The sequence below is a fragment of the Pristiophorus japonicus genome, chromosome 2, assembly GCF_044704955.1.
Source record: "Pristiophorus japonicus isolate sPriJap1 chromosome 2, sPriJap1.hap1, whole genome shotgun sequence".
In the NCBI taxonomy this organism is placed as follows: Eukaryota; Metazoa; Chordata; class Chondrichthyes; family Pristiophoridae; genus Pristiophorus; species Pristiophorus japonicus.
The window spans coordinates 336,637,524-336,925,881 of NC_091978.1; positions in this window are offsets into that span (position 1 = coordinate 336,637,524).

The following is a 288,358-nucleotide window of genomic DNA, read 5'->3' on the forward strand; positions in this document are numbered from 1 at the left end:
GCAGTGCCCTTTCTCTCCCCTATTGAGACATTGCTGCAGCTCCAGTCACAATGAGGTACTTCTGTCACAACACATCTCCCCTTTAAGAAGTGCAGACAGCCTTTAAATAGAGAGCAGACTTCCCACGATATTGGCCCGTGGTTGAGCGCTGAGCCAATCAGTAGCAGTGGGCTCAGCGCTGCATTCATGGTAATAAGCAGGTAACATGAATATTGCATGCTGCCTGCACTACTTTCAATGGGCACAGACAGGTCGTGCATCACAATTCCTGCGTCTATTTTCATGCCTTATCCAACTAAGCTCCCCATGTGTTATATAAGTAAAGTGCTTGTGCATGGAAATACATGACAGTAATAATATTAGCCATGGATGATTAAAATATAACTTTAGGGTCTAGGGTAGTAAACACAGGTAGATGGATCCATTAACTGTAATATAGAAAGATAACAGTTAATAAAGCATGTTCTTCAAAGAGGTTAAGAACAGTTATGTCAAGAAGTCTTATTTAAGGGAAGTAATTTTAGAGTAAACAACTACAACTGTTTATATGACTAGACTGTCTTGGAAGGATTTGGGAATCGATACGTCATGAGGTCTTATCTGTGATATGTACCTTTAGTATAGGCAAAATATGATGCATAAAGGATCATGGTTTTCAATAGTTCTTCAGAGGGCTCGAAAAATAGAACTTGAAGCCAAAAGCCATTCTCTGATCTGGATTGACCTGATCCCTCATCCTAGGTAACAATAAGATCTGTTCCATATACAGGTACAACATTCCGAAACCTCGGGACCGAGGCCATTTCGGTTTTCAGGTATTTCCAGATTGTGGAAAAGAAATCCAACGTCCTGAATCCAGAAACCCCTGGGCCGAGTTTTGGGCATTTCCGGATTTCGGAAAAGAAAATCCGACGTCCCGAATCCGGAAACCCTGTGGACGATTTTCGGGTATTTCTAGATTTCGGTGAACAATCCGACATCCCGAATCTGGAAACCCTTGGGCCGACGTTTAGGTATTTCCGGATTTCTGAGCAGAAAATCCGACGGCCCAAATCCGGCAACCCCGAGGCCGGGCTGGGCCACGGCAATGTGCGTATTTTGGGGGATTTACGTTTGAAAAGGTATGTACAGCTTAAAAGTTTGGTTTTGGAGAAATATTTCCGGGTTCCGGATGACAATTCCTGCGATCTGCACAATGTCCGGTTTTTGGACAATTCAGTTTTTTAGAATTACGGATTCGGGACGTTATACCTGTACTACATTATCAAGTGTCTCATGTTTCCTTGATACATGTTTTTGTGAACCAGAGGAAGAAGGTGGTTGATTGCTAACGGTCCTCGAAGTCGTTATATTTCTGTCCATCTGGGCGAGACATAGCCTGCGGCACGAGCACATTGGGGCTGATAATTTGGTTCGAGTACAACGGCAACAGAACCACTGTTCTTTTAGGGCTAAGTGTGCCTCGCTGCGTTGAGCTGACCCTGCATCATAACGCTCATGGGTCAATTCATCTAAATAGCGTTGTGTCTTTCCCAGCGCTGTGAGTGTACAGAGCTGAATCCACAAGCAGGCGAGGAAGACATTTGCTGTTCTCACAGGAACATAAGAACATTAGAATTTAAGATACAGGAGCAGGAGTAGGCCACCTGGCCCCTCGAGCCTGCTCCGCCATTTAATAAGATCATGGCTGATCTGATCATGGACTCAGCTGTACTTCCCTGCCCGCTCCCCATAACCCTTTACTCCCTTATCGCTCAAAGACCTGTCTATCTCCGCCTTAAATATATTCAATGACCCAGCCTCCACAGCTCTCTGGGGCAGAGAATTCCATAGATTTACATTCCTCTGAGAGAAGAAATTCTTCCTCATCTCAGGGGCGGCCCCTTATTCTGAGACTATGTCCCCTAGTTTTAGTTTCCCCTATGAGTGGAAATATCCTCTCTGTATCCATCTTGTCGAGCCCCCACATTTTCTTATATGTTTCGGTAAGATCACCTCTCATTCTTCTGAACTCCAATGAGTATAGGCCCAACCTACTCAACCTATCTTCATAAGTCAACCCCTCGTCTCCAGAATCACCCAAGTGAACCTTATCTGAACAGCCTCCAATGCAAGTATATCCTTCCTTAAATACGGAGACCAAAACTGTACGCAATACTCCAGATGTGGTCTCACCAATACCCTGTAGCAGGACTTCTCTGCTTTTATACTCTATCCCCCTTGCAATAACGGCCAACATTCCATTTGCCTTCCTGATTACTTGCTGTACCTGCATACTAACATTTTGTGTTTTGTGCACAAGGACCCCCAAGTCCCTCTGTACTGCAGCACTTTGCAAATTTTCTATTTTTTCGGCCAAAGTTGATAATCTCACATTTTCCCACATTGTACTCCATCTGCCAAATTTTTGCCCACTCACTTAGCCTGTCATTGGGCTAGATTTTTCACTTTTGTGCAGATCGCCCAAAAATGGGCGTTATTTCCGGCATGGGTTTTAAGTATGGATTTTCCAATCGTCAGCTTGTCACCCACTTTCAAAGCCCCTAGTTTCTATTTTATAAAATGGGCGTTACCGCGAGCGATCTGAAATGGGCGTTAGCGTTAAATCTCTGACCTTCACCGTAAAGTGTCACCATCCTTAGCATCTGCATGGCAACGCTCGATCCCCGCGATTCACGAGGTCAAGGGTCATCATTACATGCACATCAGTGGAGACAGAGAGATAGGGAGCTGAGAGGGAGTGAAGGCATGTGTGGGTGTGGCGTGGCTGCTTTGGGAGAAAGGAGGGAGAGTTTGGAGCTTTACAGCAAATTGTGCCAAAAAACTTAGCTGTTACCAGCCAGATATTTTCCCGAATTTTGTGCCTATAATGGAGGGAGTGGAGGAGGTGATACAGCACGTGGTGGAGACTGACGCTGGCGGGAGCAGTGAGGTGGGAGGGAAGCAAACTGGAAGTCGCAAAAATGCAAGGAGGTTCTCGGACGAGGCCAATGCCACCCTCATACAGGAGATCGAGTCACGCTGGGGTGATTTGACCCAGGGAGGGCACGGGAAGCCCACCCCAAAGGCCTACCAGAAGATATGGGCTGAGATAGCAGAGGTGGTTTCGTCGGCGACCAATGAGGTGCGTGAGGGTAACCCATGTCGAAAGCGATGAACAACCTTGTCGGATCCGCCAGAGTATGTATTACATTTATTTACATGTACTTATCTATTTATATAATTTGATTTGAAAGAGTCATGAGTGACTATCATCAGATGTGAGGTATTTCACTTTTACCGGGAATGTTGTACTCAAAGCCTGCGGTCACGGTGCACATCTTTAGGTAAAGAATGATAATGATCATAATCATCATGATTACATCTGTCGGTTATGTGTTGTATCAGTCTCTGTGACAGTACCTAGCAATGATATCACGCAATGATCTCATGCCATGTCGTCCTGCCACCTTTTACAGAAGAAGCTATTGAGGAATAGGTCCGAGCAGAGGCGAACGGGTGGAGGGCCACCAGTTATCAGTGTAAGGGGAAAATGGGAAGGCTTCTCCTCCCACGAGCGGGCCCCCCGATATAGAGGTCGACGCTCGCCCCAACCCGCGTAGCAGCCCCCGGAGTTAGCAGACAGAGACGGATGACAAGGTATAATGATCTTTTTCTTATGAACGTCCGGGAACACCTCTTATCACAGCCGCCTATGAGTGGAGATGCTCTCCGAACAGCACAATCATACAACTTTTATACATTTCAAAAACCCCTCCGTTCCCTGGTAAGACCTCCCTAGATCTCTAATTGGACTACCTTATCAGTGCTACTTCTCTAATTGGACTACCTTATTAGTGCTACTTTGGATTGACAGGCCAAGACCCTTGTGACCACCTTAGGCCGTGAATAGAATGACTTCATTAGGTCAGAATTTGTTGATTCTCTTTGGTGCCCGTGAGTCCGCCTCGAGCCTCTTCGCAAGGTCGTATCAATGTCTGTTTAGGTTCTCACATCGTATCCTGTTGGAATATTATTGAATTGATAACTTCTGGAGCCTTGGTACAAGGCCGAAGAGAGGCCTTTTACCTCCTTATGAGTCGGTGCAGGAACCAGCACTTTAACCCTTGTCCCGCTGGTACCCCTAATGCCAAATTTCTCTTACAATTCCCCCCTTTTGGCCCTTAGCTATATGCCAAGCTGGCCATATTTCCTGAGAACTATCTCCCTGTAGACAAGTTCCAAATAGGCCCGTTCACCTGGGTGGCCATCTCCCAAGCTTCGGGACCTCCTGAGACCTTTCCTGCTGAGTTAAAAAAGGTAAGTCCTTCCTGTAGGACTGCTTAAATTTTCATCCCTTATGGCCTTAATCATACTGCGTGCCCTGACGTATCATTTGGCCTGTTTAATTTGTGCACATGTTAATCCCATCATGACCATCAGAACCAGGCCCTGTATTACTACAAGTACATGTGATATAATTCTTATCCATGGGTGGATCTGAATATTAAGTCCAATGTCCCACAGCTTTGAGTACCAGGGCTGATCAGCCAGCATCGCGTTAGTGTCTCTCTGTAGGTTGTATACTTCTTCCATCAGCTGGATATACTGTCGTCTTTGATTCTGGATTCCTTGCACCAAACGTAATTGTTCCTCATTTAATTCTGGTGCCTTGCGGTTCCCATACCCGGAGCAAACTATCTCAGCTTGTAATCGTTTACTTATGTCGTTCCCCATTGCGTGGATCAAATTTATTGTCTTGGCATGCTTCTGTAATGTATGGGCCACTTGTAACAGTTCCCCTTCCGCGCCATCTCCCAACTGCGCTTGTAGGGCTTGGTTATCCAAGTCCCTCCCCAGTAAACCCCTCAAGACTACGCCATTAAGTTGTTAGCCTGGTCATATATTGCATACAGGTCTATGGAATTCATCGTCGTAACCCCTGCCGCATAACCCGTGCCTAGTGTTTCCATTATTCCTCTTTTTGTTCGAGCTTGTCCTGTTCCCTTTCTGAAATTAAATCTCAGGGTAGTGGATTCCGGGCCTTCGAGAATCAGTTGTGTCAGGTTCTGGTAGTTTCATTCCCACAGAAGCTAGGAAGAATGATATCCATTAGATTTAGGTTAAGTAGTCGCTGACGCACCCCAAATTATATCCTTTCTTTAGATTCTTTTATTACTAGCCCCCCTTTGGCTCCAGTCTTTATGGACGGGCTTATGGGGAGACTTGCGTGGTTGTGCTGGGAAGAGCTTTTGTCCCCAGGGTGGTTGTTGGGGCAGTGGTAGGGCTTCCCAGGGTCCCTTTGGGCATGTTTGGTGTCCCAGCCGGACCTTTATTGTCATCTTTCCTCCACACTCCATCCGCCCCCCTTTTTAGGTTGTATTCCTTCTTGTTTGCGCTGCGCATTAGCAATACTGGCTTCTCCGTGTTGTTACCGTGTTATGCTTCGGGACATACACCTTATATTCCAGAGACCTCCCTTGGTCTTCATTTTATCCCACTGGCCAGTTTTCCTAAACATCCTGGGGTCCCACCCCCCTTTTGCTCCGTTCTGTTCCCACCCTTCTGTTTCTCTTGCGGGATGGATTTGGCGGCTTGATTTGCAGCTTCGTCCGTCCAGGCATGAGCTTCTAGAACTGAAATTCCATCCAGTTGGATTTCTGCGCCCTTCCCCTTTTTTTTCCCAGCACTTAATTAGTGCGTTACGTCTTTTTTTTTCAGATCACCTTTCTTCAAATTAGGTTTTGTATTTTACACTGAGGGCTCATGACTCCGTAAATTTGTTAATTTAAAATCATCAGACAATCAAAGACACTTTTTCTTTCAAATTCGTTCAATTTGTTTACTTTCAAAGTGGCGTCTTTATCTTTTTCTTTTCTCCATAACTAGAACGGAGTCTAGCACGTAGGCTTTGAGGGCTGCTTTTCGTTATCTCAAATTCCAGTTTCAATGTTGTTACAATGTCTTTTTCTAAACTGCTAAAGCTTGCTGTTTTAACATTTTTCAAAAGTCCCTTTTACACCTTCGCAGATAGCTCGCCACTCGCCCAGGAGTTTGACCTGATCCGTGAAGGTATTTCTAGATTGTTTCCAAGCCTTTTAGTTTTATTTCTCCTTTTTTATTTAAGAGATCAGATTTAATTTAATAATTAATTTTTTTTTAGTTTGAATCCATCTCAGTATTTTGCTGTGCCTTCTCTTAATATCTCAAAATCCCAATTCAGATTTTGTAATTTCAATCTTTATTTAAAACTTTTTTTTTTACTAGCTAGAAGCTTTTGCGTCAAGGTTTTACACAAAGGAAAATGGGAGCGTACTTCCCCAGCCCGCAGCTGCGAGAGATCCTCACAGGCCTTTTTTAAAAGGCATTCTTTATCTCATTCCTAGACTAAATTTATGTCTTTCAACCCAATGTAATCAATGATTGCGTGTTTTCTTTCGACAAGTAAGTGAGCGTATCAAATAAATTCTTTTTTTTTTAACCACCAAGGTATTTTTTACCTTTTGCTCAACAAACCTATCCTTTGTGCATTTCCTAGCTCCATAACTTATCATCCGAATAAATCCACACCTGCATTTCTAACTTAAAATGTCTTAAAACTTCCCACATACTGGACAACACTACAAAGGGTTAAAAAAAACTTTCACTCTGTTTGGAAAAGTGGGTGGAGCTGCACTATTTTTCCAAACAGGCTTTCAGAAACATGAAAAATTCATTCCGCAATCAAAAAATCACACAAGGACTCTCACTCATTGACAGACATTCACAAAAGTCTCTCTTCATTCAACAAAGCCTATTAATTGTTTGGTCAGCTCTATTTTTGGATCCGTATGTCACTTAAGATAGTCATGATCAGCTTTTTTATGGCATTACGTAGTTACGCAAGTTACAATTGGTTTTATTCACCTTTTTAATAGCCGTGTTATCCATCTTCTTCGGGGCTATCTTGGGCACTCCCTTTAATTCGTGTTAGGTATGCAGGACGTTTTTTATATCTACATGTCTTCCCTTGGCGCCGTACACTCGTACTGCCACGCTTTGGGTTAATATATCCCGTCACTGCAGGGACGTCATCTCCATGTCCTCACTCTCTCGTCCCTGCACCGTGCGCTCGTACCGCTTCGGGTCAATAGACCTTCCTCTATATCTTCCCTTGCGTCATACCCTCGCACTACCGTGCTACCTCCACGCGCACATTTTAGGATGCACCTTTTGACCCCCTTCCACCTCTAGATCATCCATGTCCTCCGTCTCCATCCCTCCTGGACCTGCTACAAATGGTTCTTTGTATGGATGTCCTTCCCTTGCGGTTTACAATGCCACAGCTCTAACTTGAAGGTGGTAAATTAAAACATACTTACCCCAACAGCTGGGTCATTGTTCCGTTCGGGAAGTCCGTACCCTGCTCGCAGCGCCAAATGTAAGGGGAAAATGGGAAGGCTCCTCCTCCTATGAGCGGCCCCCCTGATATAGAGGGTCGACGCTCGCCTCAACCTGCGTAACAGCCCCTGGAGTTAGCAGACAGAGACGGATGGCAAGGTATAACGATCGTTTATTATGAACGTCCGGGAACACCTCTTATCACAGCCGCCTATGAGTGGAGATGCTCTCCGAACAGCACAATCATACAACTTTTATACATTTCAAAAACCCCTCCGTTCCCTGGTAAGACCTCCCTAGATCTCTAATTGGACTACCTTATCAGTGCTACTTCTCTAATTGGACTACCTTATTAGTGCTACTTTGGATTGACAGGCCAAGACCCTCGTGACCACCTTAGGCCGTGACTAGAATGACTTCATTTGGTCAGAATTTGTTGATTCTCCTTGGTGCTCGTGAGTCCTCCTCGAGCCTCTTCGCAAGGTCTTATCAATGTCTGTTTAGGTTCTCACATCGTATCCTGTCGGAATATTATTGAATTGATAACTTCTGGAGCCTTGGTACAAGGCCGAAGAGAGGCCTTTTACCTCCTTATGGGTCGGTGCAGGAACCAGCACTTTAACCCTTGTCCCGCTGGTACCCCTAATGCCAAATTTCTCTTACATCAGCGACCTCACTGACATTGAGGAGCAGGTGCTGACACTAGTGGGGAGCAACCCGCGGATGGCTATGCAAGCAGCTACAGACCCTGAAGTGATGCCATGTGAGTAAAGTATACACCATTGCATGATGTAAAGTCAATAGATGCCGCATCCACTCATATCCGAGCAATAATATATGATAGATGATTTCTAAAAGTGATCTAGAAATAATGCTGGCCTCATGAGAATCATTGCAATGCAGAATGTGTTGATGGTCATGAAATGTGATGTCTGTGATGATTTTGATAGTGGTGGTGCCTTTGTCGTGCATATACTGTGTGTAACGCTGGACTCACCTTGTGACCCTAGCACCCCCTTCTCCTCATTTGTGTTTTGCAGCTCAGCCAGCAGCACGTCCCAAGGCAAGGCCACAGAGGCCAGAAGGTGGGGGCGTGGGGCCTACATCTGCTGCAGGGGGGCTGCGATTCTCGCCTGTCAATCAGCTGAGTCCATTCTCCACGGATGAGAGCGCCGAATTTGAGGAGCCTGCATCGCCAGTCTTCAGAAGGCATTCCACTCCAAGGCCATCTAGTGCTCCTCTGGTCATTCCCATTTCCATTCTGGAGGTACCGGGCCCAAGCACCTCACCACAGGGCACTCCGAATGTCCCAGGACCCCGCGGAGGTTTTGTGGACGCGGCAGATCTGCTCCATGAGCGCGACATGAGAGCGGAGAGGTGGCACAGTTGTGCACAAGGACTGTTGACATAGGTGACCAGATCATAGAGGCATTGGGGGGCATATCCCTACAGCTGGCCAGCATCTTTGGCACCATGACCGAGTACGTACCGCGGATGGCAAAGGCACTGGAGGCGATAGCCAGGAACACTGGTGGCACTGGTCTCACAATGGTCCCGGAGCACGGCACGCCACCCCTAGGCTCCACACCCCTAGTGTCAACGACACATGATAGGCAGGAGCAAGATCCTGCTTCTGCATCCGATAATGTTGCCATCTCTGTACCCCTCCGCTCCCGGATCCGTGCGACCACCGGCTCTGCCTTCATCCCCCCCACAATGAGGCACTGCGTGAGGAGCTCCTCTGCCAAGCGGCTTGGAGCGAGGAGGGGAAGGGGTAGAGGTGGGGAGAAAAAGGAGAGGGGGGAAGGAAAATGAGGTGCATGTCCGCAGATGATTGCTTTGTTATATCTCCATCTCGGTGTATGCAATTTGTTGTAAGGTATGTGGGGAGGGGGACACCTTGTTGGTTTGCATTTGTGTTCTGTGTTGCTGGACATGTTGACCATTTGATTGATGTCAATCTTCTAAAATGTGGGGTGGGGGTGGGGTGTTTTTGCCCGTGATACTTATGACTGCAGACCAATGGTCGTATTAAATGTTTTTTATTCAACATAACCTTGTTGCGCATTGTCTCACTGGTGATTTCTTAACATGAAAGGGTATAATTACACTTAACTTGAATCAAATTAAACTTTAACTGGCACCAAGGTGATGCCAACCATTGATGTCTGAGCTGCATACACAGCAGTGTTCAGCTTTATCAATAACAGCAACGTTCTTTCAGGCAAAATTCTCATTTATGAGCTGCTGATGTAAGAGTCTTGCAGCTATGTAGCCACCACGGGCCCTTTCCTGCAGTCTAGAAGATGGCGTGGGCATGGTTGCATAGTCAGCCTGATTGTCTGCCCCGAGGTCAGCGTCCAGCCCCTCGTCCTCCTCTTCCTCTCTCTCCTGAAGTGGACCATCAATCCCTTTTGGCAATTCTAGACCCTACTGATAGCCAGGTTGTGCAGCATGAAGCACACGACCACAAATTGAGCTACCTGATCAGGGTTGTATTGTAGCTCCGCTCCCGAGTGCTCCAGGTATCTAAAGCACTGCTTAAGCCCACTAATTGTTTTCTGGATCACATTGCGTGTGGCTCTGTGGCTCTCGTTGTATTGCTTCTCGGCCTCGGTGTGGGTGTCACGCAGGGGGGTCATCAGCTAGATGGCTAGGCCATATCATTTGTCACCAAGCATCCAGTATTGACCTTGTGGCTGACTGGTAAACATGTTAGATACAGTGTTCTCATGCAGGATGTGAGCCTCATCAAAGCTGCCTGGATATTTGGCATTCACTACCATAATTATCTGGTTGTGGTCGACAACTAGTTGGACCTTCAGGGAGTGAAATCCTTTTCTGTTGCGAAAAACCTCTGGGTCCTGAGAAGGTGTCTGCATGGCAATGTGCATACACTGTATTGCTCCCTGCACCTTGGGGAACTTAGCAATTCAGAAGAATGCTCCAGCCGTATCAGTCTGAGCCTCCGTGGTCATAGGGAAGCTGATAAAGTCCATCCTACGCGCGTACAGGGCTTCCGTGACCTATCTAATGCAGCAATGTGTGGCATGCTGAGACATAGTGGAAATGTCGACCGCGGAGGCCTGAAAGGAACCGGATGCGTAGAATGACAGTGCCACGGTGACCTTGACCTCGATGGACAGTGATGTCCTGAAGGTGCTGGCAGGCTACAGATCTGCCCTGATGAGCTGACATATCTCACTGATAACCACTTTGGGGGAGCGCAGTCTCCGAAGGCAGGTGTTCTTGGATAAGTCAAGGTAAGACCGCTTCTCTCTAAGTGCGGAGGGTGTATGGCCTGGAACTCCTCATCAGTCTGGCATGTCTTAAATTGGGCACATATTGCTGTGAATGAGACGTGCCATTTGCACTCTGCAGCATCTGTGTTGTAATCGATGCAGGCTGAGAAATGGCTGGCCCCATTCCAATAAAAGTATAATGCTGATTGTTCACAAGCAATAAATTTCCCCACTAAGACACCTAAAGTAAAATCCAATCGTCCACAGTATGATAAGATGTCTTTTCAGATGGTCACATCACCTGAGAAGAACTCCAGAGTAAATCCAAACTCCCCCGAAGTTGTAGCAGCCTTCTCAATAAAGCAACCTGCGATTTACAAAATGGCGTCCACACCGCTGTGATTAGTTCTGTTAAGCTCATAATAAAGGATGAAACCGAGTACTGTGACCTTGGCACCTTTAATGCGACTCTAGAGTGCAGGTACCTCGTGGGTGGCCTGCTTATATACCGTGCTGCCAAGGGATGCTGGGATTCCTTGGGACTCCAACAGGTAGGCCCTCTGGCGGCAGGTTACAAGGGGTTAAATTCATAACATCACTCCCCCGTGAAGTTAAAAGTACACTTATTTACAAGGTGAGGCGATCTGGCGCTTTTTGCTTCCTTTCGATCGTCTTGGTACAAACATGGGTGTGGATGAGTTGGTTGGTTCTTCACTGGGCTGTTGGGCAGCCGGCCTTGCCGGACTGCTGGGGATGGTGAGTTCGGCTTCGTGGTCAACCATGACGTCAGTTGCCACTTGTGTGTGTTGTGGAGGGTCAAAGTTGGTGGTATCTTCTTTGGGTTGTTCATAGCTGTTGGTGAACCGCAATCTGATTTGGTCCAAATGTTTCCTGTGCTTTTGTCCATGGACAATTTGACCTGAAACACCCTATTCCCCTCTTTGACTGTGACCGTGCCAGTGAACTATTTGGGGCCATGTCCATAATTGATCTTAATATCGCGTGACAAATTTGCGCGGTCATGGTACACACTTTGTTGATGCCGCCTGCCCTCCACGTGATCATGGAGATCAGGGTGGACAAGAGAGAGCCTTGTTTTTAGCATCCTTTTCATGAGCAGCTCGGCAGGGGAACCCCGGTGAGTGAGTGGGTCAGGTACGGTAGCTGAGCAGCACTCGGGACAGCCGAGTCTGCAGGGAGCCTTCCGTCACACGTTTCAAGCTTTGCTTGATGGTCTGAACTGCCCGTTCTGCCTGGCCGTTGGATGCGGGCTTGAATGGGGCAGATGTGACGTATTTGATCCCATTTCAGGTCATGAATTCTTTGAATCCAGCACTGGTGAAGCACGGCCCATTGTCGCTGACTGGGACATCAGGCAAGCCGTGCGTGGCAAACATGGCTCGTAGGCTTTCAATAGTGGCCGTGGACGTGCTTACAGACATTATCGCACATTCAATCCATTTTGAGTAAGTGTCCACGACAACCAGAAACATTTTGCCTAGAAATGGGCCCGCATAGTCCACGTGATCCTTGACCACGGTTTGTTGGGCCACGGCCACAAACTTAGTGGTGCCCTTCTGGGTGCATTGCTCAGCTGAGAGCAAGTGTTGCAGTGGCGCACGCATGACTCTAAATCTGAGTCGATGCCAGGCCACCACACATGGGATCTGGCTATGGTTTTCATCATTACAATGCCTGGGTGGATGCTGTGCAGTTCACAAATGAACGTATCTCTGCCTTTCTTGGGCAAGACCATGCGATTACCCCACAACAGACAGTCCGCCTGCAGGGACATTTCGCCTTTGCACTTGTGGAACGGCTTAATCGCCTTCTGCATCTCCGCTGGGACACTGGACCAACTCCTATGGAGGACACAGTTTTTTACCAAGGACAGTAAAGGATCCTGGCTGGTCCAGGTCCTGATCTAGCGGGCCGTAACGGGGGGCTTTTCATTCTTGAATGCCTCCATGACCATGAGCAAGTCCGCTGGCTGTGCCATTTCTACCCCGGTGGTGGGCAATGGCAGCCTACTGAGAGCATCTGTGCAGTTCTCAGTGCCCGGTCTGTGGCAGATAACATAGTTGTATGTCGACAGCGTGAGCGCCCATCTTTGGATGCGGGCAGAGGTATTGGTGTTAATCCCTTTGCTCTCAGAGAACAATGATATGAATGGCTTGTGGTCAGTTTCAAGCTCAAACTTGAGGCCAAATAAGTACTGGTGCATTTTTTTATACCCCGTGAACGCATGCCAGAGCCTCTTTTTCAATCAAGCTGTGGGCCCTTTCGGCCTTGGACAAGCTCCTGGACACATACGCGACCGGTTGCAAGATCCCTGATTCATTAGCCTGCTGTAACACACACCCGACCCCGTATGATGACGCATCGCAAGCTAACACTAATCTTTTACAAGGATTATACAGGACAAGCAGTTTGTTTGAACACAACAGATTTCTGGCTTTCTTAAAGGCAGCCTCTATGAATTCCCCCATACCCAGTTGTCTCCCTTGCGCAGTAGTGCATGTAGGGGTTCTAGCAGGGTGCTTAACCCAGGTAGGAAATTACCAAAATAGTTAAGGAGTGCCAGGAACGACCGCTGCTCCGTCATGTTCTGTGGTCTTGGCGCATTCTTGATGGCCTCCGTCTTGCTGTCTGCTGCGATTCTTCTTCCCAAGAACTCGACCTCCTGCACCAGGAAAACACACTTCGAACGTTTCAACCTGAGCCCCACGCAATCCAACTGTCTAAGAACTTCTTCCAGATTCTTCAAGTGCTCAATGGTGTCCCAACCTGTAACCAGTATGTCGTCCGAGAAAACCACGGTGCGAGGAACCAACTTTAACAAGCTCTCCATGTTCCTTTGAAAGATTGCCGCGGCCGACCGAATCCCGAACGGGCACCTGTTATAGATGAGCAGACCTTTGTGTGTGTTGATGCAGGTGAGACCTTTTGAAGACTCCTCCAGCTCCTGCATCATGTAGGCCGAGGTCAGGTCCAGCTTCGCGAACATCTTCCCTCCAGCCAGGGTCGCAAATAGTCGTCTGTCTTGGGCAGCGGGTACTGGTCCTGCAGCGAAAAACGGTTAATTGTTACTTTATAGTCCCCACAAATTCTAACCGTGCCGTCCTCTTTAAGTACCGGGACAATCGGACTAGCCCACTCATTGAATTCCACTAACGCGATGATGCCTTCTCGCTGCAGCCTGTCCTGTTCAATTTCTACTTTCTCACGCATCATTTACGGTACCACCCTTGCCTTGTGGTGGATAGGTTGCGTACCAGGAACCAAATGGATCTGCACTTTCGCCCCCGAGAAGCTTCCAATGCCTGGCTCGAACAACGATGGGAACTTGCTCAGAACCTGAGCACATGAGGCATCATCAACGGATGAGAGCACTCTGACGTCGTCCCAGTTCCAGCGGATTTTTGCCAGCCAGCTTCTGCCAAACAATGTGGGGCCATCCCTGGCACAATCCACAGCGGGAGCTCATGTACTGCTCCGTCAAAGGAGACTTTGACATCTGCACTGCCAATTACAGGGATTAGTTCCTTGGTGTAAGTCCTTAGTTTGGTGTGAATGGGGCTGATCTTGGGCCTGTGTGATTTTTTTTGCCCCACAGCCTGTCGAAGGCCGTTTTACTCATTATGGACTGACTCGCACCCGTGTCCAGTTCCATAGATACTGGAATTCCGTTCAGTTCAACTTTCAACATTATTGGTGGACATTTCGTGGTGAATATGTGTACCTTGTACATTTCTGCCTCCTCAGTATGAGTCTCCAATACAGCCTGATCCCCATTGGATCGATTTTCCTCTGCAACATGGTGGTTTGCAGGGTTTGCAGCTCGCCTGCACATTCGCTGGAGGTGTCCCATTGTTCTGCAAGCGTTGTACGTATAGTGCTTGAAGCAGCATTGATGGGGCCGATGATCACCTCCACAGCGCCAACAAGGTGTTAACTGCCTCACATTAACGATTGATGATGGACTCTGGGTCATCTGAGGTTGTGCAGCAGCAGCCAGCGTGTACCTTCTGCCATGTACATTTCTGCTCAAAACCGACGTTACTTTATGCACAGTACTGGCTGAAACTTTACTCTGCAAAATCTGTTTGGTGTTGTCGCTGGTGGACATAAATGCCTGGGCTATTGTTATGGCTTTACTTAAATTCGGAGTTTCTACATTCAACAGTTTGTGAAGGATTGTCTCATGGCCAATGCCCTGTACGAAAAAGTCTCTGAGCATTTGTTCTAGGAATCCCCCAAATTCACAGCGTCCTGCGAGGCGCCTTAGTTCGGCGACATAGCTCACCACTTCCTGGCCCTCCGATCGTTGACACGTGTAGAACCGATATCTCGCCATCAAAATGCTTTCCTTAGGATTTAGGTGCTCGCGGACCAGCATACACAATTCTTCGTAGGATTTCTCTGTTGGTTTTGCCGAAGCTGGGAGATTCTTCATAAGGCCATAGGTTGTTGCCCCATAGACAGTTAGGAGGATCGCCCTTCGTTTGGCAGCATTCTCATCCCCTTCCAGCTCATTGGCCACAAAGTATTGGTCGAGTCTCTCCATGAAGGCCTCCCAATCATCCCCTTCTGAGAACTTCTCCAGGATACCATCTGTTCTTTGCATTTTCGCGCAGTTGTTCGTTACTTCATCGCCAGTTGTTAAGCTCATAATAAAAGATGAAACCGAGTACTGTGTAAAATGAGTAAGTGTGACCTTGGCTCCTTTAATGCGACTCCAGAGTGCAGGTACCTCGTGGGTGACCTGCTTATATACCATGCTCCCAAGGGATGCTGGGATCCCTTGGGACTCCAACAGGTAGGCCCTCTGGTGGTAGTCTAATATAGGTTACAAGGGGTTAAATACATAACAAGTTCAGATCAGTTCAACTTTTTCACAGCGTTTTTATTGGCGAGCAAGATTGTGGGTGAGATGTGTGCAAGGTGCTGAAAGTGACGCTCAGCGATATTATGGGCGTTGGGTTCGCCCATTCTGATGATTCTGCCCCAAAAAAGTTGACGAGCAGTATTATGTTTTCTCGGCGAAAGTAACGCTCGGTGATAAGTGTCCAAGAAATGGGCGTCAGTTTCCATCTTGTGGCTAAATGGGCGATATCTATCTGGGTGTTACTCCTCATTTCAGCGTTAAAATGGACATTAAGTGCGCATTATGCATGCAAAAATAATGGAAAATCTAGCCCTATATCCCTTTGCAGATTTTTTGTGTCTCCTCACAATTTGCTTTCCCACCCATCTTTGTAATCATCTGCAAACTTGGCTACATTACACTCGTCATTGTTGCTATTGCTGACATTGTGCTGATTTTTGAAATGTTGCCTTACAATGTATCTTAACAGCACTTCACTGTAAACTTGCTGCAGCATCACATAGGGAGAATACCCAGCATTGCTAGTTTGATAGCTTATCATGCTCCATGCTATTGCCAGGTGGCGTCAAGCTAGAAGAAATGCTCTTGGCCATGTCGGTCCACGGATGAGGAGAGGCGGAAGACATCTGGGGAAGAGGGTTTAACCCCCACGGGTTTACAGGCACCAACACCCATACCTCCAGCTCTCTGAGGAGCAGTGTGTGAGAAAGCTGCACTTCCGAAAGGAAGCGCTGACATAGATATGGCATCTCCTACAGGTAGACCAATGTCTGAACCGCTCCGGAGGCAGCCTTCAATACTCCGCTCAACAGGTATCCGAATTCTTATAGTGTGCTGCATGTTGCACAGCTTGGCCATCATGAGGGGCCAGGCATTGACAGCGGGGATTGCAGGCCCACCTTAGGAGGAGGAGGACGACGAAGAGGAACCTGGCGAGGCCCCCATTGAATAGCCACACCATCCACAGAGGAGGTAGCGGGGAGATGCAGCCGGACCATAATGGACCAATTCTCCTAAATGGAGGAAACTGAGGGATGGAGTTAATACTGGACACGCTATTTGCCCCCATAAAGGCACATCTCTGGTGAATGTTGGAATGATACACAAGACATCAATGGCAAAGAATGAATCATAAATTTTACTGCAACAAGGTAACAAACACTCCCCCCACCAAAATAAAACCATATAATATACAACATTATGTTGCAGCACACTGAGAAGCAATTAAGTTCCTTGAATCAACAAAACTTTTTTAACACGCGATTTTCAGCTGGGCTCATACTTCCTTGTGTAACATTTGATTTTGCGTCCCCGATCTTGGAACCTCATTTGTTGCCGAATTTTGCAGATGAGGGCGCAAACTTTTTCCAGGTGGTAGCAGTACTATTAACATCCATGATAACAGACCTGATGCACATCAATGGAGTGGAACTTATTTCTGTTCATCAGTGGATGGCATTAGGGATATGCCCCCACGTGTGCCATTAATAATGAGGGAATCCAGCCAGACAGTAAATTTGTAAGGGTTGTTTCATGTTGCTGCGTGCTTGCTACGATGAAGCCTCTGCCTTCAAGATGTAACTGTGTATATGGGTTGGCTGATTTGGCAGATACTTCCTGCTGTTGATTGGAATGGGTACTTTACATAACTTGTGAGCGCATTGCACCTTGATTGCAACACATTGAGTTGATGTTGTTTGCATGTCTGGCTGAAGAAGTGTGCAAAGTTCAGTGACTTCGCATACAGGTTTTGATTGATATGTCCAAGTTCGAATGTCTAGGCCTGCAAGCATGACTGGTGATATAAGGACAGGCAATCATTGATCTCCTGAGATAAAAACACACTTGTCTTGCATGCTTCATGTGACTTTCCTCCTCCTCCTTCTCCAGAACTTGTGAATAGAGATTTACTGAGATGAATACTCATAGCTTATCATAAAGCAGTACACAATGATTGTTTTCTGGGGAAAAAAGATAGAGATAACAGATGCTTGCAACTTTATAAGTGTTCAGTGATATAGGTGGTGAGATCATGCTATTCAGTGTGAAAAAAATGAAGGTCCTGTCCATGGAGACAAATGCATCAGTTATTGTTTTGATCCATATATTTGGGTAACAGATTGCCTGATATTGCAGTGCTAGCTGGGAATAAGTCATAGTCATATAACAATTGATGAAGGTGACGGTCTTGACAACCACTGGTGGTGTTGTCCCGAAGTTGCAAGTAGGCTTACAAGTGTCCTTGCTGTAGAGATTAAAGCATCATAGGCAGTTCCTCGAAATGAGGATGACTTGCTTCCACGCCAAAAAGAAGGACCTAATATTCCAGATCCCAAACTACATCCTGAAGGGTGGAAGATACCTGTGCTTGGATTTTTTTACACCAGCCACCACACGGGCTTGACAGAGCTAGGTCTTGGTCCAGTGGCAAGGATTAACCAAGATGACTGGAGACCGGCTCTGCTGCACGGACCTAGTGCGCACAAGAAGCGAGGGCCCAGGGGCTGGCCCCTGCTGCCCCTGGGCCCTCGCCTCTTCTGGGCCCCGAACTCATGCCTCTCCTGGGCCCCGACCACATCTCTCTATGAACTCTTGCTGCTCCTCCGCTCCGATCTTGCCGCTCCAGCTGTACTTGCCTGCATTGCAATCAGCGACTTGGATTTGGGTGACATCAAATCCAGTCTCCTTCTTCACAGCTGTTGCCCTCCTGCAGCAGCATGGGCTGCTCCCTGCAGTGGTATGCCTCTGCACATTGCTCCCTCGAATGGCCCTGGCCTACTGATGGTCTTGCAGGCTGGGACCACGCCAATTTCTGGGCCGGGCCTCTGCATGTTGCAGTTTGTTGCAGAGTAAAGCACTGCCCTGCTGACCTAGAGATATCTAAGCCAGTTGTCCTGGGCTATTGGCAGATAACTGTGCCAACATCTGCTGAAGTAGAATAAAGAATAATTCAGAAATAGGAGAGATCAGACTTGGGGGGGAAATGTGAGGCAGATTAGGATGGGGTTGGAGTGTATGTGTGTAAATACACGGAACATAGTAAATAAGGTTGGTGAGCTGCAGGCACAAATTGCCACATGGGATTATGATATAGTGACAATAACGGAGACCTGGCTCAAACAAGGGGAGGATTGGGAATGTAATATTTCTGGCTACAAAGGATTCAGGAAAGATAAGGAAGGTAAAAAAGGAGGGGAGCAGCAGAATTGATCAAATATACTATTGCAGCTCTGGAAAGGGATGATGTACTTGAGAGTTCAATCTGGGGCCGATTTTGATTAACCTGCCACCCGCTGCCGCTGACATTCCTCTGCTCGAACTGCCCAGTGCCACTTTCGACGTGGACTGGAGCGGGTGGGAGGGGAGAGCCGCTGGGAAGCGCCCGCTGACGATGCCGATGCCGATGCCCGTTGAGATGCTAGATTGGTGCAGGCGGGAGTCGGCTGGAGTCGGCAGCAGGGCCGCTGCATGGAGGCTGCTCTGTCCTGAATAGTCAGTGTCAAGATCTTGTAAAAAAGGTAAGTGGGATGTTTTAAAATGATTTCTTTACAGGTACTTACCTGGATGGGGTCCCCTAAAGGTTCTCAGATGTTTCTTTTTTTGTTGGTGGTGATTTTTATTTTTACTTCTTTGACCCTCCATGGGCCTGACTCCATCTTCGGCGGCACTTGGGCGGCAAGCGCCTCTGCCGCCGAGAATGAGACCTCCCGCCCGCTACCGCCCAGATTGGCGGCGTACGTCATTGATTTACCGCCCGCCGATGTTTGAGGGACCTCGGCGATGAAAACCCCTCCGAAAGTACCGTCCGATACCTTGGTGGCCATTGGACAGGCAGCCTTGACCAGGTTCGCCCGAGAGTCTATCTGATTAGAATTAAGGAACAATAGAAAGAAAGAAAGATTTGCATTTATATAGCGCTTTTCACAACCACCGGGCGTCTCAAAGTGCTTTACAGCCAATGAAGTATTTTTGGAGTGTAGTCACTGTTGTAATGTGGGAAACGGGGCAGCCAACTTGGGCATAGAAAACTCCCACAAACAGCAATCTGACAATGACCAGATAATCTGTTTTTGTTATGTTGATTGAGGGATAAATATTGGTCAGAACACCAGGGAGAACTCCCCTACTCTTCTTTGAAATAGTGCTATGGGATCTTTTACATCCACCTGAGAGGGCAGACAGGGCCTCGGTTTAACATCTCATCTGAAAGACGGCACCCCCGACAGTGCAGCACTCCCTCAGCTCTGCACTGAATTGTCAGCCTAGATTTTTATGTGATCAAGTTACTGGAATGGGACTTGAACCCAGAACCTTCTGACTCAGAGGCGAGCATGCTAATAGAAGAGCTATTGTGCTGCTGGGTGTATACTGTAGGCCACCAAATAGTAGGAAGGAGATAGAAGAGCAAATTTTCAGGAAAATTTCACAATGATGCAAGAACTATAGAATGGTAATAATGAGGACTTCAATTATTCTAATATAGCAGTGGGAAAATAGGGGGAGGAATTCCTGAAATGTGTACAAGGGAACTGACTTGATCAGTATGCTTCTCACCCAATAAGGAAGCCGGCCTGCATCTGGTTCTGGGGAATGAAGGAGGGTAAATGGAACAGGTTTCAGTGGGGGTGCATTTGGGGAACAGTGATCACAATATCATTAGATTTAGAATAGTTATGGAAAAGCACAGGGAACAATCAAACATGTAAATACCCAACTGGAGGAGGGTTAATTTCAGTGAGTTATAAGGGGATCTGGCCCAGGTGGATTGGAATCAAAGATTGGTAGGTAAAACAATAAATAATAGGGGCCTTCAAAGAGGACATAGTTTGCATACAGACTAGACACATTCCTATCAGGAGTAAAGGAAGAGCATAAAAAGCTAGATTTCCCTGAATGACAAAAGGTACCGAGGTTAAAATGAAACAAAATGGAGGTTTCTGATAAATGTCAGGCTCATAATACAGTAGAAAACCAAGCTGAATACAGAAATTACAGAGGAGAACTGAAAAAGGAAATAAGAGGGGCAAAAAATGTATGAGAATAGAATAGTGGTTAACATAAAAAGGAACACAGAAGTCTTTTATAAACATAAAAAATAAAAGGGCATATCGTGTAGTGTTAATTAGAGACCAAAAATGATCGTGTAATAATGCAAGATCTTCAAATCTGAGGACTTAAAACAGCTCACACACGAAGCGTGAGCAAATGCTAAAGAGTAGAAGTGGGTCGGATTGCAGGCCAGAAATAAATTGACACAGGGCCTTATGTCTCAATTCTATGCTCCCTCTGCACCAAATGAGCGCCTGCTCTCCTGACATATGGGAGTGCTGAATCGGCCTTCAGTGCAGGCTCCAGCGGCCTAGTCTGCTTAACCTTGTTATATTTAATGACATTTACGCTGCATGAGTAACCATTATGACATATTCATTGCAGATTGATCAAGAAGTGACTTGCATTTGATTCATTGGAAATAATGGAATCAAAGTATATACCGCAATGATTTTGATTTGATATGAATATTCTGCACCTGTGAAAACTGTAGCGGAGTAACTCATGAAAATAGCTTTTGTGAGTTAAATATTTTTCTTTTTAAAATAATAAGGGACTGCTTAAATAATAACAAGCTGTTTCCTTGTTGATAAGAATCCCTTCAAAATTGTGATGAGTTAAATTAACCAGAACCCTTAGATAAATTTTGTGTCTGCAGAACTTCCTCTAAGTGCCACTACAAGAAGAAGGATTGTTTTGTGTGTCTCAAAGTTCACTACATTCTGACATGTGCTTAGGTTTCTGAAGCAAATATTTAGGCAAATGCTAGGCACAGATAATAACTACTGACATTAAACATTGCTCAACACAAGAGTCTTTCCTGATGAAAACATTATTGCATTCTTTGCTCCATGGAGTGTAATTTACCAGATTTTATTAACCTTCAGCCTCGGGCTGGAAAAAATGTAAGTCGCATTTACACTGGGAATGGGGGAAGGAGGAGGTGGGGTGGTCAGGGCCTGATCCCAGCTGTGCATGAGTTTTGCCTCATTTGGAACAGACCTTTAAATTGAGGGAACTATGGGTCACTCTTCCATTCTCTTCTACATCAAGAATGCCTGAAAGAGGACTCTCCAAGGCTTCCCTTTGGAAATGTCTCCCTATATATCCTTGAAAGGCCTCAGCGGAACTCATGACAATTGAAACCAGCCATAAGTCCCTTTGGGAGGTGTAATGTATGCACCTAGTGAGTATGCTCACAGGTTTATAGAGCTGTTGAGGGGCTGCGTGGCCTAATAGACAAGATGTCTAACTACGGTGCAAATCCTGATGTGATCTGAAGATTGTTGGTTCGAGTCCTGCCGCAGTTGTTTGCCTATGGCCATACTAGTTTGAAAAAGACCGATCTTGTCTGTTCTTGGATGCTAAGCAGAGTAAGGCCTGGTTGAAACTTAGAAGGGAGACCAACTGGGAATACCAGGTGCTGTAGACTTGGTTTGAATCAGGAAGCATTTGATTATTGTTTGCAACAAAATAGTTGTAGAGCTGTTGAATTGTGAATGGTTTAGCCAATCACGTGACGTTCACAAGACTCAATAAAACCCCAGCCAGTTGGGTTCAGGGGATCCACGATGAGGCAGGTGGTTGTGAGCCTGGTGGATGAACTAATTAGGAGGGGGGCAGATTCAGGTAAGAAAAAATCAAAAAGAATAAGGAGAAGGCAATAGATCAGGGTAGCACTGGGGGAAATGGAAACCAGAGTGTGCCAGGAAGGGACAGAATGCATAAACATAAAGTGGGGTCAATGCAGGAAAAAATGGTTTAAAAAAAAACACATTTAAAAGCTCTTTATCTGAATGCACGTAGCATTTGTAACAAAATAGATGAGTTGACGGCACAAATAGTTACGAATGGGTATGATCTGATAGCCATTACGGAGACTTGGTTGCAAGGTGACTAGGACTGGGAACTAAATATTCAGGAGTATTTGACAATTCGGAAGGACAGACAGAAAGGAAAAGGAGGTGTGGTAGCTCTGTTAATAAAGGATGGGATCAGTGCAATAGTGATAAACAATATTGGCTCAGACAATCAAGATGTTGAATCAGTTTGATGGAGATAAGGAATAATAAGGGGAAAAAGTCGCTGGTGGGCATAGTCTATAGGCCCCCTAACAGTAGCTACATTTTTGGACGGAGTATAAATCAAGAAATAATGGAGGCTTGTAATTTAAAAAAAGGCAATAATCATGGGTGATTTTAACCTTCATATTGATTGGACAAAGCAAATTGGCCAGGGTAGCCTTGAAGAGTTCATAGCGTATCCAGGATAGTTTCCTTGAACAGTACATTGCGGAACCAACCAGGGAGCAGGCTATCTTAGATCTGGTACTGTGTAATGAGACAGGATTAATAAATGATCTCAAAGTAAAGGATCCTCTATGAATGAGTGACCATAACATGGATGAATTTCAAATCAGTTGGAGGTGAGAAAGTTGTTTCTCAAACCAATGTCCTAAGCTTAAATAAAGGAAACTACAAAGGCACAAGGGCAGAGTTGGCTAAAATAGATTATGTTATGGGACAGTTAATGAGCAATGGCAGACATTTAAGAGATATTTCATAACTCTCAATAAAAATATATCCCAATGAGAAGGAAAGAAGTAAGAGAAGGGATAACCATCCGTGGCTAACTAAAGAAATAAGGGATGGTATCTGTTATGTATTTAACCCCTTGTAACCTTGTAACCTGCATCACACCTGTCCACCAGAGGGCCTATCTGTTGGAGTCCCAAATAGATCCCAGCATACCTTTGGAGAACAGTATATAAACAGCCCACCCACGAGGTACCTGCACTCTGGAACTACAATAAAGCAGCTAAGGTCACATTTTCTCATTACACACAGTACTCGGTCTGACCATTTATTATAAGTGTAACAATTGGCGACGAGGTAACAAACCGCGCGAAAATGTAGAGAACAGTCGGCATCCTGGAGAAGTTCTTGGAGGGGGATGATTGGGAGGCCTTCATGGAGAGACTCGACCAATACTTCATAGCCAATGAGCTGGAAGGGGACGAGAACGCGACCAAACAAAAGGCGATCCTCCTAACTGTCTGTGGGGCCAACACCTGTGGCCTCATGAAGAATCTCCTGGCCCCGGCTAAACCTACAGAGAAATCCTACGAAGAGCTGTCTACGCTGGTCCGGATGCATCTAAATCCTAAGGAAAGTGTTTTGATGGCAAGATATCGGTTCTACATGTGTCAACGATCAGAGGGCCAGGAAGTGGCGAGCTACGTTGCCAAACCAAGGTGCCTTGCAGGACATTGTGAGCTTGAGGGATTTCTCGAACAAATGCTCGGAGACTTTTTTTGTGCTAGGCATCGGATAAGAGACAATCCTTCGCAAACTGTTGACTGTAGAAACTCTGAATCTGAGTAAAGCCATAACGATAGCCCAGGCATTTATGTCCACCAGCGACAACACCAAGCAGATTTCGCAGAACAAAGAAGTTTTGGCCAGTACTGTACATAAAGTAATGTTGGTTTTAAGTAGAAATGTACAAGGCAGAATGCTTGTGGCTGCTGCGGCCCGACCTCAATTGACCCAGAGTCTGCCATCATCTGTTAATGCGAGGCAGTTAACACCCTGTTGGCGCTGCGGGGGTGATCATCGGCCCCATCAAAACTGCTTTAAGTGCTATGCGTGCAATGGCTGCAGAACAATGGGACACCTCCAATGAATGTGCAGGCGAACTGTAAACCCTGCAAACTACCACGTTGTAGAGGAAGATCGGTCCACAGTGGATCAAATGGAATTGGAAACTCGCACGGAAGAGGCAGAAGTATACGAGTTACACATCTCCACGACGAAATGCCCACCAATAATGTTGAAAGTTGAACTGAACACTATTCCAGTGTCTATGGAGCTGGACACAGTGGCAAGCCAATCCATAATGAGTAAAACGGCCTTTGATAAGCTGTGGGGGAAGAAGGCACACAGGCCCAAGCTCAGTCCCATTCACACGAAGCTAAGAACTTACACAAAGGAACTAATCCCGGTAATTGGCAGTGCTGAAGTCAAAGTGTCCTATGATGGAGCAGTACACAAACTCCTGCTGTGGATTGTGCCAGGGGATGGTCCCACGTTATTTGGTAGAAGCAGGCTGTGGAACATTCGCTGGAACTGGGACGACATCTGAGCGCTTTTGTCCGTCGACGACACTGCATGTACCCAGGTTCTAAGCAAGTTCCCATCGTTATTCGAGCCAGGCATGGGAAGTTTCTCGGGGGCGAAAGTGCAGATTCATTTGGTTCCCGGTACGCGACCCATCCACCACAAGGCTAGGGCGTTATCGTATATGATTCATAAAAAATGGAAATCGAGCTAGACAGGCTGCAACGTGAAGGCATTATCGCGCCGGTGGAGTTCAACGATTGGGCCAGCCCAATTGTTCCGGTACTCAAGGAGGATGGTACAGTTAGAATTTGTGGTGACTATAAAGTAACAATTAACCGTTTTTCACTGCAGGACCAGTACCCGCTACCCAAGGCAGACAACCTATTCGCGACCCTGGCTGGAGGGAAGATGTTCACCAAGCTGGACCTGACCTCGGCCTACATGACGTAGGAGCTGGAGGAAACATTGAAAGGCCTCATCTGCATCAACACACACAAAGGTCTATTTATTTACAACCGGTGCCCGTTCGGGATTCGGTCAGCTGCAGCGATCTTCCAGCGAAACATGGAAAGCCTGCTAAAGTCTTCCAGGAAGACATATTGGTTACAGGTCGGGACATCGTGGAGCACTTGAAGAACCTGGAAGAGGTTCTTAGTCGGTTGGATCGCGTGGGGCTCAGGTTGAAATGCTCAGAGTGTGTTTTCCTGGCACAGGACGTCGAATTCTTAGGAAGGAGAATCGCAGCAGACGGCATCAGACCCACCGACGCCATGACGGAGGCCATCAAGAACGCGCCGTGACCACGGAACGTGACAGAGCTGCGGTCATTTCTGGGACTCCTAAACTACTTCGGTAATTGCCTACCTGGGTTAAGCACCCTGCTAGAACCCCTGCATGTGCTACTGCACAAGAGAGACGACTGGGTATGGAGGAATTCACAAGAGGCTGCCTTTAAGAAAGCCAGAAATTTACTGTGTTCTAACAAACTGCTTGTCCTGTATAACCCATGTAAATGATTAGTGTTAGCTTGCAATGCGTCATCATACGGGGTCAAGTGTGTGTTGCAACAGGCTAATGAATCGGGAATATTGCATCCTGTTGCGTATGCATCCAGGAGTTTGTCCAAGGCCGAAAGGGCCTACAGCATGGTTAACGTGTAAAAAAAGTGCACCAGTACTTGTTTGGCCTCAAGTTCGAGCTTGAAACAGACCACAAGCCGCTCATATCGCTATTCTCTCAGAGCAAAGGGATTAACACCAATGCCTCTACCCGCATCCAAAGATGGGCGCTCACACTGTCGGCATGCAACTATGTAATTCACCACAGAGCGGGCACAGAGAATTGCGCAGATGCTCTCAGTCGGCTACCATTGCCCACACAGGGGTGGAAATAGTACAGCCAGCGGACTTGCTAATTGATCATGGAGACATTTGAGAATGAGAAATCCCCCGTTACGGCCCGTCAGATCAGGACCTGGACCAGCCAGGATCCTTTACTGTCCCTGGTTAAAAAGCTGTGTCCTCCATGGGAGCTGGTCCAGTGTCCCAGTGGAGATGCAGGAAGCGATTAAGCCATTCCATAGACGCAAAGATGAGCTGACCCTGCAGGCGGACTGTCTCTTGTGGGGCAATCGTGTGGCATTGTTCAAGAAAGGCAGAGACACATTTATTGGGGATCTACACAGCATCCACCCAGGCATCGTGATGATGAAAGCCATAGCCAGATCCCACGTGTGGTGGCCAGGCATCGACTCAGATTTAGAGTCTTGTGTACGCTGGTGCAACACTTGCTCTCAGTTGAGCAATGCACCCAGAGAGGCACCACTAAGATTATGGTCCTGGCCATCCAAACCTTGGTCGAGGATCCATGTTGACTACGCAGGCCCATTCCTAGGCAAAATGTTTTTGGTTGTCGTGGATGCTTACTCAAAGTGGTTTGAATGTGCAATAATGTCTGGAAGCACATCCACGGCCACCATTGAAAGTCTAAGAGCTATGTTTGCCACGCACAGCCTGCCCGATGTCCGAGTCAGTGACAATGGGCCATGCTTCACAAGTGCCGAATTCAAAGAGTTCATGACCCGCAACGAGACCAACATGTCACACTTGGGCCGTTCAAGCCCGCATCCAATGGCCAGGGAGAACGAGCAGTACAGACCATCAAGCAAAGCTTGAAACGTGTGTCGGAAGGCTCCCTGCAGACCCTGTTGTCCCGAGTACTACTCAGCTACCGCACCAGACTCCACTCACTCTCAGGGATTCCCACAGCCGAGCAGCTCATGAAAAGGGTGTTTAAAACAAGGCTCTCTCTGGTCCACCCTGATCTACATGATCATGTGGAGGACAAGTGGCATCAACAGAGTGTGTACCATGACCACGCAAACTTGTCACATGATATTGAGATCAATGATCCTGTATTTGTACTTAATTATAGACATGGTCCCAAATGGCTCGCTGGCATGGTCACAGCCAAAGAGGAGAGTAGGGTGTTTCAGGTCAAACTGACCAATGGACAAATGCACAGAAAACACTTGGACCAAATTAAACTGTGGTTCACCAACAGCTACGCACAACCTGAAGAGGACACCATCAACTTTGACCTTCCAACACACACACAAGTGGCAACTGACATCACAATTGACCACAAAACAGAACTCACCATCCCCAGTAGCCCGGCAAGGCCAGCTGCCCAACAGCCTAATGAAGAACTGACCAACCCAACCACACCAACATTTGAACCGAGACGATCGACAAGGGAGCGCAAAGTCCCAGATCGTCTCACCTTGTAAATAAGTGTATTGTTGACTTCACAGGGGAGTGATGTTATATATTTAACCCCTTGTAACCTGCATCATGCCTGTCCACCAGGGGGCCTACCTGTTGTAGTCCCAAGGGATCCTAGCATCCCTTGGGAGTATGGTATATAAACAGGCCACCCACGAGGGTACCTGCACTCTGGAACCTTAATAAAGGAGCTAAGGTCTCACTTGCTCATTATGCACAGCACTCGGTCTGACCATTTATTATAAGTTTAACAGTATCAAATTGAAAACAAGGTCATACACTGTGGCCAAGACCAGAGGGAGTCCAGAGGATTGGGTAACTTTTAAAAGCCAGCAAAGAACGACTAAAAAAATGATAGAGAGGGAAGATAGATTATGAAAGTATATTAGCATGAAATATAAAAACAGATAAGATTTTCTACAGGTACATAAAAAGGAAAAGAGTGGCTAAAATCAGTCTTGGTCTCTGAGAGGATGAGATTGGGGAATTAATAATGGAGAACAGGGAAAAGGCAGGGACGTTGAACAAATATTTTGTATCGGTCTTCACGCTAGAAGACACTAAAAACCTCCCAATAGTGGATAATCAGGGGGCTATAGGGAGGGAGGAACTTAACACAATCATTATCACTAATGAAGTAGTACTCGGTAAAATAATGGGACTAAAGGCGGACAAGTCCCCTGGATCTGATGGCTTACATCCTAGGATCGTGAGAGAGGTGGCTACAGAGATAGTGGATGCATTGGTTGTAATCTACCAAAATTCCCTGGATTCTGGAGCAGTCCCAGCGGATTGGAAAATCGCAAATGTAACACCCCTATTTAAAAAAGGAGGCAGATAAGAAGCAGGAAACTATAGACCAGTTAGCCTAACATCTGTCGTTTGGAAAATGCTGAAGTCCATTATTAAGGGAGCAATAGTGGGACATTTGGAAAAGCATAATTCAATCAATCGGAATCAGCATGATTTTATGAAAGGGAAATCATGTTTGACAAATTTGCTGTAGTTCTTTGAGGATGTAACGAGCAGGGTGGATAAGGAGGAACCAGTGGATGTGGTGTATTTGGATTTCCAGAAGGCATTCGATATGGTGCCACATAAAAGGTAACTGCATAAGATAAAAGTTCACGGGGTTGGGGGTAATATATTAGCGTGGATAGAGGTTTGGCTAACTAACAGAAAACAGAGAGTCAGGATAAATGGGTAATTTTATGGTTGGCAAACAGTGATTAGTGAGCTGTTGCAGGGATCAGTACTGGGTCCTCAAATATTTACAATCTATATTAATGACTTGGATGAAGGGACCGAGTGTAATGTAGCCAAATTTTCTGATGATACAAAGATGGGTGGGAAAGCAAATTGTGAGGAAGTCACAGACAGGCTAAGTGAGTGGGCAAAAATTTGGCAGATGGAGTATAATGTGGGAAAATGTGAGATTATCCACTTTGGCAGAAAAATAGAAAAGCAAATTATAATTTAAATGGAGAAAAACTGCAAAGTGCTGCAGTACAGAGGGACCTGGGAATCCTTGTGCATGAAACACAAAAAGTTAGTATGCAAGTAATCAGGAAGACAAATGGAATGTTGGCCTTGATTGCAAGGGGGATAGAGTATAAAAGCAGAGAAGTCCTGCTACAACTGTACAGGGTGTTGGTGAGGCCACACCTAGAGTACTGCGTACAGTTTTGGTCTCCGTATTTAAGAGAAGGTTCACTGGGTTGATTCCGGAGATGAGGGGTTTGTCTTATGAAGATAGGTTGAATATGTTGGGCCGATACACATTGGATTTCAGAAGAATGAGAGGTGATCTTATCAAAACATATAAGATATTGAGGTAGCTTGACAAGGTGGATGCAGAGAGGATATTTCCACTCATAGGGGAAACTAAAACTAGGGGGCATAATCTCAGAATAAGGGCCGCCCATTTAAAACTGAGATGAGGAGGAATTTCTTCTCTCAGACGGCTGTAAATCTCTGGAGTTCTCTGCCCCAGAGAGTTGTGGAGGTTGGGTCATTGAATATATTTAAGGTGGAGATAGATAGATTTTTGAGCGACAAGGGAATAAAGGGTCATGGGGAGTGGGCAGGGAAGTGGAGCTGAGTCCATGATCAGATCAGCCATGATCTTATTAAATGGCGAAGCAGGCTCGAGGGACCAGGTGGCCAACTTCTGCTCCTATTTCTTCTGTTCTTATGAACTGGTAATGTGATTGTTAAACCTTTGCTAATAAACCAACTAGTTCTTAATAGCAATGTGTTGCTATGAATTCTTAAGCAAAGAACCCAGGAAACAAATACATTACAGGAGGCTTCTAAACGCCTCAAACCTTCACAATCTAATTAATCCCAGTGGGAGCTACAGAGCTGGAGAAAAAAAATTCTTCTTTGGGCATTTGAGCCTCCAGGGGACTTTGCTCTGCCTTACAAGGACAAATTGGCTTGAGCCAGCGTGGCCGCTGTTGAAAGTGCTAGCTGCCCACCTGAGCTATTCAAACGACCCATTCTCGGAATTTGTAACGCTTTTCACAATATATATTAATGACTTGGATGAAAAAATAGAGTGCTATTAGTCGAAGTCTGGAAATGACGTTATACTAAGTTAGGAGGCACAGTAAGATGTGTGGATGGGAGAAAGAAGTTACAAAATGACAATGAAAGACTGAGTGAGTGGGCAAAACTATGGCAAATGGAGTTCAATGTAGAGAAGCATTTTTGTAATGGTGAGAAACTAGAAGCTTTGGAAGGTTTAGGTGTCCATGTGCACAAATCACTAAATGCTTGTGCACAGGTACAAAAGGTAATCAGAAAGGCTAGTGGAATGTTGGTCTTTATCTCAAAGTGGTTGGAATTCAAATGTGAGGAAGTGACGCTTCAGTTGTACAGAGCCTCGGTCAGACCCAATCTGGAGTATTGCGTTCAGTTTTGGACACTGAACTTCAGGAAAGATATAAAACCATGGAGGGTGTACAGTGCAATTTAACCAGAATGATACAAAGGCTTAAAGGCCAAAGTTATGAGGACAAATTGCACAAATTTGGCTTGTATTCCTTTATGTTTAAAAGATTGAGGGGTGATCTAATCGAGATATTTAAAACGATAAAGGGATTTGATAAGGTCAATCCAGCGAAACCATTTTCTCTGTTGGGGAATCCAGAACAAGGGGGCATAATCTTAAAATGAAAGCTAGGCCATTTAGGAGTGGAATCAGGAAGCACTTTTACACATAAATGGTAGGTGAAATCCAGAACTCACTTCCCCAAAGGGAATGGATACTGGGTCAAATAACATTTTCATGACTGAGATAGATTTTTGTATTGTAAGAGTTTCAAGGGATATAGATCAAAGGCAGGTAAATGAAGTTGAGGTGCGGGGGAGGCCGAAACTGGCCAAAAGAAATTGGCATGGTCGGGGGCGTGGTGGCCCTGTCGATCGTAACGGCAGAGCTGCATTAACATATTGCAGGCTGCCTCCTGCTAAGCTGGCCAAATGAACATCTTGGCCGGCGGGTGGGAAGGAACACAGGCAACAGGAGACCACGGCCGGGGACCCTTGGGGCGGTCCCCGGCACTGAAGCCGGTGATCGGAACGGCTGGGGGGAGGCCTACGGTTGGAAGGGCAGGAGTGAGAATGGGAGGTTTGAGATTCCGAGGGCTGGCTGGGGGTGTTAAGCTGGAGATCGAGGCTGAGGGAGGACGAAGGCTTCCTTGTGGATTCTGGGGGGAGCACTCCTGCTCCTCCTGTTCCACAAGGAGTGCTAAATGGACCACTTAACTTGGGAAGCTGCCATCTCCTGCCTCGGATCAGCTGCTGGGAATCCCATAGGTCAGACTATCACCTCACTACGTGCTGCACTGTCAAAGGTGCCGTCTTTCAGATGAGACATTAAACTGAGGCCCCGTCTGCTCTCTCAAGTGGACGTAAAAGATCCCATGGCACTATTTCAAAAAGAGCAGGGGAGTTAACCCTGATGCCCTAGCCTATTTATCCCTCAATCAACATCACTAAAAAACATAATCTGGTCATTATCACGATGAATTTCATTTGCAGTAAAGCATTTGGGACGTCCGTTGGTCGGGAAAGGCACGATATAAATGCAAGTCTTTTAAGTCTTTTTTTATCAGACTGCGACTTTGGTACATTAATTAGGCCCTGTCTCCCTATTGCGGCAGCCTCGTCCATGGCCCGATTCCTGTATTTTAAAATTCAAACTGGGAATGGATTTGGGTTGCAGTCGAATTGACTGATCCTGATAGTTTAGTGCCCCCGATCTTCTCCCACCTGTGGAAAACAAGACACACACCTATTTTTATAATATAAAAACAGAAAATGCTGAACAGAGTTAACGTTTCAGGTCGATGACCTTTCGTCAGAACCGTTTGTCATTGACCTGAAACGTTATCTCTGTTTCTCTCTCCATAGGTACTGCCTGATCTGTTGAATATTTCCAACATTTACTGTTTTTATTTCAGATTTGCAACATCCGCAGTATTTTGCTTTTCACCTATTTTTATACTGTACTCGTTTAGGTTGGATTGTTGGAACCTGTTGTCTATGAGCCGGCTCCCAGCATTTAGATTATTAAATCCAGCTTCCTTATTGGGTGGCAGGTTTTCTGGCTCTACGATTCTACTGCTGGAATAAGGTTGCTACATTTAACAGTGAAAACATCGGGGGCCGGTTCACTGGTGCTATTCTCTGGGAATCCGACCACAGCAAGCGCCATGATAAAAGTGGCTTTAGAAACAACTTAGGTGGGGAGGGGAGGTGGAGGGGTACAAATGCTACTTCTGCACTCCTGAGTAAACTTAAAGGCAGAAAATCACAGGCCAACAATGTGCTAGTTTGTGATATGTGCTTTGAGTGTGCACAGAAGTGTAATTTGTACCCCCAGATGCTGTAAGGATGAGATCAATTTGTTTGAAGGGATTTCCTCAAGTTAAACCTATGTTGTGATCATAGGGTACATTTCATTGCTGGCAGGGTCCATTCTTCTGGCATGTCAGGCAGGTCAAGGGGCTGGCAAAGAGAGCAGTGAGTCTCTTTGGCCGGATCCTGAAAGGTGAGGGATTGTTTATCAAGGCAAACATCTTCCCCGTAGAAAACTGCAGCAGAATGAGAGGGCATTGTAATTGTTTCACTTCACAAGTTTCTCCAAAGTTTAGGGCATTACTAGTGGCATCTACATGGTTATTCGGGCTCCAAAACAATCCCATGGCCTTCATGACCTATAAAGGCTTCCATTCCATCAGTGTTCAGATTGTTGTTATTAAATATCCATTTCTCAGGCAGCAGTCACCATTTTTTTTCTTAAGATAATTCTCTGTGCTTTGGTTACTTGAAGGAGAAGACAGCCTGGTAGATGGTTTCTATGAGATGAAAGCTATCCTCTTCAGCTTGTAACAGGCAGATGCACTGGCTGAATGCAGATACAGTGACACCTATGCAGCTATCATTATTGAACATACTATAGGCACCTTGTAGAGATCTGGCGTAGTACAGTACAATCATGCCAAAGTGTCTAAGACTATCATCTGCCGCATGATATACAATTTGACATCCATGCAGCAGTTGGAGGAAGAGACCTATTTGCAGCCAAGTTACAACCACAGTCATATGCACTATGTAGTCACCCAAAACACCATTACCAACTGGTCCACGTTGTCACTTTCCATACCTCGGGAGCCTATTATTAGCAAGGGCAGACATCGACGATGAGGTTCAACACTGCCTCCAGTGCGCCAGCGCAGCCTTCGGCCACCTGAGGAAGAGAGTGTTCGAAGATCAGGACCTCAAACCTGCCACCAAGCTCATGGTCTACAGGGCTGTAGTGATACCCGCCCTTCTGTATGGCTCAGAGACGTGGACCATATACAGTAGACACCTCAATTCGCTGAAGAAATACTTCTCCACAAGATCCTGCAAATCCCTTGGGAGGACAGACGCATCAACGTTAGTGTCCTCGATCAGGCCAACATCCCCAGCATCGAAGTACTGACCACACTCGGCCAACTCCGTTGGTCGGGCCACATTGTTCACATGCCTGACACAAGACTCCCAAAGCAAGTGCTCTACTCGGAACTCCTACACGGCAAGTGAGCTCCAGGTGGGCAGAGGAAACGTTTCAAGGACACCCTCAAAGCCTCCTTGATAAAATGCAACATCCCCACCGACACCTGGGAGTCCCTGGCCAAAAACTGCCCTAATGGAGGAAGAGCATCCGGGAGGGCGCTGAGCATCTCAAGTCTCATTGCCAAGAGCATGCAGAAAACAAGCGCAGGCAACGGAAGGAGCATGCGGCAAACCTGTCCCACCCACCCTTTCCTTCAACCACAGTCTGTCCCACCTGTGACAGAGACTGTAATTCCCGTATTGGACTGTACAGTCACCTAAGAACTCACTTTTAGAGTGGAAGCAAGACTTCCTCGATTTTGAGGGTATGTCTATGATGATGATGATGATTGCCTATGATGATGATGATGATTACCAACTCTGACCTCTGCACTACTTCAACCACCATGGGTGCCCACCCTTTGAAGTGCTACTATCTTACTCTACACCAACAAAAATAACTTCTCTGGACAAATTTTAAATAAACTAAAATTTAATACCCAAGAAGTGATGAATGTATGTCCCTAGTGAGCAGAGCTTGGTGAGTATATGATTTCTTGAACCAAGCCTTGTGTATCTTCTACATGTTTTTTCCAGTGGGAGAATCAAATTGAGCTTACTGGCTGCTGGGTATCAGTGGGAGCCTCTTGGGATTGAGATGGACCTGCATTTCCTTGTGTTGGGTTATGAAGTGGTCATGACCATTGTAGCGGTGGCTGTCTGAACTTGTCCACTTTCTAGAAAACCTGTCATTTGAGTTGGAGGATGGGCTGGATAGAACACATTGAGAGCTCAATTTTCCCCAATTATCTGCGCCATTTTTTTGGCGTGCACCGTTTTTTTTGAGTAAATTCAAATCTTCAAGTTTCCCCTTCTGTGCTAGCGTAATTCAGAGATAGGATTTTTTTTTTAGGCTACCTCACTGGAGGCATAACCTGCCACCCGCGCCAATTCTGGCCATTTAAGCAAGCTTGGCCAGCTCCGATTTACTCCAATTTTTCTTAGGACGGCGTATGTGACCACTCTGGAAAAACCTTCTGGGCAGTTAACAAAATCGGCGCAGGTAAGAGAATCAGTGCAGCAGATGCAGTTCCACGGCCTGGACAGCAGCAGCAGAGAGGGAGAGCGAGGGGGAGAGGAGAGAGAGTGTGTGGGGGGTGGTGAGGAGAGAGTGTGAGGGGAGGCCTTTCGGCCAGTGTTAGGAGCAGCAACCAGCATCGGCATGGGCGGGACGCCTTTCGGCCAGGGCTAGCAGCGGGAACTAGCATTGGGACGAGGGAGGCCTTTCAGCCAGGGTTAGCAGCGGCAACCGGCAGCGGGAGAGGGGAGGCCTTTCGGCCACAGCTAGTAGCGGCACCCAGCACCAGCATCAGGAGGCGTTTTGGCCAGGGTTAGGAGCAGCACCGGGCACCGGAAAGAGGGGCGAGGGAGCAGGGGGGGGATAGACTTTTGGCATAAACTCTTTAATAATTTAATGCTGGAATGTTGCTGCAACGTGCAAGGTGTTTGTGCAGGTTGCTGTGAGCTGGCCAGAATGTGCTGTATGTTTCACTTTCCAGCCTCAGCCCGCAGGGTGTCCCTCTTTACCCTGGCAACCTGATCTTTTTGGCGCAGATCTTAGGCTCCGCCCCCAAAGCTAAAGGACAGACTAGGTGGCGCCAAAATCAACAATTCAAACGGGGAACATTGGATAATTTTTTTTGGCCTGGTTGGGCTCCCATAAAATGGGCGTGACTCTTCAAGGCTTTGGGGAAAATTGAGCCCATAGCATTGTCCTGAGAGGCAATAGGCTCATCTGTGCCTACTCCAACCATGCCCTTGCTGCTAGGCACTCTATCACCATGATCACTGATCTGCATGTGAGCAGAACTCTGGGCAGCCATGAGGTTTGTAAGGCTCTGCATTATAACGCTCTCAAGTCTACTCCTTAGCATGTTAAATCTGGACGGGGGAGCCTGCTGTATATCAGATTCAAAGATTTTCATAGCAGCAGTACGAGGAATCATGGGACAAAGTACTACTGTGTGAATAATCTCTTACTAGGACCTTCACTGCAGAAGCCCCTGAAGTTGGCATGTTTTCCATAGTGACTTCAATTCTGATAAGCTGCTGTACAGGAATTCACAGATGCAGGCAGTGGACTCCTCCACAGATGCCATTTGGACAAATGACTACAGATAACAATTGTTTTCAGATAGCAACCTTCGTTTACATGCAGGACTCATGGGGCCCGAAATTCATTGACCTACCGCCCGCTTACTGCCCAAAAACACAAGTTTCGTCAAAAATAGGTACATACCACTGAAATACCGCCTGGCGGAAGTTTCATGAGTGACACACCGGTATGCACACCGCCCGCCCATGCAGATCGCCCACATACCGCCCAAAAGTGCACGTTTCATGACATACCACCAACACACCGCTGGAACTGCATGTCATCCTGGAGAAGTACTTTAAAGTGGATCTTAAGTGGGCGGTATGAACACAGAGCTGACAGGTTTGTTTGATATTACACAGACCTTTATAGTTCTCCACAGGTTGATGTATTTTTAAATGGATTGTAGTATTTTCTAGTGTTAGGCAATAATTTAAAGCCTTATTTACTCCTTATTAATAAACTATAATAAAAATGTCATTAGTCACTCTCAACCCCCAATGTCTCTCTCAAACCCCAGTCTCTCAACCCCCAGTCTCTCTCTCTCGCCCCCCAGTCTCTCTCTCGCCCCCCAGTCTCTCTCTCACCCCACAGTCTCTCTCTCACCCCAGTCTCTCTCTCACCCCCCAGTCTCTCTCTCACCCCCCAGTCTATCTCCCGCCCCCAGTCTCTCTCTCACCCCAGTCTCTCTCTCGCCCCCCAGTCTCTCTCTCGCCCCCAGTCTCTCTCCCGCCCCCCAGTCTCTCTCTCACCCCCCCAGTCTCTCCCACCCCCACAGTGATCTCTCTGCCCCCCCCCCCATAGCAATCTCTTCCTCCCTCCACAGCGATCTTCCCCCCCGACCCCCACAGCGATCTCTTCACCCCCCCCCCCCCCTCCCCACCACACAGCGATCTCAGGTCGCGTCGGTACCGCTCGGGGGGCAGAGCTTGACAGTCGCGTGCGCGCACAACTCGGAAGCTGAAGATTCCCGAGTTGAAAGGCCTCCTCCGCCTGCTACCGCCCGCTGCACTCCACTCCGCTTACCACCGAGAAAAGCAGGATGAAACTCCACCCACTCGGCCCCGGCGGTATCGGGTGGTAAAAAATGACGCACCACTCGGGGACCGCTGAAAAATAGGCGGAGCTTGAGTTTCACCAATTTCGGGCCCATAAAGTTTGAATTGCAGAGAACTGATTCCCGGGATGGCGGGACTGATAATCAAGAAAGACTGGATCAACTGGGCTTGTATTCACTGGAGTGCAGAAGAATGAGAGGGGATCTCATAGAAACGTTTAAAATTCTGACGGGTTTAGACAGGTTAGATGCAGGAAGAATGTTCCCAATGTTGGGGAAGTCCAGAACCAGGGGTCACAGTCTAAGGATAAGGGGTCAGCCATTTAGGACCGAGATGAGGAGAAACTTCTTCACCCAGAGAGTGGTGAACCTGTGGAATTCTCTACCATAGAAAGTTGTTGAGGCCAATTTACTAAATATATTCAAAAAGGAGTTTGATGTAGTCCTTACTACTAATCAAGGGGTATGGTGAGAAAGCAGGAATGGGGTACTGAAGTTGCATGTTCAGCCATGAGCTCATTGAATGGCGGTGCAGGCTAGAAGGGCCGAATGGCCTACTCCTGCACCTATTTTCTATGTTCTATGTCTATAGCTGAGTAAGTACATGAGCTGGTCCTCCAGCCAGCAGATTCCAACTCCTCCACTGTCAATACTACATGCTTCGGCTCACTCCCCAGGATTTCAACGGTGACGTCTTTCAAATGCACTGAAAGACAGAAGTTGCTGGATTGTCCTCCTGCGCAAGTTTGGTCCCGTTGTTGTGCTAGCAGAAGAGGATATGGTAATTTTCTGACTTTATACTCCATACCAGGAGCGCTAGGTTGGAAAATTACCCCTGAATGTTGAAATGTTAGAAGCTTGCAGTGCCCATACAGTGATACCCAAGTGATTGTCCTGCATTGACTAAATGAATATGATCAGGCTTTGTTGGAAATTTGGTTTTGGCTCATTTTTACACATGTTAACAGAACAACAGTTCCAGTTTAAGATGCAACTCAAAATTTTGCCCTGCTACACAATGGGCACGCATGCAAAGCTAAGTAAGAGCTGCAATGTTGTCTGAGTGTTTTGCATGCAGTCTCAGTCAGGGATTACCCAGTTGAGAGTGAACTCTTTGTGGTATGCATACTTTGACATTTACTTTGAAAATGGTAATATTGTGTAATCTTACCATGGCATATTTTCTGAGGCTGGCAAACTTCCACCTCATCTACTCCCAGTTCCTCTGAATGTGGGACACTGTGTTGACACTATCTGTTACCTTTCCAATGCAAGATGGCTCTTCAGCAAGGAATTGAATGGTTGGACTTTTTGTGGGCCATTACTTTGCAAAGATTCACTGCCTTAACCTCATTCTGTAGAAAAGAAATCACATCCACTTTTAGTCTCAGATGCAGCTCCTTTGAGAATGCCAGCTGTTCTTCATATTCTTCACCTGGCACTTTGACAAGGCCCAATCCAGAACAGGAGTTCACTCAATATAACCAATTAGGGATGACCCCAGAAGATTTAGCGGAGTAGGTTGACCCGATATCAGTTATGCGCAAACCTTGCAGTGCACCAGTCTCGTAACCCAAGCATCAGGACCAGGAATTGTACCCTCTTCTGACTTAAATAATACAAATGAAAGGTAAGTCTTATAGGCAGAACTTTATATTACATGTGGGGCAATGGGTGTTCTGCATGGACTGTAGAATGCCTTACACTGGAGACTTAAGAATTAACACTGTAGGATATTCACAAGTTCAAAAGTAAAAATTTTTCCCCGTTGAAATCTATAAATGTATCAGAATGTTTTTTCGGTTGGCATAAATCAGTACTTTCCTGTCTTGTCTTTTACATGGCAATGCAGACTTCACATCTGTAAGGCATTTTTTTAATACAGTATATGAAAAACATTCAAATTTCAATAAGAATGTTTTGCAAAAGTCTAATTAAAATCAAAATTCTCCACGGTGCACAATGAACACGATGAATCACAGAAGTGAAACCAATGTTGAACCCCATTACATTATAGCTGTAACATGTGCAATTGATTTGAATTAACAGCTCCCTGCTGGAATGGGTATAAGCCATTCCAAATCAGCATAAATATTCATGATTTTTTCTCGATGAACATTCGTTTTAGCTCATCATGCAGTTCTCATATGTTTTGGAGTGATCAACATTAAAGGAGCAATAGCCCACGATTAAACACATAATTTGATGTTGTGTTTTAAGCTCAAAGTAGTTCTTTAAAAATAAATTGATTTGATTGACCTTCCCCCCCAGCCTTGACATTGTCAGAATTATCTCATGAAGTTCAGAACTTCAACCTGCTGGTTAACCCATCATCCATTTTGTCTAGCATTGAAATAGGATTACATTAGGATAAATGGCACAGAAACAGGCGATTCGGCTCAACCAGCCCATGCTGCCGTTTATGCTCCACGTGCCTCCTCCCGTCTTTCCCCATCTAAATCTATCAGCATAACCCTCTATTCTCTTCTCCCTCATATGCTTGTCTAGCCTCCTCATGAATGCATCTATACTATTCGCTTCAATCACTCCCTGTGGTAGCGAGTTCCACATTCTCACCACTCTTTGGATAAAGAGGTTTGGGTAAATAACAGATATCTCTGAAGGTGTGAAATCTTTGTTTTTTGTTCCTTCCAGTGCCTCTTGGCTTGCCTGGGCCATGTAATGACTGAAGTCAAGAGGGCAATCTGCACCAAAACCTTAGGTTGGTCATGAACTGAGAAGTGAAAATAACTTCCTCAGATTTTCTATTCTTCCTCTGGAGAAACACTTGGCCGATCACTCATACCCAAAGCATGAGATTGACAATTCTGCAGAAGCAGGAAACTGAACCTGTAATCTAACATATCCTGCCACTGGTACCATCTCACTTTATTCGTTTTGTGAACTTGCCTAAAAATGGAGCATGCAACTGGAAAATGGTAGCTGTAAGTATCACAGCTAGTCTCAGTCAGCTGATATTTGTAGCACAAAGATCCTTTAAGGTTAAGGTACTTATTTTTGCCAATTAGATTTAGGAACAAAAATGAGTTTCACCTTAATGATTTGGGTTCATAATCATTAACAGTGCAATAGCATGATTCAAATAATTATACATTTCTGAATAAAATATACTTAATGTTAATGATAAAGGATGGAAACATAGAAACATAGAAAATAGGTGCAGGAGTAGGCCATTCGGCCCTTCTAGCCTGCACCGCCATTCAATGAGTTCATGGCTGAACATGCAACTTCAGTACCCCATTCCTGCTTTCTCACCATAGTAGTAAGGACTTCATCTAACTCCTTTTTGAATATATTTAGTGAATTGGCCTCAACAACTTTCTGTGGTCGAGAATTCCACAGGTTCACCACTCTCTGGGTGAAGAAATTCCTCCTCATCTCGGTCCTAAATGGCTTCCCCCTTATCCTTAGACTGTGTCCCCTGGTTCTGGACTTCCCCAACATTGGGAACATTCTTCCTGCATCTAACGTGTCGAACCCTGTCAGAATTTTAAATGTTTCTATGAGGTCCCCTCTCATTCTTCTGAACTCCAGTGAATACAAGCCCAGTTGATCCAGTCTTTCTTGATAGGTCAGTCCTGCCATCCCGGGAATCAGTCTGGTGAACCTTCGCTGCACTCCCTCAATAGCAAGAATGTCCTTCCTCAGGTGAGGAGACCAAAACTGTACACAATACTCCAGGTGTGGCTTCACCAAGGCCCTGTACAACCGTAGCAACACCTCCCTGCCCCTGTACTCAAATCCCCTCGCTATGAAGGCTAACGTGCCATTTGCTTTCTTAACCGCCTGCTGTACCTGCATGCCAACCTTCAATGACTGATGTACCATGACACCCAGGTCTCTTTGCACCTCCCCTTTTCCTAATCTGTCACCATTCAGATAATAGTCTGTCTCTCTGTTTTTACCACCAAAGTGGATAACCTCACATTTATCCACATTATACTTCATCTGCCATGCATTTGCCCACTCACCTAACCTATCCAAGTCACTCTGCAGTCTCATAGCATCCTCCTCGCAGCTCACACTGTCACCCAACTTAGTGTCATCCGCAAATTTGGAGATATTACATTTAATCCCCTCGTCTAAATCATTAATGTACAGTGTAAACAGCTGGGGCCCCAGCACAGAACCTTGCGGTACCCCACTAGTCACTGCCTGCCATTCTGAAAAGTCCCCATTTACTCCTACTCTTTGCTTCCTGACAACCAGTTCTCAATCCACATCAGCACACTATCCCCAATCCCATGTGCTTTAACTTTGCACATTAATCTCTTGTGTGGGACCTTGTCGAAAGCCTTCTGAAAGTCCAAATATACCACATCAACTGGTTCTCCCTTGTCCACTCTACTGGAAACATCCTCAAAAAATTCCAGAAGATATGTCAAGCATGATTTCCCTTTCACAAATCCATGCTGACTTGGACCTATCATATCACCTCTTTCCAAATGCACTGCTATGACATCCTTAATAATTGATTCCATCATTTTACCCACTACCGATATCAGGCTGACCGGTCTATAATTCCCTGTTTTCTCTCTCCCTCCTTTTTTAAAAAGTGGGGTTACATTGGCTACCCTCCACTCCATAGGAACTGATCCAGAGTCAATGGAATGTTGGAAAATGACTGTCAATGCATCCACTATTTCCAAGGCCACCTCCTTAAGTACTCTGGGATGCAGTCCATCAGGCCCTGGGGATTTATCGGCCTTCAATCCCATCAATTTCCCCAACACAATTTCCCGACTAATGAGGATTTCCCTCAGTTCCTCCTCCTTACTAGACCCTCCGACCCCTTTTATATCCGGAAGGTTGTTTGTGTCCTCCTCAGTGAATACCGAACCAAAGTACTTGTTCAACTGGTCCGCCATTTCTTTGTTCCCCGTTATGACTTCCCCTGATTCTGACTGCAGGGGATCTATGTTTGTCTTTACTAACCTTTTTATCTTTACATGTCTATAGAAACTTTTGCAATCCGTCTTAATGTTCCCTGCAAGCTTCTTCTCGTACTCCATTTTCCCTGCCCTAATCAAACCCTTTGTCCTCCTCTGCTGAGTTCTAAATTTCTCCCAGTCCCCGGGTTCGCTGCTATTTCTGGCCAATTTGTATGCCACTTCCTTGGCTTTAATACTATTCCTGATTTCCGTTGATAGCCACGGTTGAGCCACCTTCCCTTTTTTATTTTTACGCCAGACAGGAATGTACAATTGTTGTATTTCATCCATGCGGTCTCTAAATGTCTGCCATTGCCCATCCACAGTCAACCCCTTCAGTATCATTCGCTAATCTATCCTAGCCAATTCACGCCTCATACCTTCAAAGTTACCCTTCTTTAAGTTCTGGACCATGGTCTCTGAATTAACTGTTTCATTCTCCATCCTAATGCAGAATTCCACCATATTATGGTCACTCTTCCCCAAGGGGCCTCGCACAACGAGATTGCTAATTAATCCTCTCTCATTACACAACACCCAGTCTAAGATGGCCTCCCCCCTAGTTGGTTCCTCGACATATTGGTCTAAAAAACCATCCCTTATGCGCTCCAGGAAATCCTCCTCCACCGTATTGCTTCCAGTTTGGTTAACCCAATCTATGTGCATATTAAAGTCACCCATTATAACTGCTGCACCTTTATTGCACGCACCCCTAATTTCATGTTTGATGCCCTCCCCAACATCACTACTACTGTTTGGAGGTCTGTACACAACTCCCACTAACGTTTTTTGCCCTTTGGTATTCTGCAGCTCTACCCATATAGATTCCACATCATCCAAGCTAATGTCCTTCCGAACTATTGCCTTAATTTCCTCCTTAACCAGCAATGCTACCCCACCTCCTTTTCCTTTTATTCTATCTTTCCTGAATATTGAATATGGAAGCTGGGAAATGGAATAATTTTGTACTTCCAATACTTGTATCAAGAACTCCCAATTGGGGTAAACATGGCAGATGCAATGTAAAATCCTTCTCAGCCAAACAACAGTCATTTTCTTCATGGTTCCAAAAATAACAAAAAAGGTGCAGGACATAAAATGGTGAGGAATGTTAAATTCCCTTTGAAAAATGTTAACATTGCCTAAAGGTGATTTCCTTTCACTGATAGAATGCTGATACAGAAATAACAAAAGCAGCAACAACAAAAAAAAATCATTGGGGGACTTTTTAACAGCTTGTTCATGTCTGGACTGTGCATATTCAAACTTCCCACTTTCCTCAGCATGGAAATAATTCAAAACAAACCTGCTCTTAACTTACAGGCAATGGGCCACACTACCAGAAGCAGAATGCCCGATTTTAGAGGGTTCTGCTGATCATCCTGTTATCACTTCTGACCTTACCATCACACTCAAACATAGCTCCCTCTGTCAGACATTACCTCCATACTCCAACCCCACCTAATTCATTGGATGTAAAGTGCTTTGGGATGCCTTGAGATCATGAAAGGTGCTATATAAATGCATGTTTTTTTCTTTTAGTTTTGTGGAGCTGAAACTCACTAGGAAAAACATGAGATGCCACTGCATTTTCTTTACAGGGAAAAACATCCTCTCAGCAAAGGAAGGCATATATGTGGCAAACTCCATCTGGGAGCACACAGAATGTTGGTCAAGTACATTCTCATTGCTGTCTTTCACAAGGTCATGTCAAAGCCACTTACTCACAAAGTCATGCACTGTAAGTTTAAAAGGTTGCATTGGAAGGGTAGGTGAATGAGACTGAGTGGATAGTTCTGCCAGGGAGAGGGCTAAATATCCTCTTTCTGTCATGGGTCTAAATTTAACAAGTAAGATAATGCAATTGGTAATTTCCCAACTTCATTGCGGGAGTGCATATCAGAAACTCGTGTCTTATACATGATTTTCCAATCATTTCAATTAATGGTCAGAAACATTTTTTCCGACATTTGCTCCTTTCAGGCAAGGCTTTCTCACTGGGAGTAGGAAATTGAAAAATTAAAGAAAGAAAAGAAAAAAAGACTTGGATTTATATTGCACCTTTCACGACCGCCGGACATCTCAAAACGCTTTACAGCCAATGAAATAATTAAAACTGTAATGCATTCATTTATCATACATCAACTGTTCACCTGCCACTCAATTCATGCCTTTCTGCCAAACTTTTAACTTTACTGTAATCAGAAATACACCAAGCTGTTCAATGTACTAAATATGGCTTTGCTGCCCAAATGAGGATAGTGACTGTTCCAGGCTCAGAGCTCCTGCTGGCATTTCAGTCACTTTGTCTGTTTCTATGCCTGTCACCGCAGGCTATTGCTGGCGGGTCTTCCCTCAAGAGGCACTTGACTGCCAGGTAACAGAAGGATTGTAGGACGATGGTTTCATCCCGGATTAATTTGTAGCAGGCAAGAACAATTAGTTAACACTACCGGCTACTTCTCAGAGTTTGACACTGGAAAATAATGACAAGACATCATTTTCCACCTTGAAAAAAAACAGTAAAAGGGAATATTATTTGAATGGGGAGAAATTACAACATGCTGAGGTGCAGAGGGAACTGGGGGTCCTTGTGCATGAATCCCAAAAAGTTAGTTTGCAGGTGCAGCAGGTAATCAGGAAGGCGAATGGAATGTTGGCCTTCATTGCGAGAGGGATGGAGTACAAAAGCAGGGAGGTCCTGCTGCAACTGTATAGGGTATTGGTAAGGCCGCACCTGGAGTACTGCGTGCAGTTTTGGTCACCTTACTTAAGGAAGGATATACTGGCTTTAGAGGGGGTACAGAGATGATTCACTCGGCTGATTCCGGAGATGAGGGGGTTACCTTATGATGATAGATTGAGTAGACTGGGTCTTTACTCGTTGGAGTTCAGAAGGATGAGGGATGATCTTATAGAAACATTTAAAATAATGAAAGGGATGGACAAGATAGAGGTGGAGAGGTTGTTTCCACTGGTCGGGGAGACTAGAACTAGGAGGCACAGCCTCAAAATACGGGGGAGCCAATTTAAAACCGAGTTGAGAAGGAATTTCTTCTCCCAGAGGGTTGTGAATCTTTGGAATTCTCTGCCCAAGGAAGCAGTTGAGGCTAGCTCATTGAATGTATTCAAGTCACAGATAGATAGATTTTTAACCAATAAGGGAATTAAGGGTTACGGGGAGCGGGTGGGTAAGTGGAGCTGAGTCCACGGCCAGATCAGCCATGATCTTATTGAATGGCGGAGCAGGCTCGAGGGGCTAGATGGCCTACTCCTGTTCCTAATTCTTATGTTCTTATGTTCTTATGTTCTTATGAATCGATTTGCCTCTGCATCAAGAGTGTCTGCAACTGCAGTACACCAGAGAGCTGACTCAGGACACCATGCAGTGATGACATTTGCATATGGAAGCCTACAATAGCATCGGCCTTGTGCTCAATGGTCACTGCAACGTCAGCCATAGCCCGTGGCACCATGCCTGGGACCCCATGTTCACTGTTTGCATCCAGCATCCGTTGGTATCTACCAAGGAAGGGCTTGGTGGGCTGCTGAGAGGCATGAACAACAGTTGAGGTGGAATCCTCCATCCTCACAGCTAGTGCATCAAGACTCTGTGGCACCCATGCTACTGCACCTAGCACATCGCTGTACAACTGCAGGGATTGTCTTGTGACAACCTCTAGGTTAGGCACATCATCAGAGTGCTGCTGAGCATCACTCAGGCGCGCACTCACCCTCTGGGGAGCTGGCCCCTGGGCTTCCCCATCCCCACTATGTCCCAGAGAATAACCCACCTCCACCTCCCCCACCACCCCTTGGTCAGTAGCACTGCTGGCCCCGCTCTCCGATGGCGCAGCCTGCAGCATGAGGTCGAAGGAGGTGTTGTCCTCCTGCTCCTCCTCATCCTCTTATTCGTCGCCACCATCTGCACCCATAGAAGGTGCCCAACAAGGCCCCGGTGCATTTGGCTGATCATCTGAAAGAACAAACACAGAACAGCAGTTACCTGCAGGGCCGGGGGTCAGGAATGGGAAAGGCATTTGTGAATGCCAGTCTCATGGGAATAGCTGCATGTTGATGTTGTCAGGGCCAAGTGTCCTGCAGGTCACTGCAAAGGAACTCAACATACCGTCACTGTCCTGAGGGGGGTCGGCCACACCCACCGCCATCGCATCCACTTGCACGCCCATCGGGGCAGCTATCCGTTCCTCCAATGGACTGAGCCCTTGGAGGTCTGGCTCCCCTCCACCAGTCCGCATTTGCTCCCGTTGTTTGTGGGCCAGCTTCGTCTGTAACATGTAACACAAAGTTGGAGTTAGAGGCCTTCTATCAGTGTCCCAAACGTCTTACATACTTTTGTACCATTTATTCTACGACAGTCTTCACAGCTCGATGTAACTACAATTTGGGCCGTCGACTTGCTGTACCAATGCTTGAATTAGGGTGAGAGGACCTCGCAGTAATGGGGAGTTTCCCGTCTTGGACACACATGAAGACCGAGGAGTAACAACATGAGGGGTGTGTCTGTGGAGCCGAGCAGCAAGATTAACAGTGCACATAGGCCCCTGCAGTTGGTGAGGCTGCAAATGTGAACCTTGACCGTGGCCTCACTCACTTAGAGCATGGATTTCCAAACACTATATTGAGCAGAGGGTACATATTGAGGTCAGAGCATAGCATGTTGAAGTTTGAAATTAAAAATACTCATCCTCACCATCTGTGTCAGGTGGTTCCACTTTTTGCCACATTGCATCAAGGTCCAAGGCACCGTGTCACTCACAGACACTTGCTCTGCTATTTCCCTCCATAGCCTTCGGTATGTTTGGGGTTGGGGGCTTCTCACAGCCTCTGTCCTCAGCACCTGCCGATGCCTCTCTAGGGCATCAAGAAGTGTATCTACTGCGGCATCCATGAACCGATGGGCACGCTGACGAACTGCTGCTGCAGGGTCTGCCCTGCTCACCGTCTGAGTGAATGCGTAGAAAGCGAATATGCCCATGTGGCATGGAGCCGGCGAATCAATGCCTCTATTCAATCCAGGTGGCGCCATTATGTCTGTGGCGCAGCTCCAAATGACGCCTAGGTCCCAGATGTTGATCCCATGCTTAACGGCCCACTTAGCACAGCGTAGCACCTCAAGGTAAGTGTGCAATGCCATGATTTAATGCTACTATCAATTCTTTAGGCATCCACTCTGAATTTCGCGTTTGGGGAGTGTGCCTGAAGCGAAGCGTTAAAAAGTTCTCTCATGCAGTGACACCGCATCAAAAATTGCAGTACCAAATTTCAACCTCTCAATATTTTAAAAATGGATTTATGATTTCATGACACCTAGCATATAAAGGAAATCTTCCCCCATATGTTCAATCAGCCTCTTTTGGAAACCAGAAAAATTAGCATTCATACCCAAGGATCCCAATCAAAGAAAGCCAGTACCATGGTTGTCCATCTTGCACTGTGACCACGCTTTTTTCACCTTCCTCACCACAGTACAGTGCAACATCCAGTGCTCCCTCTTGATACTCACAATCCATAAATCCTGAGGTACTAGTTTGTGGACAGATACTCAGTGTAACTGGAATTGGTGATGCTGGGAATTCACGTCTACCGGTATATAAAAAGGAAGCGAGTAGCTAAAGTAAACATTGGTCCCTTAGAGGAGAGACTGAGGAATTAATAATGGGAAACAGAAAAATGGTGGAGACTTTGAACAAATATTTTGTATCGGTCTTCATGGTAGAAGACACTAAAGGCATCCCGATATTGGGGGGGGGGGGGTAACAAAACAATCACTATCAGTAGCGGAAAAGTACTAGGCAAACTAATGGGCTCAAGTTTCGGACCCCTGCTAGAATGCCACACATCGGAGAGGCCCGCCTAATTTGTAGAACCAAAATTGCACTGAATACTTACGTCGCGATTCTCAGATATCTGTAGGCCCCTTTCCAGCTCGGCGCAGCGCAGCAGGAACTGCTGGGGACAGAGCTACAGCCCTGTGCCAAAAACAGTGCTGGCAGCTGCGCGCATGCGCAGTGGCTCCTGGCCCTCCCAGCACGTCCTGTCTCTGGGCGACGACGCTATCCCTGGTCGAAAGTACATTGCACCTATCCCGGGCCGAGTGGCCTGACACATTTTACCTCGGCGGCAGGGCCCGCCTGCCCGCCCGCCCTCTCGCTGGGGACGGGCCCCGCCCGAAGTCCTTTGGGCCCCGCCGCCGGCTCCCACGTTCAGCCTCCCTCCATTCAGCCCCCTCCCTCCCCCCGTTCAGCCTCCCTCCCTCCCCCCATTCAGCCCCTCCTCCCCTCCCTTCTTCTCCCCTCCATCCTCTTCCCTCCCCTCCCCCCTTTTCCCCTCCCCTCTCCCCTCTCCCCTCTCCGCCCCTCTCCTCTCCCCCTCACCTCTCTCTCCCCCTCCCCTCTCTCTCCCCCACCCCTCTCCTCTCCCCGTCCCCTCTCCCCCTTCCTCTCTCCCCCTTCTTCCTCTCTCCCCTTCCCCTCTTCCCCTATCCCCCCTCTTCCCGTCTCCCCCCTCTTCCCTGCTCCCCCCTCTTCCCACCCTCCCCTATTCCCCCCTCCCCGCTTTCCCCCCCCTCTCCCTGCACCCCTCGCTGTCAGAAACACAGAGAGAGACACTGACAGAGACAGAGAGAGAGAGAGATACACTGCGGGGGAGGGTGGGGGGGGGGGGGGCATTCTAGCCCTGGTGGGCTCCTAGGTGAGTAGGTGAGTAAAAAGTTAATTTTTTATTTATTGATTTTTAAATTACTTATTATTGATGATGGCTCTTTATTTGTAAAAGTGAAGTGTTTAATGCTTGTAAACCCCCCTCCCCCACCCCCATCTCTCACTCCCTATGCCTGATTTATAAGTGTAGGCAAGGTTTTTTTGAGCGTACAAAAATCTACACTTACTCCAAAGTTTTCACTGCTTAAACTTGCAAAACAGGCGTAAGTGACTGGACACACCCCCTTTTGAAAAAAAATCTGTTCTACAATGAAACTATTCTAACTCACTAGAACTGGAGCAAGCTAAATGCCGAGAATTGCAATTTCTAAGATGCTCCATTCTAAACTAGTTGCTCAAAGAAAATAGAGCAACTCAGGCCGAAACTTGAGCCCATAGGGACTAAAGGTGGACAAATCCCCTGGACATGATGGCCTGCATCCTAGGGTCTTAAAAGAGGTGGCTGCAGAGATAGTGGGTGCATTGGTTGTAATCTACCAAAATTCCCTGGATTCTGGAGAGGTCCCAGCGGACTGGAAAACCGCAAATGTAGCGCCCCTATTTAAGAAAGGAAGGATTTAGATAGTAGGAAACTATAGACCAGTTAGCCTGACATCTGTCATTGGGAAAATGCTGGAGTCCATCATTAAGGAAGCAGTAGCAGGACATTTAGAAAATCATAATGCAGTCATGGTTTTATGAAAGGGAAATCATGTTTGACAAATTGCTCGAGTTCTTTGAGGATGTAACGAGCAGGGTGGATAGAAGGGAACCAGTAGATGTCGTGTATTTGGATTTCCAGAAAGCATTTTATAAGGTGCCACATAAAATGTTACTGCACAAGATGAGAGCTCATGGTATTGGGGGTAATATATTAGCATGGATAGAGGATTGGCTAACTAACAGAAAACAGAGAGTTAGGATAACTGGGTCATTTTCAGATTGGCAAACAGTGACTAGTGGGGTGCCACAGGGGCCTCAACTATTTACAATTTATATTAATGACTTGGATGAAGGGACCGAGTGTAATGTAGCCAAATTTGTTGTTGATACAAAGATAGGTGGGAGAGCCAGTTGTGAGGTGAATGCAAAGAATCTACAAAGGGATATAGATAGACTCAGTGAGTGGGAAAAAATTTGGCAGATGGAGTATAATGTGGGAAAATGTGAGATTATCCACTTTGGTAGGAAAAATAAAAAAACAAATTATTATTTAAATGAGGAGAGATTGCAAAATGCAATGGTACAGATACAGCAAGTAATTAGGAAGGCAAATGGAATGTTGACCTTTATTGCAAGGGGGATGGAGTATAAAAGTAGGGAAGTCCTGTATAGGGTATTGGTAAGACCACACCTAGAGTACTGCATACAGTTTTGGTCTCCTTATTTAATGAAGGATATACTTGCAATGAAGGCAGTTCAGAAAAGGTTCATGAGGTTGATTCCTGAGATGAAAGGGTTGTCAATTGAAGAAACGTTGAGCAGGTTGGTCCTATACTCATTGGAGTTTAGAAGACTTAGAGGTGATCTTATTGAAATGTATAAGATTCTGAGGATAGATGCAGAGAGGATGTTACCCCTCGTGAGGGAATCTCGAACTAGGGGGCATAGTTTCAGAATAAGTGATTACCCATTTGAAATGGAAATGAGGAAGAATTTCTTCTCTCAGAGGGTCGTGAATCTTCTCTACCTCAGAGAGATGTGGAGGCTGGGACTTTGAATGTATTTAAGGTGGAGATAGATAGATTTTTAAATGATAAGGGAGTCAAGGGTTATGGGGAACAGGCGGGGAAGTGGACTTGAGGCCAGGATCAGATCAGCCATGAGCTTATTGAATGGCGGAGCAGGCTCGAGGAGTAAAATGGCCTACTCCTGCTCTTATTTCTTATGTTCTTATGTTCTTATTTCTGTGCTGACCACTGGTTCCTGCACCATCATCTATAAAGGGATCTGAAAGTACATTGCCTGTAAAGCGAGCTGAAACTACATTTCTGAGTATATTGATATACTTCACCAATTCACCATTGCCCTTCAAAGTAATGATGTAGAAAATTGCTGCTCTCCATTGAGCTGTTCATATTATCTGCCTCATAAATCTGGAGTTAACGGGAATTAGGAGTTCATCAGCTGGTATGCGTGCCTCTCCTACTTACTCAGGTGGAGTGCAGTTCACTATCTTTATGTCAATTTTGGTCAGCATCATTTATTCAAAGCATTTCAGTGCCTTCATCCTGTTGCTGTCCCTTCCAGTTCCATTGCAGATTCTGTTAAAACATCGCAAAAGGGTGAAAATAGGAGCTAAATGGGTGCTAATAAGAAGTCCGGATTTAGCACACAATTTTGGTCCGAATTGTTCTTATCATAATTTGAACTTGCCTGGAGGTGCTAAACCAGAAACCTGCTGGTTTAACACTCGAGTGCTGATTAGGCACAATTTTTGTGGTGCAGTATATGTGGACTCCTCGCACCCACTTCCACTGAAGGTGTGGATTGCGCTGGCTGGCACACAGCGGCACATTGCAGGGTGGCTCAGGGACCGAGTGAGTGGGCGCACAGGTTCTCGAATGTGGCACTGGAGGTCCTGGTGGAAAAGGTTCAGAGGAGGAGGAATGTCCTGTACCCACGGTGGGAGGGAGGATGCCAGCTCACCCTTCTAACCCTCCTGTCCCTCTCTCCTGCAGTAGCAGGTGCTGCACTGTCTGGCCTAATGTCCTCCTCCCGTTCCTCCTGCACACCAAGGGGGACCCCTAGCAAGATGCCCATGACCAAGTACTCCCTTTCCCCTAGTGACTCCTATAAGGTATCCAATTAGGTGGAGTAGCACAGCACTTACTCCTTTTAGGTGAAGTTTTCAGGGAATTTCCGGAATAAATGTTGCTCGAGTATTTGTGAAGCCTTGACAAATTGTCCCAGAAAGTCTCCCGATGTGTTTCAGAGGTCCTCTTCACAGCTCCAGCAGCAATGACCATGAAATGGTGAATATCCCTTTAAGTAGTGCTTGAAATCGACATCAACGCAATGTTTACTCCTGAACAGGTGGTCTCTGTTAGGAGAGGCGTGGGGACAAGCGCAAGACATCAAAATTCTGAGTAGCCTCTTTAATAAGTGCTATCAGGCATATTAAGAGGCAATCAGCGGATTAACGAGCCTCTAGGCGGCCGTCCCTAGCACAGGCTTCAACTCCATTACCAAGATGGCGTCTTGCACTAAATGCAGGCTATACCGTCGTTTCACCTTCAAACCCCATCTGGACCATCTAGGAGGCCCATTAGCTCCTAAAGTATCCGACAAAAATCGCCCCCATTGCATTCTGTGAAAATAACACCAATTATTAGTAGGCTCTGTTCACAAAAAATCACCTAATGCTGCTTGTGCAGCTACAGGACAGGAAGAAGGCAAAAAGAAATAGAAAGAAATAGAAAGGTGACATCACAGTCAAGGGGGTAAGTGATTGACTGGTGACTGGTAAGTAGTTTTTCTTTTTTCTCTTCTAGATCAGTGAGTAAATTTTAGCATTGTTGTTGCCAATTTAAGTTAATCTAAGGGTTAAGTCATGGCAGGAGAGCTCGGACACGTGATATGCTCCTCCTGTACTATGTGGGAACTCAGGGACACTTCCGGTGTCCCTGACTACTACATCTGTGGGAAGTATATCCGCCTCCAGCTCCTGACGGACTGCATTGCAGAATTGGAGCTGAGGGTGGATTCACTCTGGAGCATCCACGATGCTGAGAATGACATGAATAGCACATTGAGTGAGTTGGTCTTAACGCAGGTAAAGGGTACACAGCCAGATAGGGAATGGAAGACCAACAGGAAGAGCAGTGCAAGGAAGGTAGTGCAGGGGTCCCCTGTGGTCATCCCCCTGCAAAACAGATACACCGCTTTGAGTACTGTTGAGGGGGATGACTCATCAGGGGGGAGCAGCAGCAGCCAAGTTCATGGCACCATGGGTGGCTCTGCTGCACAGGAGGGCAGGAAAAAGAGTGGGAGAGCGATAGTGATAGGGGATTCAATTGTAAGGGGAATAGATAGGCGTTTCTGCGGCTGCAACCGAGACTCCAGGATGGTATGTTGCCTCCCTGGTGCAAGGGTCAAGTATGTCTCGGAGCGGGTGCAGGACATTCTGTAAAGGGAGGGGGAATAGCCAGTTGTCGTGGTGCACATTGGTACTAACGATATAGGTAAAAAACAGGATGAGGTCCTCCGAGACGAATTTAAGGAGCTAGGAGCTAAATTAAAAAGTAGGACCTCAAAAGTAGTAATCTCGGGATTGCTACCAGTGCCATGTGCTAGTCAGAGTAGGAAATCACAGGATAGCTCAGATGAATACGTGGCTTGAGCAGTGGTGCAGCAGGGAGGGATTCAAATTCCTGGGGCATTGGAACCGGTTCTGGGGGAGGTGGAACCAGTACAAACCAGACAGTCTGCACCTGGGCAGGACTGGAACCAATGTCCGAGGAGGAGTGTTTGCTAGTGCTGTTGGGGAGGAGTTAAACTAATATGGCAGGGGGATGGGAACCAATGCAGGGAGACAAAAGGAAACAAAATGGAGACAGAAGCAAAAGACAGAAAGGAGATGAGTAAAAGTGGAGGGCAGAGAAACCCAAGGCAAAAAACAAAAAGGGCCACTTTGCAGCAAAATGCTAAAGGGTCTAAGTGGGTTAAAAAGGCAAGCCTGAAGGCTCTGTGCCTCAATGCGAGTAGTATTCGGAATAAGGTGGACGAATTAACTGTGCAGATGGCAGTTAACGGATACGATGTGGTTGGCATCACTGAGACATGGCTCCAGGGTGACCAAGGCTGGGAACTCAACATCCAAGGGTATTCAACATTTAGGAAGGATAGACAGAAAGGAAAAGGAGGTGGGTTGGCATTGCTGGTTAAAGAGGAAATTAATGCAATTGAAAGGATAGACATTAGCTTGGATGATGTGGAATTGGTATGGGTGGAGCTACGGAATACCAAGGGGCAGAAAACGCTAGTGGGAGTTGTGTACAGACCTCCAAACAGTAGTAGTGATGCTGGGGAGGGCATCAAACAGGAAATTAGGAGTGCATGCAATAAAGGTGCAGCAGTTATCATGGGTGACTTTAATATGCATATAGATTGGGCTAACCAAACTGGAAGCAATACGGTGGAGGAGGATTTCCTGGAGTGCATAAGGGATGGTTTTCTAGACCAATATGTCAAGGAACCAACTAGGGGGGAGGCCATCTTAGACTGGGTGTTGTGTAATGAGGGAGGATTAATTAGCAATCTCGTTGTGCGAGGTCCCTTGGGGAAGAGTGACCATAATATGGTGGAATTCTACATTAGGATGGAGAATGAAACAGTTAATTCAGAGACCATGGTCCAGAATTTAAAGAAGGGTAACTTTGAACGTATGAGGCGTGAATTGGCTAGGATAGATTGGCAAATGATACTTAAGGGGTTGACAGTGGATGGGCAATGGCAGACATTTAGAGATGAACTACAACAATTGTACATCCTGTCTGGCGTAAAAATAGAAAAGGGAAGGTGGCTCAACCGTGGCTATCAAGGGAAATCAGGGATAGTATTAAAGCCAAGGAAGTGGCATACAAGTTGGGCAGAAATAGCAGTGAACGTGGGGACTGGGAGAAATTTAGAACTCAGCAAAGGAGGACAAAGGATTTGATTAGGGTAGGGAAAATAGAATATGAGAGGAAGCTTGCAGGGAACATTAAAATGGACTGCAAAAGCTTTTATAGATATGTAAAGAGAAAAAGGTTAGTAAAGACAAACGTAGGGCCCCTGCAGTCAGAATCAGGGGAAGTCATAACTGGGAACAAAGAAATGGCAGACCAATTGAACAAGTACTTTGGTTCGGTTTTCACTAAGGAGGACACAAACAACCTTCCGGATATAAATGGGGTCAGAGGTTCTAGTAAGAAGGAGGAACTGAGGGAAATCCTTATTAGTCAGGAAATTGTGTTGGGGAAATTGATGGGATTGAAGGCCGATAAATCCCCATTGCCTGATGGTCTGCATCCCAGAGTACTTAAGGAGGTGGCCTTGGAAATAGCGGATGCATTGACAGTCATTTTCCAACATTCCATCGACTTTGGATCAGTTCTTATGGAGTGGAGAGCAGCCAATGTAACCCCACTTTTTAAAAAATGAGGGAGAGAGAAAACAGGGAATTATAGACTGGTCAGCCTGACATCAGTAGTGGGGAAATAGATGGAATCAATTTTTAAGGATGCATAGCAGTGCATTTGGAAAGAGGTGACATGACAGGTCCAAGTCAGCATGGATTTGTGAAAGGGAAATGATGCTTGACAAATCTTCTGGAATTTTTTGAGGATGTTTCCAGTAGAGTGGACAAGGGACAACCAGTTGATGTGGTGTATTTGGACTTTTAGAAGGCTTTCGACAAAGTCCCACACAAGAGATTAGTGTGCAAAGCTAAAGCACATGGGATTGGGGGTAGTGTGCTGACGTGGATTGAAAACTGGTTGGCAGACAGGAAGCAAACAGTAAGAGTAAATGGGTACTTTTCAGAATGGCAGGCAGTGACTAGTGGGGTACCGCAAGGTTCTGTGCTGGGGCCCCAGCTGTTTACATTGTACATTAATGATTTAGACGAGGGGATTAAATGTAGTATCTCCAAATTTGCGGATGACACGAAGTTAGGTGGCAGTGTGAGCTGCGAGGAGGATGCTATGAGGCTGCAGAGTGACTTGGATAGGTTAGATGAGTGGGCAAATGCATGGCAGATGAAGTATAATGTGGATAAATGTGAGGTTATCCACTTTGGTGGTAAAAACAGAGAGACAGACTATTATCTGAATGGTGACGGATTAGGAAAAGGGGAGGTGCAACGAGACCTGGGTGTCATGGTACATCAGTCATGGAAGGTTGGCATGCAGGTACAGCAGGCGGTTAAGAAAGTAAATGGCATGTTGGGCTTAATAGCGAGGGGATTTGAGTACAGGGGCAGGGAGGTGTTACTACAGTTGTACAGGGCCTTGGTGAGGCCACACCTGGAGTATTGTGTACAGTTTTGGTCTCCTAACTTGAGGAATGACATTCTTGCTATTGAGGAAGTGCAGCGAAGGTTCACCGGACTGTTTCCCGGGATGGCGGGACTGACATATCAAGAAAGACTGGATCAACTGGGCTTGTATTCACTGGAGTTCAGAAGAATGAGAGGGTACCTCATAGAAACGTTTAAAATTCTGACGGGTTTGGACAGGTTGGATGCAGGAAGAATGTTCCCAATGTTGGGGAAGTCCAGAACCAGGGGTCACAGTCTAAAGATAAGGGGTAAGCCATTTAGGACCGAGATGAGGAGAAACTTCTTCACCCAGAGAGTGGTGAACCTGTGGAATTCTCTACCACAGGAAATTGTTGAGGCCAATTCACTAAATATATTCAAAAAGGAGTTAGATGTAGTCCTTACAACTAGGGGGATCAAGGGGTATGGCGAGAAAGCAGGAATGGGGTATTAAAGTTGCATGTTCAGCCATGAACTCATTGAATGGCGGTGCAGGCTCGAAGGGCCAAATGGCCTATCCTGCACCTATTTTCTATGTTTCTATGTCTATATTTCTATGAATGGCATACATATCCCAAATATTTGAGACACCCATTTAAAAAACCTTATCTTCATGCTGGCATTTTTACAAAATTATTCAAGGCTAAATAGGACTTTGAAGGCACCATGCATACAATGTGTATCAAAGGCTGCAATATTTTAGATCCATTTCTATATCCTAAATCCAAGGTGATTTTAATCTCTCTCTCAGCTCCCCTTGCCCTCTCTTCTCTGAATTCAATTACTTCCTATCCCATCTAAACCTCTTCCTCCATATAACCACACCTACACCGTCACAGACATCCTGTCAATCTTATCATTTTCTGTGGCCTCTCTACTCCTGTGGTCTTGATCACCACCAAATCTGTGACCAGTTCCTTATACCACTCACCACGCATATCCCTCTACAAACCTTCAATCCCACTTCCTTCTGTATCTGTCTCTGGTATTTGAGTATAAGAGTTGAAGTGGGACATTGCGTCCTTAAGGAATTAAGCGGTTAACAATGCAACCTGAAAACTAGCTGCAATGGCTGAGATTGCACGTACACATAAACCGCAGACAGGCTTAAGGTAAAAAAAATCCCCTAAATTAATGTCCAAAGTGCAAGGACGAGATATGGTTGGTAAACGGCTAGTCTAAGAAGCAGTAATGGCTTCAAATGTACAAACCACAAACTTCAGGCGAACTTTGAATGTTATGTGAGTTAGGCATAAAAATAGGTAACCAATCAACCACTGTGCAGGTGGGCTTTGAACGAATCAAATGGTGCCATGGAATCGTGAGATTGAGCATGTACCTGTAAATGTGTAAAAAGAAGTTGAAACTTACGTATCATTGGACAGTGACCTGGTTAGACCCAGAGCAGGTCACTTCCCCACCGATGCAAAATAAAGACTACTTGAATCTTTGAACCCAGACCTGGTGTTGAGTGTTTATTTTAAATACTCCACTTCAAGAGTAAAGACATCTTATTGCAATTATATAGGGCCCTGGTGAGACCGCACCTTGAGTATTGTATACAGCTTTGGTCTCCTTAGCTAAGGAAGGATGTACTTGCCATAGAGGGAGTGCAACGAAGGTTCACCGGACTGATTTCTGGGATGGGAGATTGTCCTATGAGAAGTGATTGAGCAGACTAGGCCTATATTCTCTAGAGTTTAGAAGAATTGAGAGATGATCTAATTGAAACATACAAAATTCTTACAGGGCTTGACAGGGTAGATGCAGGAGGATGTTTCCTTTGGCTGGGGAATCTAGAACCAGGGGTCACAGTCTCAGAATAGGGGGTCAGCCATTTAAGACGGAAATGAGGAGAAACTTCTTCACTCAGAGGGTGGTGAATCTTTGGAATTATCTATACCAGAGGGCTTTGGAGGCTCAGTCTTTGAGTACATTCAAGACAGAGATCGATAGATTTTTGAATATTAAGGGAATCAAGGGATATGGGGTCAGTGCAGGAAAATAAAGTTGAGGTAGAAGATCAGCCATGATCTTATTGAATGGTGGAGCAGACTCGGTGGGCCGAATGGCCTACTCCTGCTCCTAATTCTTATGTGAAAGTTATCTCAAGTGGCTTACATTCTGGAATCTCTGTGTTGCTTTGCTTTTGTCCTTTATTTGCCACAATACTTCTGCAGCGTTGATTTCCTCAACCATGCCCTCACCTCCATATTTGACATTCTTTTCCCCAGCAAAACCATCATTCTTTCCCATCTTGATCTTTCCCCTTATCTTTATTCCCTCAAGTACAAAGGGTGTAATCTTGAGCACATACCTGGGTTAGCCATCTGTTGTAGGAGGTAGGCACCTTTTAAATATACCAGAATACTAGACATTAGACACCTGCTAGATATATCTAAACGCATATAAGTTTAAAGTGGCCACACATAAAATGGCTGCCCAGGCATGATGGGAAATCAGGTAGTCAAGCTGTGAACTGTTGAATGTTCAATGACCGAGCAATAACCCTGTGAGGCCCACTATAGGAATGCCTTGGATGCAGGATAAGAATAATGAGGAGAGAACCCATCTCCCGTATTCAAGGCCATAAACCAATTAATTCCCCAGGAAGAAAGAGATAAGAGAACCCATCTCCTGTAAACAAGGTTATAAACCAATTATTTCTCCAAGAAAAAAGAACTAGTGAGAGAACCTATATCAATCAGCCCAAGCTGACAAGAGACGAACACATGGTTCCTGAGACATAAGGGGAATTCTATTGGGTTAAAAGAACCTATATGTAATCTATAATCGTTGTGATTGGCTTGTGTCCAGCCGTGATGGGCTGTGTAACTGTAGTAAACTGTTTGTAACTGTTGTGAAACATATAAAAGTGAATGTAACCCTTTGTTCTGTGGAGAGAAGCCTGGACTCAGTCTTGTGATTTCCTCCCTGCTAAGCGTAATAAAGGCCGCATCAGCATTGGAACCGACTCTGAGTGTTGAGTGATTCTTCTGAGAAAACACTAACGCTAACAGTGGCGTAGTCGACGGGATTTCCCGGAGTCGCTGGACGCCCTTGGAAAAACCCGGGTGAGTATAAAAAAAAACGATTTTTAAGTATAAAGGGTGCGGAAGGTGGAGGCCAGTTGATCAACACGAGGAGACGGTCTAATATCTCAAACGCCTAGCCTGAGCCTGAATTAAGAGGACTTTTGTCCCACGTGACGGCCAGGAACCAAGTAGGCGTAGGGAACACACTTAGACCGTGGGATCGTGATACCGAGAGACATCTTCCGGACCCAGTAGTGTAATTTGAAATACCCCGGGGTAGAACCAAGCGGTGTACAGCGGCTAACGGAATCCAAACCTGTGAACAGGGTCGGACCAACGGGCAGAGCGGTGGTAGGTAGTCGTTAAGGATACGTAGAGCACTGCGGGAATTGCTTAAACGCGTTTTTAAGAATTGTATAAGTTTGTGTAACAGCAGAACTTGTGATCTGACAGTAGCCAAGAGACAGTTTACTACAAGTCGCGCTAGAAAGAAAGCGGACCTCTGAGAGTAGATTCCTAACGGTACTAGTCCTACCCAGGAATGGCCATGAAAACAAGTAAACTCGAGTGGGGACCAGAAGGGTCGCTTACCCGCCACCTGGCGGAAAAACAAAAGAAGCTAATTGAAAAAATGATTAAAGCAGGGTGGAATCCTCAGGAACTAGTTATGTGAGGAATTATTTAGATAAAACTACGAATTCCCTGAAAGGTCATGGATCCAAAAATAGAGCCGGCCAAAAGAAGAAGAGAGACTGTTGTAAATGTCTGATCGTTGAGTGAGAAGTGTCTGTGATTTTTGACTGCAGAATGAATTTTTTTATGTTTTCATGTTCCGAAAGCCTGGTTGGAAGAGGAATGCAAGTGTCTGTTTATTTTAGAAACAGAGTGAAAGTCTTTTTTTAACCCTTTGTAATGTTGTCCTGTATGTGGGAAGTTTTAAGACATTTAAGTTAGAAACGCAGCTGTGGATTTATTCGGATGATAAGTTACGGAGCTAGGAAAATAAACAAATAAAGGATAGGTTTGTTGAGCAAAAGATTTATTTGACACGCTCACTTACTTGCCGAAAGAAAACATGCAATGATTGATTGGGTTGAAAGACATAAATTTAGTCTCGGAATGAGATAAAGAATGCTTTAAAAAAAAAAGAGCTTCTAGCAAAAAAAAAAAAGTTTTAAATAAAGATTGAAATTACAAAGTTTGAATTGGGATTTTGAGATATTCAGAGAAGGCACAGAAAATACTGAGGTGGATTCAAAAAAAAAAATTATTAAATTAAATCTGATCAGGTCAAACTTCTGGGCGAGTGGCGAGTTATCTGCGAAGGTATAAAAGGGACTTTTGGAAAATGTTAAAAACAGCAAGCTTTAGTAACGACTTTGAAACTAGAGCATTTTGAGAAACTCTCAAAGCTGGACTCCATTCCAGTTATGGAGAAAAAAAAAGATAAAGACGCCACTTTGAAAGTAAACAAATGATTTTAAATTAACAACTTTATGGAGTTACGAACCCTCCGTGTAAAATACAAAACCTAATTTGAAGAAAGAAAAAAAAAGATGTAATGGACTAAATGGAAAAAAACATAACTTACTAAATACTAGTTGATGTTTGCTGTGAAAAAGATATTGGTTTAATTAGAAGAAAAAAAAAATGGAATAAGTAAAAAACACTACATGGATTCGAATTTTAAATTATGAAAAAGTTTCAATGCAGTTTGAAAAGATTTCCAAAATGGACAGTGTTTATCAAAAAAAGTCCCGAACAGTCTAAACAAGCAGGAGGGTTTTGAAGATAACGAGGAGAAAGAGAGAAATAAAAAAAAACAGAATTGAATTTCAGTAAACAAAATTGCTATTGTATGTGTGGTCTTGTTTTAAAACAATTTAAAAAAAATAAAAAATTATTTGGCAAGTACTTGAATTAGAAGTTAAGAAAACATTGGAGTTTACTCTAATGATTTATGCTGTTTTTAACGGATTCCTAATTTCGAAGCCAGTTTTGAAGGCACAAAGACTTTTTTTCAGATGATTACGTGAAGTCACGTAATGACATCAGGTCTTCTTACAAACCTGGAAAGGAGTTAACCCTTTCCATTGACAGCCATTTTATACTGAACATTATTAATTTGGATTTCTTAATAGGAAAAAAAAGACTCACCTAACAGAGGAAACAAAAATAAAAACAGAACTAGCTTATGTAATAATACTTGCCTGATACAATAAAGAAATAGATACTCAATAAAACAAATTGAAGAGTTAAAAGCTAAGATAAATAGGCTGGAAGAGATAACGGGACTAGACGGATATAGCACCATCACTTCTGGCAATAGAGCCAATGTACCCCACGGTGGGTAGGTGTAGTCCACAAACCCAACCTAACGGTAAAGCAGACAGCGATGTTTGGAGGAATAGCTTTGGCCTTGGTCATAGGAGTTTGGGTAATATTTAAGTGGGTAAAGACACGGGCGCACGCCCTACAGATTCAGCTCGAAATGGTTCGATTATAACCTTGTGCTTCTGATTTTGCAGGGTGACAGGGACACTCGTAGAGCAAAAAAACTTAACCCCTGGTGACGACCAGGCCGTCTGTTTAAAATTACAGATAATACTTACCGGAATGGGAATACGAAAGGCGCTACTCGTAATATCGATAGCCCTGCGACATGCACGTACCCTGGACAACACCGACGGACAGCAGAGCACGCTGGAAATAAACAACTACATGAACTATGGAGTCTTGTTTAATTTAACGGACAGAATGTGCATCCCAGCAGCCAAGGACTGGAGCAAGGACAGGACTTATTTTAATGCATGGTTACAAGTGAATCCTAATAAGAATCCTAATAAGAATAAGAGTATGTGTACAGTGCTCCACGGGTATAAGGAGCAGATGCATTAAACGGAGGGATGTCAAAGGGCCTGATGAATGTACTTTCGGCATAATTTACACGCCTCCGGGACAATCCCAGCAATCAGTCATCCGCAAGAAGGGAATGGGGCTGTGTGGGTATTACGAGGAGGCGGGGGCGGCTGCAATATCATTGTATGTATGTTTCTCACCCCCTCCGACACCGCGCCCCATAAGAATCACTACATTGCCCGAGGAACTGCCTTGCCCCATAACTACGAAGGGACCAGAGAATGGGATTGTAATGTACAACGAGGGGGAACTGTTGTATGATAATGTTAAACATGAAATTGTGCCTGTTCTGATCAATATTTCAGGCATCCAGATGCCGGAATACTGTACTGAACAGTCAAGGAAGATGTACAATGTATTAAGTAAAGTTGTAATGCAGCAGGCTGCCGATGCAATGGGTGCCAGTAGGTTCTGGGGACAGGGGTTAGCCCCCAGGATGAAGAGGGAAATAGTTAATGATGTTGCTACCGTTTTCAATACAGGGACCTCCGTAGTGAACTCGATAGACATACAAGGATTAAATGAGAGGGTGGAACAGCTTAGAGGGGTGATGAAGGGGTTATTGGAGAGGGTGGAGCAAAACCAGGAAGACCAAGCCAACCTAGGAAAGGAGGGTGCCAAAATCCAGCTGGATGGTATCTCAGTCCTGGAAGCTCACGCCAGAACCATCAATCACCTCATTGATAGAGAACAGGAAGATACAGGGAAAGCAAAGACAGGGGCAACTCTGTCACGCTTATGGTCTGTGGATGGTGGGACAGATCCGCCACAATCTCGACCAGATCCAACGCGGGGAAGTACCCGATTGGATAGACAGTTCACATTTAGCTCAGTTGGCTAACCAAAGGGGGACACTGGATAATTGTACTCTGAAGGGACTGACCAGAGTATACCCAGCAATTCCAGATTGCCAGATGTAGGACTACCGGGATAGGGATAGTCCTGATGATCCCTATAGCCACGCCGGACTCAGGGCCGTTCCCCCTATACCAACGAGAGAATATCGGAATAATACGGGAAAATGTCTCCATACGCTACTACCTGACCACCACCTCTGCCGTTCGTCGAAACAACATACTTACCGGGATTTCCCTAGCAGATTGCAAGCAAAAGGGGGAAATCACAGTATGCCCTCACCCAGTGGGCAGAGGGGAGCTAGACGAGTGCGGGTTTAACCGAGCCGACGGGTGTGTACTAGAAATAGTGCCCGCACACATGCACTTCGCGAGGGCAGGCTACGGAGGGAAGGGAAGATACTGCGTCTCTACTACTGAGCGTTCATTCCAGTATAATGACCTGCAGTGCCCTATACCACAGCCAAACTTTTGCTTTACACCACTACGACCTGTCGCGATCGGGCAAGCGCATATCACCCAGGTTAGGTGCCGGAAGTCCGAAGTTATTGAGGTAACCGATCAGCTCCATGATCATTTACAGGATTATGACGAACCAGATCAGGTCCTTATCCCACATCTAACCGAAGTATTACGAGAGTTGAGGCTCAGAGTGGGTCAATCCGTAAAGCTCTACCACCAACTACAAACTAAAATCAAAGTACTGGAAAAAGATACCGAGGTAGACTTACAAAGTCAGAGTTGGTGGAGAAAGGTCTGGGACTGGGGAATAAATGTGAACATCCACCCATGGATTCAAATAATTTCACATATACTGGTCGGGATACAATTGATCTTAGCAATAACATGGGGCATAATGGCCTGCCAGGCATGCAGACACCACGCACAATGAAGACGGACAAATCACCGTTCCCCGGATACTAAACAAGCCTGTTTAATAAAGGGGCAGGAGGATTTGGCCTTTGTCAATTCGATTTAAGCAACCGGGACTCCTGAAACCGCGTGACTGGCCAGCACGTTGAGGCAGGGAGTACCGGGCCGTACACAAAATCTAATCAAGGTCGAATGGTCGGTTAAAAGGGGACTAGGACTAGTCCCTTTACCGAAAGGGGGAGTTGTTGTAGGAGGTAGGCACCTTTAGAATATACCAGAATACTAGACATTAGGACCTGCTAGATATATCTAAACGCATATAAGTTTAAAGTGGCCATACATAAAATGGCTGCCCAGGCATGATGGGAAATCAGGTAGTCAAGCTGTGAACTGTTGAATGTTCAATGACCGAGCAATAACCCTGTGAGGCCCACTATAGGAATGCCTTGGATGCAGGATAAGAATAATGAGGAGAGAACCCATCTCCCGTATTCAAGGCCATAAACCAATTAATTCCCCAGGAAGAAAGAGATAAGAGAACCCATCTCCTGTAAACAAGGTTATAAACCAATTATTTCTCCAAGAAGAAAGAACTAGTGAGAGAACCTATATCAATCAGCCCAAGCTGACAAGAGACGAACACATGGTTCCTGAGACATAAGGGGAATTCTATTGGGTTAAAAGAACCTATATGTAATCTATAATCGTTGTGATTGGCTTGTGTCCAGCTGTGATGGGCTGTGTAACTGTAGTAAACTGTTTGTAACTGTTGTGAAACATATAAAAGTGAATGTAACCCTTTGTTCTGTGGAGAGAAGCCTGGACTCAGTCTTGTGATTTCCTCCCCGCTAAGCGTAATAAAGGCCGCAACGGCATTGGAACCGACTCTGAGTGTTGAGTGATTCTTCTGAGAAAACACTAACGCTAACACATCCGTTGCGAGATTTGACTTGACTATATCAAGCTTTACCATGCCTCAGTATCTTCTGCCAAAATGACCTACTACTGTAGGATCATCTTAGAGAGAAAAGATAACCACAGATTCATTTTCTTGTACTACCAACCACCTCTGTAGACCTCTGTGCCCTCTTCCCTGCATCCTCACCTCTAACAACAAGTGCATGGAGCACAAAGATTTCTTTGTCTCCAAGATAGAAACCGTGCATTCAGCTGCCTCTATGGCTTTCCCATTTCCCTTGTCCATTAAGCCAAATCTCCCCTATCCTATCCCCATTCTAGTTTTGATCCTTCATCTCTCTCTAGTCTTCCCCCCATCTCACCACTCCAAGCTCATCTCATCCATCAGAACTGCCTTCTGATTCCTCAAACCATTCCAATTAAACTGATCACTTAATTTCACTTCCTGGCCCCAATTTAGCCATTATTATAAATGCTCCCCTCTCTTCAGGCACTATCCCTTCTTACCTCAACCCATTTGCCACAAAACTCTCATTCATGCCTTTATCACGTCCAGACTTTATTACTCCAAAGCTCTTCTGGCCACCACCCTGTGCCCCCCGCACCCCCCATCCTCCAGCTTCCATGGACTTCAGCTCATTCAAAACTCTGTTCCCCATATTCTAGCCCACACTAAGTCCAGCTCACACATCGCACTCATCCTTACTGACTTACATTGGCTCCCAGTCTCCCAAAGCCTCAAATTTAAATTTCTCATCCTTGTGTTTAAATTCCGAAAAGTCCTTGCATGTCCCTACCTCTACAACCTCTCAGCTCTAAAACCCCTTTTAAACTCTGCTCATCTGACGCTGACCTCTTTTGACCCCTTTGGTGGCCATGTCTTCATTTATCTAGGTCCCCATTCTAGAATTCCTCCCCGAGTCCCTCTGCCTCTCACCTCCTTTAAGATCCTCCTTGAAACCCACCTCTTTGATCAAGCTTTTGGTCATCCTTCCTAATCTCTGCTTTGACATTTTCTTTATGCTTCTGTACAGTCCCTTTGGCCAGCTAAATGCAAGTTATTGTTGCAGTTATATTATCTTGGCGGCTATTGTTTAGTCTGATACTTATTCTAATATCTGCTCACTGATCTATGTCTAGACTTGGCCTGATCTTGGATATTGGGCCACTCTCTGCTTGTAAACAGTTAATACGTCCCTTTAAGAAGAACAGTGAGATTGCAGCCAGAAATCAGGTTTGCAAAATATTCAACAAAAAACAAAATGCTGGAAATCTGAAACAAAAACAGAAAAAGACAGAGGTCTAAAAATTCGGTATCTCCCGAAATCGGGCACGGGGATCGCGATGTGATAGCAACCTATGCACATTCAGAGTATTGCAGGCAGCACGTAATATCTGTACTGCCTGCTACTTTGCATGATTGTAGTGTTCACACTGCTGAGTGGCTGACAGTTCATGCGAGGCTAGCTCCAATTAAAGCTAGCCTGTACTACTTAAAGGCAGTCTGCTCCTCTTAAAGGGGCGGCGCCATCTGCCTGCAACAGGCTTGTGTCCTAAACAAGAAGACTGAGTAATAAGAACATAAGAAATAGGAACAGGAGTAGGCCACACGGCCCCTCGAGCCTGCTCCGTCATTTAATAAGATCACGGCTGATCTGCTCATGGACTCAGCTCCACTTCCCTGCCCGCTCCCCATAACCCCTTATACTCTTATCTATTTCTGTCTTAAATTTATTCAATGTCCCAGCTTCCACGGCTCTCTGAGGCAGTGAATTCCACAGATTTACAACTCTCTGAGAGAAGAAATTTCTCCCCATCTCTGTTTTAAATGGGCGGCCACTTATTCTAAGATCGTGCCCTCTAGTTCTAGTCTCCCCCATCAGTGGAAACATCCTCTCTGCATCCACTTTGTCAAGCCCCCTCATAATCTTATACATTTCGATAAAATCACCTCTCATTTTTCTGAAATCCAATGAGTAGAGGCCCAACCTACTCAACCTTTCCTCATAAGTCAACCCCCTCACCCCCGGAATCGACCTGGTGAACCTTCTCTGAACTGTCTCCAAAGCAAGTATATCCTTACATAAATATGGAAACCAAAACTGCACGCCGTATTCCAGGTGTGGCCTCACCAATAACTTATATGGCTGTAGTAAGACTTCCCTGCTTTTATACTCCATCCCCTTTGCAATAAAGGTCAAGATTCCATTGGCCTTCCTAATCACTTGCTGTACATGCATACTATCCTTTTGTGTTTCATGCACAACTACCCTCAGGTCCCGCTGTACTGCGGCACTTTGCAATCTTTCTCCATTTAAATAATAACTTGCTCTTTGATTTTTTCTGCCAAAGTGCATGACCTCACACTTTCCAACATTATACTCCATCTGTTAAATTTTTGCCCACTCACTTAGCCTGTCTATGTCCTTTTGCAGATTTTTTGTGTCCTCCTCACACATTGCTTTTCCTCCCATCTTTGTATCATCAGCAAACATGGCTACGTTACACTCAGTCCCTTCTTCCAAGTCATTAATATAGATTGTAAATAGTTGGAGTCCCAGCACTGATCACTGCGGCACCCCACTAGTTACTGGTTGCCAACCAGAGAATAAACCATTTATCCCGACTCTCTGTTGTCTGTTAGTTAGCCAATCATCTATCCATGCTAATATATAACCCCCAACCCCGTGGACCTTTTATGTGCCAGAGAAAGTGCTCCGAGGTTCTTGAGTGCAGCACTGGAAGCGTTGGTCCAGGAAGTTGGTCCTAGGAGCGAGGTCCTCTTCCCACAGCGGGCCAGGAAGCCCTCCAGACAACAGACAAGACTGCATTCGGAGTAGATAGCCAATATGGTCAATGCCAGCAGTATAGTCGCGAGGACCTGGACCCAGTACAGGAAGAAGTTTAATGAGCTCACACACGTGGTCAAGGACAGTACATTCATCTTCAAATGCCATATTCCACCATCTTCACCACTAGCCTCACACACTGCTCAGTGCACCACACCCATAACACTCACCTACCAAACACGACTCATAACTCACGTTCATAGCTTAACTTCACATGCACACACTTACCACGACTGCAAGCCTCAGACCCACATCTCACAGCTTGAACACACTGTCAGCTGTTCAATCATGATAGGCACATTATCCAAACACATTGCACCATACTCATTGACACACTTCCCTTTTTCTTGCAGGAAAAGGTTGCGCATAACTGGCACCAGCAGACCTTAACTGGGGTGGGGGACAAGCTTGCTGTATCACCTCATCCCCTTGGAGGAGACGGTGCTGGCCATTCTTGACAGAGGCATGGCTGAGCCCATGGCCAGTGGTGGGTATAAAGGAATACAAGATGCCGGTATCCTCATACGTTATTCTCACATCCTTCTTCCCCCTCCTCCCACAATTTCTTCTTATTTACAATCTTCACCTGGTGTAAGCATGCACCTCTTGCTTTCCCCCTTCTCTCACCACAACCCTACCCTTGTGCCTTTCTCATTTCAGACACTCAAGAACTCCAGCCTTCCAAGCCAGGAGAGGAGAGTGAAGAAGAAGAACACCAATGTTACTTGATTACACACTCCCAGCCACCAGCTCAGATACTGACACCCCGTGTACTTTAGGTTAGACACGGGATCTACATGTAGTGAGACATCGGGCATGGGTGGCCTGCAGCCAGTGCAAGGATAAAGGGTGGCTCAGGTGCCAGCTCCCTGGAGGGTGAGGACGCACACGTGTTCTGCTGGACATGACTCAGATCTTGATGGGGCAGCCGACAGAGGAACGCTGATGGGTATGCACAATGAAATGCTTGGTGCATTGGCAGGCCTGCCAGAAAGCCTGAATGCAATGTCAAGAAGCATGGAGGAGTCCAGCTCCCATCTTGCACAGGGCTTTGGACAGAGCTTGGAGCCCATATTTTCCAGCATAGAGGGCTGGTAGATCCAATCGCGTCTGATGGCCAAAGTCTCAGCTTCCATTGCAGCACAAGCAGAAGCCACCCAATGTCTGAGTGTTGCAAGGGAAGCTCAGACCACAGACTGCTGCCATCATGTTTGTGTAAACCAGTATTGAAAGGCACTTGCAGGGTGTCACAGCAGTTCCCAGCAGTCTGTACTGCACCAGATTACTAGGATTGCCAAGGTGCTGCTCCTGGGGAGTGACAATGAATCCATGGAGAACGATCCTGCTGTCCTCTCTCAGTATGACAGCACTCATCCTCCCACCATTGTTACTCCGCTAGTGCCCTTGCTGTTGCCTGTCAACCAGCCAGCACAGAATACTGCTGCCCATGCCGAGATGATGCAGTCCAAAGCTGGGCCTACTAGGCCTAGAGTTCCTAGAAGCCATCCTGCAAAACCATTTGCAGTCTCCCCTACTGAAAGTCAGCAGCCTTTCACCAGCTATGCTGCAGCCACTGAGATAGCACTGTGTAAGGGCACCAGGATAGGCAAAGGCACATGCAGGATAGTCACTAAAGAAATGCACAAGGGTGATTAGTTGAATTTTTGATGTATTATTGGATGAATAGATGGATAAAGTTTGATTGGAATGTTTGCTTTGTGGTGGCTTTTATTTCAGTACTGTGGCCAAGATGACGCTGTGATGGTCAGTAACAGAGGGAAGATAAAGCGTGGGACAAATGTTGAATGGGGTATTGGGGTTCACTCATACCGCAGATGGATGTTTCAGTCCTGGATATCCCAGCCAGAAAGGGGATGTCTGGGTTGCCTCCTTCCTTCCGCTTCCACTTTCTCCTCTTCCACCTCCATGTCTTCCTCCTCCTCCTCTTCCACCTCTTCCTCTTTCTCCTCCTCCTCCTCCTGAGCTGGTGTCTGTATCCCTGGTGGCAAGGGCTGTACCCTCAGGATAGCCAGGTTGTGGAGAATGCAGCAGACCACGACGAATCAGGATGCATGCTCTGGTGAGTACTGCTGGGCTCCTCCAGAGCAGTCCAGGCAGCAGAAGCATTGCTAAAGGATGCCAATTTTCTGCTCTATGATGTTTCGCGTGCCAGCATGGCTCTTGTTGTACGCATGCTGCTCACATGTGGTTAGATTGCAGGGCAGTATCATGAGCCAGGTGGTCAGTGGATAGCCCTTGTCACCCAGTCGCCACCATCTGGTTTGTCTGAAAGACTGAAGGAGCAGCGAACCAGCATAGAATAAAAGCCAAGATCCTGGGCAGTCACCATCATGATATGCTGGGCATGGTCGCATACCAACTGCACATTCAGCAAGTGGTAACCTTTGTGGATGCAGTACATCTCAGCAGTTATATATGGTGCCCGCAAAGTCTCATGCACACTCACTCTGCTTCTCTCTGGTCAGAGAGATGACAATGAAGTCCCCTCTCCTGACATAAAGAGCGTCTGTCACCTCTCTTATGGAGCAATGAACAGCGAACTGTAAGATGTTGCAGATGTTGCCTGCTCCAGCCTGGAAGGATCCTGACGTGAGAAATTCAGGGCCACGGTCACTTTCACAGCCACTGGCAATGCTGTCCTTGCCCTGGAGTGAGGCTGCATATCTGGTTGCAAGAGGTGGCAGAGTTCTATGTGCACCTCCATTGTAAAGCACAGATGCCTCGCTCACTGCTCCTGGCTCAGGCTGAGGTAAGAGAATTGCTCTTGGAAGACCCTTGGTGGGTAAGGCCTTCTGTTCATAGCCCTTCTTCCCTTTCTCCTCCTCTTTCCTCTGCAAGCAGCTTGTCCTTTTCTTTGCTGCCTGTGCTTCATCTCACTGTCATGCTGCAGGCCAAGGGAGATGACAACTGGAGCACCCTTGAAGTCAGAAGCAAGGGAATTAAGGGTTACGGGGAGCGGGCGGGTAAGTGGAGCTGAGTCCACGACCAGATCAGCCATGATCTTGTTGAATGGCGGAGCAGGCTCGAGGGGCTAGATGGCCTACTCCTGTTCCTAATTCTTATGCTCTTATGTTCCTTCACCACTTCCTGTCACCCCACCAACCTTAAACAACTGTAGCAAGCTCCAAACAGTTCCACAAACATACACAGGTCCATTAGAAATTAAAGAGCAAGTTACCTAAAAGTTGGTGATGATCCCTTTAAATTTTGCTGGTGGGGGGATCCTTCCTGCTGCTGAATGCATGTTCAGCTGTGCGAGGTTAAGAGAGGGCGTTAGCTCCAGCGGTGATGACAAAATCGCAGCACTAGCATCACATCAGCGTTGCACAATCTGCCTACTTACCACACTTCCAGTGCATGCTCCTAATGACCACTCTATTACCCTCACTTAGATGTTTTCTATAATATAGAGCTCCACCTAGTGGACTACTGCTCCACCTCGTGGACTGCTGTGGTAATGCAACTACTGATGTAAATACAATAAAAAGTCACATTATGTATTGGAGCCATCTTGTAAAATCTGTGTGTTAGTGATGTTGTAAAGAATATATCACAGTTTCCAGCATGGCCTGCACCAAAAGTGAGCTCGTGCTGCTCAGACTCCATTTTGGTCACATTTCGGCATCCGTAGCATTCAAAACAGGCGCTACGCACCGTATTTCTCGGTTTGAGTTTTTAACCAATGGTGCCTGACCTGCTTAGAAATTCCAACATTTTCTCTATAGTGCATATATTCAAGCAGCCATTTCCTATGCATTCTGATTTCCTCAATGCACAGTTGTATTTATGGCCTGTTTGCAAGTGCTAGTAATGAATCTGCTTGTTGGTTGCTTGAGAAATGTGAAGTGAACATCAGTGCACTTATATGCTGATTGACCTCTTTCTGGTGGGTGCGCTTATTGAAATCATGAAGACCCAGCCTCTTGAACACATGGCTGCACTTAGCAGTTTGATTGGCAGGTGATATTCCTGAACAGAAATGGTTTCATAATTATATCTCGAGGGAGAAAACCTGGACCAATGTGCCTTAATTTCAAACACAGAAGTTGCACCAATGTGACATTTGTCAAGTTTGCCCTCATTACGACTTCTGATCAAAATTACTGTCAATTTGCACGAACTGTAGCCAGTTCGGCACTGTGCACCCACCCATGCTCGGAGTTGGCTTGAAACTGCGCAAGCTCATTTCCAGTAAGGCCATTATAGTATTTGAGACAGGGAGGAGGGAGATGATTTTTCTGACCTCTCTCTGTTCTGGCATTGGAGAGGAGCAGTGCACCTTGATGTGCACTGCAACTGTATAGTTCCAGAAGTGCCACAATTTCCTGTACCGGGCTATTAAAGCACCCCCCCCCCCGTCCTGTCTTGCTCCCTGGCAAACACTAGTATCAGTAAGAGGGGGAGGAAACTTTTGGCCTGAGAGACCTGCAGCTGTATTCCTGGACGTCAGCCTCGGTGGCCTTCGGGCTGCTGCTGGGGCTGGGATGAAGGCAACGATGGCAAGGCTGTATTTATTGCTCGTCCCTCGTTGCCCCAAGAAGACGGTGGTGAGCATTCTCTTTGAACTGCTGCAGTTCTTGTGGTGATGGTACTCCTACAATGTTGTTAGGTAGTGCATTCCCCAGAAATTGATGAAGGAGCGGCGATACATCCGAGTTAGGATGGTATGTGATTTGGAGGGGAACTTGGAGTTGATTCATGGGGAAATCTAGAATTAGGGGACATAGTTTCAGAATAAGGTATCGCCCATTTAAGACGGAGATGAGGAGGAATTTCTTCTCTCAGAGGGTCGTGAATCTTTGGGATTCTCTACCCCAGAGAGCTGTGGAGGTTGGGTCATTGAATATATTCATGACAGAGATAGACAGATTTTTGAACTACAAAGGTGATGGGGAACAGACAGGAAATGGAGTTGAGGCCAAGATCAGATCAGCCATGATCTTATTGAATGGCGGAGCAGGCTCGAGGGGCCGTATGGCCTACTCCTGCTCTATTTCTTATGATGGTGCTCTTGTCCTCAGCAAAGTAAGATTACTAAGTGGCTGCAATGCATCCTGCAAATCTCGCAAACTGCAACCACAGTGCGTCGGTGATGGATATTGAGTTCAGTGGCAGGGGCTGCTTTATTCGAGATGGCATTGAACTTTTTGAGTGTTATTTCGGCTACACTCATTTAGGCGTGTGGTGATTATTATATCAAACTTTGGTCTTGAACATTGCAACAACACTCAAGAAGGGTAGCACTATCCAGGACAGAGCAGTTTGCTTGATTGGTGCCCCTACTACTGAACTCAGTATCCACCCCTTCACTGCTGGTGCACTGTGACAGCAGAAAGTATGTTCGAAGGATTCCACTGCAGCAACTCATCAAGATTACTTCAACAGCACCCATCTCACCTGTGACTTCTATCACCGAGAAGGATAAAAACAGTAACATGTTGCGAAAACCAAGTTTCCCTCCAACATCATTCTGACTTGGCCATATATCACTGATCCTTCACCATCACTGGGCCAATATCCTGGAATTCCCTACCTAACGCCATTGTGGGAAAACCATTAACACAGGGTCTACTGTGGATGAAGGAGATGGCCCACCCCTTCTCAGAGCAACTAGGAATGGCCACTAAATGCAGTCTTGCCAGCATCGTCTACATCCTGACTACAAATGTTTAACAATTACAACTGCCCCATAGGTCTTTGGGCATAAGAACATAAGAAATAGGAGAGGAGTATGCCATTTGGCCCCTTGAGCCTGCTCCGTCATTCAATAAGATCATGGTTGATCTGATCTTGGCCTCAACTCTACTTCTCTGCCCGCTCCCCCAAAATCTGTTTATCTCCACCTTAAATATATTCAATGACCCAGCCTCCACTGCTCTCTGGGGTAAAGAATTCCACAGATTCATGACCCTCTGAATGAAGAAATTCCTCATTTCATTTTAAATAGCGACCCCTTATTCTGAACCTATGCCCCCTAGTTCTAGATTCCTCCTATGAGGGGAAACATCCTCTCTGCATCTACCCTGTCAAGCCCCCTCATAATCTTATATGTTTCAATAAGATCGGCTCTCATTCTTCTAAACTCCAATGAGTATAGGCCCAACCTGCTCAACCTTTCTTCATAAGACAGCCCCTTCATCTCCGGAATCAAACTAGTGAACCTTCTCTGAACTGCCTCCAATGAAAGTATATTCCTCCTTAAATAAGGAGACCAAAACTGTACAAAGTACTCCAGGTGTGGTATCACTAACAGTTGGGCATGGAAGCTTCTGACTGTTATTTCTGGATGGCAGCCAGAAGGATCCAAAGCTGGTGGCCAATCTCAAGACTTACAGAAGGGCTCTATTTCTGAAATAAAAACAGAATGCTGGAAATCTCAGTGGGTCAGGCAGCATCTGTGGAGAGAAAAACAAAGTTAATGTTTCGGGTCGACGACCCTTCGTCGGTACTGTCGAATGTTCAAAAAGAGCACATTCTTAAGCACTGAAAGGGGAGGGGAAGAACAAAAGGGAAGGTTTGTGATAGGATGGAAGGCAGGAGAGATTAGAGAGACAAAAGGGATGATGGGCCGAATTGAAATGGTAATGGCAGAAGTTAGAAAAAGGTTAATCTGTGTAGCGTGTGAATGGTGGAGTAATGACCAGCTGCCATTAGAAATAAAGAGAAAAAAAAGAGAAGAAAGAAGAAAAAAAACATAAGGTGGGCGGTGGGGGCGGGAAAGGGGGCCAAAAATGGCCAGAGGTTATGCTCTGAAATTGTTGAAGGCTGTTCCTCGAGCTTGTGTTGAGCTTCATTGGAACAGTGGAGGAGTTCAAGGATGGAGATATCAGAGTGGGAGTGGAGTGGAGAATTAAAGTGACAGAGGACCAGAAGCTCAGGGTCACACTTACGGACTGAACGGAGGTGCTCAGCAAAGCGTTCACCCAATATACGAGTAGTTTCCCAATGTAGAGGAGACCACATCGTGAGCAGCGAATACAGTATACTAAATTGAAAGAAGTACAAGTAAATCACTGTTTCACCTAGGAGTATTTGGGGCCCTGGATAGTGGGAAGGGAGGAGGTAAAAGGGCAGATGCTGCCTCTCCTGCGCTTGTATAGGGAAGATGCCGTGGGAAGGGGAGGGGATTCTGGGGGTGACTGCGGAATGGGCCAGGGGTCGCGGAGGGAGGAGGGGGAAGATGTGATTGGTGGTGGGAACATGCTGGAGGTGGCAGAAATGACTGTGGATGATCCGTTGAACATGGAGGCTGGTGGGGAGAAAGGTGAGGACAAGGGTAACCCTGTTGTGGTTCTGAGAGGGAGGGGAAGGGCTGAGAGCAGAGGTGCGGGAAATAGAATTGACACGGTCAAGGGCCATGTTAACTACAGCAGAGGGGAATCCTCAGTTGAGGAAAAAGGAAGACATGTCAGTGGCACTAGTGTGAAAGGTGGCAACAGAGACGGAGAAATTGGGAGAATGGAGTGGAGTCCTTACAGGATGCGGGATGGGAGGAAGTGTAGTCCAGGTAGATCTGGGAGTCAGTGGGCTTATAGTAGATATTGGTCAAAAGTCTAGCCCCAGAAATGGAGATAGAAAAGTCAAGGAAGGGAAGGGAATGGAGATGGACCATGTGAAGGTGAGGGAAGGGTGAAAATTGGATGCAAAGTGAATGAAAGTTTCAAGTTCAGGGCGAGAGCAGCATATGGCACCGATACAGTCATCACTGTATCCGAAAAAGAGGTGAGGGAGGGGACCCGAGTAGGACTGGAACAAAGAATGTTCCACATATCCCACAAAAAGGCAGGCATAGCTAGGATCAATGCAGATTCCCATAGCAACCCCTTTAATTTGGAGAAAGTGAATGGAGTGAAAGGAGAAGTTGTTCAATGTGAGAACAAGTTCAGCCAGGCGGAGGAGGGCGATGGATGGGGACTGGTTGGGCCTCTACTCGAGGAAGAAGCAGAGCGCCCTCAGGCCATCCTGGTGGGGGATGGAAGTGTATTTTTATTTCTGCCCCTATACATGGAAGTGTACAGGTGCAGTGTCCAAAATCCGGAGCCCTCGGGACCGAGGCCGTTCCGGATTTTGCGTTTTCCCGGACTTTGGATCGTATTTCTGACGTCACGAATCCAGAAACACCCGAGCCCAGGTTCGGGTATTTCCGGATTTCGGAATGTCAGACAGGGGGTCACCGCCAAGGAGCTGTTCGGGCCGCCAGCCCAGTGGGGGTGGAGCTGTTCGCGCGGGGCACTGCTGAGGAGGAGTTGTTCGGACGGTCCCTGCCGAGGTGGAGCTGTTTGGGTGGGCCCCACCAAGAAGGAGCTGTTCGGGCGGGCCCTGCAGCCAAGGAAGTGTTCGGGCCAGTGGGTCCGTTGCAGAGGAGGTGTTGGGGCAGGCCGGTGAGGAACCCCTGAGGTAAGGGCAGTGTCGGCGAGCGGGGCGAGGCGAGCGACAGCGGGGTAAGAGCAGCGGTGGCAAGGCGAGGCCTGAGGTCAGACAGCGGTGGGACCATAGAGGGCAGCAGGGTCGGCGGGTCCGGATTCCGGAACATTTTACGGATTCCGGATGACCCTGCCACCGATCGGTCTGGAGTCTGGATTCTGGAGCATTCCGGATTCCGGAACTCTGGATTTTGGACGCTGTACCTGTATTTCTATTTTTGGCTCTATTTCTGCCCCCTATTTACAGGCACAAGACCCTGCCAAGGGACACATTGGGGATAACAGAATGGCCTAAACCCTGAAATTCAGGTGGGTGCACTCCATCTGCCTGATGCTCAGAGAAGACAGGAAAATCAATTCCGTGCATTTTTGTGGCTCTCCTCAGCAAACATCAAATCAAAATTCATTAAATAGTTTAGAAAAGATTTGTCCATCGAGTACAGATGAGCAAATTTAATGCAAAAACAATACTATCCTAAAACTAATTGAAAACTAATTGAATAAAAATAATTGAGTAAACAAATCCATAAGCGTTATAACCCAAATCATGGAACCATCAAATAACATTTTATTTGTTGAAGAAATGAGAAGCCAGTCCTTTAATTGCCCATATGAAATGACAGTGCAACAATTTTTAATGAAATTCACTGTAATCATTTTATTACACAGGAACATAAAAAGGTAGGTATGAGCAAAGTCTGTTCAGATTACCACAGCCTGCTCAATCATCCAGATTCTGTTTCTAGAGCAGATCTGATCATCTTATTCTTCCTACTCCAAACCCACATGCAGCTATTCATTGCTGAATCAGAAAGTGACCCAGTTTCCTTTTCAGTGCTTGAGCTAAATCAATAATTTTTGCAACAGTTGGCAGTCTATTCCATATGCCCTGGATCCAGCAACCCTTCTATTTTGGAGATATATATATATTCATAAGAACATTGTTGTAGGGCATAGAGGAGCAAAAGCTAAAATTCTGATGGAGATTCATCAACACAAGTTTTGCTTAGTATTCTATGAAAGGGATAAACAGGACGGCCATTTCAATTTTGACTGCTGCAGAACAACCGGTTCAGTCTGGGACAGAAAAGGGCAGCATGAAAAAACAAAGATAAGACACTCATCTATGAACTATTATAATCTCTAATTTGGACAGTTATGAGTGAGACTCTATCAAAATAATGATGAATCCCAAGGGTCATATCTGTGGAGTAAGAAAAAAAGCTTAAAGTCAGCATAACTTTGGGAAACGGCCTGATTAATCAAAACCAACGTTGTTCACAAGGAGCAAATGCCCTCCTGCTCAAGAAAAAAATAAAACCTTTCATTAAACTTTGTGTACTAAAACAGCACTCCTGAAAGGTCAATTCTCTGGTTTAAGTTCATTCGCATAATTAATCACAAGTTCAGACTAAACAGGTCTCGGAAGGACATAAGCATTGAGAGAGCAAATTGTATGTAAATCAAATTTAAAGAAGTGGGAACAATTAAAGAGGAATCTCCACACTGGGGGACAAAAATTCTGAAAGGCTTTGGCCAGTTTCCAAAAGTGTCTGAACCATTTTGCTATTGGCTGAAGGAAGAGGTAGCGATGAAGCGGCAGTCCAAAATGAAAGTTCTGCAGACAAATGACTGAGCAGCCCAGGACCTGATCCCTTGTTTGGTGGTTACTGAAGTTGAAATATTAGGGAATGGATGTCCTTAGTTGTAAGTTTATAAGTTATTCCACAAGATAATAGAGTTCAATGGTATTCATTGGCTTTCATAAGAATTAAGACAATAACTATTATTACCAATAACTACACATATACAAAGATAACCATTACTAATAATAATTACACATATACTTGAGACACGTACAGTAAAAACAAAGTACCGGAAATTTCACCACGTCATAGGTTTTGAGCTCGAGGGGAACGGCTGACCAAGCCATGTCATAAATTTGAGGTATCTATTTTTAACATTCCTCTTTTTATACTTTTCTTTCACTCTCGCTACGTGAGAATCCACATGTTTCAGTGTATTACCTCATATAGGCCCCAAGTTTCCACATGATTTGCTCCTGATTTTTTTAAGAGCAACTGGTGTAGAACGGAGTATCTTAGAAATCAGAATTCTCCACATTTAGTTTGCTCCAGTTCTAGTCAGTTAGAACAGTTTCACTTTGGAACAGAATTTTTTTTTCCAAAAGGGGGCGTGTCCGGCCACTCACGCCTGATTTCAAAGTTTCGTGAGTGAAAACTTACTCCAAACTAACTTAGAATGGAGTAAGTGAAGATTTTTGTACGCTTGAAAAAACCTTGTCTACACTTTAGAAAATCAGGCGTAGGTTACAAATCAGGCGTAGGGAATGGTGGGGGGGGGGGGGGGGGTGTTTAAAGGGAAGTTTACAAACATTAAACACTTCAGTTTTACAAATAAAGAGCCATCATCAAAAATAAATGATAAATACATCAATAAATCAATCAAAAAAAAATAAGAAATAATTTAAAAAAAAAAAATCAATAAATAAAACATTTTCTACTTACCGACTGCAGCACCGGGAGCCCTCCAACAGCATGCCCGTCCCCAGCACCAGATTTACAGGTAGGTGGCGTTGGGTCGGGTCAGGGGGGTGGTGGGAGGGAGGTCGGTTCGGTTCGGGTCGGGGGGAGGGAGGTCAGGTCGGATCCAGTCCAGAGGTGGCGGGGGGAGCGGGTGTCGGGTCCGGTCCGGGGGCGGGTATCGGGTCCGGTCCGGGGGCGGGGGGGGGAGCGGGTATCGGGTCCGGTCCGGGGGCGGGGGGGGAGCGGGTATCGGGTCCGGTCCGGGGGCGGGGGGGGAGCGGGTGTCGGGTCCGGTCCGGTCCAGAGGTGGGAAGCGGGAGTCGAGTCGGGTCGGGAGGAAGCAGGAGCTGGCCGTGGGAGGAGCCTTATTCACGCAGCCCCAGTGAGGCCATTGGGCCAGGGCTAGGGGCTGCGTGCTTCGGGCCCCTCCCACACAGTTTCGGGCGCCTGGAGCTACTGCACTTGCGTGCCCACTGTAGCGCGCATGTGCAGAGCTCCCGGCACTGTTTACGGTGCAGGGTCCAAGCTCCGCCCCCTACAGCTCCTGCTGCGCTGCGCTGAGGACCAGAGGACCTGCAGGGAGGTGGAGAATATGGAGCTTTTTTTTTTAGGCGCACTTTGTGGCGCGAAAAACGGGCGTCCAGGTCGGGACTGCGCCATTCTAGGCGCGGCTCGAAACTTGGGCCCATAATTAGCTGGAATTCAGTTTTAACAAGAATAACTCGCATAACTTGACTCGAAATTCTTCAATTTCCAGATCTATGGCAGGTGCCTTTTCAAGGCTAGAGCTAACAAAGGCATTTTGTTGCCTCTATTGAACTTCTTATCAGTAAAGACTGCCCCTGCTTGTTCTGTGTATGTGCAGTAACGTTATCAGCTAAAGCGCTCTGAATGGATTTCCTTTTAATGTAAACTGTCCTTCGAACAGAAATTTACTTAACAGGCAAAAGCTAAAAGTTATTAAGAATGAACTGTTTCCTTCTAGAAATGGTGCTGCATGAGGTACATGTGAAGAGGGTTGCCAGCCGTGCCATTCCACAGCACCATCCCCATAGGTTAGCATTGCTGCATGCCTACGAGGTGCATCCAATTTTCTGACCACAGCTGACTATTACTGTCTCTGCATGTGCCAGCCCTATGCTGTGTGATACTTCCAGATGGCACAGCTCAGCATTTTCCTCTCTGCTGACCAAGATACTGAGAAGACAGATTTCCATGGCCAATGACAGGTAGATATGCCAGGCTCTGCAGAAACAGTCAGTCAGGCTATTCTGGCTCTTGGAATACTATAAAAAGCATGACATGATTGGAGTGCTTCTGAGGAAACATCCAAAAATACAGTTACTTAGGCATTCATATATCTTAGAAAGAAAGAAAGACTTGCATTTATATAGTGCTTTTCACGACCATTGGACGTCTCAAAGTGCTTTAAAGCCAATTAAGTATTTTTTGGAGTGTAGTCACTGTTGTTATTTGTGCCATCGTCTACTGTCTAATCTTTCTTTGGAGTGGGATTGGGAGCCTCTGCATGCATCAATTATTTGCCAAAATAAGGTATTGTCTCCTGTATCTACAGATTCCAGGTGTGTGGATGCCAGCGAGTGGGCACAGAGCACCTCTCAAGCAGCTTGGATTGCCTGGTAGCCTTTTGTTGGTCCTCATTTTTCAAACACCATCGCTAGGGGAGTTCCCATTGGAAACTCACTCACACCGCTCGCGACAAATCAATAATTTGAGAACAATTATCGCAAAGGCTCAAGAGAACCTAAGTGGGAACAAGGAGGAAAAAAAATCAGTTTAGCAATGGCTGGAAGATATTTACCTTATCATTGCTATATCCTTTCCATCACCTTTTGTTTACTAGTTGCTATCTGGCAACACTGAATACCCATGTCACATGTTTGAGGGAGATTCTGATGGTCCTGTTCCCCTGGAAAATATGTTAGGGGAGAAAATTAGTGAAGACCCACCGGGATAGGACTCGTGCCTATGCTCCACTATTGGCCACCCAATTTATGTCACCGCAATGGGCAGCTGCCAGCAGAAAAGCCAGATCAGAAAGTCATCATTTTCTTTTAATCTTGCTTCCCTATTTACTTGTGTCTAATTTCTGTTTGTTAAAATGAATGACAGGAGAAAGATATCCCATGTTAGTAGCTTAATTGCTGTCTGGTTCGAGCTCAAGATTTCCAATTGTTATCATATCAGCCTCAAGGATCTCCTGCTCTTGCAATGAAAATGAGCTGGCAGTGTGGAAAGTGTGCATATGCACATGTGCCAATATTTAAAAAAACAGTAAGAAATGGTGACTCCGCTCTATTCATTACATTTAATTTTCCGATTGGTAAGTGAAGCATCGTGTGACCTGATGTGTACATGCATTGAGCAGGGTGATGTGCAAGTTTAAATTCAGTTCGCACAACAATTATTTTTCGCTGCACTTTAGGAGAAATGGAATATTTCATCAGTGACGGTGAATTACGACAGTTCTTTCACTCATGCAAAAGACCGTCACTCACTTGCATCTACAGCATGGTGACTGATGGGTTGTACCTGCAGCACCCGTGAGTGATGGGATCTTTCACACTCATTAAAGCTTTGCTTTAGTTCACCATCATCGATGAAATGCCCTCTATTTATTGAAGCTGACGATTCAGCCTGCCTTTTTGGTCGAATAGTTGATTACTTGGACTGGAAGTGATTTCTAAAGTCCTGAAGAATGTTGTGCTGGCTGCTGAAGGATCGATGCAATACAGCCACATGCAGCTATTAAATTGTTCTTGATTATGAAGCATGTCTCTGGGTATTACACATCTTGATGTGATTTTGTACTCACTTAAATACTTGACTGGAAAATTAGTACTAACAATCTTTGTTGCCGTCATCTAGCCAAATATTTAGGTAATCAGTGCAATGTGAAGAATATGTCCAGTTAAAGTGACTCTTAACTAACCACTTTTTCAGCAAATAGCTGATAATGCTAGAATTCTACAAAGATTATTACATTTTCGTGTTCCAATATTGAATATGCCTCTTTTTTCCCCCAGAATACAAAGTAGAGCAATTACAATCTCTCACAGTACATTCATGAGGTCTCCAGTGAGTTTCCAGATATTAAAAATGCCTTTAGTACAATGTAATTATAATAAGTAGACCGTTCAATTTCCAAGGAAACTGCAGCAAAAATTCAGTCAATATATTGTGGTTAGTTCTGGTTGCAGAGCTGATGGCGCTACAGGTATTTTCTTTCATTCTGAATGCTAATATCTAATAACTTTCCTTATCCCACAGGGGAAAGACCAATACTTTAATAAAATAAATGATTGGTACTTCATCTGTGCAAGGTACCTTTAATTTACTGCAGTAACTGTAAAGACAGCAACATTTACAACAGCGCTATTGAAAGAAGTATTTAATGAAATGTCATGTTAGGAATATTTATTTCAGGGTCTCAAAAATGATGAAATTATCATTTCATCCAATGACAATCATTAAATACATTCTCTGAAGCATCATATTTGGTATATTGAAAAAAAACTGTGAAACTGTTTTAAAAACAAAGAGATCATGTCAACATGTTTGCTTTGTGAAAGTGTTTTTTTTAAACTAATGTGCACCACAAACGTAAAGATTTGTATTTCCAAGTCACTGAAACCAGCTTTGCACGAATATCCATTCACAGAAGTGGCTCATGCGCCAACCTGCTCGTCAGTACTGTTGCAGTACAATGCATGGGAGAGTGGGATCCTTCCCGTTGCTTGCTCCTTGCACACAACAGCAACAGCTAGGGTCCATGCCAGCGCTACGCTTAGGGAATTGCTGGTGATAAAGTGAGTCCCAGCAAAGCTGTAATTTATTAGGAAGCTTTGCGATGAATGTAGCACTGAGAAGCAGGAAATTGCAGCATTTTTCAAGGCTTCATTGACTAACTCGGGGAAGTTATCCCCAGCTACCACTTTAATCAGAATGCAGTCTACCAGAGTGATTTTTTCCCCCCCATTAATGTAATCTGGCTGTTAAGATGGCTGGTTTTGAAAGGTAAGCAGATCCACCTTTTGCAACCTAATTTTAATTAACAGCATCCTTTTATTTGCTCAACACAAAAGCATTTGTTTCTCCTTTGCATTTTAAAGCTTGGGCATTTTAATATCCAAATGGGCATAATAGATGGTTAGAAGCTACTCGGACATTACACTACAAGTCCTCTGTACAAAATGATTTGAGTAAATGGCATGGAGGGTAGAAAAATGAACAAACAGACCCAGGACCTGTAACTAGCTGAAAAGGCAGCAAACACTGTGGAAAGCAAACTATTCTGAGAAGAACTGAAAAATGTGAATGTTGTTAATCAGAATGTACTGTAATATTTTAGTTCATTTATTTTCTTTTTAGGTAGAAAAAAGGTACACTTGGAAAGTGTATGCATGATTTGTCAACATGTAACTGTTTGTGATAAAGTGGAAGTTTGGATAAACTGTAATCCTGTCATGTTATTATATTCCTTCAAATTGTGTCCTTCTTAATACCATGGAAAGGTTCTTCAGCACTGTCCTCCCCCAAAAGAAGATGTTTGTATGAATTGTGTGTGGATACTATTCAAGGTTCACTAACATTTATTTGTGTTTGTCTTGCTTTTATTCTTATGCAACAGCAAAAAATCAGAAGCATTTATTTAATTTTTTTTCAACGCAATAGATTTTCTGCAACAGACAAGTATGCTTTTGCTTTGGGACCTCAGAATGCAAATAAGCCTATTTATTAATGCTCAGACTCTTCAATGTGAAATCCACTAGGAGCAGTCTTTCACCGCTATACTAGTGTTAATGCTGGGAATCTGGCAATCTCAAATTATCTCTGATAGTGCTATTTCTGCACATCTGAGGGTGTTTAACAGCTACTTACCTTGTGTATGTAGCATGTGGCAACATTAAGTCATCTTCAGCTGCCTCAGTTGCACGCAAGAAAAAAACATTTCTGTGCCAGGACTTTGAACCTGCAGATGCTCTTCTGGACAGTACAGAGGCTCTTTGCATCTCAGCAACAACAGCAACAAAAGCAGGTGCCACCATGTCTGACAGCAGATTTCTGGCAGGGAGAATGCTGCGTCCCCAAGCCACCCCTTGGCCTGCAGATCAGGCCAGGAAGAAGTTTGATGACTTGGGCGAAAATACAAAGACAAACCATGCCAATACACAAAGGAAAGGTCAATGGAAAAATATTGATAGTGAGGCAATATATTGTAAGAAAGAAAAGACTTGCACTTATATAGCGCCTTTCACGAACACCGGACATCTCAAAGCACTTTACAGCCAATGAAGTACTTTTTGAAGTGTAGTCACTGTTGTAATGTGGGAAACGCAGCAGCCAATTTGCATACAGCAAACTCCCACAAACAACAATGTAATAATGACCAGAACATCTGATTTTTTGTTGATTGAGGGATAAATATTGGCCAGGGCACTGGGGATAACTCTCCTCTCTTCTTCGAAATAGTGCCATGGGATCTTTACGTCCACCTGAGAGAGCAGACGGCACCTCCCACAGTGCAGTGCTCTCGCAGCCCATGTAAAGTGGCAGAAGGGAACACTGCTCTTTAGATGCTGCGAGTGACTATAATGCGAGGTTAGCTGTATTGCACAATATCACACAGCGCATGAAGAAGCAATGGGGTACTTTATTTGGTACCAGCAGTTCTTAGTGGACTGCTGGTAACCTTAAAGCTATACTACTACTACTGAGTGATAGAAATGGCTGCAACAAAGATCAGGTTGATGAATGGCACCCTTCCAGGATGCAGCATTGCAGGAGGTGCCAGAGAGAAGGATAGTTCTTTTTGGAGCAGATGGTCATTCCCCTCGGAAGAGTAGCATGAGCAAAGCCTGGCTGGAGGCAGCAGAAAAGATGAAAGGCTAGCATTGCTAAAAACAGATTATCTCGTCATTATCACATTGCTGTTGGTGGGAACTTGCTGTACACAAATTGCTGCCGTGTTTTCTACATTACAATGGTGATTACACTTCAAAGAGTGCTTAATTCGCTGTAACATGCTTTGGGACACCCGGAGATCATGAAAGGTTCTACATAAATGCAAATCTTTCTATTATTCTTTGTTTTTTCAATGTAAGCTTGGTGGAACATCACTAAGGGAAAATGCAGAGCATTCTTTCAAGTGATCACCAACATTCTAAATGCACAGGCATCCCCATGTTATAGCAGTGCACTCTGCTTTGCTGCCATATCAATGTATTTTCCTGTGACCCATGAAATATGGCAAGGAGTAAGCATGCAGCCAGCACAAAGTACCTGCATACTCCATATTTACATACTCTCATAAGGTTGTTGATGGCTGGGTTCTCTTCTGCCACTGGTGCAGGCAGGTTCTCATCTTCGCCACGTGTTTCATGATAATGACCCTCTGTAGAGCATGGTTGTGTAAGATGCTTAGGGTTGCAATCATTTTTGGATATCTAGGCTAGCTTGCACTTCATGTCTCTTCGGATTCTTTTATTCCTCTCCCAGAAATCAGTGGATAGAGAAAGATGGCCATTGGACTACCTGTTGGTCCCAATTAGACAGAGCTCAATTACAATTCCCTTGACAAGCACCTGTAGATGGCATGAACAGCTGCAGCAGTGAAACCGGAGGAGTCCATGAAATAAACAATAAAACAGCTGGGTCAAAATGCAACGACTTTATACAACAGGCACTAATATGGCCGAATGGGCCAAACGTACAATGCCCATTTTGTATGGGCACGAAACTTCAACATTGTTCAGATACTGAAACCCCACTATAGGGCAAGGACCTCATTAACAAATGTTTGAGGTCTTCAAGAACCTAGATCATGCCTGGGGTAGAAATGCAAGAGGGCCCATTTCTGGGCTCAGAATCTGCACTGCACTGGCAGCACGTGCCTATTGAAGGAGATATATCACCAACAATGTCTCCGCAAGAGCCTGCAAATTCCCTGGGAGGACAGGTGCACCAACATCAGTGTCCTCGTCCAGGCTAACATCCCCAGTATTGAACCACTGACCACACTCGATCAGCTTCGCTGGGCAGGCCACAAAGTTTGCATGCCAGATACGAGACTCCCGAAGCAAATACTTTATGCGGAGCTCCTTCATGGTAAACGAGCCAAAAGTGGGCAATGGAAACGTTATAAGGACACCCTCAAAGCCTCCCTGGTAAAGTGCGACATCACCACTGACACCTGGGAGACCCTGGCTGAAGACCGCCCGAGGTGGAGAAAGTGCATCCGGGAGGGTGTTGAGCTCTCCGAGTCTCAATGCAAAGAACGTGAAGAGGTCAAGCGCAGGCAGCGGAAGGAGCCTGCGGCAATCCAGCCCCACCCAGCCCTTCCCTCGACGAATGTCTGTCCCATCTGTAACAAGGTCTGTGGCTCTCGTATCGGACTGTTCAGCCATCAAAGAACTCACTTTGGGAGTGGAAGCAAGTCTTCCTCGATTCAGAGGGACTGCCTATGATGATGATTTAAAAACATAAGAAATAGGAGCAGGAGTAGGCCATACGGCCCCTCAAGCCTGCTCCGTCATTTAATACAATCATGGCTGATCTGATCATGGACTCAGTTCCACTTCCCTGCCTCCTCCCCATAACCCCTTATTCGCTTATCAGTTAAGAAACTGGCTATCTCTGTCTGAAATAAGAGCGGCTTCCACAGCTCTCTGAGGCAGCAAATTCCACAGGTTTACAACCCTCAGAGAAGAAATTCCTCCTCATCTCAGTTTTAAATGGGCAGTCCCTTACTCTAAGATTATGCCTCCTAGTTCTAGTCTCCCCTATTAGTGGAAACATCCTCTCTGCATCCACCTTGTTAAGCCCCCCCCTCATAATCTTATACCTTTCGATAAGATCACCTCTCATTCTTCTGAATTCCAATGAGTAAGGGCCCAACCTACTCCACCTTCCTCATGTCAACCCCCCCCATCTCCGGAATCAACCTAGTGAACCTTCTCTGAACTGCCTCCAAAGCAAGTATATCCTTTCATAAATATGGAAACCAGAACTGTATGCAGTATTCCAGGTGTGGCCTCACCAATACCCTGTATAACTGTAGCAAGACTTCCCTGCTTTTATACTCCATCCCCTTTGCAATAAAGGCCAAGATTCCATTGGCCTTCCTGATCACTTGCTGTATCTGCATACTAATCTTTTGTGTTTCACATACAAGTACCCCCAGGTCCTGCTGTACTGCAGCACTTTGCAATTTTTCTCCATTTAAATAATAACTTGCTGTTTGGTTTTTTCTGCCAAAGTGAATGACCTCACACTTTCCAACATTATATTCCATCTGTCAAATTTTTGCCCACTCACTTAGCCTGTCCATGTCCTTTTGCAGATTTTTTGTGTACTCCTCACACATTGCTTTTCCTCCCATCTTTGTATCATCAGCAAACTTGGATATGTTACACTCGGTCCTTTCTTGCAAGTCGTTAATATAGATTGTAAATAGTTGGGGTCCCAGCACTGATCCCTGCGGCATCCCACCAGTTACTGATTGCCAACCAGAGAATGAACCATTTATCCCGACTCTGTTTTCTGTTAGTTCGACAATCCTCTATCCATGCTAATATATTACTCCCAACCCAGTGTACTTTTATCTTGTGCAGTAACCTTTTATGTGGCACTTTGTCAAATGCCTTCTGGAAGTCCAAATACACTACATCTACTGGTTTCCCTTTATCCACCTTGTTTGTTACATCCTCAAAGAATTCCAGAAAAATTGTCAAACATGATTTCCCCTTCATAAATCCATGCTGACTCTGCTTGACTGAATTATGCTTTTCCAAATATCCTGCTTCTTTAATAATGGACTCCACATTTTCCCAACCACAGATGTTAGGCTAACTGGTCTATAGTTTCCTGCTTTTTGTTTGCCTCCTTTTTTTAAATAGGGGCATTACATCTGCAGTTTTCCAATCTGCTGGGACCTCCCGAGAATCCAAGGAATTTTGGTAAATTACAACCAATGCATCCACTGTCTCTGCTGCTACTTCTCTTAAGACCTTAGGATGCAAGCCTTCAGGTCCACTGGATTTATCCGCCTTTAGTCCCATTATCTTACTGAGTACCACCTCCTTAGTGATTGTGATTGTGTTAAGTTTCTCCCCTGCGATAGCCCCTTGACTATCCACTGTTGGGATATTGTTTGTGTCCTTTACCATAAAGACTGATACAAAATATTTGTTCAGAGTTTGTGTGAGTGCAATTAGCAGGCGAAATTGGTCAGGGCCCTCATTATAATGGAATAGGCAGTGCTAGTCCCGTTGTTGATTGGCAGCTCACCTAATCAGGGCTTGAATATCGTGCATTCCTGATGATACTTAAAGGCAGCCTCCACCTTTTAAAAGGAAGGTGCACTTTGGCTGTCAACAACCAGAAGGCAATCCAGGAGATGGGAAGCCAAAGAAAAGTTTCAAAGGCCCTCCCCTTCTCGGATGCAGTGCTGGAGGTCCTGGTAGAGGAGGTCGGCAGGAGGAGGGATATCCTCTTCCCACCAAGGTGCAGGATGACATCCTGGCAAGCAGCTCTGCAGCAGTGGGCACAGATAACAGAGCACATCAGCGCCAAGAAAATTGGCCCAGGTTTCAATGACCTGACAAAAGTTTCTAAGATAAGACTCCTAACTTATATATTGCATCACTCTCTGCGTAACCGTGCACTATCTGAATTTCAAGCACTCGCAGCCCTTCCCTCCTCTAATTACCAGCACTCTCCTCCATTCACTGCAACATACTTCACCACTTCTTTCTTCTCCTAATGCCACACTCCTACTCTCCTCACTAGCACTGCCTTCACTTCCCCACGCCTCTGTCACTCTTCACACACCAGCACCAGTATTTGATCTTGTTATGTACATCCTCAAAGCATCTAGTAGAGTGGACAAGGGAGAACCAGTGTATGTGGTGTATTTGGGCTTTCAAAAGGCTTTTGACAAGGTCCCACACAAGAGATTAGTGTGCAAAATTAAAGCACATGTTATTGGAGGTAATGTGTTGATGTGGATAGAGAACTGGTTAACAGACAGGAAGCAAAGAGTAGGAATAAACGGGTCCTTTTCAGAATGGCAGGCAGTGACTAGTGGGGTATCGCAAGGTTCAGTGCTGGGACCCCAGCTATTTACAATATACATTCATGATTTGGACAAACAAATTGAATGTAATATCTCCAAGTTTGCAGATGACACTAAGTTGGGTGGCAGTGTGAGCTGAGGAAGATGTTAAGAGGCTGCAGGGTGACTTGGACAGGTTAGGTGAGTGGGCAAATGCATGGCAGATGCAGTATAATGTAGATAAATGTGAGGTTATCCACTTTGGTGGCAAAAACAGGGAGGCGAAATATTATCTGAATGGTGACATATTAGGAAAAGGGGAGGTGCAATGAGACCTGGGTGTCATGGTGCATCAGTCATTGAAAGTTGGCATGCAGGTACAGCAGGCGGTGTAGAAGGCAAATGGCATATTGGCCTTCATAACGAGAGGATTTGAGTATAGGAGCAGGGAGGTCTTACTGCAGTTGTACAGGGCCTTGGTGAGGCCACACCTTGAATATTGTGTACAGTTTTGGTCTCCTAATCTGAGGAAGGACATTCTTGCTATTGAGAGAGTGCAGCGAAGGTTCACCAGACTGATTCCCGGGATGGCTGGACTGACATATGAAGAAAGACTGGATCAACTAGGCTTATATTCACTGGAATTTAGAAGAATGAGAGGGGATCTCATAGAAACATATAAAATTCTGATGGGATTGGACAGGTTAGATGAAGGAAGAATGTTCCTGATGTTGGGGAAGTTCAGAACCAGGGGTCACAGTCTAAGGATAAGGGGTAAGCCATATAGGACCGAGATGAGGAGAAACTTCTTCACTCAGAATTGTGAACCTGTGGAATTCTCTACCACAGAAAGTTGTTGAGGCCAGTTCGTTAAATATATTCAAAAGGGAGTTAGATGTGGCCCTTATGGCTAAAGGGATCAAGGGGTATGGAGAGAAAGCAGGAATGGGGTACTGAAGTTGCATGATCAGCCATGATCATATTGAATGGTGGTGAGGCTCGAAGAGCCGAATGGCCTACTCCTGCACCTATTTTCTGTTTCTATGTTTCTATCTCACTCGGCTACCATGAACACACTGGAAACAGCAGTGAGTTTCCCACCAGGTGAAGACAGTGGGTAAGTGGAACAGAGCTAGAAGCGACACATAAAAGGTAAATTTAAAAAAAAAAAACTTTCCTTGTGGGGCCAGGGAGAGCAGTCCTCTTCAGCACCGGAACTGATCTGGACTGCATATTTTCCACCGCTTCCTGATGACCATGTGGCCAGAATGGGTCAGAAGTAGGCCAGTGGGATTTAAATGAGGCCTGGATGTTAAAATACCCTGGGACTCATGTCTGGAGCACAAGATGTGTTTCTAACTCACATCATTACTCACCTTCTAAAAACTGGCTCAGTTAAAATTGTGCCTAAAACCTGACAGAAATCTACCTCCTTTGATTAGGGGGAGGGGGTTCTGACTGCGATCGGGAGAAGGGGGGTCTGGCTCGATCAGGTGAAGGGGCAGGTGAGGGGAGGGTTTGTCCATGATCAGGAGGGGTGTCAGCACAAGGGAGATCCAAGGCTTCCTTGTGAGGCCGTGTCCCGATAACCTGCTCTTTTGAGCAGACGAACGGAATACACACAGGGAAGAAGTAGGGTTCTGCTTTAAATATGCAGATTAGATCTGATGATGTCATCATAACCCGATCTGCAATTTTATTTGATGGTCTGAGCAGGGAAGCAGTGAAAACTTCTATATCATGCCAGGCCTGTGGGGAGCAAGATCGTGGATGAGAGGAGGCCCAGGAGGTAAGATTTAAAGCTTTATTTTGGGTTTCTTTGTGGGCTAGGAGTATCAGGAAGTCTCATGAAGAAGTGTTGGACCTCCCTTGCACTGAACCCCCTCCAGATCGCACCGCCAGACCCCCAACCCCACTTCATCTGAGCATGGACAAACACTGTCGACACCTCTTCACCTGATCATGGCAAGACCCCCTCCCACCAATCACAGCCCTCCCCTCCTCCCACCAATCACAGCCTGAACCCCCACCCCCCAATCACAGCCAGACCCCCTCCCACCAATCACAGTCCTCCCCTCCTCCCCCAATCACAGCTTGAATCCCTTCCCATATTCACAGCCAGACCTCCCCCCCCCTCAATCACAGTCAGGCCCCCTTCCCCCAGTCACAGCACTTCCCTCCTCCCCCCAATCACAGCCCTTCCCTCCTCCCCTCAATCACAGACAGACCCTCCTCCCCCCAATCACAGACAGGCCCCCTTCCCCCAGTCACAGCCAGCCTCCCCCTCCTCCCCAATCACAGCCAGACCCTCCTCCTTCCAATCACAGCCAGACCCCCCCTCCTCCCAATCACAACCAGACCCTCCTCCCTCCAATCACAGCACTTCCCCCCCCCCCCTTCACTCGATCGCTACCAGACCCCCCCCTCGCCTTGTGTGTATATTTAAGTGTCTGTATTGAAGGAGAAAGAAAGAAATACTTATTTTTATCTTTCTTTCTTTATCCTCCAACACCGACCAACGCATTTATACAGCACCGTTCATGAACTCACGATGTCCCAAAGCGCTTTGCAGCCAAGGAGGTACTTTTGAAGAGTAGTTCCTTGAAACTGTTATACATTTCAAAAGTGTGATGCTGAAGTATTGAATAGTGTTAGATTTGATTTTGGAATGGTTTTGGTGACAGTGGGATAATTTCTGCGCAAACTGATATTATTTTCAACAATCTGATGAGACACAATAAATCATAAAAACAGATTTAAATCAGTTGCAAAAATAACAAAACACCTAAATATGGAGAAAAATGTTGAACCCAAAAATAAATTGAAGCACTTATTTACAAGCAAAGCTGGCTTTTTCAGCTCTTTTTATCCACATTGAAAAATTCCGTTTGCAAGACATTAAGCCAACTGCTGAGCTACTCCTTATCCCCTTGTCAGTTTGCTCTACATATTTTGTTAAGGTACCAAATTACATGCTATCAGTGCACACATGAAAAATCCTTTTGTATGTAATCTGGCTCAGGGTCATGGATGATGTCTCAGAGGACCAACAGTGACTGTTGCCTTGCCGGCAGCTTTTAGTTCCTTCCATTATAAATACTCTATCTCTGGGGATGGAGCTACTGGTCCCAAAATGCTTTTCGGGCTTATTTATACTCGGATTTTTCTGTAAGCATTAGCTGGAGAGCTAGCTTGATCAGAGGCTGAACAATGGGGCCCTGGTCTCCCAGAAGCTGGTGAAGGACCCTTGTCTTGATGTTTAGCGTAAGGCCCATGCTTTCGTATGCCTCAGTAAATATGTCGACTATGTCCTGGAGTTCAGCCTCTGTATGTGCGCAGACACAGGCATCGTCCGCATACTGCAGCTCATGACAGAGGTTGGGGTGGTCTTGGACCTGGCCTGGAGATGGCGAAAGTTGAACAGGTTCCCACTGGTTCTGTAGTTTAGTTCCACTCCAGCAAGGAGCTTGTTGACTGCAAGGTGGAGCATGGCAGCGAGGAAGATTGAGAAGAGGGTTGGGGAGATGACGCAGCCCTGTTTGACCCCGGTCCGGACGTGGATTGGGTCTGTAATGGATTTGTTGGTAAGGATCACGGCCTGCATGTCGTCATGGAGCAGGCGGAGGACGGTGACGAACTTTTGGGGGCATCCAAAACGGAGGAGGACACTCCATAGACCCTCGCAGTTGACAGCGTCAAAGGCCTTTGTAAGGTCGCAGAAGGCCATGTATAAGGGCTGATGCTGTTTCCTGCATTTTACCTGTAGCTGTTGCGCTGCAAAAATCATATCTGTTGTGCCCTGTAGGGGGTGAAATCTGCATTGTGACTCCAGGAGGAGTTCCTCAGCCACAGGGAGAAGACGGTTGAGGAGGACTCTGGCGACGACTTTCTCAGTGGCTGACAGCAGGGAGATTCCTCTGTAGTTGCCGGTCAGACTTGTCCCCTTTTTTACAGATGATCACAATCACTCCATCTCTGAGATCTCCCGGCATGTTCTCCTCCCTCCAGATGAAAAAAAAAGAGATGAGGTAATGTATTTGCGCCAGTAGTGTCTCTCTGCCATACTTTAGTGCCTCAGCAGGGATTCCATCTGCTCCCGAAGACTTGTTGTTCTTAAGCTGTCTTATGGCTTTTTCTACCTCATGCAGTGTTGGGGTTTTACTGAGGTGGCGGCGAGAAGCATGCTGTGGGATGGAGTTGAGAACACTCGAATCAAAGGCAAAGTCTCGGTTGAGGAGATCATTGAAGTGCTCTTTCCAGCGGCCCCTGACAGCCTTGGTGTCCTTGATGAGTGTTTCCCCGTTCTTGGCCAGCAGCGGGGTGGTGACTTGGGTGTTTGGACCGTAGGTGGCCTTGACTGTGATGAAGAATCCTCGCACACCATGGCTATCGGCCAGCTGCTGGATTTCCTGTGCTTTCTCCATCCACTACCTGTTCTTTAGTTCCCGGGTTTTTTGTTGGACCTCAGCCTTGAGCCGTCTGTAATGCTGCTTTGCTGCTCCGGAGTTGGTAAGTGGGGAAATCTACCACTGTCCAAATTCTCCGCTTTCTCCCTGGCTGCAATGGCGGCCAATTTGCTGTGCTGCTTCTCTGGTGCATTAAGCATCGATTATAACAAGATCAATATTATAATAACTATTTTTTAATATACAGTTGAAGGCAGGAGCAAAACTTGGATCTGAGCTAAACATTTTTTTTTAATGTGGAGAACGTCGGTTTTGTATTTGCAGCAAGCAGCAGCAACACTGACCAACAGGGAAAATTGAGCGCACTTCCTTCATCACCTGTAGAGAAGGTGCTAAAAGTGTCAGAAAGCCACAGGTACTGTCTATTTACCATTATCAGACAAACAGCTTCCTGCTGGAATAAAACAACATTCCCAGTTTCCAGCAATTTGTAAATGCTGGCTGGTGTCCCATTTGTTAAATGATTTTGGATTTTATTCTTTGTGTTCGCTTTTGATAGATACCGTCCCTAAATTCTCCAGTTATTTGGTGACTGCCCATGTCACTGGGTTGCCACTTGTTGTTGGGCAATGTTGATGGTGATGACAGAGTGAGTTAGGCGGTGGTCCATCCAGCAGTTGTCAGCTCCTGTCATGGCGCGGGTGATGCACACGTCTTTGTGTTTTCTCACTCGGATGATCACGTAGTCTAGCAGATGCCAATGCTTGGAGCGAGGGTGTTGCCATGAAACTTTATATTTGTCCTTCTGACGGAACAGGGCGTTAGTTATGACGAGGCCATGTTCCAAGCATTTCGTCAGGAGGAGGGTGCCATTGGAGTTGGCTTTCCCTATCTGCCGATCAAACCTCCCCAGAGGTCAGTGTCCTTTCAGATTCTGGCGTTGAAGTCACCAAGGAGGATCAGCTTGTCGCTCGTGGGGACTCAGGACAGGGATTGTTCGAGGCTGGAGTAGAAATCCTCTTTGGTCTCGTCTGTAGCTTCCAGTGTTGGGGCGTATGCGCTGAAGACCATAGCGCACTGGTTCTGGGCTAGGGCAAGCTGAAGCATTCGTTTATCCCACAGGGGGAATCTTTGAGACGGCTGCTGGAAACTCAACATCCAGGGGTATTCAACATTCAGGAAGGATAGAATAAAAGGAAAAGGAGGTGGGGTAGCATTGCTGGTTAAAGAGGAGATTAATGCAATAGTTAGGAAAGACATTAGCTTGGATGATGTGGAATCTATATGGGTAGAGCTGCAGAACACTAAAGGGCAAAAATCGTTAGTGGGAGTTGTGTACAGACCTCCAAACAGTAGTAGTGATGTTGGGGAGGGCATCAAACAGGAAATTAGGAGTGCATGCAATAAAGGTGCAGCAGTTATAATGGGTGACTTTAATATGCACATAGATTGGGCTAGCCAAACTGGAAGCAATACGGTGGAGGAGGATTTCCTGGAATGCATAAGGGATGGTTTTCTAGACCAATATGTCGAGGAACCAACTAGGGGGGAGGCCATCTTAGACTGGGTGTTGTGTAATGAGAGAGGATTAATTAGCAATCTCATTGTGCGAGGCCCCTTGGGGAACAGTGACCATAATATGGTGGAATTCTGCATTAGGATGGAGAATGAAACAGTTAATTCAGAGACCATGGTCCAGAACTTAAAGAAGGGTAACTTTGAAGGTATGAGGCATGAATTGGCTAAGATAGATTGGCTAATGATACTTAAGGGTTTGACTGTGGATGGGCAATGGCAGACATTTAGAGAACGCATGGATGAATTACAACAATTGTACATTCCTGTCTGGCGTAAAAATAAAAAAGGGAAGGTGGCTCAACCGTGGCTATCTAGGGAAATCAGGGATAGTATTAAAGCCAAGGAAGTGGCATACAAATTGGCCAGAAATAGCAGCGAACCTGGGGACTGGGAGAAATTTAGAACTCAGCAGAGGAGGACAAAGGGTTTGATTAGGGTAGGGAAAATGGAGTACGAGAAGAAGCTTGCAGGGAACATTAAGGCGGATTGCAAAAGTTTCTGCAGGTATGTAAAGAGAAAGAGGTTAGTAAAGACAAACGTAGGTCCCCTGCAGTCAGAATCAGGGGAAGTCATAACGGGGAACAAAGAAATGGCAGACCAATTGAACAAGTACTTTGGTTCAGTATTCACTAAGGAGGACACAAACAACCTTCCGGATATAAAAGTGGTCAGAGGGTCTATTAAGGAGGAGGAACTGAGGGAAATCTTTATTAGTCGGGAAATTGTGTTGGGGAAATTGATGGGATTGAAGGCCGATAAATCCCCAGGGCCTGATGGACTGCATCCCAGAGTACTTAAGGAGGTGGCCTTGGAAATAGCGGATGCATTGACAGTCATTTTCCAACATTCCATTGACTCTGGATCAGTTCCTATCGAGTGGAGGGTAGCCAATGTAACCCCACTTTTTAAAAAAGGAGGGAGAGAGAAAGCAGGGAATTATAGACCGGTCAGCCTGACCTCAGTAGTGGGTAAAATGATGGAATCAATTATTAAGGATGTCATAGCAGCGCATTTGGAAAATGGTGACATGATAGGTCCAAGTCAGCATGGATTTGTAAAAGGGAGATCATGCTTGACAAATCTTCTGGAATTTTTTGAGGATGTTTCCAATAAAGTGGACAAAGGAGTACCAGTTGATGTGGTATATTTGGACTTTCAGAAGGCTTTCGACAAGGTCCCACACAGGAGATTAATGTGCAAAGTTAAAGCACATGGGATTGGGGGTAGTGTGCTGACGTGGATTGAGAACTGGTTGTCAGACAGGAAGCAAAGAGTAGGAGTAAATGGGTACTTTTCGGAATGGCAGGCAGTGACTAGTGGGGTACCGCAGGGTTCTGTGCTGGGGCCCCAGCTGTTTACATTATACATTAATGATTTAGACGAAGGGATTAAATGTAGTATCTCCAAATTTGCGGATGACACTAAGTTGGGTGGCAGTGTGAGCTGCGAGGAGGATGCTATGAGGCTACAGAGTGACTTGGATAGGTTAGGTGAGTGGGCAAATGCGTGGCAGATGAAGTATAATGTGGATAAATGTGAGGTTATCCACTTTGGTGGTAAAAACAGAGAGACAGACTATTATCTGAATGGTGACAGATTAGGAAAAGGGAAGGTGCAACGAGACCTGGGTGTCATGGTACATCAGTCATTGAAGGTTGGCATGCAGGTACAGCAGGCGGTTAAGAAAGCAAATGGCATGTTGGCCTTCATAGCGAGGGGATTTGAGTACAGGGGCAGGGAGGTGTTGCTACAGTTGTACAGGGCCTTGGTGAGGCCACACCTGGAGTATTGTGTACAGTTTTGGTCTCCTAACTTGAGGAAGGACATACTTGCTGTTGAGGGAGTGCAGCGAAGATTCACCAGACTGATTCCCGGGATGGTGGGACTGACCTATCAAGAAAGACTGAATCAACTGGGCTTGTATTCACTGGAGTTCAGAAGAGTGAGAGGGGACCTCATAGAAACGTTTAAAATTCTGACGGGTTTGGACAGGTTGGATGCAGGAAGAATGTTCCCAATGTTGGGGAGGTCCAGAACCAGGGGTCACAGTCTAAGGATAAGGGGTAAGCCATTTAGGACCGAGATAAGGAGAAACTTCTTCACCCAGAGAGTGGTGAACCTGTGGAATTCTCTACCACAGGAAGTAGTTGAGGCCAATTCACTAAATATATTCAAAAGGGAGTTAGATGAAGTCCTTACTACTCGGGGGATCAAGGGGTATGGCGTGAAAGCAGGAAGTGGGTACTGAAGTTTCATGTTCAGCCATGAACTCGTTGAATGGCGGTGCAGGCTAGAAGGGCTGAATGGCCTGCTCCTGCACCTATTTTCTATGTTTCTATGTTTTTCACGACGAAGCCAACAACATCGAGGCAGCCTTTGCTTCTGGTTTGCCTTTCCAGAAGAAGGTGTAGCCACCACCTTGTTAATTGAGCTGGCCTTCCCCTGCCCGCTGGGTCTCGCTTAGGGTGGCGATGTCAATGTTGAAGCGCCAGAGTTGCCAGGCAACGATAGCGGTGCGGCGTTCCGGTCTGTTGCTGTTAAGGTTGTCCATAAAGGTCCTGATGTTCTAGAATCAGATGGAAACCCTGCCGAAGTGCTAAAACATGACGGAGAAGCAGTACTGGCACAGATCCATGACCTCATCTCTCTTATCTGGAAGGAGGAGATCATGCCAAGAGATCTCAGAGACATTGTAACCATGACCATCTTTAAGAAGAGTGACAAGTCACACTGCGCTAAGTACAGAGGAATCTTCCTGCTGTCGACTACCGGAAAAGTCATCGCAAGAATCCTCCTGAATCGCCTTCTTCCTGTGGCTGAAGAACTCCTCCCAGAATCTCAATGCACATTCTGCTCACTAAGGGGCACAATGGGCATGATCTTCACCGCGCGACAGATACAAGAAAAATGCAGGGAACAGCACCAACCTCTGTCGATGGCCTTCTTCGACCTCACAAAAGCCTTCGACACTGTCAACCATGAGGGATTATGGAGCGTCCTCCTCAAATTCCGCTGCCCTCAAAAGTTTGTCACCATTCTCCGCCTGCTCCACGATGACATACAAGCCATGATCTTAACCAATGGATCCACCACAGACCTATTCCATGTTCGGACCGGGGTCAAGCAAGGCTGTGTCATTGCACCAACGCTCTTCTCGATCTTCTTTGCTGTAATACTCCACCTCACCCTCGGCAAGTTCCCTGCTGGAGTGGAGCTAAATTACAGGACAAATGGGAATCTGTTCAACCTCCAGGCCAGATCCAAGGTCGTCCCATCCTCCATCATCGAACTACAATACGCAGACGACGTCTGCATCTGCGCATATTCGGAGGCCGAACTCCAAGCCATCATCAACACCTTCACTGAGGTGTACGAGAGCATGGGCCTCACACTAAACATCCATGAGACAAAGGTCCTCTACCAACCTACACCCGCCACACAGCACTGCCCCCCGGTATCAAAATCCACGACGAGGCCTTGGACAACGTGGAGCGTTTTCCATACATAGAAACATAGAAAATAGGTGCAGGAGTAGGCCATTTGGCCCTTCGAGCCTGCACCACCATTCAATATGATCATGGCTGATCATGCAACTTCAGTACCCCACTCCCACCTTCTCTCCATACCCCTGATCCCCTTAGCCGTAAGGGCCACATCTAACTCCCTCTTGAATATATCCAACGAACTGGACTCAACAACTTTCTGTGGTAGAGAATTCCACAGGTTCACCACTCTCTGGGTGAAAAATTTCTCCTCATCTCGGTCCTATATGGCTTACCCCTTATTCTTAGACTGTGACCCCCTGGTTCTGGACTTCCCTAACATTGGCAACATTCTGTCTGCATCTAACCTGTCCAGTCCTGTCATAATTTTATATGTTTCTATGAGATCCCCTCTCATTCTTCTAAATTCCAGTGAGTATAAGCCTAGCCGATCGAATCTTTCTTCATACGTCAGTCCTGCCATCCCAGGAATTAGCCTGGTGAACCTTCGCTGCACTCCCTCAATAGCAAGCACGTCCTTCCTCAGATTAGGAGATCAAAACTGCACACAATACTCAAGGTGTGGTCTCAACAAGGCCCTGTACAACTGCAGTAAGACCTCCCTGCTCCTATACTCAAATCCCCTTGCTATGAAGGCCAGCATGCCATTTGCTTTCTTTACTGCCTGCTGTATCTACATTCCTACCTTCAGTGACTGATGTACCATGACACCCAGGTCTCATTGCACCTCCCCTTTTACGAATCTGTCACCATTCAGAAAATAATCTGCCTTCCTGTTTTTGCCACCAAAGTGGATAACCTCACATTTATCCACATTATACCGCATCTGCCATGCATTTGCCCATTCACCAAACCTGTCCAAGTCACCCTGCAGCCTCTTAGCATCCTCCTCACAGCTCACACTGCCACCAGCTTAGTGTCATCTGCAAACTTGGAGATATTACATTCAATTCCTTTGTCTAAATCATTAATGTATATTGTAAATAGCTGGGGTCCCAGCAATGAACCTTGTGGCACCCCACTCGTCATTGCCTGCCATTCTGAAAATAACCCGTTTATTCCCACTCTTTGCTTCCTGCCTAACAACCAGTTCTCTATCCACGTCAATACATTACCCCCAATACCATGTGCCTTAATTTTGCACACTAAACTGTGGGACCTTGTCAAAAGCCTTTTGAAAATCTAAATATGCCACATCCACTGGTTTTCCCTTGTCCACTCTACTAGTTACATCCTCAAAAAACTCTAGAAGATTTGTCAAGCATGATTTCCCTTTCATAAATCCATGCTGACTTGGACTGATCCTGACACTGCTTTCCAAATGCGCTGCTATTACATCTTTAATAATTGATTCCAGCATTTTCCCTACCACCGATGTCAGCTAACTGGTCTATAATTCCCTGTTTTCTCTCTCCCTCCTTTTTTAAAAAGTGGGGTTACATTTATACCCTCCAATTCATAGGTACCGATCCAGAGTCCATGAAATTTTGGAAAATGACCACCAATGCATCCACTATTTCGAGGGCCACTTCCTTAAGTATTCTGGGATGCAGACTATCAGGCCCTGGGGATTTATCGGCCTTCAGTCCCATCAGTTTCCCTAATACCATTTCCTGACTAATAAGGATTTCCCTCAGTTCCTCCTTCTCCCTAGACCCTTGGTCCCCTAGTATTTTCGGGAGGTTATTCGTGTCTTCCAAAGTATTTGTTCAATTGGTCTGCCATTTCCTTGTTCCCCATTATGAATTCGCCTGATTCTGACTGCAAGGGACCTACATTAGTCTTCACTAAACTTTTTCTCTTCACACAGTCAGTTTTTATGTTCCCTGCAAGCTTACTCTCATACTCTATTTTCCCCCTCCTAATTAAACCCTTAGGCCTCCTCTACTGTATTCTAAATTTCTCCCAGTCCTTAGGTTTGCTGCTTTTTCTGGCCAATTTATATGCCTCTTCCTTGAATTTAACACTATCCCTAATTTCCCTTATTAGCCATGGTTGAGCCACCTTTCCTGTTTTATTTTTTATGCCAGACAGGGATGTACAATAGTTGTAATTCATCCATGTGATCTTTAAATGTCTGCCATTGCCTATCCACCATCAACCCTTTAAGTATCATTCGCCAGTCTATCCTAGCCAAATCACGTCTCATACCGTTGAAGTTTCCTTTCTTTAAGTTCAGGATCCTGGTCTCTGAATTAACTGTATCGCTCTCCATCTTAATGAAGAATTCTATCATATTATGGTCACTCTTCCCCAAGGGGCCACGCACGACCAGATTGCTAATTAATCCTCTCTCTTTACACAAGACCCAGTCTAGGATGACCTACTCTCTAGTTGGTTCCTCGACATATTGGTCTAGAAAACCATCCCTTATACACTCCAGGAAATCCTCCTCCACAGTACTGCTACCAGTTTGGTTAGCCCAATCAATATGTAAGTTAAAGTCACCCATGATAACTGCTGTACCCTTATTGCACATGTCCCTAATTTCCTGTTTGATGCCATCCCCAACCTCCCTACTACTGTTTGGTGGTCTGTACACAACTCCCACTAACGTTTTCTGCCCTTTGGTGTTTCATAGCTCTACCCATATAGATTCCACATCATCCAAGCTAATGTCCTTCCTTACTATTGTGTTAACCTCCTCTTTAACCATTAATGCTACCCGCTCCTTTTCCTTCCTGTCTATCCTTCCTGAATATTGAATACCCCTCGATGTTGAGTTCCCAGCCTTGGTTACCATGGAGCGGAGTCCGTAATTCCAATTACATCATATCCGTTAACAGCTATCTGCGCAGTTAATTCGTCTAACTTATTATGAATGCTCCTCGCATTGAGACTCAGAGCCTTCAGGCTTGCTTTTTTAACACTCTTTGTCCTTTTAGAATTATGTTGTAATGTGGCCCTTTTTGATTCTTGCCCTTGATTTCTCTGCCCTCCACTCTTGCTCTTCTCCTTCCTACCTTTTGCTTCTGCCCCCTTTTTTACTTCCCTCTGCCTCCCTGCATAGTTTCCCATCCCCCTGCCATATTAGTTTAACCCCTCGCCAACAGCACTAGCAAACACTCTGCCTAGGTCATTGGTTCCGGTCCTGCCCAGGTGCAGACCGTCCGGTTTGTACTGGTCCCACCTTCCCCAGAACCGGTTCCAATGCCCCAGGAATTTGAATCCCTGCTCCTTGCACCATTCCTCAAGCCATGTATCCTGCAATTCCTACTCTGACTAGCACGTGGCACTGGTAGCAATCATGAGATTACTACCTTTGAGGTCCTACTTTTTAATTTAATTCCTAACTCCCCAAATTCAGCTTGTAGGACCTCATCCCGGTTTTTACCTATATCGTTGGTACCTATATGCACCACGACAGCTGGCTGTTCCCTCTTCCCCTCCAGAATGCGCTACAGCCGCTCCGAAACATCCTTGACCCTTGCACCAGGGAGGCAACATACCATCCTGGAATCTTGTTTGCGGCCACAGAATCGCCTATCTGTTCCCCTTACAATAGAATCCCCTATCACTATAGCTCTTCCACTCTTTTTCCTGTCCCCCTGTGCAGCAGAGCCTCCCATGGTGCCATGAACTTGGCTGCTGCTGCCTTCCCCTGCGGAGTCATCTCCCCCTGCGGAGTCATCTCCCCCAATAGTAGCCAAAATGGTATATCTGTTTTGGAGGGAGATAACCGCAGGGGACCCCTGCACTACCTTCCTTCCACTGCTCTACCTGATGGTCACCCATTCCCTATCTGTCTGTGTAACCTTTACCTGCGGTGTGACCAACTCACTAAATGTGCTATTCATGACATCCTCAGCCTCGCGGATGCTCCAGAGACTAGAGCAGCCAGCGGGAGTTCGGGGAGCGAGCTGGTGCAGGGGCAGGGGCAGAAGGTAAACAAAGAAGTAAATTGAAATCGAAGTGTGACATCACAGCCGAGCGGGTAAGTGATTGGCTGGTGGATTGGTGAGTATTTAATCTTTTTCTTATCAGAAGGAAACCTTTGACATTGTTGCCAAATTAAGTTAATCTAAGGGTTAAGTAATTGCAGGAGAACCCAGAACCGTGTCATGCTCCTCCTGTACTATGTGGGAAATCAGGGACGCTACCAGTGTCCCTGACTACTAGGTGTGCAGGAAGTGTGTCCAGCTGCAGCTCCTGACAGACCGCATACCTCAGGAGCCTACTGTCAACAGGGCAGACATCGACAAAGCAGTCTAACACCACCTTCAGTGTGCCAGTGCCGCCTTTGTTCACCTGAGGAAGAGTGTGTTTGAGGACCAGGACCTTAAACCCGGCACCAAGCTCATGTTCTACAGAGCAGTGGTGATACCCGCCCTCCTATATGGCTCAGAGACATGGACTATGTACACCAGGCACCTCAACACACTGCAGAAGTACCACCAATGCTACCTCTGCAAGATCCTGCAAATCCATTGGCAGGATAGGCGTACCAATGTCAGTGTCCTCGCCCAGGCCAACATCCCCAGCATCGAAGCACTGACCACACTTGATCAGCTCCACTGGACGAGCCACATCGCCCGCATGCCTGACACACAACTCCCAAAACAAGCGCTCTTCTCGGAGCTCTGGCATGGTAAGCGAGCCCCAGATGAGCAGAGGAAACACATTAAGGACACTCTCAAAGCCTCCTTGAAAAAATGCAACATCCCCACCGACGCTTGCGATCCCTGGCCCAAGACCACCCAAAGTGGAGAAAAAGCATCCAGGAAAGCGCTGAACATCTTGAGTCTCTTTGCTGAGTGCAAGCCGAGAGCGTCGACAGCGGAAGGAGCGCATGGCAACCCAGGCACCCCACCCACCTGTTCCTACAACTACCGTTTACCCCACCTGTGACAGGTTCTGTAGTTCCCACATTGGACTCTTCAGTCACCTGAGAACTCATTTCTAGTGTGGAAGCAAGTCATCCTCGATTCCGAGGGACTGCATATAATGATGACTTCATCTATCCTGCCATAAAAATTGGAAGCACATTTGCTACTTTCAAATCATCAGGTATGGCCCTGGTTATCAATGAGCACTTGAATATTTCCTCCACTTCATCCTTTATTTCCATCAGATCCCTGTGTGCATCTATCAGTTCCCAGTGCTTTATCAACTCTCAGCACTTGCAGTTGTTTTTGTAATAACTCTCCCATTACTAATATCTATCTTCTCGACACACTCACCCACGTCTCTGCTATCTCGTCTGTGGGATCAGGAATAATAACACAATTCTCCTTCTTGACGACTGCAGTGGAAAACATGTTTAAAAATTTGGGCATGTACTGATCGTATTTATTATTTGATGCAATTTACAATGCAATATTCAACCCTTCAAAGATGTATGATAAAATTCCTCAGCTGTTTCCTCACACATACACAAGGAGACACTTTCACTGTTGCCTTTGGTCAAGCTGTTTAATGGATATTTCTAATCCCATAGCCATGAATTTGGAACTGCTAAATATGTGCACGGAGCAGTAAATTTGCAACATTCAGGTAGAATTTGGCAAATGAGAATTTGGGAGAAGCACGTGAAGTATTATCAGCCATGTTCATAAGTTAATAGTTGCAATGCCACATCCAACTGTGTATTATCTTGTATTTATGTCTCTGTACAGACTCTGAATTTGCTGGATATTGTGCATTTAGAACCATAGCATACAGCACAAAATGAGGCAATTCAGCAACCTTGTACCTCTGCCAGTTCTTTGTCAGGGTAATCCAAAACTAATCGTAGTGTTCTGCTCTCCTCATATGCCTGCATCTTCCTATGTTTTAATTAATGGCTTATCTACTGTTTTCTTAAAAGATCGGGGGGCAGAGTGGGTGGGGGCAGGCAGGGGGTGTTGGGGGGGGGGGGGGGGGCGTTGATCACCCCAGATACTTTAGACGCTAAAGAACCTCCAAGGTGACCAAGATGAGGTCTTAAGCTGCACCGTTGGTTTAGCCCACATTTAATGCAATACGTTAGCGTCCTTGACCAGGCCAACATCCCCAGCATTGAAGCACTGACCATACTTAATCAGCTCCACTGGGCAGGCCACATAGTCCGCATACCAGACATGAGACTCCCAAAGCAAGCGCTCTACTCGGCAAACGAGCCAAAGGTGTGCAGCGGAAACGTTACAAGGACACCCTCAAAGCCTCCCTGATAAAGTGCAACATCCCCACTGACACCTGGGAGTCCCTGGCCAAAGACCGCCCTAAGTGGAGGAAGTACATCCGGGAGGGCGCTGAACACCTCGAGTCTCGTCGCTCAGAGCATGCAGAAATCAAGCACAGGCAACGGAAAGTGTGTGCGGCAAACCAGTCCCACCCAGCCCTTCTCTCAACGACTGTCAGTCCCACCTGTGACAGAGACTGTGGTTCTCGTATTGGACTGTACAGCTACCTAAGAACTCATGTTAAGAGTGGAAGTAAGTCTTCCTCGATTCCGAGGGACTGCCCATGATGATGAATGCAATACACCATCTTGGTAAAGGAGTTGAAGCATGTGCTAGGAATGGCCATCTAGAGGATCGTTAAGGGGCTGATTGCCACTTACATTACCTGCTAGCGCCATTAATGAGGTTGCACAGCATTTTGGTAGAGAACGCTAGATCTAATGGCTACTCCAAACAGCGATCAGCTGATTGGGAGCAAACAAGTTGTTGCTGAAGGTTTCGAGAATTACTTTTAAAGACACATCACTCATTGTTGTTCACTTACTGCTGGAGGTTTGAAGAGGATTTTTGAAACACATTGGAAGACTTTCTGGGGCATTGTGTGAAGACTTCAACACTATCAACATTTATTTTGGAAATTCTCTGAGGACTTCAACTAAAAAGAGTTAGTGCTGTGCTATTCTACATTATCAAAATCACCAGGTGAAAGGGAGTGCTTGGTCATGTGTAGAATTTACCAATATCTCGCAAAGATTCCAGGTATCTTTCCCCTGCAGAAGAGAAAAATCCCTTTCTGGACTTTTAAAATGGAAGGAAAACTTTGGGACACAAATAAATTTTAAAGGGGCAGACGAGGCCGGCAGGGGATAAAAGGGGATGCATTCATGGAGACCCCCCCCCCAGTGTTTGGACTCATAGGAAAGGGAATTTAATTTGGAACTATCTACCAGAAAGTTTGAAATCCTAAAGTGCACATAGAAGAAACTACGAACTTTAATCGAATTTGGGATTTTTAAAAGGTCTGCAAGAAAAGGGGTGGGGTCAATATCTAAAGGGCCAGTTTGGACATTGGAGCTAATCAAATTGTCTGGGAACTGTAAACCCTCGAAACTTGCCCCTTGAAAACATTAGCATTTAAACAATCAAAGATGGAAGAAACATTTATCACCACACCCAGAGGACCCAAATGTCACATACATATTCCAACACCTTTTCAACAGGCATAGAAATATCTGGCTCAGGCCAGACTAGCACAATGGAGAGCTCACCAACTTCGAAAAGCCTATTAACGCCAGATTAAAACCACTTAATCAAGTTTCATTTAGCTGGCGGAAAAATCAAAACAAAAGAACTGAGCTAGATTTGATGGAAGATAAAGAAGCCTGTTTTAGTATAATTGAAGTCTGTTCTGGCAGTTAGGTGCGCTTCAAGAGACACTATTAAGTTAGCAGTCTCGTTGCATAAGTTCTACACCAGCCTCGAAAAGTGGGATCCCGAAACATCGGCGAAAGGAATCTCTAAAACCCAGAAGGACAGCACCACGACAGCAAACAGGCTGTCAAAACAACTACTGGAAAGTTGCAGGCCATCGCAACCAACCCAACAGTCAACCGGAACCAACCGGACAAAACCGAAGAAAAACCAAAGATTTTTCCACTCTACAAGCTGGTCCTATGCTACCAAGGGGTACAGACTACAGAACGTGGACAACTAAGGCAAACCCTGGAGTTGGAACTGCCAAAAAGAGGATTGGTGAGCATAGCCCCTGAACCCCCCAGAGCTATAACTTCGTTAGTTAGGGGAATTGGGAGGAGGGAGGCTGGGATAACTTGTGTAAATGTATCTGCATTCTCCTTTTTACCCCATTTAGAGTTTAAGCTGTATTCTTTTCCCCACAGGCTGTAATTTGACAATTTATTCAATGTGTTGTAACCCTCAGTGTGTATTGGTCTGTGTGTGTTATTAAAGGTGTGCCTTTTACTTTTTTTTTTAAAAACACAATAAAGCCATACCTGCTTCCTACCTTGAAACCGATTGTTTGTCCAAGTCTGTCACAGTCCCTTCATAATTCCAGTGTCTAGAACCAAGGGTGTGGGAGCGATTCAGAACCACTCATATAAGGTCAGAAGGGAAAGCTGACCCCCTGCAAACCACCCCTTACACATGGGCATCTTGCTAGGGATTCCCCCTTGGTCTACAGGAGGAATAAGAGATGTGGCAGGCAGAGCAGCACTATTTGCTGCAGGAGAGAAGGAGAGGACAGGAGTACAGGACATCCCTCTTTCTCTGTACCTCCTCCACCAGAACCTCCAGTGCCACGTCCAAGAACCTCAGTCTCTGAGCCATCCTGCAACGTGCTACTGTGTACCTGCCAACGCACTCCACACCTTCAGTGGAAGTGGGTGCAAGGAGCCCACATATACTGCTCCATGAAAATTGCATCTAATCAGCACTTAAGTACTAAACCTACAGTTATCTCTGTTTTAGCATCTCCAGGGAAGTTCAAATGATGGTAATCAGCAATTCGGACTAAAATTGTGTGTTACAACAAAACTTTCAAACAGGTGTGTCTTATCAGCACAGCACCCATTTAGTGACTGTTTTCATCCTTTCACCAAAAATGTTTTCTGTCACAAGTACTTCCTGTGGAACGTATTCCATGCTTAAACTGATTCCGAGCTCTAACTGGCATACTTTGATGCTGCATCACAAGACTTTAAAAATAAATCCTTATATATTTGTTACATTCATGCAAGTGCAGTGTGTCACACTGAAAGCTTCTTTTCAGCAAAACCACAAGTAAAATAATGGTCCCAATCTGCCTTCTTACCCCGAGTGATCATTTCTTATGCGCACAGTGGATCCATGAGTTATTTAGTTAGTTCTTCTTGCTGGATAAGCATTCTAATCAAGAGGACACCAATATAAATCACCAATATGCTTAACCCTTAGAATTTATAATTGGGATCCTTGCTGTGGATACCTCTGACTTCCATTTATGTCTTCATTGGGTTTGATGTGACCCAATGGAGACTTAAATAGCTTGTATTGATTGTTCTGTAATTAGCTTAATTGAAAGGTCTTTAATAGCCTTGCAATTCATGCCCAGAATGTGTGGTGGCACTTGAATGCATGCTTTGAGCTAGGTGTGCTGCGATGGCACAATGCACTGGATGTCACTATTACATTTGCATTATTTGTACTAAAAACAACTGGAATAACCAGGGTTTAATTAATGGGCAGAAAATTGGGTGTCTTCCTTACAGATGTACAATCCTTTCCACATGCGTTCCCACTTTTGTGCTGTGACTAGACAATTCAATACATCCAAATGCAGGAACAAGAAATTCTACGCTGATTTTAAAAAATACTGCATGATCCTTGAGTACAGATATATTCCAGTAACCATTTAAAGATGCAGCACTTTCATACCATGTCCAAAATATAAGGCATTGAACTCTATCGAAGTATCTGATGTCACTTGCATCTCATATTCTATTTTTGTTTACGCATTCATGTGTTTTTGCAAGTTAATTTTGTATAAATGGAATATTTTGATGCATAACATAATTCTCTATCCAAAATAGAGATTTAAAGTTTCAAATTTCTGTCCTGCTTTGTATTGGAATAAATGACTGTGCAGGGTATAAATGGCTGGTCCAAAGTTGCTTTGACAATTTCACAATGGGAGACAGCAGTTAATGTGCGAGCACACAGACTGCAGAAAGATTGGCATCTCACAGGATTTGCAGATGCCACATTAGTTGTATAGATTGGTCTGACTCACACTGTTTTTGAATGTTTCCATTTAGTAAATGAATTCTATACAGTTGATGAGCGGAGTTTAAAGAATATTGGAGAATTAGGCTCACAACAATGGTGGCACTAATGAAGTTGACTGCTGTGTTTATCTTCTACACCTTCCAGATCCTGGGTAGGTTAACTGCGGGCACTAGTCAGTCAACAGTGTCCTGAATCATGGTCATCACTGCTTATTGCAGGAGGGCACATCACTAAAACAGATTCTCAACATCCCCTTAGCAACACAGCACTCACCCTGGCTGGTCACTTCCTCATTATCTTAGTTTTTTTTGGCCATACCCATGTACCTGTGGAGAGCTTGAGAACACACATAGATGCAGACAAATCTCCCACTGCATTAATGTGCAGTTAGTATCCAATTACAGGACTGTCGGCAGAAAGATTTGGTGGTAATGGTGCTTTGGTGCTTTTTGTCAGGCATTTTATCCCTGTCTAGTGTTTTGTATAATATTCTTCCAGTTTATATTTACAGGCGGCTCATTGGAATTAATTTTAATCTCATCTTGACACCATTTACATTTTCTGCACAGAAGAAGAACACACATAGATGGTTAATCAAATAAACCCCAAAACAACCAATGGGAAAGTGAAAATACATCAAATGCTTCCACGGCAGCGGGGCCTGCCCAAACACCTCTTCGGCGGTGGGGCCCCGGCCGACAACCTCATCACCCGGCGAACATCACCCGCCCCCCACCCCACCGCCCCCCCCGCCTTCTGATGTTCCGAAATCCGGAAATACCCGACCCTGGGCTCGGGTGTTTCCGGATTTGTGACATCAGAAAGACGTTCCAAAATCCGGAAAAACGCAAAATCCGGAACAGCCTCGGTCCTGAGGGTTCCGGATTCTGGTCGCTGCACCTGTATTCTCGTAAATCTTTTCTGCACCATCTCTAAGGCCTTCACAGCCTTCCTAAAATGCAGTGCCCAGAATTAGACACAATTCCAGTTCAGGTCGGACCAGTGTTTTATTAAAGGCTCATCAGAACTTCCTTGCTTTTGTACTCTGTGCTTCTATTTATGAAGCCCAGGATCCCGAATGCTTTTTAACTGCTATCTCAATCTGCCCTGCCACCTTCAACGATTTGTGCACATACACCCCCAGGACTCTCTGTTCATGCACCCATTTAGAAATGTACTCTTTAAATTATATTGCCTCTCCTTGTTCGTCCTACCAAAATGTATCACTTTTCTGCATTAAATTTCATTTGCCATGTGTCTGCCCATTCTACCAGCCTGTCTATGTCCTCTTGAAGTCTGTCACTATCCTCCTCACTGCTCACTATACTTCCAAGATTTGTTTCATCTGCAAAATTTGAAAATGTGCCCTGTACACCCATGTCAAAAAAAGCAGTGGTCCTAGTACTGACCGCTGGGGAACAACGCTACATACCTTCCTCTAGTCCAAAAAACAACCGTTCACCACTGTTCTCTATTTCCTGTCACTTAGCCAATTTCATATCCATGCTGCCACTGTCTCTTTTATTCCACAGGCTTCAACTTTGCTGGTGAACCTATTATGTGGCACTTTATCAAACACCACATCAACCGCATTGCTCTCATCAACACTTTCTGTTAACTCATCAAAAAACTCAATCAAGTTGGTTTATCATGATTTGCTTTTAACAGATCCGTGCTGGCTTTCCTTAATTAATCAACACTTGTCCAAGTGACTATTAATTTTTTCTCAGATTATAGTTTCTAAAAGCTTCCCCACTACTGAAGTTAAACTGACTGGCCTGTAGTTGATGGGTTATCCTCCAACCCTTTTTTGAACATTTGCAATTTTCCAGTCCTCTGGCACCATCCCTGTATCTAAGGGGGATTGGAAGATTATGGCCAGTACCTCAGCAATTTTCACCGTTACTTTCCTCAGCATCCTAGGATGCATCCCATCCTGGGGGAACTAGTGGAGGTGGTGTATTTGGATTTTCAGAAGGCATTCGATAAGGTGCCACACAAAAGTTTTTATTAAACAAAATTAGGGCTCATGGGATTGGCGGTAATGTAGTAGCATGGATTGAGGATTGGTTATTGCACAGAAAACAGAGAATAAACAGGTAATTTTCGGGTTGGCAGGCTGTAACTCATGGGGTAAACCGCAAGGATCGGTGCTTGGGTCTCAGCTATTTACAATACATTTCAATGATTTGGATGAGGGGACTAAATGTAATACAGGCGACTCTCGATTATCCGTACACGGATCTAATGGAGAACCCGCTGCATCGGCACTTTTAAAAACTGTGATTCTGTCCCGTGTAGAGCAACATTTGTAATTATTCTGTGAACTTCATTGAAATGTTAAATCTCAAGTAAGTACTTAAACATGTGCTTTTACAGCCAGGAATATTCTGATTTTTTTCCCTTGACCGATATTATTTTTATATTAATATTTATTGAGCTTGTGCGCTAAGCATGGACTTCCAATCAAACTCGTCAATCAAATTAACTCGGACCTGGACAGTCTGTCCGCTCATACTGCCTGACACCTCTGCAACTCTATTCATAGGCAATCAGATCAGAAGACTGTCACTTTATATTTAAATGAATAGGTGGACAATCTCATCCTGGAGTGCACAAAAGCAGAAAAGCATTAAAGTATAAATTTGGGACCCATTCTCGGCAAGTACGTGCACTTGCCCTAGCGGCAAAATCGTTTACCCGGAATAGCCTGATCCCCGAGGGCCCCGGATAATCGAGAGTTGCCTGCACATCCAAGTTTCCTGATGATACAAAGCTAGGTGGGAATGTAGGGCCCAAGTTTCGGCATCTGGTGAAAACGGCGCACCTCTGAGACTTACGTGACCTGCCTGGGCTCGAAGGTGCGGCGGAATATTCTGCAGCAATTCTCCGCGGCAACCGGAGTGGGGAGGGGGGGGAGCGTGGCAACAGGGGGGGGGGAGGGGGAGGGTGGAGCGTGGCAACCGGGGTGGGGAGGGGGAGGGGGGAGCATGGCAACCGGGGTGGGGAGGGGGAGGGGGAGCGTGGCTATAGATGGAGGGAGGAGCGTGGCAAGGGATGGAGGTGCGTGGGTTGGGGGGCACTCAATGATCGAAGGGCCGGAGGAGAGAGCAGGGGTGCCTCCTTCCAGCCTCTCCCACCCACCCCCCCCACACACATCCAACCCCCACATCCCCCCCCCCACACACACACCCCTCCCATCCCCCCACACACACACCCCCACCACACACACACCCCCTCCCACCCCCCCACACACACACACCCCACCCCTCCCACACACCCCCCCCCCACTCCCACACATACACGCACACAGACACACACCACACACCCCCATCCCCCGCCCCCGCCCCCCCCCCCCCGCACCCCTCACTGTCAGATACAGAGAGAGACACTACAGAGAAAGACACTGACAGAGACACCTTCCCTTCACATAAATGTAGGACTTCTATTTTTTATTGATTGATTACTTATTACTTTGGTCTTTGTGCTTTAGGTGCAGGGTTCCTTCTATTTTTTATGAATTAATTGCTTATTACTTTTTGTGCTTCGTTTAGTGCTTGGTGCTTTAAATGTACTGCTTTGTTTAGTGCTTAGTGCTTTAAATGTACTTTGCTTCTTCTAATCCTCTAACTTCTCTTACCCCCCGCTGTTGTGATGTTGATGTGTCCTTTGTGTTTAATGCTTCCCACCCGCCGTCTCTGGCTGTGCCTGCACTAAACTTAACTCTAGGTAAGGTTTTTCAGAACTTACAAAAGTGGACACTTACTCCATCCTAAGTTAGTTTGTAGTAAGTTTTCACTGCCGAAACTTGCAAAACAGGCCTGAGTGGCTGGACACACCCCCTTCTGAAAAAAAAGTACCTTACCTAAAGCCAACCTAAACGAACTCACTAGAACGGGAGCAAACTAATATCCGAGAATTGCAATTTCTAACATACTCCAAACGAAACTAGTTGCACCAAAAAATTAGGAGCAACTCCACCCGAAACTTGGGCCCGTGAGTTGTGAGGAGGATGCAAAGAGGCTTCAAGGGGTATAGATAGGCTAAGTGAATGGGCAAGAACATGGCAAATGGATATAATGTGGAGAAATGTGAAGTTATCCACTTTGGTAGGAAAAATAGGAAAAGCAGAGTATTTTTTAAATGGTGAGTGAGAGATTGGGAAATATTGGTGTTCAGAGGGACCTGGGTGTCCTTGTACACGAATCTTGAAAGTTAACAGGCACGTACAGCAAGCAATTAAGAAAGCAAATGGTATGTTGACCTTTATTACAAGAGGATATGAGTATAAGAGTAAAGACGTCTTACTGAAATTATGTAGGCCCCTGGTGAGACCACATTTGGAGTATTGTGTACAGTTTTGATCTCCTTACCTAAGGAAGTATATACTTGCCATAGAGGGAGTGCAATGAAGGTTCACCAGGTCCTACGAGGAGAGACTGAATAGACTAGGCCTATATTCTCTAGAGTTTAGAAGAATGAGAAGTGATCTCATTGAAACATACAAAATTCTTACAGGGCTTGACAGGGTAGATGCAGGAGGATGTTTCCCCTGGCTGGAGAGTCTGGAACCAGGGGTCACTGTCTCAGAATAAGGGGTCGGCCATTTAAGACTGAGATGAGGAGAAATTTCTTCACTCAGAGGGTTCACGTTTCGGCCTGAGTTGCTCCTATTTTTTTGTAGCAACTAGTTTAGAATGGAGCATCTTAGAAATTGCAATTCTCAGCATTTAGTTTGTTCCAGTTCTAGTGAGTTAGAATAGTTTCATTTTAGAACAGATTTTCTTTCAAAAGCCGGCATGTCCAGCCACTTATGCCTGTTTTGCATGTTTAGGCAGCAAAAACTTACTCCAAACTAACTTAGAATGGAGTAAATGTAGATTTTTTATGCTCAGAAAATCCTTGCCTACACTTTTAAATCAGGCGTAGGGAACGAGAGATCGGGGTGGGGGGGAGGGGGTGAAGGGGGGTTTACAAACATTAAACACTTCACTTTTACAAATAAAAAGCCATCATCAATAATAAATGATAAATAAATCAATAAATCAACCAATAAGTCAATCAAAAAAAATAAAAAAATAAAAAATAAAAAAAATAATTTAAAAAATCAATCAATCAATAAAAAATTAAGTTTCTACTCACCTACTGCAGCACCGGGACCCCTCCAACAGCGTGCTTGGATGCCCCCCCTCCAGTGTCACCCTCTCTGTCTCTGTCAGTGTCTCTGTTTCTGACAGCGAGGGGTGGGGGGAGAGAGGAGGAAGGGGGAGAGAGGAGGAGGGCGAGAGGGGAGAGGAGGGAAGAGGAGGGAGGGGAGAGGGGGAGAGGAGGGGGAAGGAGAGGAGGGAGGGGAGAGGACGTGGGAGTGAGGGAGGGGAGAGGAGGTGGGAGTGAGGGAGGGGAGAGAGGAGCGGGGGAGGGGGGGGAAGAGAGGGAGAGGCTGAATGGGCCGGGCCGCCGCCGACACTTTGGGCGGGGCCCGCCGACTACCGGGGGGCGGCGGCAGAGAGAATGGGGGGAGAATAGGCGGGGGAAGGCTGAACGGGCCGGGCTGCCGATGCCACTTTGGGCAGGGCCCGCCCCCAGCGAGATGCCGGGCGGACGGGCCCCGCCACCGACAGGGAGGGAGGGGGCGGCGAGGGAAGAAGAGGGAGGTGGGGGGGAGAAGAGGGGCGAGGAGGGGGGGAGGCTGAACAGGAGGGAGGGAGGGGGGAACTGAACGGGAGGGAGTGAGAGGGGGTGAGGGAGCTGAACGGGAGGGTGGTCCAAGTCTCAATCTTCGCCCGGGGAGCCCATTCGGTCAGGGCTAGGGTCGGGCCCCTTCCACGCAGCCTCGGTGGCGAGGAATTACTGCACATGCGCGCACTCTCTAGCACGCATGTGCAGAGGTCCCAGCACTGTTTTCAGCGTCGGGACCTGGCTCCGCCCCCGGCCCCTTGTGCTGCGCCACGCCGAGCACGAAGACGTCCTGAGGAGAGCGGAGAATCACAAGGTATGAATCTTCTCAGAGCTTCTCCTGTTTCGTTGCCATAACTTTGGTGGAAGTGTGGTGGACACCTCGTTTCTAATTAGCAGTGTAATTTGTTTAATTAATACTCAATATGTGGGTGTCGTTGCAAAGGACATTTATTGCCCATTGACAGTTTTCCTTAGAAAGGTGAGAATGGGCTTTCTTCTTGAACCCCTGCAGTCTGCGCTCCTCTAATTCTGCTCTCTTGAGCATCCCCGATTATAATCGCTCAGCCATTGGTGGCCATGCCTCCTGTTGCCTCGGCCCCAAGCTCTGAAACTCCCTGCCTAAACCTCTCCGCCTCTCTAGCTCTCTTTCTTCTTTTAAGACGCACCTTAAAACATATCTCTTTGACCTGGTCACCTGCACTAATTTCTACGTATGCGGCTCAGTGTCAAATTTTTATCTCATAATACTCCTGTGAAGTGCCTTGGGATGTTTCACCACATTAAAGGCGCTATATAAATACAAGTTGTTGTTGTTGTTGAAGGTGCTCCCACAGTATTGTTAGGTAGGGAGTTCTAAGAGTTTAACATTGAAGGAATGTCGATATACATCCAAGTCAGGAATGTGTGTGATTTGGAAGTGATGATGTTCCCATGCACCTGCTGCCTTTGTCCTTCTGGGTGGTGATGATTGTGGGTTTTGGAGGTGGTGCCAAAGAAAGCTTAGCAAGGTACTGTGGTGCATCCTGTAGATAGTACACACTGCAGCCAAGGTGCACTGATGGTGGATGTTTAGCCTAATGTTATTGCAGCTGTTCCCATCCAGGCAATTGGAGAGTATTGCATCACACTCCTGCCTTGTGCCTTGTAGGTGGCGGGGAGGGTTTGGATAGTCATGAGGTGGACGTCTCAGCGCAGACTGCCTGGCCTCAAGCATGCTCCAATAGCCACGGCATTCATGTGGCTGGTCCAATTGAATTTCTGGTCAATTGTGACCCCCAGGATGTTGACGGTGGAGGAATCAGTATTGGTTATGCCATTTAATATTAAGGTGAAGTGGTTAGGGTCTCTCTTATTGGAGATGGTTATTGCCTGGCACTTGTATGGCACAAATGTTAGTTTTCACTTATTAGCTCGAGCCTAGATGTTGTTCACGTTGTGCTGCATGTGGCCATGGATTGCTTTATTATCTGAGGAATTGTGAATAAAGCTAAATGCTGTGCAATCATCAGTGAATATTCCCACTTCTGACCTTATGATGGAGGTAGGTCATTGATGAAGTTTAGCCTGGGACCGTGCACTGAGGGACTCTTGCTGTGATGTCCTGGCATTAAGAGGATTGGTCTTCAACACAGGTATGACTCTAGCCACTGGAGAGTTTTCCCCATCCACACTGACTTCAGATTACAAGGGCTCTTTGGTGTCACACTCGGTCAAATGCTGCTTTGATGTCAAAGGCAGTCACTTTCACCTCACCCCTGAATTAACGTGTTTGGACCAAGGCTGTAATGTGATATGGAGCTGAGTGGTTTTGGCAAATCCAAACTGAGGATCGGTTAGCAGGTTATTGGTGAGTGCCTCTTGATTGCGCTGTGGAGGACTCGTATCACTTTGCTGATGATTAGAAATGATCATTTAGTGAATTGATTTAGCTGAAGACTGGCATCACTGATGGTAGGGATCTCAGGAGGAGGCCGAGAAGGATCATCCACTAGGCAATTCTGGCTGAAGAAGGTTACAAACACCAGCCTTGTCTGTGTACTCATGTGCTGGGCTCCACCATCTTTGCGAATGGGGATGTTAATGTAGCCTCCTTCTCCTGTTGGTTTCTTAATTGTCCACCACCATTCATAACTGGGTGTGACCAGGTTGCAGAGCTTTAACCTGATTTGTTGGTTGTGGGATCACTTAGTTCTGTCTATAGCATGCTGCTTCTGCTGTTTAGCATGCATGCACTCCTGTGTTGTAGCTTCACCAGGTTGGCACCTCATTTTCAAGTATGTCCGTGCTGCTCCTGGCATGCACTTTTACGCTCCTCATTGAACCAGGATTGATCATCTGGCTTGATGGTGATGGAGGAGTGAAGGATATGATAGATCATGAGGTTACAGATTGTAGTTGAATACAGTTCTGTTGCTGCTAATCACCCACAGCATCTCATGGATGCCCAACTTTGAACTGATAGACCTATTGTTAATCTATTTAGCAGGGTGATAGTGCCACACAAGATGATGAAGGGTATTGTCAGTCCACTATCATTTGAAACAAGCACACACATGCATACACACAAGTTCAAGATTGGTTTTGTTATTAAAGGTTCTATCTTTGAGCAGCTCAGTAACATATAAGAAAGCTTTGTGGTTGAGCCGCTGTAGCATCAGATTGCTTTGCGAAATGGGTTGGTGCCTTTGAATCTCAGAACACAATTACCAACTGCAGTATCAGATATTTGATCACTGTTCTTGTATCAGGCAGTAAAGGCCTGCCAGACTGCCATCAGACCTTCCCAGGAACATATATTAAGCACAGAAAGCTATCAACATGAGGTATGCTCAAAATGCTGCTAAACAGGCTACCTGAAAATGAAAAAGTAGGGGTTACTGTCAGGAGAGGTGCTGAGAATCTGCTCTCCAATTCTGAAGGGTCCATTGACATCTGCAAATATTGCCATTTCTCAGTCATAGGAGATTACAGAAATGTAACTGGCCAATAATTGGATACACAATTAATCTTTTCCCAGTTCAAACTGGGAGGAGGATGATTTTCAGAATCTGTCAGAATGAATCTTGCTTTAATGCTGCTTTCTCCGTACAAGCTGCTCATCCCCATGTGTTGGCATCCAGCTGGGAGGGTTGTTGTTGCAGTAATGCACTCCAAGGCCGTGATCACGACAACCGTGGTGAGTCCGAGTGGGTCGGTGGTGAGTGGTGACCCCACTCCTGGCTCCAGCCCACACTGTGTGAAGAATCTGCTCTTGACTGGGCTTGTTACGCCCACGTTGCAAGGTTCCCGGCAAATTAAAAGGAAGCGGGTCTGATGATGTAATTTAATGATGTGTCATCATGCGGTTTCCTTAAAGAGACCATGGCCACATTGATTTTGACAGTTGTTCTGTCAGTGTTCTGCAGCATTGAGGTACTACAAACACTGCACAAAGGTGCTCGGCCAGACCCAAGCTCTCCCATGACTCCCTCCAGATACTTATGGAGGGAGTCACAGCATGCAGGGAGGTTCTCTTCCCTTCCAATGGGTAGAAGAGACCTGCACGTTGCACAGGAAGGCACAAGCAGGGATGTAGTCAAGGATGTGGCTGCAGTGGCACAAACCTTTCAATGATCTCAGTAAATGACGAAACGTTACTGCAAAGCCACACTCAACCTCATCCTGCTGTGCCACTTATCACATCCCCATCACTCTTCCCAACTCTATTCCTGTACATACTTACTCACACCAGCTTACCTTGTACGTCCATCCATCCCTCTCTCTCTACTTACATTATCACATTCCTAATCACTAGCCACCCCACACACTCACCCTCATACTTGTCTAATCATACCCACTAACAACACACAAGGGTAGGCACTTGGATCTTTTAGCCAATGTTCATGTGGAGTTTCTGCTAATGTGTTGTCAAACATTGAAATCTTTATTTTGAACACTTTGCATTCTTGGACAGATTTGTGTGACCCTTTGGATGTGGCTTAGTGAGTTGCAGTGAATGGTGAGACATAAGGGTGCCCTCTGCAATGTTGATGAGTGTGAAAGAAATGGCTTGGACATTTCAGGGATACTTTATGGTGCTGGTGTGGGGTGGTACCAACCTGGCGCATCATGTGACATCCAGGGTGTACTGCATCAAGTCAGGTAAATGTGGCCATCCCTGCTGTCCAAGCAGCAATGCAGTCGGGTGCTGATGCCCTGTGTCCTGTGCAGCATCAGGTGATTGCGGAGAAGTTTGGTTTTGTTGGTGGTGATGCTGGTGTGCTTAGTGATCGTAGGGCTGATCGTGGTGGGAATTTGAGGACCAAGGTGAGATTTTCTCAAGGGCACCGATGCTGATGGAGTAGATGGCAACTGAAGTTGAGATGACAGAAGCAATCTGTCAATGGTGAGAGAGGTTGCTCCAAAGAGGTGACAGTGGATAGAGAGTTCACTGCACGCAGCTCAAAAGTGTCTTCCAAATCCTGAAGGCTTCAGCTTCTAAGATTGGAACCTGAACAGCTGTGAAATGGTAGCTTTTATACCACTTCTGCAGCTGTCAACCTGCCAAAGCAATAGAGAGTCACTGAGAACCCGACACACTTACCTGACATGAAGCAACGGGAAGCTCCTGAAAAGATTGGAAAAATGGTAAGTATCTGGTAAAATTATTTTTAAATACCTTTAATATACCTCATAATTATGTTAATTTGCAAGCCTGCCGCTTGGTGTCGGGTTGGCACCGCAGCCAGACCCGACACTTTAGAAGGTGGGTTCAGAGCAGACTTCAGCCCCGCTGTCAATCATGGCCATTTTGACAGCAGGCCCACCTCCAAACCCACACTCGCAAGGCTGGTAAGATTCCGGCCCAAGACTCTCCAATATTTCAGCTAGCAGGTTTTTCTCTAGCATTATGCATTCGAATTGACCACAAAAGCTAAATTGCATCCTCTTTTGATTCTATACAGTTCAGTTACAAAACAAATAAGGAAATAAGAACTTGCATTTACATAGTGCCTTACATTGTCCTCAGGACATCCCAAAACACTTTACAACCAACAGATTACTTTTGAGGTATAGTCAATGTTATTATTTAGGTAAATGCATCAGCCAATTTATACAGAACAAGGTACTACAAATAGCAAATGAACAAATAACCAGATAATCTGTTTTCAGTGGTTGAGGGTGGAATGTTGGCCTGGACATTGTACCTTGAATGGTGCTAAGGTATATTTTACATCTCGGGCTTAATGTCTCATTCAATAGACAGCACCTGCAGCAATGCAGCATTCCCTTAGTACTGTCCGCCTTAGATCATGTCCGCCAAGATCATAGCCACAAAATTCTGGGATCCCATCTCCACTGGTGGAAGTGTAGCAGAGTGGCGCTTCTTGCCAATTCATAGATGGTAACGCAGATCATGTCCAAATCCCAGGGATGGGATCATCAACGTTGTCGGGATGGACCATCTGTATTTGTAAGAGTGTATCAGAGGTGCCTTCCCTATTCCACTGGTGGAAGTCAGAGCGACCCAAGGCCTTTCCCAGATTGAAGCAAAAGGTGAGTTATTTTTCTTTAGCTCCTAAGGAAACCAAAAGAAATAAGGACTTGTATATATATATTGGCCCTGATATTCCTGTAAGACCATTCCCGCGGGCAATCTGCTAAAATAAAGAAAAAAAATGCACACTTACTTTTCTCTCCTGCGCTGTCTTGAACTTCTGATTTTTTGATGAAGATTCCTGGGCAGCGTATGACGTCACGGCGCCCGGGAACGCAGCGCATGCAATGCCTGTGGATTCTTTCGAAGTCTGTCCCCGCCCACAGGAGCTGTCAAAAGGAGCTCATTTACATAGGCCACGCCCCGGTTTTTTTTTACCTTCAGTTCTGGATTTGGTTAGAGATCACTACAAAGCTTTGAAATGTGATATTTTTCTGTGATTTTTTAATCTTTTAGAATAGTTTAAAGATTGTCTAATTTATGTTAAACTTTTTGACAGTTTTAAAAGTTAATTAAAGCAATATAAAGACTTTAAAAATGTCTTGCATTTCTGAACAGGTCGTGGTTGTGCAGTGTGTAATAGCATGGCCAGAAAATAAAAAGTAGTGACTTCTAAACTGCATAGAAACATAGAAACATAGAAACATAGAAAATAGGTGCAGGAGTAGGCCATTCGGCCCTTCTAGCCTGCACCGCCATTCAATGAGTTCATGGCTGAACATTCAACTTCAGTACCCCATTCCTGCTTTCTCGCCATACCCCTTGATCCCCCTAGCAGTAAGGACCTCATCTAACTCCTTTTTGAATATATTTAGTGAATTGGCCTCAACAACTTTCTGTGGCAGAGAATTCCACAGGTTCACCACCCCCTGGGCGAAGAAGTTCCTCCGCATCTCGGTCCCAAATGGCTTACCCCTTATCCTTAGACTGTGCATGTACAAATGAAAGGAGGAGAAAATGTTTATAAGATCGATGGCCACAAAATTTCTGGTTTGGGGGAGGGTGTAAGTTGGCGACGACAGGAATTGTTGGCTGGACTGATGTATGACAGAACACACTGAAGAAGCAACTGCCCTCCTAGTGCAGCAGCATACAAATGATGGAATTAGGATGGGATGACAGCACTTGTCCTAAATTCCAAAACTCCTGCCCTCCCATCTGTTCGAGAAGCTGAGCCTCTATGTAAAAGGTACAGTTTGTCAGGACCCATTCACTGAGGTGGAAGTACGTGGTTGAAAGTACACTGTTCAACTGAGATTGTTTGTGGAAACTTTTGGCCATATTTTGGGACTCACTACAATTGCTGGAAAACCTTTGCACTATTATTCTCAAGAAGCCATCCTCTACATTCTGCATTACCCTTGGAAAGCATTCTATCTCAACACAATTACTGAGCTAGGTACTGAGTGTCTGACTTTCCAAGCTGCAATAGACAACACGGTACCTCAAATGTTATAAAAGTTGGAAGATTTGAATCTCTGATTACTTTGAGAGGAAGCTGCTTGTTTCCATTTCCTGCTGTTTATTTAGTTTATGTTAAGCTTTTATTCTACAGAACTCCTCAGCATCGACTGACTGCTGAAGGCTATTGAGCTGTTTGAAGCAAAGTTTCAGGTAGATGTGCACAGAAAGCAGGCTGTATGCCTGCTTTATCTCGCGCAAAACATTCGTGCCCTAATCCTGGGCAGAAGATTTCTAAAACTCGGAATTCTGCGCTAGAAATCATTGCACGGGCAAGACCTGTCAAGATCCAGCTGGCCAGGTCGGAAAAGCTGGTTTTCAGTGCATGCGCATTGTGCACTGAAAACCGGCTTTTCCGATGCCTTCCCGGGTCCGTACACACTTCGTACGGACCCGGGACATCGGAATTTCAGGGCCAACGTCTTGCATATATATGGTGTCTTTATAGTGTAAGCAGCCAATTTTGTGCACAACAAGATTCCACAAACATGATTATGACCAGATAATTGTTTTTTAGTTGTTGGTTGAGGGATAAACTTTGGACGAGACAGCAGAGAGAACGTTCTTACTCTTCGACGAAATAGTGCCAAAGGATCTAATACATCTACCTGAGAGGGCAAACTTGGTTTAACGTCTCATTGAAAGATGGCATTGCCAACAAAACACTTTCATAAAGGTAACTGTTCTCCCCCAGGGTCAGTCATCTTTATCTAGCTAACTTTTGGGGTCTTCACTATCTCTAAGTAGAATATCTGCAAATTCCCAACTGATGAGAGTTCTTTTGGGCCCAATAGGAGTACAAGTGTAGAATATCGCATGGCTGCTCAGATACTCTCTCAGATACACCCCGTTAATGTAGGGAGAGCTGGGCAGGAGATTCACACACTATCTTCCTTAATAGGGTCATTGTTAAACAGGGTGAAAACTTGGCACATGTGAGCTTGGACCCAAATTCCATCCACCTAGCAGGCGCTGTGCCCACTATACCACATGGAACGTGTTCAAATCTGTAGTGGGGTTTAAACCCACAGCCATCTGATTCAGAGGTGGGAGAGCGACTAGCTGAGCAAAGCTGACAAAGATACCCATTCGCCCAGTTGACAAAGTGAAAAGAGCAGCACTGGATTGGGTATACTGGCCTTAATGCAGACTAATGAGAAATTGTGCTGCTGATGAAATAGTCATGCTTCAGCATCACAAAGGCATCATGATCTGAGCATGCACTGTGAAGTTCTCATTTGCTTTTGTAAACATGAGTTGCCTGGGAAAAATGTTTTGCTGGTAGCGGACATAAAAATCAGATTGTGTACGATGTGTGTTCATAACAAAGACACATTAATAATGAGGTGCTGCTATGCCCATGTTCACCTTTGCAGGGTGTTGCTGCTTCTCCACAGCCAGCGGCAGTGGCATTTTATTATTGGCCAACAATAGGCCTATCTCTGCACAGCTGCAATTCATTATGTTAGCTTTTTCTTCCTTCCATAGAGATGAAGTACTTCACCAGTTCAAAGTGTTCCTTTTAACAGATTGGTTGAGATCAGCAAAATCCATTAGCCGATGCCAAACCCAAATGACAGTTAAGCAAGAATATTTGGACTCTGTCTTTGGCATGGGGTTCTCGTACTGGACCTCCATTCCTCACCACAGCAGTTTTCATGTGCAACAGTATCTCCTCTATGATGAGAACTGCCGCTAGTTCAGTAACAACTGACATTTTTATTTCTTGTACCATTATATGATAACTTTCCAATCAGCATATCTATATTACCCCATGCTGCTATCTTACAAGTCACAGTGATCTTTTGCTGGTTGTTAAGAAGCTAAACCCATGACTAGCATGGCTGAACATGGATTGAGTGGTTTAATTTACTGCCAGCAATAAGTGAAGCTACTGTCTATTAGAAAATGTGTTCCAGTGTCTGTGGTATTTAACAGCACTTAATGGCAAAGGACTGTGCAAAGGGTCCCATTCTGGTGTATATTGCACTTCTTACACTGCCAATTACAATTCCTCCATGATGTATTTCTGCACATTTTTAAAAATGTAATCGTTCATGGGATGTGGGATGTGGCAAGGCCGGCATTTATTGCCCATCCCGAATTGCCCTTGAGAAGGTGGTGGTGAGCCGCCTTCTTGAACTGCTGCAGTCCATGTAGTTATACTCCCACAGTGCTGACTTTGTTATAGTGGTTTGGTAAAACTGAGTGGCAGTTAATAGTCAACCACATTGCTGTGTGTCTCGAGTCACATATAGGCCAGATGGGGTAAGGACAGCAGATTTCCTTCCCTAAAGGATATTAGTGAAGCAGTTGGGTTTTTCTGACAATCTGGTAGTTTCATGGTCATCATTACCAATAATAGCTTTTTATTCCAGATTTATTTAATTAACTGAATTTAAATCCCCCCAGCTGCCGTGGTGGGATTTGAACTCTCATCTCCAGATTATTAGTCTCAATTGCTTAGAAAATATATTTTATATAAAAGACAGGACAAATAGAAAAAAGGCATTGTAGCAGAACTGTTTTGCAGAAATATTTTGTTGAAAAGGAAGGCTTCATTACCAGCAATACATCACATCAAATGATGGTGTTGGGTCACCCAGAGAGCTTGAACTCCTATTAAAGGAATTTGAGAGGATTAAGAGGATCCACTTGATATTGTGTCCGTTTATTGTAAACTTTGGCATAACCATTCTTCATGAAAACTCTAGGGCGTAGAGTTTCTTCTTTGGGCACAATCGGTAATCCGGGCACAAACTGCGCACATAATTGCTCTAGTTTTCCAAATTGATTTTATAGTTCAAGTTTCCGCTCAAACTCATTTGCAAAATCACAAAAAGTTAATTCTTCCATGAACCAGTGCAATCGGGCAGTGTTTTAGAATATAATTGTTTATCTTTTACCTGCATTAAAAAATATTCCTTGATATATTTAAGTGCTGTAGCACAGTGCAGTTTTATTAATAGAGCTGAAAATGGGTTTATCACAAAAAATAAGCATTTTTAATAAGAGTCCACTACCTGTGAATAAGTTGATTTTAAATAACTGAAAATGAATTTAAAAAAACTATAGAGAACCATTTACTAGTTTCATTGGTGTACAAGAGTTTGTTTCTTTTTTTAATATTTAAAAGCTTTCGAAAAGTGTCTATTAGTATCCTTGCACCTGAAAACGCAGCTTAATTTTAAGAATCATTGTGCAATGAGAAAAGGTTAATTAATAACCTTGTAGTAAAGGGGCCTTTAGGGAAGAGTGACTATAAATGATAGAATTTTATATTGAGTTTGAAAGTGATTTAGTTAAATCCAAAACTAGGGTCTTAAATCTAAACAAAGCAAACTCATCGTCATCATAGGCAGTCCCTCGAAATGAGGATGACTTGCTTCCACGCCGAAAAGGGATGAGTTCATAGGTGTTTCAATAAAGGACCTAATATTCTGGATCCCGAACTACATCTTGAGGGATGGAAGATGCCTGTGCGTGGATATTTTTAACGTGTGGTGGCCGTTGCACCCCAGCCACCACAAGGGCTTGACAGAGCTAGGTCTTGATCCAGTGGCATGGATTAACCAGGGCGATTGGAGACCAGCTCTCCTGCACGGACCTAGTGCGCACACATATCGCAGTGTGGGCTGGCCCGTGCTGCACCTGGGCCCTCGCCTCTTCTGGGCCCCAAACTCTCACCTCTACTGGGACCCGATCACATCCCTCTTTGAACTCTTGCCGCTCTTTCGCCCCGGCCTCGCCGCTCCTGCTGTACCTGCCTGCACTGCAGTCAGCCGTCACCCTCCTGCAGCAGCACGCGCTGCTCCCTGCAGTGGTATGCCGCTGCACGCTGCTCCCTCTAATGGCCCCGGCCTGTTGATCGGAGCGGTCCCGGCCTGCAAGACCATCAGCAGGCCGGGGCCATTAGAGGGAGCTGCGTGCGACGGCCCGGCCCGGCCCAGAAATCAGCACGGTCCCGACCATCAAAGCAAACTATGTAGGCATGATGGACGAGTTGGCTAAGGTGGATTGGGAACTACATTAAAAGTATGACAGTAAACAAGCAATGGTTGGCATTTAATGGCTGGATTTTTGGGTCCTTTGCATTCCGGATTTCGCCCAGGAGCAGTGAGAAATGGGCGGCAAGGTCTTCTGCATCCGGTTGCAATCCTCCGGTCGGGTTTTGTGGCGACATTTAGAAGCACTGCACCGGGAAGAGCTGCGCTGGGTGTGCAACACCTCTTGTTGCGACACCGGTAGTAGTTTGAACTTGCACCCGACCTGTACGTCCCGAAACGTGCTCAGAGAAAACAGAGCCATGCCGGCAGCGGTGAGGTAGATAAAGTGAAAAAAGGTAAGTTCCAGTGTTTATTCTTTTATTTTTTTGTAGCGATTTGTGTTGTGGTGGTATGGGCAATGTTTTTGGAATATTTTTGTGATTTTTTTTTTCCCCCTCCCAAGGCTTCTCTCAGGGCACTCCCGGCCCCGCACATTAGTTGGTGAGGTTCATATTTTTGCAACGCAACAGTTGTACAGGGCCCAGACATTTCCCGGGTGGTAACTTTCCCGCCCCGCCTCCGTTTTTGCCCCGAAAATGGCAAAAAGGAAAATCCAACCCAAAGAATTTAATTTACAACAAACATACATTCCTTTAAGGCATATAAACCCTGTAGGAAAAGTGGTCCAACCGTGGCTAACAAGAGAAGTTAAAGATAGTATTAGATCAAAGGAAGAGGCTTATAATGTTGCCAAAAAGAGTAGTATGCCTGAGAATTGGGAGGATCTTAGAATTCAGCAAAGGAGCACCAAGAAATTTTTAAAGAAAGGTAAAATGGAATATAAGAGTAAACTAGCGAGAGACATAAAAACAGATGGTAAAAGCTTCTATAGGTGTGTAAAAAGGAAAAGATTAGCAAAAGTAAATGTGGGTCCCTTACAGGCTGAGACAGGAGAAATTATAATGGGGAATAAGGAAATGGCAGAGAAATTAAACAGATACTTTGTGCCTGTCTTCATGGAAGAAGACACAAAAAACCTCCTGGAAATAATGGAGAACCAAGGTCTAGCGAGAATGAGGAATTGAAAGAAATTAGTATTAGTAAAATAATAGTACTGGAGAAATTAATGGGACTGAAAGCCAAAAAATCCCCTAGACCTGATGGCCTACATCCTATGGTTTTGAAAGAGGTGGCTATAGAGATAGTGGTTGTCATCTTCCAAAATTCTATAGATTCTAAAATGGTTCCCGCAGATTGGAAGGTCGCTAATGTAGACCTGCTATTTAAGAAAGGAGGGATAGTGATAACTGGGAACTACAGACCAGTTAGCCTGACATCAGTAGTAGGGAAAATGCTAGAATCAATTGTTAAGGACGTTGTAACAGGGCACTTAGAAAATAATAATAGGATTGGGCAGAGTCAACACGGATTTATGAAAGGAAAATCATGTTTGACAAACCGGTTAGAGTTTTTTGAGGTTGTAACTAATAGAATAGGTAAGGGGAATCAGTGGATTTGGTATATTTGGATTTTCAGAAGGCATTAATAACAAGAGGTTATTAAACAAAATTGGGGCTCGTGGGATTGGGGGTAATATAAAAAGGGATGAGGTCCTACGAGACGTATTTAAGGAGCTAGGAGCTAAATTAAAACGTAGGACCTCAAAAGTAGTAATCTCGGGATTGCTACCAGTGCCACGTGCTAGTCAGAGTCGGAATCGCAGGATAGCTCAGATGAATACGTGGCTTGAGCAGTGGTGCAACAGGGAGGGATTCAAATTCCTGGGGTATTAGAACCGGTTCTGGGGGACCAGTACAAACCGGACGGTCTGCACCTGGGCAGGACCGGAACCAATGTCCTAGGGGGAGTGTTTGCTCGTGCTGTTGGGGAGGAGTTAAACGAATATGGCAGGGGGATGGAAACCAATGCAGGGAGACAGAGGGAAACAAAAAGGAGACAAAAGCAAAAGACAGAAAGGAGATAAGTAAAAGTGGAGGGCAGAGAAACGCAAGGCAAAAAACAAAAAGGGCCACTGAATATAAAGGAGCTGCAGGAGGGGTCAAAACTAAAAATCATGGTTTAAAAACTAGGATTAAAACACTCTACCTAAACGCACGCAGCATTCGAAATAAAGTAAATGAGTTGATGGCACAAATCATTACAAATGGGTATGATTTGGTGGCCATTACAGAAACATGGTGGCCAAGACTGGGAATTAAACATACAAGGGTATCTGACGATTCGGAAAGATAGACAAGAAGGGAAAGGAGGTGGGGTAGCTCTGTTAATAAAGGATGATATCAGGGCAGTTGTGAGAGACGATATTGGGTCGAATGAACAAAATGTTGAATTATTGTGGGTGGAGATTAGAGATAGTGAGGGGAAAAAGTCACTGGTGGGCGTAGTTTATAGGCCCCCAAATAATAACTTCACGGTGGGGCGGATAATAATCAAGGGAATAATGGAGGCATGTGAAAAAGGAACGGCAGTAGTCATGGGGGATTTTAACCTACATATCGATTGGTCAAATCAAATCGCACGGGGTAGCCTGGAGGAAGAATTCATAGAATGCATACGGGATTGTTTCTTAGAACAGTATGTTACAGAACCAACAAGGGAGCAAGCTATCTTAGATCTGGTCCTGTGTAATGAGACAGGAAAAATAAACGATCTCCTAGTAAAAGATCCTCTCGGAATGAGTGATCACAGTATGGTTGAATTTGTAATACAGATTGAGGATGAGCAAGTTGTGTCAGAAACGAGCGTACTATGCATAAACAAAGGGGACTACAGTGGGATGAGGGCAGAGTTGGCTAAAGTAGACTGGAAACACAGACTAAATGGTGGCACAATTGAGGAACAGTGGAGGACTTTTAAGGAGCTCTTTCATAGTGCTCAACAAAAATATATTCCAGTGAAAAAGAAGGGCGGTAAGAGAAGGGATAACCAGCCATGGATAACCAAGGAAATAAAGGAGAGTATCAAATTAAAGACCAATGCATATAAGGTGGCCAAGGTTAGTGGGAAACTAGAAGATTGGGAACATTTTAAACAACAGCAAAGAATGACTAAAAAAGCAATAAAGAAAGGAAAGATAGATTACGAAGGTAAACTTGCGCAAAACATAAAAACAGATAGTAAAAGCTTTTACAGATATATAAAACGGAAAAGAGTGACTAAAGTAAATGTTGGTCCCTTAGAAGATGAGAAGGGGGATTTAATAATGGGAAATGTGGAAATGGCTGAGACCTTAAACAATTATTTTGCTTCGGTCTTCACAGTGGAAGACACAAAAACCATGCCAAAAACTGCTGGTCACAGGAATGTGGGAAGGGAGGACCTTGAGACAATCACTATCACTAGGGGGTTAGTGCTGGACAGGCTAATGGGACTCAAGGTAGACAAGTCCCCTAGTCCTGATGAAATGCATCCCAGGGTATTAAAAGAGATGGCGGAAGTTATAGCAGATGCATTCGTTATAATCTACCAAAATTCTCTGGACTCTGGGGAGGTACCAGCGGATTGAAAAGCAGCTAATGTAATGCCTCTGTTTAAAAAAGGGGGCAGACAAAAGGTAGGTAACTATAGGCCGGTTAGTTTAACATCTGTAGTGGGGAAAATGCTTGAAACTATCATTAAGGAAGAAATAGCGGGACATCTCGATAGGAATAATGCAATCAAGCAGACGCAGCATGGATTCATGAAGGGTAAATCATGTTTAACTAATTTACTGGAATTCTTTGAGGATATTTTGAGCATGGTGGATAGAGGTGTACCGATGGATGTGGTGTATTTAGATTTCCAAAAGGCATTCGATAAGGTGCCACACAAAAGGTTACTGCAGAAGATAAAGGCACGCGGAGTCAGAGGAAATGTATTAGCATGGATAGATAATTGGCTGGCGAACAGAAAGCAGAGAGTCGGGATAAATGGGTCCTTTTCGGGTTGGAAATTGGTGGTTAGTGGTGTGCCACAGGGATCGGTGCTGGGACCACAACTGTTTACAATATACATAGATGACCTGGAAGAGGGATCAGTGTTAGTGTAACAAAATTTGCAGATGACACAAAGATTAGTGGGAAAGCAAAGTGATTTAGATAGGTTAAGCGAATGGGCTAAGGTTTGGCAGATGGAATACAATGTCGGAAAGTGTGAGGTCATCCACTTTGGGAAAAAAAACAGCAAAAGGGAATATTATTTGAATGGGGAGAAATTACAACATGCTGCGGTGCAGAGGGACCTGGGGGTCCTTGTGCATGAATCCCAAAATTAGTTTGCAGGTGCAGCAGGTAATCAGGAAGGCGAATGGAATGTTGGCCTTCATTGCGAGAGGGATGGAGTACAAAAGCAGGGAAGTCCTTCTGCAACTGTATAGGGTATTGGTGAGGCCGCACCTGGTGTACTGCGTGCAGTTTTGGTCACCTTACTTAAGGAAGGATATACTGGCTTTGGAGGGGATACAGAGAGGATTCACGAGGCTGATTCCGGAGATGAGGGGGTTACCTTATGATGATAGATTGAGTAGACTGGGTCTTTACTCGTTGGAGTTCAAAAGGATGAGGGGGTATCTTGTAGAAACATTGAAAATAATGAAAGGGATAGACAAGATAGAGGCAGAGAGGTTGTTTCCACCGGTCGGGGAGACTAGAACTAGGGGGCACAGCCTCAAAATACGGGGGAGCCAATTTAAAACCGAGTTGAGAAGGAATTTCTTCTCCCAGAGGGTTGTGAATCTGTGGAATTCTCTGCCCAAGGAAGCAGTTGAGGCTAGCTCATTGAATGTATTCAAGTCACAGATAGATAGATTTTTAACCAATAAGGGAATTAAGGGTTACGGGGAGCGGGCGGGTAAGTGGAGCTGAGTCCACGGCCAGATCAGCCATGATCATGTTGAATGGCAGAGCAGGCTCGAGGGGCTAGATGGCCTACTCCTGTTCCTAATTCTTATGTTCTTATGTTCTTATGTACTAGCATGGATTGAGGATTGGTTAATGGACAGAAAACAGAGAGTAGAAATAAACGGGTCATTTTCAGGTTGGCAGGCTGCAACTAGTGGGGTGCCGCAAGAATAGGTGCTTGGGTTCCAGGTATTCACAATCTATATCAATGATTTGGTTGAGGGGACCAAATGTAATATAATCCAAGTTTGCTGATGATACAATGCTAGGTGGGAATGTAAATTGTGAGGAGGTTGCAAAGAGGCTTCAAGGGGATATCGAGGCTAAGTGAATGGGCAAGAACATGGCAAATGGAATATAACGTGGAGAATTGTGAAGTTATCCACTTTCATGGAAAAAATAAAAAAGCAGAGTATTTTTTAAATGATAAGAGATTGGGAAATGTTGGTGTTCAGGGGGACTTGGGTGTCCCTGTATATGAATCACTGAAAGTTAACATAGAGGTACAGCACCAATTAAGAAAGCAAATGGTATGTTAGCCTTTCTTACAAGAGGATTTGAGTATAAGAGTAAAGACATCTTACTGCTATTATGTCGGGCCCAGGTGAGACCACATCTGGAGTACTGTGTAGAGTTTTGATCTCCTTAACTAAGGAAGGATATACTTGCCATACTGGGAGTGCAACAAAGGTTCACCAGACTGATTCCTGAGATGGGGGGATTGTCCAATGAGGAGAGATTAAGTAGACTAGGCCTATATTCTCTCGAGTTTAGAAGAATGAGAGGTGATCTCATTGAAACATGCAACATTCTTACAGGGCTTGACAGGAGGATACTCCCTCTGGCTGGGGAGTGTAGAACCAGGTGTCACAGTCTCAGAATAAAATGTTGTCCATTTAGGACTGAGATGAGGATCAACTTCTTCACTCAGAGGGTGGTGAATCTTTGGAATTCTCTACCTCAAAAGGCTGGGGAGGCTCAGTCTTTGAGTATATTCAAGACAGAGATTGATAGGTTTTTGGATATTAATGGAATCAAGGGATATGGGGATAGTGCAGAAAAGTGGAGTTGAGGTAGATCAGCCATGATCTTATTGAATGACGGAGCAGGCTCGAGGGGCCAAATGGCCTACTATTTGACTCATTAAAAATAATCGAATCATTCCAACTTTCAACTCCTTCCACATCTGTACGTAAAATATGATCAATGTGAACAAATCTAACCTTTCCATGATCAAATATCTTGAACAAATATGTGCGAGGACCACATATCTTCACTATTATCCCTGGTAACCACTTTCACCATTTATGGTGATGGTCTTCAGTCTCACCTTCTGATTCAATTTCACACTTATCTCTCTTACTCTACCTCTATCATGATTCTCTTTCTGTCTTAATTGTGGATAGAGAACTGGTTGACAGACGGGAAGCAAAGAGTGGAAATAAACGGGTCCTTTTCAGAATGGCAGGCAATGACTAGTGGGGTATCGCAAGGTTCAGTGCAGAGACCCCGGCTATTTACAATATATATTAATGATTTAGATGAAGGAATTGAATGTAATATCTCCATATTTGCAGATGACACTAAGCTGGGTGGCAGTGTGAGCTGTGATGAGGATGCTAAGAGGCTGCAGGGTGACTTGGACAGGTTAGATGAGTGGGCAAATACATGGCAGATGCAGTATAATGTGGATAAATGTAAGGTTATCCACTTTGGTGGCACAAACTGGAAGGCAAATTATTATCTGAATGGTGATAGATTAGTAAAAGGGGAGGTGCAACGAGACCTGGGTGTCATGGTACATCAGTCATTGAAAGTTGGCATGCAGGTACAGCAGGCAGTAAAGAAAGCAAATGGCATGTTGGCCTTCATAGTGAGAGGGTTTGAGTATAGGAGCAGGGAGGTCTTACTGCAGTTGTACAGGGCCTTGGTGAGACCATACCTGGAGTATTGTGTGCAGTTTTGGTCTCCTAATCTGAGGAAGAACATTCTTGCTATTGACGGAGTGCAGCGAAGGTTGACGGAGTGCAGCGAAGACTGATTCCCGGGATGGCAGGACTGACATATGAAGAAAGACTGGATCGACTAGGCTTATATTCACTGGAATTTAGAAGATGAGAGGGGATCTCATAGAAGCATGTAAAATTCTGATGGGATTGGACAGGTTAGATGCAGGAAGAATGTTCCCGATGTTTGGGAAGTCCAGAACCAGGGGTCACAGTCTAAGAATAAGGGGTAAACCATCTAGGACTGAGATGAGGAGAAACTTTTTCACCCAGAGAATTGTGAACCTATAGAATTCTCTGCCACAGAAAGTTGTTGAGTCCAGTTCATTGGATATATTCAAAAGGGAATTAGATGTGGCCCTTGCAGCTAAAGGGATCAGGGAGGATGGAGAGAAGGCCGGAGTGGGGTACTGAAGTTGCATGATCAGCCATGATCATATTGAATGGTGGTGCAGGCTTGAAGGGCCGAATGGCTTGCTCCTATTTTCTATGTTTCTATGTTTCTCTTCTACTCATTGTGCCAAGTTTGGCTTTAACAACAAGAACCTGGTTTGTGGCTGTCATTTGAGAAACAACTCTGTTGGTGTTCTACCAATAGTTGTATGACGGTTACTACAATAAGTAATTGGAAAATTTGCCAATTTGTGATCCAACGACAACTGGCGTTTCCTTGGATTTGGATCCAACATTTGCTTGATGAAGGCATGTTTTACAATTTGTACTATGCGCTCTGCTGTACCATTTGAAGCAGGGTGATATGGTGGAACCTTGATATGTTTCACACTATTTCTGCTCATGAATTGTGAAAATTGTTCTTGTGAGAGGCCATATGAATAAATCAATCTTCGCAAATTGTCTAGTGTTTTACTTTTCATTTTCTTCATCGGAAACACCTCGACCCACTTTGAAGGGCTATCAGTCACAATGAACAATTGTTGTCCTTCTAGCTTAGCAAAAGCTACATGTAATCTTTGCCACACCCTGGGAAGCCATTTCCATGGTTGTAATGGCACTGATGGTGGTTTCTTGCTTACCGATTGACATGTTGTACACTGACTAATGATGTACTCTATATCGTTATCTAAACTTGGCCACCATAAGTAACTGCATGCAAAACTCTTGGTCAAACACATTCCCAGCTGCTGGTCATGAATATCTCCTAACAATTTGAACCTGAACTTATTTGAAATAACTACTCTTGCACCTCACATGATACAATCTTTATCCATTGATAATTCATTCCTACGAATAAAGTAAGGATGATTATCTTGCTCTGATACCTGGTTTGGCCAGCCATTTGCCATGTAATCATACACCCTTTACATAACTGGGTTACATTTGGTTGCTCTACCAATCTCTTCAGCTGTGACTGACAGTTCATCAACGTATAAAAAAATAGAACACTTCTTCCCTATTGTGTGCAACTTGTGCTGCGGATGGCAACCTAGACGTAGCATCAGCATTACCATCTGACCTAGGTACAACAACAATGGGTGTAGCCCAATTAATTAGATCTACCTTAGAGATAATATTCTCAAGATTCTAGTCTTTTGAGTTCTTGCTCAACTTTCTGATACTGCTTGATGACATCATCCTTCGATGCAAATCTCATTTCAACATAATAAAATCTCATTCCATTCAGCTTCAGTGATCCCAACCAATTTCTACCTATTAAGGCAGGCTTGTCTCCTGCCAATACTAAGAGAGGCAAGCTCTGAAACTGATCCTTGTATTTCACTGGTACGGTGATATGTTCTAACACAGGGATTTGCTCTCCTGAGTAGCCTCGCAGCTCTATCTTCGACTTTTCCGGTAGAAAATCACTCAACTTGTTGACATAAAGTGATTCCGGTACAACGCTCACAGATGCATCAGTGTCGATTTCCATGTGTATCATGGTTCCTGCAACATTTACTTGGATGACGATACTTCGTGAATCACTCTTACTCTCCTGCTCCTGATGACGTGCATCTCCAAAACCTCCTCGTCCTGTTGCTTCTCTTTAATGCTATGTAGTGTCTGGCAATTTCTACTTCAAGCATTGAACATAGGTTTATTCTTCAGTCGACTTTGCAAGATGCCCAGTTTTCTTGCAGAAGAAACACTCTGGTCCTGATATTGGTGGCCTTACCGCCCAATGCCGCCGACTGCCATCGTGTTTTGCCTCCGGTCTCCCCTCTGTGCCAGTTTCTATTTGGACTGGAGTGGGCAGGAGGGCAGTACCGCCGGGAACCACCCACTGACAGCTACTGACAGCCTCGTAGCGTAAGTGACCTCCCGCCCACCGAGCTTCCAGATTGGTGCGGGCAGGAGTCGGCGGGATTCGGTGCCAGCAGGGGGCAGGACCGCTGCATGGAGGCTGGTCTAACCCCGACGGTAAGTACGAAGACCTGCAATAAAAGGTTAGTGAACATCTTTAAAAAAAAAAATTATTACAGTGACTTACCTGGATCGGTTCCGGTGTTTTTTCTCTTTGTAATGATTTTTATTTTCAGGTCTTCCACCCTCCCTAGGCCCGACTCCATCCTCAGCGGCACTTGGGCAGCAAGAGCCTTTGCTGCCGAGATTGAGAGCTCCCGCATGCTGCTGCCCAGACTGATGGCGTAGGCTGTTATTTTGCCGCCGGGCGGTACTGCCACCACTTTTAGTGGAATCTCCCTGGCAAAGTACCGCCCAGTCTCTCGGTGGCCATCGGCGCTCCTTTGGGCGCCACTTGTGCAAGCCTTGGGTTTCACCGATTTCTGGCCCCTTGCCTTCACATATGGACAGCATTGAGCAATGTATTGTTACCGTGGCCAGTTGCTGAGGCCTTGGGGCCCAACTGCCTTTTACTTCTAACCTGCAGGCGATTCACCTCAGTTATCTGACGGCTGGAAATGGTGCAAAATTCTCGGGAATATTGGTCGGCCATATCCATCGACATAGCTGTCTGACAAGCTAAATCAAAAGTCAAGTTAGAGGTTGTCAACAACTTTCTTCTGATTGCTTCATTTTTCATCCCACAAACAAAGCGGTAACGCAATGCTCGGTCCTGAAAGTTTCCGAAATGACAGTGAATGTATAGCTTTTTTAAAGCTGCACTGTACTCACAGATACAATTGTCAGTTAATTGATTTTGTATTCCAAAATGATAACTTTCAGTAATTTCCAGGGTCTCAGGACTGTAGCGCTGTTCTAACTTGGTTAGAATCTGCATCAGTGGCGTGTTCTTTGGCTTGACAGGAACAAGCACATCTTTCAGAGCTTCATATACCTCGGAGCCAGCTTCAGACAGGAAAATAGCCAGTTTTCTTTCTAACATCACCCAGTTGCAGTTTTCATCATCGGGGTCTTCGACGATACTATTCGCGATTAAAAACATTTCTAGCCACTCCACATACACTCCGAAAGTCTCTCAGTCGCAATGAAACTCATGCAAATGCCCTATTACTTCCATAGGCATGGCCATCTGGACTCTGGCAATATCAATCGTGTGCTTGAAATTTACTTTGGATTTTTAGCTGTGCTGCAGAACAAAGAATCTCTCAAAGTCTCTCTGTTGTTTGGTTGGATGATCCATGAACAAAAATTTCAGCTAGGGAATCCGATTATCCAATCTTCATCGCCAACGTGATATATTCTTTACGACATCACTGAGCATACTACATGCAAGATGGCTCGAGAGAAACGTATCAACATGACCCTTTTTTTGTATTTACATCAGCACGTGCATTACCACAAGTCCACTAGGGGAGCTCTATATTATAAGACCCTTTTAAAACAAGCTCGAAAACTAGAAATCAATGAGACGTCGATTTAATGTTTTTTATTCATATTATACAACCCACTACATACAGTGACCAAGAGCTTACTGGTGCGAACAATTACTCACATGAGTAATCATCAGGAAAAGTTGTAAGCGCATAGTTCTATTCTTCTGACACTGGTTGAAGCTAGAAGTTCAAGTCCCACTGAGCTTGTGTCTGTTTTATCTTTTATAGTCTTAATCAAATGCTAACATGATGATAATATGTCAACGTGTTCTGGTTATTATTAATTAATACTTAACACATTAACCTATTAAGTCATCTTATAAATTGTGCAATTCTCTTTATTGAGTCTGCATGATACTATCATTGTTTTTCTAAGTTAGCACAGTATTGTCTCATCTTTTCTGATAGACTTAATAACTTCATTGCATTCATTTAATCACCTGACCATCTGGCTCAGTGTCTAGAACACACTGGAGGATATTTTTCCCGGATACTTTAGGTGCTAAAGAGTTTCCGAGATGGCCAAGATGCGGTCTTGAGTGGCAAAGTCGAGTTAGCCCACCTTTCGAGCAAGATGCCAACTTGGTAAAGGAGTTTATGTGCGCGCTGTGATCGGCCGCTCTGATGATGATTAAGGCCCTGATGGCCAATTGAAGTAGCTGCTAACGTTCAGTAAAAAGGCTGCACGCCCTTTTTTTGGCTTGCGCTGCAATTAATGACCTCACCTAACAGCGACCAGCTGGACAGGAATAAAGAAGTCGTTGGTACGGATTGCGAACACTACATAAAAACATGCTCAACTTTCACGGTTCACTTGCTGCTGGAAATCAACTGACTACACTCTTTGAAGAGAACTTCTGAAATACTTTGGGAGACTTTCTGGTACATTTTACCAATACTTGACCAACACTCTATCAACATTTATCTGGAAATTCTCTGAGGACTCCACCTAAAAAGAGTCAGTGCTATGCCACGGTACCTTAATGGAGACCTTGTAGGAGTCACCAGGAAAAATTGAGTAGTTGTTCATGGGTAGCTTGCTAGGGGTCCCCCTTGCTCTGGAGGAGAAATGGGAGGAGGAGATGAGGCCTGGCAGAGCAGCACCAGCTATTGAAGCAGAGAGGGAGAGGAGGGACAGGAGGGCGAGGAAGGCTCCTGAGTCGTGATGACTTGCTGCATGCTCCACAATCTGGGGATCATGAAAGACCAGCCATTACCATGAGCAATTGTGCCAGTGGGTCAAGCTCAGGAGCCACAAGAGGAGGAGTCTGAGGAGGAGGAGGAGGAAGATAAGGGGGACCAGTGGAGTGCCAGAGTGTCCCAGGTAGCTGGCCCGAACCTGGGAGCACCATTCGCTGCCAATATTCTCTTTAAGCTGCGCAGCTGCACAACACTCCAAGGATGGCCAGCTTTTCAATGCAAAAAACACGCATGTGCATTTTTTTGAATGGCCCATGTGGCACCAAGAAAAATTGCAAGGAACATTACTCATCAACACCTAATTGAAGACCACTTTTGAGAGATGTCCTCCACCATCAGACTTCGGAGCATTGCACTCAATCCTTCCCCATGAGGAACACAATAAAAAAAAACATCAATTCCAGCACGAGCCAATTAAAAGTGCTTTTGCCTACTCCGGTGCTTCCCACATTACAACAGTGACTACACTCCAAAAAATACTTAATTGGCTATGAATCGCTTTGAGACGTCCGGTGGTTGTGAAAGGCGCTAAATAAATGCAAGACCTTCTTTCTTTTTCTACGAAGTGCAACCTGAGGGGCAGCAGCAGGTAGCAGGATGACTGTTGGGAATCTGAAAAGGGCAATTCAGATGTCTTCCTGGGACACCCTCGAGAGACTGTGAGCTGTGATGGCCCTGCCTCAGGCTGCACCACTTTAGCATTGGCTTGAGTAGTTTTGGCCATCTGGTTGACAGGCAACTGCAAGGGCAATGGTGCAGTGACAGGGGAGGGAGCAGACATGCTGCCATCTGGAGAAAGGCCAGTAGGTTCCTGCTTCATGGTTCCCACACCACTACCTCAGGGCCTCTGTTTAGCCAGCTCAATTATCTGCTGGAGGACAGATCTCTGGGCAGCTGAGACACTCTGCAAGCCCCTCTCAACCGAGGAGCCAGAGCCACCATGGCAGCTGCCTGAGCATCCATAGCAGCACTTTGCCGATCCATGGAAGATGTAAGTAGTGCAATGGAAGCTGTTTTGGGCTTCCATTCCAGCACTTTGTCGTTCCATGGAAGCTACAATGACTGCAGTGGAAGCTGAGACCTCAGTCATCAGACGCGGCATGATGTTGGACTCCACAGGTCGTTGGATGGCCAGCCACTCCACGCTGGAGAGGATGGGTTCCAGGCTCTGCACCAAGCCACGGGCCAAGCTGGAGGCAGACTCCTCCAGCCCCCTTGGCACGATCCATAAGCTTTCAGGCAGGCTGTCCAAGGCACCAAGCATTTGGTTTGTCAAACCCAAACCCTTCTGAAGCTTGGCCCTGCGAGGTCCTCATCTGACTTCACTTCTTCTTCTTCTTAGGCATTCCCTTGTATCGAGGATAACTTGCTTCCATTGCCAAAAAGGATGAGTTCACATGTGTTTCAATGAAGGACCTAATATTCCAGGTCCCGAACTGTATATTGAAGATGCCTGTGCATGAATTTTTTTTAAACTCATGGTGGCCGTTGCAAACCAACCACCACACAGGCTTGGCAGAGCCAGGTCTTGGTCCAGTGGCAAGGATTAATCAAGACAACTGAAGACCAGTTCTGCTGTACAGACCTAGTGCGCACACATATCGCAGTGTGGGCTGGTCCATGCTACCTCTGGGCCCCGAACTCATGCCTCTCCTGGGCCCTGATCACATCACTCTTGCTGCTCCTTCGCCCCGACCTCGCCACTCCTGCTATACCTGCCCATGCTCCAATCACCGACCTGGGTTATGATGACCTGCGAGAGACCATCTGACTCCCACTTCAACATAACTAGCATGCAACCTTGACCCTGGCAAGGTGGTACCTGTGGTGTCACCTTCCATCTGACGTGGCTGCTGCTCACTGGTGCTTGGTGCATTCCACTGTGAGGATCCTGCTTCTACCCCAGCTTCTAAGTTACGCGTGGTGTCGGTCTCTAAGCTGGTGCTTGCGACAGTGGTAACAATTGGCACAGTGCCTTCTTCCTCACTCTCCTCCTCCTCATCATCATCATTCGCAGGGGGCGGGGAGGGGGGGGCAGTGAGGTGGCTCTTCCGCCTCTTCCAGGTCCTCTGGGAGTGAGGTGTATCTTGCTCTTGGGCACTCAGAGGGTGGTGAATCATAATTCTTTACCCCAGAAGGGCGTGGAGGCTCAGTCTTTGAGTATATTCAGGACAGAAATCGACAGACCTTTGGATAGTAAAGGATATGGGGAAATAGGGATCAAGAATATTTGTGGATTTATAAGGAAGCTGAAGTGGCCACAAAGCTCTAGGCGAATGTCCCCTGCTCTGCCTGTAACCACAATGTCTACCACTCCTCTCCCTATCACTACCAGCACTGCCTTCTCAGGGGCAGTGATCTCATGACGGCGTAAATCCCTCTCCTCTTCCTCTGGAAGAGGCCGTCACTGTCATAATGTGAAGGTGCACAGCAATCAGCATCAGAGATGGTGAAGCTCTTGACCTGTGTAGATAGAGGTAGGCCAGATGGAGAAGACCCTAATAATTTTAAGGGGAAGAAATTCGGGTTGGTTGCGTCTCCCATTCGCGTCCCCGGGGGGCACTAATGGGATGCAAATGACTTTTTGCCGGGGTGTGGTGCCGCGACCGACTCCCTCAAAATTCCACGGGAGTTTAGCGGTAGCGCCCCGCTCCTACCGGTAGCGCCCCAAGCTGCTGTGCCAGCGATGTTAATGTCATCACCGTACGCAGCGACCCGCTTTCACACTGGAGCGAACATTCAGTCGCGCCACATGAAACTTCCACAGACGATGACAGTGATAGCTTCACAGAGCGCATACCAGGCTGTAGGCCGCTTGTGGAGTGAAAATTAGAGGGGAGGTGCGGCAGCCAAAATAAAAATGTCAGTTGCGGCCTTCTTGTTTGTAGATTGCAGGGCCCGTGCCGCGATCTTTTAGCCCGGCACTCCGCTTGCATGCCGAGCTGCTGCCATGGCACCCCACTCCCTGGTGATCCAGTGATGCCCCTGATTCCCACCCACCGAGTCGCCAGCTTGGGCCTTCCCTTTAATGGAAGGGCAGGGCCCTGTCTACATGACAGTGCTACGCCTCCCACCACATAGCGCTGCAAACTTCACGTGGCTTTGCATTGTGCTCCCGGCCTCGGGAGGACATGCAGAGTGATATTTTGGAGGACGGAACCCGAATATTGGTCTTAATAACTTTAAACATTTTGCAACATTAAAGACACTTACACAATATAAAAGTAAGTATCTGCAATATAGGCAAGTTCCAAGAGGTCATTTTCAAAATTAGAACCTGTGAACTAACATTAATGAACTAATAATCTGCAAGGATAGACATGGTGGTGGTTATTTTGGGGATAGGGTTTTCACCCTTTTTGCTAATTCGGTGCTGTGCTAATAAGACACGCCTATTTAAAAGTCTGGTTTTAGCCCACAGTTTTGGGGCTAATTGCTGATTACTGTGATTTAAACATGCCTATAGGCATAAAACTGGAGAACTGCACGCTTAGCACTCAAGTGCTGATTAGGAGCAATTTTCGTGAAGCGGTATGTGTAGCCTCCATGCTTGCACTTCCACTGAAGGTTCAGAGCACGCTGGCTGACAGACAAGGACACGTATCAGGATGGCTCAGTGACCTAGGGAGAGGCTGGAGGTCCTGGTGGAGGGATGTCCTGTACCCGCAGTGGGGAAGGAGACCACAGAGGCAATTAATTTGATGGATGTGGGAGGAGATCACTGAGGAGGTCACAGCCTGCTCCCAGGACTTGGCTCCAGTGCCACAAAAAAAATGAATGATTTGACAAAAGTGGTCAAGGTAAGATTTCTTGTCCCAAGTCATTTATCTTCAGCTCCATGGTGCTGCTTCATTGATTTGGCCGCAAAAAACATACACCTCTCCTTTAAGCTGTTGCAGGCCCTTAGGAACCCACAGCAGCACCCAATGTCCTGCCTCCTAATCGGCGAGCTATACATCCAAATGAGGGGTGACCTGGAAACTGAGAAATGGAACCCCTGCACACTTCCTGCTGGGTTCCTGCTGAGAAGCCAATACCTCCCCCAGTGTTCGGATACATCCATACACACACAGGCAGCACACTCCTCCTGCACATTCCAGCATCACCTCAGATATAGGTGTCTGTGCCTCAGTCCTTGCTTGACAACTCGGCACTTTATTAATACTGATGTGCTGGGATTTTGCTGCTGGTGAATTCTGATTCTGTTCTTGACACCACAAAATGGTTACTTTTGTTATTTTTTTGTTAACGATTCCATTTTGTACATGTGCTCACACCCTTTACCCCAAACATGGGTAGTGTAATGAAAGCCTTCATAATACTGCAATGGCAGTCACTGGGAAGAAAAAAAGATTTTATTTTAAAGTGGTTTATCTTAAAGTATTTTTTTCTGAGGAAACTGCACAATAGTCGAGTTAAATCCCATTATTGTCATTTCATGCTTTTTGGCTCAGATTTTGTCATATTGACTAAGACCATGAGCGCAGCTTATTTTCCCTTTGGTCGTAGGTATAGATTCATGGCTGGTGTCTATAATGCCTCACAACCTGATTGGTCTTTGCCAAAATGTACCTCTGTGTCCTTGTACAGTGTTAAACACTTTCCTGTGCAGTTTTGCCACGTACTGTCAAAAGCAAAACACAATTGAAAAAATAGAAATATTGCAATCATAGTGCTATTTTGGAAAAGAATAGATTTGTTTCTTTGGTATTCTGTGAATAGATACTTATTTTTCATGGTTAAGTACAAAATACCAACGAAAAAGTAAAAGGAGAGATATTCAAAATTTATACTTTGTGATGAGAATATGTGACACCAAGATCCAGGCCAGCTTAGAGTCTTAAATAGCGAACAGGCGCATGTACTCAACAATTTGGAAGGTGGAGGTGGGGGTGAAAGGAACTGTTGGTTGGGAGAGATTTGATGCAGCTATGGGTAATTTGCATGAGATGGAGGTGAAGATGGGGAGTGCAGACTCACGGGATAGTAATTTTAATGGTAAACGAGGTTTATGACAAAGTGCACAGGAATTCAAAGCACTGATCCCAAGAGGATGTCTGCAGCAGTCACAACAGAGTCAGAGCAAGGGCTAATGATCCGACTTTGCATTCTTTGTCGGGAGTCTTCCCTGCTGTGAGCGCACTTTGGGAATCTGGACACACGCTGTGCTTATAATGGTCAGAAAGTCATGCTCAGTGCCTGCCCGAATTACTAGTGTGTGCTCCCAAGGGGCAAGGCTCCCTACCAAAAGCACAAAATCTGAAAATTACTCCTTACTTTTCTCTCTTCCAGCAGCGTCTGTCCCAATACTGCATAATTTGTGTAACCCGTAGAGGAGTCCAAAGTCCAGAGACATGATCTGTTTTTATATATTCATTCTCGGGATGTGGGCACACTGGCATTTATTGCCCATCCCCAGTAGCCCTTGAGAAGATGGTGGTGAGGCGCCTTCTTGGACCGCTGCAGTACATGTGGTGAAGGTACTCCCACAGTGCTGAGCAGGGAGTTGCAGGATTTTGACCCAACAACGACGAAGAAGCAGCGATATATGTCGAAGTCAGGATGGTGTGTGACTTGGAGGGGAATTTGGAGGTGATGGTGTTCTCAGGCACCTGTTGCCCTTGTCCTTCAGGGTGATGGAGGCCGCGGGTTTTAGAAGTGCTGCCAACAAAGCCTTGGCAAGTTGCTGCCATGCATCTTGTCGATAGTACTACAGCCATGGTATGCTGGAGGTGGTGGATGTTTAGGCGAGTGGATGAAATGTCAATCAAACAGATGGCTTTGTACATGTGCTCGCACCCTTTACCCCAAACATGGGTAGTGTAATGAAAGCCTTCATAATACTGCAATGGCAGTCACTGGGAGAGAAAAAAAGATTTTATTCGAAAGTGGTTTATCTTTTTAAACAAATTGGGAATTTTTATCAACTTTTAACTCTTAAAATAACTTTGGAAGTGATCTTCCTAATGCCTGCCCCCCAACCAAGCCTCGGGCCATTTACCATCAATGGCGCTACTCGGTGCCGAGTTTGCAGCCAAAACTTCGCCGTAGGCAATTAGGCTTATACAGCTGTGCCTGGTCTCCAATTGTCTTGGACCCCCTTGCCACTGGACCAAGACCTTGCTCAGCTCAGCCTGTGTGGTTGCCAGTGTACAGCGGCCACCCCACTTTAAAAGAACTCACGCACAGGCATCTTCCACCGTCAGTATGAAGTTCAGCACCTGGAACGTCAGGACCTTCATGGACAATTCCAACAGCAACAGGCCAGAACGCCGCACTGCCATAGTTGCCCGGGAACTCAGCCGTTTTGACATTCACATCACCGCCCTAAACAAGACTCGGCGGGCAGGGGAAGGCCAGTTGAAGGAACATGGTGGAGGTTATACCTTTTTCTGGAAAGGAAAACCAGAGGCAGAACGCCACCTTCATGGAGTCGGCTATGCCGTCAAGAATGAGCTGGTCGACTGCCTCAAAGATTCCCCCTGTAGGGTTAACGAACGCCTCATGACTCTTTGTCTCACCCTATCCCAGAACCAATGCGCCACAGTCATCAGTGCATGACAGCTACAGGAAAAATACAGGGAACAGCGCCATCCCTTATAAATGGCCTTCTTCGATCTTACAAAGGCCTTTGACACTGTCAACCGTGAGGGTCTATGGAGCGTTCTCCTCCATTTCGGATGCCCCCAAAAGTTTGTCAATGTAAAGTCCTGACCCTGCAGTACAGACTTACACGAGGCACATGCTGAAGTCAAGGTCATTCTGGACCTGCACCTTTATTTCACAGCTCTCAAGTGCCACACTTGCCTGAGACCTGCCTTTATATATCTGTGTGGAACAGGTATGCAGTGTCTCCTGCAAGTGCACCCCTGGTGGTAAAGTATGCTTGTGGTTACAGGTCATATCTGGTTACAGTCATGTATAGCATGGTAAGATACAGTTATATACAGTAGTGTGAGATACATGACATCACCCTCCCCCAAGGTCTTAATGTCTTTATAGATTCAGTCTCTCAGATGGTCTACGCTCTCGCGTGGAGCATCTTAGTTGTGGTTCAGTTGTTTGCCTTCGTGCCTGTTTTTCTTTCGGTGTGATTGCTGGTATCTCGCCTGGGCTGTCTGTTTCGTTCAGTATGATTGCTGGTATCTCGCCTGGACTGTCTGTTGAGACTGCCCTTTCCTCAGGTTGTTCCCTCTGTCTGTCCACCAGGTGTGGTGTGAGTTCCACATTGTAGTCTGTCTCTGATTCTGTAGTGTTGTTGGTGAATCTACTTTTTACTTGGTCTACATGCCTCCAGCAGGTTTGGCCATTGTCCATTTGTACCACCTGTAGCTTGTTTCCTTCCTTGCCTGTTACTGTCCCTGCAAGCCATTTGGGACCCCTGCCATAGTTTAGCACAAACACTTTGTCCCCTATCTCATTCCACCTCCCCCTCGAATTTCGGTTATGGTACTCAGTTAGCTTCCGGCGCTTTGCCTCTACAATTTCATGCATATCTGGGAGGATTAAGGAGAGCCTAGTCTTTAAGGTCAGTTTCATCAATAGTTGCGCGGAGGGAACCCCAGTCAACGAATGCGGACGAGATCTGTATGCCAGCAGCAGTCGCGACAGGCGTGGGACCTTGGATTTTTAGCATGCCTTGTTTAACGATTTGCACTGCTCGCTCCGTCTGGCCATTGGAGGCCGGCTTGAACGGTGCCGTCTTAATATGATTTATGCCGTAGTCAACTATGAAATCTTGAAATGCTGCGTTGGTGAAGCACGGGCCATTATCACTGACCAATATGTCAGGAATTCCGTGCATTGCAAACATGGTTCTGAGGCTCTCCACAGTGGTGGAGGTGGTGCTCGAGTTTAAAATGGTGCACTCGATCCACTTTGAAAATGCATCGACGACTACGAGGAACATTTTGCCCATGAATGGGCCCGCATAGTCTACATGCACCTGCGACCACAGTTTGGTGGGCCAGGGGCTCAGGGGGGCCTCCCTGGGGGCATTACTGAGTTGGGCACAAATGGTGCACTGCCGGATGCAGATCTCCAAGTCCGCATTAATGCCAGGCCACCAAACGTGGGATCTGGCTATGGCCTTCATAAGAATGATCCCCGGGTGCTCGCAGTGGAGCTCCCGGACAAACGCCTCCCTGCCTCGCAAGGGCATAACTACTCAGCTGCCCCACATCAGGCAGTCTGCCTGCAGTGATAGTTCATGCATGCATGGAAAGGTTTGATCTCCTCGGGGCAGGCATCGAGAGCCTCTGCCCAGTCACCAGTTAAAACACATCTTTTGACTAAGGATAAGGTGGGGTCGTCCAGGCTCTGATTTGGTGAGCCTTCATGGGCGAACCTGTGAATTCAAAGGCATTGATTGCCATGACTATCTCACAGTTCTGTTCATCGGACCCTTCCTTGGTAGCCAGGGGTAGCCTGCTAAGCACGTCGGCACAGTTGTCTGTGCCTGGTCTGTGCCTTATTGTGTAGTCGTAAGACGCCAGCATGAGTGCCCACCGCTAAATGCGCGCTGAGGCGTTGGCGTTTATTGCCTTGCACTCGGATAGCAGGGATGTGAGGGGTTTGTGGTCAGTTTCTAATGCGAACTTGGCCCCGAAAAGGTATTGGTGCATCTTTTTGACACCGTACACGCACGCGAGCGCCTCCTTCTCAACCATACCGTACCCGCGCTCTGCCCACAAAAGTGACCTGGAGGCATAAGCAATGGTTTGTAATTTACCCGCATCATTGACAGGCTGTAAAACGCACCCGACCCTGTACACTGACGCATCACATGTAAGAACTAGCTTTTTACCTGGGTCAAAAAAGGCTAATACACTGTTGGAACATAGAAGGTTGCATGCCTTATTGAAGGCGCGTTCTTGGGCGTCCCCCAAAACCAATCGCACCCTGTTCTGAGTAGCACATGGAGAGGCTCCAGCAGCGTGCTCAAGTTCTGCATAAAGTTCCCAAAGTAATTGAGTAGCCCGAGAAAGGCGCGCAGTTCCGAGACATTCTGGGGCCTGGGTGCCAGACGAATTGCTTCAGTTTTGGATTCTGTTGGGCGGATTCCATCAGCGGCAATCCTTCTGCCCAAAAATTCAACCTCGGGCATGGGAACCAGACACTTGGATTTATTAACTCTTTGGCCTACCCGATCCAATCAACTTAGTACTTACTCCAAATTGTGGAGATGGGAATCGGTGTCCCTGCCCGTGATGAGTATGTCATCTTGAAACATAACCGTCCCCGGGATGGACTTGAGCAGGCTCTCCATGTTGCGTTGGAATATAGCAGCTGCCGATCTGATGCCGAATGGGCATCGATTGTACATAAAAAGGACTCAATGTGTGTTGATGGTGGTGAGTAGCTTAGACTCTTCGGTCAGTTCTTGCGTCATATATGCAGATGTGAGATCTAGTTTCAAGAAAAGTTTTCCTCCAGCCAATGTGGCAAATAGGTCTTCCGCTCTGGGCAGCGGGTATTGGTCCTGTAGGGAGACTCTGTTTATGGTAGACTTGTATTCCCCACAGATTCGTACGGATCCATCAGGCTTCATGACGGGGACGATGGGACTTGCCCAGTCGCTAAATTCCACGGGTGAGATAATGTCTTCCCGCAGAAGCCGGTCCAGTTCGTGTTCAATCTTTTCCCTCTTCACATAAGGCACAGCTCTAGCCTTGTGATGGATGAATCTGGCATCCTGTGTGATGTAGATTTTAACTTTAGCCCCTTTGAAGGTGCCCACACCTGGCTGAAAGAGATGTTCAAAACGACTTAGAACTGTTGAGCAGGAGGTCCGTTCCTCTGATGACATGGCATGAACATCATCCCATTTCCAATTTAGTTTTGCCAGCCAGCTTCTCCCCAACAGTGCTGGGAGATCTCCGGGGACAATCCACAGGGGAAGTCGGTTCACCGTCCCTTTGTGTGTGACTGAGAGCATGGTGCTGCCAAGGATTGGGACGATTTCTTTGGTATAGGTACTTAGTTTGGTGTCGATCCTTGTGAGTTTTGGTCTGTTGCTTTTGTGCGGCCACAGCTGTTCAAATTGTTGGATGCTCATAAGAAATTGACTAGCTCCCGTGTCCAGTTCCATGTTGACGGGTATCCCGTTGAGTAGGACCCTCCACATTATTGGAGGCGTCTTGTTGTAAAAACAGTGAACATAGATTGGGTTAACCAAACTGGAAGCAATACGGTGGAGGAGGATTTCCTGGAGTGCATAAGGGATGGTTTTTTAGACCAATATGTCGAGGAACATACTAGGGGGGAGGCCATCTTAGACTGGGTGTTGTGTAATGAGAGAGGATTAATTAGCAATCTCGTTGTGCGAGGCCCCTTGGGGAAGAGTGACCATAATATGGTGGAATTCTGCATTAGGATGGAGAATGAAACAGTTAATTCAGAGACCATGGTCCAGAACTTAAAGAAGGGTAACTTTGAAGATATGAGGCGTGAATTGGCTAGGATAGATTGGCGAATGATACTGAAGGGGTTGACTGTGGATGGGCAATGGCAGTCATTTAGAGAACGCATGGATGAACTACAACAATTGTACATTCCTGTCTGGCGTAAAAATAAAAAAGGGAAGGTGGCTCAACCGTGGCTATCAAGGGAAATCAGGGATAGCATTAAAGCCAAGGAAGTGGCATACAAATTGGCCAGAAATAGCAGCGAATCCGGGGACTGGGAGAAATTTAGAACTCAGCAAAGGAGGACGAAGGGTTTGATTAGGGCAGGGAAAATGGAGTACGAGAAGAAGCTTGCAGGGACCATTAAGATGGATTGCAAAAGTTTCTATAGATATGTAAAGAGAAAAAGGTTAGTAAAGACAAACGTAGGTCTCCTGCAGTCAGAATCAGGGGAAGTCATAACAGGGAACAAAGAAATGGCGGACCAATTGAACAAGTACTTTGGTTCGGTATTCACTGAGGACACAAACAACCTTCCGGATATAAAAGGGGTCGGAGGGTCTAGTAAGGAGGAGGAACTGAGGGAAATCCTTATTAGTCGGGAAACTGTGTTGGGGAAATTGATGGGATTGAAGGCCGATAAATCCCCAGGGCCTGATGGACTGCATCCCAGAGTACTTAAGGAGGTGGCCTTGGAAATAGTGGATGCATTGACAGTCATTTTCCAACATTCCATTGACTCTGGATCAGTTCCTATGGAGTGGAGGGTAGCCAATGTAACCCCACTTTTTAAAAAAGGAGGGAGAGAGAAAACAGGGAATTATAGACCGGTCAGCCTGACATCGGTAGTCGGTAAAATGATGGAATCAATTATTAAGGATGTCATAGCAGTGCATTTGGAAAGAGGTAATATGATAGGTCCAAGTCAGCATGGATTTGTGAAAGGGAAATCATGCTTGACAAATCTTCTAGAATTTTTTGAGGATGTTTCCAGTAGAGTGGACAAGGGAGAACCAGTTGATGTGGTATATTTGGACTTTCAGAAGGCTTTCAACAAGGCCCCACACAAGAGATTAATGTGTAAAGTTAAAGCACATGGGATTGGGGGTAGTGTGCTGACATGGATTGAGAACTGGTTGTCAGACAGGAAGCAAAGAGTAGGAGTAAATGGGTACTTTTCAGAATGGCAGGCAGTGACTAGTGGGGTACCGCAAGGTTCTGTGCTGGGGCCCCAGCTGTTTACACTGTACATTAATGATTTAGACGAGGGGATTAAATGTAGTATCTCCAAATTTGCGGATGACACTAAGTTAGGTGGCAGTGTGAGCTGCGAGGAGGATGCTATGAGGCTGCAGAGCGACTTGGATAGGTTAGGTGAGTGGGCAAATGCATGGCAGATGAAGTATAATGTGGATAAATGTGAGGTTATCCACTTTGGTGGTAAAAACAGAGAGACAGACTATTATCTGAATGGTGACAGATTAGGAAAAGGGGAGGTGCAAAGAGACCTGGGTGTCATGGTACATCAGTCATTGAAGGTTGGCATGCAGGTACAGCAGGCGGTTAAGAAAGCAAATGGCATGTTGGCCTTCATAGCGAGGGGATTTGAGTACAGGGGCAGGGAGGTGTTACTACAGTTGTACAGGGCCTTGGTGAGACCACACCTGGAGTATTGTGTACAGTTTTGGTCTCCTAACTTGAGGAAGGACATTCTTGCTATTGAGGGAGTGCAGCGAAGGTTCACCAGACTGATTCCCGGGATGGCGGGACTGACCTATCAAGAAAGACTGGATCAACTGGGCTTGTATTCACTGGAGTTCAGAAGAATGAGAGGGGACCTCATAGAAACGTTTATAATTCTGACGGGTTAGACAGGTTAGATGCAGGAAGAATGTTCCCAATGTTGGGGAAGTCCAGAACCAGGGGACACAGTCTAAGGATAAGGGGGAAGCCATTTAGGACCGAGATGAGGAGGAATTTCTTCACCCAGAGAGTGGTGAACCTGTGGAATTCTCTACCACAGAAAGTTGTTGAGGCCAATTCACTAAATATATTCAAAAAGGAGTTAGATGAAGTCCTTACTACTAGGGGAATCAAGGGGTACGGTGAGAAAGCAGGAATGGGGTACTGAAGTTGCATGTTCAGCCATGAACTCATTGAATGGCGGTGCAGGCTAGAAGGGCTGAATGGCCTACTCCTGCACCTATTTTCTATGTTTCTATGTTTCTATGTTTCTATGTTTCTATGCGTTGACCTGCTGTACCTCGGTGTCCCGGGCACTGTCCCCACCGTCTTCTGGTCCACTTTCCGACCCTTCCGATTCGTACACCAGTCGAGCTGCTGTTTTTCTGCACATGCAAGCCAGATGCCCTGTATAGTTGCAGTTTCTACAAACAGCATGCTGAAATCGACACCCCCTTGTTGAGTGTCTTCCCCCACATCTCCAGCACAGACCGCTTCCATTGTTTCCGAAGGATGAGCTTCTCTCAGTCTGTAGTTGATTGCTCTCATTGTGGGTTGATGAGATGTGAACGGCCGTTCATGTGGCCCTTGATGGCTTCTGGCGCCACTGTCTGCTGTTGAAGGCCTGCTCTCCTGCCTTTGTCTGTGTGTGGGGGTAGCGGCTTGTTTCACGCTGTGAACCCCTTGTTCGATGTTTTGTTAGTTGTCGTACCCGCAGTATAGACCAGCCTCGTTTCTTCTTTTCTTGCCAAGAATGCCTGTGCGACCAGTGCTGCTGCCTCTAGGGTCAAGTTCTTGGTCTCTATAAGCTTTCAGAATATGCCTGCATGGCCTATTACTTCAATAAAAAAAAGTCTCTCAGTACTTCTCTCCTTAGTTCATCAGAGAACTCACATAAACTAGCCAGCCTCCGAAGTTCCGCCACAAAGTCGGGTATGCTCTGGCCCACACAGCATCTGTAGTTGTAGAACTTGTGTCTGGCTATGTATAGGCTGCTCGCTGGCTTCAGGTGGTCTCTTACCAGTGTGCTCAACTCCTCAAACGACTTGCTTGCTGGTTTCTCGGGTGCCAGCAGGTCCTTCATTGAGGCGTATGTTTTCGAGCCACAGCTGGTCAAGAGATGGGCTCTTCTCTTGTCTGCTTTATCGTCGCCCAACCAGTCTTTGGTTATAAAGCTTTGCTGGAGCCTTTCTATAAAGTCCTCCCAATTGTCTCCAGCATTGTATTTCTCATCTGAGCCGTTGGTAGCCATTCTGTGGATTCTGTGATTCCGTAACTCGTCACCACTGTAAAGTCCTGACCCTGCAGTACAGACTTACACGAGGGACATGCTGAAGTCAAGGTCACTCTGGACCTGCACCTTTATTTCACAGCTCTCGAGTGCCACACTTGCCTGAGACCTGCCTTTATATACCTGTGTGGAACAGGTATGCAGTGTCTCCTGCAAGTGCACCCCTGGTGGTAAAGTATGCTTGTGGTTACAGGTCATATCTGGTTACAGTCATGTATAGCATGGTAAGATACAGTTATATACAGTAGTGTGAGATACATGACAGTCAACATCCTTCGCCTGCTTCACTACGACATGCGGGCCGTGATACTTGCCAACGGATCCATTACAGATCCAATTCACGTCTGGACCAGGGTCAAACAGGGCTGCATCATCGCTCCAACCCTCTTCTCAATCTTCCTCGCCACCATGCTCCACCTCACAATCAACAAGCTCTCCGCTGGAGTTTAAACTAAACCAGTGGGAAGCTGTTTAAACCTATGCCGCCTCCAGGCCAGGTCCAAGATCACCCCAACCTCTGTCATTGAGCTGCAGTACGCCGACAATGCCTGCGTCTGCGCACATTCTGAGGATATAGTCAATGTATTCACTGAGGCATATGAAAGCATGGGCCTTCCGTTTAACATCCGTAAGACAAAGGTCTTCCACCAGCCTGTCCCCACCGCACAGCACTGCCCTCCAATCATCAAGCGTCATGGCGCGGCCCTCGACAACGTGGACCATTTCCCATATCTCGGGAGCATCTTATCAACAAAGACAGAAATTGATGCGGAGATTCAACATTGCCTCCAGTGCGCCAGTGCAGCCTTCGGCCGTCTGAGGAAAAGAGTGTTTGAAGACCTGGCCCTCAAATCTACCACCAAGCCCATGGTCTTCAGGGCTGTAATAATACCCACCCTCCTGTATGGATCTGAGGCATGGACGATTATAAAAGGCACCTCAAGTCGCTGGAGATATATCACCAACGATATCTCCGCAAGATCCTGCAAATCCCCTGGGAGGACAGGCGCACCAACATCAGTGTCCTCGTCCAGGCTAACATCCTCAGTATTGAAGCACTGACCGCACTTGATCAGCTTCGCTAGGCAGGCCACATAGTTCGCATGCCAGATACGAGACTCCCGAAGCAAATGCTTTATGCGAGCTCCTTCATATTAAACGAGCCAAAGGTGGGCAGCGGAAGTGTTACGAAGACACCCTCAAAGCCTCCCTGGTAAAGTGTGACATCACCACTGACACCTGGGAGACCCTGGCCGAAGACCGCCCGAGGTGGAGAAAGTGCATCCAGGAGGGCGTTCGAGTTCTTTGAATCTCAACGCAAAGAGCGGGAAGAGGTCAAGCGCAGACAGCGGAAGGAGTGTGCGGCAAACCAGCCCCACCCACTGCTTCCCTCGACGAATGTCTGTCCCGCCTGTGACAGAGTCTGTGGCTCTCATATTAGACTGTTCAGCCACCAAAGAACTCACTTTGGGAATGGAAGCAAGTCTTCCTCGATTCCGAGGGACTGCCTATGATATAATGATTTGTCCTGATGGTGAATAGCTTCTTGACTGTTGTAGCAGCTGCAGCCATCCAGGCAATTGAAGAGTATTCCATTACTCTCCTGCTTTGTGTCATATGGGTGGTGTTAAAAATAGAACAATAGTAATTGATGAAGCACATGAAGATGGTTGGGCCTTGGGTGCTGCCCTGAGGCCAATCATCTCAGCCTCAAAACGTTGCTGCAAGAGTTTCTCAGGGCAGCACCCAAAGTCTTTGAAAGTGTTGTTACCTCCCAAATCTGTGACCATCTTTGTCACAACTCCAGGTTTGAACCTCTCCAATCAGGTTTCCACCCCTGCCACAGCACTGAATTGGACCTTATCAAAGTCACAAATGACATCCTGTGACTGTGACCATGGTGCACTATCTCTGATCATCCCTCTCGACCTGTCTGTAGTCTTTGACACGGTTGACCACACCATCCTCTTCGAATGTCTCTCCTCCATTGTCCAGCTAGGGGGGTGGGACGATGCTCTATGGGCTACAATTTGGCCAGGATAACGCACGTTTTAATGTCATTTTTTCGCGTTTAAAGTGTTTTTTGTCATTACAAAAATGTAACGGCATTTTGCTAATTTGGCCAGTGGTATAACGCTGTCGTTAAAAAATAACGACCGCCTTTTTTCAAAACCGTTTTTGTGACGTCACTCGGCGTCAAAAACAACGATAACTGCATTTTTGTGAATTCAGCCAATAAAGTCATTTTTAAGGACTGTGATAAATACCGCACAAAAAAAGCTTATCTTACCTGGTCGAGTCGGATCGAAATCGTCGATAACGCGCCATCTTGGAAAACGGAGCTACAGTTCAGTGAATGAAAGCTTTTGGAGGGAAGGCTGAATTTGACAGATTTTTGTGAGTTTTTACTTCATTTTTAAGGGCATTTAAAGACATTAAGGACATTTAAGGACATTGAAAAGAGTGGGCACTGTTCTATCTATGCTGTATTTGCTGACTGCTTATGCTGTCCAGCAGAGAGCTAGCAGAAGGCTTATTTGACAGCATTATCAGCGTAATCAAGGAGGTCGCAGATTTATGGGGAGGAGGCCTTACCACCAATGAATTTAGAGGGAGAAGCGCTCATACCTGTACTTGTCTGAGGCACAGTGCGTTAGAAGGCTGTGCTTTCTAAAAGAGGTGGTCACAGAGATATGCCAGCTCGTAAAGGCAGACATGCAGTCTACAAGCGTGAGGAGGACTGCACTGCCCGTCGAGGTCAAGGTGACTGTGGCACTTGCCTTCTATGCCTCCGGCTCCTTTCAGACATCAGCAAGGGATATATGCTCCATTACGCTACACATTGCTGCATTCACCAGGTGACTGCTGCACTGTTTTCATGCAGGAAGGACTTCGTAAACTTACCAATGACCAGGGAGGCACAGAATGAGAGGGCTTTCGGCTTTGCACGAATTGCTAGCTTTCCCAAGATACAGGCTGCCGTTGACTGTACGCACATCACCCTGTGAGCACCTTTTGAAGATCCGGAGGTTTACCAAAACCGAAAGGGATTCCACTCGCTGAACGTTCAGATCGTCTGCAACCATACACAGCGTATCATGGCAGCAGATACAAAATATCCAGGGAGCATCCATGATGCTTTCATCTTGCGTGAGAGCGTTGTCTCACAGCTGTTTGGGGAGCAGCCGAAGGGGCGAGTTGGATGCTGGGGGACAAAGGTTACGGGCTCGCCACCTGGCTCATGACCCTCCTCCTCAAACCACAGACAGAAGGTCAGCGTCACAATATCTGCCATACAGCCATAAGCAACATCGGCGAGAAGACAACTGGAGTGCTAAAGCAGCACTTCCGATGCTGGACTAGTCTGGAGGCTCCCTGCAATACTCTCCTGAACAGGTTGCTGAGTTCACTGTGGAGTGCTGCATGCTACACAACTCAACCATCATGAGGGAACAGGATTTGCCACTGGGGATTGCTGAACCACCTCAGAAGAGAGGGTGGGGGGGGGGGGAGGGGGGTGGCGGGGGGAAGGGGCAAGAGGAACCTATGCGACCACTACCACCCGCAGGATGACAGGGGAGGAGGCCTCGTGGACCTTTCGCCATTGCAAGAGCCTTGCATCAGCAGCTGATACTTCACCGCTTTGCATGAAGGCTGAATGGCCGTTTCATCATGAACTGCCCATTATATCCCACCATGTTGACTATTTCCCCCTGTTATTCTGCGAATGAGACACTGCATAAGTTTGATTTAGTTGAAAAAATAAGTTGTAATTTATTAAACATTTGTACACTTGTACTGAAAAGCAACTTTCTTAACTTTAATAACAAATGTTTGCATTATATTAAACTTTTAAATTAATGTCACTTAAATAACAATAAAGAGAACAACCAACCACATCAACAACAAAAGAAGAACAAAAACAACAACAACCAAAGCAGCAAACAAAATTCAGCTGCAGCCACCTCCCCCACCCCTCTAATTTAAAGACCCCCGCCCCCTCTTGCCCTTGGCACTAGTCTTGCCCATAATGCAGGCTTAACCCTAGTCCTGGGGACTCCAAGCTGTTGTTTATTGCAGGAAGGGTGCTGCGCTTGTTGGGGGACAGACAAAGGAGATGGAAATGGAAGCCCTCGAGAAGCTGGGGCTGTGGAAGTCCAGGATTTGGAGTGTTCATCCTGTTGCTCAGCCTAGTAAGGTTGGTCTGGGGATTGGAGTGGCATCAGTCGAGATCGACAATTGCCGCTGGGCATTGACAGCCTCGGTGTTGTCGGGCGTTGCAGCTACTGTCTGCGACATGCCCTCCCTAATGTCAGCAGACAGTGCTACGATGCTTCCTGAGATCCCACCCATGGCCTCGAGGAGCGATTTGGTGAACTGGACGCTCTCCCCAGTCATTCCCACCAAATCTACTACTTCCCGTTCAGCCTGTGTTTCGGGAGAGCAGTCTTGCCGACGCAGCCTCCGCACAGACAGCACAATGACCTGCTGCTGCCCTGGGTGTGCTTTGCTGTAACCCACTGGGACCTGCGACCTTGGATGTTGTGTAACCGGGTAATATCCCCCCCACCCCTTCTCCTCCGTATTGCTGGCTGAAGATGAAGGCCTTTGTGCCTGTGTGCCCTCCTCCACACTCAACAACAACACCCCCCGCAACCCCCCCACCCCCCACACCATATCCATTTGTTCATCCTCTTGAGGAGATTCGTCAGGATGGCTGAGGTCAGTGTCCTCCAATACCACTTCTGTCAAGCTGGAGGAGCGGGAGGATTGAGGCCCATAAAAAGGGCGTGGCAGTCGGGAGGAGCCACAGAAGCGGGAGTTCCAGGCCCAGATAAAGGGGCCCGAGAGTTGGGAGGAGCCATAGGAGCAGGAGCGGGAGTTCCAAGCCCAGATAAAGGGGCCCGAGAGTCGGGAAGAGCCAGCTGGTGCAGGGACAAAAAGTAAAAAAAATCGAAATTGAAGTGTGACATCACAGCCAAGCGGGTAAGTGATTGGTGGACTGGTGAGTATTTTTCTTTTTCTTTTCAGTAGGAAACCTTTGGCAATATTGTAAGTAGGATCTGCCAGTAAATATATGTAATCTTTATTATCTAAGGAGAGCCAGTTAATTAATTTGACTGTTTGCTGAGTAGCGGCTGGGTTTAGAGTTTAGTTCTACTTGATAGTTGCGAGTGCAACTAGAGGGATGGCAGGGTAGCTCAGTCCCGTGGATTGTGCATCCTGTGGCATGTGGGAAGTCCCGGATGCTTCACGCAGCCGGGGCGACCATGTGTGCAGGAGGTGCCTCCAGTTGCGCCAACTCGAGCTCCGTGTTTTGGAGCTTCAGCAGCGGCTGGGGTCACTGCGGTGCATCCGTGAGACTGAGAGCAACGTGGATAGCACGTTTCTAGAGGTGGTCACCCCACAGCTTAAGAGTGTGCAGGCAGATAGAGATTGGGTGACGCCTGGAGAGAAGAGGAGGACTAGGCAGGTAGTGCAGCAGTCCCCTGAGTCCATCTCGCTCTCCAACCGGTATTCTGTTCTGAGTACCGGTGGGGGCGATGGTGGCTCTGGGGAGTGCAGCCAGAGCCAAGTTCACGGCACCACGGGTGGCTCAGCTGCACAGGGGGGGAAGGAAAAAGAACGGAAGAGCTATAGTGGTAAGGGATTCAATAGTCAGGGGAGCAGACAGGCGTTTCTGCGGCCGCAGACGTGACTCCAGGATGGTATGTTGCCTCCCTGGTGCCAGGGTCAAGGATGTCACCGAGCAGCTGCAGTGCATTCTGGGGAAGAGGGTGAACAGCCAGAGGTCGTGGTCCACATCAGTACCAATGACATGGGTAGGAAAAGGGATGAGGTCCTGCAGGCAGAGTTTAAGGAGCTAGGAGAGAGATTAAAAAGCAGGACCTCAAAGGTAGTAATCTCCGGATTACTCCCAGTGCCACGAGTTAGTGAGTACAGAAATAGGAGGATAGAGCAGATAAATACGTGGCCGGAGAGATGGTGCAGGCGTGAAGGCTTTAGTTTCCTGAGGCATTGGGGCTGTCTCTGGGGGAGGTGAGACCTGTACAAGCCGGACGGGTTGCATTTCAACAGAACCGAGACCAATATCCTTGCGGGGAGGTTTTCTAGTGCTGTTGGGATGGGTTTAAACTAGCTTGGCAGGGGGATGGGAACCTAAAAATACATACAGTAGGTAGGGGAGTAAAGCTGGAATTAGAAAGCAAAAATAAAGAAAGTGAGTTTGAAGGAGAGAGGAAACAAGCAGGAAAAAAAAGAGTAAAAAAACAAACTTAAAGGCACTTTGTCTAAATGCACGTAGCATTTGCAATAAAATAGATGAGCTGATGGCACAAATTGAGACAAACGGGTATGATCTGATAGCCATTACAGAGACGTGGTTGCAAGGTGATCGGAACTGGGAATTAAATATTCAGGGGTATTTGACAATCCCGAAGGACAGACAGAAAGGAAAAGGAGGTGGGGTAGCTCTATTGATAAAGGATGGAATCACTGCAATAGTAAGAAACGATATTCGCTCAAATGATAGGGGTGTTGAAACAGTTTGGGTGGAGATAAGGAACAATAAGGGGAAAAAGTCACTGGTGGACGTTATCTATAGGCCCCCTAACAGAATAGTAACTCTGTTGATCGGACCATAAACCAGGAAATAGTGGGGGCTTGTAAAAAGGGAACAGCAATAATCATGGGTGATTTTAACCTCCATATTGATTGGACAAATCAAATTGGTCAGGGTAGCCTTGTGGAAGGGTTCATAGAGTGCATAAGGTATGGGTTCCTTGAGCAGTATGTAACAGAATCAACCAGGGGGCAGGCTATCTTAGATCTGGTCCTGTGGAATGAAACAGGATTAATAAACAATCTCCTAGAAAAGGATCGCCTCGGAATGAGGGATCATAGCATGATTGAATTTCAAATTCAGATGAAGGGTGAGAAAGTTAGATCTCTAACCAACGTACTAAGCTTAAGTAAAGGAGACTATGAAGGTATGAGGGCTGAGTTGGGTAAAGTGGACTGGGAAAATAGATTAAAGTGTAGAACGGTTGATGAAGAGTGGTGTACATTTGAGGAGGTATTTCAGAACTCCCAAGAAAAATATATTCCAGTGAGGAGAAAAGGGTGTAAGAGAAAAGATAGCCATCCGTGGCTAACTAAAGAAATAAAGGACGGTATCCAATTAAAAACAAAGGCATACAAAGTGGCCAAAACTAGTGGGTGGACCGAAGACTGGGAAGCTTTTAAAAGCCAGCAAAGAATTCCAAAAAAATTGATTAAGAAAGGGAAGATAGACTATGAAAGTAAACTTGCACAAAATATAAAAACAGATAGCAAAAGTTTCTATAGGTATATAAAAAGGAAAAGAGTGGCTAACGTAAATGTTGGTCCCATAGAGGACGAGACCGGGGAATTAGTAATGGGGAACATGGAGATGGCAGAAACTCTAAACAAATATTTTGTATCAGTCTTTAAGGTAAAGGACACTAACAATATTCCAACAGTGGATAGTCAAGGGGCTATGCGGGGGGAGGAACTTAACACAATCGCAATCACTAAGGAGGTGGTAGTCAGTAAGATAATGGGACTAAAGGCAGATAAATCCCCTGGACCTGATGGCTTTCATCCGAGGGTCTTAAGAGAAGTAACGGCAGGGATTGTGGATGCATTGGTTGTAATTTACCAAAATTCCCTGGATTCTGGGGAGGTCCCAGCAGATTGGAAAACTGCAAATGTAACGCCCCTATTTAAAAAAGGAGGCAGACAAAAAGTGGGAAACTATAAACCAGCTAGCCTATGTTGGAGTCCATTATTAAAGAAGCAGTAGCAGGACATTTGGAAAAGCAAAATTCGGTCAGGCAGAGTCAATCTGGTTTTATGAAGTCATGTTTGACAAATTTGCTGGAGTTCTTTGAGGATGTAATGAACAGGGTGGATAAAGGCGAACCAGTGGATGTGGTGTATTTGGACTTCCAGAAGGCATTTGATAAGGTGCCACATAAAAGGTTACTGTACAAGATAAAAATTCATGGGGTTGGGGGTAATATATTGGCATGGATAGAGGATTGGCTAACTAACAGAGAACAGAGAGGCAAGATAAATGGTTCATTCTCTGGTTGGCAACCAGTAACAAGTGCGGTGCCGCAGGGATCAGTGCTGGGACCCCAACTATTTACAATCTATATTGTAACGTAGCCAAGTTTGCTGACGATACAAAGATGGGAGGAAAAGCAATGTGTGAGGAGGACACAAAAAATCTGCAAAAGGACAGACAGGCTAAGTGAGTGGGCAAAAATTTGGCAGATGGAGTATAATTTTGGAAAGTGTGAGGTCATGCACTTTGGCAGAAAAAAATCAAAGAGCAAGTTATTATTTAAATGGAGAAAGATTACAAAGTGCCGCAGTACAGAGGGACCTGGAGGTACTTGTGCATGAAACACAAAAGGATAGTATGTAGGTGCAGCAAGTGATCGGGAAGGCCAATGGTATCTTGGCCTTTATTACAAAGGGGATGGAGTATAAAAGCAGGGAAGTCTTGCTACAACTATAAAAGGTATTGGTGAGGCCACACCTGGAATACTGCGTGCAGTTTTGGTTTCCATATTTGCAAAAGGATATGCTTGCTTTGGAGGCAGTTCAAAGAAGGTTCACTCAGTTGATTCTGGGGATGAGGGGGTTGACTTATGAGGAAAGATTGAGTAGGTTGGGCCTGTACTCATTGAATTTCAGAAGAATGAGAGGTGATCTTATCGAAACGTATAAGATTATGAGGGGGTAGATGCAGAGAGGATGTTTCCACTGATGGTGGAGATTAGAACTAGAAGGCATAATTTTAGAATAAGGGGCTGCCCATTAAAACCAAGATGAGGAGAAATTTCTTCTCTCAGAAGGTTGTAAATCTGTGGAATTCACTGCCTCAGAGAGCTGTGGTAGCTGGGACATTGAATAAATTTAAGATGGAAATGGACAGTTTCTTAAATGATAAGGGGTTATGGGGAATGGGCGGGGAAGTGGAGCTGAGTCCATGATCACATCAGCCATGATCTTATTGAATGGCGGAGCAGGCTCGAGGGGCCGTATGGCCTACTCCTGTTCCTATTTCTTATGTTCTCCATTATTGGATGTTTCTGAATTGTCTGAAAAATATAAAATAACAGATGACTGGTTCTCAGCAGGGGAGGGGACATGGTGACATGAGTAGGCTCACATAGTGCAGGCTCATTTGAAGGACCATGGTGACTGACAGTACATCACATGAACCGAAGCCTAGCCCACACAGTGCTTAACATTGAGTCAACCCAGACTGCGGATTTTGGAGGACTTACTGTCACTTTCGAACGCGGGCTCAGCATCTGCATGGGTAGTCGATCTCTGCGACACACCAATCAGACCCACCACACGATTTTCCAGATGAGTGAGTGGGACCAGTGTTGCCGGACCGCCACTGGTTTTCCTGGTTTCGCTGGCTTAGGACAACTTTTTCTGCAAAGATGGCAATAGAATTTTTAAGAGAGGGGCTTTCTGTTGTGGCCTACACAGATAGTCGTCAAATCACTTGTACCATACTGTGTGCATTTAATTAAGTGATCTGTTTAATGTCCCTTTATTTGCACATTGTTCATCATGAAAACATCGAAGTGCAGTGCAGGAAAAAGCAGTCTTTATAATGTGTGACGATCAGAAGCCTAGCGATACCAAGATGTGTCATATTTACAATTTAAGTAAATGAAGTGCATAAATAAAAATATTACTTACTTTGGCTGTCCCGCAAAGGTCATGCCACCTCTTCCTGCATTGCTGATGGGTCCTCCTGATGTAGTCCACAGAGGAAACCTGCTCAGCCGTGCAGATGGGTTCAGTTTCCCTTTACCCTTCTTTCCAATCTGGCGCCATCTTCTCTCTACAGTGCCTACCAGGGCCTCATTTGTGTCCGAGGTAAACTTCCTAGCCCTCTTCCTTCCCACATCATCCTGCATTTTTGTTCTTGCAGCACCTGTGTTGAGGTACGGCGAACTCTCCTGGAACTTTAAATCCCCTTTAAAAATGGCTGATTCAGACCTGGAAGTGTATTGTGCATGCATGGGCGCAATCTTTTCTCCGCGCATGCGCAGAATGGGCTTTTTTTTTAAATCGCAGAAAAGTTCATTGTTGTCGTTAAAAACGGTGTTTTTTTAATACTTTGCCAACCATTACAAAACATTCGGCAAATTTTACGTTTATTTTTTGCCGTTATTTCGGCGAAAAAAATAGTCGTTAATGGTGAATAACATCAAAAAACAGTAATAGTTATTTGGGCAAATTCTGGCCCTATGTTTCAAGACACAACGCTTAAATACGACGCATTCCTAAAAGCCTTTTTGTGAAGAATAAAATGATCAGCGATCCCTGATGTGACACTCGGAGAGGACAATATTTTGATTATTTCAACAAGTTTTTTGTAAAACAAGCTGTGGTATATGTAATCTGCAAATAACAACAAAAATGCTGGAAATGCACAGCAGGTTAACCAGCATCGGAGAGAGAAAGTATCAAGTCTTACCTTTCAACAATGCTGAACAATTTGCTATGCAGTTCTAACATTTTTTTTTCAGATTAGTGACTTTCCTTTTTATTTTGCACGGAGCTCACACTACGTTTTAGACTTTGCGGTGGAGATATCATTTTATGTACTTAGTAGCTCAGAGTCAATTACAAACACCTTCATCACCTGTCTCTGCCCATCCATTATTCTGTATATGCATTCCCTCATTCAACATCACATTTTCATCTTCATCCAGCACAAGTCACAGGTATAATGACAGAGGAGTTTTCACTGTGGGGCAGCTCCACAGAACACACATAACAATTATCTGGGCTCTTGCACTTCTCTCTTTTTCCATTGTTAACATTCCTTTACAAACTTGACAGCTCAGAGTTGTAAATGTATTTGCAAATGATGGTCCATAAAGCACTAATGCAGATCTGCAGCAGTCTGACTGAAAGTCATTCTGTTTCTCACACAATTCAATTTATACAGCAAAAATACCAATTTTAAAACAAATCTTTGAGTGCTTGATCTTTTGCAATAAACCTTAGATTGATTAATCATAAAAATATTAACCTCTTACGTTCCTATTACTGCTACTTCCTGAATGATAATACATTTTTTTTAAGTGAAATAAGTTCCCACCTATCTTTTCCAATAGCGGTTCCTGCAAAGTATTGACCTTTGACCTTATCATCCGTGTGACCACATCTTTGCTGAGGTCCCTGAAGCTGCGAGACATCTGGCTGCTGGTTGCGGTCAGGACCTGGGAGGGTCAGCCAATCTTGTTCGTGTAGAGAGAAGGACAGGAAGTGACAAGCACTTTTCAGATGGACAATGAGGAGACTGATGCTCACTGTACTGTGCTGGCACGGTTTCTTTGGCAACAGTTTGTTCTGCTCACCTCATTAGCTTTGTCTGAAGTTAAGATGTTATTGTGCAGAATGTGGCAGCTGCTCGGGAAGCACACAGTGAGACAAAAGTAAGCCATCGATGTTTGTAGCACTGGAAACTTCAATTGGATTCAAATTAACTGATATCATTGACTGCAATTAGCTGTGACATGCTATTGTTCATTATTGACGACTCGCATGTAAAACATTAGCTGCAGCAAGTTTAGAAATGGTAACATAAACTGTTTTATATAATTATAAATGGCTTCAAATTGTGTTGAGTACATTGCCTGTAAACATGACAGACCAAAATCTCGGTAATAAGTTTTGATTTAAAAATGTTTTCTTTTTTAACACAATGCTTTCTTATTGAAACTTTTTGTTACTGTGCAGATCAAATAGCGATAGCGGGTATAAGTTTCTCTTACTTTGCTTATTTTATTTTCAATATGCGTGTATATTAAGAGTTCCAAAGGAAAATTCCAACAAAGCCAGTTCCCATGTGCTTTTTGAACAATATGCTAATTGGCTGTCAGTGCAAATTCAAAATGTGGCTTCCATTTTGCTTATTTTATTCTTCAGTGTATAAATGCTGGTTGCTTCTTGAAATGAAGGACAGTCTTCTCAAAAGTCCTCACTTTGTGGTTTGTCAGCAAAAGATTAGCATTAGAATTCCTGGACTTTTACTGGAAAAATAATCTGGAAACTTTTGTTTTGCACCACATTAGGCTGGTATTTGTTTGGTTGTATATTGTGCAGTCTCTGTGAAACTGTGAAATTACTGAAAGATTGTGTTCAGTTTTACGATGGACATGCCCTGCACCAAATCCCAGAAGTTCGCATATGCCAATGACATAGCTTTGTTCAATGAAAAAAAGGAAAATTGAATGCTGGGGCAAAAATGAATCTTTTCGCCTCGTCAACTGGTCTGGTAACTTTGCACTGCCATAGGTCAATGTCCATTTCAACAGGGCACACAGAGAGGGGAAATTCATTGAGCAGTGGAAAAAGAGCGACAATACATTCAAAGGATAAGAGATTGCCAGTTTGGATTGGAAAGTATCTTTTTACTTTTTGTAACTGGACTAAACAGGTGGGCAGTAATGGCCTCCCAATACTGAAAGACTGTGTTCAGTTTTACGACGGACATGCCCTGCACCAAATCCCGGAAGTTCGCATATGCCGATGACATAGCATTGTTGATGTAGGCATCAACGCTGGATGAAGCAAGTACGACACTAATAAGCGACCTGGGCCTACTGGAATGCTACTACCGGACCTGCCGCCTCCGCCCCGATCCAGAGTAGACAGTTGTGTCAGTGTGACAGAGGGAAATAAAATGGAGTCAGAAGCAAAAGATAGAAAGGAGAATAGTAAAAGTGGAGGGCAGAGAAACCCAAGGCAAAAAACAAAAAGGGCCACATTACAGCAAAATTCTAAAGGGGCAAAGTGTGTTAAAAAGACAAGCCTGAAGGCTCTGTGCCTCAATGCAAGGAGTATTCGGAATAACGCAGATAGCAGTTAACGGGTATGATGTAATTGGCATCACGGAGACATGGCTCCAGGGTGACCAAGGCTGGGAACTCAACATCCAGGGGTATTCAGCATTTAGGAAGGACAGACAGAAAGGAAAAGGAGGTGGGGTGGCGTTGCTGGTTAAAGAGGAAATTAATGCAATAGTAAGGAGGGACATTAGCCTGGATGATGTGGAATCGGTATGGGTGGAACTGCGGAATTTCAAAGGGCAGAAAATGCTCGTGGGAGTTTTGTACAGGCCACCAAACAGTAGTAGTGAGGTTGGGGACAGCATCAAACAAGAAATAAGGGATGTGTGCAAGAAAGGTACAGCAGTTATCATGGGCGACTTTAATCTACATATTGATTGGGCTAACCAAACTGGTAGCAATGCGGTGGAGGAGGATTTCCTGCAGTGTATTAGGGATGGTTTTCTGGACCAATATGTCGAGGAACCCAACTAGAGAGCTGGCCATCCAAGACTGGGTGATGTGTAATGAGAAGGGACTAATTTGTGATCTTGTTGTGCGAGGCCCCTTAGGGAAGAGTGACCATAATATGGTAGAATACTTTATTAAGATGGAGAGTGACACAGTTAATTCGGAAACCAGGGTCCTGAACTTAAGGAAAGGTAACTTCAACGGTATGAGGTGTGAATTGGCTAGAATAGACTGGCAAAGGATACTTAAAGGGTTGACGGTGGATAAGCAATGGCAAACATTTAAAGATCACACGGATGAACTTCAGCAATTGTACATCCCTGTCTGGAGTAAAAATAAAATGGGGAAGGTGGCTCAACCATGGCTAACAATGGGTCCGGTGGCGCGCGAGCTGCGGTTAACCGATTTTCATTTGGGATCGGGAAGCGCTTTGGTGCCGTCGTGTTCTCTCGAGGTTGGTGGGGAAGCTGTAAGTTATTCGGCGGATTTCCGATGCCGCCGGTGCGCCTTGGGCCTGTGAAGGAGAGAGAGAGATAGCCCCCGGTACCAGCAGCCGCCACTCTGTCACCCGGTAATTTGTTCTCGCGCCTCGGGTGCATCCTTATTACAACATCAGCGGCAGTTGGCGAGAGGCGGGAGCAGTGTCGGAGCGGCCTATAAAGGCCCAGCGGGTGTTCCACAGGCAGCGGCAGTTGGCGAGAGGCGGGAGCAGTGTCGGAGCGGCCTATAAAAGGCCCAGCGGGTGTTCCACAGGCAGTGGCAGTTGGTGAGAGGTGGGAGCAGTGTCGGAGTGGCCTATAAAAGGCCCAGCTTGTGCAGCTACAGCGGGGAGAGAAGGCAAAAAAGAAGTGGAAAGGAATCAAAAGGTGACGTCACAGCCAAGGGGGTAAGTGATTGGCTGGTGATTGGTGAGTAGCTTTTCTTTTTATTTTTTATATCAGAAAGTAAACTGTAACATTGTTGTGACCAATTTAAGGGTATCTAAGGGTTAAGGCATGGCAGGAGAGCTTGGTCACGTGATATGCTCCTCCTGTACCATGTGGGAACTCAGGGACACTTCCGGTGTCCCTGACGACTACGTGTGTGAGAAGTGTATCCGCCTCCAGCTCCTGACGGACCGCGTTGCGGAATTGGAGCTGAGGGTGGATTCACTCTGGAGCATCCACGATGCTGAGAATGACATAAGTGGCACGTGTAGTGAGTTGGTATTACCGCAAGAGAAGGATCCACAGCCAACTAGGGAATGGAAGACCAGCAGGAAGAGTAGTACAAAGAAGGTAGTGCAAGGGTCCCATCTGGTCATCCCCCTGCAAAACAGATACACTGCTTTGAGTGCTGTTGAGGGAGATGACTCATCAGGGGAGAGCAGCAGCAGCCAAGCTCATGGCACTGTGGCTGGCTCTGTTGCACAAGAGGGCAGGAAAAAGAGTGGGAGAGCGATAGTGATAGGGGATTCAATCATAAAGGGAATAGATAGGTGTTTCTGCGGCCGCAACCGAGACTCCAGGATGGTATGTTGCCTCCCTGGTGCAAGGATCAAGGATGTCTCCAAGCGAGTGCAGGACATTCTAAAAAGGGAGGGAGAACAGCCAGTTGTCGTGGTGCACATTGGTACCAACCACATAGGTAAAAAAAGGGATGAGGTCCTACGAGACGAATTTAAGGAGCTAGAAGCTAAATTAAAAAGTAGGACCTCAAAAGTAGTAATCTCGGGATTGCTACCAGTGCCACGTGCTAGTCAGAGTAGGAATCGCAGGATAGCACAGATGAATACGTGGCTTGAGCAGTGGTGCAACAGGGAGGGATTCAAATTCGTGGGGCATTGGAACAGGTTCTGGGGGAGGTGGGACCAGTACTAACTGGATGGTCTGCACTTAGGCAGGACTGGAACCAATGTCCTCGGGGGAGTGTTTGCTAGTGCTGTTGGTGATGAGTTAAACTAATATGGCAGGTGGATGGGAACCAATACAGGGAGACAGAGGGAAACAAAAAGGAGACAAAAACAAAAGACAGAAAAGAGATGAGTAAAAGTGGAGGGCAGAGAAACCAAAGGCAAGAATCAAAAAGGGCCACTGAATATAAAAGGGCTGCAGGAGGGGTCAAAACTAAAAATCATGGTTTAAAAACTAGGATGAAAACACTCTACCTAAATGCATGCAGCATTCGAAATAAAGTAAATGAGTTGACGGCACAAATCATTGCAAATGGGTATGATTTGGTGGCCATTACAGAAACATGGTTGCAGGGTGGCCAAGACTGGGAATTAAACATACAGGGGTATCTGACGATTCAGAAAGATAGGCAAGAAGGGAAAGGAGGTGCAGTAGCTCTGTTAATAAAAGATGATATCAGGGCAGTTGTGAGGGATGATATTGGCTCCAATGAACAAAATGTTGAATCATTGTGGGTGGAGATTAGAGATAGTAAGGGGAAAAAGTCACTGGTGGGCGTAGTTTATAGGCCCCCAAATAATAACATCACGGTGGGGCGGGTAATAATCAAGGGAATAATGGAGGCATGTGAAAAGGAACGGCAGTAGTCATGGGGGATTTTAACCTACATATCGATTGGTCAAATCAAATCGCACCGGGTAGCCTGGAGGAGGAATTCATAGAATGCATATGGGATTGTTTTTTAGAACAGTATGTAACAGAACCTGCAAGGGAGCAAGCCATCGTAGATCTGGTCCTGTGTAATGAGACAGGAAAAATAAACGATCTCCTAGTAAAAGATCCTCTCGGAATGAATGATCATAATATGGTTGAATTTGTAATACAGATTGAGGATGAGCAAGTTGTGTCAGAAACGAGCGTACTATGCTTAAACAAAGGGGACTACAGCGGGATGAGGGCAGAGTTGGCTAAAGTAGACTGGAAAGAAGGACTAAACGGTGGCACAATTGAGGAACGGTGGAGGACTTTTAAGGAGCTCTTTCATAGTGCGCAACAAAAATATATTGCAGTGAAAAAGAAGGGCGGCAAGAGAAGGGATAACCAGCCGTGGATAACCAAGGAAATAAAGGAAAGTATCAAATCAAAGACCAATATGTATAAGGTGGCCAAGGTTAGTGGGAAACTAGAAGATTGGGAATATTTTAAGCAACAGCAAAGAATGACTAAAAAAGCAATAAAGAAAGGGAAGATAGATTACGAAGGTAAACTTGCGCAAAACATAAAAACAGATAGTAAAAGATCTATAAAACGGAAAAGAGTGACTAAAGTAAATGTTGGTCCCTCAGAAGATGAAAAGGGGGATTTAATAATGGGAAATGTAGAAATGGCTGAGACCTTAAACAATTATTTTGCTTCCGTCTTCACAGTGGAAGACACAAAAACCATGCTAAAATTTGCAGGCCACAGGAATGTGGGAAGGAAGGACCTTGAGACAATCACTATCACTAGGAGGGTAGTGCTGGACAGGCTAATGGGACTGAAGGTAGACAAGTCCCCTGGTCCGGATGAAATGCAGTCCAGGGTATTAAAAGAGATGGCGGAAGTTATAGCAGATGCATTCGTTATAATCGACCAAAATTCTCTGCACTCTGGGGAGGTACCAGTGGATTGGAAAGCAGCTAATGTAACGCCTCTGTTTAAAAAAGGGGGCAGACAAAAGGCAGGTAACTATAGGCCGGTTAGTTTAACATCTGTATTGTGGAAAATGCTTCAAACTATCATTAAGGAAGAAATAGCGGGACATCTAGATAGGAATAGTGCAATCAAGCAGACGCAGCATGGATTCATGAAGGGGAAATCATGTTTAACTAACTTACTGGAATTCTTTGAGGATATAACGAGCATGGTGGATAGAGGTGTACCGATGGATGTGGTGTATTTAGATTTCCAAAAGGCATTCGATAAGGTGCCACACAAAAGGTTACTGCAGAAGATAGAGGTACCTGGAGTCAGAGGAAATGTATTAGCATGGATAGAGAATTGGCTGGCTAACAGAAAGCAGAGAGTTGGGATAAATGGGTGCTTTTCCGGTGGAAATCAGTGGTTAGTGGTGTGCCACAGGGATCAGTGCTGGGACCACAACTGTTTACAATTTACATAGATGACCTAGAAGAGGGGACAGAGTGTAGTGCAACAAAATTTGCAGATGACACTAAGATTAGTGGGAAAGCGGGTTCTGTAGAGGACTCAGAGAGGCTGCAAGGAGATTTGGATAGGTTAAGCGAATGGGCTAAGGTTTGGCAGATGGAATACAATGTCGGAAAGTGTGAGGTCATCCACCTTGGGGAAAAAAAACAGTAAAAGGGATATTATTTGAATGGGGAGAAATTACAACATGCTGTGGTGCAGAGGGACCTGGGGGTCCTTGTGCATGAATCCCAAAAGGTTAGTTTGCAGGTGCAGCAGGTAATCAGGAAGGCGAATGGAATGTTGGCCTTCATTGCGAGAGGGATGGAGTACAAAAGCAGGGAGGTCTTGCTGCAACTGTATAAGGTATTGGTAAGGCCGCACCTGGAGTACTGTGTGCAGTTTTGGTCACCTTACTTAAGGAAGGATATACTGGCTTTGGAAGGGATACAGAGATGATTTACTAGGCTGATTCCAGAAATGAGGGGGTTACCTTATGATGATAGATTGAGTAGACTGGGTCTTTACTCCTTGGAGTTCAGAAGGATGAGGGGTGATCTTATAGAAACATTTAAAATCATGAAAGGGACAGACAAGATAGAGGCAGAGAGGTTGTTTCCACGGGTAGGGGAGACTAGAACTAGGGGGCACAGCCTCAAAATACGGAGGAGCCAATTTAAAACCGAGTTGAGAAAGAATTTCTTCTCCCAGAGGGTTGTGAATCTGTGGAATTCTCTGCCCAAGGAAGCAGTTGAGGCTAGCTCATTGAATGTTTTCAAGTCAAAGAAAGATAGATTTTTAACCAATAAGGGAATTAAGGGTTATGGGGAGCGGGCGGGTAAGTGGAGCTGAGTCCACGACCAGATCAGCCATGATCTTATTGAATGGCGGAGCAGGCTCGAGGGGCTAGATGGCCTACTCCTGTTCCTAATTCTTCTGTTCTTATGTTCTAACAAGGGAAATTAAGGATAGTGTTAAAACCAAGGCCGAGGCATATAATTTAGCTAGAAAAAGCAACAAACCTGAGGACTGGGAGAAATTTAGAATTCAACAAAGGAAGACTAAGGGTTTAATTAAGAGGGGGAAAATAGAGTGTGAGAGGAAGCTTGCAGGGAACATAAAAGCTGACTGCAAAAGCTTCTATAAATATGTGAAGAGCAAAAGATTAGTGAAGACAAATATAGGTCCCTTGCAGTCGGATTCCGGTGAATTTATATGATGGGATTGAAGGCTGATAAATCCCCGGGGCCTGATAGTCTGCATCCCAGAGGACTTAAGGAAGTGGCCCTAGAAATAGTGGATGCATTGGTGATCATTTTCCAACAGTGTATCGAATCTGAATCAGTTCCTATGGACTGGTGCGTAGCTAATGTAACACCACTTTTTAAAAAAGGAGGGAGAGAGAAAACGGGTAATTATAGACCGGTTAGCCTGACATCAGTAGTGGGGAAAATGTTGGAATCAATCATTAAGGATGAAATAGCAGCGCATTTGGAAAGCAGGGACAGGATCGGACCAAGTCAGCATGGATGTATGAAAGGGAAATCATATTTGACGAATCTTCTGAAATTTTTTGAGGATGTAACTAGCAGAGTGGACAAGGGAGAACCAGTGGATGTGGTGTATTTGAACTTTCAAAAGGCTTTTGACAAGGTCCCGCACAAGAGATTGGTGCGCAACATCAAAGCGCATGGTATTGGGGGTAATGTACTGACGTGGATAGAGAACTGGTTGGCAGACAGAAAGCAGAGTCGGGATAAACTGGTCCTTTTCAGAATGGTAGGCAGTGACTAGGGCTCAGTGCTGGGACCCCAGCTCTTTACAATACACATTAACAATTTAGATGAAGGAATTGAGTGTAATATCTCCAAGTTTGCGGATTACATTAAACTGGGTGGTGGTGTGAGCTGTGAGGAGGATGTTAAGAGGTTGCAAATGGTATGTTGGCCTTCATAGCTAGGGGATTTGAGTATAGGAGCAGGGAGGTCTTACTGCAGTTGTACAAGGCCTTAGTGAGGCCTCACCTGGAATATTGTGTACAGTTTTGGTCTCCTAATCTGAGGAAGGACTTTCTTGCTATTGAGGGAGTGCAGCGAAGGTTCACCAGACTGATTCCGGGCATGGCTGGACTGTCATATGAGGAGAGACTGGATGAACTGGGCCTTTATTCACTGGTGTTGAGGGATGAGAGGGGATCTCATAGAAACGTATAAGATTCTGACGGGACTGGACAGGTTAGAAGCGGGTAGAATGTTCCCGATGTTGGGGAAGTCCAGAACCAGGGGACAAAATCTTAGGATAAGGGGTAGGCCATTTATGACAGAGATGAGGAGAAACTTCTTCACTCAGAGAGTTGTTAACCTGTGGAATTCCCTGCCGCAGAGAGTTGTTGATGCCAATTCATTGGATATATTCAAGAGGGAGTTAGATATGGCCTTTACGGCTAAAGGGATCAAGGGGTATGGAGAGAAAACAGGAAAGGGGTACGGAGGGAATGGTCAGCCATGATCTTATTGAATGGCGGTGCAGGCTCGAAGGGCCGAATGGCCTACTCCTGCACCTATTTTCTATGTTTCTATGTTTCTATCTGAATGACAACACTGCCGGGAAAAAACTCAACATTTCTTTTTGTGGAATGTGACCTGGGCGTCACCCTGGACAGGACTCTCACCTATCGGCCTCGTCTCACCAACACCGGCTAAAAAGTAAAGAACAGGGTGAACCTGGTCCGGAAACTCACTGGGACGTCATGAGGGAGCGCAGCCGGAACACTTCGCACCACAACAATGGCCCTACAATCTGCCTCATGGTCCTGCAGCCACCACACAAAGATCAGGGGTGTGCAGTTAAATGCTGCCACGAGGATGGTGTCAGGGATGCTGACGTCCACTTCAACTGGAGTGGCTCCCGGTGCTGTCCCACAGTGCCCTGCCTGCCATTCGCCTCAATGTCACCGTGCTCTGTGAGATGGAAAATATCATGAGCAACATCGACCTTCCCATACACGAAGACTTGAAAAACCCACCACCGAAGCGCTTAAAATCACGCCGGCCATTCTGGGAAACAGCAGCCAATATTCATGTAGCTGGTATCGATCCACTTCCGTGGGACGCATGCAACATAAAGAACCACCCATCACTGGCCCAACAGCAGAGGTCCCTGGCTTCGACCTCCCTCGAAGACATAGAAACATAGAAAATAGGTGCAGGAGTCGGCCATTCAGCCCTTCTAGCCTGCACCGCCATTCAATGAGTTCATGGCTGAACATACAACTTCAGTACCCCATTCCTGCTTTCTCGCCATACCCCTTGATCCCCCTAGTAGTAAGGACTACATCTAACTCCTATTTGAATATATTTAGTGAATTGGCCTCAACAACTTTCTGTGGAAGAGAATTCCACATGTTCACCACTCTCTGGGTGAAGAAGTTTCTCCTCATCTCAGTCTTAAATGGCTTACACCTTATCCTTAGACTGTGACCCCTGATTCTGGACTTCCCCAACATTAATAAGAACATAAGAACATAAGAACATAAGAATTAGGAACAGGAGTAGGCCATCTAGCCCCTCGAGCCTGCTCCGCCACCCAACAAGATCACGGCTGATCTGGCCGTGGACTTAGCTCCACTTACCCGCCCGCTCCCCATAACCCTTAATTCCCTTATTGGTTAAAAATCTATCTATCTGTGATTTGAATATATTCAATGAGCTAGCCTCAACTGCTTCCTTGGGCAGAAAATTCCACAGATTCACAACCCTCTGGGAGAAGAAATTCCTTCTCAACTCGGTTTTAAATTGGCTCCCCTGTATTTTGAGGCTGTGCCCCCTAGTTCTAGTCTCCCCGACCAGTGGAAACAACCTCTCTGCCTCTACCTTGTCTATCCCTTTGATTATTTTGAATGTTTCGATAAGATCACCCCTCATCCTTCTGAACTCCAACGAGTAAAGACCCAGTCTACTCAATCTATCATCATAAGGTAACCCTCTCATCTCCGGAATCAGCCTAGTGAATCATCTCTGTACCCCTTCCAAAGCTAGTATATCCTTCCTTAAGTAAGGTGACCAAAACTGCACGCAGTACTCCAGGTGCGGCCTCACCAATATCCTGTACAGTTGCAGCTGGACCTCCCTGCTTTTGTACTCCATCCCTCTCGCAATGAAGGCCAACATTCCATTCGCCTTCCTGATTACCTGCTGCACCTGCAAACTAACTTTTTGGGATTCATGCACAAGGACCCTCAGGTCCCTCTGCACTGCAGCATGTTGTAATTTCTCCCCATTCAAATAATATTCCCTGTTACTGTTTTTTTTTCCCAAGGTGGATGACCTCACACTTTCCGACATTGTATTCCATCTGCCAAACCTTAGCCCATTCGCTTAACCTATCTAAATCTCTTTGCAGCCTCTCTGTGTCCTCTACACAACCCGCTTTCCCACTAATCTTTGTGTCATCTGCAAATTATGTTACACGACACTCTGTCCCCTCTTCCAGGTCATCTATGTATATTGTAAACAGTTGTGATCCCAGCACCAATCCCTGTGGCACACCACTAACCACTGATTTTCAACACGAAAAGGTCCCATTTATCCCAACTCTCTGCTTTCTGTTCGCCAGCCAATTCTCGATCCATGCTAATACATTTCCTCTGTTCCGCGTACCTTTATCTTCTGCAGTAACCTTTTTTGTGGCACCTTATCGAATATCAAAGACAGTGGGCAGTACTCAACCCAATCCACACAGGGCATGGGCGATGCGGCCACCTGCTCCACAAGTGGAAGATGAGGAAGTGTGACAGTGGCCATGAGTCCCAGACCATGCAACCTATCACATCAACCTGCCCACTGAGATGTATTGTGGGAGGTACCTCATTTCTCCACTCAGCATCTCCGGAGACCATTGAATGGATAGTTAAACTAGACATCCCATTATAAGCTTTTTCCGTCATACAAAACAACAGTGACTGTTCAAATACATTTCATATACACTTTTTCAAAAAGTACTTAATTAGTTGTAAAGTACTTTGGGACATCCTGAAGTTATGAAAGGCGCTATATAAATGCCTTTCTTTCCTATTACACTTGTAATTTTGAATGTATTTATCCATCTAATGCAAAACATAACAGTGAATTAGAGGAATGCACAGGACTGTAAAGCATCTCTTCATTAATTACCTCTCTGTAAATAAACATAACTGATCAACTCCTTGTCCATAATTTTCCATTTCTGGGAGAGGGGCACTTTGTGGAGGCTAGGTACTTCGCTATAGCGAGGGTAGAAAATTGAAATAAATGTTGGCTCCTAGCATTCAGATACAGTAAAACATTGGTAGATGATAGCAAGAAGGTCATGTGCATATCCTCTCAGCCAGGGAATGGTATAGGCTGCAGATTAAGTAAAAAGTGGAGTGGAGTGACGAAGAAATAACAGTAAAGTGTGGGGTGAAATCTATAAAATAGGGAATGGGGCACTATGTTGATAAGTTGTTCCTGCAAGTGCACATTGCACGTAACATGTTTCCATTGAGGCACAATTTTGAGACAAAGGTATTTTCATTTTCATTATTTGTGGCAAATTTTGATCGCAATGGAGTGAATGAATAACATTTGGTTCATTCCCACTTCCATCCATAAAGAGTTAATGAGGTGGACATTTTTTCACTCAAAAAAACATTTTATTTCCAGAACAATCTTCAGAGTCTCACTTTGTGACTCACATCTGCTCATGATCCATTGGGGAGAAAATTAAAATTAAATTACAATGCATCAATCCAATGCACACCTAATTGATCCAGGTTGGTAAAGGTGTAATAAAAATACTGCATGAAAAGATTCTGTAAGGCAGAGCATTTTGGCACACGGGTATAGAGGGGCCAAAACTCCACGGCCCATCTGATGCATTCCTGGTAATACTGGGTCTCAGCCTTACGTCAATGTTCTCGAGCCGTCTGTCGGGTTGGAGCCTCTGTCACCCTAAATGAAGCCATCAATGCAGGAGGGGCTGGGATACAAGAGCTCCAGTATACAGGAACCCGGCATAGCCTTGGCAATTGGTACACCCAGTGAAAGCAGGCATGCCAGCCACTTCCTTGTCGGTGTGGGGTCCAGCTGGGAGCCCTGGCCTGGGTTGCAATCTGAAGAATTATATGTTCATTAAAAAATTAGAAGCTCCCTTTAGTGGAACCAGAAAATAATGTTTCTGGAATGAGTAATTCATCATCGTAGCAGTCCCTTGAAATCGAGGAAGACTTACTTCCACTCTAAAAGTGAGTTCTCAGGTGACTGTACAAGTCCAATACGGGAATTACAGTCTCTGTCGCAGGTGGGACAGAAAGTGGTTGAAGGAAAGGGAGGGTGGGGAGTCTGGTTTATCGTACGCTCCTTCCGCTGTCTGCGTTTACTTTCTGCATGCTCTCGGCGACGAGACTCGAGGTGCTCAGCGCCCTCCCGATGCTCTTCCTCCACTTAGTGCAGTCTTGGGCTAGGGATTCCCAGGTGTCAGTGGGGATGTTGCACTTTAACAAGGAGGCTTTGAGGGAGTCCTTGAAATGTTTTCTCTGCCCACCTGGGCTCGTTTGCCGTGTAAGAGTTCCGAGTAGAGCGCTTGCTTTGGGAGTCTTGTGTCAGGCATGCAGATGATGTAGCCCGTCCAACCGAGCTGGTTGAGTGTGGTCAGTGCTTCGATGCTGGGGATGTTGGCCTGATCGAGAACACTGACGTTGGTGCGTCTATCCTCCCAGTGGATTTGCAGGATCTTGCGGAGGCAACGGTGGTGGTACTTCTCCAGCTGCTTTGAGGTGTCTATTGTATATGGTCCATGCCTCTGAGCCATATAGGAGGGCAGTTTTCACTACTGCCCTGTCGACCTTAAGCCTGGTGCTAGATTTGAGGTCCTGGTCTTCAAACGCTCTGTTCCTCAGGCGACCGAAGGCTGCGCTGGCGCACTGGAGGCGGTGTTGGACCTTGTCGTCGATGTCTGCCCGAAGTATGGAAAATGATCCACAATGTCTAAGGACTCGCCGTGGATTTTGATGACCTGGGGGCAGTGCTGAGTGGCGGGGTTAGGTTTGTGAAGGGCGGATGTTTAGAGTAAGGCCCATGCTTTCGTCTGCATCGGTGATGATGTTGATGGTGGCTTGGAGCTTGGCCTCTGCGCGCAGATGTAAGCGTCATCCACGTCCTGTAGTTCGATGATAGAGGATGGGATGACCTTGGATCTACCCTGGAGGTGACGAAGGTTGAACAGGTTCCCATTGGTTCTATAGTTTAGTTTCACTCCAGCGGGGAGCTGGTTGAGAGTGAGATGGAGATTGAAAAGAGCGTTGGCAAGGAAGATTGAGAAGAGCATTGGCGCCTTGACGCAGCCCTGCTTGACCCCGGTCCGGATGTGGATTGGGTCTGTGGTGGATCCATTGGTCAAGATCACGGCTTGCATGTCGCCATGGAGCAGGCAGACTAATTAGCCACCTGTTGACTCGCCAAGCAGCATCACAATATGCAATTTCTTCTCTAAGTGGGTGTCACAGATGCATTCCTGGTAGCATGGGTGCTTGCCATTTATATATAAATAGAGGAGCCTTCCCCTGACCCATGAACTTTGGCAGGTTCAAAACCAGAGGACCCAGATAGGTGCATCCCAGCACTTAAACTGGGATGTGACTGGCACAGATTATCAGGGCCGCAGGGGAGAACATTGTGGCTGGAGACGTCCTTCTGGCCCAAAAAGTTTTAACGAAAATACCTGGGTGGTTCCAGAGGTACGTAGGATTCCAGTTGAAGGCCTAGCTTCGCAGTCCAGCTTACAGGAACATGTCTTCCAGGATCGTATGCGTATCCTGGGATCACGTGGGCCTGGACCACCAATCACTATAGTATTCTCATTGATAATAATGGTAACTTTGTTTGTACGAGCTGTCATTACTATCAATGAGAATACTCCCCAAAAACAAGAAACACAACACAATAAATTTAAAAAAAACCTCACATATTTAAAATTAATTGAAATTGAATGTAATTAAATGTCCTGGAAATTTTTTTTAACATGTTTTAATAGGGTTAAAATAAACTTACCTTAATGGTCAGGGTTGTTAATATAAAAATGAGTAATTAAATTACATTTTTCTATGTTTTAAGACTCTGCTAAATGTAGGCTATACGCCTGCTTTTACCAGGCTTAAGAGTTTGAAGGATATTCGCTGGGCAAGAGTTGGGCAAATAGTCCAATCTCTGCTCCACCGAATGTCCTTCCTGCAGGGATGCATAGGATCTGTCAAAATAAATTTTCACAGATCGCAAAAGCTGGTTTTCGACGCATGTGCATTGCGCGCCAAGAATTGGCATTTGCGAGGCCTCTTCGAGTTAAAATAAAGGAAGGAATTATAGTAAAATTACCCCCCATCCCCACTTTTCTCCTCTCCTTTCTAAACTGCACAAAATCATGCTGAGACAGAATTCCACTGGCACCAGCAGTTCTCTAGGACCTCATCCAAGTGGGAGCTCTTCATGTGTGGATCCGGACAGTGTGCTGAATTCTCCTCCAGGGCGGAATTCTGGCAGGGCAGGACTTCTCTTGGAGAGGGTGCAGAGGCGATTTACCAGTATGACACCAAGGATGAGGGTCATTGGTTATGTGGAGAGACTAGAGAAGCTGGCATTGTTCTCCTTCGAGCAGAGAAAATTAAGGAGAGATTTAGTAGTGTTCAAAATTATGAAGGGTTTTGATAGAATAAATAAGGATAAACTGTTTCCACTGGCAGGAGGGTCAATAACCAGAGACCACAGATTTATGATAATTGGCAAAAAAAACAGGGGAGAAGAGGAGAATTTTTAATGCTGCAAGTTTTTATGATCTGGAATCCATTCCTGAAAGGGTAGTGGAAGCAGATTCAATAGTAACCTTCAAAAGGGAATTGGATATATACTTGAATAGGAAAGATTTGCAGGGAGATGGGGAAAGAGCAAGGGTTTGGGACTAATTGGATAGCTTATTCAAAGATCCAGCACAGACATGATGGGTCAAATGGCCGCCTCCTGCGCTGTAGAATTCTATGGGGGTGAAATTCCATTGTGTCCCATTTGGGGCGATAAAATCCGAAAGGTGGGACATTTTGCGGCAGGCGCGGAAGCCCGTCCCCGCTCTCAAAATTCAGGTTACCGCCCCCGAAAGGAAGTGGAGCACAAAATAACGCACTCCACTTCCTTTCTGAGACGGTAGTGCGTCGGACGGATCGGTAGTGGGGCGCGGCACTAAGCACTCGGCTGTGTAGCACTGCTGTGTAGGAGGGGCTCTTCCCTTCGTTAAAGGGAGCGGCCCAAGCTGCAAACTCTGCAGGGATCAAACGGGCCTCTAGACCACCTGGGAGCAGGGTGCCGTGCCAACAGCCTGCAGAAAGCCGGGCTGAATGATCGGGGCATACACCCCACGATCGAGGCACCAATGGAGTGCCGAAGAAAAGCGTCAGATTTTGTTTTATGTGGCCATCTCCTCCCCTTTAAGTCGCACCCCGCGAGCGGCCTGCAGCCTGGTTCACGCCCCCTGAAGCTATCGCTGGCATCGCCTGGTACAGCTTCAGGGGGCGCTCCCTAATTTCTGCTCCGGGGCGATAACAGGACTCTGTGCACTGTGATGACATTGTCATCGCTGGTGCAGCGGAGCGGGGTGCTACAGGTTCTCGCGGCTGCTAAACTCCCGAGGAATTCAGTGGGAGTCGTTAGCGGCGCTGCACCCAAGCGTAAAGTTATTTGTGCCCTGTTAGCGCCGCCCCCCCCCCCCCCCGAGGGTGCTAGCGGGAGGCGCAAATGACCTGAATTTCTAGGCCTATGATTCCATGATTATGCCCAATTTCAGGCAGGATCGCTGAGGAGGTTCCAGCCTGGTGAATGGTAGCTGGCTATTCAACCATATGGCACATTGCAGCTCAAGCCAATACTATCCTCAGTTTTTAATAAATAAATGCAGTGAAGAGGGTCTTGAGTGACACCAAATCGTTAGGATGCAGCCTTTTCATTGTTGGTATATAAGTATAACCCAGACCAATGAGATCAAAGTCTCTTCTCATTGCTTGCTGTGAAGGGCCCCATGTAAACTGTATCTGACTAGTCTCAATCCAGTCCCTGGGGAGGATGAGCCCACAACACAAAATGGGCACTCTCAATCAGGGACACAATCAGTACGTCTGTTGTAAGAAGTGGAAAAATCAACATCTTTGCAATAGGAGTGTTACTTTGAGAGTCGATGGCCGGGAAATTCCTTGGAGCTGCTCCCACTTTGCCAGTGTTACTTCGCCGGAAGTGCAGCAGAAACCCTGTTCCCGCGAGTAAATGGTGTTTTTCACTGCGTTTCCGGTGAAGTAATGCCAACGGAGAGGGAGCAGTTCCAATGAATTTTCCAGCCTATACCTGAGCTGGAAGTGCGTCATACTGACAATAAGTTCTGTTCTCCAGCGCTGGCATTGGTTCCGTGGATGAGTGCGAAAATGTCACTCCCGAAATCCCAGGCAGTGAATTTTTTTCCATTGATGGTCCTTTAGCATGTATCAGTTGGCAGTATCTCAAAAAGGCTCGTGTCTATGATTTCTCAATGCCGTATGGACTGGATCTGAAATAGGCAATTGGGATGGGGATCACGGGTGGCGGGGAATGGAGGCGAGTCGGTGGAGTGGGAAGGTTTGAATGACATCAAACAGAGGTCACATGCTTCCCTACAGGGATGGAGGTAAGATCACAGGGCGACTTAACCTGTTCTGACCTCTCACATCTTCTAGAGCCAATTATGGGGTATCACTGACAGTGGCCTAGGTATTGGATCGTTGCTCACTCTTGCAGCAGGTGAATAGAAAAGGAGAGACAGCGCAAGTGAAGGAAACAAATAACAAAAGTAAATGGAGAGAATTTTTTGAAATGACAATATTTTGTTATATTTTTTATTTGATTAAACCCAGAGATAGTTGATTAGGGGCATTTTTGATGGAATGGTTACCATATGCAGAAATTACAGTCATGGGGGTGAAACATGAACATTAATATAATTCTCATCGCAAGAGTCCGACAATAATATCTAAGGTAAATATTTTTTTGCTGCTACACTGGAAAAATATAGTGAATATGTGTGAATTTGTTCAATAGGAGGCTTCATCAATTCATACTGGCAGCTATTTGCAGTCCTTATTAGTTGGCTTCACTGATTATTTTTCTGGTTTCAAAGCTCAGCTCTCCAGGCCAGACTGATGTCTTATTCAGACATCATTTAATGATTTGACATATTTTCTGTTTCTGGGTTTCTGGCTCGTTCAAACTGATCTCAGTAAATAAAAAGTCCCCTTTACTGTCACTGAATAATGAGTTCCATGGAACCTCTTAACTTGCCCAGACAACTTAATTTGGTTTATTAATACGTTTCACACTTATCATATTCTTCTCCTTTTTCATTTCCCATCTCTTGGTTCCCGTTTCCTTTTGTACCTGTTGCTCTCTCTAATTCCCCTTCGCCTGAGCCAGTGGGGAGCCTTTTTCTACTGTCTTTGAAGATATTGCTGTTTCGTAGCCTGGCTGAGAAATTAAAAATATATTTGCGTGATGTTTGTTTTCTGTTTCAACACTTTGATGGTCATTTTATTTTGTACCCCTATTGTCCCAGCTAAGAACTGATGAGCCTCCTGGGAATGCGAAGTGCTGTGGGATAGAAAGAATTGTCCTTATGCCTCAGGCGTCCCGCTTTGAATACAGTACAGGCAGAGTTCCTTCCTTTGATAGCGTCAGAATTTCCTTTTGTTACCAGAGGCATCCATCCCGCTCCCACCAGCCCCAGAGTAAACCAGGTACAGGTTGTACCAGGGCTGTGGCATTTTGCTGTCCAATCTGGGTATCTCCACAACACAATGAATAGCCTGGAAGAGCTCAGGCTGTTTTGATTAGTAACGTTAGACACAGCAATATTAGTGTGAACATGAGGCCAGCAGCTAAGTACATTTGAATTATTCAATATGACAGATGCTCACGAGCTGATGTTTTTAGCTGCTGCAGTTTTTACAAGAACTCTCCCAACACTGTCATGGATTGGAACACCAATGCACGTCAAGAGATTTTACAGCATTAAATGTTAACTCTCAAAGTAAATGTGGCAGAGAACATATCCCCTTTACAGCCTTCAGTGTCGCTGCAGAAACTATCACTATGGTGCACAGCCGTTACCAGGAGCCAAGGTATCAATGCTAGCTTTGCGCTGGAATGAGTTCTATTCCAACAGAAGACCTACATACGAACAGCTGGGCACTGGCGGTCCTTCGAGTAAACTGTATAATGTACATGAAAACATAAAAAGGAATTTAGATTATACAAATAAACAAAACAGCGGCATAAACAATATTATTGGTTGTTGCTCCCATGATTGCGATACCACTGAGTTCCTGATCCCAGGGGCATCTCTGCTGAAAAATGCAAGGCCTTACCAAGTGCCTTGTAGCATTTTCCAATTGCTGGTTCAAAGTGACATTGTAGGAACCCTCCTGATTGCTGTTGGTGAGATTAAAAGGAGAAAATAACGTTGAAAAATGAATGGGGGCTTTGCTACCTAATTGAGGGGATGCTCTTCTGCACTCCCACCTAAAATTGAATGGGATCACGGCATAGCAGGAACGCTGTTTGCCTTGCAGGGGTCCTGTGCAAAGATTCAGTTTAGGGCCCCTACATTTTACTAGTCAATAATACAAAATACTACCTCCTTAATCTGGTGTCCGATCCACTTGGGTCCCATAATGTCTCGGGGCCCCATGCAATTGCACGGGTTGCATGGTCCTAACACTGCCCCTGTAGCAGAGAATGAGGGAAAATTCAGGCAGTGAGGTCTAACTCACCGCCTTATTGCCTTGACCGAGATTTCCCTTCCCTTCCCTACCCCCACCAGCAATGGCGCTGGTGCTCCTGGGTCTCCTGAGGATTACTCTCCTGTCCAACCCACTTCTTGGGGCTGCCATGTGGAAGGTAGCATTCGGCCCCGGGAAGTGACAATAAATGGTTTGAGTTCTTCGCGTGAAGGGAGTGGACCTTGTAGTAGCATCGCCTTCCTTCAGTTGGGCCCCAAACACCCGCTGAAGACTCCAATCTCACCCAGGCCATTTGATAAGATAACTTTAAATCAGTTAAGTTTACTGAAATCATTCATTTCCACTTCAAAGCTGTAATAGAGTAAGAAAAATGCCATAACCGAAAAAAATTGCATGTACAGGGACCAGATATAGAGGAAAGTATACAAGGTCCTATTTTATATATCTCTAAGAGATGACCGCTGTAATGTCATGAATGTGATAAGGAAGTTCCTTTTAAATAAAGCTGAAATAGTATTTAGGGCCCTAACTTCATCCTTAATCGTTGTAATACAGGCCTGCATTTTTCATCTTTCATTTTGAAATGTTTGATGTTTATATCTCCTCTGTACTTTACTTGCTCCATCAGGTGCAATTTGAGAGTTGGTTCATTGATGTAAAAGATAAAGTTTCTGCGACATGTTGAGGTGCGACAGCCGATGGCCTGTCCTTTTCTCCCTTCAGAGCAGAAACCTGAAAGTCAAACTGTGCCATGTTGGCAAGATACTGAAGGATAAGACAGTCAGCACTCTGCTAAATGCCCTCTTGCAATACATTAATGCTCTTTATTATATGGTCCACTAATATCCTTTCAGGGTACAAATGCCCTCAATATGTAGTCTACTAATGCCCTCTTAATGTATTAATGCCCCTCATGATACAGTCGACTAGTTCCTCTCATTGCCCTATTGCCACTTAGTACAATCGACTAATGCCCTCCCAGTATATTAATGCCTCTCCATTTTCATTATAGTCATACTCCACTATTAGGGCCATTAGAGGGAGCAATGTGTGGCGGCATACCACTGCAGGGAGCAGCGCGTGCTGCTGCAGGAGGGTGACGGCTGATTGCAGTGCGGGCAGGTACAGCAGGAGCGGTGAGGTCGGGGCGAAGGAGTGGCAAGAGTTCGTAAAGGGATGTGATCAGATCCCAGGAGAGGCGTGAGTTCGGGGCCCAGAAGAGGCTTGGGCCCAGGGGCAGCACAGGCCAGCCCAGACTGCGATATGTATGTGCACTAGGGACGTGCAGCAGAGCAGGTCTTCAGTCGTCTTGGTTAATCCTTGCCACTGGACCAGGACCGAGCTCTGTCAAGCCTGTGTGGTGGCTGGTGTACAACAGCCACCACACGTTAAAAAAAATCCACGCACAGGCATCTTCCCCCCTTCAAGATGTAATTCGGGACCTGGAATATCAGGTCCTTCATTGAAACACCTGTCAATTCATCCCTTTTCGGCATGGAAGCAAGTCATCCTCGATACGAGGAACTGCCTATGATGATGATGATGATGATGACGACTTCACTATATATAGTATCCTACCACATCTCAGAACAAAGTGTATATTTGAGTATTAATGACCTCAGCACAATTATATTTTGTATCTATAAACACGTAGGAAGCATGGAAAGAATTGTAAGATCAATTTATTTAATATCTGTGACTTTCTTTTTGCTCAGGAAAAGACTATTTTCAGGAATCTGCTTATTTGATTTTTATTGTGTGAGCAACTGGAAAATAAAAGTTGTTTTACACTTAGCTGATTGCTGTGCCTACTTGAGGAATTGAAAGTGAGATAGAGACAAAGCTCGAGAGAGAGAGAGAGAAAAAGATAGCAAGACCACAGAGTAAAGGAAGATAACAAATCCTGAAGCACAATGCAGACTATCCATTAGAATTGGCCAGTCACAGGATTCACACTAATAGCCACCTTGTAGCATGCTTGTTGCACACTTCAGCTCAAAGAACAGTTCACCTCAGCCCAACTGTGGTAGCCTTTCTCTACTGTGACTCTTCCAGCAGAACGTTCAAACTGAAGGGAGCACTTTTACCTGTGTTCTTGTGTTGAACTTCCATAACTCCTCTTCAATGCAGCTGAAGCAAACTGTGTGTGTGTGTGTAGGTTTTGGAGGATGAGGATCAGAAGAGGTATGCCAGATAGTACAATAGCATCTTTGGAAATTCTTGGGCTTGTCCTTATACTACCATTAAATATATCATCATCATAGGCAGTCCCTCGAAGCGAGGATGACGTGCTTCCACACCAAAATGGGATGAGTTCATAGGTGTTTCAATATTCCAAATCCCGATCTAATATTCCAGATCTTGAACTACATCTTGAAGGGTGGAAGATGCCTGTGCATGGACTTTTTTAACGTGTGGCGGCCGTTGCACACCAGCCACCACACGAGCTTGACAGAGCTAGGTCCTGGTCCAGTAGCAAGGATTAACCAAGACGACTAGAGACCAGCTCTGCTGCATGTCCCTAGTGCGCACACATATTGCAGTGTGGGCTGACCCATACTGCCCTCGGGCCCTCGCCTCTTCTGGGCCCCGAACTCACGCCCCTCCTGGGCCCCGGTCACCTCCATCTACAAACTCTTGCTGATCCTTCGTCACTCCTGCTGTACCTGCCCGTGCTGCAATCAGCCGTCTCCCTCCTGCAGCAGCACGGGCTGCTCCCTGCAGTGGTATAGAAACATAGAAACACAGAAAATAGGTGCAGGAGTAGGCCATTTGACCCTTCGAGCCTGCACCACCATTCAATAAGATCATGGCTGATCATTCACCTCAGTACCTCTTTCCTGCTTTCTCTCCATACCCCTTGATCCCTTTAGCCGTAAGGGCCATCTCTAACTCCCTCTTGAATATATCCAACGAACTGGCATCAACAACTCTCTGCGGTAGGGAATTCCACAGCTTAACAACTCTGAGTGAAGAAGTTTCTCCTCATCTCAGACCTAAATGGCTTACCCCTTAACCTTAGACTGTGTCCCCTGGTTCTGGACTTCCCCAACATCGGGAACATTCTTCCTGCATCTAACCTGTCCAGTCCCATCAGAATTTTATATGTTACATGAGACCCCTCTCATCCTTCTAAACTCCAGTGAATACAGGCCCAGTCGATCCAGTCTCTCTTTATATGTCAGTCCTGCCATCCCAGGAATCAGTCTGGTGAACCTTCGCTGCACTCCCTCAATAGCAAAAACGCCCTTCCTCAGATTAGGAGACCAAAACTGAACACAATATTCCAGGTGAGGCCTCACCAAGGCCCTGTACAACTGCAGTAAGACCTCCCTGCTCCGATACTCAAATCCCCTAGCTATGAAGGCCAACATACCATTTGCCTTCTTCACCGCCTGCTGTACCTGCATGCCAACTTTCAATGACTGATGTACCATGACACCCAGCTCTCATTGCACCTCCCCTTTTCCAAATCTGCCGCCTTTCAGATAATATTCTGCCTTTGTGTTTTTGCCCCCAAAGTGGATAACCTCACATTTATCCACATTATACTGCATTTGCCATGCATTTGCCCACTCACCTAACCTGTCCAAGTCACCCTGCAGCCTCTTAGCGTCTTCTTCACAGCTCACACCGCCACCCAGTTTAGTGTCATCTGCAAATTGGAGATATTACACTCAATTCCTTCATTAATGTATTTTGTAAATAGCTGGGGTCCCAGCACTGAGCCCTGCGGCACCCCACTAGTCACTGCCTGCCATTCTGAAAAGGACCCATTTATCCCGACTCTCTGCTTCCTGTCTGCCAACCAGTTCTCTATCCACGTCAGTATATTACCCCCAATACCATGTGCTTTAATTTTGCACACTAATCTCTTGTGTGGGACCTTGTCAAAAGCCTTTTGAAAGTCCAAATACACCACATCCACTGGTTCTCCCTTGTAACTAGTAGAGTGGACATCCTCAAAAAATTCCAGAAGATTTGTCAAGCATGATTTCCCCTTCATAAATCCATGTTGACTTGGACCGATCCTGTCACTGCTTTCCAAATGCGCTGTATGCCACTGCACGCTGCTCCCTCTAATGGCCACGGCCTGCTGATGGTCTTGCAGGCCAGGATCGCGCTGATTTAAATATATGTATATATGAATAAATACCATTGGCGGCCATGTTTTCAGTTGCCTTGGACCTAAGCCCTGAAATTATCTCACTAAACCTCTCCCCCTTTCACTCCTCGTTCAAGACGCTCCTTAAAACCTACCTCTTTGATCAAGCTTTTGGTCAACTGTTCTGCTATCTCCTTCTGTGGCTCTGTATCAAAAATGTCAAAAATATTTTTATTGATATCACTCTTGTTAAGCGCCTTGGGACCTTTTACTACGTTAAATGTGCTCTATAAATTTAAGGTGTTGTTTATATGGGGTCAGGTCTCATATTGGAACTTGCCTGATGATATTTGCATGCGCAGACTAACATTGCTAAACAATACTATATTGGAATTATAAATCCTATTGTCATGCCTCTTCCATCCTGGCTCAGATCAGCTGACTCACAACAGACTAGATATCAAACGTGGTATCTTCCTGTTTTGTACAGTTTAATACTACACTAGCTGATGCATTTACCCATTGATTGAACGGATAAACCAAGGAATATTGATAACAGATTCCTCGGCATCATCTAATACCACTGGAGACTGTAGTGATAACTTTACAAAATCCCAAATATTTAAACTTGTGTGGTCCCAGCAATTTTCTATCCAATACACACATTTTGCAAACATATTCACCTGGAAATCACAGTTTGCGATATTATCATAGAAACGCTGAGTGTGTTTGCATCAATTTCCTGTGTCTGCTATTTTAATAGAGGTATTAAGCTTTTCTTTTAAATTTGGTATGCAAAACCACTTTATGAAGCAATTAAGAGCATAAATCAGATTCCAATACTGTGCCTTCTCAATCTCCCACCTTGTTGTTATCCTAATATTGTTTTTCTGACAGTCATAGAATCACAGGATAGTTACACCACGGAAGAAGGTCGGTCAGCCCATCGAGCCCATGCCGGCTCTCTGCAAGAGCACTTCAGCTAGTCTCACTCCCCCACCCTTTCCCTGTAGCCTTGTATTTTTTTCCCTTCCGGTACTTATCCAACTTCCTTTTGAAAGCCACACTTGAATCTGCCTCCACCACCCTTTCAGGCAATGCTGCTGATTCTTGTTGTTTGGAGGTTGTATTTGTTTTCTGTGTGTGCAACCTCTCTATCTAGTTCCTGTTAAACCTTGAGGGAACTGTAGGCTTTTGAATAATGTTCTAAATATGCATTTTCTCCTCAAGGACATGAAATGTAACATATTCTAACACAATTAGGGTGCTTGAACTGTACATTATGGCAGCCAGAGTGCTGCTGACAGTGGTTGTGAAATGCATGATGGTCTGCACAAATTTTCTCCTCACCCCCAAACCCTTCCCTGTCAGCCAAGAGGTGTGTGTATGGGCCCAAGACTGCCCTAAATGGAGGAAGAAAATCTGGGAGGGCGTTGAGCGCCTCGAGTCTCGTCGCCAAGAGCACGCAGACATCAAGCGCAGACAGCAGAAGGAGCGTGCGGCAAACCAGGCTCCCCACCCACCCCTTCCTTCAACCATTGTCTACCCCACCTGTAAGAGACTGTAATTCCCGTATTCGACTGTACAGTCACCTGAGAACTCACTTTTAGAGTGGAAGCAAGTCTTCCTCGATCTCGAGGGGCTGCCTATGATGATGCATGGGGGAGGGGAGGGGAGGGGAGGGGGAGTGTATGGGGCTGGTGTACGGAGCAGGGAAGGGAGGAAATGATCTTCAAAATCAATAAAATCATAAATGAAAGAATATAAAAATAGAAACGAGAGAAATGATCACAAATAAAAGAGAAACCTGTGCTATTTTATGCTCCCAGTGGGGAGTCGTGCTCTCACTTATACGCTGTCGGACTAGAACATTGCAGCCCCGATTCTCCGGCCTGTGCTAACACAGGTCTCTATGCATTAAATTGTGAGATTGCCATCATAGTTTTTGTCAAAGTATAATTTGACCTTTGTAAAGTGTTTTTCTCCACACATTTCGTCTCCTTGCAGACACCATTCCCTGATTCGGAAGTGACCTGATCCAGTGAACGTATTGGTGACGGCCTATGGCCAATCAACAGGAGCTGATCGAGTTGATTTGCCCTCTGATTTTCCCATCTTCACTCATTGTGGAAAGTGCTTCATGTGTCAGCTGCCTTTTCCCGATAAGAGTGAGAAATCATTGTCTGTGGAAATTACAGGAATAAACCCAGTCTCAGGCCAATGATTGCACTTAATACAGCACCACTGGGCCTACTAATAGAACTGTTTGTAATTCTTTGAAATATCCAAAAAGCTTAGGGGTGACATGTAGTTCCTTTTATGGCTTGGGCTTCCTACAGTAGTCCTCAGTTGAATGATTGATATCTGGTTCCTCTTTTCCAAACAGTGTTGCACACAAAGGGTACACAAAGCAGTTTCCGCAGTCCTAATTGCCAGTCTGTATAACTGAAACCATTAAAACAAGCTCAAAATAAGCCCCGCTGAGCAATGAATGCAGTATAATATAAAAACAACTGTTTTCATTTCATGTGAATGATATACTGTCTGATTGAACATTCATGTTGGCTAAGGAGCTTGTGTTATTGATTTCATGTAACCCTCATAGGAATTCGATTACAAATATCTGCAGAGTAATGGGTGTTCAGTGCATGCATTACAGTTTTCATTTGAGGGTGTGTTCCTCATACTTGTGCTCATACCTGTGACCTGGGAAGGACTGCCTCCCAGACCCAGTGTAGGAAACCACAACACTCATTGCTTGCTTACTTGATCTATTCTCCAGTGGCACATTTTGTACAACAGAACCGCTTCAACGAGCAATTCTTCAATAGTTCCTCGGGATACTGGAACAACAACAAAACAGAGTGATTTGAGACCTTGGAGAGATTTTCAACTTGCCACCTGGGTGTAAACTGGTGATACAGATCAGCCGCCCATTATAGAAACAGGCACATGTTCATTTCCATTGACCTTCTAGCCACTGTAACTTCCTCAATGGCCGAGGATGGCATGTACAGGCCATTAAGCAAACATTAAAAATCAACTTTGCCCCACTTGTGGCTAGAAAATATGACTGCCTGCCACCCCCAGTGGCAAGGTTTCATTACAATGCCACAAAACACCTCTTCAATTGGGCCTTCGACCTTCTTGTTTACTGCCCTGCTGCCAAAGTCATGCCTATGTCGACGGCAGCCCAGGAAAGTAAATGGGATGTAAATCAAGTTGCTTCTCCTGGTAAAAAAACGGCAGACACTGTATCAAGGTGGATTCATATCAGTGTGTACAAATGGCAAGCATTTCAATATCAACAAGTTCAAATTCAGCAATGAAGTGTCCCTTAGAAGTTTAATGGAAAGCAATTTCTTTAACAATGAGACAGTATTTATGTTATCTTGATTTTTAACTTTACTTAATTTGTACTGTTTGCATTGTGCTAACGTTACTTCTAAGCACAGCCTTGAGTGCTGAAAATCAATTTATTAGGATGTTACTACAGGCTAATTTACATATATTTCCACCATGCATCTGCACTGAAATGATGAGATTGGTGATTCTGCAAGGCACAGGGACATTACAGGATCTTTATTTACCCGGATCCGAAAAATAATAACGATGACCACAATAATAAAACTGGCAATATAGCTACTGGAAAATTTGGCCCTTTTGTTTTCTAAATCTTCTTTGAGCAGCAGTGCTGCTGTTATGTCACCTCTCAGCTGATGGTACAGATGTCACTGTGTGTTACCGAGAAGCCGCTTTGTACACTGCATTAATAGAGTTCTTCCAGTCCAGGACCCTTTGTAGTGACGCAGCGCAGAGATCCTGTATCGCCTCTGACAGGGGCTTTCAAATATGACACAGGCAAGAGCCGTGAATGTGGTGCTAACTCTCTTTGGTGCTGGAGCTATTAGAATAATGCTGCACATTAAGAAACACATAGCAGCCTTGCCTCTCTTCCAACATATTTGATATAAATATGAAAACTGCCCATGCCATCATGATATAAAACACAGTTCTGTGTATGTGTTGAAAGTTGCAGAGGACATTAAATACTTAAAGGGATAGATACAGGAGTTAGATTTTATACATAAAAGATTACAGTATTTCACTGCATATAAAAACCTATACCTGACGTTCCAAAGGGTAATATGCATGAATGAAAAATGGTTGGAAAATTCACAAAATAAAGATAACAGCTGTATTTTCCTGGACCATTCATAAAGGGTGATACCACTTACATTCACCTCTATAAAGCCTCACAAAGCACGGGAAATCATTTCCAATATTTTTGTTAAGTTTCCTCCTTACCCCATTCCCTCTCCGTCTTAGTATCATCTACAAACTTGGATATATACCTCAGTATTCCTTTATCCAAGTCATTGATATGGTGATAAGCTGAGACCCAAGTACAGGTCCCTGGGGAACACTACTTACCACATCCCGCCAATCAGAGAACAAACTATCCCAACTCTCTGGCTCCTGTCTCCCAACCAATTACCGACCTGTGTTGCAAGGTTACCTCCAATTCCGTGCGCTCTCATTTCATGTGTGGAACCTTATCAAATACCTTCTGGAAATTCATATAGACAACATCCATAGACATCATGGGAAACTTTTGCAATTCTTTAACATGTAATGTTTAGTTACTACTCACCAGACTTACCAGTCGGCCTGTCTTGAGTCTCCGTGGAACCTTTGTGACCAAATGGAGGCTATCAGAGACCCTGCAGAGTGCACAGCGGCCCTCCCCTTTAGCGGGGAAACCACGTAGCGCTGCTGATCGTGCTCGAGTAATGCCCTGGATACCGTCCCAATAGAAAGTGTAGCGCGCGATATGCTGCTCCACTTCCTGTGAGGAGTGGTAACCCAAATTTCGTGGCCGGGGTGGGACTTTTGCGCTGGATGCAGTAAGTCCCTCCCCGACTGGGTAACTACCCCCCAAACGATGGCGCTGGGGAATTTCTCCCCCAGAGAGTCATTCCTGAGCCACTCGCCATCTCCAAGTGATTGGAGTAGCTGCTCGGAGGTTATGGAAGGGTGGTCAATGGTCAAGGCCTGGGAGCAAGTTGTCCACCCAGCTGCTTTCTTAGTTGTAGTTGGTGTGTGCGGCTGGGGAGAAACTCAACAATTTTCTAAAAACTCTCAAGGAAGAAAAAGAAAACTGGGACAATAACCACAACAACTCACATTTATATGGCACCTTTAAAGTAGTAAAATGTCACAAAGCGCTTCACAGGAGTGTTATAAGACACAAAATTTGACACCGAGCTACATAGGAGAAATTTGGGCAGATGATCAAATGCTTCGACAAAGAGGTAGATTTTAAGGAGCGTCTTACAGGAGGATAGAGAGGTGCAGAGGTTTAGGCAGGGAATTCAAGAGCTTGGAGCCTTGGCTGCTGAAGGCACGGCCACCGATGGTTGAGCGATTAAAATCAGGGATTGAAAAAAAAGGAAGACTTGAATTTATATAGCGCCTTTCATGACCACCGGATGTCTCAAAGCATTTTACAGCCAATGAAGTATTTTTGAAGTGTAGTCATGGTTGTTCTGCTTAAGAGGGCAGAATTAGAGGAGCACAGATATGTCGGAGGGTTGTGGGGCTGGAGGAGATTGCAGAGATCAGGAGGGGTGAGGACATGGAAAGATCTGAAAACAAGGTTAAGAATTTTAAAATTGAGGCGTTGCTTAATATTACAAGTAGAAAAAGTTGTTGCCGTCATTGTTTTCAACAGTAGGTATCAATGAAACCCTTGTTTTGTTTTAGTTGTGAACTGTAAGTGTGAGGGGTATCTGCAATACACTATGTTGTGAGGGGATAAGGCAATGGGGCTCTCTCTATGTTCGTTCCATTCCATTGATAGTGCAGTATCTCTTCCAATGCAGGCACACTGTTTATTCACTCGCACTGAATAAGTTCCAGCAAAAAAGTGACAAATCCCAGTTCTGTTTTTACAGGCCACACTTTTAGCTGCGTCAGTCACTTCTGTTTGTCAGCACGGCCCCCTCTTCATTCTGCTGCTCCTGGCTGCATGGACCAGATGGAGCCTATGCTAATAACTGTGTGAATGTGAATGTGAGCCAAAGCAAGCGTGACCCGGGGAGCCCTGCCCCGCCATGCAGTGTGCGTTGCTGCCGTGTGAACCAGACACAATTTACATTCATTGAATTCTTTAACAATCGCTGTAATTAGGTTACACAGATGTACGCGTTACGAGCCAAAGCTTCCTTTGTGCTTTACCAGTTAATTTAAGTATTTATCATTATAGCGATGGTCTAATTTATTCGATCGCGCACCAGTCTCAAATAAAATAAACACAGCACAATTAAGAGTTAATTTGACCCGATGCCTAAGACTGTGCTGTTTCTCCCTGACTTTGTAATCAGCCTTTGAGAAAAAGAAAAAGCGTTTTCAAGCTTAGTGAAGGAGTCAGTATTTATGCTGCACACAAACCATTGGGAAGATTAAGTGCATTGTTTAATAGAAGCAGCAGTTATAAAGCACGGCTGGTAGTTTTCAGATATGGTAACTTAATAACAGCAGATAATGTTTATGCACATTTAAAGATATCCAAATTATGTAAGAGGCAAACCTCTTCAATATTTTTTTAAGTTGTAAATTTTTAACTGAATACAAAAATGAACTCAAAGAAATTCCATTATATTACCTCTTTGACCAAGCTTTTGGTCATCTGCTGTAATTTCTTCTAATGTGGCTCAGTGTCAAATTTATTTGTTTTGTCTTATAACACTCCTGTGAAGCGTCTTGGGACGTTTTATTACGTTAAAGATGCTATATTAATACAAGTTGTTGTTGTATATTGAAATAGTCCGTGGTGCGTATTTTTTTTGCACAACTTAGCTATTCGCTCATGAATTAGGTGTTAAACAGAATAGTTACCATCATTAAGAGGCTCAGTGTGTGGCGATCTGGCACAATTTCCCAAAATGTTTGTGTGCGGGTGCGAAAGAGGGAGAGAGCGCAAGAATATTACAGCATCGTATTTAAACAAGCTTTACATTTAATATACCTGTCTTCCTTGTGAGGTTATACCATTTCGAAACTGTTTTGTATTAAAGTTATTAAAGAATCTGCATGTGTATTAATGCAGCTGGAACTCTGTATTCCAGGATGGTAACAATTGAGACAATGGCCCTGAAATCCTGGTCCTGGGCTTCCCGCGGGCGGTCGCCTGAAAAAAAAAGAAAAGATGTGCACTTACCTTTAGCTCGGGCGCCCACCAGCGATTGCAGTTTTAGGCCTCTTCTGCATGCGCGTCTGAACATACGCAGAGCTGGAGCTGCAGTCACATGGGCCTGGACACCCAATCAAGGTAAAGTATTTTCTCATTCATAATAATGGGAACTCAGTAAGTGGGAGTTCTCATTATTATGAATGAGCATCCCCCCCCCCACCCCCCAAAGCACCTAAACACAAATAAAACATTAAAAACATACCCCACATATTTAAATTAAAGTTAATAAATATGTTAGAAAGAAAAAATATGTTCCCGATTTTTTTTTAAAGTTTTATAATTAGGGTTTAAAATAAACTTACCTTAGTGGGCAGGGTTTTTTAAATAAAAATTTATTTTTAAATTTTTTTTAATATGTTTTAAAACTCTTATACTGTTAAAAGTATGCTATGTGCCTGCTTTTACCAGGCGCAAGAGTTTTTTAAGGACATTCGCTGGGCAAGAAATGGATAAATACCGCAGTCCTGCCCATGTGAATGTCCTTGCTGCCGAGATGCGTTGGATCTGTCAAGCTAGAACTTGACAGATCGGAAAAGCCGGTTTTTGACGCATGCGCATCGCGTGCCAAAATCTGTTTTTTGCGATGCCTTCCTGGGTCTGTACACACACGGGGAGGCCGGACCTGGGGAGGCCGGAATTTCAGGCCCAATGAATTTGTTCTGTCTATTACAATGTCACGTGCAGCCTGGGAAGTGAGGTTAGACTACATGGGAGTGCGGTTAGACTACATGGGAGTGCATGTCACTGGCTGACCCGAAGGAGTATTAATAAATATTACGATTTATAAATGCATGGATCACATTTTTGTGAGATTTTTTTCATTCTCTCCAGTTTTCTCTTCTTCCTTAACTTCCCATTTAAGTGACTCTGGAAACCACTTTTTTTTCGAGAATTGAGAAGCGTCATATATGGGTCATGCCTGGGCTCATGATCACACAACACGCGGCAATAGACTGGTGAGGGAATTACAATTCTTTGTACTGCTTGATGTTACTCTGTCCCACAACCCAGAAAAAGGAAGTGAGTGGTCTCAGTCCAGAGTGAGGGCAGCATCAGGATATAAAGTCCCGAACAACTGTTATGTTCAGAATAAATTCACAGGACTATATCGCAAGCTCAAACTGTTGTGACCTTGGTCTCTTTATTCAGACTCTAGAGTGAGGAAGCAGCATGGCGAGTCACCTTTTATACCTGCTTGCCCCAGGGTGCACAGGTGACCCTTAGGTTTCCCACAGGTGTGCTCCCTAGTGGTAAGTCTTACATAGAAACATAGAAAATAGGAGCAGGAGCAGGCCATTAGGCTCTTCGAGCCTGCACCGCCATTCAATAAGATCATGGCTGATCATTCCCTCAGTACCCCTTTCCTGCTTTCTCACCATACCCCTTGATCTCTTTAGCCGTAAAGGCCATATCTAACTCCCTCTTGAATATATCCAATGAACTGGCATCAACAACTCTCTGCGGCAGGGAATTCCACAGGTTAACAACTCTCTGAGTGAAGAAGTTTCTCCTCATCTCAGTCCTAAATGGCCTACCCCTTATCCTAAGACTATGTTCCCTGATTCTGGACTTCCCCAACATTGGGAACATTCTTCCCGCATCTAACCTGTCCAGTCCCGTCAGAATCTTATATGTTTCTATGAGATCCCCTCTCATCCTTCTAAACTCCAGTGAATAAAGGCCCAGTTGATCCAGTCTCTCCTCATATGTCAGTCCAGCCAACCCTGGAATCAGTCTGGTGAACCTTCGCTGCACTCCCCCTATAGCAAGAACGTCCTTCCTCAGATTAGGAGACCAAAACTGAACACAATATTCCAGGTAAGGCCTCACCAAGGCCCTGTACAACTACAGTAAGACCTCCCTGCTCCAATACTCAAATCCCCTAGCTATGAAGGCCAACATACCATTTGCCTTCTTCACCGCCTGCTGTACCTGCATGCCCACTTTCAATGACTGATGAACCATGACACCCAGGTCTCATTGCACCTTCCCTTTTCTTAATCTGCCGCCATTCAGATAATATTCTGCCTTTGTGTTTTTGCCCCCAAAATGGATAACCTCACATTTATCCACATTATACTGCATCTGCCATGCATTTGCCCACTCGCCGAACCTGTCCAAGTCACCCTGCAGCCTCTTAGCATCCTCCTCACAGCTCACACCACCACCCTGTTTAGTGTCAGCTGCAAACTTGGAGATATTACACTTAATTCCTTCATCTAAATCGTTAATGTATATTGTAAAGAGCTGGGGTCCCAGCACTGAGCTCTGCGGCACTCCACTAGTCACTGCCTGCCATTCTGAAAAATCTTAAATTTGGGTAAGATCTACATACAAACATAACAACAATGGCCACAAAACTCTGCAGGCGTTCTGGTGTACTCCTCCCATAGCTTTACCTGGAATTAGCACCCTCCTGCTGAGCACCATGAGTCTCGTCTCCGAGAGCATGCAGAAAACAAGCGCAGACAGTGGAAGGAGTGTGCGGCAAACAAGGCTCCCCACCCGCCCTTTCCTTCAAGCACTGTCTGTCCCACCTGTGACAGAGACTGTAATTCCCATATTGGACTGTACCGTCACCTGAGAACGCACTTTGAGAGTGGAAGCAAGTCTTCCTCAATTTTGAGGGACTGCCTATAATGATGATTACCTGGAATCAGTCAAAATGACCAAAACAGGTTCTTGGTTGACCCCGATAAGCCAGGCCACTGCCTACATAAGAACATAAGAACATAAGAATTAGGAACAGGAGTCGGCCATCTAGCCCCTCGAGCCTGCTCCGCCACTCAACAAGATCATGGCTGATCATGGCCTTGCGTGGAACTATCTGTGATAGCCTGTTGGGGGCATAACGATTGTCGTAAGGCGGTATGGATTCTCAATGTTAGGTGTTACCCCCAATCGAGCCTTCAGTGAGATCCAATGCTTGGGCAGTAGACGCACATTTGTTCAGACAGCATGTACCTCCTTGACCACTGGCAATTATGTGATCCACATGGGGGTCTAGGCTGTGATTGAGATCTCATGCCCAGAACAGGAGAGAATTTAAAAACAATTCAATGCAGCCCTCCTGCAAAAGAATGCCACTGGCTGGGGGCATCATTTTCTTTCTGAGTTTGGGAACACCGCATTCCCTTCCCTAGTACGGCCATCTCACCAAACCTTCCTGCATGTTCACAACGGCAGGTAACCTAGATGATCCCCTAGTGCATGGGTGTCTGCCATTGTCATGATAATTGAGGAATGTCACTTGCCCTGGAATGACCCCCACCCTCTCTCCCCATTGTATTTTCAGAATCCATTACTTTGCTTCAATATTTAAAATATCTGCAAACCTTTCTGAATCAATCACATTTGGCTTCATAAGGCAAATGACAGTGCATTCAAAAATGCACCAAAAAAGTTCTTTTGAAGTTGTTCATCAGCTTTTGTGAGAGTTCTATGTTGGCATGTATGTAGGAAAGTACATACACACACAACACGTGCATTCTTACAAACACGCAAACACATACATACATACATTCAAACAATCAAACACACACATACGCACAAACACATACACGCAGACACACACGCAAACACACATGAACATACACATACACACACAAGGGAAGTTTTACTTTCAACCCATCTACATGCAAATATCTAGGAAGAAAATACTTTTCTAAGTAATTAGCTACATTTGACAGAGAACTGGTGATGAAAATTGTTGAATTTGAACGCGCAATAAACTCTGAATGTATTCTATCGTATCAGATGAATTCAAAGCTTATTACTGGAATTTTCTAATACTGAATCTTGTAGTTTAACTTTATAATGACCTCTGCTTGGATTACTGAGAACCTTTTGTGGATCTTTTGTATGAAGCGTCAGCCAGAATACAAATCTATGTCCTATTATTCTGGTAGCTAAGACAGCCAGGTAGTTATTTGATACTTTTATGAGGAACTAACTTTTAACTGCATGTGCGGACAGATTTTTAAAACCTACAAATCCCTTCCGGAGTTTAAAAAAAAAGGATGTGAGACAAGCATTCCTGTGGAAGCAGGAAATTGGGAGTGAAATGTCCTTTATTAGTTGGAGTTCTCTTCAACAAATATTAAATAGGGTTCTATCCTTCCCGCCGCTTTGTGGCCCCCGATGCCAGCCAGTTCGCTGTCTCTACCCCCCTGAGCCTCTCTGGTGCCTTCCCGCCGCTCTGTGGCCCCGATGCTGGCCAGTTCGCTGTCTCTCCCCCCGCCCCCGCTACCCCCCACCCCCACCCGAGCCTCTTCGGTGCCTTCCTGCCGCTCTGTGGCCCCCGATGCCGGCTGATTCGCTCTCTCTGCCCCCCGAGCCTCTCCGGTGCCTTCCTGCCGCTCTGGCCCCCAATGCCAGCCAGTTCGCTCCCTCCTCCCCGCCGCCCCCCCCCCCCCCCAAGCCTCCCGGTCTATTCCCCTGCCCCTAGCCCTGACCGAAAAGCTTGCCGGTGCATTCTCCCGCCCCCTGGCCCAGGCCAAGTAGCCTCCCAGTCCGCTCCCCCGCCCCTAGCCCAGGCCGAGTGGTCTCCTCCCTCCCGGATACCAGCACCTAACTACACCTGAAAGGCTTCCTCCTACCCCCTCTCCCTCCCCCCATCTCTCTCTTCCTCCCCCACCTCCCTCTCCCCCTCTCTCTTACCTTTCCTGCTGCTGCTGTCCGGGCATCTGCAGCCTTTACCTGCACCGATTTCCTTACCTGCGCCGATTTCTTTAACTCTTCGCAAGGGTTTTCTCGAATGGCCACATACGCTGGCCTAAGTAGAAATGAAGTAACTATTAGCTGGCCAAAGTTGCCTAAATGGCCAGAATTGGCGTAGGTGGCTGGTAATGCCCCCTTTTTGAGGAAAAAAAAAACTTACCTAAAAAAAACATAACTAAGTCAGTTACGCTGGTGCACATTGATTGGGGAAACTGGGGATTTTTAAGTTAGGCCAGAAAAAGCAGCCTGCTCCAAAAAAAACAGATAAACACTGGGGAAAATTGAGCCCAATGTCTTGGGTGGAAATAAGGAATAATAAGGGGAAAAAGTTGCTGGTGGGCATAGTCTATAGGTCCCCTTAACCTTAGCTACACTGTTGGATGGAGTATAAATCAAGAACAATGGAGGCTTGTAAAAAAGGAATAGCAATAATCATGGGCGATTTTAACCTTTATATTGATTGGACAAAGCAAATTGGCCAGGCTAGCTTTGAGGAAGAGTTCATAGAGTGTATCCGGGATAGATTCCTTGAACAGTACATTGTGGAACCAACCAGGGAGCAGGCTATCTTAGATCTGGTACTGTGTAATGAGACAGGATTAATAAATGATCTCCTAGTAAAAGATCCTATAGGAATGAGCTATTTAAAAAAAGGAGGCAGACATAAAGCAAGAAACTATAGACTAGTTAGCCAAGCTTCTGTTGTTGGGAAAATGCTGGCGTCCATTATTAAGGAAGCAGTAGTGGGACATTTGGAAAAGCATAATTCAATCAAGCAGAATCAGCATGATTTTATGAAAGGGAAATCATGTTTGACAAATTTTCTGGAGTTCTTTGAGGACGTAACGAGCAGGGTGGATAAGGGGGAACCAGTGGATGTGGCGTATTTGGATTTCCAGAAGGCATTCGATAAGTTGCCACATAAAAGGTTACTGTACAAGATAAAAGTTCACAGGGTTGGGGGTAATATATTAGCATGAATAGAGTATTGGCTAACTAACAGAAAACAGAGAGTCGGGATAAATGGGTCATTTCCGTTTGGCAAACAGTAAGTAGTGGGGTGCCGCAGGGATTGGTGTTGGGTCCTCAGCTATTTACAATCTATATTAATGGCTTGGATGAAGGGACTAAGAGTAATGTAGCCCAGTTTGCTGATGATACAAAGATGGGTGGGAAAACAAATTGTGAGGAGGACACAAAAAATCTGCAAAGGGATATAGAAAGGCTAAGTGAGTGGGCAAAAATTTGGCAGATGGAGTATAATGTGGGAAAATGTGAGATTATCCACTTTGGCAGAAAAAATAGAAAAACTAATTATAATTTAAATGGAAAAAAATTGCAAAGTGCTGCAGCACAGAGGGACCTGAGGGTCCTTGTGCATGAAACACTAACAGTTAGTATAGCACGTAATCAGGAAGGCAAATGGAATGTTGGCCTTTATTGCAAGGGGGATGGAGTATAAAAGCAGAGAAGTCCTACTGTACAAGGTATTGGTGAGACCACACCTAGAATACTGCGTACAGTTTTGGTCTCCGTATTTAAGTAAGGATATACTTGCATTAGAGGCTGTTAAGGGAAGGAGAGGCTGTTAAGAGAAGGTTTACTCGGTTGATTCCAGAGATGAGGTGGTTGACTTATGAGGATAGGTTGAGTAGGTTGAGCCTATACTCATTGGAGTTCAGAAGAATGAGAGGTGATCTTATCAAAACATATAAGATAATGATGGGACTCGACAAAGTGGATGCAGAGAGGATATTTTCACTCACAGGTGAAACTAAAACTAGGGGACATAGTCTCAGAATAAGGGGCCGCCCATTTAAAACTGAAATGAGGAAGAATTTCTTCTCTCAGAGGGTTGTAAATCTATGGAATTCTCTGCCCCAGAGAGCTGTGGAGGCTGTGTCATTGAATATATTTAAGGCGGAGATAGACAGATTTTTGAGCGATAAGGGAATAAAGGGTTATGGGGAGTGGGCAGGGAAGTGGAGCTGAGTCCATGATCAGATCAGCCATGATCTTATTAAATGGTGGAGCAGGCTCGAGGGGCTAAGTGGACTACTCCTGCTCCTATTTCTTATGTTCTTATGCAATGCCATGGAACAGTGGGTGGTATACTGTGCTCCAATGTGCTGTGTCAAAGAGTTACAGGCCATAGATTGGAGCCTGCAATGCATCATATGCTGACCTTTGCTGTTTTACTAGGTAAGCTGCAGGATAGAACCCAGGAATGAGGGCAAAATGAGACAAGACACCCTGTGCTATTCTCCCGGCCAACTCAAGCATCTGCATGTATTGACTTGCTGCCTCCCCCCACCCTTCCAACTACTGGCTGGCAAAGTGTCACATTATGATCTCTAGGGGGACTGAAAGGGAGAGGAAGACAACAATTAACTTTATTTTAAAGGGGCTTTCTTCTACATTGCATATTGTACCTGTACAAATTGTTTAAAAGTGCAAACAAGGTTATAAAATTGTTTGCGCAACAGTCTGATTTTATTATTAAAAAAAGATTACAAAAAAATGAAGCAGCACTTCTGTCTCTCTGCTTAATCACTTTTGCACCAACACCTTCAAAATAAAACTGCGACTAAAATCATTAAATTGGGCCCCCAGATTTTAGAAATTGCACAGAGCAGGCAAATACTTCACTATCAAAGAAACTCAGTAGATTTGTAGTTTTTCTTTGATATATTAAAACGTAGCACGTGGTATGTGTCAGGAAGTTATTTTATTACATAGTGGTTCTTGCAACTCACACCATGCTCACTGAGCACTGACCACATTTGTGTATCAGTGGCATGGGCCTGGTCCTGACCTTGGATGGAGAGGACTGCACCGGTGATCTAACATTTTGTATCAATGAGTGGCACAAAAGCTGCAATTAAATCATTGGGGCATTTTGTGATTTTGTACTGACTGTGATGAGCTTCTGTGCATCAGTAACTATGTAGCAGATATCCCATGGTGTTACCCATAGGGAGTCAAAACCAAGTATTGTCTTCAGCTGAAGCGTTATTAGAGGCTGGGAAATAAATGGACCAGGGTTGCCTAGATTTAATTCAGTTGCAATTTTAAAGTCATCTATTCTGTCCTTAGCTTTATATAACGGGGGCGAAAATTGCGGTCGGAGACTTCCTTCGTACGAATGCCTCCGACCCCCCAAAAATCTACGAAAGTACCTGATGGTCCCGGAGGAACATAAGATCCCGGTTGGAGGCCTAGATTCGCTGCACAGCGCATGGAGAGATGACTTTGAGGTACGTATGTAGAAACTGGAGTCACGTGGGCCTGGACCACCAATCACTGTGCAGTATTCTCATTGATAAAAATGGGAGCTTTGTTTGTACGGACTCCCATTACTATCAATGAGAAAAAACCCTAAAACACTGAAATGCAGCATAATAAATAAATAAAACACCTCACATATTTAAAATTAATTGAAATTAAATGTAATTAAATGTTTTCGAAAAAAAATTGCAGTAATTTTTTTTAATGTGTTTTAATTGTGTCAAAAATAAACTTATCTTAATGGACAGGGTTTTTAATATAAAAATGAGTGTTTAAATTAAATTTTTATACGTTTTAAAACTCTTACGTTGGTAAAGGTAAGCTATGCGCCTGCTTTTACTAGGCGTAAAAGTTTGAAGGACATTCACTGGGCATGAGTTGGGCAAATAGCCCAATCTCTCCCACGCGAATGTCCTTCTCGCGGGGATGCAGAGGAGCTGTCTTTAGAAATCTTGACAGATCGGAAAAGCTCTTTTTTGGCGCATGCGCATCGCGCCCTGAAAACCGGCTTTTGCGAGGCCTTGCCGGGTGCATGCACACTTCGTACAGACTCGGCAAACCGGAATTATCAGCCCATTAATTTGATTTCCCAACGCATTCATGACCATCCTCCCACCTTGCACCCTCCGCACACTTGATCTCATCCAAAGCTCTGCAGTCCATATAATTAATGGGCTGATAATTCCGGCTTGCCGAGTCCGTACGAAGTGTGCATGCACCCGGCAAGGCCTCGCAAGCTGGTTTTCAGGGTGCGATGCGCATGCGCCAAAAAAGAGCTTTTCCGATCTGTCAAGATTTCTAAAGACAGCTCCTCCGCATCCCCGCGAGAAGGACATTCGCGTGGGAGAGATTGGGCTATTTGCCCAACTCATGCTCAGCGAATCTCCTTCAAACAGTTCATATCCTAACTCAGATTAATTGCCGTGTACCCTTCACCCCTGTACTCGCTGACCTATATTGGCTCATGTTCCGGCAGCACCTCAATTTAAAAATTCTCATTCTTGTTTTCAAAACCCTCCATGGACTTGCCCCATCTTATCTATGTAAGATTCTCCAGCCATACAACTCCTCCAATTCTGGCCTGTTGCGCATCCCTGATTTTCATCGCTCCACCATTGGTGGCCATGTCTTCAGCTGCCTCGGTCCTCAGCTCTGGCATTTCCTCCCTAAGCCTCTCCACCTCTCTCTCTTCCTTTAAGATGTCCCTTAAAACCTACCTCTTTGACCAACTCTTTACTTATCTGTCCGAATATCTCCTTATGTGTCAAATTTTGTATGAAAACGCTCCTATGAAGTGCCCTAGGATGTTTTACAATGTTAAAGGTACGATAGAAATCCAAGTTGTTGTTGTTTATGTTCTCACTTATAGTTAAATAGGAAAATATATGACCAAAGGAATATGCGAACAGGAGTGGGCCATTTAGCCCCTCGAGCCTGTCTTGCCATTCAATTAGATCATAGCTGATCTGTATCTTAACTCCACCTACCCGCTTGGTTTTGTAATCCTTAATGCCCTTACCTAATTAAAATCAAATTTTAAAATTTTCAACTGACCTAGTCTCAATAGCATTTGGGGGAGAGAGATCCAGATTTTTACTACCCTTTGTGTGAAGAAGTGCCTTCTGACATCACCTCTGAATGGCCTAGCTCTATATTTAAGGTTATGCCCCCTTGTTCTAGACTCAACAACCAGAGGAAATAGTTTCTCTATCACTCCCTATCAAATCCATTAATCATCTGAAACACTTCAATTAGATCAACCCTGATTCTTCTCTATTAAAGGGAATACAATCCTGGTCTATGCAACGTGTCCTCATACTTTAACCCTTTTATCCCCGGTATCATTCTGGTGAATCTGCACTGCACCCACTCCAAGGCCAATATATCCTTCCTGAAATTCAGTGCCCAGAACTGAATGCAGTACTCCGGATGGGGTTTAACCAGAGCTCTGTACAGATGCAGCATAACTTCCACCTCTTTGCATTCCAGCCCTATTGAGAAAAAGGTCAACATTCCAATAGCCTTTTTAATTAGTTTTTGTACCTGTCCACTAGCTTGTAGTGCTCTCTGTACTTGGATCCCTAAATCTCTCTGCCCATCACTAGTTCTTAGCTTCTCACCACTTAGAAAATACTCTGATCTATCTTTCTTAGGTACAAATTCGATGGACGCACACTTTCCCACGTTGAACAGCATCTGCCACAGTTTTGCCCACTCACTTAATCTATCAATGTTCCTTTTCAGCTTTCTGCTCCCATCTACACTATTTACTGTGCCACCTAACTTAGTGTCATCAGCAAACTTAGATATATGGCTCTCTATTCCTTCATCCAAGTCATTTATAAATAGTGAAAAGCTGTGACCCCAGTACAGATTCCTGGGGGACACCACTAGACACAACCTGCCGATTTGAGTACTTACCATTATCCCTGCTCTCTGTCACCTTTCTCCGGAGCAATTCCCTATCCAAGTCAATAGCTTGCCTCCAATTCCATGCGCGCTCATTTTTGTTAACTGCCCCTTATGTGGAACCTTGTCGAATACCTTCTGGAAGTCCATATAAATAACATCTTTAGACCCTCCCTTATCTACTATGTTAGTTACCATAGAAACATAGAACATTGAAAATAGGTGCAGGAGTAGGTCATTCGGCCCTTCGAGCCTGCACCACCATTCAATGAGTTCATGGCTGAACATGCAACTTCAGTACCCCATTCCTGCTTTCTCGCCATACCCCTTGATCCCCTTAGTAGTAAGGACTACATCTAACTCCTTTTTGAATATATTTAGTGAATTGGCCTCAACAACTTTCTGTGGTAGAGAATTCCACAGGTTCACCACTCTCTGGGTGAAGAAGTTTCTCCTCATCTCGGCCCTAAATGGCTTACCCCTTATCCTTAGACTGTGACCCCTGGTTCTGGACTTCCCCAACATTGGGAACATTCTTCCTGCATCTAACCTGTCTAAACCCGTCAGAATTTTAAATGTTTCTATGAGATCCCCTCTCATTCTTCTGAACTCCAGTGAATACAAACCCAGTTGATCCAGACTTTCTTGATATGTCAGTCCCGCCATCCCGGGAATCAGTCTGGTGAACCTTCGCTGCACTCCCTCAATAGCAAGAATGTCCTTCCTCAAGTTAGGAGACCAAAACTGTACACAATACTCCAGGTGTGGCCTCACCAAGGCCCTGTACAACTGTAGTAACACTTCCCTGCCCCTGTACTCAAATCCCCTCGCTATGAAGGCCAACATGCCATTTGCTTTCTTAACCACCTGCTGTACCTGCATGCCAACCTTCAATGACTGATGTACCATGACACCCAGGTCTCGTTGCACCTCCCTTTTTCCTAATCTGTTACCATTCAGATAATAGTCTGTCTCTGTTTTTACCACCAAAGTGGATAACCTCACATTTATCCACATTATACTTCATCTGCCATGCATTTGTCCACTCACCTAACCTATCTAAGTCACTCTGCAGCCTCATAGCATCCTCCTCGCAGCTCACACTGCCACCCAACTTAGTGTCATCCACAAATTTGGAGATACTACATTTAATCCCCTCGTCTAAATCATTAATGTACAATGTAAACAGCTGGGGCCCCAGCACAGAACCTTGCGATACCCCACTAGTCACTGCCTGCCATTCTGAAAAGTACCCATTTACTCCTACTCTTTGCTTCCTGTCTGCCAACCAGTTCTCAATCCAGGTCAGCACACTACCCCAATCCCATCTGCTTTAACTTTGCACATTAATCTCTTGTGTGGGACCTTGTCGAAAGCCTTCTGAAAGTCCAAATACACCACATCAACTGGTTCTCCCTTGTCCACTCTACTGGAAACATCCTCAAAAAATTTCAGAAGATTTGTCAAGCATGATTTCCCTTTCACAAATCCATGCTGACTTGGACCTATCATGTCACCTCTTTCCAAACGCGCTGCTATGACATCCTTAATAATTGATTCCAACATTCATTCCCACTACCGATGTCAGGCTGACCGGTCTATAATTCCCTGTTTTCTCTCTCCCTCCTTTTTTAAAAAGTGGGGTTACATTGGCTACCCTCCACTCCATAGGACCTGATCCAGAGTCTATGGAATGTTGGAAAATGACTGTCAATGCATCTGCTATTTCCAAGGCCACCTCCTTAAGTACTCTGGGATGCAGACCATCAGGCCCTGGGGATTTATCGGCCTTCAATCCCATCAATTTCCCCAACAAAATTTCCCGACTAATAAGGATTTCCCTCAGTTCCTCCTCCTTACTGGACCCTCTGACCCCTTTTATATCCGGAAGGTTGTTTGTGTCCTCCTTAGTGAATACCGAACCAAAGTACTTGTTCAATTGGTCTGCCATTTCTTTGGTTCCCGTTATGACTTCCCCTAATTCTGACTGCAGGGGACATACGTTTGTCTTTACTAACCGTCTCATAAATTTCAACTAGGTTCATTAGACATGAATTACCCTTTACAAATCTGTGCTGGCTCTCTCTGATCAGCTCATGTTTGTCCAAATACGAAGTCACTCTGTCTCTAATAATAGATACTAGTAACTTTCCCACAACTGACATTAGACCAATATGCCTTTAATTTCCTAGTTTATCTCTCCTATCCTTCTTAAATAGTGGAATGACATTAGCAATATTCCAATCCAAGGGGACGATTCCTGAAATGAGAGAGCTTTAGCTAACACATCAACAATTTGCTCACTTACTTTTTTTAATACACTGGGGTGGAAACCAATGGGTCCTGGTGATGTGTCTGTCTTTAATAACATTAGTTTTTCCATCACAATTTAGGAAGCAGAGGTTTTGTAGCATAAGGAGTTTCTCTGCAATGCAAGATGATGAGCTACAAGATACAAAATACAGCTACAATGCCACCACTGGCACAGTGGTGCAATTACTTTATGGGAAGTTTACATAGGCAGTTTACATTATAAATATGGTCACAGGCGTTTATAATGAAAAGACTTGTCTGGGAGTATGTGTAGTTGTAAGATTTTTAATATATCACAGACTTTCCCTTTTGTTCTTTTTCCCCCTCACCCTTTCAGTGCTTGTTAAGAATCTGTTCTTTTCGACACTCTCCAGTTCTGACAAAGGGTCATTGTCCCAAAACGTTAACTCTGCTTCCTCTCCACAGATGCTGCCTGACCTGCTGAGATTACCAGCATTTTCTGTTTTTATTCCAGATTCCAGCATCTGCAGTATTTTGCTTTTGCATTTTTAATATATTACGAGTTGATCCTCCATGGCATTGCACACAAGGATTCAAGATCCAGTGTAATATTCAGGTCAAGTAGGGCTAACAGACAGGCGTAAATTGAGCAAGGCAGGGAAGGGAGGAATGAAGAAGATGAGGGAGAGGAGGCAAATGGGAGGGGGAGGAATGAGGAGAATGTTGGAGAGGGAAGGGGAAAGGTGGAGAGGAGGGGAGAAGAATTAGAGAGCAGGGGTGGAGAGCGGAGCAGGGATGAGGGGCCATATGGCTTACTCCTGCTCCTATTTCTTATGTTCTTAAAAGGGGAAATGATGTGGCATATGTCGTTCAGTTGGCAAGCAAGATTATATTGGTGGGACGGCAAGCTAGTCAATTTTCTTGGGGGGATGGTGGGGGGTTAGTCAAGTTATCTTTCTCAGCTTTGGAGGGGACAGGCTGGTAAATTCTCTCATTGAGGGGCAAGCAAGGGCTGTAACATCTCACCGCAAGGAGGAAAGGAAGTTTCTCACTGGGGTATGGAACTCGGGGTGTAGGTGCTGGGGAGCTACTGTGATGCTTGAGGATTCCGTCAGCAGGGGGAAACGAAGCCAGAAACCTCTCTATCTCTGCAGGTGAGAAAGGAGAACAGGCATTAAACGTCTGGGGGTGGCAGGGTGGTGGGGGGGGTTGCGAATTAAAATTTGGCTCACTAGTGGAATGGGAATCCATAAACCTCTGTCCAGCATAGGCACCATCCTAGCTCAATTTGAACGGTAACTGTGGGCAGAAGAAATGCTGTCAGTACCTTTGACCATTCTGCTGTTTCTCATTGACATGATGGATGTGTGTGGCTTTGAGGTCAATCACCGAGAGTACAATTCTGCAGCAGTTTCTATCGGGGGAACGGATGGGGTTTCGGAAACTGACAAAGACCTTCTGTTGGGAGAAGAGCGGGTATGCTTTCTGGCGATGTCGTCAGTATTGTCTTTTAAGGCATTCAAACATCAGGCCTGGGGAGGCAGGAAAATGCATGTACACTTAAGCTAGTAAGATGTCAGGAGTGGGTCTCGGCTCAGAAAGGACATGGGGTTGTTATCAGGCCTTGCCTTTCTGCTACAGTCCAGTGTGCTTGACAAACTAACATTTATATTACAAAACCATTTTTCTGAGAAAACAAAGTATTGCATTGGGAAAAAAAAACACAAAAGCAACTTATCAGAAAATATTTTATTTCAATGAAACCTTTTTCTGAAGAGTTACCAGGTGGTCAGAGTGAGGAAAGACTCATGAGGAGTTAAATGTCCAGTTTACAGAAGCAGGTTTGTCTTTTCCAAACTAAAGTGATGTGTCAATGTTTAAACATTGTACAGCCCAATCACAGCACTGTTTGCTGGAAACCCAGTGCGCTGGCATCGGCGTTGAAGAACTGGAGAGCTGCACAGCATTGCTTCAACTAGGCAGGCAATTTCTGGTGTGGTGAGGGAAGCTTGCTGTAGTCCTGGATAGTATAGTGCTGAATATCTCCACCTGTCACGGGGTTCAATTCTCCGATGGGGAGGTGATGTAATTTGGCAAAGCTGGCAGCCACTAATGCAAGCTGATGCTTTCACTCCCTGCATCCCCCCCCCCCCGCCCTCCCAGCAATAATGGTACCATCCTGGTAGTAGCATGATGCAATGATAATGAAGTTATTGACTAATCTTAGCAATCAATCTCTCTCAATTAGTCTACATCAGACTCAGACATGAGGCGAGGAATTCCCTCTGCGTGACAGCAACTGCATCCAAATGTTCATGCTTTTAAAATTGTTTTGCCATGGACAGAACCAGACATAGGAGATTTCACTGCATTTTGAAATGGAATATTGTGAGCCATTCTTTGATTTTAAATATATAATGGATATATTACATGTGTGGGTGTGTGTGGATTTTTTGGGGAATCGATTGCTGGGCTTTCTGACTGTTGATCACGGAAAGGTCTATGACCTGGACTGTCCTGCTTATTGGCTGAAGGTAAAGGAAGAAAGGTAGTCACAGTGCAGCACCTAAATGGGCAAAATTAGAGTGAAAAATAAAATACAAATAGAGCAGGGCCACAGGGAACCACAGAGCAAACACGCTTGCAACATTTGTTAAATACCCCTATACACGCATAGATCGTAATGTTGTCTTCTCTCTGGTATAAAATGGTACAGCTTCGAGGGTTAAAGGAAGAAGATAACATTATGAAGCAAAAATCACCTTTCAAGCCACCGCTTCAGCAGGGAAAACATTGGTGTTGGAAGAGATCATGTGACCCTTTTTCATTGCTTGTTACTCTGAAATCTCACCTGAAATACTGTATGGTGTTAAGTGACAAATCTGTCACATTTTGACTGACAGATTGGAGGCAGGGGTGAGAGGTGAGGGGTGAGGAGAAAGTTAGTCTCTCCAGAATGATGGAGTCTTTCACAGTTTCTGCATGGTATGTGAATATCTTTATAGTTGCGTCCAAATGGACAAAATACAAACAGCTGTGATATTTATCGCCACGCGCCGTCGAATTATCGTGGAGCTTTATTGTCTGTAAAATAAGTGGAACGTGTGAAAAATATTATATGTATGATTTGACTATGTATTTACCTGTGGGTGTATAGCTATGGGCTATTGAACAGATGGTGTTTATATTTTTGCTGCTATCCAACAGAAGATTAATATTTTATGGTGCAGTTAGAGTGCACAGTATTAATCTGAAGTTGCATACCAATGGAAGTATGGGATATCTGTTAAATGTAACATTCATACTTACCATTTTGCTTATTGATAAAGTATATCTTGCAGGTATAGTCCATTTATAATAATAGATGACGATTGAGAACTGTGGGGGTAATTTTCACCTCCACTGCCAGGGCAGTAATGTGGCCGAGTGGATGGCCCACCTGTTGTAGAACCCGCCATATTTTCATCTCATTTGGGATAAAAATCGGGCGGGTTCTACAATGGGCGGGTGATCCGCTCTGCCTGGTTACCGCCCAGGAGGTGAAGGTGAAAATTCCTCCATGCATATTTTTTTTACAGCAAGTAGCTTTATAGACAGTGACCAGTGCAACTAACAATGTTTCCTGTAATTTTTTTTGGTGCCCTTTAAAGGGCTGCGCAGGTTATTCAAAATACCGTGCATGCGTCGTTTTTGCATTTAAAAGCTGTTGAGCTGGCTATGCGGGTCCCTGAACTGTGGTGCAGCCATGCAGCTTACTGGGAACATTGGCAACCAAGTAGATATATGGCTGACCTGTAAAGAGATGGGTTTAGAAATTCGATTGCACCTGAAAATTGGCAAGCATTGGGAGGGACCCGTTCACATGGTGGCAGGGAAATTCACGCTGGCAGCTCATTATAATGCGACTGGCATGCAGCCAGTGCCATCCGCACTGCTTTTTTTCAGCAGCACATCTGTTTGGTAGGGATGGGGGTTGAGGGAAATTGGGCATCACTGACACCACTTAAAGGCAGCCTGCACTTCTTAAATGGGAGGTGCATTATGGCTGCAGGCAGCAGGGGGAAATTTGAAACTGGGTGACATGGCTCGCAGAGCTGCAGATAGGACCCCCAGATTTTCAGATTCTGTTTTGGAGACCCTGGTCCAGGTGGTCAGCAGAAGGTGAAAAATGCTGTTTCCTCACCCCTGGGTGCAGGAAGCTCTCCAGGCAACACAAGTGCAGACAGTTGGAAGAGGTGGCTCAGAATGTCAATGCCAGGAGCTTAGCTCCCAGGACCTGGCAGCTATACCAAGAGAAATTTAATGCCCTCACTAGGGTTGGCAAGTTATGAATCCCAACTCTCAGCTCAATTACTCTCTGCTGATACCGGCACCATCTACAGTTCCACTATTCACACACACCCCCCCGCCCCCCAATCCACTTTACTTCATTTATTTGCAATCATTGAACCACATTTCACTCCACTCTGTCTGATCCTACTCACATACTCTGCACCTCCTACTCTCACCATTATTGGAATCCTTGCTTTCTCCCGCTCACAGTTTGCACACAACATCTGCACTGTTCCACCATGATAGACTCAATTTTAAAAGAACTCACAAGGCTGCCACTAACACATTCCCTTCTTTCTTGCAGGAGAAGGTGGAACATAACATGAGGCAGCTGGAGGTGGGCAAGGCCACACATCTTGTTGCGACTCAAGGAGTAGGTCCGACAGATGACAGACGTGGGACAAATCATTGTCATGGCAAGTAGACAAACTGGAGACAACCCATAGGATCTCTTCACACCTACCCTCTCCTTTCCTGTTTACTTCTATCTCTCCCTACACACTCTGCATGGCAATCTACAGCTGTTTTCAGCAACTACTCATTTCTTCCTGCTTACCTTTGTTATGTATGCAATATAGGTTCAAACTAAGCACTGTTTAACTAAGAAAGGTACAACCCTGGCTCTGCTTTATTTAGGCCCAAAGTACCTGACTCTTAAAATGGCTGGCCTTTTATACCTGAGCAGCACCATGTGCGTGCTGCTCAGTGGCCTCCAACAATGACACCATCTGGTGGCTACAAACAGAATGTACATACATGACAATACCTCCCTCTGAGATCTTATCACAGTCTGTCACAGGTTGAGACGGTCCGGTGCTTTGCACTCCCAGGTTGACTGTCTCAGTTTGATTCCAGGCTTGGGTGAGTGTGCAGGGTCTGTTGTGGCTGGTAGCTGGATGGCTGACATGTTGGGGGTGGCAGTGGCCATATCAGGAATTGCAAGTCCATTTTTATTGAACAGGTCTGTGATGGAAATTCCGGGTTCACTGATGACCCTTGAGTCCGCTGAAGACTGATGGTAGGTTGGTTGGTCGTCGATGGTTTCTTCATCCGACTGTTCTGGCTCGTCTGTGCACCTCAGCTTTGTCTGATCCATGTGTTTCCTGCAAGTTTGCCCATTCTTGAGCTTAATAATGAATACTCTGTTGCCCTCCTTGGCCATGACTGTACCAGCGATCCATTTGGGACCCTGACCATAGTTCAACACATATACAGGATCATTAACAGAAATCTCGCGTGATATAGTTGCGCGATCGTGGTACCCTTGTTGACTTTGTCTTCTGTATTCAACAAGATTATTTAAATCCGGGGGTACCAGAGATAGCTTGGTCTTATGACCTCTTTTCATCATGAGTTCAGCAGGCGAGACCCCTGTGAGTGTGTGGGGTCTTGTCCTGTAACTCAGCAGTATGCAGGACAAGCGGGTCTGCAGTGACCCTTGGGTTATTATGCTTTGCTTGATAATTTGTATTTATGCCATTAAGCTTCACAAACTCCTGAAACTCCTGACTGGTGAAGCATGACCCATAGCTGCTCACCACTATGTTAGGCAGACCATGTGACGCGAACATGACATTGAGATTCTCTATGGTTGCCGTGAACGTGCTGGATGACATGATTATGCATTCTATCTACTTCGAATAAGCGTCCACCACCACTAAAAACATATTGCCCAGGAAGGGACCTGCAAAAACTACATGGATCCTGGACTAAGGTTTGGATGGCCATGACCACAGACTCAGTGGCGATTCTGCTGGTGCTTTGCTGAGCAGCTGCATGCAAGTGTTGTACTGATGCATGTATGCTTCTAGCTCAGAATCAATTCCTGGCCACCATACATGGGACCTGGCGATGGCCTTCATCATCACGATACCCGGATGTGTGCTGTGCAACTCACGCACGAACTTCTCTCTCCTTTCTTGGGCATTACAACACGATTGCCCCACAAAATACAATCTGCTTGAATAGACAGTTCGTCCTTGCGACGAATGTACGGTTTGGCCTCTTCGCACATTTGCTTAGGTATGGCAGACCAATCCCCTTTGAGGATGTGACCCTTTACCACTGATAATATCGGGTCCTGGCTGGTCCAGGTCTTGTTGAGCCGTGACAGGGGTACCTTCACTCTCAAAAGCATCCATGATTAACATTAGATCCGCCGGTTGTGGCGTTTCCACCTCCGGTGTGGGCTACGGCAACCGGCTCAAAGCATCGGCACAATTCTCTGTGCCAGGTCTGTGGCGAATGACATAATCATAGGCAGATAATGTCAGCGTCCACCTTTGGATGCGGGATGAAGCGTTGGCTTTGATACCTTTGCTCTCGGAAAACAATGAAATGAGCAGCTTGTGATCAGTGTCTAATTCGAACCTCAGACCGAACAGGTATTGATGCATCTTTTTAACACCGCACACACACACTAAAGCTTTTTCTACCATGCTGTAGGCTCTTTCCACTTTAGACAAACTTTTGATGCATACGCGACAGTTTGAAGTTTCCCCAACTCATTGGCTTGTTGGAGTACGCAACCAATTCCATATGACGATGTGTCACAGGCCAAAACTAAATGTTTACATGGGTCATAATGTATCAGTAGCTTGTTCGAGCAAAACAGATCAGTGGCTTTCTCGAAAACTCTGTCTTGCAATGCACCCCACACCCAGTTGTCGCTTTTTCTCAATAGCATGTGCAGTGGTTCTAGTAAGGTGCTCAATTTAGGTAGGAAGTTTCCAAAGTAGTTGAGTAGACCCAGGAACGAATGCAGCTCCGTCACATTCTGCGGCTTGGGTGCATTCTTGATGCCTTTGGTTTTCACGTCAGTAGGTCAGATTTCATCAGCGGCGATTTTTCTCCAGAGGAATTCGACCTCCGGTGCCATGAAGACGCACTTCGAGCACTTCAGTCTGAGTCCCACTCTATCCAACCACAGTAGAACCTCTTCCAGGTTGTTCAGATGTTCCTGGGAGTCACGACCGGTGATCAAGATGTCATCTTGGAACACGACGGTTCTGGGAGCGGACTTCAGTAGACTTTCCATGTTCCTCTGGAATATTGCTGCAGCCGCGCGAATTCCGAAAGGGCACCTGTGGTAAATAAACAGTCCTTTGTGCGTGTTCATGCACGTAAGCCTCTTCGACGTCTCGACCAACGTGTCATATAGGCTGATGTCAAGTCCAGTTTTGTGAACGACTTCCCTCCGGCTAGAGTCGCAAACAAGTCATCAGCCTTCGGGAATGGTACTGATCTTATTTTGAAACCCAGTTGATCGTAACCTTGTAGTCTCCACAGATTCTGACTGTGCCATCACTTTTCAGCACAGGAACAATGGGGCTGGCCCATTCATTAAATTCGACCAGTGATATGATCCCTTCACACTGGAGTCTGACCAGTTCAATTTCGACCTTCTCCCTCATCATATACGGCACTGCCCGAGCTTTATGATGGACGGGTCTTGATCTGAGTCCACGTGGATCTGCACCTTGGCTCCCGTGAAGTTGCCAATACCCGTTTCGAATAGCGAGGGGAACTTGCTCAATACTTGGGCACATGTATCGTCCTCCGATGACAACACCTTTATGTCGTTCCAGTCACATCTGATTTTCTCCAACCAGCTCCTGTCGAGCAGCGTTGGGCCATTGCCTGGAACAATCCACAGCAGTAACTCATGGACTGCACCGTTATATGACACATTAATTTGTGCACTACCAATGACCTTTATCAGTTCTTTGGTGTACATGCGCAGCTTGACATTAACAGGGCTCAGTCTGAGCCTCACAGTCTTAATATCCCACAGCTTATTAAATGCCCTCTCGTTCATGATCGATTGACTCGCCCCCGTGTCCAATTCCATTGATACCGTTTTCCTGTTAAACTTCAGATTAATCAAAATTGTTTTACTCTTGGTTATGAAGGAGTACAGTCCATACACTTCCTCCTCTGGCATCTCGGATTGCGTATCCAGATCCGCGCTAGTCTGACTCTCATCCTCCACGTGGCTTGTCGCAGCTCACTTGCTCATCTGCGGACACTTGCGCTGGAGATGCCCCACTCTCAGACAGTCTTTACAACTATATTGCTTAAATCGGCACTGCTGGTGCCGATGATTTCCCCCACAACGCCAACACAGAGAAGTCGGATACATTCCCGCTGGTGGGCTTTGGGCAGCCACAGGTTTCATGAACGCAGCCAGATATGCCCTGCCATGTGCCGCACAGCCGAATGCCGAATCAATCGCATTTACAGTATTTGGCGAGGTTTGGTTCTTCACCGCTATTTGCTTTAGACTCCTGTCCATCGTCATACATGATTGAGCGATCTGGATGGCCCTTTTTAAATCCAACTCCTCCACCGCCAGAAGTTTGCGCAAGATCATAGAAACATAGAAAATAGGTGCAGGAGTAGGCCATTCGGCCCTTCTAGCCTGCACCGCCATTCAATGAGTTCATGGCTGAACATGCAACTTCAGTGCCCCATTCCTGCTTTCTCACCATACCCCTTGATCCCCCTAGTAGTAAGGACTTCATCTAACTCCTTTTTGAATATATATCACCTCGTGGTTGATACCGATAACAAAGAAGTCCCACAGCATGTCTGCCAACACCGTCCCGAACTTGCACGGTCTGGCTAGACGTCTCAGGTCGGCAACGAATTCCACCATGCTCTGGCCCTCCGATCGAACGTGTGTATAAAACCTGTATCTCGAGATGATGATGCCGTCACCTGGCTTGAAGTTCTCCTGTACCAACGTACACAACTCCTCGTACATTTTCTCTGTTGGATCACTAGGCATGAATAGATTCTTTATCAGACCATAGATCTTTGAACTGCACACATGGCCCGGCGCCGATCTGCATCGTTGACCCCCTTAATTTTGTTGGCCATGAAGTATTGGTTCAAATGGCTCACAAAGTCTGCCCAATCTTCTTCCTCCTCGAATCGCTCTAAAAATCCAGTCGTGCTCATTTTGAAAACAAAGGTTCTTGTATTCTCGTCGCCAAATGTTATGCATGTAATAAAAGTTCAAACGGAGTACTGTTTAACTAAGCAAGTTACAACCTTGGCTCTGCTTTATTTAGGTCCAAAGTGCCTGACTCTCAAAATGGCTGTCCTTTTATACCTGAGCAGCACCATTTGCGTGCTGCTCAGTCGCCTCCAACAATGACGCCACCTGTTGGCTGCAAACAGAATGCACATACATGACAATCCTTGACACTGAAAGCTACCCCTTGTCCCTCTCTTTCATTTCAGGTGAAGAAAATGTCGACAGTTGAGAAAGAGGACAGCCTTCCTTAAATTGCTGGGTCACTCGATCTGATCATAGAAAGCACCAACTCAGTGGAATCGCTTATGATTGAAAAAAATGTCTGGCTGGTGGTAGGGAGCTTGCAAGGCAAAATGTGTGTAGTAAAGGGCACTCTACGCTGACTGCCATATGTGCTATTTCGTCTTGCTTCACTCTGTCAATAGGGAAGGAGATGTAGCTGCTTCTCCTCGTGTAGAGATCCTCGATGACCTCCCTGATACATTGATGCACTGCGAACTGCGAAATGTTGCTGATGTGACCTGTTGCAGCCTAAAAGGAGCCCATGGTAGAAAAGCTGAGGGTCACAGTGGTCTTGGCAACCACAGGCAGTACTGTCCATGCCCTGGTTTGATGCAGGAATTGCGGCTGAGGAGGTGACATAGCTCAGTGACACCCTCCCCGGTGAAGCGAAAGCACCTTATACAGTGCCCCTGAGTAAAGTTGATGCATGAAAGTCGCTCCCTCAGTGGCTATGGCCTTGTGCGCAGTGCCCTCCTCTCTCTACTGGCAGCTTCTTCTGCTTTGTGGTATCTTCCCTGCAGCTCCCCCTCCTCCTCCAGACCTGAAGGCAGCCTCATGAGACCATCCATGTCTGCAGCCAGACGATTTCTGAGGCAAAGAAAAACAACAGTGCCAGACCATAAAAACCTCTCTCTCTCTGCAGAAAATGTGAACTTTCCAGAGTGATGCAACACATCAGAAAATGTCCAGAAGTCAAGAAGCAGCCTGAAAATAGAAAACCAGCAACTAACCCGTAAGTACTGTATGATCCCATTTAATAGCGCTGGTGAGAGGGGCCTTCCTGTTGGTTAGCGCTATATTGTGCTGTGCGAGTGCTTGATCAAAAATCTACAGTGGGTCCTGGAAGATCCTAATTTACATAAATTATCCTTCACTTTGAATATTGCCAGTGGGCTCTCCTGCCCCCAGCGCAACCTCCTTTCCCAATCTGGCGGGTGGCGTTCCTCCGGCTGGAACTATGTGGGCCGCTTCCTGCCCACCATACTGGGGGCTGCTTAGGCTGGTTAGTGCCTAATTTATAGGCAATAGCTCCAAGCTGAAAATTAGCCTTTTTGTGTCAGGCTGTGAATTTGCTGCCAAATGAGCATTCAGATTGTAGATGACCACTGTAAGGCATAAATCAAGATGCAGTCTGAATTGATTTAAGGGGAAACATATTCCAGGAATTATCGTGGATGAGCTTGAAGATTTATCTTTAAAGGAAATGATCGTGATATTTTCCATATCTTCAAATGAGTATCAAGAGACCATAATAATCTAAGGTTTTTCATTGGCTTTTATTGAAATAGAAGCTGATGCAGAGGAACCTGCTGTGCACAGTTCAGTTAAGAAAGACAAAATGGTGCCATACCCAGTCCCCATAAATCAGTCAGCAGCTCCTGCAGGTTTGCTCGGTTGGACAGAAACCTTCACTGTAATGGTTAGTGACCTTTTAGTTAATTCGGAATTTTAATTAAGGTGGATTTGTCCTTTAAATCATTGTTGGCATGCTAATTTGTCTTTATACGTCTTGACATTATGGAATAAAAAATAAGCTTTATGGAAATGAGTAAAGCTGTCCTGACAGTTCTTCCAGCGGCTTACACCACAGTCTGGCATATTGTTATAGTGGACAGGCATTGCCAACATGCCACCAGCAGAATAACTCTGTTTCGAATTCATTTCAATGGGAAAGGTATCTCTTACCAAATAACCCTTAGATATTTTTAAGAGATAGTTTTCGGCAATAGAGACTTCAGAGTGTCTGCCATCCTACCTCCTTCACCCCGAAAAACCAGGGGAAATGAAGCATTGTAAGTTGCACTGAGCCAAATGATTAGTTACACCAAGCATTGCAAGTATTCAATTGAATTATTCAGGTTTATGCAGAACAAAATGAAAAAATAAATGCGCTTTATTGCCACTTAGATTTTGATTAATTAGGTCATTTGGGAAACAATTGTGCTTGATTTAACAGAATGAGAGATGCAAGGATAAATTCAACGCTCCCAACGGGAAACTGCGTTTGAAGTGAGCGGGGTCAGTGAATCAGCACGACAGTATTGCAGCCTTGTGCCTGTAGTCCATCCAAGCACGGCTCCACACTGGGAATGCGGATAGACTAAATTTATCCTTTGAAATAATCTCTCTCAGATTCTGCGAGCTGACTACATCTAACAAATATCTACTTAAGTATACAGATCAAAATATACATCCTGCTGTGAATGTGTACCAAGTTTAAAGTACAGTTCAGATGTATCATAAAACAACCTTATAAAATCATGTCACACGTCAGTACACATATCTTAATAACTTTGTGTAGCCCGTCAGATTAAGGACGTGTTTATTTGTAACACCTAAAGCTCTGATTGGATGCCCTTAATCACAAGACCTGATTGCTGCTTGGTCCTCTTGGAGGATAAGACACTCCCAGCAGTTTCTCTGGAAACTCTTTTTGGAGTTCACCTGCAAAACATAAAACATTAAACGGTGCCACCCGACCTGGGTGACACTCCAGACATTTACAAGGCCCTTTTTTTTTTCCCCCCCCTTTTTTTGTTTTTTTTTGTGTTTTTCTTTTTTTGGTTTTTTTTTTGGGCACTAAAATCACAATTTTCCCCAGTGCAGTTTCTCTGGAATGTGTAATTAGAGCCACTCTGCTTGCGTAATCAGTGGCTTTGCAAAGTGTAATTCGAGCCATTCTGACTGCTGACTCTAGACAGATAAGTTCTCACTTGGAACTGTCAGGGCTCACTCTCATGGGTTAAGACCTTCTTCCACCCCCCCAAACAAATTCTTGCTCCCATCCCTCACTGCCCAAGTGCCTGACCTTCCCCCCCAGCCCAAGTTTATGACCTTCTCCCCCCTCAAGTTTGCGACATTCTCCCCCCGCCCAAGTTCCTGACCTCCTCCCACCCGAGTTCCTGTCCTCCCCAAGCTCCTGTCCTCCCCCTGCCTAAATTCCTGACCACCTCCCCCTGCCCAAGTTCCCCCCCATGGATTCATGACCTTCTCCCCCAACAAGTTCCTGAACTTACACCCCCCCCTCCCCGCCACCATAAATGGGGCATTCTATGTGGGTCACAGATTGTTAACTGGTTTATTGGGTATGAAGTTAATAGTGGCAGCGTTGTGACTTACAGATGTCATCCTGTCCAATGACGTCACTTGCCATACACGCACCGAGCTTTCCAAGAAATCAACCAGGTATAGGGGGAGGAGACAGAGAATGTGGTGTGGTTGTAAAAGTGGTGGAGTTGGAAGAACGTAATCCCTGTTAGAACCTGGATCACGTTCTCACTCCCTTTAGAACTCGGTCATGTTCTTCCCCCATCCCCACTGTGCTCTCCGTGCTCTTTACCCCCCTCCCATCGAGTTCCTGGCCTCCATGCATTTCATCTCTCTCCCCCCTCCCCTCTGATCCCCTCTCCCCAATCCCCTCTCTCTCTGCCCCTCTCTCTCCCTGCCCCACTCTCTCTGCCCCTCTTTTTCCTCTCAGTCTCTGTCTCTCTGCCCCAGTCTCTCTCTCTCTCTGCCCCTCTCTTGCTCTCTCTCTCCCCATTCGCTCTATTTCTCTCTCTCTCTCTGCCCCAGTACCTCTCTCTCTCTCCCCTCCCCAGTCTCTCTTCCTTTGTCCCAGTCTCTCTCTCTTCCCCCCAGTCTCTCTCTTCCCCCCCCCAGTCACTCTCTCTTCCCCCCATCACTCTCTCTTCCCCCCCCAGTCACTCTCTCTTCTCCCCCCAGTCACTCTCTCTTCCCCCCCCAGTCACTCTCTCTTCCCCCCAGTCTCTCTCTTCCTCCCCCCAGTCACTCTCTCTTCCCCCCCAGTCACTCTCTCTTCCCCCCCAGTTACTCTCTCTTCCCCCCCCCCAGTCACTCTCTCTTCCCCCCCAGTCACTCTCTCTTCCCCCCCAGTCACTCTCTCTTCCCCCCCCCCAGTCACTCTCTCTTGCCCCCAGTCACTCTCTCTTGCCCCCAGTCTCTCTCTTTTGCCCCCAGACTCTCTCTCTCTTGCCCCAGTCTCTCTCTCTTGCCCCCAGTCTCTCTCTCTTGCCCCCAGTCTCTCTCTCTTGCCCCCAGTCTCTCGCTCCCCCCAGTCTCTCGCTCCCCCCAGTCTCTCGCTCCCCCCAGTCTCTCTCTCGCTCCCCCCAGTCTCTCGCTCCCCCCAGTCTCTCTCTCGCTCCCCCCAGTCTCTCTCTCGCTCCCCCCAGTCTCCCTCTCGCTCTCCCCAGTCTTCCTCTCTGCCCCCATGGCTCCCTCTCGCTCTTTCTGAGTCTTTCTCTCTCAGAAGGCCACGAAAATATTCTACTAGATAATCACAGCGATATTCTCGGCAAAAGTCCTGGAGATAACCCAAAAGCCCTCGAAGCAGCTCAAGGTCCAGGCTTAAGTGACAATGAGCTCCACGAGGGTTGTGGTTTGGCCACACTTCCTCATATATCATACTGTGCATGTGCGACTGGATCGACGCAGGTGCGCACAAAAGGGCCTGATTCCACGGCATGCATGTGCGTGCACATAATCACAAGTGATTCAGTATTCATTTGCTTTGTTGCGTCTATCAACAATGACAATAAATTCATTTATACAGTGCCTTTAATGTAGCAAAACCTCCCAAGGCCCTTCAAAGGAGTATTATCAAACAAAATTTGATACCGAGCCACATAAGGAGCTATTAGGACAGCTGATCAAACGCTTGGTAAAATAGGTTGGTTTGAAGGAACGTCTTCAAGGAGGAGAAGAGGTGGAGAGGTTTAGGAAGGGAATTCCAAAGCTTAGGGCCTCGGCAGCTGAAGGCACAACCACCAATGATGGAGCAATGAAAATTGGGGATGGGCAAGAGGCCAGAATTGGAGGAGCACAGAGATCTCGGAGGGTTGTAGGGGTTGGAAGAGGTTACTGAGATAGGGAGGGGTGAGGCAATGGAGGGTTTTGAAAACAAGGATAAACATTTTAAAATCGAGCGTTGCCAGACCGGGAGCCAATGTAAATCAGTGACTGCAAGGGTGACGGGTGAATGGGACTTGTTACTGTTATGTCTTTAATACTCTTATGAATGACTCCTCGAGGTCTAGTATTGTACTTGAGCTGTTGTGACCTTAGTCCCATTTATTGTAACTCAGGCACAAGCATAGTGGGCAGCCTTTTATACTGGGCCCTGCACACCTATTTAGGTGACTCTCGGGTCTCCCACTGCAGTGCCCTCTGGTGGCACACCTTATGTGACTATAGAGTTAGTATACATGGTCTACATACATGACATCACTTTCCCCCCCAAGTCTTTAATGCAAATTAACTTGTGCATTGACGATGACCTGGGCTTTGCTCTTCCTGGTTGCGGGTCACTTCTAGCTTGGGTGGGTTGGTAGTGAGATTTGTTGCCAGTGGAGATCCCAGTGGTTTCTGGTTGTGAGTCCAGGACTATGCTATTCTACCCCCCCCCCCCCCACACACACACAGATCATGCTAATGGCCCGTTACATGCAAGTTGCATCACATGGGTTTTACATTTACATCTTGATACATTTGTTGGGTGGATTACAGTTGTGTTTCTTTTTGTGTGGTACATTTACATGATCAGTACAGGTATCCCAGTATAGGTACACAAGGACAGTCTAGTTCCAGCACGGCCGGATGAGATCCGGGTCGTCTGGTGGTGGCGCAGCGCCCCATGCTAGTGGGTCTGTGGGCGAGGTGAGCTAATTTTGCTCGAGTTGCCGGAGCGCAGGGCTCTTGCCGTTACTCCTAGTGTCGGGCAGGCCCAAAGACTGCTGATGTGTCTGTGACCTCCCTGTCCTTTTCGTTTGCACAGTGTCACTGCTGCTCCCTGGGAAGCGGTCTGAGCGAGTGAGCATTTCGTCTAAGCGATGGTGGGGCTGCCTTGCCTTGTCTAGCAATTCGCAGGGGACTGCTGACTCGCTTTCCTTGAGGGCACCATTGTGAGCACTCTAGTTTGCGATCCTGGCTGGTCCAGGTCCCGTTTGGAGGAGTGGTCGCGGCTGACCCTTTGTTCTTGGGTTTTGCTGTGGTGGCGAGCTTTCCACCCGGGTGATGGGCGATGGTAGCCGACTGCGAGCATAGGCGCAGTTTACTGTTTCTGGCCCATGGTGGTTCATGCCATCGGGTGCCTGCAATGTTAAACCGATCTGAGGCAGGGTATCACTACTGGTGCCTCTGCTCTCCGGGGATCGTTTACTCTACGGCCTGTCTACTTCTGTCAGCTGTGGGGACACTTTATGATACATCATTCTGGTCCTGGGGACGCAGGCTACAGCATTGGGTAGCCCGCTGGACCTGTATATGACTGTTAGGTGTTTGCCTGCTACATTGGTTCATTGCAATTTGCACCCAACATTGCTCAACAATATTTTGCTCGTTACAGCTGGACTTTTACATTGGTTACCAATTTCAAGCAGTTCATTCAAAAATGGTGGGTTGCTGGCCTCCTTTTAAAATAGCCTTACTACTTTTACCCCAATCGTCATCCTTGCGTGGAACCACGTGTTGTTGCTCCATTAGCGCTGCACCTCGTGGTTTGGACGCCATCTTTTCCCTGTCCATGATGTCGACTGCCGCGATCTTCTTTCCCAGGGATTCTGCCATTGAAGCTGGGAAGGCGCCCTCGGATCCAATCTTCTTCCTCAGGAGTCCTGCCACTGAAACCTGGAAGGTGCGCTTGGGTCGTCTCGGCCGGATCATCGCTATACAGTCGTGATGAGCGATCTGTGCCTCAGGGGCTGCGCGGATCTGCTCTCTGGTGCCTGGTCCAACCGAAGGTGGGGGCTTGCTCTGCCTCTGAGCATGGGGGATGTAGATCGCTGGAGGGATGAAGTCTTCCCAATTCCAATGAATCTTTCCCATCCATCTTCTTCCAAGTAGTGGTGGTCCATCACCTGAAACAATCCACAATGGTAAATTGTGCATCATGCCATCATGGGATACATTACGTCCGCAATACCAACAACCCATCAGTTCTTTGGTGTAGGTGCGCAGCTTTGCCTGAACCAGGACCAGCTTGGGTCGTTCAGCTTGATCGTTCCATAGCCTCTCAAAGGCTTCCTTGCTCATTACTGACTGACTCGCCCCCGTGTCCACTTCCATAAAGACTGGAACGCCATTTATCTCGACTTCCATTATCACTGGAGGACACTCTGTGGGGACTAAGACTGAGCTGCCTCTCTAGCCATCTCCTCATAATCTGCGCTGGATTCACAGCTAGCTGCTGACTCCTCTTCCATGTGGTGAGTCACAGCTCTTTTGCACATTCGCTGGAGGTGGCCCTTTGTGCTGCAGCCTTTGCACACATAGTCTCTGAACCGACACTGCTGAGCCCTGTGACTACTCCCGCAATGCCAGCATGGTGCTACTCGACTTACGTTTGCACCCCTTGATGGACTCTGAGTTAAAGGACTCGGGGCCTGTACACTCTGCCCTGGGCAGATTCACGTTCAACAGTTCTGCCTGTGAAAGGCAGCATTCTATTTACAGTACTTGCCGGGTTTGAGTCCCGAGAGCGAGTCATCATCTGCTTGGAGCTGCCGCTTGAGGTCATGAACGCCTGGCTGATGCTGATGGCCTTCTGCAGAGTGACGGTGGTTTCGGCAGAGAGTAGCCTGTGAAGAAGGGCTTCATGACCGATGCCAATTACAAAGATGTCCTGCAACACATTGGCGAGGGATGCGCCAAATTCACACGGTCCTGCCAGCCTCCTGAGGTCGACAGCGTACTTTGCGATTTCCTGGCCCTCGGGGTGGCGGTGTGTATAGAATCGATGCCTGGCCGTGAGGATGCTCTCCTTTGGTTTGAGTTGGTCCCGAGTTAGCACTTTCAGCTCCTCATATGACTTGGTCATTGTTTTCTCTGGTGCAAGCAAGTCCCTGACGAGGCCGTGGACCGCGGGCCCACAACTGGTCAACAGGATAGCTCTGCGCTTATCTGCCAGCGTGGCCGGATCATCGCCTACCAGGTCGTTTACTACAAAATATTGGTCGAGCCGCTCGGTAAAGGCTTCCCAATCTTCACCCTCTGAGAACTTTTCTAATGCACCAACGTTAGTCATTTTTGCGTGAAAGTTCGTAATATCGTCGCCAGTTGTTATGTCTTTAATACTCTTATGAATGACTCCACAAGGTCTAGTATTGTACTTTTATACTGGGCCCTGCACACCTATGCAGATGACCCTCAGGTCTCCCACCGCAGTGCCCTCTTGAGGCACACCTTATGTGACTATACAGTTAGTATACATGGTTTACATACATGACAGTTATGATTTAGGATACAGGCACCAAATCATGGGTGGATCATATAACCATGCATTTTCAAAGATTTCCATTCAATGAGACACTTGCTCACTCTTTGTGAAGCCTCCATAAAGTTAGTTATGTTGGCACCAGGGAATTGGGAAAGATACAAATCAGGGACATTCACTGTCATGATCTGTGCTCCTGTCTCGTGCAGCACCGTATTAGCAATGGAGACTCGTAAGATCGCCCCAGTGATGGCATATGTTTGGTTTGCCATTTGACCCTGTGACTTATCATTTGGATTTCACACATACAATAGAGAAGTACCTTGATGCTTTTATTACCTCAATCAGGCAGCATTGCACATTATGTAAATATATAAACATATTTTACACATAACTTTAGAAAGCTGCACTATCCCATAATACTATATGCAAATATAAATGTGCACGTATTCTGAAGCGATTGGCATTTTAATTTTATCCCTCTACAATGTTCTGTCCTCTAACTAGCTGCAGTTTCGAAGCAGTTGTTTTCTTGCAGTAATATCAAAGGGATCTAAAGCTGGCGTCATTTCGTTTGACTAAGCTAAATAGTTTCCCCCTGAACCAACACTGCTTGAAAATAATTGTGAAAACTAATAATAATGCAGATGACAGCTGGCTTAATCTTCTGAATCCTAAATGAACATTAAAAGTGACAGGGCTGACAGTTTTGAAGTGATCTGAGCAACACAGCCATGGTACTGTTGATTCAACCCCTCCTTCCTGATCTACATTTTACTAAGAAGAGCTGTGAGATTTAGAATTTTACTCTTTTTTTTTTACATACTACACCTGACATAAATTTACTCAACACATAGCCAGCAACATTCAAAGTACATATTGAAGAAGGTCGTGTTCCAACCTATTAATTACTTTAGCAACCTGTGAAGCGGTTAATGAACGCTGTTCAGTTAATAACTTGAAATGCAGTTTTCTCCTTGTGCTGCTGCAGTCTCTCTCTGTAACTTGTACATCTCCACATTCCTACAAAGGACAGTCCCTTCTTTGAGTATGTGTTGTTATATGGACATACTGATAGCGCTTTTATTTATCTTACTGCCCCACTTGTGTCTAAAAAGCAAGGCAGTATGTGAGAAAGAAATCACTTGGGAAGCAGAACTGCCAACTTACCGTTGTTGTCCGCCTGCTTTGAGTTTTGGACAGACCTCAATATAGGCGGCCAGATCTCCCACTGGGAAAGGATGCCAAATGTATGGGCTCAATTTTACTCAGAGCTTTTTATTGGCATACTTGAAGAGTTACGCCCGTTTTTTGGGGGCCCAAGTACGCCAAAAAAAATGTTCTATGTTTCCCCGTCGGATTTCTTCATTTTACTGCAGCCTAACCCGTCCTTCAGTTTTGGGGGTGGAGCCTTGATCTGCGCCAAAAAGATTGGGTTGCCACAGTAACCAGAGACACAATGCGGGCTGAGGCTGCAAAGTGAAACATACAGCCAGTTCACAACACATTAAAATACATTGCATCAACTTAAAAACACATTAAAATACACTGCAGCAATTTTAAAATACATTGCAGCAACTTACCTCCAATTAGTAAAGTCCGTCTCCGCCCCCTCCCGATGCCGGTGCCGATCCCCACCCCTATCCCAGGCCGAATGGCCTCCTCCCTCCCTAACTATACCGAAAGGCTTCCCCCTCCTCTTCCCCTCTCTCTTACCTCTCCTGCTGCTGCTATCCGGGCATCTGCTGCACTTACCTGCACCGATTTCCTTACATGTGCCGATTTCCTTAACTCTCCAGAAGGTTTTTCTGCAGAGGCCACATACGTTGGCCTAAGAAGAGCTGGAGTAACTCTCACCTGGTCAAACTTGCCTAACTGGCCAGAATTGGCGCGGGTGGCAGGATACGCCCCCTTTGGATGAAAAAAAAACTTACCTAAAAAAATCGTAACTGAGTTACGCTGGTGTAAATTGATTGGGGATACTGTGGTTTTTTAACTTAGGCCAAAAAAAGCAGCCTGCTCCAAAAAAACAGCGCAAATCACTGGGGAAAATTGAGCTCTTTGGAAGTCCTTGTGGTGGCTGTAGAATGTTTTGTACTGTAAAGGGCTTATGCAAGTGCACCTCTTTCTTCATTCTGGCAAGAGGAGGAAAAGGGGCATCAGCAGGAGAAACAAGTAAACAGAGCTACAGGGAGATCAAAAAGAAAGCATTCTCAGAGGAATCCTTACCCTTCCAACAGAGCTTATAGGTCGAGGACAACATACCTGCAGTTCTCTGAGGAGGCTGAGCTTCTCTAGAGAGGCTGTCACAGAGTTGTGCTGCCTCCTGCAACAAGACCTGCAATCAATTGCCATAGCTAGCAAAACATTTCCTATTGAGTCAAGGTCACTGCAGTCCTCAATTTTTTTGCCTCTGGCTCCTTCTAGGCTGCCACAGGGAAATATCTGCTGGTCTGAATTCCATGCTTGTATTCAGCAGGTGACTGACGTCATGTTCACTTTCCCCATCGACACCTGGATGCCACAATATTGGGCTCTGAGTTTCGACCCGATTCCATCCCATCCCTGGCAACTCTCTGAAGCTGGTCAAGTCTGTTTGCAACCTTGGTGACATTTTTGATCATGAGTTGAGCTTCCTACCTCATATCCGTTCCATCATTAAGAGTGCCCATTTCAACCTCCGTAACATCGCCCATCGCCTGTCTCTGCTGTGCCTCAGCTTATCTGCTGCCGAAACCCTCATCCATGCTTTGTTAGGTCTAGATTTGACTATTCCAGTGCACTCCTGGTCGGCCTCCCTAGTTCTACCCTCTATAAAATTGAGATGATCCAAAACTCTGCCGCCCATATTCTAACTTGCACCAAGCCCCGCTCATTCATCTCCCCTGTGCTAGCTGACCTACATTGGCTTCCAGTTAAGCAACGCCTTGATTTTAAAATTCTCATCCTTGTTTCAAATGCCTCCATGGCATTGCCCCTCCCTATCTCTGTAATCTCCTCCAGCCCTATAATCCCCCAAGATCGCTGCGTTCCGCCAATGCTGGCCTCTTGAGCATCCCCAGTGTTAATTGCTCCACCATTGGGGCAGTGCCTTCAGCTGCCTAGGTCCTAGGCTCTGGAATTCCCTCCCTAAATCTCTCCGCCTCTCTACCTCTCTTTCCTCTTTTAAGACACTCCTTAAAACCGATCTCTTTTTGGTCACCTGCCCTAATATCTCCGTAAATGGCTTGGTGTCAAATTTTGTTTTTTGATCATGCTCCTTCGGACATTTTATTACGTTAATGGCGCTATGTAAATGTAACTTGTTTTTGTTTTTTCCCTCAAGTCCAGGCTGTGATTGACTGCCCTATGAGCTGACTGTCTGCATGAATCACAAGGGCCTTCACTCCATTAATGTGCAACTGGTGTTTGATCACCAGGAGAGCTTAATGTAGGTTTGTGCCCGCTTTCTTGGCTGCTGTCATGTGCCTGTTAACTGGTGGCAATCCTCCATACCCACTGCGGCCAGTGAGAGATTGACAGCTTTGGGGCAAGGGGTATACACTTGGCTCATGACTCCTCTCATGGCCTTCTTTGACTTTACAAAGGCCTTTGACACTGTCAACCTCGAGGGTTTATGGAGCGTCCTCCTCCGTTTCGGCTGCCCCCAAAAGTTTGTCGTCATCCTCTGCCTGCTCCATGATGACATGCAAACCGTGATCCTGACCAACGGATCCCCCACAGACCCAATCCATATCCAGACCAGGGTTAAGCAGGGTTGTATCATCACGCAACCCTCTTCTCGATCTTCCTCGCTGCAATGCTCCACATCACAGTCAACAAGCTTCCTGCTGGAGTGGAACTAAACTACAGAACCAGTGGGAACCTGTTCAAACTTCGTCGTCTCCAGGCCAGATCCAAGACCGTCCCAACCTCTGTCGTTGAACTACGGTATGCAGATGACGCTTGCGTCTGCGCACATTCAGAGACTGAACTCCAAGTCATAGTCAACATCTTCACTGAGGCATACGAAAGCATGGGCCTTACAATAAACATCCGAAAGACAAAGATCCTCCACCAACCTGACCCCCGCCATATAGCACTGCCCCCCAGTCATCAAGATCCACGGCGCAGCCCTGGACAACGTGGACCACTTTCCATACCTCGGGAGCCTATTATCAGCAAGGGCAGACATCAGCGACGAGGTTCAACACTACCTCCAGTGCACCAGTGCAGCCTTCGGCCATCTGAGGAAGCAAGTGTTCGAAAATCAAGCCCAAAAATCTGCCACCAAGCTCATGGTCTACAGGGTTGTAGTGATACCCGCCCTCCTGTTTGGCTCAGAGACGTGGACCATATACAGTAGACACCTCAAATCATAGAAACATAGAAACGTAGAAAATAAGTGCAGGAGTAGGCATGGCTGATCATGCAACTTAAGTACCCCATTCCTGCTTTTTCTCCATGCCCCTTGATCCCTTTAGCCGTAAGGGCCACATCTAACTCCCTTTTGAATATGTCTAACGAACTGGCCTCAACAACTTTCTGTGGCAGAGAATTCCACAGGTTCACAATTCTCTGAGTGAAGAAGTTTCTCCTCATCTCGGTCCTAAATGGCTTACCCCTTATCTTTAGACTGTGACCCCTGGTTCTGAACTTCCCCACATTGGGAACATTCTTCCTGCATCTAACCTGTCCAATCCCGTCAGAATTTTATATGTTTCTATGAGATCCCCTCTCATTCTTCTAAATTCCAGTGAATATAAGCCTAGTCGATCCAATCTTGCTTCATATGTCAGTCCTGCCATCCCGGGAATCAGTCTGGTGAACCTTCGCTGCACTCCCTCAATAGCAACAATGTCCTTCCTCAGATTGGGAGACCAAAACTGTACACAATATTCAAAGTGTGGCCTCATCAAGGCCCTGTACAACTGCAGTAAGACCTCCCTGCTCCTATACGCAAATCCTCTCGCTATGAAAGCCAACTGCCTGCTGCACCTGCATGCCAACTTTCAATGACTGATGACCATGATACCCAGGTTGCAATTTCCCTTTTCCTAATCTGTCACGATTCAGATAATATTCTGCCTTCCTGTTTTTGCCACCAAAGTGGATAACCTCACAGGTTAGATGCAGGAAGAATGTTCCCGATGATGGGGAAGTCCAGAACCAGGGAACATAGTCTTAGGATAAGGGGTAGGCCATTCAGGACTGAGATGAGAAGAAACTTCTTCACTCAGAGTTGTTAAGCTGTGGAATTCCCTAACGCAGAGAGTTGTTGATGCCAGTTCATTGGATATATTCAAGAGGGAGTTAGAAATGACCTTTATGGCTAAGGGGATCAAGGGATATGGAGAGAAAGAAGGAAAGGGGTACTGAGGGAATGATCAGCCATGATATTGAATGGTGGTGCAGGCTCGAAGGGCTGAATGGCCTATTCCTGCACCTATTTTCTATGTTTCTATGTTTATCTACATTATACTGCATCTGCCATGCATTTGCCCATTCACCTAACCTGTCCAAGTCACCCTGCAGCCTCTTAGCATCCTCCTCACAGCTCACCCAACTTAGTGTCATCTGCAAACTTGGAGATATTACATTCAATTCCTTTGTCTAAATCATTAATGTATTTTGTAAATAGCTGAGGTCCCAGCCCTGAACCTTGCGGTACCCCACTAGTCACTGCCTGCCATTTTGAAAAGGACTAGTTTATTCCTACTCTTTGCTTCCTGTCTGCCAACCAGTTCTCTATCCACATCAATACATTACCCCAATACGATGTACTTTAATTTTGCATACCAATCTCTTGTGTGGGACCTTGTCAAAAGCCTTTTGAAAGTCCAAATACACCACATCCACTGGTTCTCCCTTGTCCACTCGAATAGTTACATCATCAAAAAAATCTCTAAGATTTGGCAAACATGATTTCCCTTTCATAAATCCGTGCTGACTTGGACTGATCCTGTCACTGCTTTCCAAATGCGCTGCTATTACATCTTTAATAATTGATTGTAACATTTTCCCCACTATCAATGTCAGGCTAACCGGTCTATAATTCCTTGTTTTCTCTCTCCCTGCTTTTCTAAAACGTGGGGTTACATTAACTATCCTCCAATCCATAGGAACTGATCCAGAGTCTATAGAATACTGGAAAATGACCACCAATGCATCCACTATTTCTAGGGCCACTTCCTTAAGTACTCTGGGATGCAGACTATCAGGCCCTGGGGATTTATCGGCCTTTAATCCCATCAATTTCCCTAACACAATTTCCTGACTAATAAGGATTTCCTTCAGTTCTTCTTTCTCGCTAGACCCTCAGTCCCCTAGTATTTCCGGAAGATTATTTGTGTCTTCAGTGAAGATAGAACCAAAGTATTTGTTCAATTGGTCTGCCAGTTCTTTGTTCCCCATTATAAATTCGCCTGATTCTGACTGCAAGAGACCTACATTTGTCTTCACTAATCTTTTTCTCTTCACATATCTAAAGAATCTTTTGCAGTTAGTTTTTATGTTCCCAGCAAGCTTACTCTCATACTCTATTTTCCCCCTACTAATTAAACGCTTTGTCCTCCTCAGCTGAATTCTAAATTTCTCCCTGTCCTCAGGTTTTCTGCTTTTTCTGGTCAATTTATATGTCTCTTCCTTGGATTGAACACTATCCCTAATTCCCCTTGTTAGCTACGGTTGAGCCACCTTCCCCGTTTTATTTTTACGCCAGACAGGGATGTACAATTATTGAAGTTCATCCATGTGATCTTTAAATGTCTGCTATTGCCTATCCACCGTCAACCCTTTAAGTATCATTTGCCTGTCTATCCTAGCCAATTCACGTCTCATACCATCGAAGTTACCTTTCTTTGAGTTCAGGACCCTAGTCTCTGAATTAACTGTGTCACTATCTATCTTAATGAAGAATTCTACCATATTATGGTCACTCTTCCCCAAGGGACCTCGCACAACAAGATTGCTAATTAATCTTCTCTCATTACACATCACCCAGTCTAGGATGGCCAGCTCTCTTGTTGTTGGTTCCTCGAAATACCACCAACGATGTCTCCGCAAGATCCTGCAAATCCCCTGGAAGGACAGACGCACCAACATTAGCATCCTCGATCAGGTCAACATCCCCAGCATCGAAGCACTGACCACATTCAACCAGCTCCGTTGGGCAGGCCATATTGTTCACATGCCTGACACAAGACTCCCAAAGCAAGTGCTCTACTTGGAATTCCTGTACGCCAAGCAAGCCCCAGGTGGGCAGAGGAAACATTTCAAGGACACCCTCAAAGCCTTCTTGATAAAATGCAACATCCACACCGACACCTGGGAGTCGCTGATCAAAGTCCACCCTAAGTGGAGGAAGAGCATCCAGGAGGGCGCTGAGCACCTCTAATATCGTCGCCGAGAGCATGCAGAAAACAAGCGAAGGCAGTGGAAGAAGCATGTGGCAAACCAGTCCAATCCACCCTTTCCTTCAACCACTGTCTGTCCCACCTGTGACAGAGACTGTAATTTCTGTATTGGACTGTTCAGTCACCTAAGAACTCACTTTTAGAGTGGAAGCAAATCTTCCTTGATTTTGAGGGACTGCCTATGATGATGAACTTGTGGCAATCCTCCATACCTCCTGCGGCCAGTGAGAGATTGACAGCTTGGGGGCGAGTTGTATACACTTGGCTCATGACTCCTCTCAGAAACCAATGCTTGGCGGCTGAACTGCGCTACAATCAGATCCATGGGTCGGATAGTCCTCAAATAACGATTCCAATGCATGGACAGGCCTAGTGTCTTCCTGCAATTGAGACAATACATAGAGCTAACACTGGAGAAGGACCTTCAGCATGATGAGGGTGATGACATTGATGACATAAAGAGTGGAGGGGAAGTGGTTGCCTGTAGCTAGAGCTCTTTGACAGCAACTCATTGAAGAGCACTTCAGCTGAACAACCCTAGCTCCCTTGCATTGTTATATCCAACATCTGCCTCATTCCTTCCACTCTCCAATAAATGGCATCTGCCCAAAGATCAACATTGATATTCATGTCACCTAACATTGCACGATCACCAGCTATTATAGGAACACACTCTGCACATAAGATTTCAAAAAGGTTTATCATTCTACTGTCTTACAAGGATGCGTACACACCAATTGTCATGCTAGTGTGAGCCTATAGTGCCTGTCTTAAGTGCTTCTACAGAGTGCCCCCTCTCCCCACCTCTCCCCCCCCCCACCCGCCTTCCCACACACCCCACTCCGTCAGTGGCTGCAGAATGAGATGTGGAAGGCTGCTAGGACTCAGTTAAGTGTTCTTGAGATGTTTGTGATCAACAATCTCTAGGCGCTCATGCCTGAGATGGCCTGGCTGCAGACTGCAGCAACTTGGCGTCTGCTGCGGCTGTTCGGTCCAGATGGCTTTCTGGCACCAGGGCGTGCATTCATTCAGGAGATTATGAGGGTCTGGATATGCTGTCATACTGAGAGATAGCAACATGTTACCTTCCCATTGCATGATATCCCCTGCTGTCGGGCTGGGGAGCAACACTCTCACTGAGTTTCAGGAGAACATACTATAAGGGATCTTTAATCTGATTTAAACCCCTATCCATTTGGTTTCCCAGCCAGTCCAAGGCAGACAACATGGTTGAGCCCAGAGCCAGGATTGCCCCTGTATGAGCATCCTTGAGAGAAACTATTACCAGAAACTCCTGCAGGGAGGGGCCGGCTGCAGCATCCACTGATGTGAGCGGATTCTCTATGGTTGACTGCAGAGTGTGGATGCCATGCAACAAATCCCCACCCAAGTTGGTAATGGTCTCCTCCAAATTCTCTGACATGTTGCAGAAGTTTCCTGGTAGGTTGTCCAATGCAATGAATAGTTGCTAGTGCAGAGAAAGTATCTTTTCTTTAAAGGCTGGACCCCTGAAGTCTGCATCTCTGTCCTCTTCAGCAGAGCTAGGAAACCAGCTTACCCTCCAGTGAGGTGCTTCCTGGGCCATCCTTTCCACATGCATTTGTCCTGCTCACTTGTGCTTTCTGAATAACTCAATGCAGACCTCTGTTATAATGGCCCAGGACTCCTACATCAGCTCCAGGGTGGATGGCCCATGCATCCCACCTGTTGTGTCCTTAGATGCACCAGTAATGACTCCACAAGGCAATGCGTTGTACTTGAACTGTAGTGACCACAATCCTTTATTTGTTAACTCCAGAGTGAGGATCACACCTGGTGGCCTGCCTTTTATACTAGGCCAGGCACACCTGTACAGGTAATCTACAAGTCTCCCACTGCTGTGCCCTCTGGTGGCACACCTTGTGATAGTACCAACAGTAGCCATGTAGGATACATGACACCACCTACTTCCCGGCTGGAAGTAAAAATCCCCTCGACTATCTATACCTTGTAAAGTACTGGTGCTTGGAAGGATGGGATTGAGTGACAGTGAATCTTTGGAAGAATTCTCCCCCTCAGCCTGTTCTCCTGTATGGCCTGAGACATCTAATAGGCCTAGAAAAAGGGGAGAAGGGCAAGTGTAAGCATATAGGGGTAGCGTGCCAGTGTAATGCATTACCAGGTTGTTATGCTGAGTGTGTGAGTGGGGGAGTTAGATAGAAAGAAAAAAGGAAGCCTGCAGCCGGGCCATCTCCATTGACAATGGTGTTGATGGCTGCCTTCTCCATTGGTGTCAGGATGCATTTTGAGGTAGGAACGACTGCTGGGCTCTCTGTTGTGTGCTAGCACTTCCTGCATGAAGAGTGGAAGTGGGTTAGTCAGTGCTTTGTTGAAGGGGTTTGAAGATGTATGAAGCAACTTAGCTTAGTGTGCATGATGTGAGGAAGAAGCACCGGGTGTGGCCAAGAGGGGGAAGTAGTTGTAAGGGCAGTAGCATTATTTGAGTGTAAGCAGAAAGGAGGTGCAATGAAGTGTCCCAATTGTAGGAAAGACCTGGGGGGAGGGGCAGGGTTAAGTGTTGACAATGCTGGGACTAAAGTAGGATGGTGCATGGTTGTGCTGAGAGAAAGAGAAGGGAAGTCTTATCTTGGCAGACCTGGTGAGATCATTGGATTTTTTTCTGCACTGCAACTAGGTCCTGGGAACAATGCCGGTGGCATTAACTTGGGTTGTTAACTCTCTCCATTGCCGCTGATTAATTTGGGCACCTGTTGCTAATGTTCTTGCTAAGTTGCGCATATGCATGGCCATGCAGTCATCACCTTCACTGCCACAAGCAGAGCTGTCCAGGAGATGATCTTGGCATGTAGGGTATCATGTAATAGTTGGTATAACTCCCCCTATTCCCTCTTTGATGAAGCACTGTCTTCTAACTCAGAGCTCCTCACTAAAGTCATTATAAAATCTCTGTGGCCTGTAACTTCTTTAGAAGGAAGTAATATCTTAGTCAGTGTATTCTTCTCGTTTGCTGCCTATCTCTCTTTTTCTCCATCCACCTCTGCTCCTAGTCTTCCTCCATTACAGTGGTAAACAAAGGAATGCCAATTGGGAATTCCATACCTGGTCCTCAGAACCACTCATTGGGGCCAAAATTCAACCTCCCAGAAAGGCCTCTTACCGCCAGAAAGTGGCGGCCAAGTGGCAGAGTCCAGTGGCCGGCAATTTGCAGTCGAATGGCTGCTGCTAGCGAAATTCACCTTTGTGGATTTTCCAGTGGTTCCTACTTCCACCCCGCTGCTGCCGACCGGTCCTAAGTGCGTAATCAAAGCGCGCACCACGATCTCCCGCACCTCCATCTAAATTCAGCTTGAAAAATCTTCAATCCACTGCGCGGTGTCCCCAACAGCTTTTTCTGTCGGTGCACCTTGTTTTCTGTGTGTGGGACATGGCTGCACGGCAGCTATTAAAGACGAGGGCCCACTGCCTGGCCGCTATTTTATTTTTTTTGCTGGCCGACTTCCAGATCGGCTGAAGAAACATACTCCCGGGTTCGGCTGGGCCACCAACAGGCAGCCTGGCACCCCCTATTGGGTGCCAGGCCACTGGCCTGGCTGAAGCCCACCCTGGTGGCCCAGTGGAACTAAGTAAAATATTCGCAGAGCTCGCAGCTACTCTCCCCTTTAAGTGAAGGGGAGAGTGACACACATGCGTCATGATGTCATCCCCGCTCCGCTGATGATTAATAGCGGTGGTGACTCCGTTCCGCCTCCACTTCCACCCCCTCATTGTTGATCTTCTGCTTACTGCCCACTTCCGCCCCCGTTATGACCTACTTCCGGTCCGCCTGAAAAAAAAAACGAGAAAGACCTAAATTTCACCTCATTCAGTGCGGCGAACAAAACACTTTAAAAATGGTCGGTGCGCCAGGTTTTCGGCCGGTCTGAATTTCTACCCCATTTTGTGTGGGCAAAAACATATCCCAGTGGTCTCACCGTGCTATAGGCAGTTAGAATGAATGCAATGCTCTTCAGGTAAATAGCCAAAACAAAAGCGCTCCAAATGTTCTTTTGAAGCTCCACTAATCAATTGTCAAAGTTTCTGCAAGCTTCAGGTTCCACAGCTCCTCACTTCTGCCAGCCCCAGCTGTTACCGCCAATGGATATGCTTCACTTGACTTGTTCTCAGTTACCTTTGGTGCTTTGTGAGTGTAGCTTCCAACATTTCAGAATGCGAACACCACTGGCATTCATGTTAATATATGTTAATGAACGCTACAGGGACTCAGCAGATTGCACGGAGGCTCAAACTTTGATTCAAAACTCAGGCACATTCATTGTTGAGTGGAAAGTTGGCACAAATAATTTCTGCCCCAATTTGCAGACCAGTAAATTCTGTAGTGCCAATTCTGCACCTCAGAAATGCACCCCAAAGTCAACATTTTTATCATCTATCTAAGTGTCTAATGTGCTCTTGATATGACCCAGATGCCCAAATTCACCCTAAACCAGTTGTTATACTTTAGACATCATACTCCATGTGTTATGTATGTAAGTATGTATGTATGTAAACCTCACCAAAATGTAAGACTTGCCACTAGGGGGCACACCTGTGGGAGACCTAAAGGTCACCTGTGCACCCTGGGGCAAGCAGGTATAAAAGGTGATTCACCATGCTGCTTCCTCACTCTGGAGTCTGAATAAAGAGACCAAGGTCACAACAGTTTGAGCTTGCAATATAGTCCTGTGGATTTATTCTGAACATAACACCATGGATCACAGTGAGACATTTTTGCCTTGATTTTAACCCAACCTGACCAGCAAGGACAGGACGGGTTCCAGTTGAACACCCATTTTACACCCTGGCTGATTTTACTCACCATTGATCTCACACACTTCCTTAAATGCACGATGGGCTACACAGTGGTGCTTGTGTATTCATACATGGCCTCCTTGAATTTGTTAGCTCTTCAGCTTTGTTTGCAGAAGACTGTGTCTAACAAGAGGGAGCATACTATTCCATTCAAAGAGATTGTCTTGCAGAATCTAGGCTGAGAGAGCAGACGATAGGAAGTCGGCGGTCTATTCCCAGTTCAGGGTGAGTACCAGCCTTTCCCTGGACTTTCTTCTCTGAGTGGTGCCAAATCATACACTGAGGCACAATACCATCTCACTCATTCTGCTGAAACCCAGTTCTGAAGGGTTTCCCTAAGGACAGAATTCTTATCTGTGTTTCTGTTCTCTTCCTCTAGATGTCTCTTTCTCTAGATGTGCCCCAGGAACCAGCATCGTGACCCAGTAACACAGAACAAGTTGGCACATCCAGCATCAGGCAAGCAGATGGGAATGACGGGCAGGAAAAGAACAGCTGGTCCATTAAGCCTCTCCTACATTCATGAGACTGAAACACTGTGACTAGACGCTGTTAACACCCCAGCAGAAAAATACTCAGGGCCGAAGAGGGGAACAAAATCTGGAAAATTCCTCTCCGACCCCCTCAAGTGATTGAAACCAGTCCAGGAGACCACATTGACCATGCTTATGTTAACTGGTAAATTGCTTACCTTTTATAAGATGCGATCTCTACCTCAGACAAGAACTGGTCCAGCTCTCTTTTGAAGCCATGCAGAAAGTCAGCACATACAGCACGGGCCAACAACTTATTCCAAAGGTCCACTACTCCCTGGAAAATTAAGAATCACCTAACATCTAGCCTATTTCTGCTCTTGCATAGCGTAAATGTATGAATCCTGGTCCTCTCCCATCTGTAAAACTGAAGTAGCCTCTCAGTGGTTATGCAACCTAGCTCTTTCATTATTTTATATACCTCAATCAGGTCCCCTCTAAGTTTAGAGTACTAAGCAGTGCTCCCTCTGGGGTTCACAACAATAATCTGGGCCACTGCTGCCCTGGGACCCTCACCCTCTGCGATCGTGACCTTCCCCCCCACAACTTACCTTGCTGGTGTCCAGACCGGCCTGATCTTGAGGCCTCAATCTGGCGATCTGCATCAGGATGCCTGCTTGCCTGCTAAATTTAAATGAGGTCCAAAATTGCCGGACCTCTTCACCGTGGGAACAGGCAGCTGGTCAGCACACTCTGTCGGTTGGTCATCCAAAAGTCAAAATTGACCCGGCTTTTCCATATACATGTATTTTTTTTTTTGTCCTGCTGTTGAAACTCAGCCCAGTTGTGCATCTTTACCACCTTTCAGACATAGGTCTAATGTAGGTCCCATTCTTTCAAACTATGAGCAAAACCACAGGATTTGAAAGAGTTAAATTAGAAAACCCAAGACAATCCAAAATAGGTGCATCTGGGGTGAAACAAATAAACATGTAAAATAAAAGTGCTGCAATGTGTTGAGAAAAATGCCATTGAAAAAAAAACGTTCTGTAATTATTCAATTAATCCGTGGCTGAACTGTTCTTGGAATCAAATAACCGAACCAATTTATATAGTGTTATTAACATTTTAGTTCACCTGTGGCCTGTATTCACTAAGCTCTCATCATTAAAATAATACTGTCTTCATTTTATTTCCAATGCTGAATCTCTTCAATTTACTTTGCCCGCTGCTTCTTCTGTTAAATCATAGCATATACTGCCCCGAAATTTCCCTACGGTCTTCCTAATCTCCCACCGTAATTTCAGCGGGAGACTGGGGGAATGCTCAGAGAAACAACGTAAATAGTTGTTTAAAAAAAATAAATATTACAAAATAATTGTTGCAGAATTTTTGTATTGAAAGGAAAGGACCTGAATTTATATAGTACCGTTCATGCCCTCAGAGTGCCCTAATGATATTACATTTGTTGTTATGCAGACAAATGCAGCAGCCAGTTTACACATTCCAAGGTCCCATAAACAGCAAATGAGATAGATGATCAGTTTATCTGTTTTTGGTTGACGTATAAATGTTGGTCAAGAGCTCCCTGCTCATCTTCAAATAGTGCTCCAGGATCATTTTCATTCCAGGCCCTCAGTTTGAAAGGTGGCACCGCCAACAACACAGAACTCTCTCAATACTGCATTGAAGTGTCATCCTAGATTGTGTGCTCAGTCCTGGAGTAGGGTTTTAACCTGCAACCTTCTGACTTAGAATCAAAGAATCATAGAAATTTGCAGTGCAGGTGGAGGCCATTCGGCCCATCGTGTCCGTGCTGGCAAACAAAGAACTATCCAGCCTAATCCCACTTTCCAGCTCTTGGTCCATAGCCTTGTAGGTTATGGCACTTCAAGTGCATATCCAAGTACTTTTTAAATGTGGTGAGGGTTTCTGCCTCTCCGAGTTCCAGGCCCCCTGGGTGAAAACATGTCCCCTCAAATCCTCTCTAAACCTCCTACCAATGACTTTAAATCTATACCCCCTGGTTGTTGGCCCCTCTGCTAAGGGCAATAGGTCATTCCTATTCACTCTATCTAGGCCCCTCATAATTTTACACACCCCAATTGGGTCTCCCCTCCGCCTCCTCTGTTCCAAAGAAAATAATGCCAGCCTACCAATCTTTCCTCATAGCTAAAATTTTCCAGTCCAGGCAACACCCTCGTAAATCTCCTCTGTACCCTCTCTAGTGCAATCATCTTTCCTGTAATGTGGTGAGAAGAACTGCACGCAGTACTCTAGCTGTGGCTTAACTAGTGGTTTATACAGTTCAAGCATAACCCGCCACCTCTTATATTCTATGCCTCGGCTAATAAAGGCAAATATCCCGTATGCTTTCTTAACCACCTTATCTACCTGTTCTACTTTCAGGGGTCTGTGGACATGCAAGCCAAGGTCCCTCTGCTCCTTTACATATCTCAGCGTCCTACTATTTATTGTGTATTTCATTGTCTTGTTAGCCCTCCCCAAAAGCATTACCTTACACTGGAGAAATATCACCAACAACACCTCCGCAAGATCCTACAAATCCTCTGGTAGGACAGACACACCAACATTAGCATCTTCGACCAGGCGAACATCCCCAGCATTGAAGCACTGACCACATTTGATCAGCTCCGCTGGGCAGGCCACGTAGTTCGCATGCCAGACACGAGACTCCCAAAGCAAGTGCTCTACTCAGAGCTCCTTCACGGCAAACGAGCCAAAGGTGGGTAGCAGAAATGTTACAAGGACACCCTCAAAGCCTCCCTGATAAAGTGCAACATCCCCACTGACACCTGGGAGACGCTGGCCAAAGACCACCCTAAGTGGAGGAAGCGCATCTGGGAGGGCGCTAAGAACCTCGAGTCTCGTCACCGAGAGCATGCAGAAATCAAGCGCAGGCAGTGGAAAGAGCGTGCGGCAAACAATGTCCCACCCACCCCTTCCCTCAACGACTATCTGTCCCATCTTTGACAGATGCTGTGGTTCTCGTATTGGACTGTACAGCCACCTAAGAACTCATGTTAAGAGTGGAAGCAAGTCTTCCTCGATTCCGAGGTATTGCCTATGATGATGATGATGATGATGATGACCTTACACTTCTCTGGATTGAATCCCATTTGCCACTGTTCTGACCAGTCCATGGATATCTTCCTGCAATCTACAGCTTTCTTCTTCATTATCAACCACACGGCCAATTTCTGTATCATCTGCAAACTTCTTAATCATAACCCTCTACATTCAAGTCTAAATCATTGATATATACCACAAAAAGCAAGGACCTAGTACCGAGCCCTGCGGAACCCTTCCAGTCACAAAAACACCCATCAACCATTACCCTTTGCATCTGCGCCAATTTTGGATCCAACTTGCCACATAGCCTTGGATCCCAGGGGCTTTTACATTTGTGACCGGTCTGCCATGTGGGACCTTATCAAAAGGTTTGCTAAAATCCATATATACTACATCAAACGCACCCACCCTCATCGACCCTCCTTGTTACCTCCTCAAAAAATTCTATCAAGTTAGTCAGATGTGACCTTCCCTTAACAAATCCATGCTGACTGTCCTTGATTAATCAGTGTCTTTCTAAATGAAGATTTATCCTGTCCCTCAGAATTTTTTCCAGTAATTTTCCCACCACTGAGGTTAGGCTGACTGGCCTGTAATTATTCGGTCTATCCCTTTCTCCCTTTTTAGACAGCGATACAACGTTAGCAATCCTCCAGTCCTCCAGCACCACACCTGTGGCCAGTGAGGATTGGAAAATGATGGTCAGAGCCTCTTCAATTTCCTCTCTTGCTTCTCTTAACAGCCTGGGATACATTTCATCCAGGCCTGGGGATTTATCACTGGCATGGATTGGTTGGGCCGAATGGCCTGTTTCTGTGCTGTATATCCAAGTAAACCCCCAATGCTTGAGATTAAGTAATGTCTCACCATTCACCCAGTGACAAAACCATTTCCAAGGTAGCAGAAAAAAGTGGACAAGACCGGAAAGTGATACAAAGAAATACATTTACTTATGTCATCAAAAGAACTGAAACTTAATACTAACATTTTTTCATACCTTCAGAGAAGGTTCACTAGGTTGATTCGGAGATGAGGGGGTTGACTTATGAGGATAGGTTGAGTAGGTTGGGCCTCTACACATTGGAGTTCAGAAGAATGAGAAGTGATCTTATTGAAACTTATAAGATAATGAGGGGGCTCGACAAGGTGGATGCAGAGAGGATATTTCCACTCATGGGGGAAACTAAAACTAGGGGACATAGTCTCAGAATAAAGGGCTTCCCATTTAAAACTGAGATGAGGAGAAATGTCTTCTCTATGTAAATCTATGGAATTCTTTACTCCAGAGAGCTGAGGAGGCTGGGTCATTGAATATATTTAAAGCGGAGATGGACAGATTTTTGAGCGATGAGGGAGTAAAGGGTTATAGGGAGTGGGCAGGGAAGTGGAGCTGAGTCCATGATCAGATCAGCCATGATCGTATTGCATGGCGGATGAGGCTCGAGCGGCCAAGTGGCCTACTCCTGCTCCTATTTCTTATGTTCTTATACACCCATGTGCATACCCTTGTGCATCTACTTTTGTGCCTTTTTTCTTTTCTGAATGCTTCTATGAGGTGCAACCTCTGTGACTTCAGCAGAAGTAGAGGCAGGCTGCTCACTTCCCTGTGGCGATAGGTTAGACACTTTTGGCAGATGTCCTCTGGGTTTCGGAGCATGTGATGACTCTGCCAAAGTCTGCTTCTCCTGCAACTGTGCAGGGGCAGACTCGGCCATCGGGATCCGAGGAAGCATGTGGAGCTCTGACTGAGGGAGAGGCAATGGGGGAGAAGTGTGAGCACTTTGAGAAGAGCCCCCACTTCCATGTCTCCACTCACCTTTATCCCTCTCATGGGGCCACCCACATTCCCCTGCTAGCAAGGAGTTGGAGAGCACCTTGCTGCACAGCAAAGGGTCAATCAACACCCAATTCGACATTTCTATCCCTCCTAGAGATGAGTGGGGCTGCAATTGCCCTCTGCCCCAATCCTCAAAATAAATTATTATTCTCCTCCCCAATCCTTGGGGTGGAGAATAGACGGATTTTGCCCTCTTTTTGTTTGGGTCGGGACGGTGTTTCGGGCGGCTGCAGGATGGAAGTGGATCGGGAGCTAAGCAGAAGACGGGCTGTGTTAACAGCGCTGCGCTGAGCATGTCAGCGCGATGCTGATGATGTCAGCATGATGCGGACGTGCCGCGTCGCACTGACGCATAGCAACATCCCTCCCCTTCCGTCAAAGGGGAGGGCCACCGTGAACTCTGCAGCCACTTTAGTGGCGCCCATTGGGCCACCAGTGAGGACTTTGGCCGCGGCAGAGCATCCTCCCCTTTAAGGCGAACGCGCCGCCCAGCCACTGGCAGCTTCCCGCCGGGAAAAGCAGTCGAGGACACCGACCGGCGGGCACTCCACTCCCGTGGGGCAATTTCCATCCTGGGGCGGAAAGCGGTCACTGCTGGGCGTTAAGGGGTCGACGTGTACCCGACAGGGTGGCAACACAGGCGGGACGGAAACCTGTTTCCGTCACTCCCAGCCCCAGGGCATTTTCTGATGAGGCGGTAATGGACCTTAAGGAGGGGGGAAATTTCGGCTCCGAGGTCTCTGAGCATTTGCCATCTGTTGCCCACAGCTAGCTTGAGCTCATGTGACTGGCGCATTTGCTGCTACATGCAGATGGCCATCCTTTCCATGGAACTGCACGTCGTCACCATCGCCTGCAACATGGTGATGCCCATGTTGGACATGGACTCCTCTATTCCCTGCACATTTTCAGACATGGCAGCTGTAAAAGATGCCAGAGCCTCATACAAATGTTGCTGCCCCTCCAAGATCACCATATTTCTCGATGGCCTCCGAGGCTTAGCATCGGCATGCTCAGCAGAGCTTGGAGCATCCTTCCCCATCTTTGGCGAGGAGTCTCCACTGCTGTCCCTGTCAACACTATTTGCTTTTTCTCACAGGACCTACCGAGGTGTGTGTATTTGCGCTGGTGCTGGGTGAACTTGGATCTGCTGACAGTGCACCCTCAGAGGCTGGAAGTTCCTCTGAGGAGTCATCTTCCTCCTCCAGCTGGACAGTGGGTGGGGCAGTTGATGGACCTGTGAGAGAGTAAAGAGATGAATTAGAAGTGTTAAAATAAGAATGGTACAAACACCATTATGCACATGATGGCATTTCACTGGCTGCTGACAGTGACTGCTGTATGCCATGTGGCTGATTGGAGCGTGGGCAAGTACAGCAGGAGCAACAAGGGTGAAGGAGCATCGAGAGATTGCAGAGCGACATGATCGGGGCCCAGGAGAGGTGTGAGTTCAGGGCCCAGAAAAGCAGAGGGCCCAGGGGCAGCACGGGCCAGCCCACACTGCGATATGTGTGTGCAGTAGGTCCGTGCAGCAGAGCTGGTCTCCAGTTGTCCTGCTTAATCCTTGCCACTGGATCAAGACCTAGCTCTCTCAAGCCCGTGTGGTGGCTGATGTGCAACGGCACCGCACGTTAAAAAATCCACGCACAGGCATCTTCCACCCTTCAATATGTAGTTCGGGATCTGGAATATGTGGTCCTTCATTGCAGCACCTGTGAACTCATCCTTTTTTGGTGTGGAAGCAAGTCATCCTTGATACGAGGGACCGCCTAAGAAGAAGGAGATGTGGCTGTATGAGATGTAATTCTGTCACCAGGTTACTGTGATGTCCCCCCTCTCTGTGCCCGCCACCAGCAACTCCGTGACTCCCGATATCTCCAGGGTCCCCTCCTCTGCTGCTGTCAGTTGGGCGAATACTGGAGGGCCACCTCCGATTCTCTGCCTCTCCTGTGTGTTCTGGGCTCTTTTTTTCTGCAAGGAGAGAAAGAAGAGACATTTGAGTGAGAGTGATTGAATGAGTGTAAGGAATGGATGGGTTACATGTCGAAGGCGACTTAGAGGGAGTGGGGTGACAATGTCATATTTGATATGATTGCATTAGGATGAGGGTGAGTGTGAGGGGTGGTTAGTCAAAGGGGATGTGAGTATGTAGATAGAGCGGGATGGATAGATATACAAGGTATGTTGGTGTGAGGAATGATATGCAGGAGTAGGCTTGGGAAGGCAGATTGATGGGGATGTTTTGACAAGGCACTTCAGAATGAAGGTGAGTGTAGTAGTGCACTCTGATCTTTCCTGACCTCGTGAGGTCATTGAATCATTTCCTGCACTAGACCCAGCTCCTCCTGACCACATCCCTCCTGCTGACCTCCTCTGTTACCTCCAACTTGGCCATTCTGGTGTCTTTGGGAGGTTTCTTGTGCCTATTTGCAGGGAACCAGAGTATTCAGGGTTCATCAGACAATGGGGGTGCAGCCCTCTGCCTTTGAGTATCCATCACTGATAGTTTAGAACATTAGTCAGACCTTTGTATTTCACCTTGCACAGTCCTCTAGCAGCCTTCAAATGAGTTGAGTGCAAGACTGCTGGAATTGAGTCACGATGACGTCATCAGACCCGCTCCATTTAATTGGGCCGGAAAACGCGCATGACTGCTTTAAGTGGGGTCATTAAGTTAAAGTTTCCCTGTAGAACGCGCTGAGCAGAACATCGTGTTCCCGACCCGCTACGCAGGCTGCACACACCTGACCCGATTCCACGGTAAAAATTCCGGCCTATGTGTTTGTATGCAATAAAGGTACAGAGCTGCGAGAAACACAATTATATTGGAAATATAACAATTTTGCCATGGACTGCGAACTCAGACTACATCCTCCAGCCCATAGACAAAAGATTTTAGATTACAAGGGGCTGCAAAAATAAAGATTACCTGAGAAATTATTCAGGCAGGTTTGTCGGTGAGTGCAAGGATGTTGTTATCAGATCTACCATTACTCACAACCTAAAGCAGTCACAGAATGATCTTTACTTGATTATTGTCCTGTCAGTGAATTGTTCAGGGGGACCAGGCACTTTGCCTTGCCAGTTGTATGAAGACATAATTAAATGGCTCACTTTTTCCGCAGGTCTGAAATATCACTGAGGTACATTTAAATCCCAAATAGATTATCCATACTCAAAAAAGGAAATGTACTTTAAGCAGACACCAACCTTATCAGAAGTAAATTGTTTTTTAAAATTGGACTGCGACAGCTAATGTACAGTAATTGATTCTAAACAGCGTGTAGTCTTCACAGAGCTTACTTTGAATGGACTACAATCCGTTTTATATAAATTCTGAGGCAAACTGCCATACCACAAGCACCCTGACGCCGAGTGAATGCGTGCAAATGAATTTCAAGCAGACGCTGACTCAATGTGTTCCTGAGTCATTCACCATAACCTCAGATGGCAGGAGATATTTCTTACCAAATTACTCTTCTACTGCAGTCACCATGCTCATGACCTTGGGAAATTGTCGATGTCTCACACCTCCCTTAATCTTTGCAAATTCTCATTTTCCCACTTTGAAAGGGAGTCTCAGAGGGTCCAAATTACAGTGTAAGAAGGGGTCATCAGGATGGCCTCTGAATTTCTCATTAACTCAACGGAGATTTTTCAGGGGAGGGAATAAGTCAATGAGTGTGGTTCTTTCAGATAGGGCTGAGAGCTGCTCTGAAACTCATAAAATCAAAGTAACATGCATCCATCCCATGGGGAAGAAATCCAACCCCACCACAGCACAATACTCAGAGCTCTTTCTTTCAATATATTCATTTAAAAATACTTTAGAGCTTTTGATCTTCACGGTGTTAAATTATTAATTTTGTAGTGTGATGGGGTTGGTCTGGGTGTAGAGGGGGGGAAGAATTCCAGCAGAAAGACCACACTAGAGGCATTAGGTATTTTAAAATGGTTCCACTATGTTTGATGTATATTTTATATACTGTAAACTGACTGCAATGCAGTGAACAAAAAGCAATGTGCATCTCTGTCACAAACATTCCTTGTGAAGAACAAAGGAAATGAACACAGGCCGGCCAGCAATTGCGTCATATCAATAATGCAATAATAGCCTTTTAGATACTGAATTTATTTAGTAACCCGCAGCAAAGAAATGTAGTTTCCATTAAATAACAATTCTGACATTTATATTAAAATGATGAAGAAGAATAGCATACACGGTTCCTTTGCCAACAGGGTAGCTCGGCTCACAAGATTAGTCACAAACGATCTGTGAATGAAGAATTAAACTTCCAGAGAAAGGCCACTTCAGTGCCTTAAACAGTTTAGTGGCCAGCTAGCAGAAAAAGGTCAGGACTTTCTATCTCAGCATGTTTGCCATTCAGAATTGCTTGCTTTAGCTGGGTGGGTTTTGTTCATTCTTAGACCAGTCACCTGTTGAGTGTCATATGACAGCAAGGAGTTCCATCTTGGAAGAGTTGAGAACTAAAGTTGGATTCGCCCAACTCAATTTGTGCCTCTTATTGACTGATCAAAGAACAGCACTTGGAGGCAGGTCTACCAGCCAAAACCACCTTGTTTATCCCAGTGGAGGAGATATGCATGGTGGCCCCATGAGATCTTAATCCTGATGCAACTGAAGTGGGAGCTTGGTAACTTCAAGCCTCTGCTCAGTAGCAATCTGCTGTTCTTCAACATTCATTCCTGCTCTGGAATTCCAATACCCTGTAATTCGTACTATTAATCTAAAAATCCACTTGTGCACTATCTCTGGATTGGTGCCTGCTTCCGCTGTGGAGGCCGAGTGCTTTGGTGGTGATCGGTGTTATGCTTCTGAAATTTTACTCCAAATTTCTTTTCAGACTCCTGTAGTCGAGTCCTCACTTCCCATTGACTGGCGTGTGCCCAATATTTCTTCTTCTTCTTCCTAGGCAGTCCCTCAGAGTCGTGGATTGACTTGCTTCCACATTAAAATAAGGTGACTGATGAGACCAATGCGGAATCTACAGTCTCTGTCACAGGTGGGGCAGGTGGTGGTTGGAGTGCTTGATTTGTCGTACACTCCTTCCGCTGTTTGTACTTGGCTTCTGCGTGCTCCCGGCGAAGAGACTCGAAGTGTTCGGTGCCTTATCGGATGCTTTTCCTTCACTTTGAGCAATCTTGGGCCAGAGATTCCCAAGAGTCGGTGGGGATGTTACATGTTTTCAAGGAGGCTTTGAGGGTGTCCTTGAAGAGTTTTCTCTGCCCTCCTGGGACTCGCTTGCCGTGACGTAGCTCGGAGTAGAGCGCTTGTTTCGGGAGTCTAGTATCTGGTATGCGGACAATATCTAGGTCGTTTGTTGCATACCAAGGCCTGAATCTTGACAGGAGCAGGATGCGAAGGCAACAGATGGAGCAGAGTTTCTATTGGGAAACCTGGAAATTTGGGTTTCACTGCATGCTGTAAAGTTTTAAATCAGAGGCTGCCAGCTTCATTAACATGTTTAATTGCCCAACCCACCCCTTGTTCCGCCTCCGTTACACCCAGAAGTGGGTGAGTTGGAGGCTGGTTGGGGTCGAGTTTGAGATTTTTAAAGTTTTAACATCTCACCCGAACCCAACCCACCCATTTTTGGTGGTTAGGATTTAGTCCATTATCACTGGGGTTTTTTTGACTGAATGGTCATACCCCATGTGCTCTCATGTAATCTCAATATCATAAAATGGTAGAATAACACTAGAGCTAGGCCTAGGCTATAAACAGCTAAGCAGATTTATTAGATTTAGTAAATGGCTGGGTAAATAGAAGCAATGACAAACTATCAGCTTACAGTTACAGGCTTAATTATCTCCCTTTGGAAATTAGAATATAATATTTGTCATATTTGCTGTGTGAACTGGACTTGGCACAAAGTCCATGAATGCTAAACATATGTCGTGATTTGCTGCTGACTATGCACAGAGTCTTTCCGGCCTATCTATGTTTCTCTCATGACTTCACAGTATAAGATACACCTATTTTTCTTGGAACAAGGCACAGAAAGAGGCCACCAACAAACTCTTTTAAAGTAAAACAAACTGTTTTAAAGTAAAAACCTTTGGAATACCTGGGCGCTAGCCTGAGGCAAGTGGTGACTCATCACCCATTAAAAGCAATCTCTGTGGTCAAGGTCGAAACTTGATTATGCATACAAAGACATTGATACCCCAGAGACTGCAAGTCTGCAAGAAAACCAGGACTACAAAGGACCCTACGAAATGCACATTTTTGGATAACAGGGCATTCACTCCGTGTTGACTCCGTGTGCAAATTAGTAGCCATTCAAACTCATCACCACAGCTAGTTTAACAAATCACCGCATCGATCCAGAGGCATTAATCGTACCCCGGCCCAGCAGGAAACTTATTCATACTATGGATATAAATATACAACACAGAAACACAAGGAAAGGAACAGAAGCAGGAGGAAGAATGAAGGAAGAAGGACAAACAGAGAGACAGAAAGACAGGAAAGGAACAGCACTGCAGAGAACATCCAGAAGAAGAACCAACAGGTCACAGAATAAATGACCATGGACCTACAATAGCTACAGCCAGGGATGGTGATTGTATGTCTTAAGTCAATTTCTCTCAGAAGTCTAGTCCTGTAGTTTAAGTCGGTTTTTGTTGCGTAATAAAACTGACATTAGTTAAGCCTACATTTTGTGCCATGTGTTGTCCTTTGCCACTATAAGTTCTGAGGTCTAAGAATCAGAGTAGAGTGCATAAAACAAACACCTTACAAAAGGGACTGTTCAACTGGAACAAGACAAGCTGAAATATGAGGACCGATTTTTACATAGGTATGTTACCGGTGGGTCAGGCGCCACACTGGTCACACACATTTTGTAAAAACTTCTCTATTTTTTAAACATTTGACTCGAAGAAAGAAAATGTAAATATGTAGCTCTTAAATGCAAATAAAGAAGTTAGGAAACACTTCTGCATGCAGAGGGTGGTCGATGTTTGGAACTCTCTTCCGCAATCGGCAGTTAATGTGAGGTCAATTGTTAATATTAAATCTGAGATTGATAGGTTTTTGTTAACCAAAGATATTAAGGGATTATGGGGCAAAGGTATATGGGATTAGGTCACTGATCAGCTATGATCTCATTGAATGCCAGAACAGGCTCAAAGGGCTAAATGACCTATTCCTTTTCCTATGTTCTTATAAATGACAGTAGCCTTCTCTTCCTCTTTAATAACCCAATAATCTTTTTAGGCCTTGTTCTTGACCGATCTTCCTTGGGGTTTTACTGCCCTCTTTTAAATCTCCAGTCGCCTTTTCACGTGCTTCAGTGGCAGTGATGCAGTGGCACCACCAGAATTCTCCAGTTTTGAGTGGATGGCCCCTTCTTGATGATGGGGATCCAACTGGGAACCTTCCCTGCATACTTAATGGGCTCTGACCTAGGGTCTGGGTTATGGCGAGGTCACAGCGGAAGACAGAAATCCTGTCCCACCACTGTCTTGCCAAGAATAGGAGAATCCAGTCCTATGTTTTAATAATTATAATCGGTTTTCAGTCTTTCTCAGCGACATCATTAAAAGTACTCTTCTTGCCCTTGTTGGCTTGTTTTCAACACAATTCATTCCTGCCCTTTCTGTTGTATTAGCAGCGGGTTATTGGACCAATTCAGGTTGAGAATATTAAGGTACTCAAGCAAATATTTCTAACACCTGTAACGTACTTTGATTGGAATTTAGAGGCAGTTTCCATATATGGCATGACTACATTTATTCATTTCTCATCTTAGCACTTTCTTTCTAATCTTCATCTTCTTCAGAATATCCCACTAGCTTATCCTGGTGCATGACCCTGACATGTCTTCTTTCGCACTACCTGACGTTGGGCCGGATTCATTGATATGTGCCAAGGTGGCTTGAGACCACCTGTGCATAAGACACTAATGCAATTTCCTTATCAATATTAAATGCATAGCCAATGGCAAGGTGATTGAAAAGCAACATTAAATGTTGATGCCCAAGTTTGTGAACCACCCTATGGCCTTTGGTGCATGGACTAATTAGAAGATATTCCCCAGGGAAGGATCCAAGCGAGCAATGGTTCACAAGCTGCTCCATGGTTTGTATCTAAGGATAAGGGGGAAGCCATTTAGGACTGAGATGAGGAGGAATTTCTTCACCCAGAGAGTGGTGAACCTGTGGAATTCTCTACCACAGAAAGTTGTTGAGGCCAATTCACTAAATATATTCAAAAAGGAGTTAGATGAAGTCCTTACTACTAGGGGAATCAAGGGGTATGGTGAGAAAGCAGGAATGGGGTACTGAAGTTGCATGTTCAGCCATGAACTCATTGAATGGCGGTGCAGGCTAGAAGGGCCGAATGGCCTACTCCTGCACCTATTTTCTATGTTTCTATGTTTCTATGTTTCTATACCCTCTCCAGAACTGCACATCAGGCTATCTTTCATCTTCCATTATGGAGTAGGTGGTTGCAGTACCCAGATGAAGTTCTTATGCTGTTCGCAGTGACCCCTATTTCACGTGGCGCTGTGAAGCCGAGTCGTTTATCCGTGGGGTCCATGATTAGGTCCTGAAGAAAGACTGGATCGACTAGGCTTATATTCACTTGAATTTAAAAGAGTGAGAGGTGATCCCATAGAAACATATAAAATTCTGACGGGATTGGACAGGTTAGATGCAGGAAGAATGTTCCCGATGTTGGGAAAGTTCAGAACCAGGGGTCACAGTCGAAGGATATGGGGTAAGCCATTTAGGACCGAGATGAGGAGAAACTTCTTCACTCAGAGAATTGTGAACCTGTGGAATTCTCTACCACAGAAAGTTGTTGAGGCCAGTTCGTTCGATATATTCAAAAGGGAGTTAGATGTGGCCCTTGCGGTTAAAGGGATCACGGGGTATGGAGAGAAAGCAGGAATGGGGTACAGAAGTTGCATGATCAGCCATGATCATATTGAATGGTGGTGCAGGCTCGAAGGACCGAATGGCCGACTCCTGCACCTATTTTCTATGTTTCTTGACCCCGCTGATTTCCCACATCCGCCAACTCTTCTCTTTCGGTGAGAGTTCCTAGATTTTGAGAGTTTCGACCACTAAACAATATGGGTTCCTGAACTTGCTGCATTACGGGAGCTTCTGGAGATCTTCATTAATAAGCAGATCTGAGTTTGCTAGGGCCTAGTTTTTTTGGAGAGGAAGGTGGAACTTTCACGTGATCCTCTCTGTTAAGTGCTCTGGCACGTCTACTGCCATTAACAAGGTGACAACGCCAATTGACGCCCTCCTGGTCCAAAAAAGAACATACTTAACATCTTGTGTTGTAACATTCGATGCTTGATTCACCCTTTAAACATTTGTGGCTTGCTCCTCTGCTTGGTAATCACAACTAATACACTCAGTGGGCCGGATTTTCGGCATTCGGGGTTTTTCGGCAAAAATGGTAGCAATATGTGAAAATTACTGTTTTCATTGCGCTACCATTTTTAGGCCGAACTTTCGACCATTATGTCTGTGGTAAGTGAGGCGTTGCACAAGCATTCACGGCGCAAAACGCGAGTTTCGGCAACTTTAGTCCGGGCCTGGGAACGCTGCAAGAGGGGTCTTGAGAGAGGGATTAAAAAAAAATTCCAACTAACATTCCAAAATCATTTACAAGACCCTGAACTAAGTAATCGCTGCAAAAAAATTAAAAAATACAAACTTTAACTTACATTTGTTGCAGGTTTTCGTACTTACTGCTGCTGGCAGGGCTGCACCGACTGGTTTGACCTGTTGCTATTCTGGGCGCGGCGTATGGGTCGAGAGAATGCTGAAAGTCGATCGCAAACGCAATCCACGTCATTGCACTTCCGTGCACCTCTCCCCGTCAGTACTTGGAAGTGCCGCCGCAAACAGGTACCCGAGGATCCCGCCCGGGCTTTGCGACCGGGTTTTTGCTACGGAGGGTCAAATCGCGGTAAAAACCCAGTCGCAAACCCCTCAAAAATCCAGCCCACTGAGTTTCCAGAAAGAGTACATTAAAAAATGTAACAAAGATTAACTTCTGGTTCATGCACTTCTGGTGTACTGAGAGATGTTCACCCAAGTTTAATGTTTAAAGCTTTTAAAATCTTACTTATTAAGCTCCTCCCCTGCCCTTACTTTTGTTGTATCTTTTTTGTCTTCTTATCCTTGTCATCTGGATTGGTTGGTTTAAAGACCAATGATGGCTATCCTTTCTTTTTACTCTGTTAAATATTTACTAAAACATACCAAATAAAGATCTAATGGTGGGCTGGGGGACTGGGGACAAATTCCAATCACGCAATATGGATTGAATGAGTGAGGAAGGAATTATAAGACTTGCCAAAAAATTCCAGGGAGATGGGGGGTAGGGGTGGGAGTGCAGTGGGTGTTGGGTTGGGTGAAATTTGCATTGGCAGTAGTGCTAAACGGGCGATAGGGAATCAACAGGCTATTTTAACCTATGCTCCATTTTTGTTAAAGGAATCGTCAATCAAACGCACTACCCGAGGTTGGGCCTGATTCATTGATATGTGTTGAGGTGGCTTGAGACTACCTGACATGTCTGAACATAAGACCCGAATGCAATTTCCTTATCAATATTAAATGGATAGCCAAACTCTGATGGATGGCAAGGAAGTCAGTGATTGAATGCAGTAGTTCTGGCCATTTAAACAATTAATACCTTCGACTCCCTATTGTGCTTCACCTAACACTTGGCACTTTATGAACCCACTGCAGCCAGTCTGTCTGGATTCTGAGCTCACTTCCTCTCCTTTGGGAAATACCCTGTGTGACTGTGGTCTTTTAAAAAACTGTTTCTAGTAACAGGGAATACTAGTTAAAATTAATAAATTCAATTTTTTGTCACAACCCTCTATGAGACCCTTTGGAAAAATAATGTTCTGTCCTAACTTCATATGGGTTTCATTTCTCCACCTATTAATGCATTCATATAAATTATTGCCTGGGTTATTTAAATAGGTTATTAATCAGTTTATTTTAAGTGGGTTAATGGTTGTGTTAAACTAACATAGGCGGGAATTGATGTAAAAATGTTAAAAAGAGTGCACATAGAAAGCTAAACCCGCAAATGTTTAATTTATCACCTGGTCTTTAAATCCTTTCAACAATTTGACTGAATCTGTTTTGCAACCCTTTTCCCAATCTTCAAAACATCACGAGCACCATCTTGAAGTCTTCTCCTTTCTAGAGAGAGCAAGCATAACTTTCTTGACCTTTTCTGATAATGGGGCGAATTGTTATGAGCGGGTGAGTGGCTAAAAGTGCTAAAATTGACAACGGGTCAGGAAGCCGGCTCCAACCGGCCAAAGTCCGCATTAGACTGGATGTGAGCAATCCCCTCGGGAGATTCAGGTTGTTCGTTTCAACATGTTAATAGGTCGTTAAGAGCGATATTGACTTGGGTTTTTGGATTTAACTGTGGGTGCACGGGTTTCCCGGGCTTCCTGCCACTCCAGTGAAAGCAAGGCGAGAACGCAGAGGCAATTGAGGGGGCGGCAGAAATGACTTGCAATTCGTCCCATAAATACTGAAAACTCACAGCTGCTTTCTTGAATGCTTCTGTGAAAGGCCTTTGATCACAGCACTTGTTCGGAGAGGTTACTTACACTACTTTGGAGGTTATTTTCACTACCTTGGAGGTTTGTACATTTGATCTCCACTCCGCAGCTGCGATGTATCATATCAGCATGAGTGCTGCTTATGCTGTTTTAGATTGGACCTCAGATGAAGACCAAGATGACCATCAGCATCAACAGCAGCAGGAAGTGCACTGGCAGCAGGAGGACCAGCAGCAGCAGTGTTCACCTCCAACCTCCTTCCTTTTGTGGTTCACAACAACACAGTTGGAGTGAGCATATGGCACTTTATAGTGTAGTACACAGAACAGACTTTATTGATACCTAGGTCGAGGGATCAATACAACCTGGATCAGAGAGTGGCTTTTTGGTTTCTGTATTTTTCGAGCCCTCTGAAGTCCTATTGAAAACCATGCTTCTTTATAAACCATTATTTGCCTATATCAAAGGTACATGTCATAGATAAGACTTCATGATGTATCTATTCCCAAATCCTGTGAAGACAAGTAAACATTTAGACATTTGTTGCTGTTTACGCCAAAGCTTGATTCCCTTAAACAAGACTTCTTGACCTAATAGTTTCCAACATCTTGAAAAAACAGGCTTATTAACCGTCATCTTTCCATACTATAGCAAATGAATACTTTACCTGTGTTTATTATCCTAGCCCCTAAAGTTACACTTTAATCACTCATGGCTGACGTCACTACTGTCATGTATTTCTTTGCACAAGCACTTTAAATATCAGAAGACAAGCTATGCATTCCTCTCACGACAATTCAAAACTATATTGTTTATATTGTAAAGTCAATTGCTCCATGATAGGAAACGGTTCGATTGTTATTCCTTTAATTCTCCACGTTGTCCAACAAGGAGCAACAACAGCCTGCACCTCACAGACCTGCCACACCACAGGAGACAGGGAATGTGCAGAAAGATGCGGAGATAATACCAGAAACACAGGGGGGGTACAGACAGAGGATCATATTCCTGGACTTGTCAGAACACCAGTGTCTCAGGAGGTTCAGGGTCTTGCGACAAATGGTGGTAGACATTTAGAAACATAGAAACATAGAAAATAGGTGCAGGAGTAGGCCATCCGGCCTGCACCGCCATTCAATGAGTTCATGGCTGAACATGCAACTTTAGTACCCCATTCCTGCTTTCTCGCCATACTCCTTGATCCCCCTCATAATAAAAACTACATCTAACTTCTTTTTGAATATATTTAGTGAATTGGCCTCAACAACTTTCTGTGGTAAAGAATTCCACAGGTTCACCACTCTCTGGGTGAAGAAGTTTCTCCTCATCTCGGTCCTAAATGACTTACCCCTTATCCTTAGACTGTGACCCCTGGTTCTGGACTTCCCCAACATTGGGAACATTCTTCCTGCATCTAACCTGTCTAAACCCGTCAGAATTTTAAACGTTTCTATGAGATCCCCTCTCATTCTTCTGAACTCCAGTGAATACAAGCCCAGTTGATCCAGTCTTTCTTGATATGTCAATCCTGCCATCCTGGGAATCAGTCTGGTGAACCTTCGCTGCACTCCCTCAATAGCAAGAATGTCCTTCCTCAAGTTAGGAGACCAAAACTGTACACAATACTCCAGGTGTGGTCTCACCAAGGCCCTGTACAACTGTAGTAACACCTCCCTGCCCCTGTACTCAAATCCCCTCGCTATGAAGGCCAACATGCCATTTACTTTCTTAACCGCCTGCTGTACCTGCATGCCAACCTTCAATGACTGATGTACCATGACACTCAGGTCTCATTGCACCTCCCCTTTTACTAATCTGTCACCATTCAGATAATAGTCTGTCTCTCTGTTTTTACCACCAAAGTGGATAACCTCACATTTATCCACATTATACTTCATCTGCCATGTATTTGCCCATTCACCTAACCTATCTAAGTCACTCTGCAGCCTCATAGCATACTCCTCACAGCTCACACTGCCACCCAACTTAGTGTCATCCACAAATTTGGAGATACTACATTTAATCCCCTCGTCTAAATCATTAATGTACAATGTAAACAGCTGGGGCCCCAGCACAGAACCTTGCGGTACCCCACGAGCCACTGCCTGCCATTCTGAAAAGTACCCATTTACTCCTACTCTTTGCTTCCTGTCTGCCAACCGGTTCTTAATCCATGTCAGCACACTACCCCCAATCCCATGTGCTTTAACTTTGCACATTAATCTCTTGTGTGGGACCTTGTCAAAAGCCTTCTGAAAGTCCAAATACAGCACATCAACTGTTTCTCCCTTGTCCACTCTACTGGAAACATCCTCAAAAAATTCCAGAAGATTTGTCAAGCATGATTTCCCTTTGACAAATCCATGCTGACTTGGACCTAACATGTCACCTCTTTCCAAATGCGCTGCTATGACATTCTTAATAATTGATTCCATCATTTTACCCACTACCGATGTCAGGCTGACCGGTCTATAATTCCCTGTTTTCTCTCTCCCTCCTTTTTTAAAAAGTGGGGTTACATTGGCTACCCTCCACTCCATAGGAACTGATCCAGAGTCTATGGAATGTTGGAAAATGACTGTCAATGCATCCGCTATTTCCAAGGCCACCTCCTTAAGTACTCTGGGATGCAGACCATCAGGCCCTGGGGATTTATCGGCCTTCAATCCCATCAATTTCCCCAACACAATTTCCTGACTAATAAGGATTTCCCTCAGTTCCTCCTTCTTACTAGACCCTCTGACCCCTTTTATACCCGGAAGGTTGTTTGTGTCCTCCTTCGTGAATAGCAAACCAAAGTACTTGTTCAATTGGTCTGCCATTTCTTTGTTCCCTGTTATGACTTCTCCTGATTCTGACTGCAGGGGACCTACGTTTGTCTTTACTAACTTTTTTCTCTTTACATATCTATAGAAGCTGTTGCAATCCATTTTAATGTTCCTTGCAAGCTTCCTCTCGTACTCTATTTTCCCTACCCTAATCAAATTCTTTGTCCTCCTTTGCTGAGTTCTAAATTTCTCCCAGTCCCCGGGTTCGCTGCTATTTCTGGCCAATGTGTATGCCACTTCCTTGGCTTTAGTACTATCCTTGATTTCCCTTGATAGCCACGGTTGAGCCACCTTCCCTTTTTTATTTTTACACCAGACAGGGATGTACAATTGTTGTAGTTCATCCATGCGGTCTCTAAATGCTTGCAGCCTTCTGGAACAAGACCTGCTGCCAAGTGAACCTGGTGGCCATGCTTTATTAGTGGCTATCAAAGCCACCAACCCCCTCTACTTCTTTGCCTCAGGATCCTTCCAGGGCTCTGCTGGAAACATTTGCAGGATCTCGCAGTCAGCCTCTTCCTCTTAGGCTATCCCCTGAAGTCGAGGATGACTTGCTTCCACAATAATATGAGCTCTAAGTGACTGATAAGACCAATATTGGATCTACAGTCTCTGTCACAGATGGGGCAGCTGGTGGTGGAAGGGACGGGTGGTTGGAATGCTTGATTTGTCGCAAGCTCCTAGTGCTGTTTGTACTTGGCTTCCGCATGCTCCCGACAAAGAGACTCAAAGTGTTTGCCGCTTTCTCGGATGATTCTCCTCCACTTTGAGCAGTCTTGGGCCACGGATTCCCAAGAGTCGATGGGGATGTTACATTTTTTCAAGGAGCCTTTGAGGGTTTCTCTGTCCTCCTGGGATTTGCATGCCGTAACGGAACTTGGAGTAGAGCGCTTGTTTCGGGAGTCGAGCATTTGGCATGCAGACAATGTGGCCCACCCACTGGAGCTGATCGAGCATGGTCAATGCTTCGATGCTGGGGATGTTGGCCTGAGTGAGAACACTGATGTTGGTGCGCCTATCCTGCCAGTAGATTTGCAGGATTTTGCGGAGGCAACGTTGGTGGTACTTCTCCACTGCTTTGAGGTGCCTACTATACATAGTCCATTTTTCTGAAGCATATAGGAGGGCGGGTATCACTACTGCTCTGTAGACCATGAGCTTGGTGCTGGCTTTGAGATCCTGGTCTTTGAACACTCTTTTCCTCAGGTGGCCGAAGGCTGCACTGGCACACTGAAAGCGGTGTTGGACTTCGTCATCGATATCTGTCCTTGCTGACAGTAGGCTCCTGAGGTATGGAAAGTGGTCCACATTGTCCAAAGTCTCATCATAGATCTTGATAATCGGAGGGCTGTGCTGTGTGGCGGGGGCATATTGGTAGAGAACCTTTGTCTTATGGATGTTTAATGTATGGCCCAGACTCTCATACGCTTCAGTGAAAATGTTAACGATGGTTTGGAGTTCGGCCTCCGAGTCTGCACAAATGCAAGCGTGTCTGCATACTGTAGTTCAATGTCAGAGGTTGGAACAACCTTGGATCTGGACTGGAGGCAACGGAGGTTGAACAGTTTCCTTTTTGCCCTGTAGATTAGCTTCACTCCAGCGGGGAGCTTGTTAATGGTGGGATGAAGCATTGCAGCGAGGAAAATTGAGAAGAGCATTGACACAGCCTCGCTTGACCCTGGTCTGCACTTGTATTGGTTCTGTGGTACATCCGTTGGTAAGGATCACGGCTTGCATGTCATCGTGAAGCAGGCGAAGGATGGTGACACATTTTTGAGGAGAGCCGAATTTGAGAAGAACACTCCATAATCCCTCATGGTTGACAGTTGGATGCCTTTGTGAGGTCAAAGAAGACCATGTTCAGAGGTTGATGCTGCTCCCCACATTTTTCTTGGATTTGTCGCGCGGTAAAGATCATGTCCGTTGTCCCCCTTAGAAGGCGAAATCCACATTGCGACTCTGGGAGAGGCTCTTCAGCCACTGGGAGGAGACGATTGAGGAGGATTCTTGTGATAATTTTCCCTGTGGCAGACAGCTGGGAAACTCCTCTTTAATTACCACAATTGGACTTGTCACCTTTCTTGAAAATGGTCACTATTACGGTGTCTCTGAGATCTCCTGTCATGCTCTCCTCCTTCCAAATAAGGGAGATGAGGTCATGGATTCACGCAAGAGTACTTCTCCGCCATGCTTTAGTACTTCGGCGGGGATTCAATCTGCTCCTGAGGCCTTGTTGTTTTTAACCTTATGCTGGGCTGGGATTGTGTCGAGGTGGTGGCGGGTAGCACGCGGTGGGATGGAATCAAGGACACTCTCAACAAAGACAGAGTCTTGGTTAAGGAGATCTTTGAAGTTCTCCTTCCAGTGTCACTGACTGCCTCTCTGTCCTTGATGAGCAATCCTCTGTTCTTAGCCCTCAGTGGGATAGAACCTTGAGTGTTTGGGCTGTAGGCAGTTTTGACTGCGCTCAAAAAACCATACACATCGTGGTTGTCGGCTCGTTGCTGGATCTCCTGCACTTTTTCCACCCACCATCTGTTCTTTTCTTTTTGTTGGACCTCAGCTTTCAGTTGCCTATAGATCTGCTTTCTTTCTCTCGAGTTGTGGTGTTGTTTCCAATTCAAGAATGCTTTGCGTTTATTAGCTCCTGGATCTCCTGGTCGTTCTCATCGATCCAGTCTTGATGGTTCAAACTAGCCACCCACAAATGCATAACACAGGTGACTGATGCTATGTTTGCCAGGGCAGACAATTATCAACTGTTATCTTTCTATACTATAGCTAATGGATACCAATGATGCCAGTCAGAATGAATGGGCGCTCGGCTTTGCAGCTCTGGCTGGCTTCCCACCAGTGCAGGCGTCATTGACTGCATGCATGTGGCAATTAAGGCACTCCCAGATGTGTTCAACAATTGCAAGGGCTTCCACTCCAGCAATGTGCAGCTGGTGTGTAACCACAAAAAAATGTTAATGCAGGTATGGGCAAGATTCCCAGGCAGCTGCCATGATGCTTTCATCCTGCATCAGGGATACTCACTTGAAATGTGGGTGATAACACCCGTGAGGAACACAACCAATGAGGGGCCAGGAGCGATACAATGAAAGCCATGTGACAACTAGATGTGTCATTGAGCAAGCAATCAGCATGCTGAAGATGCGCTTCAGGTGCCTCAACAGATCTGGAGGCGCTCTTCAGTACACACCAGCCAGGCTCTCCAGAATGGTCGTGATGTGCTGCGCTCTGCACAACTTTGCAAAGCAGCGAGATTTGGATCTTCAGGAGGAACAAGACGCAAAGCACATGACTGAGGAGTAGCAGGAGGAGGAGGAGGAACGTGATGTGGCCAATGCACCAACAATGGTGCACATTGCTGCCTGGGTTACCCTGAATGCCCTCATAATGGCAAGGTTCAGTTAGGCTCCACCAGTACAGCCATCTGGCAGTCACATGCTGAACCCACTTTCCTCCCCACCCCTCCTTCCCCAACTCAAAGCTGTCCTGCAATCAACCAAGCATCCCTTTTACAGCCACCCATTACTTGCTTATCTTAAAAGGCCACTTGCCAGGCAGCAGGCAAAACTGGGCAAGATGGAAAACTGGTGTAAACAATTAATATTTACGTGGCTCAAAAATTAAACAGAAACTTAACATTCTAACATTGTGTAACACACCATCTGCATTCACTTGTTCAACTACTAACCTTTACTCTTCCTCTTCTTAGCACTTCTACATGGTGCAACACCTGTGGCTTTATCAGTGGTAGAGCTTGCTCAGATCCCTTTTCTGACTGTTGAGATGCTCTTGGCCGATGTCCTCTGTGTTTTGGAGCCCATGATGGCCCCGCCAAAGACTGCTGCACCTGCATCTGTGCAGGGGTAGACTTAGCCATCAGGACACAAGGCAGCATGCGGGATATTGACTGGGAGGGTGGGGGGTGCAGGGGGCAACGGGTGAGAAGTGGAGGCGCTTAGAGCCGAGTTACCACTTCTATGTCCCCTTTCACCATCATCCCTCTCACGGCCCACCTGCACTTCCCTGCTGGCAATATGCTGGAGAGCACTTTGCTGCAGATCAGTGGGGCGATGAATGGCTTAGGCTAGGGTTTCATGAATCCTATTTAAGGTGGCAGTCATAGTGTGCAAGCCATTGGTGAGGGCCTGCATGCACTCCTTTGATGCTCGCGTTTGATGCTCCATGCATGAACATCTTCGCAAAGGCCTGCGACATCATGCCACTCATGCTTGAGGCGGTCTCCTCCAATTTCTCTGCCAGCGTACACAGTGCAGCTGGAAAGCCTGCCAGTACATTGCACATTCTATGCTGACACTCCAGAAGTATCTTCTTCACCGATGCCCCCCCGTAGTTCAGCATCTGTGTCTAGCTGAGCTGAGCTTGGAGCGTCTTGCGCCCTCTGATGTGGACTCTCCACTGCTGTCCCTGTCTACACCATTTTCTTTTGCTCCCTTGTGATGTGAGAGTCACCAGGTGAAAACCCAACTATCTGCCAGTTCTTCTCCGCCACCCCCCGCCTTTTTTATATCAGTTTTGGAAACCAATTACTGTTTCAACTATAACTAAAATGTTGACGAGTTAAGAGTGTTTTTCTGTGGACCTATCTCCTGCACTTTTGTTTTCTGTCAATTACTGGCTCATTTATCTCCTGGGCTCTCATTTCCTTAAAAGGGACATGGCAAAGGCCAAATACACCAAATAAATCCGTGCAGTTTCCATTTATGTTATATTTATTATTGCCCCTTTTAGTCCATTAAATAATAAGATTTAATCCTGATAATAATTTTAATTGTCCATTCACAACTATATGTGGCAGGACTGCAGAGCTTTGATCTGATCCGTTGGTTGTGGGATCGCTTAGCTCTGTCTATAGCATACTGCTTCCGCTGTTTAGCATGCATGTAGTACTGTGTTGCAGTTTCTCCAGATTGGCACCTCATTTTTAGGTACACCTGCTGCTGCTCCTGGCATGCTCTTCTGACCTGGAAATATATCGTCGTTCCTTCATCGGCGCCGGGGCAAATTCCTGGAACTGCCTCCTTAACAGCACTGTGGAGTACCTTCACCACACGCAGCGGTTGAAGAAGGCGGCTCGCCACCACCTTCTCCATGGCAATTAGGGATGGGCAATAAATGCTGGCCTTGCCAGGGATGCCCACATCCCAGGAATGAATAAATCAAAATAAGTCTATAAATATCTTACATTGCTTTCAAATCCTATGGTTCTTCTATATTTACATCATAGTGAATGGTGCTGAATCCATCGTAATGAATCCATATAGATGTATAAATCATGGTTGTATCATACATAGCAGAAAATATACAGATGATTTAGGGCTAAACATAAGTCTAACTGATTAGGAGGCATTAAATTCTGTTTCCATTACAACGGTGACTACACTTCAAAAGTACTTTATTAGCTGTAAAGTGCTTTGGGACGGCCTGAGGTTGTGAAAGGTGCTATATAAATGCAAGTTCTTTCTTTTCTTTATTTTTCTTTTCTCTTTCTTTCTTTCTTTCTTTCTTTCTTTCTTTCTTTCTTTCTTTCTTTCTTTCTTTCTTTCTTTCTTTCTTTCTTTCTCTCTTTCTTTCTCTCTTTCTATTTGCTTAAAAGTGCATGTCGAGCACAATCACTAAAAAACAGCACGTTGGTTCATTCTAGTCAAGTGAAACTCTTAATAACTGGTTTAATTGGTGTTTTAATCATTGTGCACTAATCCATTTACAGCAGGTTTTAATTCCATGTGAATCTGCTGTAATTAAATTCAACTAAAAATAGGACTTACCACCAGAAGAATGATACTGTTACAAACGAACATCATCCAGCAACAGTCCTGCAGACAAGGCAATTTTAGACCATCGTAATGACATTAGCTGTTCTAACTATTCCATGTGCGAAAGTCTGTGGAACACATTGAATAAACATTTGGCTTCATAATAACAGCGCCGGTTTTTTTCTTTCCAAAGGACAGATTAAACTGAAATCTCTTCAGAGTAAGCAGGTCGGTAGATGTTGAGTAATTATAAACACTGAAATTTGAGCCATGTAAACCAATGCTTTCTTTCCACCATATTTGCCTTTCAAACTACCTATTTGATTCAGTGGTCGGCCCATGCTGCTTATATATTTTTTAATATAGCTGAAAAACACTGCAATTTCTCACACATTGTTATAGATTTTACTATTAAAGATAAATGGGCTATTCAATTTAAACAAAAACCCAGATTGGTAATGGTCTTCACACCAGTTATCAGAGTGTAATTGTATTTTCTGGCAGCTGCTTTATTTCATTTGAACTGTGCGAACACTTGTGTATAATCCCGGTTGACATTTATATAGATTGTGCTATTTATTGACAGAAAAAAGCATTTTCTGCTGTGAACAATGTGACAAGCATTTTCCGTTCCACTGAGAACTACAGTGTAAAATTTTGGGTGTTACACACCAGTTCAGATTAAAATCCAAGTTTGGGTTTAATAAAAACATTGTAATCTTTATCTTTGGGTTAAATCAATCCTTAATTTATAGTTCTGAAATAAATATGTTTTATAAAGTAAGATAGACAATAATTGGAACAAATTGCTCATTTTACATTTACTATTTAATACATTGGTTAATTTTTAATTTGTCATGAACATATCTATACTGTAATCATTTTACTGTGCTTAAATGAATCAGCAAAACAATGTATGAGGAAATTAAATTGGTTGTTGAAGTCTCTGGGGGAGAAATTGGACCTGAAAAACTGTACCCTTTTTCCAGATACAGAACAGGAGCCAAAAAGGCCAATTTCACGTGTTTGTTAGGCCGCCTGAAATAGGCTTGAACACATAAGGGCCGGGAATTTTTTTTCAGATCTCCCTGGCAGCTGCCTAAAAGAGGCATTAGGCCCCTTGCATATGTTAATGAGGGGCATAACAAATGTTTTAGTATCTCTCTGAGTACTTGGGTAGCCCTGAGACTGCCTCCAAAAAGGTGAGTAAAATTACAATTTTTAAAGCTTGATGTGGAGCTAGGAGGAGCAGGAATGCATCAGAGACAATACACCCATACACCCACCACATCTCCTAGTTGGAGCTTTCCTGATCTGGTGCTATCTGACTCTGAGGCATCCTGCAGACATTCCTCCTCATTCTTCCTCCTGCTCCAGATGTACATATTACTTGGAAATTAAAGCACAGAAATAGGCCATTCGGCCCAACTAGTCGATGTTGGTGCACATGCTCCACACGGGCATCCTTCCACCTTACTTCATCAAGCATTATTTTCATATCCTTCTATTCATTTCTCCCTCATGTACTTAAATGCATCTATGCTATTTGCCTCAGGATAGTAGGGCGATAGTAATAGAATTCAGGAGGATAAAGATAGATTGGTGAAGTGGGCAGAAACATGGCAGATGAAAAATGCAGAGAAAAGTATGAAGTGGTGCATTTCGGTAGGAAGAATGAGGAGAGGCAATATAAACTAAATGGTACAATTTTAATGGGGGGGTGCAGCAGCAGAGAGACCTGGTGGTGTATGCAAACAAGTCTTCGGAGGTGGCAGGACATGTAGAGAAGGCTGTTAAAAGGGCATACGGATCATGGCTTTATTAATAGAGGCATAGAGTACAAAAGCAAGGAAGTTATACTAAACTTTTATAAAAAACTGGTCATGGCTAAGCTGGAGTATTGTGTTCAATTCCAGGCACCACACTTTAGGAAGGATGTCAAGGCCTTAGAGGGCGCAGAAAAGATTTACTAGAATGGTACCAGGGATGAGAGACTTCTGTTATATGGAAAGACTAGAGAAGCTGGGGTTGTTCTCCTTAGAGCAGAGAAGGTTTAGAGAGGCAGGCAGTCAGGGAGGACGACCCCATCGAGGGACATTAAGTACGCTGTCTGGCCCTGTGAATGGCTTCCTTGGTCAGGAGAAGTTCTACGAGGAAGTCCTCTGACATGTCCATTCTCCCCAACCCCCAAAGATCAGAGCATGAGACTGTTGTGCAGCCAAAAGTTAAGGAGCAGCCCCTTCAAATAGTCTACATTCAAATAGTCCACACTCTACATATATATGAACAGTTTGAATCTGTCCTGCAGTATTCTTCAGAAGCCTTATATGGTCTGTAATGGTCTTCTGACTTCTGACATAGCTAAAAAATCTTTTGCTATTACTGCCACAATTATGCATCATCTTCTTTTCCATAGATCTCAAGGCTACTCTTATGGTTGTTTTGTCACCCTTAATTGCATGTTATACTTTTCGCTGTTTTCTTGTAAGTTAAATGCTTTAAGTGTGTAGATGACCTTGGGGCGGGGGGGGGGGGGGGGGGGGGAGCGGAATTGCCCCCTTTAAGGCGGTAACGGGGCGGTAATGCCTTTGTGAATGAGACCGACCCATCCGCAATTGCCCCCCGTGTCGGGGTCGACAGAAACAGGTTTCTGCCACGCACCGTGTTTCCTTACAACGGTGACCCCGACCCCTTACAGCGGTGACCCCTTTTCCGCTCCGCGGGGGAAATTACCCTGTGGGAGCGTGGCCGGTGGCGGGAAGCTGCCCGTGGCTGGGCAGTGCAGCCATCCTTAATGGGGTGGGCGCACCACTGCGGCCGCCATTTTGACTCCTGCGTTGGCTCGACAATGGCGGCTGCTGGCCTGGCCAAACCCCTCCCTGGTGGCCCAGTGGGGTGAAGGGGAGGGACGTCACGACGCGTCATCACCACCCTGCTCGAGACCCGAACCCACCCCAATACCGCCTCCAACAGCACCCCAAAATGCTGGGAGGTGGTGTCAGAGTTAAAGAGCTGAAATTTCCGGCTCTTCCCTCCGACTCCCGCCGGGCGGTAAATTTCCTCTTAAATCGAAGTGCCCGCCCCAATTTTTCGCTGAGGGCAATTTCAATCCCCTTTCTGTTTTGATTGAACTTGCCTCTGAACATTCCTCATCAACCATAGTGATTTTGTTTTATCATGTTTACTTATTTTAACCATTGGGACATACATGGCTTCATTCTGCTTGAGAATGATTTAAAATCTTCCCATTTATTTTCAGTATTTGATTTCCTACCTAGCAGGGTCATCTAGTCAACTTTTGCCAGATATTCAGCCATTTTTAAAGATAGCCCTCCTAAAATCTGGGAGCAGCTTTGGATTGGCTGCGGCTTTGGATTGACCAATAAGATTAAATCTAATTATATTATGTTGGCCACGTGTTCCCCACATGGTTTGACACAGCACCAGATCTAGAATTTGTTTATCCTCAGTTGCCTCACCAACGTGCTGTGTAAGGACACAATTATTGATGACTTCTACAAAATTCTCAGCTACTCTCGTAGCTGAGCTCGGAAGGAGCAGACAAAAGGACAAGAATAGCCAAAGCAGGCCTCTAGGCTCAACAGGGAAGGAAAAATCCAAGAAGGACCTAAGAAGTATCAGGGAAGGGCCAGGAGGGGAGCTTTGCTTTTTTCCCTGAGAGGGGTGCATTGCACTACTGGTTTCTTGGAAGATAGATTTTTACCTTTACTTTCTGTTCATTCGGACTTTGAGAAATTGTTATTTTCACCCTCTTGTTGTGACCTACAGATGCTGAATAAGGAAAAGGAGGAAGGGACTGGCCAAAATCAGGGCTCACTGTTATTATGGAGTAAACCGGACAGCAACTTCCAGAATCTGCATATGTGCAGTTAAACGCGTAAATCCGGAAATTGCTGTCCGATTTGCCCTGTTCCTCCACAAGCTTCGCTACACTGATAACATGCCGATAGACTCAGCATTTAAATCTATGTAAGGGACTAAAGCTGCTGTACTCACCCACTAGTTGCCCACTAAATACGCCAGAAAAAGTTAAGGCTGGTGCATTCAGGTGTAAGTGAATTTGTAACGGTGTGATAAGGCTTAATTACTGCCAAACAAGTTCTCTGGCACTGAAAATTTACTTTTATTATTATTTATCTCCTTCAGAATGTAGTTATTGTTGGAGATCTTTTTAAACTTTTCCTTTCTGTGTCTTTTATCTCTCTCTTTTTCACATTTTTATTTCCTTCTCTTTTTTTTGCTTTCTTTACATGATTTTACAGTGAATTAAATATTCTAATTCATACTTCCTCATTTAGACTTTGCATGTCTCAGCGAGGATTCTACAATCTGATTGGTTGAAGAACCACGCTGCTGCTTGATTTACTCACACACCACAGATCCCCTATAGAGGGCGCTGGGATAGAACGGATCTTTAAATATCATGGGACCTAAATTACCCACCACTGGAAACGGGGATTATGCACCCCATTTCTACTATTTTTACCGCCGCGGTGGTTGAGGTCGCCTCTTGAGCGAAATTCTGCTCTTTGGCTCTTTTTTTCAGGCGGACTGGAAGTCGCTCATAATGGGGGTGGAAGTGGGGCGGTGAGTACACTAGAGGGGCGGAAGTTGTGGTGGTGCATTCCGGTCGCTGCTGTCAGTCATCAGCGTAGCACCACGCCGTGTCACCACGCCGCGCCCCTTCACTTAAAGGGGACAGCCTGCACGATGTCCAAAGTTTGGTCCACTGGGCCACCAGGGAGGGCTTTGGCTGAGCCAGCAGCCTGGCACCCAAGAGGGTGCCGACCAGGCAGTCGGCCAACAAAGAAAACACATGGCAGCAGCGGCAGTGCGTTCTCCCCTTTACCACTGTAGAAGGCCGCAGCCTCATTGCACCATCGAGAAAAAGCAGGTTTTGGCATCGCCCAGCGGGAGGTAGATTTTCATGGCGGAATTTCGGCATCGGGGGGGCGAGGGGAATATCGGTGGTCCGCACTGCGATGACACATTTAGCACGGATCGGCAGCAGCAGAGCGGTCGGGGGAACGGTCACTGCCAGGATGCCGCAGGAACGGAATTTTTATAATGGCGGTCATTACACGAAAAGTCGGCAGCCATTGCACTCCGCAGCGTGGCCGCCGATTACCGGTGTTAAGAGGCCTTCAGGAAAGGGACAATTTTATCCCCCATAAGTTGTCACTCAAAAGCCCGCGAAAAGTCTGTGGACAGCTGTAAGAGTATTTAGCGGTGTACGCCATTCCTTTGTTGCTGATCGCAAAAGCCGGGCCAAGGTTTTACCAATACATTGTTGTTGCTGCTGCCCCAGCGAGGAAAGAGAGGAGCAGTGAAGAGAGGGGTGTGTGTATGTGTGTGTGAAGTGTTACACCCACCCTACCATGACTATTGAGGCATGCAGCATGGCTGAGGTTGTTGGCCTCCTCTGCCACGGTTGCAGTCTTAGGGATGTACGGGACTGCCATTTTCTTCCCGCGGACTGAGTGTACGATGTTTGTGGCACCGAACAGAGGTTTGATCGTGGCGCGGGGGCGCGGGGGGGGGGGGCATTTCATCCTCGGAGTGACCATTCAACGGATAATTTTATCCAACGTGCTGTCATTTCTGGGTGATGAGTGCCTCCTGCTGCTGTTCCGGGAATTGGGGGTGATCAAGTCTCCTATCTCGCCCATACCACTCGTCTGTAGGGAGGCTGGCCTTCGCTGTATCTTCACCGCACCTTTATACAGCTGGCACGGGAGAAGGACACGCGGAACGGTTTTCCCGTTGACGATACAGGTTGAATGATAAGATCAAATGAACTAGGTTTCAATATTTGATTTTTTTTGTAGGAAATCATAACAACTTCCTTTAGGTATTAAAATTGGGAGACTTTGAATGTGCTCAGTGCTAATGTTGACTAGATAGAAAATACACACGATGTGCAGTACATGTGGATATAGTCCTTCAAATGTTTAATCAGGCACTGCAGAAAATCAATAATAAGTCCAAACATCATATGAAGGACAGGGATTGAATTAATTAAAGGTATTTTGTAGTAACAGGAGTTAACTAGTTGCTTTATTTTGAAAAATCAAAGTTTTAATTGCCTTCTATTTCTTATTACAGAACCCAGCTGAAACATTCAGAGTTGGCTGACCTTTTGGTTCTGTTGCCTCATCAATAATCACTAATAGTTGGACTCTACTAATTCCTCTTTAATGCAGAGTAACTGGTGATGATTAAAGACTTCAGGTAAGTACTTTTTCCTAATGGCTCAACATTCAGGACATGTGTGAGAAGTGCAAGGCATACTTGCACAGCAAAGCCATTAAGTACGGTGAATTGAAGAATGCATTGAACGGAATTGATTCCAAAGCAATAGCACAAAACAAATCACAAGGGAAATCAAAAGCTGCAACTGCTGCTTGTCACATTCATGCAAGATAGGAATCCATTTTAGATTGAATGAATCTATCACATCTTTCCTTTATACTTTTGTGTACTTGAGTTGCTTAATGTTTTGTGATTTGATTGGTAGTTTCTGCAGCTTTGGTCTGACAAATTTTATGTTGGAGAATGACCAAATTAGCTCCAGTCTAATTAACAAGGTTCACCTCTTGGTCGGGACTTCCGATTACGCCCAGATTTTCCTGGACACTTGCATCGAAATAAGGACAAAAAGTATGATCATGATGCCAATTTTCAGCGCAAAAAAATCAAGAACGTTTGAGCATAAATCTCTTTTGCCTATTTTTTTTATTTGTTCGTGGGATGAAGGCATCGCTGGCAAGGCTGGCATTTATTGCCCAACCCTAATTGCCCTTGAGAAGGTGATGGTGAACTGCCTTCTTGAACCGCTGCAGTCCGTGTGGTGAAGGTACTCCCGCAGTGCTGTTAGGGGGGGAGCTGCAGGATTTTTACCCAGCAATGATGAAGGAACGCCGATATATTTCCAACTCCGGATGGTGTGTGACTTGGAGGGGAACATTCAGATGATGGTATTTCCATGCACCTGCTACCCTGGTTCTTCTAGATAGCAGAGGTGGCAGGTTTGAGAGGTGCTGTTGAAGATGCCGTGGCGAGTTGCTGCAGTGCATCTTGTAGTTGGTGCACGCTGCAGCCACGGTGCGCCGGTGGTGGAGGGAGTGAATGTTTGAGGTGGTGGATGGGGTGCCGATTAAGCAAAATAAAATGATTTACGCTACGCTGGATTTTTCTCTATCTGTTGCTCCAATTCAGTGAAAACTCCACCAAAACCCTCTGCCACTCATTAACAGTCAAAAGATCGGAAAATGCGAGGTTACTGCACTTATGCCAGTTCTGCGCGGGCTGTAAATTTACGCCTAAAATGTTACACACAGTCGGACTCAAAGTCATATTTCTAGTGTTTCATGCTTATCTAATTAAGCGTTTTTTTACATTTATTTTTCCTCTGAGATCAACATTACACTTTCTGCATCTTTGAATGCATTTTAATGACATCAGAATGAGTTACATAAAAAAAATTAAAAGCTTCCACGATTGGATTTTCTTAAACATGCAGTGCCTAATATAAATAAATGGTGGTTTGATAGGTTCTAATTTTAATTTTCATACATAAAGAGGGACTTATTGAAGGAATATGGCATAGGTTCTGCACTTTCCTTGGCCTTGATTGTTTATGCTGTATTCTGCTTATTTTGCACCATATTTTTATGTTCTGGCTATAATGTATTTGCTTCATAGGTTCTTTGCTTAAGAATTTATAGCAACCTATTGCTATTAAGAACTAGTTGGTTTATTAACAGAGGTTTAACAATCACACTTGCAAGCCTAGTTCATCCACTAGGTTCGTAACTGCATACCTCATCGTCGGTGACCTAGACCCAACTGATTGGGGTTTTATTGAGTCTTGTGAACATCACGTGACTGGCTAAGCCACTCACAATGCAACAGCTCTACAACTATTTTGTAAAACAACAATCAAGTGCCCCCTTATTAAAGGGGCACTAAAACCAACAAATTAACCAATAAAAATTTTAAAAACAATAATCGGTCAAATTAAAATTTGCTTGCTGGGGGTGATGATGCACTGCAGTCCCTCCGGCGCCCACCTCTCGCGGAAGGCTGCGAACGTACAGGTGGACACCGCGTGTTCCATCTCCAGGGATACCCTGACTCGAATGTAACCGCGGAAGAGAGGCAGGCAGTTGGGCTGAACGACCCCCTCGACTGCCCGCTGCCTGGACCGGTTAATGGCCACCTTGGCCATGCCCAGGAGCAGTCCTACGAGGAGGCCTTCCGACCTGCATGCTCCCCTCCGCACAGCGTGCCCAAAGATCAGGAGTGTGGGACTGAAGTGCCTCTAGAATTTGAGGAGCAGCCCCTTCAAATATTGGAACAGGGGCTGCAACCTCGCACACTCAACATAAATATGGAACACGGACTCTTCCAGACTGTAGAAATTACAGGCGGCCTGGGAGTCCGTGAACCGACTTAAAAACTTATTGCACAGGACTGCTCCGTGCAACACCCTCCAGGCCAAGTCCCCAATAAATAAGGGGAGGACTCCCACATAGAGAGCACTCCATTGGGGACCCCCTCTGGAAGGCAAGATGGTGCACCATGGTGTATCCGGATTGCAGATGAGGACGGCAGTGCAAGAGCAGCCCATACAGGAATCCCCTCCATGCAGAACTGAAAGGCACGGAGGGGATTTCCCGGAGGAGGCTTAAGTTGTGAGACGCCAGCTCCCGAGGGAGATTTCGGGGCTTGGTGCCGATGAGGAATTCCATTCGGATGGGGGTCAGTTCGGACGGGATCGGCCCACGTGCTTCAGCATCCTCAGAGTCAGGGCCCAGTGCTGTTTTTAGCGACTTGATGGCATTGGCCGTGCGCCGGACGTCGGCCCAGGATAGGTGCTGTGCCAGCTCCTCAGGCGCCATCCAGCCTGCTCCTCCACCATCGAATAGGTCCCTGACCCTGATCACCTTGCCAAACAGAGCCCTCTCGTCCGCCTGCCACCTAAAACCGTGCTCGTGGAGGTATAGATTCCTGAGCAGCTGCTCCCGAAGGACAGCTGCCACTCCAGATGGGGGAGAACTGCGCTTGGTGGCGACTCTGTTCCAGACCCTGATGAATTCCTGATAAAAGACAGGCAGCCCCCGCATGGCGGTCCAGATGTCTCCCAGGTTTACAAACAGAAGCTGCATGTCGTAATTGAGGCAGTACTGCTGGCGGAAGAAATACGTCGCCAGCGCACACCATCTAGGAGGATGCTCGATGTACAGGTATCTCTGCAGGGTCTGAAGATGGAATGTCGCAGTCTGGGTGCTCATGCACACCAACGCCTGACCGCCCTCCCTAATGGGAGACTCAGAACTGCGGCAGAGACCCAGTGCTTCCTGTTGTTCCAGAAGAAGTCAACTAGCTTCTTCTGTATCTTGGTGACAAATGCAGGGAGAGGGGTCAAAGTGACCAACCGGTACCGTAGCATAGCAGCCACCAGCTGGTTTATGACTAGCGCTTGACCCCTGTAGGACAGCACTTGGAGCAGTCCTGTCCAGCGCCCGAGGTGAGTGGCGACTTTGGCTTCCAGCTCTTGCCAGTTCGCCGGCCAGGCTTCCTCGTCAGGGCTAAGGTAGACTCCCAGATAGAGGAGATGGGTTGTGCACCAGGCAAAAGGCCTGAACTCTTCCAGCAGGGAGTCCACCCGCCACTGACCCACCAAGAGTCCAGAACATTTCTCCCAATTGTTCCTGGCAGAGGATGCGGCCGAATAAATCTTATGGCATTCACGCATCCTCCGCAGGCCAATGGGATCCTCGACCAAGAGGAACACGTCATCGGCGTAAGTCGAGAGGACGACCTCCACACCCGGCCCTTGTAGAGCCAGTCCCATCAACCTCTTCCCCTGTGAGCATACTCACGGGTGCATACATTACACTAGAGTATGCTAATGACAGGCTCAGGAAATCTCGTCGTAAGTTGCCAGTTTTTTTTGACATTACCTGCTGGTTATACCGTTCTAGGAAAATCTAGTCCCAGAATAACGTTCCCAAAGTTTTATCATTATTGGGCCATTTTTAATTTATTGTGATTATCAGCGAGCCCGTTTCCTGTTATTCTTGATCTCGCCATTAAGTGAAGATGGAGTCTTGAAGCTAGTGGTACTGCTGATTCTTGTGGAGATGGATAGTATACAATATTAAATCATCACCTAATCAATACCAGAGATTTCAGCTACCATGTAAATGGAGGCTTGTTGTATTCTTCCATAATTCTGTGATGTTTTACTTATATGTTTTTTCATTAAATATAGATTCAAGTTAACATGAAGGGAGTGTATCTAGTGATTAGCCACAAATGTCTTGGGTTCAATCTCTGGTCTGATTAGTGGATCTCTACCTCGGCACTGGTAAGGCTATAATTAGTCTCAGCAACTTGATATCAGGAGGGTGGATCAGGTACAGTTCCTGTTGCTGGTCACTATCCAGAAACCCAAATTGAGTATCTGATGCCTGATATGCATGAAAACCCATCAGAGAATCAGAGAATCAGAGAATGGTGACAGCACAGAAGGAGGCCATTCGGCCCATCAAGCCTGTACCAGCTCTCCACAAGAGTACTTCAGCTAGTCCCACTCCCCTGTCCTTTCCTCATAACCCTGCAAATTTTTTTCCTTCAGGTGATTATCCAATTCCCTTTTTTGAAAGCCCTAATTGAGTCTGTCTCCACCACCCTTTCAGTCACTGCATTCCAGATCCGAACCAATCGCTGCGTAAAAAAGTTTTCCTCACGTCGCCTTTGGTTCTTTTGCCAACCATCTTAAATCTGTGTCTGCTGGTTCTCGACCCTTCTGCCAATGGGAAAAGTTTCTCTCTATTTACTCTGTATAGACTCTTCAAATCTCCTTTCAACCTACTCTGCTCTAAGGAGAACAAGCCCAGTTTCTCTAACCTATCAACATAATTGAAGCCCCTCATCCCTGGATTCATTCTCGTAAATCTTTTCTGCACCCTCTCTCAGGCATTCACATCCTGTCTAAAGTGTGCTGCCCGGAATGGGACATAATATTCCAGTTGAGGCTGAACCAGTGTTTTATAAAGGTTCATCAGCGGCGACTTCGACTTCCAGCTCTTGCCAGTTTGCCGGCCAGGCATCCTCGTCAGGGCTAAGGTAGACTCCCAGATAGAGGAGATGGGTTGTGCACCAGGCAAAACGCCTGAACTCTTCCAGCAGGGAGTCCACCCGCCACCCGCCACTGACCCACCAAGAGTCCGGAACATTTCTCCCAGTTGATCCTGGCGGAGGATGCGGCCGAATAAATTTTCTGGCATTCACGCATCCTCCGCATCCTGAGCAGTGGTGCAGCAGGGAAGGATTCAAATTCCTGGGGCATTGGAACCGGTTCTGGGGGAGGTGGGACCAGTACAAACCGGACAGTCTGCACCTGGGCAGGACCGGAACCAATGTCCAAGGGAGAGTGTTTGCTAGTGCTGTTGGGGGGGAGTTAAACTAATATGGCAGGGGGATGGGAACCAATGCAGGGAGACAGAGGGAAACAAAATGGAGACAAAAGCAAAAGACAGAAAGGAGATGAGTAAAAGTGGAGGCCAGAGAATCCCAAGGCAAAAAACAAAAAGGACCACTGTACAGCAAAATTCTAAAGGGTCAAAGTGTAATAAAAAGGCAAGCATGAAAGCCCTGTGCCTCAATGCAAGGAGTATGCGGAACCCAGGAGAGGGCTCTGAGCTAGTTAGAGTGGATGAGAGCTCAGATGAACAGGACCCCAAGAAAGAATGCAAAAGGCAGGAGGCAACAGAGCAGAGTAGCACTGGGGTAAGTGTAAACCACAAGGTGATAGGAAAGGATAATATGTATGAATATAAAGGGGCTGCAGGAGGGGTCAAAACTAAAAATCATGGTTTAAAAACTAGTATTAAAACGCTCTACCTAAACGCATGCAGCATTCAAAATAAAGTAAATGAGTTGACGGCACAAATCATTACAAATGAGTATGATTTGGTGGCCATTACAGAAACGTGGTTGCAGAGGGGCCAAGACTGGGAATTAAACATACAGGGTTATCTGACAATTCGGAAAGATAGACAAGAAGGGAAAGGAGGTGGGGTAGCTCTGTTAATAAAAGATGATATTAGGGCAGTTGTGAGAGACGATATTGGCTCTAATGAACAAAATGCTGAATCATTGTGGGTGGAGATTAGAGATAGTAAGGGGAAAAAGTCACTGGTGGGCATAGATTATAGGCCCCCAAATAATAACTTCACAGTGGAGCGGGCAATAATCAAGGGAATAATGGAGGCATGTGAAAAAGGAATGGCAGTAATCATGGGGGATTTTAACCTACATATCGATTGGCCAAATCAAATCGCACGGGGTAGCCTTGAGGAGGAATTCATAGAATGCATACGGGATTGTTTCTTAGAACAGTATGTTACAGAACCTACAAGGGAGCAAGCTATCTTAGATCTGGTCCTGTGTAATGAGACAGGAAAAATAAACGATCTCCTATTAAAGATCCTCTCGGAATGAGTGATCACAGTATGGTTGAATTTGTAATACAGATTGAGGGTGATGAAGTAATGTCTCAAACGAGCGTACTATGCTTAAACAAAGGGGACTACAGTAGGATGAGGGCAGAGTTGGCTAAAGTAGACTGGAAACACAGACTAAACGGTGGCACAATTGAGCAACAGTGGAGGACTTTTAGGGAGCACTTTCATTGTGCTCAACAAAAATATATTCCAGTGAAAAAGAAGGGCAGTAAGAGAAGGGATAACCAGCCGTGGATAACCAAGGAAATAAAGGAGAGTATCAAATTAAAAACCAATGCGTATAAGGTAGCCAAGGTTAGTGGGAAACTAGAAGATTGGGAAAATTTTAAACGACAGCAAAGAATGACTAAGAAAGCAATAAAGAAAGGAAAGATAGATTACAAAAGTAAACTTGCGCAAAACATAAAAACAGATAGTAAAAGCTTTTACCGATATATAAAACGGAAAAGAGTAACTAAAGTAAATGTTGGTTCCTTAGAAGATGAGAAGGGGGATTTAATAATGGGAAATGTGGAAATGGCTGAGACCTGAAACAATTATTTTGCTTCGGTCTTCACAGTGGAAGACACAAAAACCATGCCAAAAATTGCTGGTCACAGGAATGTGGGAAGGGTGGATCTTGAGATAATCATTATCACTAGGGGGTTAGTGCTGGACAGGCTAATGGGACTCAAGGTAGACAAGTCCCCTGGTCCGGATGAAATGCATCCCAGGGTATTAAAAGAGATGGCGGAAGTTATAGCAGATGCATTCATTATAATCTACCAAAATTCTCTGGACTCTGGGGAGGTACCAGCAGATTGGAAAGCAGCTAATGTAACGCCTCTGTTTAAAATAGGGGGCAGACAAAAGACAGATAACTATAGGCTGGCTAGTTTAACACCTGTAGTGGGGAAAATGCTTGAAGCTATGATTAAGGAAGAATTAGCGGGACATCTAGATAGGAATAGTGCAATCAAGCAGACGCAGCATGGATTCAACAAGGGGAAATCATGTTTAACTAATTTACTGGAATTCTTTGAGGATATAACGAGCATGGTGGATAGAGGTGAACCGATGGATGTGGTGTATTTAGATTTCCAAAAGGCATTCGATAAGGTGCCACACAAAAGGTTACAGCAGAAGATAAAGGTACGCGGAGTTAGAGGAAATGTATTAGCATGGATAGAGAATTGGCTGGCTAACAGAAAGCAGAGAGTCGGGATAAATGGGTTCTTTTCGGGTTGGAAATCGGTGGTTAGTGGTGTGCCACAGGGATCGGTGCTGGCACAACTGTTTACAATATACATAGATGACCTGGAAGAGGGGACAGAGTGTAGTGTAACAAAATTTGCAGATGACACAAAGATTAGTGGGAAAGCGGGTTGTGTTGAGTTCAGAGAGGCTGCAAAAAGATTTAGATAGGTTAAGCAAATGGGCTAAGGTTTGGCAGATGGAATACAACGTCGGAAAATGTGAGGTCATCCACCTTGGAAAAAAAATCAGTAAAAGGGAATATTATTTGAATGGGGAGAAATTACAACATGCTGCGCTGCAGAGGGACCTGGGGGTCCTTGTGCATGAAACTCTTTTGAGTTTACCTGCGAAAACATAAAACATTAAACGGTGCTACCCGACCTGGGTGACACTCCAGACATTTACAAGGCCCTTTTTTTTTTTCCCCCTTTTTTTTTGTGTTTTTCTTTTTTTGGTTTTTTTTTTTTTGTCCTTGTGCATGAAACTCTTTTGAGTTTACCTGCGAAAACATAAAACATTAAACGGTGCCACCCGACCTGGGTGACACTCCAGACATTTACAAGGCCCTTTTTTTTTTCCCCCCTTTTTTTGTTTTTTTTTGTGTTTTTCTTTTTTTTTTTGGGCACTAAAATCACAATTTTCCCCAGTGCCCCCTATAAAAGGGAAGGGGGACACTAAAAGCACCGGCAATTAAAACAAATTAAACTTAAAAAACGTAAAATCAAATTAAAATTTGGTTGCCGGGCGTGATGATGCACTCCAGTCCCTCCGGTGCCCACCTCTCGCGGAAGGCCGCGAGCGTACCGGTGGACACCGCGTGCTCCATCTCCAAGGACACCCTGGACCGGATGTAAGAGCGGAAGAGAGGCAGGCAGTCAGGTTGAACGACCCCCTCGACCGCCCGCTGCCTGGACCGGCTGATGGCACCCTTGGCCGTGCCCAGGAGCAGTCCTACGAGGAGGCCTTCGGACCTACCCGCTCCCCTCCGCACAGGGTGCCCAAAGATCAGGAGAGTGGGACTGAAGTGCAGCCAGAATTTCAGGAGCAGCCCCTTCAAATAATGGAACAGGGGCTGCAACCTCGTGCACTCAATAAAAACATGGAACACGGACTCCTCCAGACCGCAGAAATTGCAGGCGGCCTGGGAGTCCGTGAACCGGCTTAAAAATTTGTTGCACGGCACTGCTCCGTGCACCACCCTCCAGGCCAAGTCCCCGATGAATAGTGGGAGGACCCCTGCGTAGAGTGCCCTCCATCGGGGACCCCCGCCTCCTCCGGACGGCAAGATGGTACGCCATGGCGTGTCCGGACGGCCGGCGAGGATGGCAAAGTTGAGGGTGTGCAGGAGCAGCCCGTACAGGAAACCCCTCCGCGCGGAACTGAAAGGCACGGAGGGGATTTCCCCGAGGCGGCTCAAGTTGTGAGGCGCCGGCCCCCGAGGGAGGTTCCGGGGTTCGGCGCCGATGAGGAATTCCGTCCGGACGGGGGTCAGTTCGGACGGGATCTCCCCACGTGCTTGAGCCTCCTCGATGCACCTAACGGAGTCAGGGCCCAGAGCTGTTTTTAGCGACTCGATGGCATCGGCCGCGTGGCGGACGTTGGCAGAGTTTAGGCGCCGTGCCAGCGTGTCTGGCGCCATCCAGCCCGCTCCTCCGCCATCGAGCAGGTCCCTGACCCTGGTCACCTCACCAGCCACAGCCCTCTCTTCCGACATGAAACCTCGGCCGTGGAGGTACGGATTCCCGAGCAGCGGCTCCTGCAGGACGGCCGCCACTCCAGCCGGCGGAGAGCTGCGCTTGGTGGAGACTTTGTTCCAGACCCTGATGAGTTCCCTGTAAAAGACAGGCAGCTCCCGGAGGGCGGTCCTGGCACCCCCCAAGTTCCTTGTGCATGAATCACAAAAAGTTAGTTTGCAGGTGCAGCAGGTAATCAGGAAGGCAAATGGAATGTTGGCCTTCATTGCGAGAGGGATGGAGTACAAAAGCAGGGAGGTCCTGCTGCAACTGTACAGGGTATTGGTGAGGTCGCACCTGGAGTACTGCGTGCAGTTTTGGTTACCTTACTTAAGGAAGGATATACTAGCCTTGGAGGGGGTACAGAAACGATTCACTAGGCTGATTCCGGAGATGAGGGGGTTACCTTTTGATGATAGATTGAGTAGACTGGTCTTTACTCGTTGGAGTTCAGAAGGATAAGGGATGATCTTATCGAAACATTTAAAATAATGAAAGGGATAGACAAGATAGAGGCAGAGAGGTTGTTTCCACTGGTAGGGGAGCTAGAACTAGGGTGCACAGCCTCAAAAATACGGGGGAGCCAATTTAAAACCGAGTTGAGAAGGAATTTCTTCTCCCAGAGGGTTGTGAATCTGTGGAATTCTCTGCCCAAGGAAGCAGTTGAGGCTAGCTCATTGAATGTATTCAAATCACAGATAGATAGATTTTTAACCAATAAGGAAATTAAGGGTTACGGGGAGCGGGTGGGTAAGTGGAGCTGAGTCCACGGCCAGATCAGCCATGATCTTGTTAAATGGCGGAGCAGGCTCGAGGGGCGAGATGGCCTACTCCTGTTCCTAATTATTATGTTCTTGTGTTCTATATCATAACTTCCTTACTTTTGTACTCTAAGCCTCTATTTATGAAGCCCAATATCCCGTATGCTTTTGTAACCGCTTTTTCACCCTGCCCTTCCACCTTCAACGATTTGTGCACACATACCCAGGTCTCTCTTTCATGCATCCCCTTTAGGATTGTACTCTTTAGTTTATATTGCCTGTCCTCATTCTTCTTCTCAAAATGTGTCACTTCACACTTTTCAGCATTAAATTCAAGTGCACATCCAAGTATTTTTTAAATGTGGTGAGGCTTTCTGCCTCCATCATCCTTTCAGGCAGTGAGTTCCAGACTCCCACCACCCTCTGGGTGAAGACATTTCCCCTCATATCTCCACTCAACCTCCACCCAATTACTTTAAATCTATGTCCCCTGGTTGTTGACCCCTCTGTCAAGGGAAACAGGTCCTTCCTATCCACTCTATCCAGGCCCCTCATAATTTTATAAACCTCAATCAGGTCTCCCCTCAGCTTCCACTGTTGCAAAGAAAACAGACCCAGCATCTTCAATCTTTCCTCATAGCCAAAATTCTCCAGTCCAGGCAACATTCTTGTGAATCACCTCTGCACGCTTTCCAGTGCAATCACATCTTTCCTGTAATGTGGTGACCAGAACTGCACATAGTACTCCAGCTGCAGTCTAACCACTTTTTTATACAGTTTCAGCATAACCTCCTTGCTCTTGTATTCCATGCCTCAACTAATAAAGGCAAGTATTCCATATGTCTTCTTAGCCACCTTATCTACCCGGCCCGCTACCTTCAGGGATCTGTGGATGTGTACTCCAAGGGCAGGTCACATCGTCTGCATGGCCGACACGAGACTCCCTGAGCAAGCACTCTACTCAGAACTCCTACACAGCAAGCGAGCCCCAGGTGGGCAGAGGAAACGTTTCAAGGACACCCTCAAAGTTTCCTTGATAACATCTCCACCTGGGTGTCCCTGGTCCAAGACCGCCAAAAGTGGAAGAAGAGCATCCGGGAGGACGTTGAGCACCTCGAGTCTCGTCACCAAGAGCATGCAGAAATTAAGCGCAGAGAGCGGAAGGAGCGTGCGGCAAACCAGACTCCCCACCCCGCTTTCCTTCAACCACTGTCTGCCCCACCTGTTACAGAGACTGTAATTCCTGCATTGGACTGTACAGTCACCTGAGAACTCACTTTTAGAGTGGAAGCAAGTCTTCCTCGATTTTGAGGGACTGCCTATGATGATGACTCCAAGGTCCCTTTGTTCCTCTACACTTTTCAGTGTTGTACGATTTAATGCGTATCCTCTTGCCTTGTTAGACCTCCCCAAATACATTACCTCACACTTATCCAGATTGAATTCCATTTGGCACTGTTCTGTCCACCTGACCAGTATATTGATATTTTCCTGCAGTCCGCAGCTTTCTTCCTCATTATCAACCACACAGCCTATTTTAATGTCATTAAACTTCTTAATCATACGTCCAACATTCAAGTCCAAGTCATTGATATATAGCAAGGGACCCAGCACTGAACCCTGCAGAACCCCACTGGATACAGCCTTCCAGTCACAAGAACACCCACCAACCATTACCCTTTGCTTCCTGCCTTTTGGATCCAACTTGCCATATTGCCCTGGATCCCATGGGCTTTTACTTTCATGACCAGTCTTCCATGTGGAACCTTATCAAAAGCTTTGCTAAAATCCAAATACACTACATCATACGTATTGTGTTCCTAACACAGATGAGACTGCACACAGGGAGTTTAAAGTAACAGTGACCTCAGTCTTTATTAAGACACTCCAGAGTGAGGAAGAGGCCTTAGGGCTGGCTTATATACAGTGCTCCCAAGGAATGCTGGGATCCCTTGGGACTTCAGGGGATGCACTCCCTGGTGGTGGAACATGGGAGTGCATGCTTTACAGATACACAACATCACTCCCCCCCACTAAAGTCAAAGTGAAAACTATTTACAAAGTGAGGCAGTCGGGAGCTTTTCTTTCCCTGGTGGACCGCCTCGGTACAAATGCCTGTTCTGGTGTGTTGGCTGTGCCCTCGCTGGGCTGGCGTGTTGTTGGCCCTGCAGGGCTGTTGGGTGAGCATGGCCTTGCTGGGCTGTTGGGCGTGATGGGTTCGATTTCCTGGTCCGCGCTGTGTCGTTGACCCTTTGGGTGTGTGTTGTGGGCTCAAAAAATGTGGTATCTGCTGTGGGTTTTTCGGGGCAGTCTGTGAACCGCAGCCTTGTTTGGTCCAGGTGCTTACTGCAAATTTGTCCATTGTCTAGTTTGACTACAAACACCCTACTCCCTTCTTTAGCTATCACCGTGCCCGCGATCCACTTGGGACCATGTCCATAGTTTAGCAGATACACAGGGTCATTCAGATCAATTTCCCCATGACACAGTGGTGCGACCATCGTTTACATTTTGTTGCTGTCGCCTGCTCTCTACCTGATCATGCAGGTTGGGGTGAACCAGCGAGAGTCTGGTTTTAAGTGTCCTTTTCAAGAGTAGCTCAGCCGGGGGCACCCCTGTGAGCGAGTGGGGTCTCGTGCGGTAGCTGAGCAGTACTCGGGACAGGCGGGTTTGGAGTGAGCCTTCTGTGACTCATTTAAGGCTCTGTTTGATTGTTTGTACTGCCCGCTCTGCCTGCCCATTGGAGGCTGGTTTAAACGGGGCCGAGGTGACATGTTTGATCCTATTGCGGGTCATGAATTCTTTAAATTCAGCACTGGTGAAACATGGCCCGTTGTCACTGACCAGTATGTCGGGCAGGCTGTGGGTGGCAAACATGGCCCTCAGGCTTTCAATGGTGGCGGTGGCGGTGCTTCCCAACATTATTTCACATTCAATCCATTTTGAAAAAGCATCCACCACCACCAGGAACATTTTACCGAGAAACGGGCCCACATAGTCGACATGGATCCTTGACCATGGTCTGGAGGGCCAGGACCACAAACTTAGTGGTGCCTCTCTGGGCGCGTTGCTCAACTGAGCACACACGCTGTATTGCCGTACACAGGACTCTAAGTCAGGGTCGATACCGGGCTATCACACATGGGATCTGGCTATCGCTTTCATCATTACTATACCCGGGTGTGTGCTGTGGAGATCCGAGATGAACGTCTCCCTGCCCTTTTTGGGTAGCACTGCACGGTTACTCCACAACAGGCAGTCTGCCTGAATGGACAGCTCATCCTGGAACGGCTTGATTAGCTCTTGCATTTCAACGGGGATGCTGGCCCAGCTCCCATGCAGTACACAGTTTTTTACTAGGGACAGCAGAGGATCTTGGCTGGTCCAAGTCCTAATCTGGCGGGCCATGACAGGTGATTTATCATTTTCAAACGCTTCCATGACCATCAACAAGTCTGCGGGCTGTGCCACCATCAACAAGTTTGCAGGCCATTTCCACCCCGTGGTGGGCAATGATAGCCGACTGAGAGCATCCGCACAGTTCTCGGTGCCTGGCCTGTGGCAGATGGTATAGTTATACGCTGATAGCGCGAGTGCCCACCTTTGTATGCGGGCTGAGGCATTAGTATTTATCCCCTTGTTTTCAGCGAACAGGGATATGAGGGGCTTGTGATGGGTTTCCAGCTCAAATTTGAGGCCAAACAGGTACTGATGCATTTTCTTTACCCCGAACACACACGCTAATGCCTCTTTCTCAATCATGCTGTCAGCCCTCTCGGCCTTAGACAAGCTCCTGGAGGCATAGGCGACAGGTTGCAACTTCCCCGCAACGTTAGCTTGTTGTAATTTCCACCCAACTCCGTATGATGACGCATCACATGCTAGCACAAGTCTTTTACACGGGTTATACAATACAAGCAGCTTGTTGGAGCATAAAATGTTTCTGGCTTTTTCAAAAGCAATTACTTGTTTTTTTCCCCATACCCAGTTCTCACCTTTACGCAATAACACATGTAGGGGCTCTAAGAGGGTGCTTAACCCCGGTAGGAAGTTACCAAAATAGTTGAGGAGTCCCAGGAACGACCTCAGCTCTGTGACATTCTGTGGCCTGGGCGTGTTCCTGATAGCCTCTGTCTTGGCGTCTGTGGGCCGAATGCCGTCCGCAAAAACTCCACTTCTGTTGCCATGAAGACACATTTCGACCTCTTCAGCCGCAGCCCTACACGATCCAGTCGCTAGAGGACCTCCTCTAGGTTTTGTAGGTGCTCGACAGTGTCCCGACCCGTGACTAATATGTTGTCCTGAAAAACCACCATGCGTGGTACCGACTTGAGTAGGCTTTCCATGTTTCTCTGGAAGATCGCTGCAGCTGACCGAATTCCAAACGGGCATCTGTTGTAGATGAACAGTCCCTTGCGCGTGTTGATGCAGGTGAGGCCCTTCAAAGACTCCTCCAGCTCCTGCGTCATGTAGGCCGAAGTCAGGTCGAGCTTGGTGAACGTCTTGCCTCCTGCCAGCGTCGCAAATAGGATGTCTGCCTTAGGTAGCGGGTATTGGTCCTGTAGCAAGAACCGATTAATAGTTACTTTATAATCATCGCAAATCCTGACCGTGCCATCACTTTTGAGTACTGGAACAATCGGGCTGGCCCACTCGCTGAATTCCACTGGGGAGATGATGCCCTCGTGTTGCAGCCTGTCCAGCTCGATTTCCACTCTCTCCCTCATCATGTGAGGTATCGCTCGCGCCTTGTGGTGAATGGGTCGTGCCTCTGGGACCAAGTGGATCCGCACCTTCGCCCCAGAAAAGTTTCCAATGCCTGGCTAAAACGGGAAGGAAATTTGTCAAGAACCTGGGTACATGAGGCCTCATCGACATGTGATAGCATTCAGATGTCATCCCAGTTCCAGCGGATTTTGCCCAGCCAGCTCCTTCCAAGCAGTGTGGGGCCATCGCCCAGGACAATCCAGAGTGGCAGTCGTGCATCGTGCCCTCGTAGGTGACCTTGACCATGGCGCTGCCCAGGACAGTGATAAGCTCTTTGGTGTACGTTCTCAGTTTCGTGTGGATGGGGCTCAGGGCTGGTCTGAGTGCGTTGTTGCACCACAGTCTCTCAAACATCTTTTTACTCATGATGGATTGGCTAGCGCCAGTGTCCAGTTCCAGGCTACGGGTAAGCCATTCAATTTTACATTTAGCATTATAGGTGGACATTTCATCTAAAATGTGTGCACCCTGTGTACTTCAGCATCTGCCTCCTCTCTCTGAGGCTCGAAATTGCTTTGATCCACCATGGACCGATCTTCCTCTGCCACGTGGTGGTTCACAGCTCATCTGCAAGCTCGTTGGAGGTGCCCCATTGTTCCACAGCTCTTGCAAGCATACCCTTTGAAGCTGCATGAATAGGCTGAATGAAAGCCTCCACAACTCCAACAAAGTGTGAATTGCCTTGCATTCATTCTTTGTTGCGGACTCTGAGTCATCTGGGTCACCTGAGGCCTGCTGGCAGTTGCAGACTCGTGGTTTCTGCCCTGTACATTTCTGCTCGCAAACACAGTTCCAGTTAATTTATGAACATTGCTAGCAATTGTGTGCTGAGAGATTTGTTTGGTGTTATCACTGGTGGACATAACCGCCTGTGCTATCGCAATGGCCTTACTGAGGGTCGGTGTCTCTACAGTCAAAAGTTTTCGTAGGATGATCTCGTGGCCAATGCCCAGCACAAAAAAGTCTCTGAGCATTTACTCCAGGTAGCCATCAAACTCACATTATCTTTCAAGTCATCTTAGCTCAGCGACGTAGCTCGCCACTTCCCTACCTTCAGATCGCTGGCACGTGTAGAACCTATACCTTGCCATCAGCACGCTCTCCCTCGGGCTAAGATGCTCCCAAACCAGTGTACACAGCTTCTCATACGACTTATCTGTGGGTTTCACCGGAGCCAGAAGATTCTTCATGAGGCTGTAGGTCGGTGCCCCGCAGACTGTGAGGAGGATCACTCTCCTTTTTGCAGCACTTCCTTCTCCGTCCAGCTTGTTGGCTACAAAGTACTGGTCTAGCCATTCGACATAGGCTTCCCAGTCCTCACCCTCCGAGAACTTCTCCAGGATGCCCACAGTTTGCTGCATCTTTGCGTTGGATTCGTATACTCGTCGCCAGTTATTGTGTTCCTAACACAGATGAGACTGCACACAGGGAGGTTATAGTAACAGTAACCTCAGTCTTTATTAAGATACTCCAGAGTGAGGAACAGGTCTTAGGGGTCGGCTTATATACAGTGCTCCCAAGGGATGCTGGGATTCCTTGGGACTTCAGGGGATGCACTCCCTGGTGGTGGAACATGGGAGTGCATGCTTTACAGATACACAACAATACACACTAACCTCATCGACCCTCCTAGTTACCTCCTCAAAAAATTCAATCAAGTTAGTCGGACACAACCTTCCCTTAACAAATCCATGCTAATTATACTTAATTAATCCATGTCTTTCCAAATGAAGATTTATCCTGTCCCTCAGGATTTCTTCCAAGTCATTAATATATCTCAAGGAAAGCAGTGGTCTTACTACCGACCCCTGGGGAATACCACTTCCTCCAGCCCAAAAACAACTGTTCACCACTACTCTCTAATTCCTGTCACTTAGCCAATTTCGTATCCATGCTACCACTGTCCCTTTTATTCCATGGGCTTCAACTTTGCTGGCAAGCCTATTATGTAGTACTTTATCAAACGCCTTTTGGAAATCCATATACACTACGTAAACCGCATTGCCCTCATCAACCCTCTCTGTTACCACATCAAAAATCTCGATCAAGTTAGTTAAATACGATTTGCCTTTAATAAATCCATGCTGGCTTTCCTTAGTTAATCCACACTTGTCCAAGTGACAGTTAACTTTGTCCCTGATTATTGTTTTTAAAAGCTTCCCCACTACCGAGGTTAAATTGACTAACCTATATTTGCTGGGTTTATCCTTACACCCTCTTTTGAACAAGGGTGTAACATTTGAAATTCTCCAGTCCTCTGATACCACCCCCCGTATCTGAGGAGGATCATCTGCATGTCAAAAGCCTCCAAACCAAACTGTTGAGAAATTCAAACAGGTAGAGTATTTCTGTGTCCAACATGGAGTACGCAGTCTCCCTGTAGGGACACATCTCGCTTATCTAAGTACAGAGGACTTGGAAGCTGATTAGCAAGAGCCAAAGTTAGGGATTCCCAATGTTCACAGGGTATTGCTAGAGTTTAAATGGATAAAACTACACAGCCTGCCAGTATAAAGCCCTGGTAAGCTTCTACTGCTTTCCCAGCCAGACCACCCTACCCATTTGGCCATTGTTAATTGGAGCTTAGTGGAGAAAAAGCCCAACTCCCAGTGACAGACCTAATCTTCCAGGTTCCATTAGTTGGCTAGCTTGACTAGTCAATCATCGAAGTGTCCAACTTAAATATTGGACAATGATTTCTTTCCCTCTGCAGCTGAAGTCGTAAACCAAGCAAATCTAGGCTGCACATCCATTGATTCCATGTTAAGTAATGGAATTGATTGCCAGGAATAAACTTAAGGATTATCTGTTGTAAGGGAATACAAAATGGTCACTAAAGTAGATACTGAAGGTAGTGAATTGATCTGACACATGATCCAGATTGTAGGGCTTATCAGTATTAGGAGGTTCTAAGGAATTGGGAGTTCCTCTGTCTTACGGTAGAACTGGCTTGTGTATGTAAAGCACGCTTATACACTCGCTTGAATGGGTTTTAAGAAGGGGAAGCAGCAAAGCTTGCTATGTTGCAAAGCTTGATGGTTAATGAACCATCAGTTGTATTAACCTTAGTACAGACTCATGGAAACTTCATATTCAGTACAGAACAATGTCATTAAAATGATTGGGAACATGGATTATAGCAGCCTGGGAACAGGATGGGATTGACTGGTAGTTTTGACTAGAGTTCTTGGGAGAGGGATAAGGAGGCACCACCCTGGAAAACAAAGTTAATCAACACGTCATGAGGAACTGAGGCAAAGTTGACACCACTGAACAAGACATTCTGGAAGGGTGACATGTGATGGCAGATGGACAGGTGGGGGGGAACCACTCTGAGCCATTCTGATAAGGGTCAACAAATCAATGTAACTTCGCTGGTAGCAGTAGGCCAATTGGTGGTTTTGTAGGAGGGTCACACACCTCAAAAAACTGTATAATTGTAATTGTAAAACCTCTGATCGGAGAAGTGTTCATCAGAATCCTTCTCCTGCATGCTTGATAAAAACCGGTTGAACCGAGGTTTAGTCTGAGTGATTCCGTGGTCGCTATACGGACAGGCGGGTGTCGATCCCTTATATCAGGGAGTTCACCTCGAGGAAGAGAAGTCTTCTTTTTACCCCAACATTTGTACAAAAATAACCTAGTAAACAGAAGTCAATGTGGATTCAGAAGACGAAAATCCTGCCTGACCAACTTGCTTGATTTTTTTGAGGAAGCGACAATAAAAATGGACAGTGAAGATCGTTACAACATGTTGTAGCTTGCCATCCAAAAATATTTAACAAAGTTCCACATGAGGTTAAGTGCAAAATGTAGGAATTCAGGGTAAATCTTGGGAATAAGCCATGCAGTGTTTTCATCTTCACATGTCATTGCTAATTACCGTGCAGCAAGAAATCTGGCTTTAGCAAACCAAAATATTTACCTCTTTTGAGAGCTTTTTGAATGCTATGTAATTAGAAACAAAATGCTGGATCTTTCAAAGTGATTATAGGGCAGTAATTTCATTGAATAGATGATATTCTAAACCTTGAGAGTGAAGCTGAAGTGAATTATAACCACCACAGGACTCCCAAGATAAGATTACTGGAGTTAAACCCCCAGCCACCCTAGCCCCAAACCAGAGGCCCTGTCCCCAAATCCAGGGTTGGGGCCATTTGCATGGTCGGGGTTGCATCCATGACGCCTGACCTGAACTACTAGTGGGAATGTCGGAGCAGAACTATGTTGGTGGAGGGTGGAGGGCAGTCCCAATGAGGCCCCAAGAAATACTTCTTCTTCCGATCTGTTTACGTCAATGATTTGGATTCAGAAACTCAATGTAAATTTGTCAAACTTACAAATTATACTAAACTAGAAGGTGACTGACAGTGGTGATATTTTGGTGTTTAGGGGCAAATGTAACTAGTTTTTCTAATATTTCAGATGGTTGCATATGGATGATTTTGCATTTATCACCAATAAAAGATGCAGCTAACACTGAAATCCAATAAAGTTCTTTAGTTTATCAATGGATGCAACAATATATATTTATACCAGTTAGAAGAGTCCGAGTAACAGTAATGCATTAGTGCAAGAAACTAAATGCTAATTTGATGGGGAAGTGGTTCCATTATTAAGATGGCTTAATGTAGCTGAAACACAAGTCTTTCAATAATTGAAAAAGTATTTGACAACCTTAATGATCATTTAGTCCAGCCCATATGTGTGTATTTGTGTGTGTCTATGGATGTGTGTATGCATATAATATATATATTGTATATGGCTATGGTAATGTAATTAATGGCCTCTACTGTGCTACTGCTTAATAATTGAGTAAAATACTAATTGAACAGGAAAATGTATATTTCAATTCACTGGCCGACAATTGGGAAAATACATTGCGTTATTAGAGACTGATACGCAAAGATTTTATATAGATACCTCTGAACCATATTTCTAGGATTAGACAGGGTGGAAAACCTACTTTTTACCTGGAAGGAGACCAGCTTTTGGGTGTGAAACCTGGTTATGGCAGGACTTTACCCCTTTAAGACTAAGCCTTTGAAATCTAGTAGAGAGGCTATGGGTAGATCTTCCTACTGCCCCACCACATCCCCCCTCCATATCAAGGGTGTGTGTCTGGGGAGAGTTCATGAGGTTCCCTAATACATTCTGCCCTTTGCACCCTTCTTGAGAGCTGGTAAGTCCTGCCGAGAGCCATAAGAGGCCCCAAAGCTTTACGAAGAGAAAGGGCCCATTTGCTCCATTGGGGGCAGAAGATCGGAAGAAGAAGTATTTCTTGGGGCCTCGTTGGGACTGCCCTCCACTGACATAGTCCTGCTCCGACATTCCCACTAATAGTTCAGATCAGGCGTCATGGATGCGCCCGACCATGCAAATGGCCCCAACCCCAGATTTGGGACAGGGCCTCTGGTTTGGGGCTAGGGTGGCTGGGGGTTTAACTTCACAGAACTTGAACCAGCACTAGTAAAATTGACCTTTCTATTGATAATTGCTATTTTACTCAATTTTTGCTTATAGTTTTTTTCACCTCCTATTAAGTTTCTAAAGAGATGTGTAGGGGACGTAACCATCTTGGGTCAAGAGAAAGCCTGGTACCAATTGTTGGAAGTATAGTGTTATGAGAGAGATACAGCTTTTCATTAATTTTACTTTATTTCTGATTGTTTTACATAGTCAGGAGTGGCTTAGTACTTCATAAGCCATGCAGTGTTTTCATCTTCACATGTCATCACTAATTACCGTGCAGCAAGAAATCTGGCTTTAGCAAATCAAAATATGTACCCCTTTTGAGAGCTTTTTGAATACTGTGTAATTAGAAACAGAATGCTGGATCCTTAAAAGTGATTACGGGGCAGTAATTTCATTGAATAGGTTCAGATGATATTATAAACCTTGAGAGTGAAGCTGAAGTGAATTATAACCACCACAGGACTCCCAAGGTAAGATTGCTGCCGAGAATCAATGCTAGATTTATATTATTTTATTGATTTATATATATATATATATGGAATAGTTTAACCAAACCATGCTCCCAATGCAGAGTCCCAGCTGCCAGGAGCGTATACTGGGAATTCAGGCATGGAACCGTTCCCCCACCCCTCCTCCCAGGAGTGTGAGTTCATAAGATCACCCCTATATAACATCATTTGATGCTGGTTCTTAGCCCACAGTGGCTGTTAATGGAGATACAGATGTAAATCATGCTACAGAAAATGACGTTGTTTAGGATGTGCTACGGACAGAAAATCATGCACCCAATTCGCCATATGGGCTCACAGCAGGCAAGGTGTGGAAACTCATAATATTTCTCCTGTAAGCTTAGTGCCCGATTTCTTTTATTAATTTTAGATCTTTTGGTGCTTAGCAAGCTGAGAGACTTCAGTGCTAGGAATTAGAACACGTTTTGCACTCTGATCAGACGGTGTCAGCCTTAAGCACTCCATGATCTTAGCCTAACGTCAGGACACCATCTAAAATGTCAGTGTGATTTTTCCATTTCCTGTACCTGTTATTCATGTGCCTTTTTGAGTGAGATTGCACATTTTGTCCTGATTGTGGGTGAATGATGGGCTATTTTGTGCCATGAACCTGTTAGAAAATGAATTGAGACTGCCAAACTAATTCAATTTCGCTGACAGACAAGAGACTTTTGGCCCAGCAGTCAGAATTCACACCCACATCTCAGAGCTGAAAAGATGGTTAGCTATCACATTGCGCCCCCTTGATTCTATTTTTAAAAGACATTTGAACAAGGAGGTCAGTTAACACATATCACAATCATTGAAGTTCTTGTTAACTGTACTGTATGTTTACCAGCCTTTTAAATAAAACTTCCTTCTCAGCCATCTTATCTTCAGTAACTCTGGTAAATGGAAAGGAAAATTGAGGGCGCCCGATCGCTACCGCCCATTTTCCGCCAGTTAAAATTACACCTTGGATGTATTACTTGTATATAATTATAAATAAGCAGGAATGGGATACTGAAGTTGCATGATCAGCCATGATCATATTGAATGGTGGTGCAGGCTCAAAGGGCCGAATGACCTACTCCTGTACCTATTTTCTATGTAAATACAGAGAAGCATGTTTCAAGGCTGAAGCACAACGACCTTTGCAGGATGTCCATAAACATGACTAAGTATTCAAAACGGTGTGATAATTCTAGTACTTAAAGGAGCAGCACAGTCAGATCTTACAGATCATTTGCCACTTTGGTTAACAGAGAAGGGTGCAAAAATGTGTTGGATGATGCACAAGTGGCATTAGGAGTGACAATCATGAATTCAAAGTTAAAAATTGAGACCTATTTTCATGTTACCATTAAAATCAGCACAGTTCAGTGGTGGGCCATAATTTGCAGCCCCCACGGGTGCGTACGTGGTGTGTAGATGCCTGTAAGGGCCACACAAGTTCCGGGTTTTCGCGCATGAAGCGTATGCGAGAAAACCCGGAACTTGCGATCTGCCAAGAATCTTCTTGACAGATCCCCCGTATCCCCGGGAAAGGGGCATTCGCGGGTGGAGTGCCCAACTCCTGCCCAGTGAAAGCCTGTAAGGTCTTACGCTTGGTAAATGCGGGTGTAAGGCCTGCTTTTACCAGCATAAGAGTTTAAAAAAAAACATAAAAATAAAATGTTATCAATCATTTATACATTAAAAAACCTGTACAATAAGGTAAGTTAATTTTAGCTCTTTAAAACATGAACATTTATTTTACAAAAAATTACATT